Source organism: Neovison vison, chromosome 9, assembly GCF_020171115.1.
Source record: "Neovison vison isolate M4711 chromosome 9, ASM_NN_V1, whole genome shotgun sequence".
NCBI lineage: Eukaryota > Metazoa > Chordata > Mammalia > Carnivora > Mustelidae > Neogale > Neogale vison.
In genome coordinates, this window is record NC_058099.1 from 38108663 (window position 1) to 38397020 (window position 288358).

Sequence of the window (288358 nt, forward strand, 5' to 3'; positions counted from 1 at the left end):
TGGCAGTAAAAATCCAAGATCTAATGCATGAAAAACAAAAAACCCACCACCTGCTCTATAGTAAGTAATGCTTTATTGAAATACCATGTCAGTAATAAAGGCTAATTTGGTGAGTTCATGCATTTTTATTTAACTTATTTCTCTGGAATACTCTTTCCTGAGACCTAATTGCTGAAGCCATGGAAATAACACTTTTACATCTTTGACATTCATTCTGTTTTCTGCTTGCATGGATTTTTAAGGGTCAGTTCTCATTTTACTAGGATTTTGGTAACTATCAGTGCCTCTAACACAAGTCAGTGTGCGTGTAGGGGTAGAAGACAAATCATTACTTGTTACCAAGGAAAGAGTTAAATGTCAGCACTGGATCTTGGGCAGCTGTGCATGAGTCTTGCAAGGAAGTGCCCAGTCTACAGAGAGAGCTGCAAGAGCAGTCCTCTCAGGAAGCTGCAAGGGGAGGTACTCAGGCAGACAGAGGGTTCCAACTTCAGCAGTGTTGTGGAGCAGTAGGTTGTAGACATGGTTCAGAGCTTAGGCTCTGGAGTGAACCAGAGCTGGAGTAGTGTCCCAGCTCTGCCTTTTTCTAGCTTTATGATCCTTGGGTAAGTCACTTTATGAGCCACAGTTTCTCCATACCATGTAATAGGGGTTAAAAACTATACCAACTTCCTAGGAATGTCTTATTAAATGAGTTAATGCATGTAATGCTTTTAGCAAGTGCCTGACAGAGCTCAATAGGTATGATGATGGTGATGATGATGTGAAGACAAGGATATTTGTTTGAAGGATCTGCCAAACCAAGGAAACAAATAGGCAACAGGTATCTACCTGCTGGAGAGGGTGACCATTACATCCCTAGACTTAGGTGCCTAGGCAAGGTCCACTAACTTCCCAACAGACGGTTCCCATTATCCCAAGGACCAAAGTTCTCTGCCCTCTACCCTTTTGGGTAGGCTGGTGTTGTTTAGTATGTGCCAAACATGGAGTTCCCCCATGTGGTTATTTGTGGAAAGCTCAGTTTCCCCTAGCACAGTACTTCTCAATCCTGGCCCTGGGGCTTTCATAATAAACTAATGTCTGGGCCCTACCTCTTAGACACTGTGCTATAATTATTCAGGGGGGAAATTTAGGCATTAGTATTTTAAGAGCTCACTGGTGGATTCTAATATTCAACCCTGCCTGGAAACTACTGACCTAGCAGTTTAACAAGTAAACTAAGCTTTGTTTTAAGCAAGGGAATCAGTAAACATCTAGTAGCAATATAATTGCCAAACCCATAATTATTTAATAACCAGTTGGAATAATTGATTCATCTTCTGTTTGACCTCGTTTTAACATTTGACACGATCAACTCTTCCTTCTTTCTGAAGATTTTTTCCTCACCGAATTTCCCTACTCCCTCTTTTCTCTTCACCTCCTACTGAGCAGCAGGCTCCCGCTCAGTCTTTCCGCAGCATCCTGCATCCACACTTTGAATGTTTAGAGTTTCCTGGGGTCTACCCTTGGCATGCTTTTCACTTGTTCTAAACCCTCTCTGATTTAACTCCCACTCCCAGCTGCCACCACTACCTGTATGCCAGTGTTTTCTAGTCCCGGAGTTTTAACTCTCCATTTGTCTTGAGATCTGGGTGTGTAAGTTCTAGCCATTGACCTGGATGTTCTGGACCCCCTAGACTACAGCTGTATGGCAATCTTATTATTTAATCCCTAACTGCCTTATGGCAATTCCTCACTTTTAATGCTTTCTTTATATTCCTTCTTAGTCTCATCTGTCCTCACTCTAGAGGATCACCTTACTCCACCATCCCTCCTTCCCCATTATAGGCTTTAAAGTGTGAAATTGACCAGTGTTCCCCCATTTCCAACTATCACTAACCTTATCAAATAAAAGCCTATCTTTACCTTGTTTCTTCTTTTCTCAGGAAGGGCTGTTCCATTTGTTTTTCCACGGCCAACCTCTCCACTTGGGATCTGGATCCCATCTTGCTGACTCTTTTCATTTAGACATTGAATCAATACCTATTATTTACTCTGTGCTCGGCATTGTACTAGGCAGATAATACAGCAGTGCACAAGACAGACTGAGTCTCTGCTTGTTGGGAGCTCATAGTCTAACAGAGGAAGATAGAAAATGTACAAAATAACAGGTATGAGGTGTATCAGATGGTGATAAATGCTAGAAGAAAAATAAAGCCACGTAGGGATTGAGAGTGACTGGGAATTGCAGTTTTCTGTGCTGTGATCAGAACCCTGAATGAAGTGAGGGGCATTGGAGGGTAGAGGAAACAGGAGACACATGGGAAGGCACATGATTGGAGTTGGAGGGACAGCATGGTGGTCAGTGGAGTGGGACAGTGGAGAAGAGAAGTAGAAGATGATCTCAGGTTCCTGGGATCGAGCCCCGCATCGGGCTCTCTGCTCAGCAGGGAGCCTGCTTCCCCCCCACCTCTGCCTGCCTCTCTGCCTACTTGTGATCTCTCTCTCTCTCTCTCTGTCAAATAAAGACATAAAATCTTTAAAAAAAAAAAAAAGTAAAAGCAGGGGCAAGTTTATAGCTAGACAAACAATACAAACAATACCCTACTTTAGCAGGATTACGTGTTACTTTTGTGTGGGGACTGAATTTTTTTCTTTTTTGTGTTTCCAGTACCTTGCCTAGTGCCCTGGGGCATGGTGGGTACTCTGTAAATATTGACTGGAATCGTGCCTGCATTTTGTATTCCTCAATTAACAATGAATACAAAAAATAACAATATGGCCAGATCATGTTGTATTTATAAGTATTTAGCATATTGCCAGGGTAGCTTGTGAATCTCTATCAAAAATGGACTATTGAGACAAAATTCCTGAGGGAAATACAAAAATATCATCCTATTTCTTTCACTGAAAAAATACAAATTTAATTTTACCACTATTATTAGAGTCCAATAAATACTCATCTTTTCTCCCTCCGGCGGGGGGTGGGGGGGTCCCAAGCTTTCTGCAAGCGAAATGAGCACTAAAAGTGCCTAGTAAATCACTCTGATTGTTTCTACCCTGTAGCCAGAACAGAGATCTTAGTTGGCTGCTTCTTCTAACAGCTTAAAGATTCAAATAATGTTAGATTTTTTTAATCCCCCAAATTAGAGGAGTCAGGGTAAATTGTCCTTGTACCACCAAACTCCCTTTGAAGAAGGTAAGAGCCTATTCTTCCCAACACTCCCTCTTCCCCTTGGCAAAGTTCAAAGTCCTAGAGCTCTCTAACAACACTCACTGCTTGTACCAACCAAATTGCGAATCCCTGCAAGGTAGAAGCTGGGCCTATTTGACTCACCTTGAGAGTCCAGGATTCCTAAGAGTGTCTCCAGTTGGGGAGGCATTAATCTCAACAACCAAAGTGCTCAGTCAGTAAAGCTCAGAGTGAAAGAGATTACAGGCTGAGGCTCCATTCCTCCAATTAACTCTCCTGGTATCTCTGTCCCTGAGAGCACCCATGAGCCCATCTCCATACTGGCTCCAGGGAAGCCCGGGTTAGGGAATACGCTTGGCTTGTTACCAATCCATCATGACCAGACAAACAGTACGAACAATACCCTACTCTATATATGGAGCATGGAACAATCGAGAGTCCGAGTGCTGACAAATGATGCTACGGACATGAAGATTGGGTCTTTTGTGTCCTTTTCCTTGAGGAAATTACCTGTTCTTTTTTCTTTTTTTTTACAGATTTATTTATTTTAGAAGAGAGAAAGCACAAGTGGGAGGGACAGAGGGAGAGGAGAGAGAGAATCTCAAGCAGACTCTGCACTGAGCACAGAGCCCAATGTAAAGCTTGATGTCAAGACTCTGAGATCATGAGCCTAAGATCATGACATGAGCCAAACCCAAGTCAGATGCTTAACCAGCTGTGCCACTCAGGCCCCCTGGATAACTAACTATTTTAATTCATAGCTGAAAAAGGGCACGTTACCAAAACAAGTTATTCATGACCCAAGACAAAGCCAACCTTGCCAAACTCAGAGTGTATCCATCCTTTTCAGGTAAATGAACATAACTGGTGGAATTCAACTCAAAAGGCAGAGAGATCAGCAATCTACAGTATTACATAATTTGTGCATGACTGCTAGTAGGTGGAGAGCAAATCATGTCTGCAAAAGAAGAAAATGCAGGCGTTTGAGTAAAGTAGCAATGAGCTTAGCACTAAGGCACGCTGTTAATACGGTACGTTGCAGTGATTTGGTTCAGTCCCTCCACCCCCACCACATTTCTTTTTTTAACTTAAATCAGTTTCTTAGAGCTAAAAGGCATCCAGTTTAGCAAAAACAGCAGGAAACTGCTTTAGAAAGATATACTTCTTCATCTTAGGAAGTATGTTTAAAATCTGAAGTAAACAGGCCATCTAGTTCTTCCCTTCTATAAGGAAGGACGCAGTGGCCACATCAGCAATGAGGCCTGAGGTCATCTTGCCTCGGGCAAGTTTTGAAAGTTCAGCGAAAACCCCCTAAATTGGAGTTATAAATCATAAGGTTGAAACATTCTAAACATTTGGCTTAACAGGAGCTGGCTGCAGGCAGTTAAAGCAGCCAGTCCCTAACTGGGGGCCAAGGGGTCCTCCCTGTTTCACAGATGGAGAAAGAGAGCATTGAGTTTAGAAAGGGTTAACTTCTTCCTTATCATGACATCCTTGTCACGGATGAAGACATTTTCCTGGGCAAGGGGTGGAAGAGGGATGCAGAAAGACTCTTTCCAACAAAAAGTCTAGTATGAACTTAAAATAATTTATCTGAAGAAATGAAAGCACCACTGACATTCAAGAAATAAAAGATCTAGAATGAGGGCACGGCTTGCATGTAGCACTGGGTGTGGTGAAAAAATAATGAATAATGTTTTTCTGAAAATAAATAAATTGGAAAAAAAAAAGATCTAGAATGTATGCAGGAATCAGGATAATTGGCAAGCAAATGAACCTTGGCCTGGGACTTCAGTAAATGGGTTTTACACAGCCTTCTCAATCCTTGTGAATCTCTTGTTATGTAAACCCACTCACTTGATTGACAGAAATAGGAAGAGACCAGATGTCAGGGGATGGTGTTCCCATCAAACAAGCTGCCCTGGCTTTGAATATACCAACATAGTCTGAAGCAATGCTAGCAACACAAAATTAAAAACAAAGATTCCCCCCCAAACCAGACCAAAACAAAACAAAACAAAACAAAACAAAAACAACCAAGCATGTCACAAACAATGGAGAATATTTTCTAAAGCAATTTACTGGCCCATCACTTTCCAGTCTCTCTGGCTCAGAATTCTGAGGGCTTCAAAAAAATTGTGCTGAATAAGGAGGTACCATTGCTTAATCAAGTCTTGCCAATTATTTTGCCTGATTTAACTTTTTTCTACCTCACTGCCCCTTTCCTGTGGCACTGAGGGCTTCACTCCACTTTCCGGCACCAGCCCGCGGCACAAGGGAATGACCAAGCTGCACTGGCCAAGTGGATACACTCGCTTCTCAACAAGCTGCACATTACCTTTGGCAAAATTATAGATCATTAGGATGTCTACAAAGGAGAGACGGTCAAAGTTGTGTGTGAGTAGTTATTGATGAGTGGACAGTCCCTGAGACATAGAGCAGTATTAAATGGCAGTGGAACAAAGCTAGGAATTAATGGAAGCAATCCTAAGTCATAACCTCCTAGGAAGCAATACTTAGTAGTCTCCTCTGTACCTTCAACTTTTTCATACTGGGCACCTAGAAAATGTCTATTGATTTGGCTTGAGAACCATTTTTATTCATAATAATGGAAATAAGCTGATTTCATACTTTTTTGGGGGGGGGTCCTCTTGGGCATGACCTCTTGGGCATACCATTTGTTCACACTGGTATTTTCCCTTTCCCCTTAGCCAGTGAGGGAAGGAGGTGAATCTTGAAAGATGATATAGCAAACATGGAACAATAATTAGATAAAATTATAACAATAATCATTATAATTTCTAATTTCAGTTTTAATTGTATAAATTGAGACAGGAATAATGAAATGTTTCATTAGCAATCAGGTAAACTGAAAATAGACTTAAAAATATTTGTAATTGAAAAATATTTACAATTCTTCTATTCAGTTTGTAATTGTTGAGAATCCCATATGTGCCAGACACTGTGTTAGCTCTGGAGGTTATAAGGCTGAACAAGACATACAGGTTTCTATGTTCAGGGAATTTACAGTCTAATGATAAGTAGAAAGGCTGAGACCAGTAACCACACTGACGAGGAATGAGGCTTCTCCCATTTTACCTTCATTACTTGACCTACAGCTCAGGCAATTCACGGCATGCTTCACTGTGACTCATACAATTCCTTTTATTTCCACTCGTTACTGAAAAATACTGGATTATGAAGTTGATGTTGATGAAACCACTGTGCTCACATAATTCCTTGTGTTTCTTTTCATTACTGGAAAACCCTGCATTATAGAATTAAAGTTGCTATCATACCTGACTATGTCATTAAATCACCTTTGCTTCGTATTTCATTTTTCTCTCATTGGGCTTCTCTTCCTTGTGCCTCTAATTCAGAATCAATAAACAAGTGTTTAGACCGAAACATACTCCCAGTAAATCATGAGAATATTTAACAGATCTATTAATGGGTAAATATAGGACACTACATACTTAGTAAGCAGGGATGCTGATTTTCAATAATCTCCGTATTTAAAGGATTTTCCTTCATTCACCAAGGGTAAGCTTATTATATAGAAATGTGAGTGAGGTCATAATACTATCTCTGATGGCCACTACTGAAAAAAAAAAGAAAATTGAAATAATATTTTGGTTAAATTTGAAGTAGCTATTGCTTGGAGTTGATAAAAAATATGAAATAAGTACTTAGGAATCCAGGCTCTGCTTTGTTATGCTTTAGGAAAGTGCTGATTCATTTATGTTTTTGTCAAGATGTGATGTGATGCTGAATCTTCATCCTTATGCTATTGTCTGTTTTACTGTTGTTTCACAATTTGGTTCCATGTCAGTGTGAACTTGTATGCTTACCGTATGCATCACCACAGCACCAGACAGCAATGAAAGTCACAAAGTATAATATAGAATGCACATTTATGTAAGGGTAGCTTAAAAATGTTAAGTTTCTTTCATATCTTTATTAATAAGGGTTGACAAATTAGTTATTCAATTTTGAGTTTGACCAAGGGAATTATTTGGAATGGGGGGCTAAGGGCTCATAAATTCTGCATGATCTCCCAGCACATTAGAGCTGGAACACTTACAATAAAACCACCATATATCTAATGCTTAACCATATGCCAGGCATTGTGCTAAGGGCTTCCCATGGATTATTTTACTATAGTAAATATCCTCAGAATATCCTTATGACCTATATATTACAATCCCCATTTCCCAGGTGAGAATGCTGAGGCTCAATTACTTGCCCAAGTTCACATAGCTAGCAAAAGCCAGGACCCAAATCTCTTTCATTCTAGAAGTCAAGCTGCTGGCCACTCACTTGCTTCTTCTCATGGCTGGCAGAGAACTTACAGGTTTACTTCAGCTGAAGAACCAAAGGCCCAGGAAAATTAAGTGACTTTGACTAGGTACCCTTGTTAGTAGCACATTTAGGGCCATGACCCAGATCTCTCTTTATGTCCTTTCTGCTTATGGTGAAATAGAAGAATTGGGCTGTAGGAGCCACTACATCTTTTCCTTTATCAATGTGCTGAACTCTGAAGTCACCCTGTACTCTTCTTCTCTTATATCCAGTTGGCCAGCAAATACTGTTGATCCCTTTAACACAGTGTCTTTCATGAGGTAGAGCTCATTTGATAGAATGGTTAGGAGTCAGGCTCTATAGTCAGATTTGAGCTGGTTTTAAGTCTTAGCCCTGCCACTTGCCTACTGGGTGATTTGGGTCAAATTAATTAATCTCTCTGTGTGTCAGTTTTTTTCATCTTGAAAATGGAAATAATAATGTTGTCTACCTTATAAGATGGTTTTTAGGGGGGTGGCTGGGTGGCTCAGTGGGTTGAGCCTTTGCCTTTGGCTCAGGTCATGATCTCAGGGTCCTGGGATTGAGCCCCGAATCCGGTTCTCTGCTCAGCAGGGAGCCTGCTTCCTCCCCTCTCTCTGCCTGTCTCTCTGCTTGCTTGTGATCTCTCTCTTCTGTGTCAAATAAATAATTAAAATCTTAAAAAAAAAGATGGTTTTAGGATTAAAAGCATATGGAGAGAAGTCACACCCTTCCTCAGGGAGAGCAAAAAGCTTGGCTCTTATCCTTAAATCTTTCCTATTGAACACAAAACATCTTTGTGTGTTTTTCAAAGAAATTTTGGCGAAACCAATAGTCGATTGGTATTGTTTTGTTCTGAAGCCCAGGATTTTCTTTCAGCCTGTAAGTCCCTTGTTTTATGCCCTTCTAATTTTGGATGTTTGGGTATTTTTTGAGTGTGTTTTGAGTGTGTTTTATTATTTTTTAAAAGATTTTATTTATTTATTTATTTATTTTGATTAATTTGACACAGAGAGAGAGATTATAAGTAGGCAGAGAGGCGGGCGGTGGGGGGGGTGAAGCAGGCTCCCCACTGAGCAGAGAGCCCAATGCGGGGCTCGATCCCAAGACCCTGAGATCATGACCTGAGCTAAAGGCAGAGGTTTAACCGACTGAGCCACCCAGGCGCCCCTTACTATTATTTTTTAAAGGTTTTATTTGTTTCTCTGAGAGAAAGAAAGAGAGAGAGAGAGTGCACAATCAAGGGGGAGGGGCAGAGGAGAGGAAGGAACAGGCTCTCTACCGAGCAGGGACCTCAATCTGGAACTTGATCCCAGGACCCTGAGATCATGACCTGAGCCAAAGACAGATGCCTAACCAACTGAGCCACCTAGGTGCTCCATGAGTGTGTTTTAAAGTGTGTGTCACCAAATGAAGATAAAGCAGGGGCAATGAACTTTAAAAACAAAACAAAACAAAAACTAGAATAAAAACAAAAAACAAAAGAAAAATGTGTGTGGAGTACTTACGATGCCTGGCGCAGCGTATGCTCACAATATATTTTACTCACACGAACTTTCCCTTTCTTAGCCTCAGCCCTGGTCCAGACCATCATCTTCCTACATCTGAACAAGAGTCCCCTCAGGGGTACCTGGGTGGCTCAGTCAGTTAAGCATCCAACTCTTGGTTTCAGCTCAGGTCATGATCACAGTGCTGTGAGATGGAGCCCCCCACCCCCGCACATGGGGCTCATTGTTCAGAGGGAGGTTGACTTGAAATTCTCTCCCTCCTCCTCTCCCCCTCTTCCACTCCTGCACTCTTTCCCTTGTTCTCTCTCTCTCAAATAAATAAATAAATAAATAAAATCTTTTTTAAAAAAAATATTTTATTTATTTATTTGACAGACAGAGATCACAAGTAGGCAGAGAGGCAGGCAGAAAGAGAGAGGAGGAGGAAGGCTCCCTGCCGAGCAGAGAGCCCAACGCGGGGCTCGATCCCAGGACCCCGAGATCATGACCCGAGCCGAAGGCAGAGGCTTCAACCCACTGAGCCACCCAGGTGCCCCAATAAATAAAATCTTTTAAAAAAGAGTCCCCTCACTAGTCTCTCACTGCCCCTGTCTTTTGCACTACTATGAGATGAAACTATACTTTATCATGTTCTTTTGTTCAAGAACTTAATAGCATACAGCATTATATCCAAACTCTCCAAGCTTGTGGGCAATGCCCCACATAATTGAATTCTTTAGCCTTTGCCATGAGTACAGTTTGAGGGCATAGTTCCCACAAGACTGTGCTCACTTCAGACATCAGCCACAAGTTTCGTGGTCCCAGGACCATCCTCTGGCTACATATTTGAGGGTCCCCATAATCACCCTCAGTTTTGATAATTTGCTAGGATGACTACAGACTTCAGGAATGTTATACTTACTATGATAGTTTTATTACAGCAAAAAGATACAAATTAAAATCAACCAGGGAACCTGGGTGGCTCAGTGGGTTAAAGCCTCTGCCTTCGGCTCAGGTCATGATCCCAGGGTCCTGGGATCGAGCCCTGCATCGGGCTCTCTGCTCAGCAGGGAGCCTGCTTCCCCCCACCTTTCTCTCTGCCTGCCTCTCTGCCTACCTGTGATCTCTGTCTGTCAAATAAATAATAAATAAAATCTTAAAAAAAAAATCAACCAAGGAAGAGACATATAGAACAGAGTCCAGGAGGGGTCCAAATGCAGTTTCCTGCATGCTCTCCCCATGGAATCATGGACAACATTACCTCCTCCCAGTAACCAAACGTGATAAAACGTACAAAGTATTGCCAGAGAAGCTCACCTGAGCCTTTGGTGTCCAGAGTTTTTACTGGGGCTTGATCACATGCTGCTTGTGTAGTTGACCTTTAGTCTCAACTACTCCCAGAGGTCAGGCTAATACCTTCAGTCATCATTTTCTCTGGAGGTCATAGCATATTGTATGTCCTGAGGACCCATCACAAATCACATTGTTAGGTTTTCAGTGGCCAAAGCTTGCAAACAGCAAAGACCTACCTATTAAGCAAGATACCACAAGGCCAAGAGGTCAGTTCCTAGTTGCCAAAGGCAAAGGCCAGACCTCTCTTTGGGTAAGGTCAATTCTTCACCACACAGCATTATTTTTTGTCGTTCTTCTGTAGAATATTGGCCAAACAAGGTAACACCCAGACTATCCCACACTTCCCTGAAGTTCTTTTACCTATAATTGTTCTTCCTTTACTTCCAGTATGCTTAAGTGTTAACACTTTTTATGACCTCTGAAACTTTGTTTGCCCCAAGCTTTCCTAATCATCCACTTTCTAACTAGTCGGTTGTTTGCTCTGTGGGGCCCTGTAGTGTGGCTTCTATTTATAGACTTCTCTGAGCCTTGTATCTCTCTCTAGCCCAAGTGTCCACCACAAAGTAATCATGATGATAATTTTCCTAGTGTCTAAGACATTTAATGAAAATCAGGCACCATTATCAGCTGTTTCTCATCATTTCTGAGTACTTGGGCTCTGATTTAGATAAGTTGCCACCTAAGTGAATCATTAGATCCTAGATAATCATTCAAATTGAGCATCTGATTGTTTGCAAGTGAAAAAACAAGTGGCAGATTGACATTTGTGGACCTTAATGTTTCCCCCAACACAAAATGACCAGAAAGAGTTTTCTGGAAACAAGAACTTTGTGCTAGACTTGTTTGGCAGTTATTTTTACTGCGGGTTAGTCCATAGGACTCCTGCTGGGTAAGGACCTAGAAGAGATTGGACAAACCGCATTCAGAGACCCCTTTTGAAAAATAATTTATGTTTTAAATGCCAATGCTTTAATTTAGATTAAATTAATTCTAAATTAATTAATTAATCTCCAAATCCCAGGATTTTGCATTTAGTTAGGCAGTATCACTGTCTGCCATGTAGACAGATGAAGTGTTTTTTACTGCTGGGTAGACAAATTCTCACCCCCACCAAAACAAAAAAGACTTTACCAAAATGTCTGAGTTACTGGCTTTATTCAGATATGGTCTCAATGTGTTTTTTGTTTAGACCATGCCTCGATTGTCATGACAACCGTATGTGTGTCTGCCGAATAGAATCTGGAAACAGCACCTTCAGCATCTAGGCAGAAATAAAGTGGGTGTTCTGAGCAGAGAGTGTCTCCCTACCCATTCAAACAACATTAGCAAAGGTTAAAAACATCGTTTAGCATCTCCTCTTAAATTAAAACTCCAAACAATCAGCTTTTCTCTCCAGCAGAGCAGAGCAGTCATTTATTAAAGGTCAATGTCTAAGTGCCCAAGTTCTCATTCTTTATTTTATCAATGTCCATTATGATTCCACCATGTTCTGACCCTGCTGACCCCTCTTTATCAACCTCCTCTCCAACTTCTCCATCCTCATCTTTTGGAGGAATCTCTAACACCATGGATCACTACTCTGGGGAACCACTTACAGATTATACCATTTAAACCTTCTGAGATTTTGTCTCTTCTCTAAAGAAGATAACTTTTTCAAGGGAGGGAGACAAACCATAAGAGACTCTTAATCTCACAGAACAAACTGAGGGCTGCTGGGGGTAGGAGGGTAGGGAGAGAGTGGCTGGGTTATGGGCATTGGTAGGGTAATATGCTATGGTGAGTGCTATGAAGTGAGTAAACCTGGCGATTCACAGACCTGTACCCCTGGGGCTAATAATACATTATATGTTAATAAAAAATTAAAAAATTGGAAAAAAGAAAGAGAGGTCATTTATCTTTGATCCAGGAAATCCATTTTGTTCACATTGAACCTAGGACTTGGATCTTTGGATCTCCTGACTCTTCCAAGCTACTGGGCTGCTATTCCATAAGTACCCTTCTGACTGTATAAATGGCCTCTGTGGAAGTTGAAGAATTAACATTTGATACATTATTTCATTTTTTCTTGTAACTTTGGCTCAGAGTTCCTATTCTTGGTGTGAAAGGCAGATATTAGAAATTGACTCAGAGATGGCTGGTTGAGCAAAACTATTTCTCTTGTTTGCCATGAAACTGAATATGACAAGGATTTCAGAAAGACAAAGAAAGCAATGCTACCAGAACCTAAGAAGCGTTGAACATCAGCTGACAAGAGGCAGTCTATTCATATTGTGAACCAGAAATATTTATTGGATCAGTTTATGTCCAGACCACCCAAGCTTGGTGACCTTTGCTCTTAAAAACCCATTCCTGAGGGGCGCCTGGGTGGCTCAGTGGGTTAAACCTCTGCCTTTGGCTCAGGTCATGGTCTCAGGGTCCTGGGATCAAACCCCGCATCAGGCTCTCTGCTCAGCAGGGAGCCTGCTTTCCCCTCTCTCTCTGCCTGCCTCTCTGCCTACTTGTGATCTCTCTGTGTCAAATAAATAAATAAAATCTTAAAAAAAACCCCAAACTCAGTCTGCTTTAGTTAACTCAAGTTTGTCATTAATCCGTGTGTTTTCAAAGATGGTGTTATCTGGGGTACTCAAGCGCAGTGGGATCCTCCACACTGGGGCGGTAGTGAGTGTGGCCCTGGACCTGGTTGCTGTGTGGAAGACCTCTGAGTCTTCCACACAAGCTCAATGTCCAGCTCAAAATCCGTGCTGGGCTCCACTCAGGTAATGCAAGATAGGATGTGTGAAGAGCCTACCCTGCACTTCCCCATATTCCATTATGCATCAGTTTTCAGGGGATAGTAAAGTATGCTAATGTTAATTGCATAGTTCAACGAATTTTTTTTGTTTGTTTTTCTCAATTTATTTATTTTCAGAAAAACATTATTCATTATTTTTTCACCACACCCAGTGCTCCATGCAAGCCGTGCCCTCTATAATACCCACCACCTGGTACCCCAACCTCCCTTTATTTATGTATACATTCATGAAACCAGCTCCCAGATGAAGATAGAGAACAGCTGAAGCACCCTAAGACACGATCATATCCTTCCCTCACCTCTCCCTTCTTGTACCTGTTGATACCACTGCTAGAGGTAACCACTCATCTGCCTTTTATCTCCCTAGATTAGTTTTGACTGTACTTAAATTTAGGTATTCCTTTGTTCCAAAAGCACGTATTCTCATTCCCTATGGGTTGTTGCATGTAGGTGTTAAAGATTATTTTTTAAAGAAAATCAAACACCTTCAAGGCTGCAGGGAAGCATTTTATATCATCATAGTGATTTGTTTGATCTTGTCTGCTGAGGAAATGAACCAGATGTATTGCTTAGAAGAAGCCAAATAGCTCTGGTACATTTACATATGTAGTATATCAGAAGACAGAGTACACAAAAAGACAACTGAGTATTGCATGTAGAGAGAAGTTATATAAATCTTGGTCATTCAAACTGTAATTATATTCATTTGTTCTGGGTTCCAGTTATTTAGAGAGGTGATTCTTCCTAAACTCTAATTAGAAAATGGGAATACATGCCTTTGGGATAAAATTTAAAGGATACAACACAAAGGCTTGTAGGCAAATGTGAATGACAGGGTTATTTATAATAACCCTGAACTGGAAACAACCCAAGTATCCATCTACCGGTGAGTGATTAAATGAATTGTGACGTATCTATTCTATGGATTATTACCCAACAACAAAAGGGGATGAAATATTAATACAATGCAATAACATGGGTGAATTTTAAAAAATTCTAAGCATAAATGTCAAATGCTACACCCTAGTATGGTTTCATTGTATGACATTTTATTTTATTTTATTTTGGGGTTTTTTTTTTGTTGTTGTTGTTGTATGACATTTTAGAAAACATAAAACAATCATGACAGAGAGCAGATGAGTTGTTGCCTGGGGCCCTGGTGGAGGAGATTGACTGTGAAGGAGCAAAAGGAAATTCTTAGGGGGCTGTAATTGTTGTACATCTTGCTTTAGTGGTTACATGATTACGTTATTATATACATTACCTAAATTCATTAAATTGTGTCCTTGAAAACGGGTGAATTTTAGTGTATATAAATCATACCTCAGTAAAGCCGTGAAAATTTCTAAGCATGCAAAATGGAATAAACAACAAAAAGTAATTCTCCCTCCTATACCTTTTAGCTCCTTTGTCCCCTAGTCTATGTGTCCCCACCTCCCCAACCCTGTTTACCTTTTGTAGTTGTTCCTTAGATTTACATAATGGGCTCCTGAGTAGTTTGAAAATTAGGCTAAGAATACCAGAATTCAGGTGTCAAATTTTGATAACTGACAGCACAACAGGTTCTCAATATTATTTGACCATATGCTCAGAAGAGTTCAAGTCTGTTTCTTGGTGTCTTTACTGAATGTTTGCTGTAGACAAGCCACTTTTTGCATGGCTTTTCACTCCATTGTCAGCACAACCCCCTGAAATGTGTATTAATAGCCATGTTTGACAAAGGAGGAAACTGAAGCCTAGACACATTAGGTAAAAATGTTACCAGCTAATAAATGCACAACGTTACCGGGCCAGTAAGGGGCAGAGCTGGGTTCAAGTCCAAGTCTGTCCCAGGCAAACACAGAGTTTGTTGTCTTGATTTGGAAGGGAGGGGTCAGGGGTAGGAACCACTGAGTGAGTAGAGCAAACTGCATGACCTCCTTTCTAAATTCTGTAGTTGTTTCAGCCCCAAACTTAGAGCAACTTCCCTCTTCTACCTTTACTTCACTCCCTTTCAGAGTCTTTGGTTAGTACTAGTTCTCAAACTAAACTATTCTAGTTTAGTCTTATTGTATGAAATTCCTTGGGGCCTCAGCTGTTTTCATCTTTGTTTCTTATTTGATAAAAATTAATTCTACTGCAAAAAATAAAGGTCTTACTTGTGTGTGAAATGCCTTTTTCAGTCTACATTAAAACTTTATCGAATTTATTTTCCCTACTCTCTGCAGCAGGAATAGGGGGAAGTTCAATAATGAAAAAGCCCTTTTGTTCCAAGGAGCCCCTTCTCCTTAAAATAGTACCCCCAAGGGACACAGGCAGGCAGACACACTTACATTGGCCAAAGGATCAACCGCAAGAGTTTTAGCAAAACAAATAAATCTTCTGAGCCCTACAGGGCATACCTGCTCTATCGCTTTAGTCTCTCTTCAGTTGAGTCTGGCAAAGACAAGGTCAGATATTGGCACAATATTGGGAATGACTTGAATTTGTAAAGAAAAAGGAAGGAATATGATGACATTACCTTTGCCAAAAACATTCCAATGCTCTTTTAAATTCTCTGGTATTGTGCTGAACTATTCTCCCCTGTCCTCTACAGTCCGTGGTCTGGCCGGCCTCTGAAAGCAATGTGCTACAATACAATGTCAGCTCCAGGAAATTTGTGTCAAAATTTCTATAGCTAGTTGAGCATCCATTCTGAATGTGCTTTTTGTTCATCTTGGGTGTGTGGGACGAGCAGACAGCTGGAATATTTTCCAAATGCAAAGTTAAATCTGTCCTGTCAAAGAATGCCAGCAGCCCCGTATTGTTGAGATTAAGGGTCCGCCAGCCTCTCCAGCTTCCATGCGCCATGAGCAGAGACAGTGTCCCAGTTGCTATTGTATCCCTGGTGCCTTAGCTCTCTGTCCTGCACATAGAAGGCACCTTCCAAATAAAGCAGAGCTGGAACAGATGGCACAGCCATCTAACCCAATTGCCAGAATGGAAGAGTCCTCCTCTATGGGCTGGGCAGGAGAGGAAGGAGGTCAGGTGAGGCTAGGACAACCTGGGCAGTGTTTGCCCCTTTTCAGTGTGGCAGCAACCACTTAAATCATCTGATGGATGGATGCCATGTGGTCCTAGCATTTCCAAATTTCAGGCTTTCAGGAGAATTCAGGAGTCTAGATTTTATGTGAAATTTCTTGAATTTTGTTATACTATTTAGGCAAAATATTTGTCTGCCAGCTGGATTGGACTTAACAAGCTGCCAGTTTGGACTCCTTTTCTAAGCATTTAAGGATCTAAAGATTTATTTTGGTCAAAAACCAAAAGCTTATTTCATAGAATAACTTAAAATAAGTTTTAATTACATTTCCCTCAAGTGGTAGTGTTTGACTAGAATTGGGGCTTGGTACTAGGAACTCACATACTGGTGTGGCCCCATTTATCTAACCAACACATTTTCCTTAGTGCCCCACACCCCTTTCCTTCTCTTCCCTTTCCTCCTTACTGGGACAGTGAACTTTGGCATGCTCTGAGACCCTTAGGATTTAGTTCTTATCCCAGAGGTAACTGGAAGCCTAGAGTCCATCTCAGGCACAGTCTGGCCCACATTATGTCTTTTTCGTGTTCCCTTGGTCTCCCCTCTCTGATGGCTCTTTCCTACCAGCATTTAAACATGCTCATGTCTCTCTAAATTTAAAAGAAATTAGAACAAACTTTCAACAATCTCACATTCCTATCCAGCTATGGTCCAAGCTCTTTGCACCTTTTATTTTCAATCTTCTTGAAAGATTGTGTATACCTCCTACCTCCACATCCTTCCTCTGCTGGCCCCTGCGATTTGGGATTCATCCCCGTCAAACCTCTGATACAAATTTTGCCAAAGCCATCAGGGATTGCCAATGACATTTCCTACTCCTCCTGGTCTTAATCTTTTGGTAACATTGACTTTGCTATTTGAGTCTTCCTTCCTCATTTACCTGCTCTTACTTTGACTTCCCTGATTGCTCTTTCTCAAGGTCCCCTAGGTGGTTCTCCTTTTGGGGGCTTAATATTGAGGACTCTTTGAGTTCTACCCTAAGCCACCTTCTGTTCTAACTTAACATACCTCATGGATGATCTCAACTTCTCCCATCCCTTAAGCTGTGACCTGTATGCTAGAAGCTCTGATGGCTTTATCACCAGCTCAGATTTCTCTCCTGAACTCCAGGGAAATTATTCCACTCTCTCAGGCACCTGCACCCCAACATGTCCAATACTGAATCTCATACTCTTTCTCTTTCAGCTCTTTCCCCTCTGGTTTTCAGAGAATGGCACCCCTACCTACCTGGTGCTCCAAGTCAGAGACCTGACTTCTTGACTTCTTGACTTCTCCTTCTCCTTCTCCTTCACATCCCCTCCTATCAGGCACCAGGTTCTGTGGCTCTATCTCCCAACCATCTTTCAGATCTGTCTCCTTTTTCCCATCTGATAAAACTCTGGGGTTTTATCTCTTGCCTGAGTTATAATAACATCATCTCCATCATCTCTTGCCTACCTTATAGTAACAGCCTCCAAGTGGGATCCTCTGCCTCTGGCTTGTCTATTCCTCCCCACCACTCCTTTACCCACACTATAAGTAGGCTGGCCTTTATTTTCTTCACTTATATTTTTTTTGTTTTTTTATTTTGTCTTTAATTATATAACTTTTGCATCAGAGTGATCTTTACAAAATCAAATCTCACTCTTCTATTTAAAACCCTATGCTAGCTCTCCTAACATGGCTCACAAGGCCTAAGATGGCTTTGCTTAGCCCTGCCTGCCCCACCCCACCATAGCCACGCCCACCCATACTCACCTCCTCTTAGTTTCTGCCTTCTTGTTACGCCAGGCCAGGCCGTTGTTCCTCTCCCTCTGTTCAACACACTCCCAGCTCTCACCTTACCTTGCTGGCTTCTACTCAGCCTCTAGACTAGGAATGTTCTCTGTTGTGAGAGGTCCTCCCTGACCTTCTTTGTCATATTGCTTTCCCCACATGGCACATCCTCACAGTGTTGTAATAGCTGTTTAATTGTCCATTCTCCTCCAAGATTACAAGCTTTAAGGAAGGGAGAGCCATGTCTTCTTTGTTCATTTTTTTAAACTCCCCTTTCTACAGTAGCTGCTTGGCCCATCATAGAGTAGAATAGGTGTTAGATGTGTGTGTGCATTAACAAATGAATTTCCAAGAACTCTAGAGGGATATTCTCAGATAAATGTTCAGTGGCATATGGGAGCCAGCTTGTATTGATTCCTGAAAGCCAAATTTGCTTTTGGTGATGCCACATTGGTAGCTTGAAGTCAATCATGGTAGATGTATTTACACCATGGAAACTGGTAACCATTACAAATCAGTGCTCTACTCTCCTCCTTACCCTCTCCCTAATGGGCTTACTGGCACACTGCTATATATGTATTACTTTAGAGAGCTATCCAGAGAAGCTAGAACCCCTCAGCAATGGCTTGGAAGTGATTCATTGTCCTAAGCATACAATTTGAGAACCTAACAACAACAACTACCATTTAATGAACTGTATAGTACCATGTGCCAAACCCTGTGCTTAATGTTTTACATAATCTTGTTTAGTCTTCGTAACAAAGCAGACAAAGTAGGTATTATTAGCCACTGAACAGGAGAGGACACTGAGAGTGAGATTCATCCTATCAGCTAGCTGGCAAGTAGACATGGAGTTGGATGCCAGAGCTGACCACTGAGCCAGTGATCTTAACTCCACTCTGCTCAGCCTTTCATAGCTTGTGCATAAAACCTCCATCCCTACTCTTCACCCTCATTTCTCCAAAGCTGTCTCTGGGTTTTTGGCTGATCCTCACAGCTAATCCTCTAGTTGACTGGAAAAAACAACCACCACCACCCAAGGGTAATCATCTTGCATTAGGCCAACCGAGATCTTGACAGGCATTTCATCCAAGATTGAGAAATAACCAGGGTTGTAAGAACTGGGTGTCAGCAACAGTGATGTTTTGAATTGAGACAGTGATTTTAGTTTCTTGATGACATAATGGTGGAAATTGTTCTTAAATAGGACGTTTCCACCTACTGGGATAATATGGTCAGTAATTGTATTCAAGGTTTAAGTGTTTCAGGGAAGGTTCCAGGCAACTATAAACATATGACCTGAAGCCATCTCCCCAGCATCCCTTCAATATTGCTCTAATATTTGGTGGTTGTAGAGTGTTTTTAATGTGGAATCTAGATAATGTCCCTAAACAAAAGCCTGTCAATTTGCAAGGCTCCCTGAAGAGGGCAATGAGCAAACTGGATGCTGCCAGTGCTGCTCCATAATCACAGCACAGACCCTGTCATTGCTTGAAACTGCTCCTTTTATGAAATCCCATTAGCACCCATATCCCTCCTTTCTCCCCTTGCTAAATCTGTTTGTTTTTCAGCTGCACTAAGGTTCCCGTTTAACTGTTCCAGTCTAACTAGCTTTCCTGGCTTACTTTCTGACATAGCCTTGGATCCGTGGTCAGTCTCTGGAATGGTTTCTTACTGAGAATTTTCAGCTACCTGGTTTGTCCTCTGCACTTGCTCTACAGTTCATGTCTCTGTTCGTCTAACAGTCCCCAGTCTCTTGTGCATAGTGGATACCCTTGTGTAATCTTGCCCAGTGACGGTGGCACTACTGAAAGTGCTGGTTTCCAGCATCTTCTGAGGTTTCCAGTGCTACCCTCTAGCTCCTTTATTTTCCCAAGTGTCTTCCTTTCCACATTCCCTTTGTTGGGTGTTTCTGACCTTCCATTCTCTCCTTTGAGCCCCATCCCATGCCCTTTAATCACAGCAGGTGAAACTAGGTCTTTCCTTTTTCAAATACAATAGAAGTCCTTAGATGTGAACTCTCCCTTTCACCTTTAAACTTGTCTATAAAAGTATTTCCTCCCTTCTTTCCTGTTTTAAAAAAGAGATGACCTTTTACCCTTATAAAGCGGATTCTTTCCCCTGCCCTATTATTTTTCTTAATTGTTCAAAAATGTAAATGTGGTGATGTCATTTCTCTGTCTGACTAGACATTCTGATTTCCTGGCCAACAGTAGTTTTTAAAAGCCACTCAGGTGATTTCCTTGCCTCTTTCGTGACACCTCATTCTGTTCTCCCCCATGTTCTCCATCTTGACCCTTACCCTCCAATCTTCACAAGTCTCCCTCTTTCCCATACTTCAGTTTCAATTTAAATGTCACTATCTGGGGACACCTGGCTCAGTGGCTCAGTCAGTTAAGTCTCTGCCTTTGGCTCCGGTCATGATCCCAGGGTTCTGGAATCGAGTCCCACATTGGGCTCCCTGCTCAGCTGGGAGACTGCTTTTCCCTCTGCCTACTGTTCTCTCTGCTTTGTGTTCTCATTCTCTTATCCTGTCAAATAAATAAATAAAATCATTTTTTAAAAAGTCACTATCTGTGGGAGATTGTTTTCTGTCTCTTATAAGATGAGGAGCTAGAAGTGAGTGCTTGGGGGTTATTACAGCACTAAACTTTATAGACCCATGTCTTCTATTTTCCTGTGACCAGCTGTTGAAGAAACTGTAAAAAAATCATCCCAATATAGGCAAAAAGCACTACATTCAGCCTTGCTCAGACATCTACCCCATTCCACCCCTGTCACCAGAACTACATTCTACCCACTGGAGGTTCACTTGGGTTGCTATGCAAATGCCCTCTGCACTGAACTCTCTTTTTCTCTTTCTTTCTCTTTCTTTTTTAACATGGGTCTTGAACTCATGACCCTGAGATCAAGACCTAAGCTGAGATCAAGTGTCAGATGCTTAACTGACTGAGCCACCCAAGTGCCCTTCATTTCTTTCAGAAACAAAGGAGCAAGAATTGAAAGCTGATGCATCCCCACCTCCATCCAAAATTAGGTGTAGTATTGTACAATGGAAAGAAAGCAGGCTTTGGGATTAAACAGACACTACTTCGAATCTTAGCTCCAACCTTTACTAGATGTGTGACTTTAAATGGGGATGATAGTGCTTACCTTTCAAGATTAAGTCAAGTGCTTACCTCTAAAGGTTAAAGGTCAAATAAAATGAGAATGCAAAGCACTTGACACATAGTAGATAACATTAAATAGTATCTTCATGTTTTCTTACCTTAGACTTACAACTTGATTTATAGGCTTATAGATTTTAAATCCACACATTTCTTCCAACCAGAATGAGTGGTTGATGGAGTTATTGAGACCAAAATGCCTAGATATTATCTATTTGGAGACAACTGTGAACACAACCTCTTGAATGGAGTCAACCAGCCAAAGTTAGATATACCCATTGGCACATTTTCTAAAGGACTAGTTAGTGTGTTTTCCTACACATCAAGTTACATGGTCATTCCTTTGCCTGCTGCTTCTACAACAACTCTTTGAAACTCTTTCATTTTAACTTTCCATGTGAAATCTAAATGGGTTTGATTCAGGGTGCTGATGTTATAACTGTTCAGATGAGAACCAATATAGCTTGATGGGGATGGGTGGGACTTAAGGGGTAGAGAATGTAACTAGGGTGTCATACAGAAGACAATGCAGGTTGGATGGAAATTTTATGAAATATAAGTGTTGTTTTAGTGAGCTGATTGTGATCTGTATGTTTTTCATAGTTTTAAAGGTAATGGGGTCCTAAACATTTCCAGGCATGTTGTATTTGAGTTCATTGCAGAGGGCTTTTGCATAACAATCCAAGTGAACCTCCAGTGGGTAGAGAGTCATTCTGGTGATAGGGGTGAGATGGGATAGATGTCTGGGCAAGACTGAATGTGGTGCTTTTTGCTTACGTTGGGATGATTTGTTTACAGTTTCTTCAACAGCTGGTCACAGGGAGGTAGAAGACATGGGTCTATAATGTTTAGTCCTGTAATAACCACCAAGCACTCACTTCTAGCTCCTCATCTTACAAGAAAACCTGCAGTCCCTGAGTCACTAAAAGTGCAAAGCCATTGCCAATGGGGAAACGATGGGTTGGCCATAGGTTATTGTGAATCAAAAGTGTCAAGGAAAATTGTACCAGATGGAGTTAGACAGACAAGGAAGACCCTAATCAAGACTATTGCCATAGTGGAGAGAGATCAAACTCAACTTCGCAGAAAAAAAAGAAGAGATTTTAGTGCTAGGATGAGTTCATGTAGGGGAGTTTTGAGGGTATTGGGAGGAAGGTTAGTTAAATGTGATGGTGTTTGCTAATTGGTATTCAAGTTAGGTTCCTGTTCTCCCACAAAGACTGAGAGATAGGGGTTTCTAGATGATTACATTTCAAAGGGTTGGCTCCCAGGTCCTTGAGAAAGACTTTCCTGGGTTGTGTAAGTGGCAAGAGGCTGGGAGAAGATGTACATTCTCTTAGACAAAGAATTTACAATTGCAAGTTTCTAAAGTACATGCTTTAAGAAAAGGAAGATCAGGAGGAAACCTATCTAAAGTTTAATCAAGCTGAGGGGAAGTTTAGTTAAGGCCAACTTGGTAAAAAAGCCAAACACCAGTTGGAAACTTTCCAGTTGGAGTGTTATGATGCATTATCACCCAGATTATTTCAGTTTCTTAAAAAAATACTCAAGCGCCTATGTTCTTTTCCAAACCACTTTTCTTTATTAATGGAGGCTCTTTACAAGTAAAAGATTCAGTGGCAAAGATTAGAATTCTACTAAAAGCCTTCCCTTCAATCCTCTATTGGGTTAATAAAAGCTCAAAATAAAGCCTTCCTTTTAGGAAAATGTATTCTCTGCTCTATGTAGATAGTAGCATTTAAGCTACCCCATTTTCTGCTTCTCATGACTTATCTTTATGGGGTGGTAATTTAGGATTTAGGAGGGTATTGTCAAAATGTTTAACGTGTTGGCTTTTGGATCTTGGCTTTGCAATTTATAAGCTGTGTTCTCTTGGACATGCATTTAACATCCTTAGCCTTAGTTGCCTAATCTACAAAATGGGGGAAAGTGTGTGTAACCTCTTAGAGGTGATATTAAAATCTTAGCACATAGTGCCAACAAAAGATGATAATTATTAATATTTTGCACAGTTATGGGACTTCAAAAGAGAATTTTACTGTAAAAATAAAAAAACAATAAGTGCTGTTTCAAATTTATTATCTGCTTTATGGAAAGTAATATACTTTTCATTATTTTTGTTCATTCATGATTGGGTTGTATAATTAACACAATTATTCAGGGACCAATTATTCTGGTTGGCATTATCCAAATTTTGCTTCTCTTCTAGCTTAATGAAACTTAATCAGGTAGGCAGGGTAATAAAAACACAAGTTGGGGTGCCTGGGTGACTCAGTTAAGAGTCTGCCTTCAGCTCAGGTCATGATCCCAGGGTCCTGGGATTGAGTCCCCCATCAGGGTCCCTGCTCAGGGAGGAGTCTGCTTCTCCCTCTGCTCCCCACCCACTGCTCATGATCTCACTCTCTTTCTCTCTCTCTTGCAAAATAAATAAATAAATAAATTTAAAAAATACATGAGTTGGGGCCACTCAGTATTATAACTTGTTCTCAGGGTTAAGGGTTGACTATGTGAGAGGAAAACAGTGATGTCTAGATCTACTGACTGAAAGGCACCATTTCTGAGCCAGGAGGACTCCTTTGTGCCATAGCTCAAGGTCTAGATGAGGTGAAGGCATGGTGCAACATCCTTGGACCTTTTCCCCCAGTCCAGGATCCTGACTCTAAGTAAGAGAAGACCCAAAAAGAGTACAAAGGAGAATAGAATTCAATTTTGTAAAACGTAGATTAATCTGGCCTCAGTATTCTCTCCATGGCTCCTCTAGGTTCTCCCTGGGTTTTTTGTTTTCTTTGTTTATGAGGACCAAGGGTAGGTGTGGGCCCTGATAATGGGATGCAGCCTCTGGCCTATCTGACTACTCCATACAGTGTGAGAGAAGGTAGAGGAGACTAATCTGTGAGAGCTAAAAGAGGGGTCTCTTCCCATCACAAACCTCTATTGACTGGTATGGCCCAGTTTGGAGCATTTATGGTCGGAGCTCCTCCTTGGTGATACGTGTACAGAAGGTGGTGTGTGTGTATGTTTGTATATAAAGGGAGAGGGTTCTTGGACTTTCCTTAGAGCCTCTCACCCCCAAATGTGGGGTCATTCTACTAGTGGGGTGATTCGACTGTGGGGTCCCCAATGTTGGGTCCCCCAATAATGGGCTCATGGTCAAAGGAGCGAGACTGATACAAAGCGAAGTTCAAGCAAAGCTTTATTTTGTGCCGAGCATCTAGAATCAAACTGACTGGCCAGGGATGTCTCTTGCAAAGAGGCGACCTCTCCCTGCCTCCCAGACCAACTTTTATAGAGCAGAGGCCATGTGGTTGGGCCTGGCCACACACAGGTGGCCATTGAGATTATAACACACAGAGAAAGCTGCACAGTCATGCTAGGTCACACACGGGTGGCCAATTGAACTACAATTTACCCTATAGTAGACATTTGACTTAGCCTATCACCTTGGTCAGAATTGGCGCCCAAAAGGTGGGGCCCACACTCCTTGGTAGCTAGGGAGACAGTATGCACACTTTACTGATTGGATGTCTCCACCTGACACGACTCATCCCTGCATTAGGGCTGTCATCTCTACCTGACCTGACCCACCCTTGTATTTGGGCTTGTTTCCTGGGACTGGTTTCCCAGACTTGCTTTTAAATAAATTCCCTGGGGCGGGGTGGGGGGGGCAGGATCAATTTAAGTTTTACTGCATAAACAACAAAATGGCTGTTCAACCGAGATGGGGCCACTCTGTCTAAATAGGCCCTTACACTACTAGGTGATTTTAGATGAGGAACTTACTTTTAGTTCTCTTGCAGCCCTTCTGATTAGGTCAAGGAGAAAGAGGTTTTGGTACTTGGATGCGTTTAACTCTATAAATCTTGCTACCCTTCATTAAAACAATTAAATTAATCCATTTAAAGAAAAATGTTCACTCAATAATAGTGTAGGTTGTGACAAAAAAATAATGACTTGGGATCACCTGATCAGGTAAATTCCCACCATTTTGGATGTAAGCAATGGTTAGATGAGAGTGTGGAGTTTTTAGGGAATTTTTTCTTTATTCTTGCTCTGACCACCTACCTCAGGTAGTCAAAAGCTGGAGGCTAGAGGGAGGTATATGATGAGAAAAGGGCAGATATTCCTAGATAAGTGTCCAAAAAAGAGTAGACATTGACTTTTCTCTAGAATAGGCAAGGTTTTGCAGGTCAGTAGCTGCTGCCACATAACTACCTTGGGCAAAGCTAATCAGGTGTAGGAAATTATGTGAAGCACTTTAGGATGTTTCCTAGGATGTGCCCTGAGGAACCTCTTCAATGGGTGATTCTTGGAGTTGAATTTCCTTGGTCGTGTTTTGGAGTTGCTTGACCTTTTCAGGGCAAAACAAAAACGGGGAATATTGACTGGATTTATATAACTGTGTTCCTTCCTCTTCTGTCCTTAGCCTCTGAAAATCCACTGTCATTCAGGTGCATACCAACCCAGGAACAAACTGGAGGCTATGTACCTGTGTGCTGTGGGAGTTTTCAAGTGTATCAGGGGAGGCATGCGGATAAGAGGAGCACTGAAAGGAAACTAGTCATTAAAACCTGTCAGTCACTGCTCTTGGTAAACTCATTAGTAGAATTTGCAACATTTCACATGCTGTTCCTGCCTCAGGGGAAAAAGTCCCAAACAAACTTGGAAATACTTTGACTTTTGATTAAGATATTATCCTATGTAGGTTTTTAAATTGAGTATCTGCTTAAAGATCACACATGTTTCTTCTGGCTCATAAAATAGATGTTTTCTTCATTCCTGACCATTATGAGCTGATCAGACCTTTTTTTGGACACTCTTTCTTTGGGGTTAAATTGAGGAGGAAGAGTTATCTTTGGCAAAATTGTGAAACAGGCAAAGTATGTCTGGTTTTCCCCACATTTTCTTTCCAGATCCTTTCCTCTGATTTTAGCATCCTTCTCTTTCCTAGCCATTAGACTCAGTCCTCTCCTTTTACTTGGGGTTCCTCTTTATAGTAGAAAAAGTCCACTCATGAAATCATTCCCACTGAGATACTCCCAGGATACTCCCCTTCTAAGGAGTATTTTATTTATTTATTTTAAAGATTTTATTTATTTATTTGTGTGTGAGAGAGAGAGAGAGCAAGCAGGCAGAGTGGCAGGCAGAGGCAGAGAGAGAAGCTGTCTCACTGCTGAGCAAGGAGCCCAATACAGGACTCAATACCAGACCCCGGGGATCATGACCTGAGCTGAAGGCAGCCACTTAACCTACTGAGTCACCCAGGCATCCCAGTATTTTATTTTAAAAGAAAATTGATTCCTAGAAAAGGCAATAAAATTAATTGTATTAAGGTAATTGAAATTAGTTTAGGTATGGTAACACCGAGGACAGAAAGTGGGGCTAACTTAAGGGGAGAGAGATTTTCAGTCCCCAAATCCTTGACTCCATCCTGGGGAAGATGAGCCTGGCAAAGGGAAACCACTGTCTCTACTTCACCAGAGCCTGATTCTTTATCTGTTCACACCAGCTCTGGTGGACCTGAGACACTTCACTCTGCTCCAGCTCCCCCAGAAAGAAAGTCACAGGGATAATAATTGAGTGACTTAGTAAATCACTAAATAAATGAGTTCTCCCTGAAGCCACTTTAACCAGTTATAAAATAAAGTGAGATGTATGTGCATTATTTGTGGGCGGTTCCCTCCAGACATTGTCCACATAGTTTCTGTGGTATTTTTGTAGAGTTAAACTACGAATATGTTCAGAGGGAGTGCCATGGTAACTCATATAGAAAAGCCCAAAGAAAAGCAACCCACTCCTTTGGCTTAACTCTGAAATGCCTTTTGCACAGAGCACTGCCTGCATGAGCATTTCTCTAGTGAAGTGAATCGTGATTAATTCCGTTGGATTTCATCAGCAAATATCGGCAGATAATATTTCTTTTGCAGAGTTTGTCATTGTGAATCTTGAGTGAAAGCTTCTGAAGACCAGTTTCCATGTAAACGAGAAGCTGGGGCTCTGCCCCCTTGTCTGGGAAGGTGTTACTGATCCACAGGTGATGGAAGGGCACTAATTTTTCACATGGGGAGACTGCCTGCCTTGTGACTGTCCTAAAAGGAAGATGTCAGTCTTCAGAGTTACTGGGTCATCATCTTCTTTTAGCTGTGCCGGAAGGGCCAAGCAGCTACAGAGCTCAAGTCCATCTCTCCCCTCCTGGGTTGGCAGCAAATGTGGGATTTTTAGCCATGACAGTATCAGTGAGTGTGTGCGAGTGACTGTGACTCATTAGTCAGCCAGCGTTTCGTGACCCCCACAAGGCAGTCGTTTCTGCTCTGAATGTAGGGGGAGCGCTCCACAGCAACTGAAGAACAGTCTCTTGGGGATGCCAATCCCCAGGGACTCCAGGGTTCCTGGGCTGGCTGAAGATGTGCTCTGTCTTATCCAATGAGTTGGTCAGTCTATCACTGGATGGCTTCTTTTCTGGCTGAGTTGGCTATTTCTACCCTAATTAAACGTTTGTATTTTTCCTCCCCAGGGGAAAGGGGGAATGGTCACCTATTGGCTGGAAGAAAAGACATTTGCTGCAGTCCCCAAAAGAGGTCTGTGGCACTACCGTCTCCATTTAAGGACCAAAGTGAAGCTCTTTTAATTTAATTCCTGGAATCGTGAACAATGAATATCTCTGTAACTCAGCTTAAAGTAATTTCTCTGTTCTACACTTGGTTTTTGACTCTCACACACTCACTGAGTCAAGAGTTGGATACCTAACTGACTGAGCCACCCAGGCATCCCTTGTGTGTCCTTTTATTTTTTTTTTTTTAATTTTATTTTTTCAATGTTCCGAGATTCATTGTTTATGCATCACACCAGTGCCCCATGCAATATGTGCCCTCCTTAATACCCACCACTGGCCTCACCCATCCCTCTTGTGTCCTTTTAAATAAGACTGTTATTTTCCTTTTAGTCTTAATCTTAGTTCAGGATACAAAAGGGGAACTAGAACTTTTAGAGGTCAGTTTTTCTTTCTATATATCAAGAGTTGCTTTCTATCTTTTGGTTCAGGCTGGTAGAGTTTCTTGCCATAGGTATTAAATCCTTTTCAGCCTCCCCCACATGTGAATCAGGTGATTTGAATGGGGAGGAGGAATCTGATGGAAGTCATCCATCCACATGTTCCGGAACCACATTTATTTTCAGGGAGAGAGCTAGGTCCCTCTTCCACAGCCCAGAGCCCATTACTTGCACTGTGTTCACTTCCCACCCCCACCTCTCCACCCCCATTTCTTTTTTTCTTTTTCTTTTTTTTTTTTTAGATTTTATTTATTTATTTGTCAGAGAGAGAGAGCACAGGCAGACAGAGAGGCAGGCAGAGGCAGAGGGAGAAGCAGGCTCCCTGCCGAGCAAGGAGCCCGATGTGGGACTAGATCCCAGGACGCTGGGATCATGACCTGAGCCGAAGGCAGCTGCTTAACCAACTGAGCCACCCAGGCGTCCCTCTCCACCCCCATTTCATTCCATCCCTTACAACTTACTGACTTACCTTCTTAAAATCCAGTCTGAATCTTGTTACTTCTGACTTCAGAGAAGCTTCTCTAGCTTTTTGTCCCAATTTTTTTTTTGTCCATTTTACTCTGGAATCTCAGACTCTCCTTGGTAATAAACTGGGCAACTGTAACTCGAGCTGCATTTGCTGTGTGCCCTGCATTGCTCTAAATACACATATTAATTTATTTCATTCTCACAACCTCTGAGACAGGTACTATTATTGTCCCCATTTTATGGCTTAAGAAACTGAGGTACAGAGAAGTTACACTTAAAATCACAAACCTAGGGAGAGGCAGAGTGGTATTTGAACACATGCAGTGTGGCCCAGAGAGTGCATACCCTTTAATACCATAGTTTCTGCTTCTGTAATGTGGGCCCCACATTCCTCTCTGCTTTCCCTTCTCACTGCTTGCTCATTGTATATCCAATGGAACCAAATGGCTCATTGTTTCCAGAACACCTGCCCTGGGTTTCTGGGAGTCACACCTTTGCTCTTCCTTTCACTCACTATGCTCTCTGTAGCTCTGCTGGTTTTATTTCTTAAACACCAGCTCCTCCATGAAACCTGATGAAACATTTCCTTCCTTAGAAACCAATGATACTCTTGTAGTTACTTCTTAGGAAATACTCAGTTTCAGTCACTTCACCAGATATTAGTTTCATATACAATTGGCTCTTGAATGACACCAGACCCTGACTCCCAACACAGTAAAAAATATGAGTATAACTTTTGACTCCCCCAAAACTTAACTACTAAAAGCCTACTATATTGACTGGGAGCCTTAGCTAGAACATAAAGAGTTCACTAATACATATTTTATATGGTATACGTACTATATACTGTATTCTTAAGTAAGCTAGAGAAAAGAAAATGTTAAGATAATCATAAGGAAGAGGAAATACATTTACAGTATGGCATCATACTTATAAAAAACTACTCACCTAAGTGGGCCTATACTGTCATTTAGGGGTCAGCTGTACTCAATGATTTTCTTTTAAAGATTTTATGTATTTATTTAATAGAGAGAGAGTGAGAGAACATGAGCAGGGGGAGCAGCAGAAGGAGAACAAGAAGCAGAAGCAGGCTCCCTGCCAAGCAGAGAGCCCTGGTTGGGGATTGATCCCAGGACCCTGGGATCCTGACCTAAGCCGAAGACAGATGCTCAACCAATTGAGCCACCCAGGAGCCCCTGTACTCAATTATTCTTTATGTAGATTATAGGCACTTTGAGGGCAAGAATTGTGCCTTAATCATCTTGATGTGTCCCATACTTGTGTTCTTTCAAAAGATAATTTTTATATTGAATAAATATTTAGGAAGACAATTTTGAACTTCTTAATTTGTGACTGGTGACTCATATCCTGGGTGATTATTTTGTCTGTTAGTAAAGTATGTTACTTTTCTTATGTATATGACATGCTGTTTGTGTTTCCACTTTACAGTGCACATTAGCTCACCTTACTTCTCAGTACTGGACAACTTGTACCTAAACAGTCTACTGGTTTGGCTTTCATTTAATGAACAGGTAGAGGTAGATGTCCAGAACTCCCATTTTCACCATCCCCTTAGGTCACAAGTCTGGCTATTGTATGGAGGTCTGGTAGCAGAGCGGATGCCTGGGTGCTGCAGCCGCGAGTTCTGACACCGTGGGCCAGTGGTCTGGCTGTGCCAGCAGTGCTAGCTGGCAACACCAGCAGCCAGAGGGCAGGATGAGGGATCAGGACCACCCAGTGCCTGGCCAGGTAAAAGGGAGCTGGGATGGTTGTGCTGGTTATAAAACTGATATTGAAACAGATCATCCAGTAAAATGGCCAGCAGTAATACAGATCAGTAATTCCACCTCTTGCTACGAAACTGAAATCTTTTTTTTTTAAATTTTTTCCTTGTAAAACTGTACTTACTAAGTGTGCTTAATTTTTTCCTTCATCTTTTATTGATCAAAAGTATATGTAACGGCCAACCAGAAGTTCTGATCAACAGGAGCAAACACCATGACCTCATGGACTTGGGATAACTCTAACAAAGACAAAACCACTTTAATTAGCCATTGTGTCTACACACAGAAGAATGTACCATTTTGGTCAAGTTTTAACATATAATGAGATAGCTCTAACACCTCACTTCTAGACCACTTGTCAAGGTTGATAGAAGGCTTGTCAAAGTTTTAGAAGGCTGTCCCAAGTCAAAATCAAGTGACTTCTTGGCTATGTTCTACCTTCACCAAGCTCTCTGCCTTGGCTGTCTAAATGTGTTTGTAGTAGAGGGTTGTTAACTGGCAGATGTTCTGGGGCCAATCAGATCCCCTGCTGTACATTAATATGAAGCCAGGACCTAAGGAAACTCATGAGGGGCCTCAATAGAATTCTGCACACCTCTTTTTCTAATCATCTTATCTCTGGTGGCCCTCGTAACTTACAATTTTTGTGTAGGGAGCTTCAGTATGCATCTCTTTTGAGAAGGAAGATACACTTATTTCTCAGAACTGTGTTAAATTTCCCACACCCCATTGAAGTACATATGGAAAACATAATATTTTATTTTTCAGTAAAAGAGGAATATCATTATTTTTAGCACAAGTGATAGGATAAACTAATGGGGGTGGCAAATATCAGCATTTTTGGTTGAGTGCTCTGGGCCAGGCCAGGGCTAGGAGAAAGGAATTCATCAGTAGATGTGAGAATTGTCGTTGTGGGAAAATTGAAAGAATTTGGGGGACTGGTCAAATGAGAAGGCATGAAGACAATGGAGAGGTAACAAGATAAATGAAATTTCAAACCTATATAATTAGAAAAACAAATGGTGGAAATGTTGACCTGGAGCTGGGGGTTGGGAGGGTTGGTGGCACGTGTTGGGGAGGGAGGTGGATGCCCACTCCAAGGCAGGGAAGTGGGACAGAACAGAGATTTTCCCTCAGAATTTTCTTTAATACATATTTAGCAGGAAGAGGAAACCATACAAGTATATTGAAATATGTGGGTTAAAAAAATAGTTTTAGGTTAGACCTCGGATGGAAAAGTCAAGCAGTTTAAGGAAAGACAGGGATAGCTGTAACAATATTGACAATTATGAGGATATGCTATACATTTTTCTCTGCATCCTGGGGAAAAATGTCCAACAGGCTATATATGAGACTGTGAAGATGCTACTCTTGAGTGCCGTAATATGTTCCCTCCGCTGGGGCCATTTCTAGATGGAGAGCACCTATGAGGGCATCTGAATTGATATTCTGTTGGGAATAATCAGCTGACTTCTGGGTGTAGCAGACAACCTACAGGCTGATATCCTGATATCTTGTGTGAGGTAGGTGAAAGACTTTATGACCGCACTCTTTGTTGTCCATATCAGCCACTGGGGAAAAGATGAAGGTGTCAGAAGCATGTACTCAGAGCTGACTGTTGTAGGCAGAGACCCTTAAGATTTTGGGAAAGGGATGGTGATTAAGCATTAAGTGATTAATCATGAAAGTTTTGGAATTTTTTCCAGGGGGAAAGATGTATGTATATATGAACACACATGCACAATTTTTGTGAAGTTTAGTCAAGTTTAGTCAACTTGAGAACTCATGTAGGATATACTTTCTAGAGTTGTGTGGATTCTTATTAGCTTTCAGAGGGCAGAAATGCTTTGTAACAATCTCCATTCAGCTAAAAAGAGTAATTTCCTTTTCTTTTTAAATAGATTTTTAAAATTTAATTTTAACTAATTAATTGATTTAATTAATTTAATTTAATTTATTTTATTTTTAAATATTTTATTTATTTATTTGACAGACAGAGATCACAACTAGGCAGAGAGGCAGGCAGAGAGAGAGGAAGGGAAGCAGGCTCTCCGCTGAGCAGAGAGCCTGATGCAGGGCTCAATCCCAGGACCCTGGGATCATGACCTGAGATGAAGGCAGAGGCTTTAACCCACTGAGCCACCCAGGCGCCCCAATTAATTTGTTTTTTAGAACAGTTTTAGGTTCACAGCAAAATTGAGAAGGTATACAAATTTCCCATATATCTCCTCCCCTACACATACATAACCTCCCCCATTATCAACATTCCCCACCAGAGTGGTACACTTGTTACAGTTGATGAACCTACATTGAAACATTATTATTACCCAGAGTCCATAGTTGACCTTAGGATTCACTTTTGCTGTTGTACCTTCTATGGGTTCAGACAAATGTATAATGACATGTATCTGTCATTAAAGCATCATTGAAGCTTTATTGCCCTATAATTTCATTGAGTAGTTTCATTGTCCCATACAGTATATAGCCTTTTTAGAATTGCTTCTTTCACTTTGTGATGTGCACTTAAGATTCTTCTATGTCTTTTCATGGTATGATAGCTCATTCTTTTTAGCACTAAATAATATGCCATAGTCTGGATGTATCACAGTTAATTTAACCAGTCACCTACTGGAGGACATTGTGGCTGCCAAGTTTTGGCAGTTAGGAATAAAGTTGCTGCAAACATTTGTGTGTAGGTGTTAGGGTCATATATTTTCAACTCTTTTGGGTAAATACCAAGGAGTATGATATAGTAAGAGTATGTGAGTTTTGTAGGACATTCCCAAACTATTTTCCAAAGTGACTTTGCCATTTTGAATTTCTACCAGCAATGAATGAGAGTTTCTATTGCTCCATACCCTTCTCAGCATTTGATGTTGTCAATGTTTGAGATTTTGTTTTAGATTTTTGATAAGGATGCAGTGGTATCTCACTGCTTTAATTTGCAATTTTCTAATGACATGATATAGAGCATCTTTTCATATAGTTATTTGCCATCTGTGTATCTTCTTTGGTGAGGTGTCTGTTAAGGTCTTTGGCCCCATTTAAGAAATTTTATAAAAAGTTTTCCAGTTTTCTTGAGATATAATTAACATATAACATTGTTTACGTTTAAGGTGTACAACCTGATGATTTAATATGTGTATGTTATAAAATCATTACCACAAAAAGATAATGAACATATCTATCATTCACATGGTACCTTTTATTTGTTGTTGTGGTGGTGAAAACTTTTAAGTTTCATCTTATAACTGGACGTTTGTAACCTTTGACCATTTTTACCCATTTTCCCCACCCTTTGCAACCGGCAACCACCAATCTACTCTGTTTCTATGAGTCTGTTCTTTTAGATTCTACATATAAGTGATATCATACAGTATTTGTCTTTCTCTGACTTATTTCATTTAGCATAATGCTTTCTAGGTTCATCCATGTTATCTCAGGTGAGGAATTCCTTCTTTTTTAATGACTGAACAGCATTCCATTGTGTGTATGTGTGTGTGTGTGTGTGTGTGTGTGTTTAATTCATTTACGCATTGATGGACACTTACGTTGCTTTCATGTCTGGCTATTACGAATAATGCTGCAAAGAGCACAAGAGTGCAGATATGTCTTTGAGATAGTAACTTCATTTCCTTTAGATATATTGTTGGATCAGGTGGTAATTCTATTTTTAATTTTTTTTGAGGAGCCTCCATACTGTTTACTGTAGTGGCTGCACCAATTTACATTCCCACCAATAGTGCACCAGGGTTTCTTTTACTTCACATACTCACGAGCCCTTATCTCTTGTCATTATCAATTATCTTTTTGATAATAGTCATCCTAATAGCCACTGTGGTAAACAGTATGGAGACTCCTCAAAAAATTAAATTTCTGCATAGCCAACTATGTCATCTGTGAGCAAAGACTGTTATATTTCTTCCTTTTCAATCAGTATACCTTTTATTTCCTTTTCTTGTCTTATTGCATTAGCTAGGACAATGTTGAAAAGGAGTGGTACAAGAAGATGGAATATCCCTGCCTTTTTCCTGATCTTAGCATGAAAGTTTCTACTTTCTAACCACTAATGACAGTAGGATGTTAGTTGTATAAAGTTAGCTGTAGGTTTTTTGTAAATGTTCTTCATCAAGCTAAGGAAGTTCCCTTCTATTTCCTGTTTACTTGGAATTTTTATCATGAATAGATGTTGGATTTTCTCAATGCTCTTTATGTACCTTTTAATATGTTCATCTGATTTTTTTTCTTTAGCCTGTTGATATGAAGTATTATATTAATTGTTTTTTAAATGTTGAAGCAACCGTGCATACCTAGTATAAATCCCACTTTGTTGTATTGTGTAACTCTTTTTATATATTATTGAATTAGATTTGCTGATATTTTGTCAAGGATTTTTGCATCTATGTTCATGAGAAATATTTGTCTGTAGTTATCTTTCCTTTTGAAGTCTTTCTCTGGTTTTGGTATTAGAGTAATTATGAGTCATAGAATGATTTAGGAAAAATTCCCTCTGCTTCCATCTTCAGAAAGAGAGTGTGGAGAACTGGTGTAATTCCTTTCCTAAATGTTGGGAAGAACTTATCATTGGGCCCATCTGGGTCTGGTGTTTTCAGTTTTAGAAGGTTATTAACAATTGGTTCAATTTTTTAAAAAGATTTTATTTATTTATTCAACAGACAGAGATCACAAGTAGGCAGAAAGGCAGGCTGAGAGAGAGGAGGAAGCAGGCTCCCTGCTGAGCAGAGAGCCCGATGCGGGGCTCAATCCCAGGACCCCGGGGATCATGACCTGAGCTGAAGGCAGAGGCTTTAACCCACTGAGCCACCCAGGTGCCCCAATAATTGGTTCAATTTTTAAAATAGATACTAGCCTATTGAGAGTGCCTATTTCTTCTTATGTGAGTTTTGGCAAATTGTGTTTTTCAAGGAATTGGTACTTTTCATCCAAGTTATCAAATTCGTAAGCATAGAGTTATTTGTGGTATTCCTTTATTATTCTCTGAAAGCTCATGGGATCTGTAGTAATATCCCGTCTTTCACATCTGATATTTTCTCCTTGCTGGATCTGCCCATTTTTGATAGAAGGCTATTGATGTCTCCAACTATTTCTCCTTGCAGTTCAAATAGTTTTTAACTCATGTATTTTGACACTATTTTGTTAGGTGCATACACATCAAAGGTTTTTATATCTTTTTGGTGAATTGACCCCTTTATCATTATAGAATGTCTCTCTGTCTTAGTCAATATGGGCTGCCACAACAAAATACCATAGACCAGTTGGCTTAAACAACAGACATTTGTTTTCTCACAGTTTTGACATTGCAAGTCTGAGATGTATGTCAGCATGGTCAGTTTCTGGTGGGGCCTCTCTTCCTCATTTGTAGGTGGCTGCCGTCTCACTGGGTGCTCACTTCCTCTCTTTTTTGAGGACACTTCGAGAAAGAGAGAATAAGTGACTATACGTGACAAAAGCAATGCAAAATAAACAGGCCTCTGGAATTAGCAACACATATCCAGTGAGATTGCAAAATTGCTATGGACAGTGGTTGCTTTGTATCTTTCACTGACCCCCCCCCCTTCTTCTTCTTCTTCTTCTTCTTTTTTTTTTTTTTTTGAGATTTTCTTTATTTGACAGAGAGAGATACAGCAAGAGAGGGAACACTAGCAGATGGAGTGGGAGAGGGAGAAGCAGACTTCCCACTGAGCAGGGAGCCCGATGTTGGACTCGATCTCAGGACCTTGGGATCATGAAGTGATCTGAAGGCAGATGCTTAACCAACTGAGCCACCCAGGTGCCCCATTCCTCTACTTTTAAGCTACTTTGTATTTATAGTGGATTTCTTTTATAGCTAGCATATGGTTGAGTCTTATTTTTTGATCCACTTTGACTATCTCTGTCTTTTAATTGATGTGTTTATACCATTGTTTAAAGTGCCCATTGATATAGTTGGATTAATATCTACCATATTTGTTACTGTTTTCTTTTTTTTTTTTTTAAGATTTTACTTATTTATTTGACAGACAGAGATCACAAGTAGGCAGAGAGGCAGGCAGAGAGAGAGAAGGAAGCAGGCTCTCTGCTGAGCAGAAAGCCCGATGCGGGGCTCTATCCCAGGACCCTGGGATCATGACCCAAGCCGAAGACAGAGACTTTAACCCACTGAGCCACCCAGGCACCCCGTTACTGTTTTCTATTTGTTGCTCTTGTTCTTTGTTCCTGATTTTGTCTTCCGTTCTTTTTCTGCCATCTGTGGTTTTAACTGAGCATTTCATATGATTCCATTTTTTTTCTCTGTTCTCTTATTAGCATATTGGTTATACATAAAAAAAAATCTTTTGTAGTGGTTGCCCTAATGTTTGCAATACACATTTGCAACTTATCCAAGTCTACAGTATACTACTTCACTAGCAGTGTAAGTATCTTATAACAAAATAACAAAATATTTCTAATTTCTCTCTCCTGTCCTACGTATCACTGCTGTCATTCATTTTAGTTAAACAAAAGTTATAGTCATCAAGTACATTGATGGTATTATTATCTTTTTGTTGTTTTTGTTGCTTTTATTAGGGCTCGAACTCACAGCCCTGAGACCCAGACCTGAGCCAAGATCAAGAGTCAGATCCTCAACCGACTGAGCCACCCAGGTGCCCTGATATTATTATTTTGAACAAATTATCATTTGTTAGATCAGTTAAGAATAAGAAAAAGAAGTTTTTATTTTATCTTCACTTATTCCTTCTCTAATGTTCTTCCTTTTTTTATGGAGATCCAAGTTCCTTTTATGTATATCTAAGTTCCTGACCAAGTTCCTAATAATTTTCTTTCCCTCTGGAGAACTTCTTTTAATATTTCTTGCAAAACAAGATGCCTTTTAGGATCATGTTCCAAATCAACTACTTGTACTCAAATACTTGGCTCGGAGTCTTCTTCTAGGGGAACTCAGCTGAAGACAGTTAATTGAAAAAAATCCCATTGGATAGAAAGGGTTAGAAGTTGCCTTTAATCCTCTAAGAATGTAGTGGAGTATAAATGACTTTTATGCAACTCAGTTTTTGTAATTTTAGTTTTGAAATAATTTCAAGCTTATGGAAAAGTTGCAAGAGCAGCACAAAGAAAAAATTGCCTTGTTTCCTGTGTACCCTTCAGCCAGGTTATCACTTTTGTCTTATCATTCTTCTGAACCTTTGGGAGTTAGAAGCAGACATGATACTCCTTTCCCCCTAAGACTTCAAAGTCTTAGCAAATCCCTAAGAATGAAAACATTCTTTTGTATGACCATAATACAATGATCAAAATCAGAAAATTAACATTGATATAATACTATTATTTCCAAACTTTATTAAGATTTTTCCAGTTTCCCCAATAATATTTAATAGCTCTCTTTACCCTCTGATTTATTATCCCATCCAGGGTCACACATTGCATTTAGTATCATGTCTTTAGTCTCTTTTAATCCAAGACCATTTCTTAGTCCTTATCTTTTATGACTTTGACATTTTTGAATAATACAGGTCAGTTCTTTTGTAGAATGTCACTTAATGGACTTTTCTGATGTCTCCTCATGATTAAATTGAAGTTATTCATTTATTGGCAGAAATACCAGCAAAACGATCATGTGTCCTTCTCACTGCATGGTATCAGGAGGAAACATTACTGGTGATATTAACTTTGATCACTGGTTGATGTGATGTCTACCAGGTTTTTCTGCTGTAAAATTGCTGTTTCTTTTTTTGTAATGAATAAGGGTTTTATTGAAACATCTTGTGATAGAAAGTAGTGTTTAAAGCAAGATGGAGACATGTCACAAGACAGAAGCAAGCTTCAGGTGGTTCCCTCTGGCCAAATCTGGGACAATTTGAGCTTTCAAGGGTGATAGTAACATAATGTGCACAAAATAATAATCCATGAATCTGTATTTTTAAAAAATATTTTATTTATTTATTTGACAGAAAGCAGAAGGAGAGGGAGAGGCGGCTCCCCACTGAGCAAGAACCCTGATGTGGGACTCAATCCCAGGACCCTGGGATCATGACCTGAGCCGAAGGCAGATGCTCAACTGACTGAGCCACGCAGGCGCCCCTCCATATTTGTTTATAAGTGAGTAAGTAAAAAAGAATAGAGGAGAAGGAAAAGTTCTTAGGGAAGAATTCCAATTGATAAAAGTAGAATAGTGAAGAAAAATGAATATTTAGGAAGACATTATAGCAATAGTTAATTCAGGCAAGGATCATCAGTGGATGTTAAAATTTTCATCATTGGGTTATAATCACATTACATTAATTATATGATATTATTATAACATATTAATCAACATGTTGTGAATGCTGAACAGAAGATTATGTCCTCCCTTGACTTTAAGCAACTAAGATCTAGTAGAGAAGGTTTATGTACCCAAATCATTACAACACAGAGAAGAAATTGATGGTGTAATACATAAAATGAAGAGGAACATGAAACCATCTAAGAAAGAATAGTAGGCAAAATGCACAATATGTCTGATCCACTGTGGTAATATCTTTTGTATTGTCCCCCACATGCATGCCATCCCCCAACATCAGATGTTTTCAATGGCAAGAAAACAAGCTGCTAGTCCTTTGGACTGATGAGTGAGGAGGGAGAGAGATGTTTTTTGCAGGCAGCTGCTTCTTTGGTTTCCAAGGGAAACAGTGGTAGAAGCTGCATCAGAAAAGGAGTGGGAAGGCTGTGGTTTAGCACAGATGGGTCATTTTTCTCTCAGGTGTCTATACACAGGCAATACCTGCACTTCCTCAGCAATGTGGGGTTGTGGAGAATATTAAAATGTTGGGATGTTGATAAACAACAGATTTTAATTTTTCTTTCTGAATTTCTTGGGAAAATCTTTATTCTTGGAATTTACTTTTCCCATCAACTATCAAAGCCCAAATATATTGCTCTTCCAGGGACATAGGATGATTTTCTACATACTTCACATATATGAGTTATAGGCAGGGAAGAATGAAATCAGCTATTGGGGTCTGTGCACTCACAGCTTGGTTAAAATAGTACAAAAGAAAATACTAAAGTAAACCATTGTTTATTCTGGCTGATGGGGAAGGCTTTCAAGCTCTCTAGTCAAGTCTCTATTTCAAAGTCGTCATTGGAACATGGTTCAGAAACCAGCCTCATATCCCAAAATAGCTGTGAATTTTCAGCCAGCATCCTGTTGGGGAGCTCAGGAGTGGCCTGGCAAGGAGAGGAATCAACCAGGAATGGTTAGGACAGACTGGGTATTGGTGGAATTGGCTTTTACCAGGCAGGCCAAGAGTGTAAATCCCCTAGTTCAAAAAGGGCCTATCCCACTTGGGCTTTGTCATATTCCTTGCCATTAGTCAAAAAGTCTGGCTTTAGGGCACATGGTCCCTGTAAGGTCTGGAGGTAGGCAGAGAGAGTCAAGATCCCAGTTGAGTAAGTGGGGGTAAAGGACAGGGACAAGGTTCCAGTTTCATTGGGGAGGTGGGGTACACTTTCCCAAAGTAGATCCCAATCTTAGGGATTAGACAAACAATTGTTTATTAATTTTATCAAATTATTTACTGAGTGCCTATAACGTGCCAGTTATTAGATCCAAATGCAGCTGCATGGCTGGACCTATGGGTCTATACCAGACTTGTAGGTCTAAAACCAATTGATAGCACGTGTAATGGTGAAGAAGCAACCAGGAACCAGCACCACTGGCATCACCTGAGAATTTCACAGAAATGTAAATTCTACTGAATCAGAAACTCTGCGGGTGAGTTCCAGCAATCTGTATTTTAACAGGCTCCATAGGTGATTCTGATGTATGCTAGAGTTTGAGAACCACTGGACTACCTTGATGATATTTGCTCAGGTCTTGGAATGAAATCAAGCCATTGGGGTCCAGCCATATGGGAGTGGGACTCGGGAAGGCAGGGATTCCAATTTCCCAAGGGTTTCTGTTTCCATAACAGATTACTTCTGCATCATAAAGCTTCTTAGAACTCTTATAAACATTCTTCACCAATATCTGGTATCTAGGATGAATTTAATTTCCAAGCTGAAGGCAGGACCTGGCATTTTTTTTTTTTTTTGGGTGGGCAGCAAAGTTTATTGACCGGTAGTTTATTGAGTGATAGTACAAATCTCTCAAAGAGGGAGGGGACCTGTGAGGGTTACCCCTGGAAACCTTTTTTGAGGTGACCTGGACACCTGGGAAATTAACATCTGGAGGTAAAATTGTCTGGCAGATACATCTTTGCCCTGATCTCCCAAATTGTCCCTGCTAAGGGAAGAGCAGTCTGTTAGAAGACTGCTCTTGGGTGAATGGCAGGGGCCAAGAACATGAGGGTAATTCTGGGGATTATGTAACTTCCCTCCCTTCCCTTTGACTCTTCATATTGATTTCTGGAAATTTGTCTTCTTTGTCATGATTAGTGTGCTTCTAGATTTAGAGGTTAGGGCAAGGTTTTTCAATGCTAGTATTAAGGGAAGCCCCATGGAATGTTGCATATTCAGTTCCCTTCTTATATGTCACAGAGCCTGTGAATAAATGGCTTTATGGAATTATAAATTCAATAATTCAACAAGTACTTATTTGGTGCCCGCTTTGTACTCGGTCTTGTACTGAGTGTTGGGGATATAGACTGTAAAGAAATATGTTTATCTTGGTTTAACCCAGTAATTCTCAAACTTATTAAAATCTTTTATTGTATAACATACATTTACCTATCAAGGAGCTAATGGACATGGGATACTCTTTGAGAATGATACATGTATCTGTGCTGGGTTAGATGTGTCTGTGCAAGGGATCTGAGTTTCAGGCAGCTGAAGTAAGGAAGAAATTAGGGACATTTTGAAACACAGAAAATATGGACAGTAGAGATGTAAATCTGGTTAACGTCACAGTCATTGTTGGGTAATCCCATGCTGGAAAAAAGTTTTCCCATATGTCAACCTATCTCTAATAATTATAAGTGTCACAGAGATGGTGATTTTAGAAGCTATTTATATCAGTTATTTTCACTTAAGAGCTCCAAGTTCTTTTGGTGCATGTAAGAGCAAATGTCTGAAATGTGGACTGCTTGGTTTGATTAGCTATTTGTCTCCAAGTGAAAGAAACCTTGTCCTGAAATGCAAGCAAATCAACCAGTTGCTTACTGAATCAATTCTTCTTAAAGTAGAATTTGGTTAAACCTGCAAACCTTAGTCAAGATGAGTCTAATCTTCCTTCCTTATGGTTGTGCTGGAGATAAGCAAGGTGGTCAGGCCTTCTTTTTCTGTGTAACGAAGCCTAAATGTAGTGGTGGGGAGAGGCCTAAGCCAATGCCTGGCCCTCTCTTCCTGGCCATCTCTCTAGCCATCTAATATTTCTTTTGTTTTGTTTTGCGTTTCTCCAAATAAACATGTGTCATGCCTTCTCTTCCTTCTGGGCCTTCATAAACACTGTTTTCTTGGCTTAGAACACTCTTTCTCCCCTTTTTGTCAGCTTCTTCCTATGCATTTTTCAGGTCTCCTATCAGACATTTTCCCCCAAGACTCTGTGATATTGTGATTTATATGAAGGAATGCATATTTGGTCTTTGCCCAGTTTCTTGCATGTAGGTCCTAAAATTGTAGAAATTTCCTAAGTGATGACTACCATAAAGATATCTTTTGTTACGTCAATGAGGTGACTTTTGGAAAGCCCCTGGGTCACCAGATGGGTGCTGGTTGCCAAGGGAATCAACTTTGTGATTAGAGGATTGGAACTTTCAGTCTCACCCCTTGACCTCTTGGGAGAGGAGAGGGGCTGGCAACTGAATCAATCACTGATGACTGATCATTTAATCAATCACGCCTATGTGATGAAGCTTCCAAAAAACCCCAGAAGAATGGATCGGAGAATTTCTGGGTGGGTGAACAGGTGGAGATTCAGTAAGAGTGGTGTAATCTGAGAGGTGTGGAAGCTCTGTGCTCTTTTCTATACCTTGTTCTGTGCATCTCTCCCATTGGGCTGTTACTGAGTTATATCCTTTTATAATAAACCAGTAATCTAGGGAGTAAAATGTTTCTCTGAATTTGGGGCACCTGGGTGGCTCAGTCATTAAGTGTCTGCCTTCAGCTCAGGTCATGATCCCAGGGTCCTAGGATCGAGCCCCGTATTGGGCTCCCTGCTCAGTGGGAAGCCTGCTTCTCCCTCTCCCTCTACCTGCTATTCTGCCTGCTTGTGCATGTTCTTTCTCTCTATGTCAAATAAGTAAATAAATAAACCTTTTAAAAAAATTTCTCTGAGTTCTGTAAGCCATTCTAGCTAATTAATCAAAGCTGAGGAGAGGGTTATTAGAATATTTATTTATTTATTTTAAAGATTTTATTTATTTGAGAGAGAGAGAGCACGAGTTGGGGGAGAAGAAGAGGAGGAGGGAGGAGCAGACCCTCTGCTGAACAGGGAGCCCTATGCTGGGCTAGATCCCAGGACCCTGGGATCACAACCTGAGCAGAAGGTAGATGCTTAAGTATACTTTGTCAAGTATAGGTCGGTGGGCTGTCCCAGTCTCGGTACTGCTGCTCATATCTCACACCCTGTTTTTTCAGTGCGACATTTTTTTAAATTTGTGAATTTAAAATGATTCAATTTTGAAAACTTTAGCCAATAGTATTCACTTACACTCTTTTAACTTTCTAGGTTTTTTTATTTATTTATTTGACAGACGGAGATCACAAGTAGGCAGAGAAGCAGGCAGAGAGAGGGAAGCAGGCTCCCCGCTGAGCAGAGAGCCCGTTATGGGGCTTGATCCCAGGATCCTGGGATCATGACCTGAGCCAAGGGCAGAGGCTTTAACCCACTGAGCAACCCAGGCGCCCCAACTTTCTAGTTTTGATTGTAGTTTTTAGTCTATTGAGTAATTCCTTTTTTTTAAAATTGAGTAATTCTTAAGTGAGTTTGATCTTATATATTGGAGGCTAATTTATATTCCTTTTGACTCCCATCCAGCAGGATAGTTTTAGCTACATTTGGCCCTTATTAGGATACACTTAAGTTGTTTATATTTCTTTTCTTAGCCATTAAAAATGTACCAAAATTCTCTAGCATTTCCCTTTTACTCTTTTAAGTTTTAAAATATTTTTCTATCTGGTTTGTCCTCTTAGTCCATTTTCCAGCATTTGCTGCTCAGTTTGAGATAAAAAGTGGTGATGTCAGGGGAGGAGGCCACCACAATGACAGGCTTAATGAGGGATTGTTGGCTCTTCTCCCTGTGCTGACAATTCCACACTGACACATTTTCCCTTTGCTATCCCCTTCCCCACCCTTACTCAAACGAGGTACTTCCTGCTATTGTTGAAGGAGAACTTGATAGTTGCCATGGTCAAGAAAAAGAGTTACTCAAATTAAATGCCACTTTCACTCAGTCTGATAGTTTGGGAAATTTACAGGACCACTTACATGAGCCTGAAGTTTAAGACAGGACTCAAATACTACTCAGGAGAATTGCTGAACAGTGCCCTCATCTTGTTCCAGAACAAGCCAGAGCCTTCTCTGGACCACAAACCATTCTCTGCGCATCTCACAGATGTTGTGGAGAAGAGCTTCACTGGGGGTGGGAGGTGAGGGTCTACCACTCAGCCCCCTGAGAGCCTCCTGAGGGAATACACAGGTGGCCTGGAGAGTCCTGTTTAGGATTATTGGATGGAAGCATAGCGGAAGGACAATAGGCAGGCTGGCAAATTATATTCTGTTGACCTACTTACAGGTTAACCTGAGTACACTGATTTATCTACTTTCTGGTTAGGAATTCAAAAGCTTGGTTGTCAAGTGCTTCTAGAACCACCAGTTTTTGTTGCATGTGTGGTATGGTCACTGACTCATGGAGGGAGGCAAGGAGTAGGAGTTAGGTCAGTCATGGAGGGAGGAGAAAATATTCTGGAATGGTTTCTTTCTTTCTTCTCCTTGTTATGTAAGATGCGGTTTCCCCGAAGAAACAATATGCTAAATAAAAGTTAGGGTCCCAACCCACAGAAGCCTATTTTAACCCACGTTTTTGCTGACTATATTCAATTTAATTTAGTTCAAATCAAGAAGGTAGATTTTTTTCCTGCGAGAAAGCGGAAAAAGGAAGGCTATGAAAGTGACCCAAGTGGTGCAATTTAGAGTTTTCACTGAGTAAGGCAGAGTGTGTGTGTGTTTGGGAGGGGGGAGCCCGCAGTGGGAGGGTGAATAAAACATGGCGCCTGCCCTCAGAGAGTTCACAGTGCAGTTAGCGAGACAGGCCCACCCCCGGCTAATACGTGCGATGATAATGGTAAAGGTGTTGTCCGGCCAGACAATAGTAGAAGTAGTATTAGTTCCAAGGGGGAAGATCTAAGACTGTGGAAGATGTGGCAGCTGCCCCCTGAAGGACGTTAGGGCCTTAACCAGCAGAGAGGTGAAGACAGGGTGGACGTGTGAGGCAGAGAAAATGATGGGGTGAGCTGCAGGGCACAGCCAAAGAGCTGCTGCAGGGGATGGAGGGGAGGTGGAAGAGCACAGGGGCAGGCGGGCCTTTCTGAATCGGTCTGATGGTCTAACCACTCACAGAGAAGGTATGCCCATACTTCCCGTGTTGAATTACGGGCAGTTGATGTTCAAAAGCCCATTTTTTTTTTTTCCAAACAAATGTGGTCTGGCCTCAGACTGAGGGGTTGTCTCATATGTAATCATTTATTACCATAAAGAATAAGAAAGTGATGAACTGCAAAGATACTTGTTATATTTAACTTTCTTGGGATAGAGTTGTCCAAGAGACGGTTAAGTCGCGTTATGCCCTGTTCTATAACCGGCCCATTCTGTCACACTTTCCTTTGTTATGGCTAAAGCGTGTAATGCCCCGTGCTGTCATGGAGAATACCAGGTCTGCAAGTTGTAACATGCAGGAGGAGGAATAAAGGGAAAGACAGAGAAAAGATCTCGATGAAGGATCAGGCCCAGGAATAATTTGTAAAAGATGGTAGACATCTGATATCAATGTCTACCTATTTGTATCTGGACAGCATTACGTATAAACTTTTTCTTTGAGGTGTTCATGAGATGAGGAGCCTGAGGTAGGTGGTGAGAAATCAAGGACATGACTCATTGGGGTTTATAGGATTTCATGTTCTCTGGACGAGAGGCTGAATGGAATTCAGTTCTTTATTGAGATATCTGGTTGAGCTGAGCATTTGTCCATAATTCCATCTTCAGTTCATTTTTTCCACTGAGGGAAGAAACAGAAAACTCATGGGTAGATTCTGCTGAATTCCTGAAATTCCAGTTCACTTACTTGTAAGTCACTAATAGGTAACAGTATACATACATATTAAATATATAATAAAATAAATGGTGAGATACTTTAAGAATGTGCCTTTGCAATATTACAAAGTAATTACTGTCTACATCTATTTTTCATTTTGCTTGTTCAACATTATGCTCTTAAAAATTGACACCACTGTAAACTGATTTTGAGATATACACTAGTGGTATCTTAACTGGGGAAATGTTCCACCTTACTCTTAAAAACACAGGCTCCGTCTCACCTTATTCTTAAAAATACTGGCTCTGGTCCCAAAGGGCGTACCTTTTTGAGAAGCATTATTTTGTCTCTTACTCTATGTCTTGCCCATGAATCAAGAGAAAACCAATAATATCAAGTGTTTGATCCATTTACACATTTCTTCCCCTTTACTTTCATCTATAAGGAGACAGCTTTTTGATTATAAATATTCACCTCTCTGGGCAAATGACAAATAATGTAGCTGTGTTACCAACAATAGAAAAAAAGCCATGCAAAATCATCCATAAAACATGTTATCTGACTAGCAATAAGGAATGGCATGTTAAATTATGGTACCTCTCAAAAATGGCGTATTACACAATTGTTAAATGGTAATAAGGAACACTGCGTAGAAACATGAAAACATACTTAGCATATAAATAAGAGAGAAAGGAAAACCACACAATTATAATATTTAAGGTGCATGTGGGGAAGTCCTGGAGGATGATATGCTAAAATGGAAATGCAGTAGTTCTGTAAGGAGAGTGAGGCTGTGGATTTTCAAAAAAATTTTCTTTAATGTTATAAAGTAGTAGTAACAGTGAATTTACCAAGTAAATGATACTACAGATGCAGAGTGGAGATGTTAATAGATAAATAGAGATTGGATATTACAAAAGAGAAAAGCATTTAAGAGAATGAATCTTCCCTACATGTGTCAGTTAAGTGTATATTAAGAGCCCATAGTACTGAAAACATTTCCAAAGGACCTGATTGGTAGGGTTTGGAAGTGAGTCTGAACTTAAATATATATGGATTTTGTTTGCCATGATTGTAACAGAAACTAAATCTTGAAACAGTTGTCTAAATATGTTCTAGCATGGGAATCTTGGCTGAATTCACACTTTAACATCAAAAAGCAGTTTGGAGAAAGAATCCATGAGCATAATAGATAGGAATATTGAACAAGAAAAAGTCAATAGAAATAATTTCAAAAATAAAATGCCTATTTAAAATCAAGTTGAAATGACTATTTGGATTAGTAGCAAGTAAAAAAAAATAACTAGTTTGTTTTATGTCTGTCTCAAAGTGCTTAATGTATACAAGGAATAGCCCTCCTGTCTATTATGTTAATATTTGCTACATCTGTTGACTAGAATGAGCTGCTGTTTTCCTCTAACAAGCTCACTCATGTTTCTCACCTTGTTTTCCTTCTCTTCCACCTCTGTTCAACAGAATGGCTGCCTTCCCCTGAATAGCACTAAATGTTTCCCCAACCACTGAGAGTTGATTTGGGGCACTAGGCTACCTTCCTATATATTAGGAAGGGATTACCTAATATAAGATTTTTTTTAAAAATTCACACATACAATCACATGTTTTATTCTTTCTGGTCAAAGTTAAGCCACGCAGTCAACATTTGCAAACCATTATTTTAGCACTGCAGAAAATTCCCTCAAGAGCATATTTAGATACCTTAAGTATCTTAAGTAGGTGGACGGAAGAAGAAGACCAAAGTAAGTGGCTTCTGAAATAGAACTTGAAAATGTGATGAAATATCTTAGATTTCTAAACTATTAATTAACTTTGGATTTGGACATTGAGGTGTGTGTGTGTGTGTGTGTGTGAGAGAGAGAGAGAGAGAGAGAGAGATCTCAAGGGGTTTGAACTAATTCCAAGAAATCAAAAAGTAACTTTTCCACACCTAAACCATACTTAACACTGCAAGCATCTCTTTTCAGACCCTGTATTGGATTTGCTGAGTCTTTGTGAACATCTCTCTGCTGTCTTGCTATCTCTTCATCCCTGAAGATGTCCACAAATGGCAAACAGATTAGAAGGGGGTTTTTTTTGTTCAGATTAGAAGTTTTTATTCCTAAGAGAATAATCCAATAATTTTCACCTTCATTGAAACACAATTTTCATCTTTCAAAATGCCCCAGAGTTATTAAGGGGTACTGTGATTTTAGGAAACTATTTTCCCTCCATGCCAAATCTAAAGTAGATTACATTTATTGCATCGAGTGGATTATTTGGGGGCTATACCAATACCAAAAAAAATTTATCCTTAATTAACATATTTATTTCCAGTAATGTATTTGGTAAATAAATAATATTTGGCAATAAAACAAATCTGCTTTCATACACCTACAAAATTATTTTGAGCAGCAGTAAGAAGTTAATCCATGTCATATAATTTTTATCATGAATTGCATAACTTTGGCATGCATTTTGTTATATCTCATCCCCTGGCATTATATAAAGTGTCTTTGACATGATGCCATAGAATATTCAAACCGGGAATGAACGATAGACATACTCTAGTGTAAGTCAGTCCCACTCCTCCCTGATTTCTGAAGAGTGAGAACTGAGGTACAAGAAGATAAATTTTGCTCAGGATCACACATCTCATTTTCTGACATTTAAGCCCTACTAAAAAAAAAAAAATCATACTCTTTTGATGTTGAACTTGGTTTGGAAATTGTGATTTTTAAGGGCATGATTCTTAAGACTGAATGCTACACTTAAAGACTTGCAGACTTGGATCTGAAATATACAAAAGGGGTATGGCCAGAATTTGTGTCCTCAATTCCCCTTTAGGGAAAAGGTGGCTGAAACTCTCTGATCATTAACAATAAATCATCATTCTTTGAAGGAGACAAAATATTCTGATCTTCAAGATGAAATATACCATGATTTCTCTATATAATTCAATATTTCTCTTCAACAGGGACTAAATGGTATCCTGGCTGATTGCCCTCTTGTCTATTATAGTTAAGCAAGTGAAACAGAAAATACATTTTAGGATCCCTTTGTGCCTTTTTCCCACAGCAGCAAAAAAATTAAGTATGAAATAAAACAGACCTTTGTCATGCAATGCTCACTGATTAGGTGAACTTAATAAAAACTGAGCTTTAGTTTAATCTAGTAGATTAACTTTTGTTTCATTGGCATTTATAGTCTCTGAGAATGTTGAATAAATGTACAAATAATGACACTTCCAGAAGTTTAACCATTGCTTTTTATGTAAATTCTGCATAAAGTTCAAGACTAATGTGTTGATTTCATAGTTTTCAGATTTCAAAAGGCATATAGGAATAGTTATTACCAGGACTCCCAGAAATGTTAAAGACACTTGTATACATATGTAAAACCCATTTTGACTTGATGAACACAAATTCTAATCAATGAAAATATTACATCAAGTCATTTTGCACCCGATGAGCAAATTATACATGAATGATAGCAAATATTAAAAAAAACACTTAAGATAAAGACCCAGTAAATCAATTTAAATGAATAGTTTAAGAAGTAACATAGCCATCTAAAATTTTTAGTTTTTTACCTAGCTGGTCACACACTTATTTTACTTTATTTGAAATCTCTGATCTTGTCAGAGGATAAAACTCAATTACATAATTCAACTCCCCTTTCTCCTAAAACCATTCCACCTAAGGAGGGAGTAGCTTTTCTGTCTTGACTTTTTTCTTTCAGCAAATAATAAGTGTGAAAAGCTTTCACTGGAAAAAATCATTTCATACAATGAAGCACTAAATTGTTTTGTCTTTTGATTTATTCCAACTGAAAGCTGCTCAGTTTCCCTATGGCAAGCCCATGTATCATTTCATGCCTGATATCTGCAGCCTACTCTAGATTTATCTTGCTTTTAGCAGGTGCTGAGTAGCACTTTCTGGGTTATTTTACAAAACATCCAACATGGTTTAATTGTTAAAAAGCAATTGGAACTGCTTTCTCTCCTACTCACTGCCTCTTCAGTGTCCTTAACCCTCATCACCCTTCTCTAAAATGTGTCCCCAACATGCCTATTTACATGCCTTCAGGCACCCAAGGCTTGCACACCCATCACATACCAAGTCAATTTCTAACAGTTTGAAGGCTGTTGAGCAGGGCAGTTTCCTTCCCCAGGAAGCTGAGTGTAGTCACATTTCTATCAACACAGCGACTCTTGTATGCAAAGCTTAGACTATTGTCTCGTGGTCCCACCTGCCTTGGCTCTGATTGATGTAACAACAGTATCTGTCATAGGGACTGTTCTGCTTGTAGGAGCAAACGATGATACTGTCCTGGGGCACAAAGAAGATGCTGTCCTCAGGCTCCGGGCAGTCAGATCTGTCCCAGGCTGAGCACTTGGCATCCAAGGCACTGTAGACAAGGGAACTGCCTGAGGGACAGTAGCCATCCAGGTATCTGGATGTCTCCTCCTGATGCCCGTTCTGGACCAGGCTCTGGCGTTCTCCTTCCGTGGGTGTGGGGGTGGTGATGGAACTGGCCACAGCCACCTCTGTCTGCCCCTGGCAGGGGGGCTTCCCCCTGAGGCCGGCCTTCTTAGCCAGCTCATCTGAGCTTCCCTTGCCCGATTCCAGGTCTGAAGGGGTCCGCAGCAGTTCCACCACCTCCTTGTCCTTGGGTTTCCGGAAGCAGGGCAACTTGCGGACCCATAGCAGCTCATTTTCAGGCCACTTGGTGCATCCCTCAGTTTTCCTGGCCAGGGCAATGGCTGCGATGCCTGGTAGGCAGATGGCTGGCCCGATGGCCAGGAGGGGGATGTTTCCAAGAGTCTCTCCTTTCATCCCAGAGACGGTGAACATGAAGCCAAAGACCAGAAAGACACTGACCAGGGCCACCACCAGCCCAGTCCTCGGGTTTATATCATCAGGCCGCATCTTTCACTCCATCCAGATTGGGGGCTACTTGCTGGCTAGGGAGCAGCAGTTCTCTTTTCTGTCAGAGGCAAAACCACAGTGGGTTAAAAGAGAAAGAGAGAAAGAGAGAAAGAAAAGAAAGAAAGAAAGAAAGAAAGAAAGAAAGAAAGAAAGAAAGAAAGAAGAGGGATGAAGGAAACAATCAATTTTCCACCCACCAAGTCTCTCTCTCTCTTACCCGTTGTCTGTCTCCACTTGTCTGTCAACCACGGTCTCTGGATCTCTATTTCTTCCTCTGTTTCTCTCTCTCTCTTTTTTCCTCTCTTTCTTACTGCCTCTTTCTCTTTCATATAAACATACAGAGACTGGGGTCACTGAGGTACCTGAGGTTTCCTGCTGTCTCCCAGGAGCAGGGAAAGAAGCCAGTCTGAGTCTCCTTAGAAACCTCCACAACAGCTGCCCCTCGGCTCTCTCCCTTGTTTCTGTAAGGAAAGGCTCGCTTTCCCCACTGACTCTGCATCCAGGAGCTGGGACGTGGGAGCGCGTCTTTCTCCACAGTGCGCGTCGGTCTCCAGAGCTCTCCGAGTGGAGTGGAGGCACAGCCCAGCGCCGGGCTCTGGCGCAGAGCCCCGGGTCCTGGAGGGAGGAAGGACTTAGTCTGGGAAAGAGGGAAAGCAGCGCGCGAGTCTGGCCTCGTTACATCACTTTCAGAGCAAGCTCAGAAACAAAGAAGGACGCGCGGGGGCGCGAGGGGTTCAGACCCCGGGGAGAGCCACCCGGACAGAAGTGGTTGCCCAGGGTCCAGTCGGGGTGCTTGGAGCAGCTGGGGTTCGTTCCGCCGCTGCCCAGGAGGGCTGAGCAGGACGCCTGCAACTGCCTCAGTGCCTGGGGAGAGTCTGGGGGCGCAAGGCTGTAGCTGGCCAGAGAGCGGGACTCGGGACGGTTTGCCCACGGGGCAGCCTGGACCCCGAGTTCAGGTCCGAGGGCCAGAGAGTGCTAGCTGGAGATCTTCCTCGGGGACCTGGACCTTTCTCCAGTTACACATCTGGATGATGCGACCCGACTGATAGCAGAGCTCCCGGGGGGGGGGGGGGGTTCTCTGACCGCGGGCCTCTCAACCGCTAGGCTCTCAGGGCTCAGAGGGCTGCACGGAATGCTCCAGGGTCCCACTGCTGGCCGACTGCTCTTGGTGCCGGCGCTGGGCGGCAGCGGTGTGCAGAACCGCTCCCGCAATCGAGTAGGTTGCGCAGCCCGAGTCCCCGGGACCGGCTCCCAGGCTGATACAGTGGTGAGGAGTGGGTATCGGGTCTTGCTCGAGACTTTAGGGAGTCACCAGAGGCTTTCCCCCGATCTTCCAGCTCCGGACACTGGAGGGGGTGCTTGGAGATGGGATCCTACTCCAATACTCTGGTGGCACCAGCCAGGCCGGCTAGGTCAAAGGAGAAGGGCTCTCTGACCCCATCCCCATCCCTGCACTTCGCACCTGACGTCCAGCTGGCGAGGAGAGGGAAGGGAGGGTCAGGCCAACCAGCCCACCATGCAGCTCCAGCTTTGGGCGATTCTCTTCTCCCTTGCAGAAGCTGGTATGAAGAACCTGTTTTCTTTCCATCATAGTGGGGGATAGATTCCTTTGGCCAGAACGGGATGACTGGTTTTGACAAGGGACAAGGGACAAGGAGAGACGTGTACATTCTTTCATGTCAAGGCACTGCAGTGGAAAGAACTTTGAAAGAGCTTTGACATTCAGGCCTTCCCCTGCTTAAAGAAGCTGAGTGTTCTTGGGCAAGTGACTTAACCTTTCTGAGAGTCAGTTGACCCAACTGCAAAATGAGAATAGTACTATCAAATGTGTGGGGAAGCATTATGAGGACTAAATAAATGTAAAGCTCTTAGCACAATACTTGGTAAGTGGTCCTTGTTCACAAAGTGGTAGTGAACCACTATATATTTGCATAATAATTAGGTCATAATCAATATAAGGCATGAGCCAAATCATAAAGAGCCCAACTGTGGGGCTAAGCACCTTCAATTTTATCCACTAGGCCATGAGAGCCATGGAAATATTTTCAGCAGGAATGAACATAAAATCATCCCGTTTTTTTGACATGGTGACAGAAGACTAGAGGACAGGTTTTAGGGGGTAAGTGTGGAAGCAGGGAAAGCTTCTAGCACAGTTCAGTCAGCTTGGCAAGGCACACTATGGGCCTGAGCAATGCAGAGACTTTAGGGGTGGTTAGAAGAAAGTGAATTTGAAGGATATTTAAGGGTAAAGTCAAGGATCTTGGACCAAAGGCAGTAAGATGGTCGTAGGAGTCAAGGTTGACTCCCACATTTCTCACTCATTCAACTGAGTAGATCAGGAATCAGACTCCTGATTTTCCATATCATCTATAGTGTGTGTGTGTGTGTGTGCACGCACGCATGTGTGTGTGTGTCCTTTGTGCTCATGCTCATTAGATAGCTGCTATATTTCTGGACATAGAATCATTATCCAGGAAGAAGGAAAGGGGAAAAGGCAAAGGGTAAAAGCGAGATGCCAGCTGTTTGAAAATTTATATCAAGAAAATAGTTGTTTTCTTGACAGTCTCACCAAGTAGATAGACATCTGGTTATATCTAATTGGCCAGAGGGATGTCATACGGATGACTTCTAGATGCAAAGGAGCCTGGGAAATCACGGTTTAATTTTTACTAGATTTAGTGCCATTCTGAAAAACAATTAGGACTTTGTTAGCAAGGAAAAAAAGGAGAATGAACATTGGGGAGGCGGCTAGCAGTGTGTGTGCCACAGCTGAACACGTTTCCCTTCTTGAAAACTTCTCTTGCCCTGACTTTACTAACACCGTTCTATCCCAGTTTCCCTCCTATTCTCTGGCCACTCTTTTGTTAAGCTCCTTTTTAATTTAAGCTCTTCTTTATTTTATTTAAGCTCTTTCTTTATTTTTTATTTAAGCTCTTCTTTATTTTATTTATTTTTATTTTTAACAAAACTCTTAGATGTCAGTATTCTGCTGGTTATGTCCCTGATACTCCCTTTTCCTGATTTCTTTCCTTGCTGTATAGTCATTTTAAACACGAAGTGGGTAGGATGGTGACTCCTCAATTTCTCTCTTTAACTTTATCCTTTTCTTCAGTTTCAGATTTGTAATATCTGTCTGCTTAGTACCTGTCTGCATGGCACACAGACACTTCAAACTCAACATGACCCCAACTGCACTCATTGGATTTCCTTCAAAGTTGCTCTTTCTCGTTTGACCCCCACTGAGCAGTTTGCAATTGTCCTCCATTACTTTCTCTCCCTAACAACCTGCATCCAGTAAGTCACCTAAGTCATCGTAGTCTTAGTCTTACCTCCTAAATCCCTGATCTTCTCCTCGTTTGCCTGTGACCTGAGGCAAATCACTTTACCTCCCTGGGTTTTAATTTCTTGTGATATAAGGACTTTGAATGAGGAGCTAGCTGAGATCCCTGTCAGCCCTATCATTCCATGGTTCTCTGACAGTCACTTCTGCAGGGCAGACTGATGTCATTGTCATGTAGGTGGTGTCACCAAAGTGCTGGAAACCAGGTTGGATTTTAAAGAAGCACGTTGCTGAGCAGAGACCTCTGCTCTCTTATAGGAGCATCTAATTCCATTCTGACTTTTAAGACATTCTGTTTATCTACTTAAGCATTAAATAAGACCTATGCATAAAACCATAGGAAACTTCAATTACTGTTTAATTATAAGCCTGATTCTCAAAGCAAAGTTCCTTCTTAGAGGTAATTTCAAATGGCCTTTTTTTTCCCCCTTTTTTTCAGATGGTCTTTGAATAGCGAGTATACTGGCCCAAGCCCAGCAACAAAAGTGGTTGGCTGGGTGGGGGAGACATCACTCAGGGTCACAATATTTGGGGACAGAAAAGGCATTAATTCCTTGCCCTTACAGGCTGATTGCAGTAGGATTTTAAAACCTTAAGCAGTTCTTGTAATGCTCTAAGCCTATATAGCTATGTACAAAAGCTTTTCATCAGAAAAGAATGGAAATTCAGGTTGGAATGAGGCTTTGGCATGTGGGTGTTTGAGAAGAAAATGCAGAACCTTTTATTTCTGAAATTACAGAAATCACGGGATGCTAGAGTTTGAAGATACTTTATAAAATATCTACTCTAACCCTCTTTATTACACAGATGAAATCCAGAAAGGTTGCATTTCTGCAATATTACTTGAGTATTTATTATGTGCTTGGCACTGTGCTAGCTGCTGGGGATACATGTCCAATAGGATATGGTCTGCCTTTATAGAACTCATGTTCACAGAGCAAGATATGTGTAGGATAGGATAGATTATGCTATGGCAACAAAAGTCTTCCAGACCTCAAGGGCTGTCTGCTCATCCTATGTGTCTATGATGGGGCAGCTGTGCTCTGGGATTCAGGCTGACCAGGCAGCCTCCATTTGGAACATTGCCACTCCACTGCAGACCTAGACCCTATACTGATCCTTCTCTTCAGTAGATTCTTTCTTGGGCTCCTCTAGCACATCCCTAGGCCTGTGGGATGGCTAAGGGACCACTGTGTTTTTGAGTATAGATAAAGCTCTGATATGCAAGGGGGGGAATCTGTACACTGCCTATCTACTCCTTCATGGTTTAGAACAGAACCAGGATGGGAAGAGAAAGGCAGCATTCACTTTATTTTTGCCTGCAGCCTCACACATGTTAGAGTTAGGCCTGGTTGAAGTTTTTGGGGAAAAGAGGGTGAAGTCCCAACTGTTTTAACAGGCTCCTAGCTGTGTACAGAAAATAGACTTAAGTCAGGTCAAGGGCAGACATAAGGAGAGCAGTTGGGATACTATTACAACTGCCCAGACGAGACATGATAGTGACTTGAACTAGGATGATAACAGTGGATGTGGCAAGAAGTGGGTCAAATTCTGGATATATCTTCACCTAAGTTGACAGATTTAGATTTGGGATGTGAGGAAAACTCAGTGGTCAAGGATGATTCTAATACTTGAGATTTGAGGTGGGAAATCAAAAACTTGAATTTGGATGTGTTCACTTGATATATCAAAGTTGATATATGTTGATAGAGTTGGTGTGCAAGTCTGGATTTTGAGAGAGAGGTCTGAGCTAGAGATAATAATTTTGGAGGCTCCTAGAACATGGGTAACATCTAAAGCCCTGGGACTAAAGAGATAACTTAGGGATCAAGCATTGATCAATTTGAGAAGTCCAAGTACTAATTACTAAGGAACATCAACTTTTTGAGGATGGAGAGATGAGGAAGAACTAGCAAGAGACTATAAAGAACTAACTGTTCAGTGAGCAGAGAAAATGGAGGGATGTCCAAGAAGCCAAAAGAAGAAAGCATTTTAGGGGCACCTGGGTGGCTCAGTGGGTTAAGCCACTGCTTTCGGCTCAGGTCATGATCTCAGGGTCCCAAGATCGAGTCCTGCATCAGGCTCTCTGCTCAGCAGGGAGCCTGCTTCCCTCTCTCTCTCTCTCTACCTGCCTCTCTGCCTACTTGTGATCTCTCTCTGTCAAATAAATAAATAAATAATCTTTAAAAAAAAAGAAAGCATTTTAATGTGGGAGCATCAATTCTGTTGATAGGTCATGTATGAAAAGGACTGAAAAGTAATCACTGGTGAATTGATTCACACAATGAAGGTCATTGGTGACCTTTAGAAAAACAGTTCTGGTGGAATGGATGGTGGTTCATTCTTGAATGAACTGAGTCCAAGAGTGAATAGAAAAGGATTGGAGGTAGACAGCATAGATAACTCAAAAGTGTTCTGCTGTTGAGGAGAACAGAGAAATGAGATGATAGCTAGAGGTGGCTACGTGGGGTCAAGAGAGAAAACTTTCTAAAAGACGGGAGCTCTCTTAGCATTTTGCCTGTCAAGATGTAAGATATATACATTTAAATGGTCATTTTGTTAATCCATTAAATTTGTAAATATAAAAAATATACCTATACTGGGGGGTGGTGTTCTAAGATGAGCACTCACATATATTGATGGTGGGAATGTATTGGTACTGACTCTTGAGTGGAAGAAATATGTCCAGATATGATGAGAGTCTTTTAAAAGCTCCTATCTTTTGCATGACCATTATATTGAAAAACGTCAACAGTCGGTATGTATTGATGGACAGAACAGACCCAGGCACCATCTAAGTAAATTAATTGGCATTTACTTATCTCAAGGTGTAGAAGGAAGTCCCCACAGCTTCACCAGTGAGCACACAGATGAGGATGATAATGTCTGAGTAAAGCAGGGTCACATCTAGCTCCGTAGAAGCAAAAGAGTTTCTCTCTAGGTTTACCATTTATACATAAGGCTTATTTTCATGCGTCAGATTCAGGCCTGCTCATAGCTTGGCCTCATGTCTGCTGAGACCACTTGATATGACAGCAAGGTACAGTTCATGAAGCATAAATAAAATCTTCATTATCCTCCTCAGACTTTGCCGGCACAAACAACTGGTATGAGTACCTTCTTAAACTCAGTGCTATGGAAACAGGATGGAGACCACTTTTGAAATCTCTGAAAGCCAAACAAATGAAGGTTTTATTTTCTTTTTAAAAGATTTTATTTATTTATTTGACAGGGGGAGACACAGCGAGAGAGAGAGAGAACACAAGCAGGGGGAGTGGAAGACGGAGAAACAGACTTCCTGCTGAGCAGGCACCCAGATGTGTGGCTGGATTCAGGGCTCTGGGATCATGACCTGAGCTGAAGGCAGATGCTGAATGCCTGAGTCACCCAGGCATCCCACAAATTAAGACTTTAAATGGGTATTGCTGCACTGTCCAGTACCATAGCCATTAACCACAAAAGGCTATTTAATTTTATATTAATTAAAATGAAATTAAGTAAAAAGTCATTTCTCAGTTGTGCCATCCATATTTTTTAAAAGATTTTTAAAAAAGATTTTATTTACTTATTTGAGAGAGAGAGAGAAAGCAAGATACAGAGCATGATTGGAGGAGGAGGGGCAGAGAGAGAAGAAGCAGAGTTCCCACTAAGTAGGGAACCCAGCTGCAGGGCTTAATCGCAGGACCCCAGATCATGACCTGAGCTGAAGGCAGAGTTCTAACTGACTGAGCCAACCAGGCACCCCCTTAAAAGACTTTATTTATTTATTTATTTGAGAGAGAGGGGCGGGGGGAAGAGAGTACATGGGTGCGGTGAAGGACAGAGGGAGAAGCAGACTCTCCACTGAGCAGGGAGCCTCACAGAGGGCTTGATCTCAGGACACCAGGATCATGACTTGAGCAGAAGTCAGGCACGTAACTGACTGAGTCACCCAGGCACCCCCCGGCTTTTTAAAAAAATTATTTATTAATTTATATATTTGAGAGAGAGAGAGTGAAAGAGAGAGTGTGTGTGCTATCCACATTTTAGGTGCTCAGTAGTCACATGTGGTGATTGGCTACCATATCAGTGCAGGTGTAAAGCATTTCATCATCACAGAACATTCTATTGGATAGGGCTTGCGGGGCTTCTCATGTTCTGCTTGACCCAAGCATTATGATTCTAGCGGTCTTTCCTATGGGAATAATCAGGGGCACAAAAAACATTTGGGTATGCTAGTAGTAAAACACTGGAAAGCACTGAAATGTCCAATAACAGAGGAAAAGTTATGTACAGTAAGGTGCATTCATTGACGGAAATATTGTACGTTCAGTTAAGGGAATTCTATTCCCACATAAAATTATATTTTGAAGATTTTTTTAGTGACCTGTGAAAATGGTCTTAATATAGGCTAATGAAAAAAACTAAGAATAAAAAATTCTGTTACAATACCTTGAAAAAAGTCTGTTTAATAGGATCCTGATAACTAAAAGAAATTAGAATACAAAAAATAAAATATAATAAAAGGGAATACTCTCAAAATATGAACAATTGGTTACTTCTAGGTGGTGGAACATTACATAATTACAACTATGTTCTTTATATAGTTAAGAATTTTTCTTTAAAAAAATTTTTCCAATTTATTTGAGAGAGAGAGAGAGAAAGAGCACACAAGTAGTGGTGAGGGGCAGGGGAGAAGGAGCACGGGGAGACTCTGAGATCCTGACCCTAGCTGAAGGCAGGTTAAGCTGAAGGACTTAATCTACTGAGCCACCCAGTTGCCCCTATACAGTTATGAATTTTTCAAAATTTCTACTCTTATTTTATAGTATGAAAAAGTATTTTTAAAAATAAAAGAATGATCTCCTGCACATATTAAGCACTCAATAAATAGAAGTTGAATAAAAGATTCACGAATACTTGAAAGACTAAGTGAACAAATTCGAATTTTCTTACCTTTACATTTTCCCTAAATTCATCCTGCCCCCTTCCTCATTCTAGCACTTCCTCACAGGAGGGAAAAGGATATGAAATAAATTGGGAATGCATAAAAGTTGAAAGAAAGCAAATAAATTTTCATATTGAATTGGGGTTGGACTTTGTCATTTCTTTCAGATTTATACTAATCACTTTTGAGATTTCTTACAAGGCTGTTTTCAACCTAGAAAATAATAAATATAATATTTCTCTCCCTTTTGACTTAAACATGATTGTTTTTATGCACCTGCTTAGAGGCTTGACTCCACCCGCCCCCCCCCATCCTCTACCTTTCTTGGCCGTAATTCTGACTCATTTACTTAACAAATATTTATTGAGAGCCTCTAACTTATCTGGTTGTGTTCATGTTTCCTCTATACCTTCTCCCATCTTTTCTACCTCTTGGGAAGTAACTAAGATTTTTAGTAAAAGCTGCATTTCTACCTCTTTCTTTGTTTCACTTGGGACCTTCAGAGGTGTAAAGTAGCTTCCACTGTTTTTCCAGTGCTCAATTAACAGAGTTTTAAAAATTCTTGCAGCTCATTAGAGCTCATTAGATTGTGCAGAACACAGTAAAAAGTACAAAGAATGCCTAGAATTTTCACAAATCTGTTCTTAAGTTAAAAAATAAAGCTGGCGCAAATGAAAGTGTTAGATTAATGATTCCAAAGATGAAAACCTTTTAGGTATCTGAGTGGTTCCGGCCGAACATGCATTTGCTCTCCAGGACTGAGCCTATTCAACAGCTTAGATCTTCCTCCATGTTATCCTTCTTTTGATTCTGTGCAGGGTCTTTGGTAAGAGAATAGAGAAAGGATTAGAAGATGAATTGTTAGGAATCATGAAGAGTGGGGAGTAGAGAATTCTGATGTGGTTTGATCCCCACACTAAAGATTGTTTTCTTACCCTCTTGTCCTTAGATTAAGCATAGTGCACTAACATGCCCAAGCTTTTGGTAATATATGTTTATAAAAACCCAGAGACTGTAAGGGCCTATTCAGCCAGAGCAGCCCCACCCCGGTTGAACTGCCATTTTGTTGTAAAACTTAATTTGACTTTGCCCACCCCACCAGGGGAACTTACTTAAAAACAAGTCCCGGAAACCAGTCCGTTGTAACAAAGTCCAAGTACAAGGGTGGGTCAGGCCAGGTGGAGGTATTCAATCAGTGGGGGTGCATACTGTCTCCTAGTTACCAAGGAGTATGGGCCCCCGCCCTTTGGGAGACTTTTGGCGCCAATCCTAACCAAGGTGTGATAGGCTAAATCAAATGTCTACTAGGGTAAATTGTAATTCAATTGGTCACCTAACATGACTCTGCAGCTTTCTCTGTGTGTTACAATTTCATTGGCCACCTGTGTGTGGCTAGGCCCAACCACATGGCCTTTACTCTATAATATAAAGTTAGTCTGGAAAGCAGAGAGGGTTTGCCCTCGCTGTAAGAGGTACGGCCCTGGCGGGCCAGTTTGATTCCTGATGCTTGGTGCAAAATAAAGCTTTGCTTGACCTTCACTTAGTATCAGTCTTGCTCCTTTAATCACAGACCCATTATTGGGGTACCCAATTTTGGGGGGTCACCCAACAGAGACCACCAACTCATTTTATTACTATATTCAGTGGACACTAAAAAGATTTCTTTAAAAGCAGAGGCATATGCCCAGATTTATAAATAAGGGTGTTGATTATAATGTTAATTTTAATATGGAAAAATATGAAATGGTTATATAAATTATGTTACATCAACACACTGGGATATTTTACAATCATGATAAATTAAGTTGCAAATCGGACACACATACCTCTCCTTCCTCGGGCTTCCAAAATCTAGAAATGAGATTAGAGATTTGTGTGAATCTCTAATTTGAGATTAATTTTATCACAGTCCTGGAAAACAAGAAGAAAGCCATGAAAGAAAAACAGAAAGCTGGTGAGCTCTAACTGATAAATAAATATGTATAATCTTCCCAGACTTGCCAAAAACCTCTGATACTGTTGTGCCTCAGTATGCTATAAGAGACACATGGGCCCGAGAGTGATGGTTCCCCAAATCTTTGGAAATAAGATTATCCTTTGAGTGTTAAAAAATTCCTACCCAGTGAAAGAGTATCAAACTATGGGATGAAACTAAGAGCTTATCTGAATGTTTGTGCCTGCAGAGTTTTGAAAACTCTGAAATTTATAATTAGGGCAGTTTGGATGTATTTTTAGAGAAAAAATAATAGCAGCTCCCATCATATTTCATCATTAGAAAGTTACAGAGAGTATGTTACGCAGAGTATCTACCTAGAGAGTGATATTCACCATCAACCAAAGAAAAGAAAGAACCAGTGGGTCAGACATTGGCTATGTTTATGCAGCACTCTTCAGAGAAAAGATGGGGGCTAAAGGAAGGGGGAGTTTTATTAGGTTTCGTAGGACCTCTTGCATCTAAAATTTTTCAAAACCTTCCACTTTTCTCTTGCAGAGCAACATTCTGAAGATTTTGGCCTCTCAGACATTCTAGTACTATGAGGACTATGACCATCACGGCTGACAAACTTCTTTTCTTTTCTCTTTCGTCCCTTCCTTCCTCACTTCCTTTCCTTCCTTCCCTCCTCCTTTTTAAAAGTAGCTTTATTAAGGTATAATTATTTATAAGTAGCTTTATTAAGGTATAATTCACATTTCATATAGTTTATCCATTTGAGGTATACAATTCAAAGAATTGAGTTGTACAGTCTTCGCCACAATCTGATTTTAGAACATTTCCATCATCCTAAAAAGAAACCTGGTGCTCATTTACAGTCACTCCTTATTCCCACCCCCGGTTCTAGGCAACCACTAACCTACTTTCTGTCTCTATGGATTTGCCTTTTCTGAATATTTTGTACAGATGAAATCATACCATATGTATTCTTTTGTGTCCAGCTTCTTCCACTGAGCATAATGTTTTTGAGGTTCATCCATGTTTTAGTATGTATTAGTACTTTGTTCCTTTTTATTGCCAAATAGTATTCCACTGCATGGTTATACCACTTTTGTTTATCTGTTTGTCAGTTCACAGACATTGGGGTTATTTCAACTTTTTGTCTCTTCATCTCCCAAGGGATAGAGCTCCAGTTTTCCCCAGTGGCAATTGGCTTGATTCCACATGTTTTATTGGCTTCCTTCCTCTCCCTTCCTCACTTCTCCACTCTGTCCGTGCTTCTCGGGTCACGTCTGAAATAAACCACATGCACTTAACTCCCTACCACAGGGTTTGCTTCTAGGAGAATCTAAACTTAGCCCGACTTGAAAGATTGTTGTGATAATCAAATGAAAAACACATGAAAAAGGTGTTGTAGTATCAAAATATAAGTGGTGTTACTACTGGAATGAGTTGTGCTCAAGAGGAATTGTGATAGGTTGAATAATGGCCTCCAAAGATACCCAGATCCCAGCTCCTAAACCTGTGAATGTAACCTTATATAGCAAAAGGGCTTTCCAGATGTGATTAATTCTGGATTATGAGATGGGGAGTTTATCATGGATTAACCTGGTGGGCTCTAAATGTAATCTCAAAAGTATTATAAGAAGGAGGCAGGGACACCTGGGTGGCTCAGTTAGGTAAGACTAAGACTCTGCGTTCAGCCCAGGGTCCTGGGGTTGATTTTCTGTGATTGAGTAGGCTGGCTTCTGCTGAGTGGGGAGCCCGCTTCTCCCTCTCCCTTTGCCCCGGCCCACTGCTTGCACTCTGTCCCTCTCTCTCTCTCTCTCAAATAAATACACTTGATCTTAGCCAAAAGGCCGAGAAGCGATCTCTCTCTCTCAAATAAATAAATACAATCTTAAAAAGAAGAGAGAAAGAGAGAGAGAGAACGAGGCAGAGGGAGCTATGACAGAATAAGACAATGTAATCACCAGGGCAGATGCTACACTGCTGGCTTTGAAGATGGAAGAAGGGGCCAAGAACCAAAGTGCAAAGAATGAAGCTTTAAGAAAATTGAAAAGGCTCCACAAATAAGTGAAACCATATGATAATTGACTCTCTCTGCTTGACTTTTTTCACTCAGTATAATCTCTTCCAGTCCCGTCCATGTTGCTACAAAAGTTGGGTATTCATCCTTTCTGATGGAGGCATAATACTCCATAGTGTATATGGACCACATCTTTACTTATTTGTGGAGCATAACAAATAGCATGGAGGACAAGGGGAGATAGAGAGGGGAAGGGAGTTGGGGGAAATTGGAAGGGGAGGAGAACCATGAGAGACTATGGACTCTGAAAAACAATCTGAGGGGTTTGAAGGGGCGGGGGGGTGGGAGGTTGGGGTATCAGGTGGTGGGTATTATAGAGGGCACTGATTGCATGGAGCACTGGGTGTGGTGAAAAAATAATGAATACTGTTTTTCTGAAAATAAATAAATTAATTTAATTTAAAAAAGAAGAAGAAGAAACTTGAAAAGGCAAGAAGATGGATTCTTCCCTAAAAGCTCTGCCTCGTCGACACTAGGTTTTGGACCAGTGATTTTTGACTTCTTACCTCCATAACTGTAAGGGAATAAATGTGTGCCATTTTAAACTGGAACAAACAATCTTAAAATTTTTATGGAACCACAAAAGACCTCAAATAGCCAAAGCAATCTTGAAAAAAACCCAAAACTGGAGGTATCATAATTCCATATTTCACGTCATATTACAAAGAGACAATAGTTAAAATAGTATGGTACTGGCATAAAAATAGGTCAGTGGAATAGAACAGAAAACCTAGAAATAAACTTATGATTATATGGTTAGTTAATCTTGGGGAAAGGAAGAATGAATACACAATGGAAAAAAGATAGTCTCTTCAACAAATCCTGCTAGGAAAACTGAACAGCCATATGCAAAAGAATGAAGCTGGATTACTTTTGGGTGCCTGAGTGGCTCAGTAGGTTAAGTGTCTGCCTTTGGCTCAGGTGATGATTCTAGGGTCCTGAGATCAAGTCCCACATCAGGCTTCCTGCTCAGCGGGGAGTCTGCTTCTCCCTTCACCACTCCCCCTGGTTTGTGCTCTCTTTCTTTCCTGCTCCCTCATGTTCTTTTCCTCCCTCAAATAAATAAATTTAAAAACTTAAAATTAAAAAAAATCGGAATCATTTTCTTACACCATATATAAAAATAAACTCTAAATGGAATAAAGAGTTAAATGTGAGACCTGAAATCATAAAAAATCCTAGAAGAGAGCACAGGCAGTAATCTTTCTGACATCAGCATAGCAACATTTTTCTAGTTATGTCTCCTGAGGCAAGAGAAACAAAAGCAAAAATAAACTATTGGGACTACATCAAAACAAAAAGTTTATGCACAGTGAAGGAAGCAGTCAACAAAACTAAAAGGTAACCTGCTGAATGGGAGAAGATATTTGCAAATAACACATCTGATAAAGGGTTAGTAGCCAAACTATATAAAGAACTGGTGCAACTCAATACCCAAAAAGCACTTAATCCAATTAAAAAATGGGCAGAAGACATGAATAGACATTTCTCTGAAGAAGACATTCAGATGGCCAAAAGACACAAGAAAAGATTCTCAACATCAGTTTTGCAAATCAAAACTACAATGAGATATTGCCTCATACCTGTCAGAATGGCTGAAATCAACACACAAGAAACACCTGTTGGTGAGGATGTGGAGAAAGGGGGAATGTGAATTGGTGTAGTTACTGTGAAAATAGTCCTTTTGAGTTTCCTCAAAAAGTTAAAAGTAGAACTATCCTACAATCCAGTAATCACACCACTGGGTATATACACCCCAAATACAAAAACACCAATTCAAAGGTATATATTCACCCCTATGTTTATTGCAGTATTATTTGCAATAGCTAAAATATGGAAGCAGCCCAAGTGTCTATTGAGAGATGAATTTTATTTATATGTATGTGTATATATATACATTTATATACTCATTCTTTGAATGAATATATATATATATGAATGAAGAATGAATGAATATATATGTGTGTGTATGTATGTGTGTGTATGTATGTGTGTGTATATATATATATATCTCAGCCATGAAAAAGAATGAAATCTTTCCATTTGCAACAACATGGATAGTGCTTGAGACTATAATGCTAAGCAAAATAAGTCAGTCAGAGACAGACAAATACCATATGATCTCACTCATTTAAGAATTTAAGAAACAAAACAAACAAGCAAAGGGAAAAAAGAGAAAGAGAGAGACAAACCAAGGAACAGACTCCTACCTATAGAGAACAAACTAATGATTACTAGAGGGGAGTGGGTGGGTGGATGGGTGAAATAGGGATGAAGATTAAAGGGTACACTTATCATGATTAAAAAAATATATAAAATAAAATGAAAAAAAAAAGTATGCTGTTTTAAGTTACCAAGTGTGGGGCAATTTGTTACAGCAGCTATAGGAAACTAATACGAGGAGGAGCCTGCTTTTTGCCCCTAACCCATTCCAGCAGGTAGCAGTGTGGGGTGAAGGAATATCAGTGGTTCTGGCTGGTCTCCAAAGAATTCTGCTCGCTCTCCAACCTCCTGCCCTCAAATAAATTAAGACCAATTTGTGCTGTCTTCATCCTCTTGGAGGCTAGTCTTTAACCACAGGCTTGTAAGGAATTTCTACTGTGTTTCAAGGACAGCAGAAAGAAAGAGTCAGTGTTTTTAGGGGCTAATGGCAGTAAATCAACAAGCACTAAAATGAAATCATAAATATGCACTGAGAAAGCTGAGTAGAGAAACTCTGAAGGCTAGCCCCAGTTTCCTGCTGTTATTAAAATTAACTTTAATAATCAACTGTGTTCCTCCTAATGTCAGGACTTATATCCCAAAACCAGCAGTAGGATCTTTTTTTTTTTTTTTTTTTTTTAAAGATTTTATTTATTTGACAGAGAGAGATCACAGTAGGCAGAGAGGCAGGCAGAGAGAGGGGAAGGGAAGCAGGCCCCCTGCTGAGCAGAGAGCCCGACGTGGGACTTGATCCCAGGACCCTGAGATCATGACCTGAGCCGAAGGCAGCGGCTTAACCCACTGAGCCACCCAGGCGCCCAGCAGTAGGATCTTTATTGTGGTTGTGGACCAGGTGTTTTCCTTTTATTTTCAGCTCAAACCAGGTAGAGAGTTCCTATGAAATGCACTTGTATGACTACCCTTTTCTTTTAGTTTCAGTGCACAATAAATGGAGAAATACTGCTTTGTCTTTCTTAGTGTCTGAAGTTGGGCATTTTCAAGAATTAAACAACATTTTTGAGGTAACGGGGAAATTTGAATATGGATTGATACCAAAGAATTTTAATAAATATTGTTAGGTGTGATAAGCATTATGGCTATGTAAGAAAATAACTGTGTTTTTAGAACTATATATAAAATGAAATGATAGGATAGAAAGGAAGGAAAGGAAAAAAAGGGAGAGGAAGAGAAAGGGAGGAGGGCAGAAAAGCACCAAGAAGAGAGAAGAAAGGAAAGAGGGAAAAGAAGGAAGAGACAAATGAGTTGAATATGGCAAACTCTTTTTTTTTAAAAAATATTTTATTTATTTATTTGACAGAGAGAAATCACAAGTAGGCAGAGAGGCAGAGAGAGAGGAGGAAGCAGGCTCCCTGCCGAGCAGAGGGCCTGATGCGGGACTCGATCCCAGGACCCCGAGATCATGACCTGAGCCGAAGGCAGCGGCTTAACCCACTGAGCCACCCAGGTGCCCCGAATATGGCAAACTCTTGATAGTCATTAAATTCAGGTGATAAGTATATGAATGTTCATTGAATTATTGAACATGATTTAAAATATTTTATAAGATATGCTGGAAAAAATTAAATGGCTAAAAAGAGTCTTTTTTTTTAATTTAAAGATTTTATTTATTTATTCGACACACAGAGAGATTACAAGTGGCAGAGAGGCAGGCAGAGCAGGGAGCCCAACTCGGGGCTAGACCCCAGGACCCTGAGGTCATGACCTGAGCCAAAGGCGGAGGCTTTAACCCACTGAGCCACCCAGGCACCCCTAAAAAGAGTCTTTAAAAGTATTTCAGTGGGAAGTACCTTCAGAAAAATGATTACAAGCACAGGCTCTAGAATCAACTGGATTCCAATCTGGGCTTCTGTATTTTCTAACTGTGAATTTGGGCATGTTACTCACCTCTCTATTCTGAGTTTCCTTTTAGATAAAATGGATATAATAATAGTATCCACTTCAAAGGATTGTTGAAAATAATCAACATGGTAATACCTGGAAACACTGAGAAAAACATCTGTCACAGAGTGTTATAAATGTTTATTATCATTTTTTATTTTGTCTATTACACTAGCAATGGTTCTCAGCTGGGGGAGATATGTGGAAATATCTAGAGGCATTTTTAGTTGGCACAACAGGTGTTGCTACTGGCATCTTGTGGGTAGAGGTCAGGGAAGCTACAAAATACCCTATGCCACATAGGACAGCCCCCATAACAAAGAATTTTCTGTACCAAATTGTCAATAGTGCCAAAATTGAAAAACGTGCACTGGTATTACAAGAACATTGTAAAAATATTAGAAAATATAGATAAGCAAAATAAGGAATAACAATATTTCATCATTTCATCATGCAGAAGTAATCAGTATCCCAAACTGGAAATTTACAAAAAGAAAATGATGTCTTCATCAAAATTAAGATGGATAATATTTATCTCAGTGTTCCAGGGATGACATCTCCTCATTTCTTCAAAGCCAACACCATTTACAAAAAAGTTGTCCAAACTCTTTGGACCTCTGGTAAATGTACCATTCGGCATTTGCCTTGGCTACTAGCTTTTATTGGAATGAAGCTGAATGAAAAGCAAGAAAAGTGAAGTCATTGATGATCCATCTCAGAAATCTTGTGGGAACCTACTGTGACACCACTTTTGGGGGAAAAATTTGGCAGATTATATATCAAAAACTTCTTAAAAGTCCATAGTCTTCGATTTGGCAATTCCATTTATAAGAATTTATCTTAAAGAAATGATCAGACAAGGATGCAATGTATAAAACTACGTGGTCACTGTTCTATTGTCTTTAAATGTGAACAATTGGAAGGACCTAAATTGGAAACAACAAAGAAAGATTGGCTGATTATATACTGGTGTACATCTGCAGTAAAATATCATGCAGTCATTAGAAAAGACAATGTTCATCTCTGTGTACTTACATGGAGAGATATCCATTATGTATTTAGTGACAGATAACCACAGGGAAGGCTAGAAGGGCTGATGTGTTAGTGGGTCATCTGAAGAATGTAGGTGAATGCCAGTAGAAGTTGCTGGAAGGGGTTGGAACTCTCTGGAAGAAAGGTCTGAAGACATGCTGGGCCCTCAGTCTCCTGGCTTTCTATAGAGAAGTGAGCTTGTGCCAGGGTGCAGCTAGATGCACTTGTGAACTGTGCTGAAGCAGAGGGACCTCACCCTGTTACTCTCCTTTTTAATGGACCAAAGGGAGTGCCTTTGTTACTGGGTGACAAATACTTTGCATTCAGGTGCAGAATAGTCTATGCTTTGGGGTAGCTCTTTATAGAGCTCTGTGAAACACCTGGAGTCTTTGAGGCTGCTGGTCCTGCAGGAAGTTGGTTTGGGCACAGCACCTCCTGCCGCAGGGATTATCAGTGGAAAGTCCTGGGTAGCTCATCGCCACCAGCAGGAAAGAGTCCTGAGGATCAGCAGGTCTGTCTTCTGCTCTCACTCATCTAAGTGGTTGCTTTTTCAGTATTAAAGTGGGAGATTATGCCAGATGATCTCTAAGGACACTTTGAACTCTTCGTATTTTTTTTTTTAAGATTTTATTTATTTGACACAGAGAGAGAGAGAGAGAGATCACAAGTAGGCAGAGCAGAAGGCAGAGAGAGGGGGAGGGAAGCAGGCTCCCTGCTGAGCAGAGAGCCAGATGCAGGGCTTGATCCCAGGACCCTGAGATCATGACTTGAGCTGAAGGCAGAGGCTTAACCCACTGAGCCACCCAGGCACCCCAAGCTCTTAGTATTTTAAGATCCTAGCATTTTAATCACTGCCAATGGTAATTTCTGTTGTTACAAATGACTTGTAATTTTCCCTAGGGTATCATTAGCTATGCTCTGAGGTTCACTTGTTATTAATATTACGGGTCCACTGGGGAGGCTCATCTCAGTATTAGACAACACTTTCCCATTCTTCTCCCACCTCTTTTTCTTGCTAGGTTTTCTCTCTGACTCTCAGGAGGATTATATGGCTTAATTAATTCAGATCAGCCAAGTGCTTTTGAGAATCTGAGGGTAAAGTCAATGTCTCGCTATGAGTAATAGCCCAATGGGAGCTCAAATCACTCACAGCATTATTAGCAGAAGATGTTAGTCTTGCTGCTCACGTAACTTGAAGCCTATTAGTTCTGTTGCGCAACGTCTGCTTCTTGGAGTAAAAGGCAGCCCAGGAGAACCCACCTGAGCTCCTAAGTCTTTTGTATAAATACTCCGGGGATTTGAAGATACGCTTGAGGCTGGATGAGGGCACTGGGGGGAAATGACATTCCTACAGGGATAAAGTAAAGTTTTTTAGAGGATTCATACTCTAGTTGGAGGAACTTTTTTTTTGGCAGACTGTTGGGGAAAATGCTTTTCTCTAACTTCTCTCTCCAGTCTTACACCAGATGGTGAGAGCAAGTCACTTAGGCCCCTTAAGGTAAGGAAATTTAACCACCACTGACTCCAAACTTCTGAAAAGCACATGCACCAAGAAGGGCTTGAGGCAGCTTAAAGTTATAGGTTTGGGGATAACCTGCTCTGCTATTCAAGAACTCTGTGGTCTTGGGCAGGTTGTGGACTTCAGACCTTTTTTCCATCAGTAAATGGGGATAATAATATCTAATTCCCAGGTATCATGAGGATTAGGTGTGATATTAATCAATATACATGAAGCTCTCAGGAGATTGTTAGCCCATAGCTGGCCTGTGCAAGCATCCGCTATGAGAGATGTAAATACCTCACACAGACTGGCAGCAGAGATAACTGTTTTTTATTGATTGCTTTTGATGAACCAGGCTCTGTACTTAGGCAGTTTACATATATTATCTCATTTAATCCTTCCAACAACCCTGTGAGGTAGCACTATTTTGTTCCCATTTTAGAGAAGAGGAAACTGAGGTATGGAGATATTAAGTAACTTGTACAAGGTCATACAGTGAAAAAGTTGGATACCAGGGCCCACGCTCTTAATTTATTAGGTTATACAGTACTTGCCTTTCCCTTCTCCTCGATAACGTCCCATAGGTCTTAGAATTAACTTCCTCTGATTATAAATCAGAGAAGAAGGAGTATTTGCAGATGACCTAAAGAAAAAGTCCACACTGCCAAATTCTTGGTATCTTGTGAGATTCAAAATAGAGAGGCTGCAAGACACCTCAATTCATCACTTTCTGTCCCCTCTGCCCCTTTCCCTCTCTGACTGACAGTTCCCATTTGAACACCAAAATCGAGGGCTTGGCAATACTATTCATGTCTGAGAACTAATTCAAGTGGTTCTGATTTAATTTTTATCAGAGTCTATTCTGAAAAGCCTGGGATATCTTGTGCTCCAGAAATTAACTTCTGGTAGCTATGATGAAAAGAACAGGAATGAAGTGCAGGGATTACTGGAATCCCTCACTTTGTGGGAGGTGTCATTCCTATTTTTACCCCATAAAGTTTTAGTGATTCCAAAAGCACAGAAAAATATAATAAGAAAATGTGTATCGATCATGGTTCTGCTACTATGCTAAGAAACCTCTGTGGCGTGGAGATTTATTTACCTCCAGCTCTTCAACAGTTCTGAAACATAGTTGGGATCTTTATAATAAACAAATATATTTCCCTGTTTTTCATTTAATACCTTGTAGGTTATTTGCAAGTATACAAATATAAATCTCAATGCCTGCATAATTTTGTATCATGTGAAATTTCTGTTTTAAAGAAGAATAAAGTAAGCCCTAGGTTAACTATCAGTCAGTTTATAAACAAAACATCACCAATATTTTAGATGCTTTCTTTGTACTCCTTCCTAATTGGATTCCTCATTCCTCCTGAAAAGTAACCACTGTTTTTGAGAAAATTAATCTCTTACTTTACCACCTGTGGTAGGCCATTGTGTTGGTGGTCTCCCAATGAACCATGGCTTCCTTTATTCTGTGCTTGTGTAGTCACTTCCACATTGACTTCTGAGTCTGTCCATATGACTTGGTTTGGCCAATGGGACAGTGATAAGCATTATGCAAACATTGGAATGGGTTCTTTTGGAATATTCTTTCTTGGGACTCTGAAACCACCATGCTGTGAGAAAACTCAAGCCAACAAAGGTGCTACACTCTTGTGGCCCCCACTCCCGGCCCAGGGGCAAGCTGTCCCAGCCCGTCCCCAGATATGAGTCACCCCAGGTGGGTCTCCACACAAAGTGGAGCAAATGGGAGCCAATTCTGGTGTGCTCGGTGTAAATCCCTGATCTATAGGATTATGAGCAAATAGAATCATTGGTGTTTTAAGTCACCAAGTTTTTGTATGGTTTAATATGGCAGCAATAAATAAGTGAAATACAATCTATGTGTGTATTCCTAAACAATGTATTTTTTAGTTTTATCTATTTTGGAACTCTCTGTAAAAAGGTAACATACTCGGTAGTTTCTTGGGTGACTTGTTTCTTTTGTTAAACATACTGTTTGACAGACACCTTCTGTAGTTTTGTGTGGTTGAGATTCATTCATTTTCTTTGATGAGGAGTGCGCCACAATTATTTATTCATTCCACTGCTCATTTGGGCTGTTTTGAGTTGGGGTTTAATGGAAGCCAAGTTACTGTGGACATTCTTGTATACATCTCCTGGAGTCCGTTTGCAAGTGTTTCCCTAGGGTATATTCTTAGCTGCAAAATTGCTGGGTTGAAGGATATGTGCCTGGTCAATTTTATTAGGCGTTGTCAGACTGTTTCCAAAAGTGGTCTCTTACATCTTTTTTCGGCAGTGAGAGTTCTGACTCTTCCTCATCCTGATCAATATTTGGTACTATAAGGATTACAATTATTTTTTTATCTGATGGGTGTGTTTTGATATCACGTTGTGGTTTTAGTGAATTTTCATAATGATTAATGAGCCCCTTTTTACATTTATTGGACATTTGGATATCCTCTTTTCTAAAGTGGCAGCTTAAGTATTTTGTTCATTTTTCTGTTCAGTTGTTTTTCTTATTAGCTGTTTTTTTTTATAGACTTTGGACATAGGTTGCTTAATGATTATTTGTGTTACAAACACTTCCTACTATTTTCACTGTCTTATATGACATCTTCTGGGACACTTAACTTTAATGTTGATATATTCATCAGTATTTTATTTTATGGTTAGTACTTTTTGTGTCTTGTTTAAGAAATTATTTTCTACCCCCAAATCATGAGATATTCTCCTATATATATTTTTTCAAATTATTCTTTTAAGTGGCTTTAACATTTAGGGTCTTAATATACCTGGAATTTATTTTGTATGTGGTAAGAGGGATTGAATGTCACTTTTCTCCCCCCATGGATACTAAATTATCCAGCACCACTTATTGTAAAGCTTATCCTTTCTCCACCATAGTATACCATTTTTATCATACATCAATTATCCATATATAATTGGGTCTGCTTTTGGGAGCTCTGGTAATTCCACTGGTGACATTGACTATTCTTGCTTGATATCTTGGTATCTGGTGAAGCAAATTCTTTCACCTCAATCTTCTTCAAGAGTATTTTGGCTATTCTTTGCATTTCTATATGAATTGAGTGTCAGCTTATCAAGTCCTTAAAAACACATATAGATTTTTTATTATTAATTATTTTTATTAACATATAATGTATTATTTGCCCCAGGGATACAGGGTTGTGAATCGTCAGGCTTACACACTTCATAGCACTCACCATATCACATACCCTCCCCAATGTCCATAACCCAACCACCGTCTCCACACCTTCCCTCCCCCTAGCAATCCTCAGTTTGTTTTGTGAGATTAAGAGTCTCTTATGGTTTGTCTCCCTCCCGATCCCATCTTGTTTCATTTTTTTCCTTCCCTACCTCCTAAACTCCCCACTCTGCTTCTCAAATTCCTCATATCAGGGAGATCATATGATAATTGTCTTTCTTTGATTGACTTATTTCACTCAGCATAATACCCTCTAGTTCCACCCATGTCATTGCAAATGGCAAGAACTCATTTCTTTTGATTGCTGCATACTATTCCATTGTATATATATACAACATCTTCTTTATCCATTCATCTGTTGATGGACATCTAGGTTCTTTCTGTAGTTTGCTACTGTCGACATTGCTGCTATAAACATTCAGATGCACATGCCCCTTCAGATCACTGCATTTGTATCTTTAGGGTAAATACCATTAGTGAGATTGCTGGTTTGTAGGATAGCTCTATTTTCAACTTTTTTAGGGACCTCCATGCTTTTTTCCAGAGTGGCTTGCACCAGCTTGCATTCCCACCAACAGTGTAGGAGGGTTCTCCTTTCCCCGCATCCTCACCAGCATCTGTTGTTTCCTGACTTGTTAATTTTAGCCATTCTGACTGGTGTGAGGTAGTATCTCATTTTGGTTTTCATTTGTATTTCCCTAATGCCGAGTGATGTTGAGCACTTTTTCAGGTGTCTGTTGGCCATCTGGATGTCCTCTTTGCAGAAATGTCTGTTCATGTACTATCTCCATTTCTTGATTGGATTATTTGTTCTTTGGGTGTTGAGTTTGGTAAGTTCTTTACAGATTTTGGATACTAGCCCTTTATCTGATATGTCATTTGCAAATATCTTCTCCCATTCTGTCAGCTGTCTTTTGGGTTTTTTGACTGTTTCCTTTGCTATGCAAAAACTTCTGAGCTTGATGAAGTCCCAATAGTTCATTTGCCTTTGCTTCCCTTGCCTTTGGTGATGTTTCTAGAAAGAAGTTGCTGCAGCTGAGGTCGAAGAGGTTGCTGCCTGTGTTCTCCTCAAGGATTTTGATGGATTTCTGTCTCACGTTGAAGTCTTTCATCCGTTTTGAATCTATTTTTGTGTGTGGTATAAGTAAATGGTCCAGTTTCATTCTTCTGCATGTTGCTGTCCAATTTCCCCAACACCCTTTGTTTAAGAGACTGTCTTATTTCCATTGGACATTCTTTCCTGCTTTGTCAAAGATTAGTTGACCATAGAGTTGAGGGTCTATTTCTGGGCTCTGTGTCCTGTTCCATTGATCTATGTGTCTGTTTTTGTGCCAGCACCATACTGTCTTGATGATGACAACTTTGTAATAGAGCTTGAAGCCTGGAATTGTGATGCCACCAACTTTTTTTTTTTCAATTTATTTATTTTCAGAAAAACATTATTCATTATTTTTTCACCACACCCAGTGCTCCATGCAAGCCGTGCCCTCTATAATACCCACCACCTGGTACCCCAACCTCCCACCCCCCCGCCACTTCAAACCCCTCAGATTGTTTTTCAGAGTCCATAGTCTCTCATGGTTCACCTCCCCTTCCAATTTACCCAAATTCCCTACTCCTCTTTAATGCCCCTTGTCCTCCATGCTATTTGTTATGCTCCACAAATAAGTGAAACCATATGATAATTGACTCTCTCTGCTTGACTTATTTCACTCAGCATGATCTCTTCCAGTCCCGTCCATGTTGCTACAAAAGTTGGGTATTCATCCTTTCTGATGGAGGCATAATACTCCATAGTGTATATGGACCACATCTTCCTTATCCATTCATCCATTGAAGGGCATCTTGGTTCTTTCCATAGTTTGGCGACTGTGGCCATTGCTGCTATAAACATTGGGGTACAGATGGCCCTTCTTTTCACGACATCTGTATCTTTGGAGTAAATACCCAGGAGTGCAATTGCAGGGTCATAGGGAAGCTCTATTTTTAATTTCTTGAGGAATCTCCACACTGTTCTCCAAAGAGGCTGCACCAGGTTGCATTCCCACCAACAGTGTAAGAGGGTTCCCCTTTCTCCACATCCTCTCCAACACATGTTGTTTCCTGTTTTGTTAATTTTGGCCATTCTAACTGGTGTAAGGTGATATCTCAATGTGGTTTTAATCTGAATCTCCCTGAGGGCTAATGATGATGAGCATTTTTTCATGTGTCTGATAGCCATTTGTATGTCTTGATTGGAGAAGTGTCTGTTCATATCTTCTGCCCATTTTTTGATATGTTTGCCTGTTTCGTGTGTGTTGAGTTTGAGGAGTTCATTATAGATCCTGGATATCAACCTTTTGTCTGTACTGTCATTTGCAAATATCTTCTCCCATTCCGTGGGTTGCCTCTTTGTTTTTTTGACTGTTTCCTTTGCTGTGCAGAAGCTTTTGATTTTGATGAAGTCCCAGAAGTTTATTTTCGCTTTTGTTTCCTTTGCCTTTGGAGACGTATCTCGAAAGAAGTTGCTGTGGCTGATACCAACTTTTGCTTTCTTTGTCAACATTCCTCTGGCTATTTGGGGTCTTTTCTGGTTCCATATAAATTTTAGGATTATTTGTTCCATTTCTTTGAAAAAAATGGATGGTATTTTGATAGGGATTGCATTAAATTTGTAGATTGCTTTAGGTAGTATAGACATTTTCACAATATTTGTTCTTCCAATCCATGAGCATGGAACGTTTTTCCATTTCTTTGTGTCTTCCTGAATTTCTTTCATGAGTACTTGATAGTGTTCTGAGTACAGATTCTTTGCCTCCTTGGTTAGGTTTATTCTTAGGTATCTTGTGGTTTTGGGTGCAATTGTAAAGGGGATTGACTCCTTAATTTCTCTTTCTTCTGTCTTGTTGTTGGTGTATAGAAATGCAACGGATTTCTGTACATTGATTTTATATCCTGACACTTTACTGAATTCCTGTACAAGTTCTAGCAGATTTGGAGTGGAATCTTTTGGGGTTTCTACATAAAGTATCATATCATATGCAAAGAGTGAGAGTTTGACTTCTTCTTTGCTGATTTGGATGCCTTTTATTTCTTTTTGTTGTCTGATTGCTGAGGCTAGGACTTCTAGTACTAAGTTGAATAGTAGTGATAGTGGACATGCCTGCTGTGTTCCTGAACTTAGGGAGAAAGCTCTCAGTTTTTCCCTACTGAGAACGATATTCACTGTGGGTTTTTCATAGATGGCTTTGATGAAATTGAGATATGTACCCTCTATCCCTGCACTTTGAAGAGTTTTGATCAAGAAAGGATACTCTACTTTGTCAAATGCTTTTTCAGCATCTATTGAGAGGATCATATGGTTCTTGTTCTTTCTTTTATTAATGTATTGTATCACAATGAATGATTTGCAAGCATTGGACCAAACTTGCATCCCAGGAATAAATCCCACTTGGGCATGGTGAATAATCCTTTTATTGGATCCTATTGGCTAGTATTTTGGTGAGAATTTTCACATCTGTGTTCATCAAGGATATTGGTCTGTAATTCTCCTTTTTGGTGGGGTTTTTGACTGGTTTTAGGATCAAGGTAGTGCTAGCCTCATAAAATAAGTTTGGAAGTTTTCCTTCCATTTCTTTTTTGGGAAAAGTTTCAGGAGAATAGGTTTTAATTCTTCTTTAAATGTTTGGTAGAATTCCCCTGGGAAGCTGTCTGGCCCTTAGGGATTTTTGATGACTGTTTCAATCTCTGTACTGGTTACGGGTCTGTTCATATGTTTCTTCCATATGGTCAAATTTGCTGGCGTATAGTTGCTCATAATATGTTCTTATAATTGTATTTCTTTGGTGTTGGTTGTGATCTCCCCTCTTCATTCATGATTTTACTTATTTGGCTCCTTTCTCTTTTCTTTTTGATAAGTCTGGCCAGGGGTTTATTAATCTTCTTAATTTTTTCAAAGAACCAACTCCTAGTTTTGTTGATCTGTTCTACTATTCTTTTGGTTTCTATTTCATTGATTTTTGCTCTGATCTTTAAAATTTCTCTTCTCCTGTTAGGGTTAGGCTTTCTTTGCTGTACTTTCTCCAGCTCCTTTAGGTGTAGGGTAAGGTTGTGTTCTTGAGACCTTTCTTGTTTCTTGAGAAGGCATGTATTGTTATATTCTTTCCTCTCAGGACTGCCTTTGCTGTGTCCCACAGATTTTGAACAGTTGTGTTTTCATTTTCATTTGTTTCCATTAATTTTTAAAATTCTTCTTTATTTTCCTGGTTGACCCATTCATTCTTTAGTAGGATGCTCTTTAACTTCCATGTATTTGAGTTCTTTCCAACTTTCCTCTTGAGATTGAGTTCTAGCTTAAGAGCATTGTGGTCTGAAAATATGCAGGGAATGATCCCAGTCTTTTGGTATTGGTTGAGACCTGATTTATGATCCAGGATGTGATCTATTCTGGAGAATGTTTCATGTGCACTAGAGAAGAATGTGTATTCTGTGGCTTTGGGATGGAATGTTCTGAATATATCTGTGATGTCCATCTGGTCCAGTGTGTCATTTAAGGCCTTTATTGTTGATCTTTTTCTTGGATGATCTGTCCATTTCAGTGAGGGAGTGTTAAAGTCCCCTATTATTATCGTATTCTTGTCGATGTGTTTCTTTGATTTTGTTATTAATTGGTTTATAAAGTTGGCTGCTCCCATGTTAGGGGCATAGATATTTAAAAAATAAAAAAACAAGGGTAAACATGATGTGGGGATGAATATGACTGTAAAGATGAAATTTTTAAAAAAATTCTAAAACGGGAATTGGTAAGATAAGTTGGTTGGAAAAAGGGAAAAAAAAGGAGGGAATGTGCTCAGGCTGGAGACTACAACAAAGCCATGTGTTAGATTAGGGTATATTTTGATCTATTAGAAGAAATTTTATCCCAAAATTTTTAGAAAAAAAAATGTATACAAAAAATAAGGTTAAATACAATGAAGGGATAAAATATGACCATAACAATGAAGGTTTAAAAGATTTTTTTTAAGAAAGGTATTGGTAAGATAAACTAGTTAAAAAACATTAAAAGAGGAAAGAGGAAAAGTTAAAGAAATAGAATAAGAAAAAATAAAATTAAAAAGATTTAACTTTGCAAGACTAAAGGATCATGGGGAAACAGCCATGAATTCTATGCGTTGCTTTCCCCTAGCTCTGGAGTTTTGCTCTTCTCCTTGATTGGTGAGCTTGGTCTTGGCTGGATGTTCTTGCTGATCTTCTGTGGGAGGGGCCTGTTGCAGTGATTCTCAAATGTCTTTGCCTGAGGCAGAATTGCACCACCCTTGCCAGGGACTGGACTAAGTAATCTGCTTGGGTTCGCTCTCAGTGCTTTTGTTCCTTGAACAGTTTCCATAGTGCTTTGGAGGATCGGAATGAAAATGGCGGCCTCCCAGTTTCTGGCCTGGAGGAGACAAAAGCTCAGGGCACCACTCCTCAGTGCACCCTCAGAGATAAGCCATCAATCCCTCCTGTTTCCCTGGCCTCTGGCTGCACTCCGAGCTCACCCAGCCTGTGACCAAGTGTTTCTATCTCTGGTGCATGGCCCTGTTTGGACTCTCCAAACCCAGCCGATTCCTGCTGCACTGCTCCTCCTGGAGGAGGAAGGTGAGTCTCCCCCAATCTGCCACTTGTGGGGTCCCTGCTTGAAGAGCAGTGGTCTAACTGTGCTGTGGATCACAGTTTAAGATAACCACAAGCTGAAATCTCACTCCTCAGCTCCGTCTCTGTAGTCAGCTTCCCCCTCTGATATCTGCGAGCTCTCCTACACTCAGACACCCCCAATCCTTTTGTGACCCTGTGGGGCCTGAGGCCACACTGTCCCTGTGAGGGCTCCACCCCCACTTAGCCTCTGGAGTGATGTCCCTCAGTGGAGCAGACTTCTAAAAGTTCTGATTTTGTGCTCCACCGCTCTGCTGCTTGCTAGGAGCTGGCCCTCCCCCTGCAGTCTATCTTCCCATTGTTTTGGATTCACTTCTCTGCACATCCTACCTTTCCATAAAGTGGTCGATTTTTTGTTCCTAGAATTGCTGCTCTTCCTCTCTTCTATCTCCTATTTGTAGGTGTTTAGAATGGTTTGATACCTATTTCGCTGCACTCCTGGGATCTGATGTCATTTCAGTCTCCTACTCTTCCGCCATCTTGCCTCTCTACATATAAAATTTTTTTTTAAGATTTTATTTATTTATTTGACAGACAGAGATCACAAGTAGGCAGAGAGGCAGACAGAGAGAGAAGAGGAAGCAGGCTCTCTGCCGAGCAGAGAGGCCGGTACAGGGCTCGATCCCAGGACCCTGGGATCATGACCTAAGCTGAAGGCAGAGGCTTTAACCCACTGAGCCACCCAGGTGCCCCACTACATATAAAAATTTATTTTTTTTTAAATTTTTATTTATTTATTTAAAAAGATTTTATTTATTCATTTGACAAAGAGAGATCACAAGTAGGCAGAGAGGCAGGCAGAGAGAGAGAGGAGGAAGCAGGCTCCCTGCTGAGCAGAGAGCCTGATGCGGGACTCGATCCCAGGACCCTGAGATCATGACCTGAGCCGAAGGCAGCAGCTTAACCCATTGAGCCACCCAGGCACCCTACATATAAAACTTACAATCAGAATTGCAATAACTCTATTGATCAACTTGAGAAATTTACATATTTATAATATACAGTCTTTCAATACATGAACATTCACTATCTCTCCATTTATTTATATACTCTCAATGTATTTTAATTAAGTTTGTATAGTTTTCTCTATTAAAGTCTCATATATTTTTCCTAGGTTCTTTAAAATCCAATTGTAAATGATATTTATATTTTTCTGTTTCTTTGAGTGTATCAAAACACAATTGATTTCTGTGAGCTGATTTTGTACCTGAAGTTTGCTAACATCTCTATTAGTTAAAAAAATTTATAAAAAATTATAAAATTATTTGAATTTCTATGACACAATTATGTCATGTATTATAAATAATGACAATTTTTTTCTTTGCACAATACTTAAAAAAATCTTTATAATAAAAATCTTTATAATAATAGTAGCATTTATTGAGGACTTTCTAGATGCCAGATGATTGCTGGCATTCTTGTCCTCTTGTTCCCATCTCAAAAGGAATGAATTCAATAGTTCATATGTAAAAAAAAAAAATTGCTAAAATTTTCTTTGCAAGTAAACTTGTCAAATCAATAGGGTATCCTTCTGTTCTTATGTTGCAAACAATATATTTTTAATAAATAAAATGATGTTGAATTTTCTCAAATGCTTTTGTATGCATCTATTGAAATAATCACATTATTTTTTCCCAGTTTATTAGTGTGATGTTATTTTAATTGATTTTCTTTTTTTCAAACATTTAATTTATTTGTGAGAGGGAGTGAGAGGACATGAGGTCAGGGAGTGGCAGGCAGAGGCAGAGGGAGAGGGAGAAGCAGGCTCTCCACTGAGTAGGGAGCCTGACTTGGGACTTGATTCCAAGACTCTGGGATCATGACCTGAGCCAAAAGGCAGACACTTAACCGACTGAGCCACCCAGGGGCCCCTATTTTAATTGATTTTCTAATGACAAGTCAATTTCATATTCTTGGATTAAATCTAACCTGCTGGATTTAGCTTGTTAATATTTTATTTAAAGAGCTTGTATATATGTATATATGTATATATGGTAATATTAACCAGAAATTTTTTTGTTGGATTGTTCTTCTGGGGTTTCCAAACCATGGTTATATAAGCCTTATACATTCTGAAAAACTTTGGGTGTGATGGTATTACTGGTTTCACCAGAAGTTCGGTAAAACTTGCCAATAAAACTAATAGATCTGGGATTTAAGAATGAGAGATTTTTGACTTCTGATTTAATTTCCTAAAAGTTATGGGACATGTTCTAGCTCTTCTTAAGTTAGTTTGGTAAGTTATATTTTTCAAGGATTTGCCCATTTTTTAAAAAAGATATTTATTTGAGAGAGAAAGAGAGAGAGTGTGTGCAAGCAGTGGGGAGGTTCAGAGGGAGAAGAAGAAGGAGACTCCTTGCAGAGCAGGGAACTTTATGCAGGGCTTGATCCCAGAGCCCTGAGATCAGGAATTGAGCCCAAGGCAGATGCTTAACCAACTAAATGAGCAACCCAGTCACCCCAAGGAGTTGTTCGTTTCGTACAAAGTTTCACATTTACTGGCATGATATAGTTAAAAATATATTCTTACTATCTTGCAAGGGCCACAACATCATAATTATGTCCCCCTTTTTACTACTGATATTGCTTGTTTGTGCCTTCTCATTTTTCATCTTAATCATCTTATCAAAATTTATCAATGTTTTTAATCTTTTCTAAGAACCAATATTTTTCCTGGCTCATCTTCTCCAGTACATATTTTTCCTATCTCATTAATTTCCATTGTTATCTTTCTATTTTCCTTTTTTGTACCTTCTTAATTTTAGGTGGACATCTGGGTTCAAACTACTTAGGTTCTGTAGTGCCTGAAACAAAGCAGTTGTGAATTTTTTTCTCAGATTCTTTTTAGGTTTGGGCCTGATTCTTCCCTTTTGTTTAGAAAGGCATAGAGCCTGTGCCCTTCTACACCTAGTTGTGAGAAGAATTTGCATCTGGAGTCTCCTTCTGTATTTTCTGGCCACTGGCTAATCCTCTGATGCTATGTGTAATGCTCTATCCGTTGTTGAATGTTAACCCACTTTGTACACAGCCTTCTTTGTACACAGCCTTCTCACTTACAGCTTGTCCTTTGCATTTCAACAATTGATCAGGGTATACTTTGGCCAGAGTATCGCTAGTCTGACCACAGTAACAATGACTCCAGTGCCTGATGGACTAGAAAAGAAGGCTTTGTGTGGGCATATTAGGTGCAATCTATGAAAGGAAAGATTGAGGAGCTCTCTTTTCATTTCTGGATGACACTCATCCGTAAAGATCATGTGAATCACCCACTCCGAACATTTTTCCTCCATTTTCTTACAGAACCACAGAATGATTATGGAGTCTTGCTCACCTTCATACTACACTTGCTACCATGTGAATAAAAACTTATCTTAGGATTTTGAAATATTGCTCTTGAGAATATATGTGTGGGGCTAGTGTCCCTGCTTATGGCTGGGGTCTGGGTTACATGACATTGTCACTTTTCTTTCAGCATAAGTTCCCAGCCAGAAGCCAGGGAGAAGTCATTGTCCTAGAAATCTGCATCCAGTTGGCAAACTTTCTCAACCTGAGACTGTGGAAAAGGGTTTAGGAAAAGAAGGCCCAATCACCAGTCAGTGTGATCAGACTTGTGATGGGCATAGCTCTGTCCACAGAATCCCATTGTTCCTCAACCTGTCAGAAGTTTTTCTGGAGCACCGGATCTTCTGGGAACAGTTTTTGAAGCAGGGCCTTCTTGTTCCAGAATCTAAGAGATCTTGGCACAAAGACTTTCTCACATGTGCTATCCCCAATCCCTCCAGTGTTCTGTGATTCTGGAAACAAGACAGGGTAATTTAATAGGAGACACTTCAAAATAAGAAAAGGAAAATTGCCCTGCAAAAACTCTCGGAAGATTCAGATCAGTTTCATGAGATTAGAGATGTAGTCATTTGTGTTAAAATTAGAGACTTCAATCAAGAAGTTTGACATATTCCTTCACTGGCCTCAGCTTCATAAGCACATGAATAGTGTGATTTTCTCCATTCATCTCATGCGGTGCTCTGGGAAAGGAGATGTGTTCCAGGACCCACGGGTCCCAGGAACACCCAGCAGCATTAGCAGATGCCACCTATACCAGCCATATGGCACTTGTTTTTCAAAACCATTGCCTCAAATTGAAACTCAACAAATATTTCTTAGGGATCTACATTGTGCTTGGTTTTGGCATGGTGGAAGTGAGCAGGACATGGTTCCTGCCCTTAGGAAAACCACAGTGTGTGTGTGGGCGGGGGGGAGATGGAAACATCAACAGATAATTACCACTGAATTTGGAAAGTACTAGAAAGAGGTTAAGTATAGAGAACTTAGAAAAGAGTGAGTGAGTGGAGGTCTCTTCTATGTGCTTCTGTAGGTCCACTTTCAGCCCTTCTTTGCCCACATCTTTGCCCCCAAGAGGCTGACCTGCATGAGCTCTATCAATAGACTCCCTTGTCTTCTAGCTTCTGGTTGCATCAGTCCATTACAGGCAGCAGTGGATGACAAGGATTGGGGAAGTGAGGTTATTTATTCCCCTGGCTTCCTCCCTACAGTGTGGTTTTGGGCCAGCTGCATCCCCCCGCAACAGAGGCACAGCTCTACCCAAGGCTACCTTCTCCTCAGGACTCTCTTTTACCAGTTCCAACAACCACTCCTCCCTTAGCCTCTCATGCCTTTGGTGGTAATGGTCCTGTTCCTAACACCCAGGTACTGCACTAGCCCTTGTATTTCTCCTATGAATTTCTCATCCCTGAGTGAATAGTCCTTTCTTGTGTCTTCTTACTGGGTCCCTGGCTGATATTATATCTAATCTTGTTGCGATGGGGCAGTATGGTGACCCAGCCAGGAGACCTAACAAAGGAGGTGATGTTGAGGCTAGGGTTTAAAAGCTTAATAGAATTTTGTCTAACATTAAGTTAGCTTTGATTTCTCACAATCAGAAGGCTATAGTTAATACATCCCAGGCACCATCTCTCCATATTGTAAGTTTTACTCCTCATCAAAGATTCTCCGCTTTGTAAGAAGCACTCTTACAAACGAACAAACAAATAAACACACAATATTCCCCAAGAATAATGGTAGTTGTTCTTTTGGTGTTTGCTGTTTGAAACAGTTTTATAATGAATAACATTTACCTTTAAAATGAATTGACATTTGATTAATCCCAGTAGCACCTATGTAAATTTAAAAATAGTACACATATGTTTGAAATACTTTTTATTCAATCTGCAGATGATGCTTAGCTCAAATATGGATTTGATAACCACTTAAAAAAATTCTGTGCTTTCTCTCTGAGGGGTCCATGGCCAAGCTCGGGAGCCATAGATCTAGGCACAGTTTCTGTATCCTTCTTCTTTGCTACCCCACACTTTCCTGTGCACAGGCATCCAAATCATCGAATATTAGAGCTAGAAGGAGAATGTACAATTTACTGAATTCAATCACCCTGTTTTACAGACAAGGAAATGAGGGCGAAATTCGTCTCGAGATTTTACATAGCTGGTTGGTGGCTGAGTCAACAGTAAAACTTGGGTCCCTCGCCTCCTAGTCTAGAGCTTTTTCTGTTTCTAAAAATTAAAAATTGTCATTCTCCTGTGGTAACATTTTGTGCCAAATTTTTGATCTCTCAGTGTCCTCCAGATTGAGCAGATGGGAAACATTTCCTTTGTCTCCTCACCCTCCCACTCCCTGCTCATTCTAAGGCAGCAAGTCCTGAATTGGCATGGCATCTGCTCCTAGCCAGGACCAAGTCCTACAGCCTGGGAACAGTGGGCATGACTAGGCTTAGCCCACTTCAGATTAAGGGCAAGAGGCTGCCAACCCCAAAGTTCACAGGAATTTAAGTGAGCCATGGGCATTGCAGACAGATATGAGGCCTAAAAATGGAGGGAGTTCGTGGGTATGAGGCCAACTGGTTAGCCTGGAAAGCTGTAGAAAAGACTTGAATTAAGAGCCATCCTATATCTGTGCAGCATTTCACAACTCAAGTGTACGTGTTCATCCCCATGATTGTACTTGTGACCCATGAAGTACAAATATTGGGTTCCTGAATCTTAAGAGAAGTAACCTAGCCAATGGCATCAGAAATCAGGTTTATTACTTCTTTATCATTCATAGGCTGCTACTGCATCAGAGTCCATGGGACACCTTAGGGGTTTGAAGATGGAAATTTACTCACCAGAGATAAGAATATTTGCTTTTACATTTTCATTCCTAAGACCAAAAACTGAGATTTGACCAGACAGTTGTTAGCATCCAAGACCAGGAGGGTTCTAGACAGGTAATGAGCAAATTTAGAGAACAGACGAGACTTCCTAGTGAAAAGATCTGATTTTTCTCTGCAAACAGAGGCATCTACATTTGAAAAATGTTATAGCCCATTGAAAAATAAATAGCCCTAGATTCTAAGAAATGCCCCTATCTTAGAATGTTCTAAGTGTGAAAGGAACACGGTCCTATGGAAGTGGCAGTGAATGTTGTTTTATCTGCCAAGACTTATTTTAGACATACAATTTAAATGAGATCTGCTGCCTTCTTACAGTTCTCAGTCCTCTTGTCACGGCTCAACAGCCAGAGCCAGACATCTGATCCAAGCTGAGCCAATATTACCTATCCCACTGTCTATTCTACCAATTTTTCTGGGAATGGGCACTTGACCCAAGCTGAGTCAGTCAGAACGCTTTCCTGGGATTATTTTTTTGGGTCATACATTGTGATAAAGCTGGTTGATGTGAGCTTGGATGCTGCTAACAGTCACGTTCCCAGTAACTTGGAGAAGACTAAGAGAAGAAAGCTGATGTACAGAGAGAGGCTGAGATATCCTAATAGCAGTCTGTTCCTGGTTTTAGTTGACTTTCAGGCTAGGAATTTCAACAATTCTATTCTATAAATTTTTTAAAAAATCCATTTGTCACTTGCAATCAAATTCTGTTGTGGTATAAAAGCATTAATTTCTTAAAAATAAGCCTCACATATTCATCTTAAACTCCCCAGTATCTAGTGCCACCCCATGATTTTCTCTGAGCAGCCTCAGAAGAATATATTTTATTATGTTTTTCCTGAGGGATATATTTTAAAATATAGATTTGGTCTCTATTATTCTAGGCTCCAAATGTATGTTGAATGTCTGTATCCAGATCTATAAAGGCAAAACCACATAGTGAAATCTCCTAGAGAACTTAGTATAATTCCAGGAAACATTTTGTGTTTAAGAAATGTTTCCAGAATTCTAGATCTGGAATTGCTATTGAGCAGACAGGGTAAACCCTGAATAGGATCCAAGTGAAGAGAACAGTTGAGAGCTAGTCCCAGAAAACTAGGATCCTGAAGTTCTTCCAGACTCAGGAGGCAAGGAGATCATGACATTTATTTTTATTTATTTTTTTATTGTGTTATATTAGTCATCATACGGCACCTCATTAGCTTTTGATGTAGTGTTCCATGATTCACTGTTTGCGTATAACACCCAGAGCTCCATGCAATCCGTGCCCTCCTTAATATCCATCACTAGGCTCACCCATCCCCCTATCTTCCAAAACTCTCCATTTGTTTCCCAAAGTCTCACAGTTCATCTCCCACTCTGATATCTTCCCCTTCATTTTTCCCTTCTCCTAATGTCCTCCATGATATCCTTATGTTCCACAAATAAGTGAAACCTTATGATAATTGGCTTTCTCTGTTTGACCTATTTCACTTAGCATAATCTCCTCCAGTCCCATCCAAGTTCATGCAGAAGTTGGGTATTCATCCTTTCTGTTGGCTGAGTAATATTCTATTGTGTATATGAACCACATCTTCTTTATCCATTTGTCTGTTGAATGGCATCTCAGCTCCTTCCACAGTTTGGCTATTGTGGAGATTGCTGCTATAAACATTAGGGTGCATGTGCCCATTCTTTTTACTACATCTGTATAAATTGGTGTAAATACTGAGTAGTGCAATCTCTGGGTCATAGGGTAATTCTATTTTTACCATCTTGAGGAACCTCTATACTATTTTCCAGAGTGACTGCTCCAGCTTGCATTCCCACCAACAGTGTAAGAGGGTTCCCCTTTCTCTACAACCTCGCCAACACTTAATGTTGCTGGTCTTGTTAATTTTGACCATTCTAACTGGTGTAAGGTTAAGTATCTCACTGTGGTTTCGATTTGTATTTCTCTGAAGGCTAGTGATGTTGAACATTTTTTCATGTGTCTGTTAGCCACATTCATTATCTTCTGCCCAATTTCCTGACTGGATTATCTGTGTTTTGGGTGTTGAGTTCCCTTTTTACCCCTGGACAGGGATGAAATTCCTTGAGGTTTCAGTTAGATAATCTGAATGGGGAAAGTTGTCTGGGGAGGGCAGACAGTCATTTTGCAGTGGGGGAGGTGGAGCTGTCCAAGGCAGCAGGACCCCAAGTTAGCAGCTGAGCCGTAGACTAGGCCAGGGATTCTCAGAAGGCAGACTGGTCAGAGCAAGGCAAGAGATATGAGACTTTATAACATTTTGAAACTTTCAAGGACCTAAGGAAAAAATGTGTCCTACTCTTAGCCTTGTTCTCTAGAGTGCACCTTTCTTCAGGACACAGTCTGTGGAAATCTTCTGCTTGTTGTCAGGCTGCCCTTTGTGTGAGTCTGCTGATTTTCAGTGGACTCACAACCCCACAGCTTAATCTTAATCTAATAATAATCCCTCAGCTTAATCCCACATGTAGAAAAGAAGACAGACTTGTATGTAGTATATTTTCTGCAATAAATCCCTAGAGAGCGTATCCAAAAGGAGAGGTCCAATGAGTTTCAAGTGGATACACAGTTATAATGCAAAAGATTTATTATCCTGAGTTGTGAAAATAAAACATAGTTTATTTACAAAGAAAAAACAAACTTTTTATGTGATTCACAGAGGAAACAAAGGACCATAATGGACTACCACCATGTTGGCTATTATGTCTGACAGCCCTAAAGAAAAACTTCAGTCTTATGGATAGGTTTCTCTAAATGTAGACTGCAGTTCTAGAAATTAGCTTCATTCAAATGCTAAAGAGGTCTCTGGTATTATTATGGTGGTGTTATTGAATGGTAGAAAAAGAAACATTATAATAGAAAAATATTCATTGGCTTGAAATAAAATATTTAGACACTAGGTATAGAGAGCCCTTTTCTGGGACAAGATCTTGTAGTATTATATTAAATTAGGTATTTAATAAATTAGATATCTAACATAGGTAATTAATAAGTTTATTTAATACAAACAAATTTGTATTTAATACAAATTAAATATCTGTAGATACCCTACAGCAGTGGTCCTTAACTCTTGGGGTCATGTGTCCCTTCAAAGACATTTAAACACATTCACACAATTTTACATAAAATTCCAGGACTTCATGGGTCTGTAGAACTCCTTCTGCCATCCTCTAGGTCAAGAACATTTGCTCTACAGGATCCTACAGTTTAAAACACTTATGAATTGTATTGTTAAAGACTTATTTTGAGATTCTGGTATTAATAGACTAGTATATTGCCAACCAAATTTCCCACTGAAAAAAACTAGGGAACCTGAATAAAAAAGAATTTGAAGGCTTTTGAGAAATATATGAAGATGGTCAGAACTAGAGAAAATTCGGGTTAGAAGGGAAACTCCCTGAGATAAAACTGATATATATTTTTAAAATTTTATTTTATTTTTTCAGTGTTCCAAGATTCATTGTTTATGCATTACACCCAGTGCTCCATGCAATACTTGCCCTCCTTAATACTCACCACCAGGCTCACCCACCCCCCACATTCCTCCCTTCCAAAACCCTCAGTTTGTTTCTCAGACTCTATAGTTTCTCATGCTTCGTCTCCTCCTCCATTTCCCCCCAATTCCTTTCCTTCTCGGAATGTCCTCCATATTATTCCTTATGCTCCACAAGTAAGTGAAACCATATGATAATTGACTTTCTCTGACTTATTTCACTCTCCTTTTCCCTTCAAGGCACTTCTTGATTCTCAAGCAGCAAGGACACATAGCCTGAGAAACCAAGCATCGAGTGACTTGTAAGAGGCAGGGAATTTGAGCAGAGCTTACATCAGTTTCTCATGGTGGGGATGGGGGAGATAAAAATGGGGGTTTAGGGCTACAAAGATTGCAATAACTCAAGAGGTTAAAATCCTACAGGGAAGTGATACGATCTGAACCCCTTCTCCCCTTGGGGCATTCACTGATTAGAGAGTGGTAAAGTTGCTCACTAGAGCTTTCTTACAGTGCTGGGGAGATACAAATCAGATTTCAGGTCTTCCAAGGCGAAGAGACCCTAATAAACCATCCATGATGCTAGCTGGGATTTTCAAATATTATTATATCCATGGAGTAAGAACAAACCAGAAATAGATCAGGTCTTGCAAAACTGCAATGCAGGCCTGACTTAAAGTCATCTGTCTGTCTGCTAGAAGTTAAAGCCTTCTCTGGAGCCTCTATAACTTTTAGATAATATTCGCAATTAAATTGAAAAGTACAGGACATACCCGGCACTAACTGAAGGGGCTTGCTGCTTAGTCACTTTATGCTCAAGACTGTGAAGCAAGAGGCTGGGAGTTCCTAACTTGCCTCTGCTGATCCCCTGGTTACCTCTTGGGTCCCTAACAAGCTGGCCTCTGTAGTGACTGGCCTTGTAACTGAAGCATAATGTAACCAATTCCATAATTATGAACTGCTTGAAATTTAATTCCACCAAAATGGCATCATGAAACTGGGGCATTATGAAGGATTCCTGACAAAAGAAAAATAGTTTTGATGGACACCTCCTCCCTGGTCTTCAGCTCATGCCTGAATCACAGTCAAGCTTGCATCCTGTCACTGCAGCATTGTTAGGGATTTCAGAACTTGGAACAAGTGCTCCCCCAAATCTGTGGAATTCTGGTCCTAAGCTCTTTCCCCTAAACTCTGGGGCCAGGGATCCTGTACTGCTTCTTGTTCTTTCTTTTGCATTCTATCTTGTCAAATATACAAGTTACGTTAGGATGACGTGCGTTGGGGACACAGATACATGCCGATTCTTCTGTGACAAAGCCAAGTGGGTGGCTCAAGTCATCCTTACTAGGGTCTTCTTCACAGAGATTTTATTTCAATTTGGACATTTGAGAGATACAGAAACCTTCCTTTTGCTAACTTGCAAACAGCATACCCCATGGAGAAATAGAGTGTCCACAGGTCCTTGACAGGGAGGTTTCACAGCCTGGAGGTTTGAGCTATTCCACTGCAGTTGGCAGGGTCCCAGAGGATGAACTCTCTATTCAAATGCCAGGACTCTCACACTCTAGGAAGCTTCAGGCAAAGTGTATATAGATAGAATGGCATTTCTTTTTTTTTTTAATTTATTTTTATTAACATATAATGTGTTATTTGCCCTGGGGGTACAGGTCTATGAATCATCAGGCTTACACAGCACTCACCATAGCACAGACCCTCCCCAATATCTATAACCCAACCCCCCTCTCCATATCCCCATCACCCCCCAGTAACCCTCAGTTTATTTCAAGAGATTAAGAGTCTCTTATGGTTTGTCTCCTTCCGGATCCCATCTTGTTTCATTTTTCCCTTCCCAACCCCCAACAACCCCCCACCCTGCCTCTCAAATTCGTCATATCAGAGAGATCGTACGATAATTGTCTTTCTCTGATTGGCTTATTTTTTTAAATGGCATTTCTTTTGCAGACCCCAAAGGCAAGAGGAAAGCCACCAATATTAATGGGCTTCTGGTTGGGTAAATTCCTGGCACTTGGAGGACTTAACCCATCATTTGACATCACACACTTTTTCATACCCAGGACATCACTCCAATTATCCAGGTAGAATACTCTGCCTGAACTTTGTGTACATCATCTAGTGGAAAGACAATATTTTATGGGTATATGTGTAGGTATTTAAAAAGAAGAATTGTAGCATTTGAAGAACCCAAATGAAGCACAGATCCTCATCCTGTTACACACATACACACACACACACACACACACACACACAGTTTGAACTCTCTGGGAATTCTGTTTCTATCTCTGTTCTTTAGAAGAATAACTAACTGTGTATGACAGAACAAGTATAGGCTCTGCAGCCAGACAAGCCAGCCCTGTGATTCAATTACTCCCTGAACTTGGCAAGTGACTTAACCTCTCCATGTCCTCCATGTCCTCTTTGGTAAAATGGGGATAATTAGACTTACCTCACAGGATCGTTCCAAAGTTTAAATGCACAGAAGTAGATGGAACAGCTCCTGGTGCACAGTGGGAGTTGAGTCAGTGTAGCTGTTACGACTGTTGTTAGGGGGGCTGGCATACTCTTTGTTTCCTCACACTTTTTTGTCTTGGCCCACAGAATAGGCATTTTGCTGACAGAAATCCTGAGGAGGAGGCCCCTGCCTCTCTCTACCCCCTCGATTTCCTTTTCTGGCAAGAATGACTTACCTGATTGAGGAGACTCTCTGAGGAAAAATTTCTGCTGATCTTGACCCCATCTCTGAAGCCTACCTCTGTAAAACCATGCATATTCTCTTTTTCTGCTTCAACTTTCCTTTTGGAAAACACACCTGGGTTAAGGTCTAGCCCCAAAGCACTGTTTCTCAGCCCTACCTGCACAATGGAATTACTTAGGAGCTTTCAAGTATGTACTAGTGCCTGGTATGTACAAGGTGATCGATGTTGCTCAGGCTTCAGGGATTTTAAAAGCTCCCAGTAATTCTAACCTGCAAATTGGCTGGATATCTCTGTTCTAGAGGCAGCCTAGAGTTTTTTCCTCTCTCCAATTCTTTCCTGCAATCTGTGGGTATTGGATGCTCTGTGACGTCACACTGTAGGTTGGGGAACTATTCTGCAGACCCAGCTGTCTCACATCAGACTCCCACAGCCACACGTGGAAGTATGTAGTAAGAGGTGCCTTCTTTGACCAGAAAATTCAGCTTCAGTCTTAAATCCAGCTTGGCCAGTATTAAAGCTGACACTATTTTTCCCTTGCCTCTGTTCTGAATACCAGCATGGGGGAGGATGTGATTAAATCAACACCCCCATTTTCCACACCACTTTTCTTTTTTAAAATTTTTTTAAATATTTTATTTATTTGTCAGAGAGAGAGAGAAAGAACACAAAGGGATGGCAGGCAGAGGGAGAAGCAGGCTCCCTGCTGAGCAAGGAGCCCCATGCAGGGCTCAATCCCAGAACTCTGGGATCATGACCTGAGCCAAAGGCAGCCACTTAACCAACTGAGCCACCCAGGCACCCCACCACATTGTGTTTAATAGTGGAGATATTAACCTATGTGTCTGATTCATGAATGTCTATTTCAGTCCATGGATTTTCTTTCTGCTCCATCTTCTCAACAGTTTCTACTGTAGCCTCTGGCATCCTCCCCTGGTTCTTCATAATTCAAGATACCACTTTAAGGAAGAATTCCCTGGCTTATGGATAAACTAGTAATGGATATCCAGATAACAGAGATTTTTACTTGCCTTTGTCTGCAAGCTTCTTGATAGCAGAGCAAATTCAGAATCTCTGATGACATGATGAAAATACCTTTAACAAACCAAGCATGTTATAATGTCATTGTGGGTTTAGCTTTGATGTCCAAGTGAAATAAAAGACTGGGCCTTTTATCCAGTCCTGGAAACTTGAATCCCTGTGTAGTCAAGAATCCTGTTAGTGTCAGCTTGACATCTTTTTTTTTTTTTTTTTTTTAAGATTATTTATTTATTTATTTATTTGACAGATAGAGATCACAAGTAAGCAGAGAGGCAGGCAGAGAGAGAGAGAGAGAGGAGGAAACAGGCTTCCTGCTGAGCAGAGAGCCCGATGCGGGGCTCGATCCCAGGACCCTGGGATCATGACCTGAGCCGAAGGCAGAGGCTTTAACCCACTGAGCCACCCAGGTGCCCCTCAGCTTGACATCTTGACCCTATTTATCAGAGAGAGAGATAGCAGGGGACTAGTCCTAGGATTTCCAAAGGACTCATCAAACAGACATTTAAGTGCCATTATGTTCATACCATCCTTGACTCCTGAATCTGACCCATGTATTGATACCTGGGTGGCCTCCCTGAATGATTTTTTTTTTTCCCAGCAAGGGTTACTGGCCCTTTGCCTGCAGAGTATGCTCAGAAGTCATAACTTGGCCTCTTCATCCACATCATGGTCCCCTGTGTGTTCACAAGATGAGCAGTGAGCTAGAATAGCACCCTGCTCCTAAGGGGGAAGTTGTTGAGGGGAAGATGTTCTGGGGAAGGGTGCTGGTAGAGTTTTGAGGGAGGGCAGTCATGATGGATGGTCTTTCAGCTCTGGAAGTGGGAAATGCTGCTTGGAAGTCTGTAGAATTATCCCTTAGGGCAGAGAATTATATCTTTGGGGGTCACATTCCCATCCCATTGGGGAGATAGTGTACCCAGGCACTCCACAAATGAACCCACTGCTGCCTCTGAGGCTATTGTTATGAGTTCAACTGTGTCCCTCAAAAAGATATGTTGAAGTCCTAACCCCCAGTACCTCAGAATATGACCTTATTTGCAAATAAGAACTTTATAGATGTAATCAAGTTAAAATGAGGTCATTAAGGTGGACCTAATCCGGTTTGACTGGTGTCCTTTAAAAGGGGGGAAATTTGGAGACAGAAATAGACACACACACAGAAGGAGAATGACATGTGATGACGAAGGCATAGGTACCATACCATACCATAGGTACAGAAATAGACACACACACACAGAAGGAGAATGACATGTGATGACGAAGGCATAGGTACCATACCATGGTAATGCAGTTACAAGCCAAGAAATACCAAAGATTGACAGCAAACCACCAGAAGCTAGGAGAGGGGCATGGGACAGATTTTCCCTCCTGGATTTCAGAAGGAAACAACCTTAATCTGGGACTTTTAGTCTCCAGAACTGTGAGGAAATAATTTTTTGTTCTTTAAGCCACCCTGTTGGTGGTACTTTGTTACAGCAGCCCCTCCCCCAAAGCGAATACACTATGAAACAAACTATGAGGCTGCAGACAGTCACTACCACACCCGCGTCCCTGAGTTGTCGTCCTGTGTTGTCGTCCTGTGGTCCACACAGACAGAACTCCTATCGCTGGTACCCATCCCTGCTCCTGAAGTAGTTCAGGATCTCACTGCTGTGGCCATCTGCAAGAAGGTCCCGGCCAAGGCCACACTAAGCTGCCTCAGAAGCACAGCCTTAGTTGGCAAATGGGCCATGTCACAACTGCTCCAGAAATTGCTGCTGGTGCCTTAGCAATGGCCAAGCTACCCCCCCACACCTCATGGCTGCCAGTGGTCCCCACCCCTAGCTGTTCTTCCTTGGCGCTGTTGCCAAAGGCTGTCTCTGGCTTATCAACTGCTCCTCACTGTCCTAGGCTCACTCAGGACCTTCACCACTACCCAAGGACTCACAGATTCAAAACTATGTGTCCCATTTCTCACCCCCTGCTGCCACCAAACACCCTCTTCTTTTTTTTTTTTAAGAAATTATTTATTTATCAGAGAGAGAGGGAGAGAGAGCGAGCACGGACAGACAGAATGGCAGGCAGAGGCAGAGGGAAAAGCAGGCTCCCTGCTGAGCAAGGAGCCCGATGTGGGACTCGATCCCAGGACGCTGGGATCATGACCTGAGCCGAAGGCAGCTGCTTAACCAACTGAGCCACCCAGGCGTCCCCAAACACCCTCTTCTTTATGGGGATGCTTAGCAAGCAGAGGCTGGGCCTTCCAGGGTTGTGGCTCTGTATGTGAGATTGCATATATTACTAGCGGAGTTATTAGATCCAAGGAGAACTCCTTGGGTTACCAGTTACAGAACACAGAAATAATATGCTCCATTCTGAGGGCACTAGCTATGTGCTAAGCACTTAATGTATATAACTTAATTTGTATGTTATGATAGTATATGTGATTTAATTTAATTTAATTTGCAAAAAACCCACAGGAAAAGAATTATTCCTATTTGTTGATGAGGAAACAGAGGATCAGAGAATTTAAGTAATTTGTCCAGAGTTATAGAATGAATAGGTAGAAGAGTTAAAATTGAAGCTGAAGTTTGGCGGACTCCAATGGCTACCTTCCTCCCAGTTTAGGCCATTGATACACAGGCCTCTTGCTGGAAGCACTAAACTATAATACAGTGACCATGATTTTTCTCTTTCTAATAATTCTGGGGCAGTTAATATACCCATATACCCTTGCTAGGTGGACAAGTGGGCACCATGATCCATATAAGGCAGAAGGACCCCATGATTGCTTGAACCCTATGGCGAGCGTTAGAGATTTTGGGGATCCTGACCTCTTTTCCATTTTGCATTCTAACAATTCTATAAGTAAACACTAAAAGACAAATGAGGCTTAAAATATAATATCAGATATGTTGTCCGAGATAAAGGATTTCTAATCTATCATGTTGGAGAACACAGCTTGGACTTGGGGCAGAGTGAGATTACCTACTACTTCCCTTCCACCTCAGCCTAGACCTGGGGACTCATTTGAGGGAAAGGATGTCCACGCAAAGAACTCCAGGCGCATCTAATCTGCGAGCCACTGAAGGGAGCCTACTTCATATCTTGTCAGATGCAAGAGAAAGAGAGCACCCCAGAAAACAAAAACAAAAACAAAAACAAAAACAGCAGAGTTAGAGAGACAAGCTGGTATGCTGGAGCCTGAGAACAGAGATGCACTTTGTTGCTTCCTGAATGCAGATCAGAAACACAGGTGTCCCCCATGCATGGGCTCCAAGCAAGTCTGAAAGGCCAGCACTGTTCTCATCTAACTCAAGGCCCCACTCCCTGAGAAATGTGAACCAATAGAAGTCAGGAGCTCTCCATCTCCTTAATCAGATAAGTGACTCTCCCATATGGAGGAATTAGACTAAGGTAAGAGAAAGGAGACAACTGGCAGTATTTGCTCCAAAATGGCTTCCTTTGGGGAAGATCCTCTACCTGGGAACCAGAGAACAAGAGAGTAGAATTCTCATCAGTACTAACAGTGGTTCATCATATTGGGAATAGTGGCTCATCAAATACTTGAGGGGAGATTCAACACGGAGGTAGTGGTGAGAATAGGGGATCTGAGGTCAACAACTTTTTCAAACCCTTAGCAGTTTGTATTCTTCTGTCCTTGGGGCTTGGAGCTCTCTAAAGTCCCACATGACCCTCTCTGTGGGTGGGGCCATCCTGTCATTATCTTCCTTCGCATGATAGTGCTTGTGCAGTCTAGGTTGGTGGATTCCAAACCGGTTTTATTTGTAGATTATTTTCTCAAACAGTTATGATATACAAATGAGATGTGACCACTGGAAAAAGGAAGAAATTCCATAGTTGATATATGCCTTTTTGATACATTTTAAACTCTCAGAAAAGTCTGGGTCCATCTGAGGACACTTCAGTGTCAAAGGCAGGTATTAAATAGCACATGATGTGAGATGCCCATAAGAAGAAGGATTGGATGTGTTTCCTTCACATTGGGAGCAAAGCCTGTACTTGTAGCTTTAATTCTCCATTCTGTCTTGGTGCCTGATGCTTAAAAGATTGGGATTATTGCGGTTATGCACAGGGGTTGGACTGAGAGGTGAGAATGGTCATCATTTTTTAAATGGGAGAAGGCTGAACTACAATATGATTGTGTAAAGTGGAGGGAGGCATAACCTATATAAATCATTGTAACTTTCTTTATTTTAACTGAGTTTGAATTACTTGCTCCTATGATGCTGGTGGGCTCTCGTGTTATTTCCTGTTTGACTCTGCTACTCTGAGGCTCCCTTTAGTTCTCCTTACCACCCTCCAGGGAAGCTTAATATATGTTAGTGGAAGCTATCATGACCCTACATGTCTTTTCAGAGTCTGAAATGGACTGTTGTATTGAATCCTACCAGAAATGGGCAATGGGTTCAAATACAGAGGGAGGGAGGTCACCTGATATTCCCTTGATACCTAGCAAACAGATTATTTATGCTGAACAACACCATTAGAAGATCTTTCTGGTTTCTTCTAGCTGTAACATCCTACAGCTCTTCACCCAGTGCTGTGAGGGAAATAATCCCATTTTATCAGTTAAAAGTTAAGAGACAGAAAACAAAACATGTATATCTATGTATTTGTGTTGAGATAAATATTACTTATGTTATAAAATTTAATCAGGAGAATAATGTAAAAATAAAATTTATAGTTCAGAAACTTAATATGTGCCACCTAGAAAATCAGTCTCTTTCCACAGTTTCATACTTCTATCCCTTTACCACCTTTTATTCTAGGAATCCAACTGCCATATTTAGACTAAAATGCTCAAATATGCTGCTAAGTGAAGCCACAGCTGCTCTGTCAGAAACATCACATTAAAATGTGTTCTGAAATCATGAGGACAACATTCATTTCATGAGCTAGAAAACCAGCCTGGTGTATCATGAAGACTTTGAGCAGCCCTTTCAGTTCTTAAAGAACCCTTTGGAAACGAGAGGAGGGCAGTGGCAGAGGCCAGCCATATCTGAGCCAACTGGCATAGCAGAAAGAGAGTAAAAATAGATTTTCTTAGGTCCAACTTTATTTCTTTATTTTTTCACGTGTTTCAAAGCCTTTCACGATTCAAAAGAAAAGAGAGTGAGGTCCTCCTTCTCTCCTTGTCTCTCAACTACCAGGTTTCTCTACAAATGACAAGATTAAGATTTTCTCAGGCAAACCTGTGGATGGATTTTGTGTATATACTGGGACTTAGCATCTTCTCCCCTCTAACCTTTTTCTCTATACAGAGTAGTTTACTATACATACTATGATAAATGATATCTCAGTATAGTTTATATTGAGTCTCTCTTATAATGAATGAGATTGATCGTGTTTTCTGATGTTTTAAGACATGTGTATTTCCTTCCCTGTGGAAAGATCATATCCTTTATTTTTTCCTATGGTAGTTTTAGTCTTTTTTTTCTTATTGATCTGTAGGAGCTCATCTAAACTGGAGAACTGACTCTTCCTCTATGACATGAGTTGCAAACTTTTTTTCTCAGTTCATTGGCTTTGTTAATGTTGGTTTGCCAAGTAGAACCTTGAATTTTTTTTTTTTTTGTAGTCAGGTTTTTCATTCATTTCTTTTAAGGCTTTTGGGTTTTTATTATAATTAGGTCTTTCCCACTCTAAGATCATAAAACAAATTCCTCCACAATTTCTTTCAGGGCTTTTAGGATTTCATTTGTTACACTTAAATCTTTTGTCCATTAAGAACATTTGGAATTTATTCTGGCATAAGATATTAAGTATGGATCTGGTTTTATTTTTGTCTTAATGGCTAGTCAGTGTTCCAGCTCTAAAAATTGCAATGCTGTTTCCCCACTGATTTCAGGTGCCTGCAGATGTTTGATGCATTTCTTTCTGTTCTGTTCCACTGTTATCTGTTGAAGTGGGAATGTGCAATTATTAACACAGTTTTAATTATTTTATCTTATAATACATTTTGAGATCTGATGGTAACAACCCCTCTTCCTTCTTTATTTCATTGTTTTTGTTTGTTTTTCCATCTGAACATTAGAATCATCTTTACTAGTTAAAAAAAACTGTTGGTATTTTTATTTGTATTTTATTAAGTAACTTAGGGTGAATCAAGATATTTTAATACAGTTTTAGGACTAGGACTACATTATTAGGAAGAAAAGAGCTTGAAAAAAGAAGGGAATGAGCATGATTTTGCCTTGTGCTGAATATATCCATAGAAGAAATAAAAAGAAATACAATCAGAACTTTGTTCTAAGACAGCCTTTCCAAGAGCATGAATCAAAGACCCTTGTAATAGTGATAGGAGAAACTAAAAAAAGGGGGGGATTCTGTTTTAAAAATGTTTCATGAACATTGTCCACTATATTATCCCGTGGAGAATTACAATAAACAATAGCCAATAAAGACTATGAGAGAGACAAGATGTGGTGGAGGGGAGGGAAGATGCAGACCTCCACTTGATTAATGATAAACAAATAATGTTTATACAAATAAAAACAAATAAACTATGAGAACCCAGCAGTAAAGATGCCTATTTTGAGGCAGGAGAGAAAAAAAAGAGAGGAATTCCTGCAAGTGATAGGGACGCAACTTAAAACACAGATGTTTCCACAATATCATTTGAAAATAGGAATGGTACAAAGATGATTTAAGAAAAGCACAGAGGGACACCTGGGTGCTCAGTGGGTTAAAGCCTCTGCCTTCGGCTCAGGTCATGATCCCAGGGTCCTGGGATCAAGTCCCACATCAGGCTCCTTGCTCAGCAAGGAGCCTCCTTCTCTCTCCGCCTCTGCCTGCTTATGTGTGCTCTTTTTCTCGCTCTCTCCTCTGACAGATGAATGAATAAAATCTTAAAGAAAAAAAAAAAGAGAAAAGCACGGAAAAAGAGTAAGGGTTCAAATTTATTTATTTTTTTTTTTAAAGATTTTTTATTTTATTTATTTGAGAGAGAGAGACAGTGAGAGAGAGAATGAGCGAGGAGAAGGTCAGAGAGCGAAGCAGACTCCCCATGGAGCTGGGAGCCTGATGTGAGACTCGATCCCGGGACTCCAGGATCACGCCCTGAGCCGGAGGCAGTCGTTTAACCAACTGCGCCACCCAGGCGTCCCAAGGGTTCAAATTTAAATACGATTTACAAGTAATCTTTGTGGTGATCCTCCTGTATTGTGAAATCTCTTTGAAATAACTACAGGAAAATGGGTAGAGACAGTATCACACAGAGGCAAAGCATCCAACCTGACTCACCACCAAGACTCTTTTGGGCCCAGAGATAGGCTGAAATAACATCCTTTGCCAAAGACATCAGATCCTACAGTGGTCAACATTGACTAGGTTGTGAGATTCATTTGTGGTCTGAGGTGGTTCCATGTTCTTTTTTTTTTTTTAAATTAATATATAATGTATCATTTGCCCCAGGGGTACAGGTCTGTGAATTGTCAGGCTTACACACTTCACAGCACTCACCATAGCACATATGGTTCCATGTTTTTGATATAGATCTATAAATGGCCCCCTGCAGGGTACAGAAAAATTCAAAGAGATATTTCAGAAGTTTTAAAAGAAGAGCTAAAAAGCACCAGGTTCTGCTTTTAATCCCTAAAGTATATCTAGATAGGGGTGTGGGGGAGAGACTACCACCCCTCCACAGATGAGTGAACAGGGCTTTAATAAAGGTATGGCAGAAACAAGCACACTTAAGCCAATCAGATTTGGTTGGTCAGTCTCTTCCTTTTCTTCTGCCAAAATGGGCATTTAACAGTCTGCTCCTCTGACTCCACAATTAATGAAAATTTTAAGGGTCCATTGATGTGGTTTTTCCTACAGAAGACATATGGCTACGTATGTATGTATGTATGGTCTCTGTGAGACTCAAGAGTTGCATTCTCCTCTGACTGAGCCAATCAGGCACCCCTGACATATGGCTTTTTAATATAGAATTTATGTATGATTAGAAGCTTCATATCTACTGATTTCAATCCCTAGAAACAGAAAGTCTGGGTTGCCTTAGAGCAAATGTCAGATCGTATCATAAGTGAGCCTTGTATCCATCCACAGGCATTTTCCTGGTGTCCTCATGGCCGTCAGATATTCTGTAATTTCCAAGAAACCGGTGCATTTCCAGTGCTATGGTGCTACAGTGATAAATGATGAAAAGCTGAAATATCTATACTTTCAGAGCTTCACGAAGGGCAAAGGGCCAGAAAGATGATCTACTGTGGTAGTTTTCAAACTGTGTTCTATAGAACCTTCAGTTCTGTGTATTTGCTGTAATTCTTTCATTCAGAAGTAGTGAAAAACAACCAAACTGTCTGGAAAGATCCAGGGTTAATATTAGCAACAGGCATGCCTGGATCCAGATGCTCAAATAATGTTATCAACTTACCACTTCCCTGCTTTTCTCATTCTTGTCTCTTAGTTCTTCCTCCCTGTGTTTTAGAGCTTCATTGTCAGTTAGACTCTTTGCCATGAAGCAGCAAAGATGGCTAACAGCAGCTTTAGGATCTTATTCTACCAGCTGAGCAATCCCAGGACAAAGAGCATCTTCCTTCCTGACATTTTCAATAAAAAGTCTTAGAATTAGTCTCACTGACCAAAAATGGGTCAGGCTTATTTTCAAACCAGTCTTGGTGACTCAGCTTGGGCAGTTCTGGGTCACATTCTCAGCTTTAGAGCTGGGTGCTAGGGTCAGTTCCGTGGAAATCAAGTGGAATGGGAGAGTGGTGGTGGGAAGGAGGTTGAGGTTCCTCAGAAAAGAGGTAGATCCTGTTATCAGAGGAGATTCTAGAACATTAAAAATAGAAGACGGCCACTAGCTCCATGATACTGTCTCAGGATCATCTATAGCAGCAAAGAGGAGGGGAGAGAAGAGGGCAGACCTGCTTCAAAAAAAGCATTTTTCTTTTTTTCCTTCCCCACCAGCTTTATTGAAATGTATTTGGTATATAACATTGTGTAAGTTGAAGGTGTACCATATGTTGATTTAGTCACATGTTGCAAATGATTACCACCATAATTTTAGCCAACACCTTCAACATATCACATAATTACCATTTCTATTTTGTGGTGAGAACATTTAAGATCTATTCTCCTAGCAATTTTCAAGTATATAAAACAGTATTATTTACTTTAAACACCATGTAGTGCATTAGATCCCCAGAACTTCTTTATCTTATAACTGGAAGTTTGTACTCTTCGACCAACATCTCCCCAGTTTCTGCACTGTCCCTGCTCTCTTCCTCAGCCCCTGGTAACCACTGCCCCAGTCTCAGTTTCTATTAGTTAGGCTTTTTTAGATTCCACATATAAATGATACCATACACGATTTATTTTTCTCTGTCTGGCTTGTTTTACTGAGCAGGAGACTTTCAAGTTTTATCCATGTTGTCGCAACAGGCAGGATTTCCTTCTTTCTAATGGTTGAATAATAGTCCTCTGCATACACATACAATATCTTTTTAATCCACTCATCTGTTGACATACACTTAGGTTATAGCCATATCTTGGGTGTTGTGAATAGAGCTACAGTAGACATGGGAGTGCAGGTATCTCTTCAAGTTCTTGTCTCCACTTCCATTGGATATATACCCAAAGTGGGATTGCTGGATCATATGGTAGTTCTGCTTTTGATTTTTTGAGGACTCTCCATACTGTTTCTTACAGAGGCTGTATTGATTCAAATTACCACCAACAGCGCACCAGCATACCCTCTTATCCACATCTGGCTTTTTTCCCCCCCTCCAAATCTGTTTTACATACTGGAATTCTGCATTAGATGTAATTTGAAGAAAGTGATTTGTAAGTTGGTGCTAAACCGGAATGTTTAGAAACCACAACTTTAGTTAAACATTCTCAGTTTGTAAACCGAGCATCAGAGATGTTGCATGAACTTCTCACAGTCACACAGTTAGTTGGTGAAAAAATTGTGATGCCATTAGGTTAGAGATATTTAGCCAATCAACTTATTTTGAAGACCTATTGTCCATGATATATTGTCCATATAAGGTCTTGCTCAAGGCACTGCACGGAAATAATGAAGATGAATATCTTACAGAGCTCATGATAATTTAGGGAAGATATGACGAACACAAAGAGACTTCACAGGGGAAAATGTGTGACAGTCTGTATTTTCCAAAGATGTCTACAGCAATATTTCTGGTCCCACATTCTCTTCCAGAATTTTACCATACTTTATCAAGAAGTGGAGTTTCATTCCCACCTCCCCCGTCCCCTTGAATCTGGGCAAACTTGTAAGGCTCCAAAAACTTGAATGTGGCATTTTGAAGCTAAGTTAGAAAAGGCAGTATAGTTCCCACATGGCTTTTGCTCACAGAATGCTCAGCTTTAGAACCTAGCCACCTTGCTGTGAGAAAACCCAAACCCTCTCACGCAGAGAGACCACACGGAGAGGCCACATGGAAAGGAACTGAGGCTCAAGCTGAGTACCAACCTCAGCTTCCACTCACATAAATGAATGAGCCTTCAGAAGTATCCAACCCCTGGTTTCAAGTCTTTCATCAAAGGCCTAAGATGCTGTGGAACAGAGATAAGACATCCCTGCTATGTCACATCCACATTCCTGACCCATAGAGTCTGTGAGCATGATAAATGGTTGTTTTATGCCAGAGAAAGTGGAACAGAGTAATTCTGCCTGGATCTTCATAGATTGTATAATGAACTGTAGGAGCGATTGCTATGAACTGGCCAGAGTGGCTTTCTCCCAACCCCTTCCTCACGTAGCGATCCCATGTCCATGGTCTCACTGATCATAATAATCCATTCCCTTGGACTCTGAGGTAAAAACAGGGGTTAAACCCATGACCCAAATAGGGGCAATCAGGGCCCTTCCTGACTTGATAAATGGATGATGAGAGATAGAGGTATCTCATATTGCTGAAGCTATTGGGCTGTGGGGGGGGGGGCGGGGTAGATGAATGATAGAGGTAGAAAGAAGATTCTAGCTGCATTAAGTCCCTATTAAGCCCTGGTTCCTATGACAATTCCTTTGAACATGTAGACCACCCCAGTATTTTTCCCAAATGCTCAAGCCAATAATTTTCCTTTCTTGTATATTGGATTTTTATTCCTTCCCTCCAAGAATTCTGCCTAATTTAAAAGTTTTTGCGGAGGAGATGGCCTGGCACTGTCTCTTGGAAAGTGGTAGGGCATGGACTTTCTGAAGTGGGGAAAGGGCTTTAGAAGGGGAGACAATGTCCATGGAGAAAGGAGCACAACAGCTAAAAGCACGGACTCTTCCGTCACCAGGTCCTAGGTCCAAATGCTGCCCCACCCCGACCCACTTAGAGAACTTGGATTTTACATCAAAATGCAGTTTTCTCACTTGTGAAATTAAATAACACCTAAGGCATGCAGTTATTGTTAGGATTAAGTGACACCCGTGATGCATATTGGCTCAGTGCCTGTGCATGTGAAGGTTTAGTTTAGCTGTGGCTACTGTGGAAGGACAACATGGAGTGCGGATGAGGAGCAGCTCACGGCAGGCGTTTGGCTGAGATAAAGCTGGAGCGAGAGGCTGGTGTTGGACTGTGTGAGGTGGGCAGGCAGGAGCCATGGTCGTTTTACTAGCAGAAATGATTAGAGATGTGAATACATGTACCTGCTATATGTAGATCGCTTCCATCTCAATCTAGCATCAGCAGTATAGCTTTGCGAGAATACATCATATATTTGGAGGATTTGTGAGGTTGGTTCCAAAAGCCTGTGGAGTTAGGTGTCAGGTCTTCCTCATTCTCTGCACCTACAAGGACAGTCTCTGCTTTTACTCCCTAAAGGTTTTGACCTGAATGCATATGTCGTTTTTTTTTTTTTTTCCTTTGAGTTAGCATGAAGAATGGACTGCTACACAATCGATGGTGAGCAAATGTAGACTTTATTATAGATTTATATAGTGGATGCTATAGTGCTCTATCAGATCTCCTCACTTCCCCTTTTCCATTTTTTGCTCTGCCTTCCCTATCCCTTTGGCTTCTTGCACGCAACGCCTTGTGCAATTCTTCCTCAGTGAACACTGTCCTCTGTAACAGAGTGCTTGTGAATTGATCCCCCTCCTCCACCCTACCCTTGACCAAAGACTGACAGGTGGAGGAGTGTGAGAGCCCAGCTTGCTTACCACTGGTGGGGACAACAGTGAGCTGTTCCCCTGTGGGATCAGACTGACGGGTTGTGCCTGGATTGCATTTTAGCTTGATTTTGCCCTCTTCTCTATCTCATTTTTCCTGCTCCCTTCTTGGTCTCCCTTGGGAGCACCTCCTTAATAAGCCCCATGTACAGGAATCCTGGCCTCAGGGTCTGCTTCTGGGAAACTGTTTTCTAGGGCAAATGGAGGGAGGAGTTTATCATGTATGTGCTACAGCAAATAATTTCAAAATCCCCCTTAGACATTCGCTTCTGCTCGGCTAAGAAGTACATTTTTTCCTTCTTTCCCTTCTTGCTTACAAAGCCTGGCTTTCTTGGTTCTTTCCCTGAACACTTTACCCCAGTTTCAAATTCTTACCTCTTTATTTCACAGAACAGTTCTACCCCAGCAACCACCCAAACTTCTTTTTTTTTTTTTTTCAAACTTCTTTACCAAACCACCAGAGTGCAACGATATTAGAACCCTGAGATCAGCAAGACCCTCTCTCCTTAGAAAGCAATTTAGGGAACATCTTTTATTATAAGAACATGCCTCTTGGGGTCTCAACCTCGCCTCCAAGTGAGTTACTAACATATCAAATTCTTTGTTCCCTCTGAGTGGAACTATTCTTGCCAGCTGGGTTAATATTTTGCCCACTGGTGTTATGTATCTATCTCTCTGTGTGTGAATGTAGGTATGTATGTATCTCAACTGAACAGTATATGCATTGCCTTACTAGTCTGGGACCAGTATTTTCAAGCATTTGATTTCTCCACACTAAAAAAAGGGGGGATCTGAAAACAAATAAGTCTTTTTGGGGGTGGTGGGAAAAGAGCTATATGAGCAGGAAAGTGTTGGGCAGAAGAGGCTGGAATGCAATTTCTAGTTCTTTTGTCCCCCTGACACTGAAGCTCAGGTCCACATGGCTTCCCTCGCCTTATAAGCCCATTTTTCACTGCCCCAGAAGTTCTGCTCAAGCAACTTGCCCTATACCAGCATATTTCTTAGACCTTCCACAGGAAGCTGCTGGCTGCTGGTGCAAACTAATGAGTATTTCCCAACACAAAGCCTCTGGTTGAGATTATGAAGTAATTTATTAGGCTCCTACTGCAGTGAGCACACACAGTTCCTACTCAGAATGGACTAATTAAAAACTTCCCTACCATGTACGATTTCAATTGTGTTGAAACAAAAAATGAACAATATCTCTGGTAATTTTTCATGGAAAAGAAATGATAATATTTCCTTAAAAGATTATGGAAGTCTCACATTGCTTAAGTAGACAAAACTGGTATCTGTGGGTTTTGGTATATAACTCAGAGCGTGATTGTCGTTGTGCAGAATAGATCCAGTTTCTCACCTTTAACTTTGATGTGGTGTTTTCCCTGAGTTCAAGTGAGACAAAGGTCAGAGCCAACGTTACTAATTGTAGGAAGAAATGGGTTTCAAGGTAACTTAAATCTGGGGGTGACATTCAGAAACCCAAGTAGCCCTAGTTGGTTCAAGTTCAGAAGTCTCTCTCCTTTAATAGCCAAATATTTGCCATCTAAGCCCCTAATGTTCTACCAGGTAAGCCTCTCCAGGGTGCCTTGGGAATTTCTCGGGAACACCAAAACATTTCAAAATTCACCCTGGTTGTTGCTTGTCACCTTGGACTGCCATCTGACTTTGAACTATGGCCACTTTCTGTGTGAAGACCAGACTGTTATAAACTTTCTGTGTACTGTTTTACTCTAACAAAAACATTAAATAAAAATTTCACTAAGCCTCAAGAATACCTAGTCAAACTTGCCTGCTGAGTGACACTGAGACCCCTAAGAGCCTCATGCAGCCTATTCTGAACCTGTTTTAGAACTATACCTGTGCCTCAATAATTCTAAACCAGAAAAGTAACAAACTCAAGAAAGACTTTACAATCCACTTTTGAAATAATCCGAAATTTGAAAAAAACTTCCCCTTCTCTATATCCTCCATAGCTGCCACTTTCATTTGTAGCTTGCAAGAGACTCACGGACTTTTCTTAAGGAACATGATTCTTCTTTGTCTGGTGGGCAATATATTCTGCCTCCATTTTAGACTATTTTGGAGGTCTTTGTGTTATGCTGTGACAGTGGATGTTGGCCACTGTACTAATTCCCCAGAGTTCAGCTAAGATGGGGCTGTGACATCTCATAAAGCTTTACTGGAGAATAGGGTGCTGGAGGGAATGATACAGGGACTTAAGGATGCCTTAAAACTGGATACGATACCATAGGGGGAAAAATGACAATGTGTCACCACAGGTTTCTTTTTTTTTTTTTTTCCAATTTATTTATTTTCAGAAAAACAGTATTCATTATTTTTTCACCACACCCAGTGCTCCATGCAAGCCGTGCCCTCTATAATACCCACCACCTGGTACCCCAACCTCCCACCCCCCCGCCACTTCAAACCCCTCAGATTGTTTTTCAGAGTCCATAGTCTCTCATGGTTCATCTCCCCTTCCAATTTACCCAAAAGCACATACCCTCCCCAATGTCCATAACCCTACACCCCTTCTCCCAACCCCCCTCCCCCCAGCAACCCACAGTTTGTTTCGTGAGATTAAAAGTCACTTATGGTTTGTCTCCCTCCCTATCACATCTTGTTTCATGGATTCTTCTCCTACCCACTTAAGCCCCCATGTGGCATCACCACTCCCTCATATCAGGGAGATCATATGATAGTTGTCTTTCTCCGCTTGACTTATTTCGCGAAGCATGATACGCTCTAGTTCCATCCATGTTGTCGCAAATGGCAAGATTTCGTTTCTTTTGATGGCTGCATAGTATTCCATTGTGTATATATACCACATCTTCTTGATCCATTCATCTGTTGATGGACATCTAGGTTCTTTCCATAGTTTGGCTATTGTGGACATTGCTGCTATAAACATTCGGGTGCACGTGCCCCTTTGGATCACTACGTTTGTATCTTTAGGGTAAATTCCCAGTAGTGCAATTGCTGGGTCATAGGGCAGTTCTATTTTCAACATTTTGAGGAACCTCCATGCTGTTTTCCAGAGTGGTTGCACCAGCTTGCATTCCCACCAACAGTGTAGGATATCATCAAAGCCATCTATGAAAAACCCACTGCAAATATCATTCTCAGTGGAGAAAAACTGAAAGCTTTTCCACTAAGGTCAGGAACACGGCAGGGATGTCCATTATCACCACTGCTATTCAACATAGTACTAGAAGTCCTAGCCTCAGCAATCAGACAACAAAAGGAAATTAAAGGCATCCAAATCGGCAAAGAAGAAGTCAAATTATCACTCTTCGCAGATGATATGATACTCTATGTGGAAAACCCAAAAGACTCCACTCCAAAACTGCTAGAACTTGTACAAGAATTCAGTAAAGTGTCAGGATATAAGATCAATGCACAGAAATCACCACAGGTTTCTTTTCTCAAGTCCTTTGTCCATGTTCTCCCATAGAGATCTCTTATTGGTTTTCCCTCCCCTTACCACAAGCCTGTGACCTTGCTTTTAAGACAGTTTGTTTCCCTACAAAATGAGTCCTTTTGCCAAGTTCCTGCCTATCTGATCCAGATGCCTACTCCACTGACACTCAGGGAAACACCCCATCTCATCCTCACTTTCAGTCTATGACCAGTAGCATGATAATCTTGGGGATGCGTCTCTATCATCAGTAAAGACCACCACTTATATTTTCACATGAAGCAGTTTGGATCCTCACTATCTATCTCTGGAAGCACTTCATTGCAACTGATGATCAGAATTTCACTTTTTTATAAAGGATCATTAAAGTTTTCCAGAAAGGAAGGAATCATGTGCCTTTAGGGGTGAATGTCAATGTCCATCTTTAAAGGATAAGAAACATTGTTGATGGTTTAAAAAAATAAAAAAAATCTGTCCTCCTCTCTCCCTTCCCTCCCCTTTAGAGTCTGGTTGAGAGCATCTTCTTTACACTTACAAAGAGTCAACCGCTTCTAGTGTTTGCCGGGTGCAGTACCCAGAACCAAACAGGCAGAGAAAGCTAAGGCACAACCCCGCTCTCAAGAAGCTCATGGCTTCCTAGAGGATTTCCAGTGACAATAGAGTTAGGATAAGAATAGAGATTGCAGGTGTAAGATGAAGAGACAAAAGGAGTAGGAGAGTCAGGCAAGGCTTTCAGGAAGAGGTGGCATGCCAGCGGGTTTTAAAGCAGAAATGGGAATTTACCAGATGGATGAAGTGGGAAAAGCATCAGGGGGAGGAAATAAGCGCAAAGATATAGTGGCAAGAATTAGTATGTAGTATGGAGATGACGAAAGTTGGATAAATATAAAACACAGATTAAATCCAAGGGAAATGGGAGAATATACAAGGTTAGATCCCTCCTGGATGTTACCCCACAAGGGATGAGGAAAGCTGGAAGTATTTTGTGAGGGTGAGGATCAGGGTATGGAGGGAGGTGGAGGTGAGAATGGGAATGGTTGAGGGCCGACATGATCAGATTGGTGTTTTAGAAAGATCACACAGATTCTTTTTTTTTAACTAGAGGCGAAGATTCCAATCAGAGAAATAGTGTGGTTGAGGGTCGCTGAGACCTGGGATGCAGGAAAAGGAGTCCAGTGGGACAATGATGTTTCTGATAGGCCAATTGTGGTGCCACTAGCTAAGACTGGAAGTACATGGAGGAAAACGGGTTTGGTTGGCAGTGAAGTGGGGGGAGTGAAAAGAAGGGGTTAGTAATTATCAAATGATGAATTCTGGTTTGAAAACATCCTGATTTCTGAAGATGACTAGTTAGTAGTCAGATATACAGGTCTGAAATTCAGGTGGACTGATGGTATAGAATTTAGGTGATAATTATCATCATGAAAGGACAGTTTATACTCCAAGGAGAAGTGTAGAGTGAGAAAAGAGGGGAGAAAGAGTTGATCAAAGAATCTTGAGATGTGGGGCAGTGGTGGCAGTAAGGTATTCGTTCTTGATGAGAACCAGAAATAGTAAGTTACAGTCACTCTCTGAGCCTCTTGACAAAGACTAAGTCCCACTTTTCCGCATTTCTGTACGTTGATTCCAACCATCTCTAATGCACTAGTGTCCCCCAGAAACATCCATGTCTTGTAATTTCACCAAAGCAGTGACCTAGAATCGTGCCAAATCCTATGGTACAAAATAGAACAGTGTTCCCACTCGCAAGGGCTTGATTTCATGAGAATATGCAAAGGCCAATAGCTTGGCTCCAGTGGCTCAAAGATCAAAGACTGGGTAGGATCCTTACAATAGCATTTTCAGGCAAGATGGGAGTTTTCCAGTCTCTGTAATATCTGATCTGGCACCCCCAATCTCATAGCATTTCTGATTTAAAATGGCTTCATTGTTAAAGGCTGGTAATGCTAAATGTCTTTTCTATCTCCAAGCTGTGCTAATGGACAGACAGGACCCTTTACAAAGAAAGCTGTCTTATCCAGTACTTCTTCAGACAAAGGAGTGACATAGAGAGGTCACAGTTGTTTTCTGAAACTTGCCACCATTTCCCCAGGCAGTTCTAGGGTGGTGTGTAAAGTTATTTTAACCTTTGTTAAAGAGGCCTGTGTTTATGGGCCTCTTGTTGCCCATGAGATAGTCAGAAGCACAGTAGTACATGTGGTACTTGCCAGAAGTCCTGTGGGTAGATTACAACACTTTGTAGGCACTCTAGCCCTAGGTTTAGACTCCACTTTTGGAAAACCTTAGGGATCATCCAGTGCAACCCCTGAGGCTAGTAGTTACCAAGTGATTATTCGTTTGGATAAAAGTATTTTATTATCAATAAAATACAAAAGTTTGTTAAAGATGGACATCTTTTTCCTTTGTGAATTAGAACACACTCAAATTATACTACAATAATGTCTCTCACACTCATTTCTGATAGGCTTTTTGGATAGGAGAGAATAACCCTACAGTTATTCTAGTAGAAACCGAGCATAACTGTCAACTCATATACTCTATGTAGTCGCTATTAGCCATGTGGGGGGCACTAAAACCATCCATTTTGTGTTGCTTAAGAACATTGAAGAGGCTAAGCTTAAAACCCACTTCATCATCTCAGGATGCCGGATACCTCCAGCAGTGGGGAACTTACTAGCTTGCCAGAAGAAGACTCATTCTGCTATAGATCTCTCTCATTGCTCAAGTGTTTTCCGTTCTTATTTCAGACCCAATTCGACCTAGTGGGACTATATAAAGTAATTCCAAGTCTACTCCTGGATGATTGTCTTCAGTATCTCAGGAGGTTTTTGAGTGTTTTCTCAGGTGTAGTTTGACCTGTTCCTTGATGTGTTCTTCATGTCAAGAGCTGGCTTCAAATTCTCACCTATCCTGTTTGCTCCATCAGAATGCAGGTCAATTTGGCAATATCTTTCTTAATGACTAGCATCCAGAATTGAATGCTCTGCCTCCCACAGGCCCATAATTTCTTACCTTACTCAAGTAGGGAGGATAATACCATCTTCCCCAAGAAAATAGCTTGAATCCTGATCGTAAAAATGCATTAATGTCTGTGATTTTAGTATCTGAAACAGAGGAGCATTAATGGGAAACTGAAACCTACAACCTCCAACCCTTTGCGCTCACCTTCCAGGAGTACATTCTTTGCCTGTCTTCTTCCCTGCCGCCCTCACTCATCCTTTCTCCTCTCCACCAGAACTGCTGGCCTGTGGGCTTGGACTAGAGGATCTTTAAGAGATGTCCAGTCAAAAGTTCAGTCTATCTTTGAAACAAATGTTAAAGCTTACATTTAGGAAATTTGAGAAGGATGGCACGCCTGATAATAAGGTCATCTTGGATAATATTCAGTTTTTCTCAAGTGAGGGAAGTGCTGCCCTTAAAGGGACCTTTGAAAATGTGTGTGAGTAGTTTTCATTGTCACAATGAGGGGAGGCAGGTGTCACTGCTGTTAGAGTCATGGATGCGAAATGTTTTATAATGCTTGTGAGCATTTTATAATAGCTCATCCAAGGAAATATTGTCGCTTCCCAAATTCCAACAAACACAAATGGAGGGAGCACAGAACTAGGGCACAGATTCTGGTCCTGTTCTTGTTCTTACTAGCCTCACCTTTTGTAAAATGGGTGAAAACACAAAGCTGTTGTGAGGACTAAGTCCCAAGCATTTAATCAGACTGTTGTTAAGGACTCTTGACCACTCGAGACTCATTTTCCTTTCAGCCCATGTGGTTTGGGTAGGCCTGGCCCCACATCTGCTTCGAGGAGGGGCATATGACCTAGGGTTATCAGTCAGCTAATTCCATTCCATGGTTCAGGGATTGGCTCATGAGAGAGTATGTGATCATTACTCAGGCCAAGGATAATTAGCTCCCAATTTTCATTAAAACCTGTGGGAAAAGGGAAGCTCTATTTTCTCAGGTCACACCGGGCCTTGGAAGATTTGAGCCTTGAACTCTGAGTGGCTACCATGATGGAGCCTGAGAGTAATACTACCTCAGCATAAGGAAAGCCGAGAGATTGAGAGAGGGGACTGGTATACACCATTCAAGCCCCGGGAGAAAGCTAAAGCTCAATAAAGATATCCCTGGGAATTTTCATTACATAAGACATATGTTTCCTTCGTTAGTGAAATCAGATTGAGTCACTTACAACAGAAATAATCCTGATTTACCCAGCCGCTGTCTCTGCCTTGAATTACAGTTATTAGTTATCTCCTCCATGTGAATCCAAGCCCCTTAGAGGTAGTTATCTTTGAACCCTCCTAACAGCCCAATAGTAGATGTTAGTAGAAAGAAGCATCCCCAAATATTTGATGCATCAGTAAAATGAAATAAAATGATATATACAAAAAAGTTTGGTTGACTTTCAGTTATTTTGCAGATGAACAACATATTGTGTACATCAAAGTTCTCTTGAATATTTCCTTCTTTTTCTATGAATATTTCCTTCTAAAATCTTTGTCTAGTGAAACATTCCAGAGCAGTAAGATTAGTATGTAAGCAAAGGCGTTGCTCACCCAGTTTGTTTTTCACATTTGTCTCTATTTTAGCTTTGTATCAATGCAATCTGTCCTCACTATTGTGTCCCTAATAGTTACCCCCATTAGAGTCAGTGTCTCCAGTGCAAAGACCTTTTCTGTTCTATCTCTGTGTCCTCAGTGCCCGTCGTAGGTTGGGCTCCTCTTCTTACTGCTGTGGGCTTTTAAGGTGGCCAGGTTGCCAGAAAAGTGTATTCCTGTGGCACAGTGGGCATCCTTGGGAACTTGTAGTGTATCTTTAACATTCATTCATTCAGAAGGCATTCGTAGTGTGTTTAGCAATGGGCATTGTCTTTGAGGCATTGTCATTGAGAATGCCACTGTGGTGGCATTCACAGATGAGTACATAGACAATGACAATGCAGTCTGATAGGCACTAGGGTGGGGGGAAATATGGGGTATTATGGGAATAAACAAGAAGTTGCCAGGCTGAAGTGAATCAAGGAAATCTTCCTGGAAGAAGTGACATCGAAGCTGAGGCCTAATGAGTCAGTGGGAATTAGTCAGGCAAGGAGTGGAAAAGGAGCCTCCCAGTCAACAGGAATTGCAAAGACCGGTGGGTCAGTGGGGGTGGGAGATCAGATGTGTCTGGGGAGCTGAGCACGGCACAGACTGGCTGCAATGTGTCTGAAGATGCAGACCCTTGCCTTTGCTTCGGGTCTCCTCTCCAGCCAGACCAGGTGATGCTCTGTTTTCACTTTATTCTGAGGTTTTCTTGGTTAAACCTATTCACTTCAACTAATAATAGGATGCCAGGCAGTTGTGCCTAGCTCTACTGGGCCAAGGGCCTGGCTGGAGTCCTTTCTTTCATTCTTTTCAGAATTCGTTGATTTAACTTCTCTGAAGGAATTTAAGCCTCAACAGAGTATGGGCTGACATACCGACCTTAAAATCAGGTCCTTGATGATTGCAGTCACCTCAAAGGTGATTCTGTGTGTTTTTTGAAAAAAAAGATACTTAGGACTTAGGGACATTAAGTTCTGGGGGTGGGAGAGGTAGAGACAAGAAGTGGTGTGTGTGGGGGGGGATATGTGTGCGCACGCGTGTGTGTTAGTTTGGGGAAAATAGGGCTTGCCACTGGTTCATGCATTTGGTGTAGATTCTTATCTTCATATTGAACAGCTTTGGAAGCCCCCTGACAACATCAGTCAGGCAGGTAGGGTCTTGGGACTCATGGCCTTATTCCTTTAGCGGTGGACATTGAAACTGAGCCTCCTCACAAAACAGAGTCACTACTCTTTGCTCTTTAATGACGTGCCATTCCCCCATCTTCACTTGCGGGCGCCATTCCTAAATTCTGTTTGGTTTATGGCTCTGCTTTCAAAATGCTGGGAATCTTCCTCCTGGCTGGGACATATGGTAACAGCCCTGGGGGTCTGTGAGGCCAAACCAGAAGTACTTGCCACCAGTAAGAATTTCCTAAAGTCTAATGTTTTATCTTTACATTTTGTGCAAATTCATATTCCCCCATCATAAATGCATGTTTGCTTTAGTGAAAACCGTGTTTTAAATTATTTGCCACTGAATAAAATTGACACTTCAGAGGATGTGCTGTGTTTACGCTGCTTTTTATGACTCTTGGCATGCTGTCTTGTATGTAATCTCCACTTTGAGAAAAGGGGACTTTTAGGTTACACAGATCTGGGTCACTAGATAAGTGACCTTGCACAGATCACTTCACCTTCCCAAGTCTGTTTTTTCATCTAAACTAGGAGAACAATGAAACTTGGATGTCAGGATTCATGTGAGGATTATATGAAAAGAAATATATGAAGTGGCTGGCCCACAGTAGGTACTCAAGACATATTAACAGTTCCCCTGTTATTAGGAAGATCTCTGTCAGGTTTCCATTTCCAGAATTCTGTGATTCTGACTCAGCTGACTGAAAAGGTGACCCCATGGGACATTTGCTACTAGAGGGGTTTTGAGGAGAAAGTATATGTCACTGCTGGGTGACATAGCTGATGACATTGCCGAATGAAAGTAAACTGTATGGAAAGAGGAGATGTGATGTGGTTTTAGGGCTTATCATAGTCTGTTTTCCTGTTTCTAGGTCTTTCTGAAATGTGAAAATTGGTAATGGGGTGATGCCCACAGTGTCCCATCTACTCTCTGGGGCCCCTTGTCATGTGGCAGATGCAAATGAGTCACTGGCCAAGAGAGAAAATCAGAGCCTGACAGCTCTCCCCTTTCCCGGGCTCACCTTTCAGTCCTGCTGCTGAAAAAGATTGAGGCCGTGGTCACTGCTTAGACTAATGAGTCTGTCTCAGGGTATGTAACAATAGTCTTAGGAAATTTCCTTCTAAATTCTGGAGTGATACATGAGATGCCTAGATCCCAATTAAAAAGGAAACATCACCAATGATTCCAATTATGAATGTAGAAACTTAACTATTAACTTTAATTTTGAATATCCAGCTCTTTTCTGGGGAGGAAGGGGAAGACTTCAAGTCATATGACAGTTATTTCTGTGACTTACCCGGCTCAGAGTCCAGTGGGACCTGGAGTACAGGTGAACACGTGGGTAAGGAGGGGTGTGTTAAAAGCCTATGTACAGGTGCAAAGGTGAGGGAGTTATGTTATGTGGAAGCTTCGGCAAGTCTTGACAATAGAGGTGGTATCCTAGATTAAGATTCTGATTTAGAGGGGCGCCTGGGTGGCTCAGTGGGTTAAGCCGCTGCCTTCGGCTCAGGTCATGATCTCAGGGTTCTGGGATCGAGTCCCGCATCGGGCTCTCTGCTCAGCAGGGAGCCTGCTTCCCTCTCTCTCTCTCTGCCTGCCTCTCTGTCTACTTGTAATCTCTCTCTGTCAAATAAATAAATAAAATCTTTAAAAAAAAAGATTCTGATTTAGAAGACCGGCTGCCTCAGGAGGTTGTTTTTCACAGTGTCTCCAGCGATTCTGGTGCACAGCCAGGGTCCCAAGTCATGGCAGACATTTGCACTTCTGTTTTGAGCATTTGCCTTTGTAGGTTCTGAGCCCCTTGGTGGTAGCTGGCTGCCTGCATGCCTCCTCTCAGTGAAGCTCAGGATGGTGCTTTCTTTCCTCGGGCGACATGCAAGTAGCTGAGGCAGCCCAGCAGGACCCCGGTTTCTCTGTGCCGTCAACAGCACGTGCATGTCCACCTGTGCTGTCATTTTTAAGCCTGTGCTGTTATTTGGGGCAAAGAGGAGAACAGAGGAGCTGGGCCTCGCTGCAGAAGGCTGGCTAGAGGCACACGTTTCCTTGGGAGTATCCATGCCAGTCCAGGAGCCAATCTTAAGCCAAGGACGGATACTTCCTCAGGGAGAGACTCACCATCCCAGCTCACAGAGGGTATAAACAAGCCCTGAATCCCCACTGATTAATCAGAGTAAAAACTAAAAGAGAGCAAGATGCTCTTGTAGAGACTAAAGTCGTGTGCTTTTTGTCAGTCCCTCTGCCCTGCCCAGAACTGTGAGGTAGTCACTTTGAAATCGGCCTCACTGGGTGCAAATGTCTTGACTCCTGAGACTTACGAAGTATTGACTAGAACTCCCAGTGCATGCTCTGTGGAGGGAAAGGTGGTCTGGTACTCTCATAGGAGCGAACTGCCACGGGGTCCTTGCTGAGCATTGAGGTGCCATAGAGAAAGGAGGGGCTGCTACACAGCTTCTCTGTGCACAGGATTTGGCTGTCCCTGCCACCAAGGGCTTTCCTCAGAGGAAATGTGAGTAGCGACCGAATGAGTTTAGGCTATGAAGGTGAATCCATGTGCACGTAAGGGTTGCCATGATAGTCATGTGTCCTTCCCCACTGCCATAACCTGAGAGAATTCTTTATTTCTTAAGAAAGCAGTGGATCCCTTTTAGTGTCTTTATGTACGTTTTCAGGAAAAACTCCTTTTTACTTCCAAGCAGACCTCCCCCAAAGCAATTATCAAGGATCAAACTGTGACATGATGTCCCCTGGCTGGGAGCAGGAGTCCCAGATGGTGACTAGGACCCACCAAAGTAGTCTCCTGATTCCTCGTGGGTATCTCTCCTAGCAGAAGGCCTCAGGCAGCCACGATTGCAGCAGCCGGCATGCCCTGACTGGAGCTCGGGGGTGGGGGGTGGTGTGTGGAAGAGAGGACCAGGTGTTTCTAGCAGCCTTTCTCTTGCCAAGTGTGCAGAAACGGACTCCCCATTGTGTCTCTCCCGTTCCAGTGACTGAAGGGTCTCATTAGTCTGTGCACACTAATGGCTTTCTTTAGGGACAATGAGGTCCTTGGGGATGTGGAGGCTGGAGAGCAACTGGAAAATCTGATGGAGTTTTCCAGGTTTCATGGACTACAGCTTGAATTGAGCCTTCCCTCTCGGTGCATTTCCAGCTGCCCTTGCTGCTTCTTTGTAGTCACTTGGTTGATTGGTTGGTTGTTTTTTCTTTCCTGAAAGCCCCGACAACAGGACATTTTAAATTCATTATTAAAAATGTGGACCCAGACTTAAGTGTATTAAAGGGAGTAAAGTGAACATAGACAGGGAGCTAGGACAGAATAAGAAGGAAGCCAACAAAATGTGCTACCTTAAACAGAAAGGTTATGGTCAGCAGTTTCTGGTACTGAAATACATCAAGCTGTCAGGGAGTCAGTGAGGCCTCCCACTGGTAAGCCCCCTAGGGCACCTCTCCATCTCTCATTTTTTCCTATGCACCCCCTTTTTCTTTCTACCAGCCTCAGAAGCTTTGCAAAGAGCTACGCTTTCAAAAGCACTACTTCCTTTCCAAGTTTCTGCTCCTTTTGTTATGGAGAGTGCCATTCCTTGTCTCTGCTTCTTCCACAGAGTCCCCTTCGGCACCTGGTCCTGGAATACCACCTAAATTGGACAACGGGATATTGCTGAGCAGTTTGGCTTTGTATTCATTCCAGAGCCAAACCTGTCCATTTATTTTAGCTAGTCTCTCCGTTCTTGGTTATAAGATGTCTCTGGAGTGGCTCCAGCCACACAGGACAGGTTTCACTCCTGGCATCCTGGTACCTCACTGGTGTGGTTGGTGAAGGAGGGGTGAAGAGTGAGTGTGTGTGTGTGTGTGTGTGTTGTGGGGATTGTTGGCAGTGTTGGGTGCTAAGGGTTAGGGAGCAGGGCTACCAGAATCTAAAGAGCAAATAACACTGAAATTATTATGGGGCATCATGGTTCTGGTCATCCACCCATTCAGGACAAGACCCCAGCCAGAGATGGAAATATGCATGGTACAGAGGACTCTAAGCCTGAGGAAAGAATCCATTCAGGTTTGGAAACCAAGGAGTTGGGGAAGGGCTTTTTTTCTTTAGATGTTACTCAGTAAGCACCTATATGGGTCTGGCTGTATAAGAGTACTTTCCATATCTGCTTTCATTTCATGCTGATCTGGAGACACACCTTTAGATGAGGAGGCTGAGGTTCTGAGAGGCTAAACTGCTTGGCCAGGATTACACAGTTAAGTAAGAGGGGAGGGTTGGGATTTCAAGATAGGACCTCTGACCTGAACTCAGAACTCTATCTGCCAGGTTGTCTGGTTTTTTCCCTCGGTTACAGTGGGTCCAATATAGTTACTCCTTAATTTCATGTAAATAGTATACACTTACTTCCTCTGTTACTATCATGTCTTACTTTGTTTATTTTCTGGCATTTCTAGCAGTCTATCAATGGGGGGGGGTTCTTCTTTTAGAAAGGAGGTGGTGAAACCCAAGACTGCTTAAACAGAACTCCTTCCCAATGTCATCTTGGAAGGTGGAGCTTCGATTACTCAATTTATAGGGTATCTAGAACATGAGTCCTAGCCATTTCTACTTTCTGGTAAGTTAGCAGGTATGACTTTTCAGTCCTTATGCTCCTTGTTTCCTTGCAACTCAAATTATTCTCCTACTTTAAGCCGCATTTTACCACCTGGCAGGAAATTTAATCTTCAATTACTTTCAGGTAAAACCATTCGTTTCAGGCTTATACTTGAGTTAATCCAGGATTTCGTCCTCCCTGATCCCACCCTTCAACCCAGAGTTGGCATCTAAGGTCAGGGGCATTATATAGCATCCTATGGCATCAATGAGAAGAGAATTGGGCATCTGGTTATTGGCACCTTTCCACACTAATAGTAAAAACTTCCCTTTGTACTTGGGCACTGCTATCCTGCCACACTGGCATCTATGGAAACACCAAGTTCCTAACTGACCTCCAGCCATGTAAGTATCTTCACTTCCACTGTGGTATCCCTGCATCGGGACAATAATATCCCTTCAACGTGACTTTCTTATTTATCCAGTGAAACTTCCCCACATTCCTCTGGAGCACAGGGAAGGTTTGTTTCACCTACACCTTTCTGATCAGTGGCAAAACCAATGGGGACGTCTTAGGTCTTCCCTGTTTCAACACTGTCTGTGGCCATCTGTGCTGACAACTGCCCATGCTGTGGTAGGATATTCTGTGAAGTTGGCACACTCAGTCCAGTTGGAACACAGGGCAGAGATCTCTCCTTTTCTAAGGTGTTCCTACTTGTTTGAGGGTTCTACTGTTTCTTCGTTCATAGCAAGTCTCGGGGAGAATGGATCAAATCAGAACCCAAGGACCAATCTCAGATACCACCACTAGACTCTTCTCTTTTGTTTCCCTTCTAACTCTTTCCTCCAACCTCAGACCAGAGAAGCTTTTTAATCCTTTCTCAGGCATTAGGGAGAGAAAGCTGGCAAGTGTTCTTCTCAGGGGATCATCCCTGGTGTCATTTTCCTCTCTTGACAGTCATGGTCCAGTGAGAGAGAGAGGAATGGGTCACAGATTAGAATGAAGTATAGTTGTAAAAGACAGTTTCAAAAACTTATCCTGCCCCAGAAAAACAGTTTAAACATATGAGGCAAGAATAGTAAGTAATTGTATGGTACATACTATTGCTTATCACAAGTATGTGTGTGTATAACATACATACATATATATGCATATACATATACATATATATTCATTATTTCTTATGTATTTATAACTATACATATAGTTAAATATAACTCATTTATTTCTTATGTATCTTATTCTTTGATATTACTATTATTATTATTACTATTCTCCCTTTTACCAATGAGGAAACTGAGGCAAAAAAATTAAGTGATCTATCTGACATCTGTGAGATAGTTATAGGTAGTAACCATCGGATTTTGGAGTCAAATCCAGGCATTCTGTGTTCTCGACCCTTATATGGCTTCACTGCTTACGTACATAAATAATGGTTTAGTTTTCAGTGCCGTGGGGATTGGAACAGGAAAAGAAAGGCATCGTTTTTGTTGAAAACTTATGCTTGCTAATTTCTCACTGTTCCTCCTTTTTTCAAAACAGGTTGGCACCACATCCTCAGTTGTGGAGTCTTTTCTCCACCCACATTGGGTTTATAATCACTTGTCCAATCTGGTGAACCGCGAAGAATGCCCTGAAATGAACCAGAGGATGTGTGCGTGTGTGTGCATGTGTGTGTGTGGGGGGGTGTGTGGGTGTGGGTGGTAGGGAGCTCCAGGCAGATAGGCCCCACTCTTATGATCCACAGAAGTGTCTATTTCATGGGTATTGAATTCCACACAATATGCCAAACACATGTGGTAGCTCAATGATACAAACTAAGGTTGGCAGTTTTGTTCTTTTTAAAAAATAAACATTATGAACGGAAACACTTTGTCAAAATCTTCTCTGCACCTATCAGAGTTTGTAGGAGGCAAGTGTACACATGACTGTCTGTGACACTTCTCTTGTACAAGTTCCTCTTCTGCTTTCTCTCCAGGCACCCAACAAAATTATCTTTTCTCTATAATATATGAAATAGTGAAATTGCTGGTGACATTTTGCAATATGGTCTTAACAACTGGTGAGTTTGCGAAATGATGATGTAATGGAATTAGGTGAAACTGCTGAAATTCTTATTTTTCCCCATGGAACTCTGCCAACATTTTGTTTTCTACGATTCTGCAGGAAAAAAAAAAAAACGCATGAAACAAAATTGCACTTTCTCACCAGTTGGAGAAATTGCAACTCGTGTTTATCTAGTTGCTATGACATGCAAAATAGTTTTTCATGGCTTGGAATATTAAAAAGGGAGTCAGACCAAATTGTGAGCATTTGTTGAAATTCTTGAAAAAGCGTTTGAATGGTAGGGAAATGCGAGTGGTAAATAAACAACCATTAGGAAATCATGTAGAGGGAAATTCCCAGAAAGTGAAGGTTGTGGGGAAACCAGAGTGGTATTAGTGACAGAAAGATCGGATCCCACACCACAGTGGTGGTAACAAAGCAGTGAGAATTACGCTTCCCCAGATACAAATACTCTCCCATATTTGCAGAGATGTGGAGTGACCAGAGTACTGAAAACATTTAAGTGTGAGAAATGTTTAACTCCAGCATTCACCTCCTGATACAAGCTCCAGTTCTATAGGTCTTGCTCACACAGCTCAACTGCCAGCACCTCCAAAACCCTTAAAAGCTTCAGTTTTTCAGAGTCCATAGTCTCTCATGGTTTGAAGTGGCGGGGGGGGTGGGAGGTTGGGGTACCAGGTGGTGGGTATTATAGAGGGCACAGCTTGCATGGAGCACTGGGTGTGGTGAAAAAATAATGAATACTGTTTTTCTGAAAATAAATAAATTGGAAAAAAAAAAAAAAGCTTCAGTTCAATGGCAACAATTCTCCCTTATCTCTGACTCACACCTGTGGCAAACTAGACCAATTTTTTCTTGTCTCTCTAGGAAGGAGCTGCTTGAACCATTTTAACCTCCTACATCCCGCTTCTGATCCAGTGTTTAAATCTGATAATAGACTTAGGGTCCAACTGGAAAGGAGAGGCAACCAGTGCCATGGTGCTGCCAGTCCCATGGACATGGCCATGAAGATAGGAGAAGGATCAAGTGCCTCAAAGGCTCTTGTCTGAGACACACTGGCTTGGGAACAGTATTCTCTGTTGAGTTTAGAGTTGATTATACCAGGGAAATCCATGGCAAGAAATGGAAGAGGAACAGGTTTGAGAGCCTGGTTACTTTGGGGGGGGGTAAGAATCTTATGTTTATCTGATTACAAAAGAAAATCCTTCAGTCATATTCAAACTCATGCCTAATCAGTGCCCAGAGAGAGATAGGAGGTCTTAAACTGGGATAGTATGAAACCTCTGAAATTATAAATAAAGGTGTGTGTGTGTGAGAGAGAGAGAGAGAGAGAGAGAGAGAGAGAACATCTTCCATAAAAGAGAATCCATCTTTTCCCCTGGATTCTCAAGGGTATTTGCTGCATATCCCCCACCCCCACCATCATCAAAGTTAAAAACCAATGACTTAAAAAGATTACAGAATTTTGAGCTGAAATGAATCTTGGATGGTATTTAGTTCATTTTTGCTTCTCTTTTAATTTTTCTGATATAACAATTTGAGTCTGATTAACATGAAATGTTTCATAAACATTGAAGTCTTCTAGGCCCTTCTCTTCCAAAACACCTTCCAGATGGTTCTTGGAAAACGCATCATGATGACCCAGATAAGGGTTCTGAGTGGTGGCGTGACTATCTACCCATGTGTCAGAAGGACAGATGAGGGGGTGGCCGGCATATTGTTGTCCTCTGGTTTATCTTCATATCTCATTGGAGCAAAAGATGGAACTTTGTGATTTAGAAATTCAAGTCCCTCCATTTCAGAGGGAATGGATGAGATTTATTCTTACTACAAGAATCTGGCATAGTCCCACAATGATTTCACTTTGCTGATTTTCATGGCCCAATCTTCTCCTGAACATTTACAAATTTATTTCTTTTACTTCTCTGCTTAAAGCAGCTCAAAGATACATAATTCAAGATGATTATAGTTTGAAAAAAATCTCATCTGTTCAACACAAATATTGAAAAAAGAAATCAGCTTGACACTTGGCACCCTTCACTGCAGCTGGGTTCACTCTTCCCAAGTCCAATGTCTTCATTCAGTGAACAGAAGTTATAAAAGAAGAGCAGATTGAAAACCACATCATTCTAATTTCCACGTGAGATTTATCTAGGGTGAGAGGGGAATCAGGAGGAGAACAGTCAGTTGATTTTTTTAATAAGTAGGTCATAAATGAGGCCTTCTTTTTAGGAAGTAGAGTAGAAAGAAGTTTGCAACCATTGGCTATAAGGATGTTTGTTGGGGGCTGGGGGAGTTAAGAATGACTTCCAGGCTCCCGACTTGGCAGTTGGGGCACACAGAAGGAAGAGCTTTTGGGAGAAATAAATGAGACCCATTTTGAATAAGTTCCATCTGGATCCAGGTGAAGCATTTAGCATGTGGTTCAATATGAGGGTCTGGACCTTTAAGCAGAGGGTTGGGCTGGAGATATTATTTGAAAGTCATCAGAATACCTACAACCTACATACCTATAGGAAATTAGAGAAGAGAATTTCCAAGAGGAAGATAGATAGTGACCCTAAATATCTCAGAGAAAGCAAGTCTGAAAGAACCAGCTACTCACTGGCTATAGCAATGAGGAAGTCACTAGTGACTTTAGGATAAGATTTATGGGGCAGAAACCACATCATATATTTGATGCAGGATTGGATGGATAAAAAAGAAGTGACAAAGCTAAATGGAGATGAAGATAAATGCCAGAGAAGGCATGCAGGATGGTGGGAGTTTTATTTGTTGTTTTTTAGTAGACACTTGAACATGATTAAGTGATGATTAGATGAACCAGAAGGAAGGAGAATTTGAAGAAACAGAACAAATGAATCATTGATAGAACAACTTCCTGGATGGAAATGGGGAAGAGTAAATTCAAGAGCACTGTGGTGACACTGGCCTTGAGGCATGCATCCTCCAAGTCACTAGGGAAGGAGGATATGGGTACAAACTCATGAACGGTGGTGGTCATCCTGGTCATCTCAGTCTCATTAGAGAAAGTGGGGATACTTGAGGTGGGCTAGGGAGCATTAGAAAATTAGCACAAATTTGGACTTGCTGTAGAGAATAGTAATGAGGTTGAATATCCTAAGCCTATGGTAGCACCAATCCACCCAGCAGAGTGTATTTCTTTAATGCCTGACTACCAGTGTACAAAGCTGGAGAAGATAGATATGTTTGGTTTAATACAGGACTGGGGATTAAAAAGCAGAAGTAATAGCAGGGCAAAGGGGTGAAGAAGTTGGATTATCTAGATACAGAGTAGTTGAAGTAATAGGTCATCAGATCCGGGCAGGAGAAGGAAGGATGAAGCAGGAAAGGATTGATGCAAAGTGAAAGGCTGAGATAAAATGAAGATGTTGCTGAAGATCTTGTGAAGATCAGAGAATAAGCAGGGTCAGAGAAAAGCTGGAAAGATCTGGAAAGACAAGATTGTGTGGTCAGAGAAGGCTTACTTTTCCAGAACACTTTACTTCTATTTCTACCTTGTACTGTAAAATTTAAAAGTGCATTACAAATGAAAATACAAATGTCTGGTAAATTATTTATTTTGTATTATCTATGCCTTAGGCTCTTTTCTATGTGATAATCCCATTCTCTTCATTGAAATAGAAAAATGTGAACCAGGTCTTAAGAGTATTATTTCCCTAAAGTTTTGACCATTTTATATGTACAATGGTATTATATTTTTATTTTAAATATAAGATCTTGGGAAAGAAGCCAGTGTTTTCTATTTCAGCACTCCCAGCAGCTGTTACAAGCATAAGCAAGCCTTCAATACATGTGCTTTCTCTGGCTTTGTGCTTTCCTCTAAATTTAAGTTGATTGTAGGAAAGTTTAACCTGTAAACCTCAAGAGGATAGATCATATCAGTAGATCTGACATTACAAGTGACTAATGGTAACAAAGTGGACCCATGGAATGTCGGGGAGGCTGTGCACAACATTGTGATCTAGACTGGAAGCTGAGTCTGCAACTCAGGTAGATAGGGATGGGTTAGATGAACATTGCATGTAAATAAGCTACAGGTTGCCTCCATTCCATTTAAGTCTGCTTCAGCTATAAATGAGAAGAGATGTTAAGAATCAAGTGTGCATAATTTGAACATAGTTCAGTAGGAACACAAATATTTCACTTGTTACCCTCATGTTGCTAAAATATGTGTTTAGTGAGTTTGCAGATTAGGTTAAAAATACAAACAAAATTATGTGTAATGAATTAGAATCCTATTTGCAGAGGAAATTGCCCTAAGATATGTTATTAGTGAGTAGGACTAAGGCGCTTCTCAAGAATCCTGTTCAGTTTTCTTATTACTGAACAGAATAAAGATGGAGTTGACACATGTGATGGCCATCAGGGTCTAGGAAAAAAATAGCACCCCCCCCCCAAAAAAGAACAAAGATTTACCATTGGGTCTTCACACGCAGGGCGCTCAGACAAGCTTGGAGAGAGACTCTTGTTCATTCGCCGAGTATTTTCCTACGAGATTAAAAATAGGGACTGTGTCTTGTTCATAGCGGGGACTTAGTTAAATGGCAGGCAGGTCTGTTCTTCTCTCTCTTCCTTTGGTGAAGATTGTGCCTCTGATCACATCTCATGACATTAACATCACCTAATTTCCACACTCATCAAACTACCTGCTAATGGTAATTTGCCTTCTTCCTATGTAGACTTTTCTAAAAAAGAACAACTCTCTGGCATGCTGACATGAAGATTCCAGTTTGCTTAGCTGTTCTGCCTTTCCTTATAATTAACGAAATAACATTCTAGTTTATTTACCGATCTCTTGTGAGATGGCTAATTAGGGTGAGTTGCTGCCCTTGGTTCTGATGAATTCAGGAAGGAAAATGTAAATTTCTCCACCTTTAAAGAAAACGAGCAGGCCTGCATTCTATACAAGCACTGCCACTCAGTGAAGCCCCACGTGAGCTACTGCAAACCTCTCTCTGACACTTTTTCTGTTTCAACAAATACCACGTATGCCTTCTCAAATCATGCTCTGTGAGCCCTTATTCCAGTCTCAGTGCCTAGCATTCCACTACGTTGCCTATACCTCAAGTAACCTTGACCTTGAGGGGTTTTGTTGTGAGACAATGGGGCTCAAACTTCAGTCTCATCTGCATGCTTGTGAAAATACATAATCCAGGCTTCCCCATAGACATCCTGCCTCAGCAGATCCAGGTAGGATTTGAACGTGCATTTTTTTAAAACAGATTTTATTTGTAAGTAATTTCTACACCCAACATGGGGCTCAAATTTACAATCCCAAGATCAAGGGTAGCACACGCCATTGACTTAGCTAGCCAGATGCTCCTGGAATGTGCATTTTTAGCATAATTGATTCTGATACAATAGTCAATAGACCATACTTTGAGAAACGGCTTTAGATTGGGGGCTCACTCATTTGTGGCTATGGCACTAGCAAGGGATATTGTTTGTTCTTGAGAGCCAAGAGTAACCTTCCGACCCCACCCCCCCCCACCAGAGTGAAGTTTGATGAATCCAGAGGAAGGGGAATGGGAGGAAATGAAGCCAAGTGGCGTGACAAAGATCAGAGAGAAATGGTGGGGGCCTGGGAAAGGAGCCCCAAGGCATTTCAGTGGAACTTCCTTTGGAATCTGCCCACTCAGGATAAGGCAATTTGTCTGCCAGACAAGTTGGGTCTGTTGCACGCTCCCTCGAGCAGAAGCAAATTTCAGGTTTAAAACATATTTACCTTAATTTGGCAGTGACTAGTTTGGCCAGGGGCAGATACTCCCCAAGCTGCCTGAAATGATGGCGGCAGCATGTTGTGTTGAAAATGTGTGTGGCACAAGGCTTCTTTCTCTTGTCCTAGAGGTCCATGATATTGGGATTTCTCATCCATATTTGGTGCTGGAAATCTTTATTAATTGGCATTTGGCAATCCGATTTGGAGAATCATAGAATGCTAGAGCTAGGGCTAATTTACAGAGTATGGCTGAGGTCCTTCTCCTTTTAAAGATGCAGAAACTGAGACAGAGGGAGGATGGGTGATTCACCAGTCCAACAGCTTCCTAGAGGAACAGCTGGGACTGGAAGTAGGTCTCTTGACATCAGTGCACAGCATTCTGCTGCCTGCTCCCAAACCTCAGCCAGGAGACACGTGCCTGCTGAATCAGCACAGATGAGTTAGATATATTGGTTTGTTAACTGCTTAAGCATATTTTATTATACGATATTATTAGCTAGTAATAATAGTATTTTTTAACATTTCTTTTTTAAAGGCTTTGTTTATTTATTTGACAGAAAGAGAGAGAGCACAAGTAGGCAGAGTGGCAAGCAGAGGGAGAGGGGAAGCAGGACCCCACTGAGCAGGGAGCCCGATGCAGGCTCAATCCCAGGACCCTGGAATCATGACCTGAGCAGAAGGCAGATGCTTACCTACTGAGCCACTCACATGCCCCATATTAACTAGTAATAATAGTATTAATAGTATTAGCTACTTTGCATTTTGATTTCATCTGTTTAACTCCCTTCCTTAAGTAACCTACTTTTGTTTTTTGGTTCTTTCTTTCTTTCTTTCTTCCTTCCTTTCTTTCAACAATGATCCTTTTAAGTCAGCATTCTTCCTCAACTAAGTACATTTGTCATCTAGTGGCTCAAAGATAGCAATAAAGTTTCCTGCAGAAGATTTTATATAGGGCAAAGGAATCAGAGAATTTTTACAGCCTGGAAGAGAACCTTCCAGATCTTCATGTCCAATACCCTCATGTTGCCAATGAAGAAAATGAGGCTCTTGAGGGAAGCAACTTGTTGGAGGCCTCACAATAGGTGAGTGGAGCCAGGGGCACCCTTGACCACACTGAGTACAGGACAAGGGTATTTCCTGGCCCCATCCTCTTGGAGGTGGATGAGCCCCTGGAGGGCAGGGATGTGGGTGCACCAGGGATTCCAGAGTACCTGGCCCAGGTCCAGTCTATGTGTGATGGGTGAGGGGGGTCCTCCATGACCAGACCCATGTTGCTAGCTTTGATTATTTTTCTCCATGGTGCCATCAAGTCATAGTGGTTGTCCACACAAAGGAGCCTCCATCAGTGTGGTGTTGGTGACTGGATGGAGGCCTGCATCAGCTGAGTCAACCGAAGAGTATGCTATGCCCTCCAGTTTGCCCAGTGTGCTTTCTGCCTTACCTTCAGCCACATGCTTCTGCACCCTTTCTGGTTGAGCATCTCTTGCCCAGGATACTTTTGTGTTCAGAGTGAATTTCCTGATGGGCTGCAAGTCTAAGCATCTCCTGCCAGAAGTGAGAGGAGCACTCAGGGCCTCATCCCCTTTTATTTATAACGTGTGTTGGTGTCAGGCAGTCCCAAAAAGGGTGCTCAGGGCAGAGTTCAGAACTCACCAGACCTCCAGGAAGAGGTCTGTGCGGGATGGCACTGAGGGGGTTGGGAACGGGCAAGTGCTTTAAACGGCTGCAGATGGCAAGGGTGCCAGGGTGACAGACTGTGGGAGGCAGTTTTCTTTGTATTCCAAATAGGCTGAGGATTTTCTTTTATCCACTGAAACTCTCCGGAAGAAAATGAGGACAAGGAGAGTGGCAGGCATAGGCAGCCCCCATGGGGAAAGTTTTGTTTCCTGGGGTCCACAGATGGGCTTCCAAAGGCAGATGAGCTCTGAAGCCCCTGGAATTATACACACAATTTGGTGTCTATGTTTTGTTTTTGGAACAAAGTTTCTCTACCTTTTATATGCTACTCAGGGGAGTCCATGATTCAATCATGTCAGGAACCACCAATGTCCAGATCCAATCTGTCTCCAAACTCTTCGAAATGAGTGAATTCTTTGTCTCACTCAGGAAGATAAAATTCAGCCACAGTTGTTGTTTGCTTTTACCAGTGTTCTCATCTATACCTGATGTCATTTTTTTAAAGGTTGTGTGCACATAGAAAACAAGTATATAAGTAAAATACTACTGTCTTGACTGCCTTTTGTAATGAATGGGTACATATCTAAGTCCCAAACTAAGGCATGCAGAAAATATGCATTTCTTTTACTTTTCTAAAATTCAAATTAATTTCTATTTTGAGCCCCCATTCCTGTCATGTGGCTGTGACTTAATCTCTATGTTTGGGATCTTCTATTTTCTCTCTCTGTCCCAGGGGACTGTGTGTCAATTCTGGGGCACTTACCTAAAGTGGAGGTGCCTACCTCGGACAGAGATGTCTGTCTTTTATGTCATTTGTGTACAAAGTCATGTGCTGAGATCCATCCTTGATCTCACTGAGTCCTTGGCTGTGGAACCCCGTGTGTTACCACTGAACTTTCTATCTTCTGATCCTGGCCCTGGCAGACCTCCCCACTATCTTCATGATGAGTCCTTGGGGCTGCATCTGGCTCTGCCTGCCCAAGCAAAGGCTCTGTAGCCTTGCTTCTTCACAGGACGCTTTGATCTAGGAAAGAGGATGTTTTGGATTTCTCTTTGAGGTCCAAAGTTACCAAGCCTTCCAATTTGTTTTTTAAGAAGAAGCTGGAAATTTTCACTTTATGCATATCTTTCTGATTTTAAATGTTGGAAATTAATCCATTTTGGAAAAATGGTCACTGAGATCAGACAAAAAAAAACTTTCCATGGCCCAGTTTTGCCCCTAGGGCCACCATTTTGTAGCCTCTGCCCTAAAGGCTTAGATTTATGGAAACCAAAGCAGGCAAGACATCCATTTTTCTGCTTTCAGTGTGTCATAACTCTCCCTGAGGAAGTAAGCACAGGATTGTCTACCTACTGGACTAGGAGAGAAAGACAGAAGGGAGAAATCTGGGGCAAAACATTAGTTAATATTTCAAAAGTCATATCTTCCTACACCTTGATATTGAGCTTCTAAAGACAGGTTCTGTGTTTTAAAAAAAAACAAAAACAAAAACAAAAAAAACTTTTTCCATATCCAGAGAAAAAAGGCTTAAGATTGCACAATATATTTTCAATAAAGTAACCATGTTCAGCAAATGCTTTCAATGCAATTATAGAATTTTATAATAGGTTTCCTTAATGTTTACTGAATATTGGGGTGTCTGGGTGGCTCAGTGGGTTAAGCCTCTGCCTTTGGCTCAGATCATAATCTCAGGGTTCTGGGATCGAGCCTCAAGTTGGGCTCTCTGCTCAGCAGGGAGCCTGCTTCCCCACCCCCCACCTCCCTCCCTGCCTACTTGTGATCTTTGTCTGTCAAAAAATAAATAAAATCTTTTAAAAAATGATTGTTGAATCCAATTCCTGAGACTGGATTAAATAAGTGAGACAACTGAAGTCTACAGAGGTAAATGAATTGCCTTTGATCACTTAGCAATTCACGGCCAGCCAGACTCAGTCTCTGACTCTGTCTGTCTAGTGCCTCCTCCTGGGGGGTACTGCACCCTGCTTGGGGTGGGAGGAGGGTGTGTCATGGGAATGGAGGTGGTGCTACAATGCAGTGCTTACAGTCAAAGAGGGAAGACCCAAGAGAACATGATGCCAGGAGAAGTTAAGTCAAAGGGGACCGACAGCTTCTTTTAAGTTTCATTAAAATTTGAGAAGTGCTATTCTGGGCTAATAGTTTTCTAACTTGGCTATGGTTTAGAGTTGTTTAGAGCCTGAAGAGCTTTAAAATTTAAATTTTAAAAATTTGTGGAGGCCTGTGCTCTACCCCTAAAGATTCTATTTAATCAATCTTGTGGTAGAGTCAGGATACCTATAGTTGGAAAAGTTCTCCTGGTGATCTTCATGTGCAACAAGGTGAAGAATGACAGTTCCCGCCACACAGAACCACCACCACTTTCCAAACGTAATGAACCTGTCCTTCCTGTACGCATGCATTCCCATCAGCCCACAACAAAACTCCTACTCATTCTTCAAAACCCAGGTTACCAAGCATCTTCTGGGAAGACGTCCCTGAAGTTTCCCCCAGCAGAATTAACTGCTCCCCAATTTGCAGTCTGTTTTTTGGGTACCCTCCTGTAAATAGTTAATAGATAATTATGTATTTTCATGTCTCTTTCTCTCACTAGGGAAAACTAAACTGCGAATATCTTTAGAGCAGGGAATTTGGTTTATTTACTTTTTTTTTTTTTTTTGTAAATGGCAGAACCTAGTTTTTATGTAGTTGTTTCTCTGTATCTGGTTTTCTATATCTCTGTTGGTGATTGAATGCAGAAATGCAGTAAGTCAAGGTTTTAGAACCAACTATCCTTCAGATGTTCTCCGTCTCTCAATCATCCCCACCAGAAAATTACCCCCAACCCTGCCAACTCTTCACAGTCCCAAAGAAAGAAAAAGATAGCAAACAAACAGAGCAGAAGCCGATATATGCATAATATACATGTCCTGGCTATCTCAGAAGGAATATTTGGAAACAGATCCATAAGGACAGGGATTTTTATGGGTCTTGTTCCTTGCTGTATCCCCAGTGCCTACAACAGTGCCTAGAATATGGAAGAGGTTAAAGAGGTTATAGTGAATGAATGGATATTGAATAAGTGGTAATTTTAAGAAGGCTTTCTCTTCTCCTCCTCCTTTCCTATTTATCATTCATTCCAGTTACAATGGGCTTTGTTTTGAGTACTGTGACAGAATGCTGTTCTGAATTGCCAGGACAAGATCACCAAGAGCTCCCTTTAAAGATGTTCTGGTTTTGGAAATTTGCTGACCCTGACCACAGTGTTTGCAGGCAAAGTGTGACTCAACCTCCAGCAATATCCTAAGTGCTTCATAGAAACATTACAACCTTTCAGACTGACTAAATATAATATAGTCATAAGACCCTAACTTTATATTATTACTTCAACACACTTCAACACACACACACACACAGAAGATCCTGAGTTACACTGAGCTGTTAAACACTGAGCATCTCTTGGGGCTTGGTAAACCAGGATCACATTATGTTCTGCCCTTGAGAACTCAGAAGCACTTCCCGCCCAGTGGGCTGAATCAGCACTGAATTTGACCATCTCTTGATGACTGCTTGTCTTGCTAAACCTCTGACAGAAAATGACAGAATTTTAGAGCTGGAAGGGATCTTAGAGATCATCTGGTATAACCTTATGCATTTGATGAATAAGGAGGCTGAGATCCAGAGACATGTCATTGCTCAAAGTAACACAGCTCATTAGTTGCTGAATAAGAGCATTGGCTGGTGCTCTAACTTTTGGTCACTTGCATTTTCTGTTTACGTTATTACCAGTTCTAGAATCTCCCTCATACTGGGTCTAAATCATCTACTGTAGGAATGGCAAGTCATTCTTTGTTCCTTATCATGAAAAAGGACTTTAAAAGAGAGTTGTGATCCTTAAAAATCAACTCCTTTAGGTTAAAAGTGAGGTCAGAATGTGTTGAAATACATTGGTCTTGGCTTAAAAGAACAGATGGTGATTTTGCTTTTTATTTTGGCTTTTCAACTGAAAACATTAGTTTCCATTAAGGTTTTTCTCAAAACCAATTTCTTTTTCCAGATTTAGAACTTCACAAAATAATGTCTTAACCAAGTTGAATTATTCACTGTCCCACAAATGTACTGTATATTTGTAGAATGTCTTTTTCCTCTCTAATCCAATTTTTGTCCTGGCTGATCTCTATGCAGTCACTTCCTACATGTTCTCCCAAATCTAGTTAAATTTCCTTTCCTCTCCAAGTGTCCTCTTGACCATCTGCCTTGCCTGGAATAGTATCTTCTTTTCCCCAACTTCTTTAACATTTGTGAGAGAATTTAATAACTACATATTCATTTAATTGTGTGTTAGAAAAATGTATTAGTAGCATATCAGACTCATTATTTCGGTTATTTTTTAAAAATATCAACTGACAATTTTTTATATCATTAAGGGAAGGATGTTTTTGTTATTGCTATAATTTGTTATTGCAGTCCGACAAACTACTCTAAAACTTAATGGCTTAAAAGAAAAATAACTATTGAGCTCATGATTCTCTGGCTCAGCAATTTGGGCTGGATTCCTTTGGGCAGATCTCTTGGTTTCCACTGGGCTCCATGTGTCTGTGGTCTGCTGCAAGTTTGCTAAGTGGTTAAGCCTATGGGGTTGACTAGCTGTCAGCTGGAGCCCCTTCTTCCTTCTTCATGGTCTACCATCCCCTATCAGGTTTGCCAGGCTTTTCCTATGGCAGAGCCAGGGGTCTAAGAGACAGTATGCAAAAGTATGAAGTATGAAGCAGAAGTATGCAAAGCCTCTTGAGGCCACTTGAAACTGGTACACCATCTCTTCTGCTGCATTATATTGGTTCAAGCAAGCCATAAGGCTAATTCCTCTCTCCCTAAGTGGGAGGAGCTACAGTCATATTGCAGGGGAAATGGATGAGGAGAAGAGCTAGGGAAACATTTCACTCAATTTATACCAAAGTTGGTTTAAATAAAAATGCACGTAGTAGGAGACTATGGTAAAGACTCAAAATGGCTGAGTGCAGACGGCTATGATCCATCTGATGCTTAATCATTTATTGCCTTATAACAATTCTGTTATGACCATCTGTAGCACCAACCTGAAATGCAGTTGGAATGAGGCATTTCCTGTGTCTTGATCTCTAAGACTTGGGTTTCTGGAATTCTAGCCCCACCTAAAGCCTCCCTTCAGATCTCATGATTGGATTGAGTTTGAAGAGTTGGGGAGGGAGTGTGTTAGGGTAGAGGAAGGTCCCTTAGGGCACATTACATATGTTGTCTTCTTCCACAGACTTCAGGCAGTGGATATCATTGAGGTGGAACCTGGATCACTCTCAGTGTATCGATGGCAGCATTGTTAACTTGCTCTTGCATTGCTAGTTTGGGGCAGGTATTCAATATTTTGATTATGTATTCTGACTTAGCCATCATGATGCAGCTATGTTGAAGCCAGGAGAATTTTGCTGAGTCATAAACTACAATTAAAATTTCAGTTTAAAGAAAAAACTGGTACTGCGAGAAGGGACATTTTCATTCTATTCCTGAGCCTTGCTCCAGGGTTGAGACAAGGGGTGGGGGTGAACCAAGCCATATTAAGTAGTTGACAATGAGCCAGGAGGCTAACCTGGGCATCAGGCTGAAATTCTAGAATTAAATTAAAATATATTAAGGATATGGTCCTCATGAACTCATATTTCCATGAGCAAGTCCTTAAATACTATAAAAATGCAAACTGACCCAATCTTGCTGAGGGAGACAACATAATCAAATTGAACTTTAAAAAAGAAGGAAGGAAGGAAAAAAGAAGGAAGGCAGGGAGGGAGGGAAGAAGGGAGGAAGGGAGGAAGGCAAGAAAAGGGAGGGAGGGAAGGATAAGAGAAGAAACAGAAATTCCTCTTAAGGAAGACACTTGCCTATTAAGTACTTTTACAAGGAGTGATTGCAAATTACCTGATGCAGTGAGAGACCACAGCAGTCCTGAGAACATCCAGCCCATATTCCCCTTATGACCATAACAGTAGCCGAAATGCTGAGACTGTTTAATACATGATGTGTTAGTTTGCTGGGGCTGCTGTGACAAAGTACCACAAATTGGGTGTTTTAGAACAATGGAAATTTATTGCCTCACTGTTCTGGAGGCTACAAGTCTGAAATTAAGGTGTTGGCAGGGCTATGCTCCCTCTAAAACCTGCAGCGTAAGGATTCTCCTTTATCTCTTCCAACTTCTGGTAGTCCCAGGTGTTCCTCGGTTTCCCTGTGGAACTCCAGTCCATCGCTTTCACATGGCATTCTCCTTACGTCTCTTCACATTGTCCTCCCTAGTGCATGTCTGTCTCTGTGTCCCAACTTTCCGTTTTTTATGAGGATGCCCGTCACTGGATTAGGGCTTACCCTAATGACCTATTTTAACTTCATTACTTCTTAAAAGACTCAATTTCCAGACAAGGTCACATTCTGAGGTACTGGAGGGTAGAGCTTCAACATATCTTTTTGTGGGGGACACAACCCACGACACATGACATGGTGCTATTATCTGGAGTGGGTAGTTTATTTTATTATCTAAACTGTAAGCTGTCATGTAGATATGTAAAATTTAAATATGCCTCTCAAGAAGTTGGTTCAAAAAAAAATCACAAAGGAAATCTATGGACAAAACAAGAATTGAAAAAAAAAACTTAGGAAATGTTTTACTATCAGAAAATCTGGAAAAGCAAGTTTTTAAAGATATTTTAAACTGCATCTATATTTGCATGTTATCATTTATTGCTGTTACTGGTGAAGGTCAAGAGGCAATCATAAGAGATGGAAAAACAGTTAAATGGGGGCAATTCAAAGACACTAAATTTTTTTTTCCTTGCCAACACTAAATTTTTTTTAATGGTCAGTCTATCCAATAAGTGCCTTAGCTTTGTAACCCACATATATCTGGAGCCCCACTTGATCTATCACCCTGTGGTATTATTGCAGTCAAATGCTCTACCCCTCCCTGTGGTATTATTGAATGAAAAAAATACATCACAGGATTAAAACAGGAAAATATAATTGGAAGCATTTCATATCTTCTCAGTGTCTTTCGACAACATGCCAAAATGGCAGAATATCCTTAATAAATCAGTAAGTGTTCTGGGAGAGAATGTTCTCTAATCTCATCCCCTTCTCATAGACCCAGGCATACACACAGCTCTCATATACACACATCTGGCAGTGACTTCTTTTTTTTTATTATTAAGTTCAATTAGCCTATCTATAGTACATCATTAGTTTTTGATGTGGTGTTCAATGATTCTTCATTGGGTATAATACCTAGTGCTCATCATATCACATGCCATCCTTAATACCTATCACCCAGCTATCCCAACTCCACCCCTCTCCCTTCTGCAACCTTGTTTGTTTCCTGGAATCCAGAGTCTCTCCTGGTTTGTCTCCCTCTCTAATTTCTTCCCATTCAGTTTTCCCTCCCTTCCCCTGTGGTCCCCTGCTCTATTCCTTATGTGCCACATAGGAGTGAAACCATATGATAATTGTCTTTCTCTGCTTAACTTACTACACTTAGCATAATCCCCTCCAGTTCCTTCCTTGCTGTTGCAAATGGTAGCTATTCATCCTTTCTGATGGCTGAGTAATATTCCACTGTATATATGAACCACATCTTCTTTTCAGTGGCTTCTGAAGTGGAGCCCTCTTACTTTCCTCCTGCAAACTCTTTTAATCCCCAACCTTTGGTCATCCCCTCTCTCTTTCCCTTTCTACTTGATCCCTTTATTATGGGAGAATAACCAAATGTCTCTGATTTCTTTAGGTTTGTTTTAGGTGCAGCAGAGCAAAGGAGGATTTGGGTGCCTGTCCAGCAGCTAAAATCCATTCTTATTAGGAGGAAGAGGGAGAGGCTGTGATACTCAGACAATATTTTGTCAGCTGCTTGCACTTCAATATTTTTTGATAGTGTTACATTTTTAATATAGAGCAAGTGGTATCCTCTCTTATTAATAGAAGCCAGCTTCTTCCTGACAGCCGTTAAATAGACATTGAACCAATATTTACTTGTTTAGTTTGTATCATTGATGACTTATTCTTTTATTTATTTTTATCTTTTAATTTTTAAAATTCAAGTATAATTAAAATAGTGTTATATTAGTTTCAGGTGTGTACTATCGTGTTTCAATAATTCTATACATTTCAGAGCTCATTAAGGTAAATGTACTTTTTTTTAAAGATTTTATTTATTTACTTATTTGAGAGCAGGAGAGAGAGTGGAGGCGGGGGAGGAACAGAAGAAGAGGGAGAGGGCGGGGGATAAAATCTCAAGAAGACTCTGTGCCAAGTGCAGAGCCTGACATGGGGCTTGATCTCAAGACCCTGAGATCATGACCTAAGCTGAAATCAAGAGTCGGGTGCTTCACTGACTGAGCCAGCCACTTGGGAGCCCCAGGTTCATATACTCTTGATTCTCTTTATCTATTTCACACATTCCTCCACCCACCTTCCCTCTGACAACCACCAGTTTGATCTCTGTATTTGAGAATCTGGGAGGGGTGGTGGTTTATCTCTTTGTTTGCTTATTTTGTTTCTTAAAATTCCATGTGAATAAAATCATATGGCATTCTTTAAGTATATATATATATTCTTTATTCATTGGTGGATGAAAACTTGGGTTGCTTCCATATCTTGGCCTTTGTAAATAATGCTGCCATAAACATAGGGGTTCATATGGCTTTTTGAATTAGTGTCTTTGTGTTCTTTGGGTAAAAAGCCACTAGTGGAATTATTGGATGAAATGGTAATTTTACTTTTTTTTTTTTTAAAAACCTCTGTACTATTTTCTACAGTGGATGCATGAGTTTGCATTCCTACCAACAGTGTAGGAGGGTTAGTGTTCCTTTTTTTTTACATCTTTGCCAACACTTGTTATTTCTTGGGTTTTTTATTTTAGCTATTCTGACAGGTGTGTGGTGATAGTTCATTGTGGCTTTGACTTGCACTTCTCTGATGATTAGTGGTGTTGAGCTTCTTTTCTAGTGTTTGTTGGCCATCTATATGTCTTCTTTGGAAAAATGTCTTTTCAGTTCCTGTGCCCATTTTAATCAGATTATTTGTTCTTTGCGTGTTGAGTTGTAAAGTTCTTTATATATTTTGGATATTAACCCCTTATAGGATCTATCATTTGCAAATATCTTCTCTCATTCAGTAGGTTGTCTTTTGTTTTGTGGATGGTTTCTTTCACTGTGTGAACCAATATTTTAGAATATCTCTTTGAGCACAAATTATTAATTAGCCACCTGTGTACTCCCACATATGAGGGTCTAGGAAAATGTGCTTTTGTGATCAAAGGCAGTATGATGTAGGTGAAGGAGAATAAGGCTAAAACATTTGGAATTCAGTCTGAAAAGGTGATGACTGAGGGGAGATGTAAAAAAAAAAAATGAATAAAGTCATTAAAGGCATGGGGAATACATGGACGCTGGAATAGCTCCCTAATTCTAGGATATTAGAACTCAGGTGAAGAGGTGTGCTTAGAGCTGTAAGGGAGGTATGGTTCCAAACAGCGACTTTAGAGTTCAATTTGTATCATTTAAAGTTTCGGCCTGATGAAAAAAAATGGCTTAAAATGAAGTAATGAATTTCCATGATTCCACATTAGTTAAGAACTTGATATGCCCTACCCAAGCTTCCCAATAAAATGCCTAAGAAAAGGTACAAAAAAACAAACATCAGAAAACAAAAAGAAGCCTATATGCTGTGATCTAGTGTGAATATTTCTATTAAAGAGAATTTCTACAAACAGAAACATTGGTGAATGTGCCCCCAGTGATGAAATTAGGAAAAGCTTTTGATCACTCCTTTTGTCTGCCCTCCTAAATTTGAGATAACTTTAATTAGAAAAACAGGTGCTTGCCCGTCTTTGCTCGGGGACTGGTTTTCTGTGGTAGGCAGTGTTGTGTAACTTGTCCCACATCTGTCTCCTCATTTCTCCCTCTATATTCTCTGAAAACTAAAACTCCAAGTATGCAACGCAATCAGGAATGGAAATATCTGCTTAGGTTCACATTGAAAGTATTCATTGTTTCAATCCAAGGGTTTTATATTAGGTAGCTGGGAATGTAAGTGCATACATTTGTGCTCGTATTTTCTGAACATTCCTCTACTTTATTTCTATGGACGTAACCCGAAAAAGAAAGCTATGGAAAAGACACTAATATCTACTGTCATGATCATAGCTATAGCACTGATTCTCCAAGCATTTATAATTACCTGGGCGACACTCTTCAGACCCTCTTTGAGGTAACGTTGCTGTTAGAACATAGCAAATTTTTTGGACTCTAACATAATGCTAAAATGTTGGAATTCTAATGCATATTTTATAATTCTAGGAGTTTATGAGCTCACATTTGGTGCCTATAATCCCTGGGGTGCAATTTGGAGAAGAAAAAATGGAATCTAACCAAGGGCAATGTAGAAATTTTGGAGACGTAAATAGAGGGTTTGCAATTATTATGGTCAAGGATCTTAAAATTCAAACTCAAATTTCATGCCACTACATTAACATATATACCTAGAATAATAATTTTTAAAGTTAACTATTTTGTATAGTAGAAGGGAAAATGGAAAGAAAAATTTGCTCTGAAACTGTTGTCTAATTTTTTAAAGTAACAGTTGTTTTTTTTTAAGATTTTATTTATTTATTTGACAGAGACCACAAGTAAGCAGAAAGGCAGGCAGAGAAGGGTGGGGGGAAGCAGGCTCCCTGCTGAGCAGAGAGCCCGATGTGGGGCTCAATCCCAGGACCCTGGCTGGTATCATGACCCAAGCTGAAGGCAGAGGCTTTAACCCACTGAGCCACCCAGGCGCCCCTATTTTTCTTTTCAGTACTATAATACAGCTAATATTATATAGTACTTACAATGTGCCAGACTCATTCTAAGCACTTGATGTACATTAGCCATTTTCATTTTCACAATTTATTAATCCTACTAATAAATGGGGAAACTGAGTCATGGAGAATTTAACATGTATGTACCTGGTCTTCTTACATCTTTTATAATTTTAATATCCTCACATATAAGGATAATATTTTCTTATATCTTATGGAATTTTATTTCCTTGTATTGTCTTCTGCTTTTGAAGATAGGTAGTAGTTCTCCTTCAATTTTTTCAAAAATATTATTAACCTATATTTTTCTAATTATCAAAATAAGAAATGAAATGGTATTTTCAGTTTTTCTTCTTATTATGAATGAAGAAGTAACATTTCTCATCCCCATTTCTAGTCTTTGGTAATAATATAACCAGGAAAATTCCAGATTAAATTGTTTTTATATTATATAATCTTTTTTTCTGTCAGAATTACAGTTTGACGCTATATTCCATTTTGTAACAAATTTTGTAATTCTTTAACTTTATTTCAAAATGTTTTCAATGTCTGTTGCTAATTCTTTTACATCTTCCTATTTTTCCCTTTATTTTGATTTATCTCTTACTCTGAAAGGTTATTGTTTCCTTGCTTTCTTGCTTTTTAAGAGGATAAGGTAGGTAGAGACTTTTAGTCTCTCACAAACAAGAGATTGTCTTTTGATTATCTTCACATCCATTTGAGTGAATTTTTAAAATCTGAGTTGGAGCATTTCTCTCTTAAAAACTCTGAAGATCTCTCATGGTTCACCTCCCCCTCCAATTCACCCAAACTCCCTACACCTCTCTAACGCCCCTTGTCCTCCATGAGAGACTGTGGACTCTGGAAAGCAGTCTGAGGGGTTTGAAGTGGCGGGGGGGTGGGAGGTTGGGGTACCAGGTGGTGGGTATTATAGAGGGCACAGCTTGCATGGAGCACTGGGTGTGGTGAAAAAATGATGAATACTGTTTTTCTGAAAATAAGTAAATTGGGGAAAAAAAAAACTCTGAAGATCTTAATCCATTGTGTTCTGGCACTAATGTTGCAAAAGAAAAGCCTGAGGCGAGCCCGGTTCCTTTATGCACAACATGTTTGTACATATCCCTGTAAGTTTTTTTCTTTATTCATATAATTCTAAACTTCTTTCAGTATATGTCTGTGCATTTATCTTTTTTCAGAAGGACGCAGGAAGGACTTAAGCTTGGCAATTGAAAAACATAGATTGAACGTCAAACTCTGCTACTTGAGTTGAGACCTTTAAATGACCTCAGATGACCCTCTCTAAGCCTCAGTTTCCTCAACATAAAGTGGAATAATGACTTCACAGTTTAGGTTTGTTGTTAAGGTTCAATGAAAGCATGAATGTAAAATGCAAAGAACAGTACCTGGTTCATAGTAAATGACAATTATTACTGTCATTAGTCTTGTCTGGAACATGATTCACCCTTTCAATCATTGTATGAATGCAAAAGTCAGAGCAGACTCAGGAATCATAGATCTTACTCCTCATCAAATTTTCCTAATAATTCGAAGGATAGAGGCAAACTCCAGTTGGAAACAAAGCATTCCTTTTCCTGGAGGAGCCGGAAATCAAAAGCCTGCAAAAATTTGTGAAAATGTCTTTTTTCTTTTTTAATTTTTAAACAATTTGGACTTTGGTTTTGGTTTTGGATTAACCAATGCATTTGAAATCTTATTCACAAAGGGAACGATTTTGGTTTTGAAGGACCATTTCTTTTATATTCCATCAACTACACATGGATAAGAAAATGCTTATATGACTACCTGTTATTCTCAAGCTATGCTCGTTAAACCTGGACATTCTAGCTCTATTCAAAATAAGCAACCTAGACAGACCAGGTGCATCCTGTTGAAAACATTCTATAGCTAGATATTACTCAGAGAAAACACCACTAACATGTTTACAGTGAAATCTGATTGAGGTCATTTATTCCCTTGGGTAGAGGAGTCAACTCTTTCCTTCCTAACCTTCATACTCTAGTATTTTTCAACTCACAGAAATGTTCCTAACATAGGTCTCTGATTACTGCTTCTGTCTCAAGTTTTCTTCTTTAGAAGGAATATCAATAATTCTTCTGTCCGAATCTCTATCTTTGTTGTCCATAAGTAACTTTTTTTTTTCCCAATTTATTTATTTTCAGAAAAACAGTATTCATTATTTTTTCACCACACCCAGTGTAACTTTTTAAAAAATCATATCTTTCTCACTTCTTTTCCCTCATTTTTTTCCATAGTGTAAATGTTACCTTCAAAAGTAGATTTAAAGATTATTATATATTTGGGTTCATATATTTTCTTATCTCACTCATCTCATCCTGTTCTTTTCCATCTTAGACTGTTCTCCTATTTTTTTCTATGAGTTTTTCTATGATAATTTTTATGATTTTTAAATGATTATTATTTTTATTATAATTATATTTATAATGATATTATATATCATTATATTATATTATATCATTATAAATATAATATAATAAAAATATAACTATAAATAATAAATATAATATAATCATATTATATAAAATAATAATATAATATATTAAATATAAATATAATAGTATTATATATTATACATAATATTAAATATAATATATAATAGTATTCTATATAATTATATTATTTATATTTTAATATATTATATTTATATATTATTTATATTAAATTATATATATTATTTATATGTAAATATAATAATATATAAATAATATAATTGTATTATATTCTATATTACATTATATATTATATTATATAAATTATTATTTTATGATATTGTGATATATTTTGATTATGATATTTATACTTTTTTAATGATTATTATTTTTTATACCCTGCTAAACCAGCGAGCAGATTACTAGAATTTTCTTTTTCTGTATCTTAAGCTAGATTATGTTCAGAGGTTTCTTCTTACACTGAGTATACAATTCCTTTTTCTTTGTGCCACAGCATTTTTTAAAATTAGCTTTATGCTTTTTTCCCTACTGACTTATATTTGAATGAGAGAGATTGTCTACCAACAGGTATGATAAGTGGATAGTCTTTGATCTCATTCTTTGCCCCCTTGAATTTGGCTATATTCTATTTTCAGATAGCAGAATCTAATATTCTTTCATTTAGTGTGGCTTGGCTGGACTGAGATACTATAGCTTTCTGCCCCTACCTACTGCCAGGCTCTCTAGTAATTTAACAGAGGATATTGTGAAAATCTATAATCCCCTGTGTACCTTTTCCCCAGGATTTATCTTTCTCCACCTCCACCCACTGTCCTTTACCTGATGGAATTACCTGATTTTGCTGCCCTAAACCCCTCCCGCCCTTCCCCATTTCATGCTGACATGATTAATGGAAGTTATAGTTGCTGATAATGTAAAAAATGTAGAATAAGCAGGAATAAAGAACAACATTCTGATTATCTTTCTATCATTCCTGTAATAGATGGTTATATTCTCAGTGTTCTAGTTGGTAAAGACCTTGACTTTCTTAATAAGGAAAGAAAAGTGGTTAAGAGCTAAACACAATCTCTTACTTTCTGAGAAAGTACCTTCATGGGTTCTGAGGCTAGGAAATAAAAGATATGGCATGCTGTCTTGCTATCTTTTTGATCACTTGTTTTTGGGAAAGCCAGCTACCTGTTGTAAATACACTGATGTAGTCCCGTGAGGAAACCCACACTGAGAGGAACCAAGGCACCCACCAACAACTAGCATCAATAGGATAGCCATGTGATTGAACTACTTTTGAAGCAATTTCTCCATCTCTAGTTCAGTTTAGTCTAGACTTCATACAATGACTGTAGCTTCATCTGACATCTTAACTGCTTATAAGAGAACTCAGGTCAGAATCTCCCAGATAATTCGTTCCCAAATTCTTCACACAGAAACTGTGAGAAATAATGTTTATTTTGTTTATTTTTATTTCAATTTTTTAAATTGAGATAAAATTCATATTCCATATAATTTACCATTTTCAAATGCACACAGCTCAGTGATACTTTGTATATTCATGATGTTCCCCAACCATCACCACTACCTAATTCCAGAATACTTCCATCACCCCCAAAATAAATCCTGTACCTTCTAATTCTTCTCTTTTATCCCCTGGCAACCAGTAATTTATTTTCTGTCTTTATGGATTTGTCTTTTCTGGACATCTCATATAAAATGGAATCACACATTATGTGACATTTTGTGTCTATCATCTTTTAATTAGAATAATATTTTTAAGCTTTGTTATGTTATGGCATGTATCAGCACCTCTTTCCTTTTTATGGCTGAGTAATATTCTGTTTTATGGACATACCTTACTTTGTTCATCCTTTCATCATCAGATGATCCATGCAATCAGTTGAGATGTTTCCACCTTTTAGCTACTACAAATAATGCTGCTATGGACATTTGTGTACAAGCTTTTGTGTGAACACATATTTTCAGTTCTCTCAGGTATATACCTAAACGTAGAATTACAGGGTCATATGGTAATTCTCCCTTTAACTTTTTGAGAATAAATATTAATAGATGTGGAATAACATGGAGGACAGTAGGAGAAGGGAAGGAAATTGGAGGGGGAGTTGAACCATGAGAGACTGTGGACTCTGAGAAACAAACTAAGGGTTTTAGAGGGGAGGAGAGGGGAATGAAGGGTGAGCCTGGTGGTGGGTATTAAGGAAGGCATATATTGCATAGAGCACTGGGTGTTGTACATAAACAAAGAATCTTAGAACACTGCATCAAAAACTAATGATGCATAAGAAATAACATGGAGGACATTGGGAGATGGAGAGGAAAGGGGAGTTGAGGGAAGTTGGAGGGGGAGATGAACCATGAGAGACTATGGACTCTGAAAAACAATCTGAGGGTTTTGAAGGGGCGGGCGTGGGAGGTTGGGTGAGCCTGGTGGTGGGTATTATGGAGGGCACGGATTGCACGGACCACTGGGTGTGGTGCAAAAACAATGAATTCTGTTACACTGAAAAGAAATTAAATTTTTTAAAAAAGCTCATGATATATTTTATGGTGACCAACATAACACAATAAAAAAAAATAAAGATTTGGTGCAGTTTATCATTCAGGAATGGATAACAATTGCCCTTCTTTTAGTGCATAGACTAATTGACATGGCATGGGTTTTTTTCATGGCATAATCCCTCCAAGATTCTGAGAATAGATTGACTCTCAGCCAAGTATTCTGTGTTGTTATGATTTTTTTTCTTTACAATTTTTGTATGTGATTTTGTAAGAATTTTTGTTGAAATTTGGGAGAGGTCATGAATGAGGTTGTGTATTAGTGTCTATTATTGATATCAAATTACCACAAATTTAGTGGCTTAAAAGTATACACACTTATTGTCTCACAGCTTCTGTGAATCAGAGCTTGACCTAGCTGGGTCATCTGCTCAGGGTCTAACCAGGCTGTCACTGGGCTGCCTTCTCAGCTAGAAGCTTATTTAGGAAAGAATCTGCTTCCAAGCTCACTTGGGCTTTTGGCAGAATTCCTTTCTTTACTTGTAGGACTAAGGGCTCTGGCCTGGAAGGTGCCCATAGTTCTTAGTGACTACTTTGACTCTCTTTTCACATGGACTTCCCAACATGGCCTCAGGCCACATCTTTAGGATGAGTGTGCGAGTAAGATGATCTTAGAAAATAGAACCTAGTCACCAAAGTGACATCCTATCACCTTTGTTATATTCGGTTCCTTAGAAGCCAATCAAAGGTCCTGCTCACACTTAATGGCACAGGATTATCTAACAGTGTGAACTACAGGAGGCGGGGATCATGGGGTCTGTCTGCCACAGGCTGCACACCAAATACCATTTCAAACAAGATGTGGAGAAAACTCTTGGAGATAATCAAATACTTTTCTATTTTACTTCATTGTGTTTCTAAAAGACTAAAATTTATTTGCTGGTACTTTTTTTTTTAAGATTTTATTTATTTATTTGACAGAGAGAGATCACAAGTAGGCAGAGAGGTAACAGAGAAAGAGAGAGGAGGAAGCAGGCTCCCTGTTGAGCAGAGTCCGATGCGGGTTTCGATCCCAAGACCCTGAGATCATGACCTGAGCTGAAGGCAGAGGCTTAATCCACTGAGCCACCCAGGTGCCCTGCTGGTACTTTTATGATATATTTTCACTCTCACCTATTTAAAAAAAAATTTCCTTTTCTAACATTGCTTTAGCTCAAACTTGGAAAAACAAATTGCAATCTAGATGTAGTTTTAACGTTTCTGCTTTCTCTATATAGTCACTGTCTTGAAAACTATGAGGCAATGCAGGATAAGGTTTACAAACATTGGCTTCAGGGTTAGGGAAAAGGAAGCCTTGGTTCAAAGTCTGGTTCTGCTGTTTATTAGCTGTGTCGCTCTGGGCAAATTAATTAACCTTTTTATGCCTCAACTTCTTCATCTGTAACATAAGAATAATAATAATATTGACTGCATGGCGTTATGATTATTCAAGGACAGAACTCACATAAAGTGTTTAACATAACACCTTATAGATTTAAGCACTCTATTAATGCAAACTTATAATATTAATGACAACAATAATTATTATTATTGACCTAAAGAGGAGAGGTTTGAGAAAGAGGGAACAGTAGAGAGTCTGGCACAAAGGACAAGTATGGTAAGGACAGATTAGATTTAGCCATTGTAGGGTTATTGCTAGTCATCCTAAGAGCTGTGCCAATGGACAGAGGTGAGGCTATAGCTGTGTTGCTGTGCAGGTGTGCAGGGAATGGGAAGTTAGGAAGAGAAAGCAAAAGGAAAGTGCATTGACTCTGGCAAGAGAAACTCTGAAGGAAATAAGTGGGCAATATGTCCTCTATGCCCTTTGTCTGTATATGCAATAGTTAATAGGGTATCATCTTACAAAGACAGTATATCCTTCAGTGGACGAATGGATAAAGAAGATATGGTCCATATATACTATGGAGTATTATGCCTCCATCAGAAAGGATGAACACCCAACTTTTGTATCAACATGGACGGGACTGGAGGAGATTATGCTAGTGAAATAAGTCGAGCAACTTCTGGAACCTATGAGGGAGATTCAGTCTTTTCCTCTTTGAGTTAGTGCATTTCTAATCCTATTGTATAGGAAAACTTCTAAAAATGCAAACTTCTATTTCTGGCTTCTCCATAGTTTGCTAAATTACAACTTTAAATATTTAAAGGTCTCTAGCATACAGAGCATGCTGATGCAATACATGGGGAAAAAAGAAGAAGAAGCAGAAGCAGCTGACCTCTAAGAGGCAGGGGATATTAGTAAAGAGTTACAGATACTCAGCTGGCATAGAAATGAATGGTGGAGCCGTAGAGCATTTGGGAAGGGGGGTCAAATACAAGCTTAAGACAGTGGATTTAGAGGGTTTTAATGTTCCAGACTAAATTGCAAGCCCATTTGGCATGTGACCAGCTATCAACATGGGCAAAATGCAAAAGTTGATGTTTATGTTTTTCCTGAGCTAGCTGGAGGATTTATCTGTGCGGTAATAAGCCGTCCAAGCTGGAACAGTAGGGAAGATGCTTGAGTTTGTAATTTATTATTATTCCACTTACCATTGTCTTTTGTGCCAACAGTCACACTTTATACAAGATCTTTCTGAATAATTTCAGTTCATCAGCCAGAAGGAAGAATAATTCCTCAAGATAAGGGCCGTGAGCCCAATGCTGTGCTTTTACCTCAAATGGGTATTGGAAATAGCCCATGATGCAGTGTCTGGTCATTTATAGAGCCAAAGAGATCCTTAGTTCTTACCCTGGGGTGTGTTAATGGAAACTTTAAAAAAAGGGTTGCCATGAGGAAGTAGAAAAGCCCTGAACTGGAATCACAAAGTCCAATAATAAAGCCTCATTCCATTACTATTGTGGGAACTTTGGGCACTTCATGCCCTCTCTAAGCCCCATTTTCTCAGCTGTGAAATTGGACAATTGTCACTCCCATGGATTGTTGTACGAATGAGCTGAGGTGCTGGGTGTCTGCATTGTTGAAGGTTTAATACATTTTTCTTGGATTTGGATTCCTAACATGTCTCAACTTTTTATTTGATGAATATTTGGAATTCTTCCTATGACTATGATCTATGTCTAAGTTCCACTTCCAAAATGGGGAGTAGTGAGTTACCTGCCCACAGTAACTGCCATAGCTGTAGGGCAGACCGTGAGTGGGAAGTGTGGTGAAGTGACATGGAAGTCAGGATCCATAACTGTGTTTCAAACCCCCTGAGTGACCTTGAAAATGATCTAGAGTCTCTGAACCTGCTTCCTGATTTGTAAATTATGCCCGCAGGGCAGGTGGTGGTGGAGAATAAAACATCTAAGTTTTTTCCTGTCTTGAATATTCCACATTTAGATCAGAAAGTTCTTTCCATACTGGGTTATTGAGTCATACTTTTACTCATGGTAATTCATTAAGAAGTATTATCATCAGGCATTATTATTACCAGGAACTTTAAATGATTCCCATGGAAGAATTTAGCAGATAATAAAATCATTTGCAATAAATAAGTTTGTTATCTAAAATGTGGTGATGTCCTATGAAGAAGAGAATTTGTTTTTATTATAATTAAAATCTATTTTTAAAAAGTCATTATCATTCAGGTCCTGAATCGTATGTGCATGAATATTTGTTGATTTAACAAATAAATAGATTCTTTCACTCTATACAAGCCGTCTATGCATTAGGGTCAAACATGAGCGGGAACTATTTGGACATTAAAGGAAACATGGAAGGGGCCCTATTCTTATCACATGCCATCCTGTGATGCTGTTCGGTACTGCTGTCCTAAAATACACCTTTGCCTACAAGGATCCTGCAGGCTAATTTCAGCAGCTGGGAACCTGCCCAGGCTGTCATTGGCTTTAAGGCATGCTGCCCTAGGCAGTCACCAGCACGCATCTGTCTCCAAATCTAGGGGGAGCTTACAGCGGCATGACCCCAGCCTCAGAAGGGAGCTTAATGGAAACGGGTAAGTCAGAGTTACAGATCCAAATAGTTTAGTTAGAATAAATGTGGGACTTGTTTAAAAGTTATATACATGACCTTGACCACACAGGGATCAGTGCTAATCTCATTCAGACCAACTATTGACACAGATGAGCAGACACATTACACGTAAGGAGTCCCAGTGCTCTGAGCTGCTCAGAGCTTTTGCTCTATCAAGGAGTCCTCCTCTATGGCCATTAACTTCATGGGCTTTGCAGTCAGCCAGACCCCGATTCAATTCCTACCGCTACTCATTAGCTGTGTGACTTTGGCAGGTTTTCTTTTCTGTAAAATGTAGACAAAAAACAGTTTTTACCTCACTTACGGTGAATGTGTGAATTAAAGGAGATAAGGCATAGTCCATGCTTTGTTAAGCGCTTTTCATGTTGTAAGCCCTGCAGTATTCTACCTATTTATTATCATTTCATCACTGTTTATTGATAATAAAAATGCAGGCTCAGAGAAGGTTACTCCAGGTCAGACAACTTAACAGCTGGCAGGGTGGGGGTGAGCACCTGGGTCTATGGGCCCGCGGTTCTATCAACATTGCTGCAAAAGGGAAATGAGTAGGGTTACTCTAAGAGCAGCAAAGACAGAACTTGCTGACAAATGCTGTGTGGACAGCCAATGCTGGGCAGGACCTTGTCACTCAGGAACAGAAGGAAATAGGAATCAGTCGAAGCTACAAAGGTCGTTCCATCTTTCTTCCCACAGGCTACGGAAGACCTAAGCCCGGGCCTCCTGGGCACTTCTGAAGCCAGGCAATCCTAAACTGACCTACTTGTAAACTGTGGTTAAAATTTAACGAAATGAATACCAAGCAGTGCAACAAGTATATAATTCTGTAATATAATTCTCTTTTGTCTTCCTCTCTGCTGCTATCATACCCCATGTGCATGCAGTGTACTCTGGGAGGCAATCTCCTTCCAAATCCCAAATTGGGAATGGGGCACAAATATCTCTGGTTTTCCTTTTCCCAAACTTTCTACAGTTTTCTTTAGCGTAGTCCTTAAGGTACCACCCAGAAGAAAAGGTGTGAAAGGGAAGCCAGGGCCCAAGCACCTGACCTCTTGCTATTCTTTTCTTCTTTTGGTAAAATACCTTTTATTTGCTCTTCCTGTCTTATAGGAACTTTCCTTGGGTCACTTCTGAGTCCACTCTGCCCGTGGCTTAGAGGAAAACTAATTTTAGACATGTAAGCATTACTTCTTATATGTAAAAAAAGGATATTTTAGAATTTATAAAAAAAATTTACTCTCTCTTCAACATCTGGTTTTCAAGTCTGTCTTGCTATGGAATTTAAAAAAAAAAAAAAGAAGAAGACATTTCAAGATATACTACAGGGGCACCTGAGTGGCTCAGTGGGTTAAAGCCTCTGCCTTCAGCTCAGGTCATGATCTCAGGATCCTGGGATCGAGTCCCACCCACATCGGGCTCTCTGCTCGACAGGGAGCCTGCTTCCTCCTCTCTCTCTCTCTCTCTGCTTGCCTCTCTGCCCACTTGTGATCTCTCTCCTCCATCAGGTAAATAAGTAAAATCTTTAAGAAAAAATAAAAAGATGTACTACAAAGCTGTGATCATCAAAACAGTGTGATGCTGGTATAAAAATAGACACATAGATAAATGGAACAGAATAGAGAGCCCAGAAATAAACCCACACTTATATGGCCAATTAATCCAGGACAAAGGAGGCAAGAATATACAGTGGGAAAAAGTCTCTTCAACACATGGTGCTGGGAAATCTGGACAGCTACATGCAAAAGAATGAAACTGGACCACCCTCATACCATATGCAAAAACCCTCAAAATGTATTAAAGACCTAAATATGAGAACTGAAGCCGTAAAATTCTTAGAAGAAAACATAGGCAGTAATTTCTTTGATCAGCCAGAGCAAGATTTTCTAGGTAAGTTTTCTCAGGCAAAGGAAACAAAAGGAAAATTAACTATTAGGATGACACCAAATAAAAAGCTTTTGCACAGTGAAGGAAACTATCAACAAAACAAAAAGGCAACATACTAAATGAGAGAAGATATTTGCAAATAATAAATCCTATAAAGAGTTAATATCCAAAATGTATAAAGGACTTACCAACCTCAACACCAAACAAACAATCCAATTAAAAAATGGATAGAGGGGGCGCCTGGTTGGCTCAGTGGGTTAAGCCTCTGCCTTCGGCTCGGGTCATGATCTCAGGGTTCTGGGATCGAGCCCTGTATCAGGCTCTCTGCTCAGTGGGGAGCCTGCTTCCCCCTCTCTCTCTGCCTGACTCTTTGCCTACTTGTGATCTCTGTCAAATAAATAAATAAAATCTGTAAAAAAATTTTAAAAAAGGATAGAGGACTCAATTAGACATTTTTCCTAGGGAGACATACAGATGGCCAATGAACACAAGGAAAGATGCCCAACACCACTAAGCATCAGGGAAATGTGAATAAAAACCACTGTGAGGTATTACCTCACACCTGCAGAGTTGCTAAAATAAAAAATGCAAGAAATAATAAATGTTGGCAAGGATGTGGAGAAAAAGGAGCCCTCTGACACTGTTGGTGGGAATGCAAATTGGTGCAGCAATGTGGAAAACAGTATGAAGGTCCTCAAAAAATTAAAAATAGAATTTCCAATGATCCAGAAATTTACTACTGGCTTTTTACCCAAAGAAAACAAAAACGCTAATTCAAAAAGATTCATGTTTGTTGTAGCATTATTCACAATAACCAAGATATGGAAACAACCCAAGTGTTCATTCACAGATCAATGATATAGAAAATGTGGCATATATATATATATATATACTATGAAATATTACTTACCCATAAAAAGGATGAAATCTTGCCATTTGCAACAAGATGGTTGGACCTAGAGGATACAACACTTAGTGAAATAAGTGAGAGAAAGACAAATACCATGTGATTTCACTCAGATGTGGAATTGAAGAAACAAAACAAATGAATAAAAAAATAAGGGGACAAACAAAAAACCAGACTGGTTTTTTTTTTAAGATTTTATTTATTTATTTGTCAGAGAGAGAGAATGAGGGTTTGAGCACAAGCAGGGAGAGCAGGCAGACGAAGAAGCAGGCTGAGCAAGGAGCCTGATGTGGGACTGGATCCCAGGACCCTGGGATCATGATCTGAGCTGAAGGCAAATGCTTAACCGACTGAACCACCCAGGAGTCCCCAAAACCAGACTCTTAAATGCAGAGAACAAATTGGTGGTTACCAGAGGAGAGATGAGTGAGTGGGGGGATGGTGAAGGAGATAAAGGGGATTAAGAATACACTTACCTTGATGAGCAGTAAGAAATGTGTAGAATGGTTGAATCATTATATTGTATACTTGAAACTAATATAACACGATATTAGTTATAGTATAATAAAAAATAAAATAAAATGTTACTTTATAAAACTTTTTCTGATTTTCAAAAATTGAAAAAAAAAAGACATTTGTTTGCATTGGTGCTAACCTCCTTCCCTAGGACAGCACTCTTCTTGGCTTATCTTTAAAGCAGTTGGGATGCGTGGGAAAGAAATAACTCCTGGATTAATAAAAAATTACCAAGGAAATAATGGAAGATATTTTAAAAATATTATCTCTGTGATACTGATGAAAGGCCACAGTTATGCTTTAGGATAGATCTTTCATTCATTCGTTCCTGATTATTTCTAGAAAGCCAACCTGGGCCAGGCACTGAAGATAGCAATAAACTAAATTTTCCCACTTTTCATAGCCTAGGCAATAGCCTGAAAGAACACATATAGTTGTCTAATTTTCGTCGAGCCTTGGGGAGGTCTCACAGAAAATGAGTTACTGATTTTCTGGAATGTCTATGATGAGAATAAAGATACTTGCTCTTTGTGCTCTCTTCAGCAGCACATATACTAAAACTGGAAAGATAACATGGCCCCTTGCACAAGAATGACACTCAAATCCATGAAGCTTTCCCTGTTTTTAGAGCGGGGATGTCCATTGACAGAAGAACGGATGAAGACGTGGTATATATATATATGTGTGTGTGTGTGTGTATATATATATATACACACACACACACTCCGAAATATTTCTCAGCCATCAGAAAGGATGGATATTTACCATTTATACGACGTGGATGGAACTGGAGGGTTTATGCTGAGCAAAATAAGTCAATCAGAGAAAGACAATTATTGTATGGTTTCACTCATATGTGGAACATAAGAAATAGTGCAGAGGAGGATCATAGGGGAAAGGAAGGATAACTGAATGGGAAGAAACCAAAGAGCGAGAGACTCTTGACCCTGGGAAATAAACTGAGGGTTGGGGAATGGGTGGTGGATGGGGGGATATGGTAGTTGGGTGATGGGCATTAAGCAGGGTTCCCACTCAGCAGATATCCCGATGCGGGCCTCGATCCCAACACCCCAGGATCATGACCTGAGCAGAAGACAGAGGCTTCAACCCACTGAGCCACCCAGGCACCCCAATTCCCACCAGTCTTATACAGGAAAACAACCAACATTTATTGAAATATTACCGCATGCCAGGCACTATGTTAAGCTCTTGATAGGTTTTGTATTTGACCCTAATAACAATCCTAATGAAGTAGATATCTTTTTATCCATAGTGGATAGAAGAAGAAACTGAGACTTAGAGAATAATTTGTCAAGGTCACAAACTAGTAACTAGTAAGGCTAAAGTTCTGATGGTTAGTCTGTGTGGCTCGAAATTAGGCTCTCGACCTTGTAGTTATCTATTTTGTTAGAAACAAGTCAATAAATTTCTTGGCTGTGGCCTATCAGTTCCTTGGGTGGGACCTATCAGTCAAGGATCCAGATCCACAACCCTGAACAATAGAGCTAATCAAAGTACTCTAATCAGTGTGATATTTTAGAAATGCTAAGCAATCCTTGGGAATGAGCAATATTGTCTCCAGAATAAGCCAATGATGTAAAGCTGTGACTTAAAAGAAAGGGAGTCCTATAAGCAGGTACCATTTTCCGACGAGACCTCTAAATGCATGGTATTTAACAGAGATGGCTAATAAATTTTGTGCTGCTTCCCATCCACACACCCTGCTGTGACTTATTCTTCACGAATGTACATTTATTTGGAAACCTCTCCTGTGTTTTTGGTTAGTAAGAAAGCTACAAAATGGAAATGCCTCTCATGGCCCGTTGGCCCTACTAGAGCAATAGCCACAGGTTTCTTGTTGTTAGAGGACTTTGAGGTGGTTTAGGGGTTTTGTTTTGTTTCTTTGTTTTTCTCCTTTAGGCTTTTAGTTCTAGAACTAGAGCTTAGAATTGAATTTGAGCCACAGCACGCCATAGAACAGTCTGCAAGAACTCCGCTGGGACCCCCCTGGCAAAGGATGTGTCTGGTCCTGGTTCTTCGCAGTTAAGTCTGATGCTGCTACACAAGCCAGGTCCTGCCACGGGCCAATGAGAGGACATGAATCACTTTTCAGTGGCTCTTGTTCCTAAGTGGCTGTTTTGGAAAGGAGCCCTTTGGAATTAAAAGAAATACTATTTTACATAGCCACTTATTTGGCTGTTGCTCTAAGGAAAATTTCCACCAACAGGAAGAAACCATTCCAAAGATTTTACTAGATGGGAACAGCTATATGTGAATAATCAAAACTGTAAAGTAACAAGGCATAATCACTACCCGTTTATGGAGAATTTTATTGGAGCTTTGCATATTATCTAGGTAGATTCTTTCACTAAGCTTGGGTGATAGATACCATTGTTTCCATCATGTAGATGATACATAGAGAGTTTAAGAGACTCATCCAAAGTTGCCATTTCTGTAAACTAAGAGAGCTGAGCTAGGACCAGGGTCTCTCAGATTCCAGTTGGTGTTTTAGGCAACTATTCAAAGTACCTACAAATAAGTTAGAACCTTCTTTTATGTGAACCCCAGAAACTTGGAACCATGTTCCTCTGTTTAGGGTGGGATTGGCACTTAAAATTTTCATTCCCTGAATTTGTAGCATAGACATTTTATATTGAATAGCTAAATTATTTAAAAAGAACAAACATTTGTAAGAAGCACTTCAAAAGTACTCATTAACAAAGTTACAGGAAATATGGAATCATAAAACCTCTAGTTAGAAAGGGTCTCAGAAGTAATAGATTCTTCTCTTCCCCATCCTCATGCTTCTCATCACTCTCACGGGCTCATTTAAACTGTCCTTTTCTTGGCAGGAAGCTCTTCGCTTGTAAAGCTCTGCGCCTTTAAGACATTTCACAACTTGGACATCTTTTCCTTTCAGCCCCTACTTCCTTCAAAATTAAACCAAATGGTGTGGGCTAATTCCTGTTGACTCCCAACACACCCTCCTAGGGACCAAAGTTTGTTTTTTAAGATTTTTTTCTTTTAATTTGACACAGACAGTGAGAGAGGGAGAGAGCAGGCAGAAGGCAGGGGGAGTGGCAGGCAGGGGAGAAGCAGGGTCCCCGCTGAGCAAGGAGTCTGATGTGGGGGTCAATCCCAGGACCCTGAGACCATGACCCAAGCCAAAGGTAGCTGTCCAACTGACTGAGCCACCCAGGCACCCTATGCAACAAGGATAACCTTAAACCTTCTGTGTTTACTTTCCTCTGGAGAACTTATACTACTTCCTTATGTGTTTATTCTTCCAACTTCTTTGGAGCTATACTGTCCAATGAGGTCACCATTAACTACGTCAGACTAATGAACACTTGAAGTGTGGCTAGGTAGAATTGAAAGGAGCTTTATGTGTAAAATATATACTAGATTCCAGGGGTACCTGGATGGTGCAGTGGGTTAAGCCCCTGACTCTTGGTTTCAGTCTCAGAGTCTTGAGATCAAGCCCCACATCAGCCTGCATGTTTGGTGCAGAGTCTGTTTCAGATTCTCTCTTCTTCTCCCTTTGACCCTGCCCCTCATGCTGTCTCTCTCTCTCTCTCTCAAATAAATAAATAAATCTTAAACAAACAAACAAACAAAAAAACCCCAAAAAACCCACACTAGATTCTGAAGCCTTGGTACCCCCCAAAAAAGAATGATCGATGTCATTAATAAATTTTTGTATTGATTACATGTTAAAATTACATTTTAGATACATTGGGTTTTAATATATTATTAATATTAGTTTCACCTGCTTCTTTTAATTTTTTAAAGATGGCTACTAGAAACTAAAATGACAGAGGTCACTCACATTTTGTTTCTATCGGACAGTGCTGGATAAGAACTAGATTAAACAGCAAAGGAAGTATAACTAGAGGTGTTGATTGTGTCCTGAGCTTGAAAGGCCTTTAAAGAACATTTATGAATCACTCTGAGTGTGCCCAGTATTGCCCACAGCTTACACAAATACACAGTGTATTCACTCAAGATTCATGTCTTCTATATTGTATGGTAAATATAGCAACATGTCAATATCCACAATTGTTTGAGCCCATCACCTTTCCTAGTTCTTTGCTTGTTGTGGTCTGGGAAGTAGTTAAACAATTAGGAAAAGCTAGCAAGAATGGAGGTAAAGAAAGAAGAGGACACAGTTCTGCAAGGCAATTAGGAGACAATTGTAATTTCCATCTAAAAGTGATGAACGGGAAGGCATCAAGCCATTAACCCAGGGTATGTATGCTCTCTGGCAGGCCTTTGGCAAGCAGCAAAACACCTACTTAAGTGGGTCACAGCCTGATTGTTAATTTCCATTCATGGGGTTTGTTTCATTTTCTGTTGTCTCAGTTAGCTCCAAGATGGTGCTTTAAATAGTTGTGAAGGCATCTGTAGAGGTAGTCAAAGTTTCCAAAGGGGTTATCATTAACTTCCTTTGTCAGGATTTCTCCACTTTCTGATGAGTCTTCAGCAGAATCTGAGCTATTCTCCTGGAATGCAACCAGCAAGCTGTTATCAGAATTCTCCAGCTTCTTCTGGATACCATTGCCAACGAACTGGAGAGAATTGTGTAGGAGGAAATGCCAGCCTTGCTGAGTCAAGCAACTTCTTCAACCCAAAGTTGACTGGTAATTATCATCACTGCATTCCTAGGACCACGGGAAGTATAGCCAGTCCTGGTCCAGTTCCATCAAATTTGCTCAGTATGGAGCACTCAGTAAGGGCACTATCCAGGGTAGTGAAATATTCCAACTCCATGCAGAGAAGAGTTGGCAGATTCGAGCCAGGAGAGTTAGGCTATATGCATGCAGCAGGTGTTGTTATTAACTCTCTTAATTCTGGGGTTCCTTTGGTGTGATTAGATTATGGATGAGAGAGAGAATAAAATTTGAGAGTAGATCAAGACTGTGCTACCCCCAAGCTCATGTTTTCAATTCAGATGTAGTCTGGATGAGGGTGAGTGGTCCAGCTGAAATACTCCCCAAAGTGACTCTACTTTGGAAGTTTAGTTGAAACAGGGCTTTGGAGTCAAACAAATTGGAGTAGAGTGGTGATTCTGCAAATTAACAGCTGTATAGTCTTGACCAAATCACTTCACCCCTCTGAGTTTCCATTTTCTCATCCATTAGCTCCCTTCTGGGGTTGTTGTCAGGCTAACTTGAGATAGATATATATATATATATATATATATACTTGGAATCCAGCACAGGGAATGCAATGAATCATCCTGACCTCTCTCCTTTAGTGTGTTTTATTGTTAAAGCCTTAATATAGATATCTCCCTTGTGAAATCGAATTCTAACCTTTGGAAATGATCATACTTACTCTAGCTTTTTTTTCTTTTGAGCTACTTGACTTTGGAGATTGTCCTGTTCTAATGATGATGATGATGGTGATCAATAGTAATTTTTTAAAAGATTTTATTTATTTATTTGACAGAGAGAGAGAGAGAGATCACAAGTAGGCAGAGCAGTAAGCAGAGAGAGGGAGAAGCAGGCTCCCTGCTGAGCAGAGAGTCTGACGAGGGGCTCGATTCCAGGACACTGAGATCATGACCTGAGCTGATGGCAAAAGCTTAACCCACTGAGCCACCCAGGCACCCCTCAATAGTAATTTTTTATTCAGCACCTACCCAAGTCTTGGCCCTGTATTAAGTGCTTTTCATATACTATCTTGTAAAATCGTCACAATAATCCTGCGAGGCAGGTATTCTTACCCCCATTTATAGATGAGGAATAGGTTGAGAAAGATTGAGTGGCTGACTTCAAGGTTATGAAATTATTTAGTAGAAGATGTGGAATTTAAACCCAAGTGTGATGGTTTCCAACGTTATCATTCTTTTTTTTTTTTAATATTGTATTTATTTGTTTGACAGAGATCACAAGTAGACAGAGAGGCAGGCAGAGAGAGACAGAGAAGGAAGCAGGCTCCCTGCTGAGCAGAGAGCCCAATGTGGGACCCGCTCTCAGGACCCTGAGATCATGACCTGAGCTGAAGGCAGAGGCATAACCCACTGAGCCACCCAGGCGCCCCCAACGTTATCATTCTTAAACACTGTTATATTGTAACCATGCTATCAGTGTGCCTTATTTTTCTTCAAACTAAAAGACTTTCTGTGTCCATAAAGGTATCAAAATGGGCTTTAAAAGGAACTATTCCCAGGGGTGCCTGGGTAGCTCAGTTGGTTAAGCCACTGCCTTCAGCTTGGGTCATGATCCCAGAGTTCTGGGTTGAGCCCCCCATTGGGCTCTCTGCTCTGTGGGGAGTCTGCTTCTCCCTCTGACCTTCTCCCTTCTCATGTTTGCTCTCTCACTCACCCTTTCTCTCAAATAAATAAAGAAAACCTTAAAAAAAATGTGGGGCACCTGGGTGGCTCAGTGGGTTAAAGCCTCTGCCTTTGGCTCAGGTCATGATCCCAGGGTCCTCGGATCGAGCCCCGCATTAGGCTCTCTACTTAGCAAAGAGCCTGCTTCCCTTCCTCTCTCTCTCTGCCTGCCTCCTTGCCTACCTGTGATCTCTGTCTGTCAAATAAATAAATAAAATCTTAAAAAAAAAAAAGGAACCATCCCCAATTTTAAATATCTTAAATAGCTTAAACATATCTAATATTTGATTGAAACAAAAATTTTAAATGAAACATAATTGGGAACTATTTATGATGAAGGAATATTTAATTTCTTATTCTGTATGGAAATTTAGAGAATAAATACATTCTCTAATATATTGGGGAAAAGAAAGTTACGTTTAAACCAAAATTTGAAAGAACTAATTATAGTGGTATACAGAATTTAGAAATAATTGTAGTGCTCGATGTTTTATTATTTTTTATTCAAGAAAATGTTTGAGAAATTGTAGACATGAAAGCTTGTTTGTGTTCTTTAAAGATTCTGAATGTTACTTTTATTTTTTATAAGAGCTCAAAAATTATGTAATACCCACCTGCTCCCATATCACAAAATATGAGAATATTAGATAAATAAGAGGAATTTGAGAATATGAAAAATAAAAAAAACAATTCAGAAATTGGAGGCCAAAGAAATAACACTTCAGATAAATAAAGGCACAGACCACTGAGTGTTTTTCATGGGAGGGATGGGGAAACACTTCTATCTGTGGAGATGACAGCCTGCAAGACTGTTATTTCCTGCTGCCCTGAGGGTCCTACTAGAATTGTTTTTCTTGGGTTTTGCTCAAAGAACAGATGTCATTCTAAAGCTAGTATTGTCAAATCCCATTTATTTTTTGGATTTACTCTTCTAAACTTTGCCTTTTCCTTCTTAATTAAAGGTATATCTTTCTAAGGTATTAAAAGCCCTACTTTAAGTAATGATGAGATTATCCAGAATAAGTAAAACCTCTTTGAGTAATTGGCTTATCAATGTAATTCACATTAACTGCTCAGAGGAAAATTAGTAAATCTCATCTTGGTACAATAAGCTTCACCTTTTGTGTTAAACTTGATAAAAGCTATTTTTAAAGAAATAGAAGGATCATTTTCCTTTTATCAATCTCATTTACTGAAATAGCCCCTGTCCAGGTCACCAATGACCTGAACACTATTTAATCCATGGCTTTATTTGCACCTCCCAGAACTGTTGATCATGCTTCCTTCTTGAAACCTTCATTTGGCTTGAGACATCAATATCTCTTGGTTTTCCTTCTATTCCACTGGCTGGTCAGGTCCTCTTTCTGTACTGACTGCTAAGTGTTAGGAAACTTAAGGGTTTAGGCTAAGAACTTTTAAATTCTTTATTTACTCTGTAGGTAACACCATCCCCAGTCTCTTAGCTTTGAAAGCATCTACACACCCACAATTCCCAAACTTATGTTTCTAGCCCAACCTCTTTCCTAAATTACAAGCTCATGGCCAACCATCCACTCACTCTTTCACTCAAGTATCTAACAGGATCTCAAACTTACCCTGTCCCCAATCAAACTCCTGATTCTATAATAACATCATCAGTTGCCCCACTGACAAACCTCTCCTGAACAGTCTTCTACATCTCAGGAAATGAGCTCTGTCTTTCCAGTTGCCCAGGCAAATACCTTATTTCATGTCTTCCTCTGTACCCTATATGCATCAGTAAATCCTATTAGTTTTACCTGCAAAATACTGTGTATAAAAAATCTCAACGCGTTTCACCACCGCCATTGCTATTTTCTTGGTCCCAGTTTTCATCATGCTTCACCTCCTCACCTGAATTATTTCAATAACTTTCTAATGGGACCCTGTTTTCCTTCCCCTTTCCCTAACCCTTCCCCACCACAGTCTATTCTCAACATAGAGGCCAAAAGGATCTATTTAACTTGCAGGTAAGATCAAGTCGCCCTTTTGCTCAAAACATTTGATTGCTAATCATTCAGAGTAAAATCAAAAACCGTATAACCTGACATTACCATCAGCTACCTCTCTGACTCCACATTTTTAATCTCATGCCCCCTGTTCTCCTTGTACACACTCTATTCCAGCTACACCAAAAATTTCCTAGAACAACAACCTCTCATTTCAGATTCAAGGGCTGATAGACTAGAGGATTCCATCTGTACCTCCCATTCAAGACAATTGAAAAAGCTGAAATACATACATACACACACACACATTCTTGCATGCATTGGAGACCTAATGAGATAGTAAGAAATTAAAACAAGGAAATGATTATAGTTCAAAAAGGTGAACCAAAGGAGGATTTACTGATAGTCAAAAGGAAACTGAAAAGCAGAGCTTCACTGAGGCCTTGGGAAATGACCCACACTATATCCTGGAATCCAAGGACTGAAATTTGATTCTGAGGCTTTTTGACAACCCACTGAAAGCAGCTGAGACCCAGAGTTAAGGTTTTGAGGACTCAGTTGCATGAAGGTTTCAGGATTGGCATTCATCCCCTTCAAAGACAGAGAGGCCCTGATGTAATATCTCTTCCTCTTGAGACACTCAAAAGGCTACAAGCCTGGGGTCTGGTGGTCTGGATTTTCTTCCAGCCTGCAAAAAAAACCCCAAAACAAAACAAAACAAAAACAAACAAACAAAAACCTCACAAAACAAACAAACAACCAAAAAACCCTCAAAGCTTGGTCCCAGACAGCTAAAGTATTAAGGTATATTGTAAAGAAAAAAGATCAAACATCATGCTGGGCTTCAAATTATCACTAAATATAATTTTAATTTGTCTAGCAAATAGTCAAATATTATAAGGTAAACAAATATTCAGAACAAATGGCAAATATTGTGGTTCCAAACCGCCTCTCCACTTAGCATATGAGAAGATGCTCAACATCATTAGTTACTAGGGAGATGGCGATGAAAACCACCACAACACACTTCCCATCAGAAAAAAAATGTTAAAGCAACCGATAACATAAAGTGCTAGTGAGGATACAGGGCAATTGGAACTCACATGCATCACTGGTGTGAATTCAAAATGTATAGACACTTGGAAAAACAGTTTGGCAGTTATAGGGGTGAGAGGTAAATAAAAGAAAAGAGTTTGGCAGTTATTAAAAAGTTAAACATACACATATACATATAACCCAGCAATCCCACTTCTAGATATTTACCCGTGAGAAAATAAGGTATATAGCCACACAAAAACCTGTTCACAAATGTTTATAATGGCTTTTTCACAATTGGCAAAAATTAGAACTATTTATCCATCGGCAAATGAATGAACAAGTTGCTATAAACAAATAATGGATTACTGGTCCACGGTATTTGCAAGGAGAATCAATTTTTTAAAAAACTATGTTGACCCTTTCAGAACTGGTGTGACATTTCAGTCACCTCTGTGGATGGCTGATGAAACAGAAGAGCTCTTGAGAACCAGAGGATGATAAACCTTTTTAATTCAGGGCAGGGCAGGAAGCCCTGTGGCTTACATTTGTCCCTTCCATTTGGCTCCCTTGGTACCTCATCTGACTTCGTGCTCCTTCAGATATTCCTGCTGTCGCCTGTGGCTGGGGTCACGGCCCCCTGTGAGACAGACAGACAGCCAAGGATGTTTTCACAGGAAGGGCATTGCTGTGGGCTTAGCTGCCTCACTGATTTGGCCAGTGTTTCCCATAACCCTTGTTTTACATTTCTTGTAGTGACCCAGGATTGCCAAGTGCAGAGACTCGTACGTGGTAGGTGCACCATACACATTTGCTTTGTGTACAGATTTGATTTCTTTTTGAGATAATAACTTTAGTTCCTGATGTCCTCAAGTGTACTGAATGCAAACTAGAATTGCTGTGGCAGGAGGTGTACTTAATTCTTTGGAGGAGAAACAATAACCTTGCTGTCCTCAGTTTAAGAATATTGGCTATGTGATATATTTTTACTCATTCACACACTCAGCAAATATTTACTGAATGGCTGCTATGTCCTAGATTCTATGCCAAATTATTTAGATTAATGGGATATATATCCCAGAACAAAAATCCATTGTTAATTATAAATTTCAAAAATATATATTGGTCTTTGTATACTTTGCTTCCTAGTGAATTTATTTTTTCTTTTCATTTCTATTTTCCCAGCAAGGAGTGGATTTTTTATGTACGGATGCTCTGAAAGAGTGAGGAACAGCTATCTTTTCCGTTCTAGTATCCTGAGAGGATTTGGTTCATTTCCATGAGTAATGGTAGCTCTCCCGTAGTCTACATAAAGGAAGGGTTGTTGGGGGTGGAAGTGAAGTATCAGAATTCAGGAGAGTTAGGAGCACATGTGCAGATCCAAACCACCTATCCACCAGCGCACGCTCCTTTCTCCACATCCTGACTAACAGCTGTTTCAGTATCTGTTTTGCCCAGAAGGAAGAGGTTTCCTGTGTTTACTTCCTTTTGCTTGAGGGGAAAGATTCTATTGTTTAAGTTTCATGGATTTGCTATTTCAGGTTGTCATTAAACAGAAACTCTATTAATGGTTTTAAAGATACACAGTTAAGTTTTCTTTGTTAGTCTGTTGTTACCTATATTCCCTCTCCCCAGAATACTAGCCCTTCTTTTGTCTTGTGCTTTGATGGTTTTGATTTGATTTTGTTTTGTTTAGTTTTGGGTATCAACATTGATTTTTTTTTAAATTATCAGTGGGAATAAGCAGGAATGAAACATCTAACAATGCTTGGAGATTGTGTATGGACAGTCGAATCAGTTTTATTTTTTTTTATTAAATTTATTTATTTTCAGCACAACAGTCTTCATTATTTTTTCACCACACCCAGTGTTCCATGCAATCTGTGCCCTCTATAATACCCACCACCTGGTACCCTGACCTCCCACCCCTCGCCCCTTCAAAACCCTCAGATTGTTTTTCAGAGTCCATAGTCTCTCATGATTCACCTCCCCTTCCAATTTCCCCCAACTCCCTTCTCCTGTCTAACTCCCCATGTCCTCCATGCTATTTGTTATGCTCCACAAATAAGTGAAGCCATATCATAATTGACTCTCTCTGCTTGACTTATTTCACTCAGCATAATCTCTTCCAGTCCCGTCCATGTTGCTACAAAAGTTGGGTATTCGTCCTTTCTGATGGAGGCATAATACTCCATTGTATATATGGACCACATCTTCCTTATCCCTTCGTCCGTTGAAGGGCATCTTGGGCTCTTGGATCGGAAGAATAAACATTGTTAAAATGTCTATACTGCCTAGAGCAATCTATACTTTTAATGCCATTCCGATCAAAATTCCACCAATATTCTTCAAAGAGCTGGAGCAAATAATCCAGAAATTTGTATGGAATCAGAAGAGACCCCGAATCGCTAAGGAAATGTTGAAAAACAAAAATAAAACTGGGGGCATCACGTTACCTGATTTCAAGCTTTATTACAAAGCTGTGGTCACCAAAACAGCATGGTACTGGCATAAAAACAGACACATAGACCAGTGGAACAGAGTAGAGAGCCCAGATATGGACCCTCAACTCTATGGCCAATTAATCTTCGACAAAACAGGAAAATATATACAGTGGAAAAAAGACAGTCTCTTCAATAAATGGTGCTGGGAAAACTGGACAGCTATATGTAGAAGAATGAAACTTGACCATTCTCTTACACCGTTCACAAAGATAAACTCGAATCAGTTTTATTGATGCTAAGTGGTGACTTTGAATCATTTGGGATAATGTTTTGTATTCAGTAAGTTTTCTCTCTTGAAAAATAGCTTGTTTTTATCTCAATACAATTCATGGTTTTTTCTTTATTGCTGTTGCTCTTATTAATAACATGTGTCTTATGTATGACTAAGCATAAAAAAGTCACATGTAAACTTAAAACAGAAATTACTTGCATTTTGCATACATCAGTCAGCTATCCCAAGATATTTGAAGAATAATCTGAAAGTGCTCAAATTTATATATCATAGAGCCAGTGTAGATTTTGATACATCTTTACACTGAATTGAATAAACAAATTTAAAAAATCTTTTATTCCCCTATATAGAAATAAAACATGACTTACATGTGAATATTTGTAACCCATGAGTGTTTTAGAGAGAATAAGTTCTATTTATGGATTAATAATGCCACTCTAATGGACAACATATTTTAAATAGAATTTTGAAATAAAGAAAAATTCTGAGAAATAAGATTGCTGAGAATAACAAAAGAATCCCCAAATGAATTCTTTATGAATTCCTGCTATGAATTCCCCTTTGTATGGCATATATAAACTAATCACCTTTTTAAAAAAAAACTAAATAACTGCCTTGCCTAAATAATATTTCCATGATTAACTATGCTAACACATGATTTTTAGAAAATGATCTCTATGTCTTTTGATTTAAAACAACTATTGTTAATTTCCTAAGGGAAACAAGGAAAAAGAGAAACAATTCTTAATATGATTATTAAGCAAAATAGAACAAAAGGAAAAGGAATTGAGAAAAAGTGCAAATATTATTTCTTCAAATATAAGAAATGCAAAAAAAAAAAAAAGGCTTAAGACACAAAGCCACTCAGCCATGGATTTCGATTTTCAATAAACATTTGAGTTATACCATATCTCCTGTCCGTGATCACTGAGTCCTTGAAATACACTCTGCTACTCACACATTCTATCACCCATTCAGTCATTCTGGCCTGGTAACCACAGAAACAAAGTGGGCAGCCTGTTAGTTTCACCTGAAGTGGTGGTATTAAGGTGACCTCACTGTGATCCACTGGGATGCCTTCCACATGTAGCATTGCCAGCTTTTGGTCTTCTAGATATGCAGGAATCATGGTAAGATTCTTAATTCCCGGGGTACCTGAGTGGCTCAGTTGGTTAAGCATCTGCCTTTAACTCGGGTCATGATCCCAGAGTCCTGGGATCAAGCCCCAAGTTGGGCCACTGCTCATCAGAGAGCCTGCTTTTTCCTCTCCCTCTGCAGCTTGCCCTGCTTGTGGCATGCTCTCTCTCTCTCTGTCAAATAAATACATAAAATCTTAAAAAAACAAACAACAAAAAAACTCCTAACTCCCCCAAATCACTCAGGTTCTTGGTATCCGGTGGTAAGTGGAGATATTAAGTGACAAGTTTGGGGACCTGGATCATCTTTGGATGAGGGTCTTTGAATCAGCAAATGCTCCCTTTAGTTTTTTGGTAAGGTCAGTTGATGTCCTTTTTGTGTCACTTGTCATCAGAGAAGCTGGAGATTTTCCAATTAGGACTGTGGGAAGCTTTTTGTCAATCTCTTCATTGCCCCCTTGGGGTGACCCCACCTCCAGCATCAGCACTTTGGTAGGCATCCTGTGTGTGTGTGTGTGCGCGTGTGTGTGTTTTAAATACTATTAATCAGAGGTGCTCAGGTCAAGTTCTCATGGTCTTGGATCAAGCCCCGCATCGGGGCTCCCTGCTTAGTGGGAAGTGTGCTTCTCTTTCTCTCTCTCGCAAATAAATAAATAACATCTTTAAAAATAAATAAATAAATACTATTAATCAAGTGGTTTCAACCATAGCTTATCTGTTCATAACCACTATTTCCTCCAGTTCAGCAGTTCCTTCCAGGTCTATTAATTTTACTTTTAAAAAGTCATACTAATGTAAAGAAAACAGCAGAACTTATAAATGTAAGCATATGCAATGCAACTGGCAGAGTGGGCCCTGGGGAAGCTTAGATTCTGATACAATGAATTGAGGTCTTGTTCTATCTCAGCCCAGGCTTTCCGTGGGAAGGCAAGATAGGGTGGGTGGGAAGGAAAGGAAGTCAACAGGCTGCCCTACTCAGGAAATGGGGAGGCAAAAAAGTGGGCTTCCATATCTTCATTATCTTCTGGGCCCAATCCCTTTAGGCAAAATGGAGCCAATTAATCGTAGGATTTCTGGAAGCACTACTGCTTTTCTAGAAGCTGCACCTAGGAATATTTCAACTGGAGTGGATTACTGCCACCAGGTAGCACCAAACTGCAGTTAGGACTAGGTAGGATTTGGGTTTCCAAACTGGACCCTAACTCCAGGTGGGGTCATTTCATTAACCTCCTGGTAATGGAAACTCATATCTTGGGCCACTGAGTTTTTTTAGACCCACTTACAATATGAAGGTCAAGTTTTACAGAATATGTTTGTATACTTTTTTTGGTTTATTTTTTAACACAAATATGATAATGTTATGCATATTGCTTTGCATCTTATTTTTACCTCCACTAAGATGTCTTGGATAAATTTGCATAGTAGTACCTATAGATCAGTGGTTTTTAATGGTTGCCTTGTATCCCATTACATAAATGTAGCAGAATTTATTTGACTCATCTAATGAAAACCAGGATTTTTTTCTGCCTTTGTGGCTGTTTTTGCTGCTACTACCAATAATGCTTTAATGGGAATTCATGAATATATATATCTTTTAACATTTGAAGGTGTATCTGTAGGACAAATTCTTAGAAGTGGGCTAAAGATTATGTACTCAATAGGCCCCACTAACAGAGATTTGAAGCCATAGGAATTGATAAAAAGGGGCTCTGGTCTGAGCCTCGAGGAGCATTATATATAAAGTACAGGAAAGGAAAGTGGCTTCTAGCAAGTGCACATTGCACTGAATTGAGTGCAAAGTTAGAAATGTTTAGAGAGGTATAAGCCCATAAGTTAATGGTATCGTGGAAATTGTCTTCAATGTTTTTCCCATAAAAGGAGTAGAAAATATCTTTCTGGGAGGAAAAGAAGAAATAAAACAACTCAGAGACCCTTTGATAAGGATTTAGTTAAACCAAGAACAACTATAACAACTGAGAATAGTCATGTAATTGTTATGTAATAGAATGTTATGTAATAGAATGTAATAGAGTGCAGCTCTTAAAAATATATTAAGCAGAAAATGCTGGTCATAGGGGCACCTGGGTGGCTCAGTTGTTAAGCGTCTGCCTTTGTCTCAGGTCATGATCCCAGGGTCCTGGGATTGAGCCCTGCATCGGGCTCCCTGCTCTGCGGGAAGCTTGCTTCTGCCTCTCCTGCTCCCTCTGCTTGTGTTCCCTCTCTCTGTGTGTCTTTCTCTGTCAAATAGGTAAATAAAATCTTTTTAAAAAAAGAAAGAAAAAGAAAATGCAGGTTATAGAACATTAAAATAGTATGACATTGGGAGAGAATGTCAGTTCCCTGTGAAATAACCTTCTACTTCTTCAAATCAAGGGACCCTTTTGTTTGGCTAGGCACAATGTCACTCAGCTGAATGATTATATTCCCTGTCTCCCTTGCAAAGATGGGGCTATGACTAATTTCTGGTCAATGAGGTGTAATCAGAAGTTTCCTTAAAAAGGACAGTTGTGTCCTTATTCCTCACCTCTGCTGCTTGGAATGTAATATTTGAAGTTTGGACCATCTTGTACCAGGAAGACAAGGACCATACTGTAGGGATTCTAGAATGAGAAAATGGAAGGTGACAGCTTCCTCATGACTATGAAGCCACCAATCAGCCCTGGACTACCTACGTCCTGTTTTTTTGTTTTGTTTTGTTTTTCTTGTGAGAGAGAAGTGAACATTTATTTTGTTCACATTGTATTTTTAAGAGTCTCTGTTATATGTAGTCAAATCTAATCCTGAGAGATACCCCACTTGTGTTTAAAAATTAAATATCTACACCCATGCACACATACATACATATCACATATGTGTGTGTGTGTGTATGTGTGTGTGTGTAAACTATATATCCATAAAGTATCTGTAAGTGCACAGAATAAACTGGTAACAGCATTTATCTCTAGGGGTATGGGATTACAAACAGGAGGTATGAGGGGGCTATTAATTCCTTTATATTATATGAATTTTAGCAATAAACTTGTGTCAAGAAAAATTAAGATGTTTCTACTTTTATGAAGAAAAGAAAATAGCTCTTGACTGGTAACTCCTTAAAATCAAAAGAGTGGGAGACTTCCTTACCCATCACTGTCTTCTCCAGAAGCAGCGCCATTACCATCCTGCTGGCCTCTCATCTACTCCTCAATGCTCCCAACTTCATCAGCATTGCTTTCCCTCCATTCTGAGTATTCCATATCTCTTTTAAGATCTTATTTATTTATTTTTGTGAGAGAGTGGAGCAGAGAGAGAGAGAGCATGCACACAAGTGGGGGGAGGGACAGAGGGAGAAGCAGACTCCCTGCTGAGCGGAGAGCCCAATGCGGGACTCTGTCCCAGGACCCTGGGATCATGACCCGAGCCTAAGCAGATGCTCATCCGACTGAGCCACCCAGACACACCCTCCCACCCCCTTTTTAAAGATTTGATTTGTCAGTGTTCCAATGGAGAGATAGTTGGAGTTGACGTTGAAATTGCCAAACAGTCTGTGACTATCAAGACCATGTTGGAGGATTTGGGAATGGATGATGAAGGAGATAATGACCCAGTTCCTCTACCAAATGTTAAGGCAGCAGTATTAAAAAAGGTCATTCAGTGGTGCACCCACCACAAGCATGATCCCCTTCCTCCCACAGATAATGAGAACAAAGAAAAGTGGACAGATGATATCCCTGTTTGGGACCAAGAATTCCTGATAGTTGACCAAGGAATACTTTTTGAACTTATTCTGGCTGCGAACTACTTAGACATCAAAGGTTTGCTTGATGTTACATGCAAGACTGTTGTCAATATGATCAAGGGGAAATCTGAGGAGATCTGCAAGAGCTTCAATATCAAAATTGATTTTACTGAAGAAGAGGAAGTCCAGGTATGTAAAGAGAACCAGTGGTGTGAAGAGAAGTGAAATGTCATGCCTGACACTAACACTGTAAGGATTGTTCCAAATCCTAGTTGCACTGCTCTGTTTATGATGGTTAATATTAGACACACAGTAGACAAATGGCAGCAGCAAATCAGCTGGTTAAGCAGAATATTGTCCTCCTTGCATGTATAGTTTGAGTACAGATTCCAAACTTATGGGTGAGTTTCTTCTAGTATGATCAAGTTTATTTTTTTTTTCTTTGCTCTAAATAAATCTGAACTGTGGGTTCTCCATAAAAGGTGGCATTTTGGGCTTTCCCTCTCTTTGTAAAGTGATTTCTGCCTGGTTTATTGTCTAGTTAACTTTAGTTTAATGATCTTTTAAAAGTTGGCATTGTAAATAAAACAAGTTGAAAAAAAAAAGGATTTGATTTGTTTATTTTTGTGAGAGAGAGAGAAAGAAAGATTCCACATCTCTTAAATATGTATCAGCTTGCTTCTGATACAAACAGTTTAAGAAGAAGCTCTGTTTAATAATGGAATGAATAGTTGATTCAGACAGATAAGAAGACACATACATGCAGCTGCTTTGAAAATAAAAGAGTTCTCCTCCAAATAAGAGTTCTCTGGCAGCGCTCAGTGGTTACCATAGCTACATGTTCAAGTGGAAGTCAATCCAAATAAGAAAGGCTTGTCCAGTTCTCTAGATATCTAAACTGGAGTAGATTTTGGTTTTTTTTTTTTTAATTATTCATTTGAGAGAGAGAGAGAGGGAGAGAGCACTAATAAAACTAATATATAATGGGGCAAGGGTATAAAGCAGAAAGTGAAAGTCTCCCATAATTCTAGGCCTTAGAGATAAACATAACCACTTTGCTTTATATTTCCAGACATCCCTTTTGGTACCCGAATACAATGTCATTGGAGGGATGTGTGTATTTTATTTAACCGGTCCTATGCTGATGAGCATTTAGACTGTTACCAATTTTTCTCTGTTTTATACAACTCTGCACAAAATATAGTTATATACAGATCATTGGCCCTTAGTGGGTTATTTCCTTAAAAGGAATGCCTAGCAGTGAAGTTTCTAGATAAAAGGTCTGCAAATTTTATATTTGAATGCATATTACCAAAATACCTTTCAAAAAGATCACATGAACTCTGCACCCAAAAATGGCATTGTGGGTTCATATATGCTGGGCTTGCAAGATTAAAGATTTATATATATAAATTAGGTATTTTCTTTTTTATGTGAATCATCAGTTCACATATTGTTGGACAATTATTCCAGTTATTCATTGTTTAGTCAATTGTTTGACAAACAACCCAAAATAAAACAACAACTTTTTTATTATATCTTGTGATTTTGTGGGTTAGGATTTTTTTTTTTTTTTTTTTGAGAGAGAGAGTAAGTGGGTGTGGGGAAGGGCAGAGAGAGAGAGAGAGAGAGAATCTTAAGCAGGCTCCAGGGCCCAGCTTAACCGACTGAGCTTCCCAGGTGCCCTGTGGGTTAGGAATTTAAGTAGGACTCAGCCAGATGACTCTTCTTCCCCTATAATGTTGAGTGGGGTCATTTGATGATATGCAGCTAGCCCTTGGGTCGTTTGCAGGGTCCAAGATGGTGTTACTCCTCTGCGTGGTGTCTTGAGGGGAGAGCTGGGTGCTCAGCTGGGCTCTGGTCCTTCTCCGTGCAGCCTCAGAACCTCTCTACGTGGACTCTGTAGCAGAGTGGCCAGACTTCTCACAAGCGGCCCAGGGCTCCAAGAAACCAAAAGCAGAGCTGCTGTCCTCTCAAGGACTGGACTCAGAGCTGGCATAGTGTTCCTTCCACCATTCTAAACTGGTCAAAGCAGTCACAGATCATCCAAGATGCAAGAAGAGGCCAAATAGACGCTTCCTCTCAAAAGGAGAAATGTCAAGGAATTTGTGGCCATTTTTAGTCTGTACAAATGTTAATATTAGTATATTACTTAATTTTAAAAAATCTTCCCATTTCTTGGAGAAATCCTACTTGGACATGGTGGGAACTCCCTAATTGCACTTTAAAATTTAATTTGTAGGTGTTTTACCCAAGATTTTTACATTTATATTGATATGTAAATTTGGTTTATAGTTGTTGCTATTGCTTTAAATGTTGGTACCAATGTAATTTTAGTTTTTTAATAATTAATTAGATGTTTCCATGGGTTTTTTTTTAATCTTTTTTTTTTTTTTTTTTTTACAAAGGATGAGAATCATGTGCTTTTTGAACATTTGAAAGTCTTACCCACAAAGCTGTGTGAGGCTAGGGGATTCTTTTGGACAGAATTCTCTGATCATTTTTTAATTTTGTTATTGGTATTCAGATTGGATAACTGAACCAGTTTTGATCATTGAACTTTTTTTTTTTTTTCATTTTTAAGTCTCAAGTTGTATATTGTAGCTACATATGTGAACTTGGAAAGTACCATGTAATATTCAGTAAGGGGAACAAAGTGCCCAAGAAACATTGAAAGGTAGGTACCTTCTGGAAATGTTTATTACAGACATTAGAAGCTAATTTTAGGGCGCCTGGGTGGCTCAGTGGGTTAAGCCGCTGCCTTCGGCTCAGGTCATGATCTCAGAGTCCTGGGATCGAGTCCCGCATCGGGCTCTCTGCTCGGCAGGGAGCCTGCTTCCCTCTCTCTCTCTCTGCCTGCCTCTCTGCCTACTTGTGATTTCTCTGTGTCAAATAAATAAATAAAATCTTTAAAAAAAAAAAGAAGCTAATTTTAGATCTCATCTTAATTTTTTTCATAATATTCAAGAAAATATAGACTCTTTCAAATAAAAAAAGTGAAAAGAAGATACTTTCATAAGCATACTTTTATAAGATACTGAGATGGCCCCTACGCTTGAAATACAAGCAGAACAGAAGCCAACTCAGGGCCCTGAGGAGCATCCTTACACCTGGCAATAAGAGGAATCAAAACATATTGGTTGGTGAACATGTGAAGAAAATAGATGAATGAATGATTAGTAATACCTGTTCTCACAGTGTGGTTTGGTCTTACAGTCCTTCCAGACATTAGGTATACACACTGATCACTGCATGCATGGCTCACCTCCTACATACCTCCTTAATTGTACATGCTTATTTGCCATGCAAAAGTCCAACATCATCGACTCTTGGTTTTTCTCTTCCCATTGCTTGCTGCTACTCTCCTGACTTACCTTTCCCATCTCTGAGTTTTTTTAACAACTTAATTTCTCCAGTAAATAATCATGTGTGTCCTCAAATTCTAGATTTTCCCAGGCTACCCAGCAAATGAAAAACGCACTTAGATTTATGGAAGCCTACATCAAGAAGACATTCTGGGATATCTGGTGAAACCTATCTCATTTCTTTTTATCTTTCTTTTTTTTTTTTTAGATTTTATTTGTTTATTTGTCAGAAAGAGAGAGAGAGAAAGCATGCAAGCAGGCAGAGAGGCAGGCAGAGGCGGAGAGAGAGAGAGGCAGGCTCCCCGCTGAGCAAGGAGCCAGATGCAGGACTCCATCCCAGGACCTGGGATCACGACCTGAGCCGAAGGCAGCGGCCCAACCCACTGAGCCACCTAGGCGTCCCCCTATCTCATTTCTTTTGTAGATCGAGGAAGCCGCCGAACTGATGGCAAGAACAAATTCATTAAAGAGTATATTTCAAGAGGCCTGAGTGTGGTTATCAGAAAACAGAAGACACCACTTGAGGTAAAGTTATCAGATTTGGGGACAGTCATGCTATGAGGATGAACACATGAGGAGTAAAAAGTCATGAACCTGTCAAATGGGAGAATAAATATCAGTAGAATGTATGTTTAACTTTGAAAGTCATGAAATTTCAAATGTTCTACTTAATTTATCTGATCCACTAGGTAGAATAAAAAAATCCTTTCAGGGGCGCCTGGGTGGCTCAGTGGGTTAAGCCTCTGCCTTTAGCTCAGGTCATGATCTCAGGGTCCTGGGATCGAGCCCCCATCAGGCTCTCTGCCTAGCAGGGAGCCTGCTTCCCCCTCTCTCTCTGCCTGCCTCCCTGCCTACTTGTGATCGCTCTCTATCTGTCAAATAAATAAATAAAAATCTTTAAAAAAAAAAAATCACTGAAAGTGAAATTTTCCTTGGCAACCTGGGCTCCCTGCTCAATAGGGAGTCTGCTTCTCTCTCTCCCTTTGCCTCTCTCCCCAGCATGTGCGCTCGCTCTCTCTCTCTGTCTCTCTCTAACACACACACACACACACACACACACTGTCTCTCTCAAATAAATAAAATCGTAAAATAAATAAATAATAAAACTTGGGCACCTGGGTGGCTCACTGGGTTAAGACGCTGCCTTCAGCTCAGGTCATGATCTCAGGGTCCTGGGATTGAGTCCCGCATCGGGCTCTCTGCTCAGCAGGGAGCCTGCTTCCTCCTCTCTCTCTCTCTCTGCCTACCTCTCTGCCTACTTGTGATCTCTCTCTGTCAAATAAATAAATAAAATCTTTATAAATAAATAAATAAATAAATAAAACTAGAAAAAGCATCTGGTTTCAAAAATACTTCACTGTATTTTCATTGGTAAAACAATTCAATAAAAATTTTAAATGTAGAAACTCAAAGGTAGAAATCTTCATTACCTAAAATAGTAAGATGATAATCATCTTCAGCAGTTATATCATTTGCACAGGGCTAAGAATGCCTCCATACATTAGCTTTTTAAAAATCTTCCCAATTGGTACCATTATTATCCCCATTTTACAGATAAGGAACCTGGGGTTCAAAGAGGGTAAGTACCTTGCCCTGTTGTGCGGTGGGTGGTGGGGCCAAGATTTAGATTCCTGAGTCCAGAGCACAGATGCTTAACGAATGCTACTTTGACCCCATAACTCTACCTAAGTAGTCATTGTGCAGCATACCAAGAAATCCACAGTAAAGGCTGTTGGCCTGTGTGGTCTCTTCAGCCATTGGGACTAGGAGGCATATATACTTTAAAATGAATAAATAACTCTTGCAAATTTGCTCAGTAGGTTAAGGTGACATGAGGAGCAGTCATTGTGAATCATCTAAGAAGCACAGGGAGAATTAAGATACTGGTAAAGCACACCTGTCGAATGCTGAAAAGAAGATAAACAGCCTTCAGGAGCCGGTGACCTGCAGTGCTGGGCAGTATGATCACTGAACTCCAAAGACCAATCCTCCTGAGCTTGGCTGGCAGCTGGGATTCAAGGGGGGGCAGGGAGCGGCAGGCGCCAAGATGTGCTATTTCCTGCCTATTGCATTTTGAAGAGGCACATCAGAGAGGCTAAGCCTAATGGACTCTGAACACTGGTTGTTGATTGTTGGTTTTTTTTTTTTTCCTGGCAACAAAATTAAAACTGCACCTAGGGATTTATCTACCCTTTTGCTGATCTCGATGTGAACTGTGCAGTGAAATCCCTGTACACAACAGCACTGACTCTATCTCCCAGGGTGTTGCTTAAAATGTGATTGAGCACAAATGGAAAACATCAAGTCTTGTTGAAGTCAGCACACAGAATTAATCTCTAAAAGTAATGAAAGAATACATTTCACTCTGTAAGATAAATAAATCTGAAGTATGGTAAAGTCAGAGATGATCAGCTCAGCTGCAGAGACATCTTGGGGAAAGGATATTGTGTTCTTGAGACACATTTTAATGCCCCTCTGATACCCTTGAGTAATTATAAGGATGCTTAAGGTTTCCTTTTAAAAATACATTTAATATGTGAGATTTTGAACCTGCAACTATTTACCTTCAGTATATTTTAACATTGGGAAAGGTAAAAACTTGTGTTCTGCCCCACTCCCTTTTTAGCTCTTGGATGCATGAATTTATTATTTAAGTAAATACAAAATTAGGAACCATCTCAATATTAAAAGTCAAGATGAAATGAGGCTCTCTGCTTTCCACCCATCCTTAATTTTATTCTTATCTTAACTCTGAACTTCATGTTTTGTTTTGTTTTTTCCGTGAACCACCTGCTTGGAATCAGCAGTGCTTGCTTGAAAGTTGTTCTGAAAGTCTGGGGTAGAGGAAGTCAGATCAAATAACATTTCTCCCCCAGTACCTAATGAAATGAACAAAAATGTTTCTTTCCAAAAGGCTGAAAATTATCAGCAGTAATCAAAATTGAAAAATGGCTCTCAACCTTGCTTACCACATCTGCTTCCCAGAAAACAACTGAGGAATGTCCCAATATCCTGAATTCACCTTCATTTGAAGAGAAGTGGCCGGAAGGATGAGTAAGTGGAAAACTATGAATTTAGGAGCCACTTTCTGCACCACTGCAGACCCTGGCTGAGGACCAGCCATTCTCCAAGGTCACCGCTGCGTTGGAGGAATGAACCAGAGCCCTTGGGTTAGGAAATTCCTGGCCCTTGCTGGGAAGACTGGCCCCCATAAAGGACATTTGCAGGAACTCAGAAGAGAGGAAGCAATCCATGATCCCAGCAAGGACTGCGGGCAGTTCCAGAGGGGCTCTTCTCCTTACCACTCTCAAGTTTCAGGATACAGAAAAGCAAATAGAAAATGACATCCAGCCTCCAAGTTGTTGTCCACAGGGGTGATAACTAGTTTCCGGGAAGCTAAGAAGGTCAAGAAGAACTACTATAGATCAGGGCAACTGAGATTTACATAGAACTGCCAAACTGTAGTTTAAGCAAAATAAAAATAAAAGGCATATCAACCTTGTAAATGTGTCACAGAGGAGGGGGTGAGGGTAGGAAGAGGGAGAGAGAGAGAGAGAGAAAGCACAGACACAAAGAAATAGTCCAGAAAAAACAAAAATTAAGAAAAAAGAAAAAAAATTCCCCCAGATTGCCTAGTGCTAAAAAGAAAACAAAACAATAGAAACAGGCTATCAGTACATAAGAACTCAAAGACAAAATGCTGAAACAACAGAAAGACATGAAAGAGAAATTGCAGGGCTAAGGAAACTGATTGGAACCAAAATAATACTATTACAGATCTTAAATAAACTAGAAATCAGAGAACAGTCTAGACAGAACCAAGTTAGTGGAATTGAAGACTTGAAATAATCACTATGAACACAGCAAAAATTAAAAAGAAATTAAAATAATGAGACCAAACAAGGTGTTCATATATAGATGATACAAAATGCAGATAATTATTGTTCCTGAAATAGCATACTCAAAATAGAAGATAAAAATTATTCTCAAATATAATGAAGAAAAATTTCCCCGAAGGTAAAAGAATGAAGTCTGTTATTGACAGGGTACACCATATACTCAGAAACAATTTAATATAAAGCAAATGACATTGATTAAGGTATTTACCTTTAGGAATAAAGAAAGTTTTCCTGAAGCATCCAATCAGAAAGAGCTAGCTACCCACAAGGGGTAAAGGCCAGACTGGCCTCCTACTACAGAAGACAGGTGAGCAGTATCTACAAGTTTCTGCAGGAAAGAAAGTGGGACCCATTACTATACTAAGCCAAGCTGTCATTCAAGTTGCAAGGCAAAAGGCGGACATTTTTTTGTTTTAAAGATTTTATTTATTTATTTGACAGAGAGAGACACACAGAGAGAGGGAACACAAGCAGGGGGAGTGGGAGAGGGAGAAGCCGCTTCCCTCAGAGCAGGGAGCCCAATGCAGGGCTCAATCCCAGGACCCTGGGATCATGACCTGAGCTGAAGGCAGATGCCTAACAACTGAGCCACCCAGGCTCCCCAAAAGGCAGACATTTTTAAAAACACAGCAAAAACGGGGTGCCTGGGTGGCTCAGTGGGTTAAAGCCTCTGCCTTCGGCTCAGTTCATGATCCCAGAGTCCTAGGATCGAGCCCCGCATCGGGCTCTCTGCTCAGCGGGGAGCCTGCTTCCTCCTCTCTCTCTGCCTACTTGTGATCTCTGTCTGTCAAATAAATAAATAAAATCTTTTTTAAAAACCACACAGCAAGAACAAATACAAAAATCCACAAAACAAAACAAAAACAAAAATCCAAAGGAAGAAAAAAGAACGAGAAAAGGAAGGTGGGAAGGAAAGAAGAGAGGGAGAGAAGGAAGGAAGGAAGAAAGGAGAGAATAATACTCATTTTAAACACACACACACATACCATACACTTTTTCTTTTTACTATAAAATCAGGCCATTCAGGAGGTGAGGTTAAATCACCTAATTTTTTCTATTAGCTTTTCTTCTGAGATTGTCAAAGATTAAATTTTCAAATTTCAAAGGAAACCTCACCTATTTGAGAGCATCAGAAAGGAGCTGATTGAGGAGTGAGAAATGGGAACCAAAGCATAAAAGTCAAACTTTATAAAGCTGACAATTTTGCCTCAGATTAACTCACCCTGTGCTCCATAGCCGCATTGAGAACATGTAGATAATAATCCTTGCTTCACAGGGCTATTGGGAGAAGTAAAAGAGAAAAAAATGTTGTGAAAATGAACCTCAGAACCTGATACATTTTAAACACTCAGTTAATTGCATTCTCTCATCCATTCCCATCCCTTGCCATATACACTGTTGTCTGGTTTGGTTTTGTTCATTCAGGCTCACTCTATATTCTTATGGATTGTACTTTTTCAGGTTGAGTAATTTATGGCTTAAAGCTAAATGTGTGCTCTTAAACTGTTCATAATTTTTTTAACTGTTCATAAATTAGCATGGAAAAAATCATGGGCTTTGGCATTAGAACTAGGCTTCAATCCTGGGTTGCCTCTCTCATGCATGTAACGGGAATATCTGAAGAAGAAAAAGAGAAAGGAACAGAAGCAATATTTGAAGTAATAATGACTGAGAATTTCCCCCCACATTAATTTCAGTCAGAAAACTACAGATCCAGGAAACTCAGAAAAACACCAAGTAGGATAACTACCCCTCTATGCCCCCCACCAAATTACACCTAAACATATAACATTGAAATTGCAGCAAATCACAGATAAAGAAGAAAATCTTGAAAGAATCCAGAAAGAATTATATTCACATTTTTCTCAATCAACCAGGAAAGTAAGAAGAGAGAGGTGTGAAATACTTAAAGTATTGAGAGGAAACAAAACAAAACAAAACAAAACAAAAAATAATAACTAAACAAAAATCTAGAAATCTGCATTTTGTAAAATTATCCTTCAAAAATGAAGGAGAAATACTTTCTTGGACAAATAAAAATTGAGGGAATTTCCAGTAAACCTCACTTTTTTTTTTTTTTTTTTTTTAAGATTTTTATTTATTTATTTGAGAGAGAGACAGTGAGAGACAGCATGAGCGAGGAGAAGGTCAGAGAGCAAAGCAGACTCCCCATGGAGCAGGGAGCGCGATGTGGGACTCGATCCCGGGACTCCAGGATCACGCCCTGAGCCGAAGGCAGTCGTCCAACCAACTGCGCCACCCAGGCGTCCCTAAACCTCACTTTTAAGAAACATTAAAGGAAGTTCTTTAGACAGAACCAAAATAGTAGCGATCACAAACTCAAATCTATGTAAAGAAGAGCAGTAGAGAAGAAATGAGTAAGGTAATATAAAAACTTCTTTTCTTCCTAATTTATCTATCAGATAACAGATTGAGGCAAAATAACAATAGTATTTGATGATTATAGCTTATGTATAAGTGAAATAAATGACACCACTGATACATGGGATGAGACGGAAGAATGAGAAATATTTTATTACTACAAGGTATTTGCATTACTTGCGAAGTGGTATGGCATGATTTGAAGGTAGACTTGGATTAAATTATAAGTGTATACTGCAAACTCTAGGACAATGACTAAAAAAGTAAAATTGAATTAAATTTAATTAATTAGAAAGAAGAGAAAATGGAATCATATAAAATGCAGAAAATGACAAAAATAGGAAAAAAGAACAATACCAACAAGTAGAAAGTGGTGACAAATATGGTAGATAGTCATCCAGCTGGATCAATGATCACTAAATGTCAGTGGTCTAAATACTATCAATTAAAAGACTAAAATTTTCAGGGCGGACCCAAAAACAAGACAACCGTATGTTGTCAACAAGAAACCTACTTTATTTTTTTTTAATTGTTTTAGGATTTTATTTATTTATTTATTTGAGAGAGAGAGCACGAGTTGGTGTGGGTGGTATTGGGGAGGAGCAGAAGAGGAGGGAGAAGTGGACTCCCCATTGAGCAGGGAGCCTGACCGCAGGGCTCCATCCCAGGATCATGGGATCATGACCTGAGACCCATGGCAGATGTTTAACTGACTGAGACACCCAGGTGCTCCAAGAAACCTACTTTAAATATAAAGACATATGCGGATTAATGTAACTCTGCTCTGCCATCCTGCTCCCATGCCCCATTAACATTCAGAAATTGCCAGATCTATTTTGCTCATTGGTTCAAGGTCTCCAACCAAAAGTATTAGAGTTTACTCTTTTGAGTCCCCCTGTCTGCCAGTATTCTGGTTAAGTTCTCCCAAGACAGGCACTCTTCCGTTTTCCTTAAAAACCACGTGTATAAATTACAGTCTTCCAGGAGCATTTCCCCCTCTGGTTACTCTTGGAATCTTAATTGTTCCCCATATCTACCTGAAAGGCACTAATGTTCTTGTGCAGTGGCCACTGGCTCTTTGAGCTGCTAGAAAGTGTTTTATATTATATTTTATTTTTTTAAAAGATTTTATTTACTTATTTGAGAGAGAATGAGTGAGAGAGAGCATGAGAGAGGAGAAGGTCAGAGGGAGAAGCAGACTCCCCAGACATCTGGGAGCCCGATGCAGGACGCCATCCTGGAAGTCCGGGATCATGACCTGAGCCGAAGGCAGTCGCTCAACCAACTGAGCCACCCAAGTGCCTGGTGTTTTATATTTTATAGATGTGCACAGTGCTAGTGGTATTCCTTATTTTAGTTACTTATTTTAGTTACTGGCTCCATCATCCACCTGGTCATACAGGCTATAATCCAACACTGCTGCTTTTACCATATGTGACTTAGCATCAAAGAACTTCTCAGAGGCAAAACAGATCTCATGGTATCACAGACTGTGATCTACCTATAGCCCAGCTTCATGGGATGATCTCGTGAATGAGAGTGGTTGTTCTGTTATGATTCCTCTAGCTGGCTGTTCACAAATGATGTTAATCTTTGGATGTGTGCATGTTTCTACTTGATTCTCTAGGGGTCTGAATTCCCCCTTAAAGCCTCTCCTGTCTTCACAATCCGTTCATTAGCAAGTCTCGCTGATGCTACTTCTGGAATATCTCATACATATGTCACACATATATCCCTGCTACTGCCTTAGAGGGGTTCTTAGCTCCTTGTAGCCTCTTTTTTTTTTTTTACATTCTTTTTTTAAATTTTTTTTTAATTTCTTTTCAGCGTAACAATATTCATTGTTTTTGCACCACACCCAGTGCTCCATGCAATACGTGCCCTCCATAATACCCACCACCTGGCTCCCCTCAACCTCCCACCCCCTGCCCCTTCAAAACCCTTAGGTTGTTTTTCAGAGTCCATAGTCTCTCATGGTTCACCTCCTCTTCCAATTTCCCTCAATTCCCTTCTCCTCTCCATCTCCCCATGTCCTCCATGCTATTTGTTATGCTCCACAAATAAGTGAAACCATGTGATAATTGACTCTCTCTGCTTGACTTATTTCACTCAGCATAATCTCTTCCAGTCCCATCCATGTTGCTACAAAAGTTGGGTATTCATCCTTTCTGATGGAGGCATAATACTCCATAGTGTATATGGACCACATCTTCCTTATCCATTCGTCCGTTGAAGGGCATCTTGGTTCTTTCCACAGTTTGGCGACTGTGGCCATTGCTGCTATAAACATTGGGGTACAGATGGCCCTTCTTTTCACTACATCTGTATCTTTGGGGTAAATACCCAGTAGTGCAATGGCAGGATCATAGGGAAGCTCTATTTTTAATTTCTTAAGGAATCTCCACACTGTTCTCCAAAGTGGCTGCACCAGGTTGCATTCCCACCAAAAGTTGTAAGAGGGTTCCCCTTTCTCCACATCCTCTCCAACACATGTTGTTTCCTGTTTTGCTAATTTTGGCCATTCTAACTGGTGTAAGGTGGTATCTCAATGTGGTTTTAATTAGAATCTCCCTGATGACTAGTGATGATGAACATTTTTTCATGTGTCTGATAGCCATTTGTATGTCTTCATTGGAAAAGTGTCTGTTCATGTCTTCTGCCCATTTTTTTTATATGATTGTCTGTTTCGTGTGTGTTGAGTTTGAGGAGCTCTTTATGGATCCTGGATATCAACCTTTTGTCTGTACTGTCATTTGCAAATATCTTCTCCCATTCCGTGGGTTGCCTCTTTGTTTTTTTGACTGTTTCCTTTGCTGTGCAGAAGCTTTTGATCTTGATGAAGTCCCAAAAGTTCATTTTCACTTTGTTTCCTTTGCCCTTGGAGAAATATCTTGAAAGAAGTTGCTGTGGCTGATATCAGAGAGGTTACTGTCTATGTTATCCTCTAGGATTCTGATGGATTCCTGTCTCACATTGAGGTCTTTTATCCATTTTGAGTTTATCTTTGTGTACAGTGTAAGAGAATGATCGAGTTTCATTGCTTTAGTTTTTAAATGCTGCTATTTTCTGAAAGGGTTTGTATAGAAATGGTATTATGTCTTCCTTACATGTTTGATAGAATTCACCAGTGAGGCCATACAGAGCTGAGGTTTTCTGTGGGGAGGTTTTTAAACTACAAATTCAATTTCCTTAATAGAAATAGGGCCACTTATGTTATTTACTTGTTATTGTACGGGTTTGGGGAGTATGTGTCTTGTAAGGAATTTGTCCATTTCATCTAAGTTTTTGAATTTATAGCATGGTGTTGTTCATAATACTCTTTTTTTTTTAAGATTTATTTATTTTGGGGCACCTGGGTGGCTCAGTGGCTTAAAGGCCTCTGCCTTTGGCTCAGGTTGTGATCCCAGGGTGCTGGGCTGGAGCCCTGCATTGGGCTTTCTCCTCAGCAGGGAGCCTGCCTCTCTGCCTACTTATGATCTCTGTCTGTTGAATAAATAAATAAAATCTTTTTTAAAAAAAGATTTATGTATTTTTTTGGAGAGAGAGTGAGAGAGAACCTGCAAGTGGGGAGAGGGGCAGAGGGAGAGGGGACACTCTCAGGCAGTCTCCCCACTGAGCATGGAGCCTGACATGGGGCTTGATCCCATGAGCTCATGACCTGAACCAGAATCACGAGTTGAACACTTAACCACTGTGCCACCCAGGTTGCCCTGTTCATAACACTTATTTTCATTGTAATGTCTATAGGCTCTGTAGTGATGTCTTCTCTTTCATTACTGATGTTGGTAAATTATGCCTTCTTTCTATATTTTTCCCATCAGTCTAGCTTGAAATTTGTGATTTACTATTTTTTCTTTTAAAAAAAACTGATCATTAATTTCATTGATTTCTTTTTCTGTATGATCTGTTTCCTCTTCAATTGATTTCTGCTATTTATTTTTTTCCCTTTGCTTCCTTTAGTTTTCATTAGCTCTTCTTTTTTTAAAAAAGATTTTATTTATTTATTTATTTGAGATAAAGAGAGAGAAAGTAATCATGAGTGAGGAGGAGGGACGAGGGAGAGGGACAAGCAGACTTCCAACTGAACAGGGAGCCCCCACATGGGGCTTGATCCTGGGACATTGGGATCGTGACCTGAGCGGAAGGCAGATGCTTAACCGACTGAGCTACCCAGGTGCCCCCCCTTTTTTTGTTTCTTAAGGTGGAAGCTTGGATCATTGATTTGAGGCCTTTCTCTTTCTTAAATATTATGATTTAACACTATAATCTTTTTAAAATTTAATTCACCTTAATTTATTTTTCAGTGTTCTAAGATTCATTGTTTATGCATCACACCCAGGGCTCCATGCAATATGTGCCCTCTTTAATACCCACCACCAGGCTCACCCAAGCCCCACTCTCTTCCCCTCCAAAACCCTCGGTTTGTTTCTCAGAGTTCACAGTCTCTCATGGTTTGTGTCCCCCTCCAATTTCCCCCAACTCACTTCTCCTCCCCTTCTCACAATGTCCTCTGTGTTATTTCTTATGCTCCACAAGTAAGTGAAACCATATAATAATTGATCTGTCTGCTTGACTTATTTCATTCAACATAATCTCCTCCAGTCAGCATAATCTCCAGTCCCGTCCATGTTGATACAAAAGTTGAGTATTCATCCTTTCTGATGGAGGCATAATATTCCATTGTACATATGGACCATATCTTCTTTATCTATTCATCTGTTGAAGGGCATCTTGGCTCTTTCCACAATTTGGCAACTGTGGTCATTGCTGCTATGAACATTGGGGTACGGATGGCCCTTCTTTTCACTACATCTGTATCTTTGGGGTAAATACCCAATAGTGCAATGGCAAGGTCATGGGGAAGCTCTATTTTTAATTTCTTAAGGAATCTCCACACTGTTTTCCAAAGTGGCTGCACCAGGTTGCATTCCCACAAACAGTGAAAGAGGGTTCCCCTTTCTCCACATCCTCTTCAATACTTATTATTTACTGTCTTGCTAATTTTGGCCATTCTAACTGGTGTAAAGTAGTATCTCAATGTTAACACTATAATCCTCTTCTGAGTACTGCTTTAACTGAATTCCACAAATTTTGATGTGTTTTGTTTTTTACTTTCAGTTGAAAATATTTTCTAATTCTTTTGTGATTTCTTTTTTGACCCATGAGATATTTAGAAATGTGCTATCTAATATACAACCTGTTGAGTATTTTCCAGTATTTTTTCTATTATTGACACAATTTAACTCCATCATGGTTAGAGAATATATTTTGAATGACTTTAGTTCTTTTAAATTTGAGACTTTTTAAAATCTGTAGTCTATCTTAGTGAATGTTCTGCATGCATTTGAAAAGAACGTGTCTTTTGGTGTCATTGTGTGACATATTCTAGAAATACCAATTACATTAAGTTGATTGGTAGTGTTATTTGATCTCCTATGTATTACTAATGTTCTTGCTGCTTGTTTCTATCAACTACTGACAAAAAAGTGCTGAAGTCTCAAGCTATAATTATATATTTATCAATTTTTCCTTTCATTTCTATGAGTTTTTCTTCATGTATTTGAAGCTTTTATTAGGTAGACACACATTTATCATTATCAAATGTCTCTCTGTTCCAGGTAATACTCCTTGTTCTGAAATTTACTTTGTCTGAAAATACTGTTTTTTTCCTTGCATCCCTTTTCCATTCTTTTACTTTCAAACTATCTATGTATTTATATTTGTGGTATGTTATAGTATATCTGAACTCTGATGTCTCATATTGATAAGTGTCCCTAAGGTCACTGATGCTCTGTTTATTTCAGTATTTTTCTCTATGCTATTCATTCAGGACAGCTTCTATCACTGTGTCTCAAATTTACTGATCTCTTATTTTGTGGTTTAAGCTGTTGCTAGTCTCATTCATTGTATTTTTCATTTCAGATAGTGTATTCTTATCGTCCAGAAGTTCCATGGATCATTTTTATATCTTTCATTCCTCTTCTAATCATTCTTATGCTTTTCTCTACCTTCTTTAATATATGGAACATGTTTATAATAACTTTTTAAAACATCTTTGTATCCTAATTTCATTATCTCCATCACTCTTGACTGTATTGATTGGTTGATTTTTCTGTGGTTGGCTACGGATCTTATTTTCCTGCACTTTTGCATTCTTGGTAATTTTTTTAGTATTGAATTCTGAACATTGTGTTATTAACTTTTTTGATGATGCATTTTGTTGTATGCCTTACATAGTGTTGGACTTTTATTCCGGTGTGTAGTTAAGTTACTTGGAATTAGTTGGATTGCTTCAAGGTTTGCTTTCAAGCTTTGTTAGGATAGATCCAGAGTAGCTCTACTATCAAGAGGGCAATACTCTTCTCAGGTCAGTACCTAATGTCTTTTGTAGTTTGAGTTCTTTTCACTCTGGTCAGTAGGAAAATGGAACTATTTAAAGCTCTCAGTGAGCTGCAGGCACTGTTTTGTGTACATCTTTCCTGGGCTTCTTTCTGTGGCCTCAGGTAGTTTTCCTTCACACAGGCATAGACCGTTATCCGGGTGAAGATTTCAGAGCTCTCTGTATTAGCTCTCTCCTCTCAGAAGGAAGGTCTAGCTGTCTTGGCCTCTTCAAACTTCAATCTCTGTCTTCGCAACTCAGTGAGACTGGTGTGCTCTGTTTGCGTATCACTTCCTGTACTAGGAATTTCTTCCAGGCAGAAAACTGGGGCAATTATAGGGCTCACCTCATTTATTTCCCTTTCTCTCAGAGATCACAGTCCTACATTACTTGTTGTTCAGTGTCTGAAAACTTCATACACTTTTTTCTGGTTTTCTATTTGTTGAGGCACAAAGTCTCTGTTACTTCATCATAGTCAAAGGTGTCATTATATACACATTACCTTTGCCACACTTAATCCCATAACTCCCTGGACACGCAAATGTGCAATTTTTGTGGTGTGGAATTTAATGGACAAGGAAATACATGACTGCCATAATTTGGGAGAACGAGGATGGGAAATGTTTTCAGTTTAATACTGACTATAACTCACATGACCACAACAGTGGAGGGAAATTATTTTAATTTGAATGTAGTACTCTGATTTCTTATCTACAGTTGTGGATGTGTATTAGAATGGTTTAGTAATGTTGAGTGTAGTGTGAGGTCTTTATTTCAACATAGGAAGAATCCTGAAGGATGGTAGGAGTGGAGAAAGAAGGCTCTGGTGTTAACTTCCTTTGTTTCCGGGAATGAACCAATGTTGCTATGATCAGATTTGCTTAGAAAGAAGATGAGAGCAGAAGTGGTAGGAAATCTTACCCGTGGTCTACTTTCAGTGGGAATGAAAGTTGGAAAAGGGCAGGAAGGGAATGAGTAATCTATTTCTGTGACTTTATTTTGATTAGATGAACTTCCTTCTTACATTGAGACCCAGCACCTAACACAAAGAATGCCAGGATTAATGGATGCATGGATAGGAAAAAGAGACATTAGTGTCTTCTATTCTTTCTCATCAGCAATCTCAGGCTGCTTTACGATGGCAACTACCAGGCTCTAGCTGCTAAATATGGGGTTTTCAGCTTTTTATTATAATCATCTAATTTTAGTTTCAGAGCACAATTTAATTGGATGGTTTTGACTTATTTGGAGTTGTCAAAATCCATATAGCATAGTAGAATAACCTTAGGGATTTTGAAATGTGTGTCTCAAAATAGAGCTGGGGAAAAAAAAAAAAGAGGACTAGAATCTGTGTTGGTTTTAAAATCCACTTGGAAAGAGGGAAATTTACAGCCTGTGCTTCTTTGTGGACTCTCCCGGCATCACTGCTGATTCTGCACTTTGGGGGACAGATTGTCATTTCACTAGTGCCAGGTTGTTCATTTTAAATGATCTGTTCAGTACAAAATATTCTCTATTAAGAAAATTTGGGGCTGAATTCTTTTACCAAAACAGTTTCCATGTCATACTAAAAGATGAAATTTGCCACATCAATAGTATTTTAAGGAAACCAGCTACAATTGATAATGAAGTGCCCTAAATACTTGAAAAGTTATGAGAGTTGCAATTCATCAGAAAGCTGTTCAGCTCCAGCTTTGTAATATTTTGAAATAGGGCCATCTAGTGGAAATATGCACCGTCCCCTAACTATGAAATGATGGGTGCATCCTTTAAGACTATACATTTGAGTTTTTAAAATACCCGTTTTAATGCTTCTAAATCCAAATTACCTGTCCCTGATATAAATAGTCTGCTCAGAAATAAATATATTTCCCCTCAAGTTCTCACACTGATTGATAATATCATAATCTATCAATATACATTCAATTAGGTTTCTAAAAGTTCTAAGTCGTTTACTTTTTTCCCTCTTCCTATGAAAAACAGCTCTTTCTAGTCTGCTTCCTCTCACACTACAACCCCCTCCACCATGAAATCTTACTGAAGAATTAATGTATATAGGTGAGGCAATTTGAGAATTATACAAAGCAGTGTATGATATAGGGTCAAGATGTTTGTTACAAATGTAACTGGACTGTATATGACCCATCAAGCACATTGTTGAAATTGTATGAGATGTCAAAGTTTGTTTTCTCGGCCTGGGTGGAGACAAAAGACCTCTAAGGAAAGATATATATAAATTTCTCATGGAGGGTTTGTTCACCAAGCTGGAGGGTTTTTTCACCAAACTCATTTTGTTCTCTTCCTGGAAACATAGCTAAATCTCATTTCTCTCTACATGCCCCACCTTCAGTTAGGTGGGGTCCTGTGATTGAGTTCTGCCAAATGGAATGTGGATGGAAGCGATATATAGTTTATAGTTATATATATAACCATATATAGTTTATAGTTCTGGCTCCTAAAATGTCCTGCATCACATTCCATGTTTCTTTCATCTTCCCTCCTCACCCTCTGTCCGGTGGTTATCATTACGCAGGCAGCCCATGGGAGCCTATATCAGCCTGGGTCTTTGATGCCTGTGTAGAGCCCACCCCTGTTCCCTAATCCCCACAATCTGCCACAGACTGACATGGACATGAAGTATGTTTTCAGTACTTTAAGCCTTTGAGATTTGAGGATTGTTTGTTCATGGCCCTGATTAGCACAGGAAAGAAGAAACAACTGGAAGAAAGGAAAGAAGGTGATGTGAGAGAAAGACAATAAGGTCCAAATTTCCTTCAGAGACATTTGTGAGCATTCTGACTCTTCTCCAGGTTTCAGGTATATTCTGAAACCATCTACAGAACAGAAGAACGTAGAACCACAGAATACTTCCTGACGGGGTTTGAGTTTATGGGGTCAGGAAGGTGGGCTGTGGATGGAGATGATGAAGTTTGGATGGAGATGATTCCCACTGCTTGAGACATGGTGAACTTGGTATGAAGTTATTACGTATGGACAACTGGGGGACAGGGCTTGTCAGCCTTAGTCAGCAGACATTTACTAATGTTATTGTACATCATTTTATACTAATTAGACTTTTCAACTAACCCTGCTCCCAGATGTTCTGCAAGATATGGTATATATAATAGGTATTCCAGGTATATTCAGGCTTGGCAGGGTGAGATTTTAGGAAAATTGTTCATCTGGGCCATTTGTGGAAGCAACACATGGCACAGGTTTAATACAGAAGGCAAATGAAGCAGAAATCCTTAAACCATGGAGATCAAAGTTTTGGAGAGGATGTGGGACTTGAGCTAAACTGTTGACTGGCAGAGAGGAAGGAGGCAAACATGACTGGTGGCAGAAGGTGAAGAGAGACTAGTGAATACGGAGATATTGTTGGGGGGCGGTAAAAAGGTGATTGGCCCTATAATGTAGGACTGAAGTAGAGGAAGAGGATAAAGTTAGGCAGCATAGACAAAATGAAAGGAAGTTAATAAGAGCCTTGAAAACCATCATGGGGATTTAATTTGAAGCTATAGTCCGGAGCTCCCAGGCCAATCAAATATGATTAATTAGATAAGCTGGACCTACCCAAACAATTTTTTCTGGTACCTGTCGTCACTCACTTTCCCCCATGGGACACTCCTGGGCATTTCAGGCTGAGAGAGGGTCTGACTGAACACAGAGTTCCTAAATCTAAACATTTGGAGATCATGAAAAGTATTAGTCTGTCCTCTTCCTTGAGTACCCCCTCTTCTCGTCCACTCAATGACACTGTCCCGTCTCTCTAGATCCAGTTCTGTTGTGTTCTGTACTTCCAAACCTCCCCTGAAGCCCCACCCAGGAAGCTGATGACTCCTTCCTTTGTGCAGCCGTGGTACCAGACATATGACTCTACTATCTCCTGCTTATTCCAAGTATTTACTAATTACCTGGCTCCCACGCTAAACAATGGATTCCTTGAAAGCAAGGGCTGTAACTCATGGAGCTCTGTATCCCTGACACTGAGGGCAAGGCCTACCACCTGGTAGGTACTCAGAATTAATACATGGTAAATACACAGATGGATGAATGAATGACAGGTAGTTAGATTTGTTTTCCCAAGGCTGGAGACTTCACTCACGCATTTGCCACAGCTAACGTGTACACGTATTTGTCTACATAACTGCCTTCTTTTATTAGATTGTAAGTCCCCTTGAGTATTGCTCATCAATGTATTCTCAGCACAGTTTAGTGTCTGGCATATATAAAATGCTAAGTAAAATGTTTGCTGAATGAATGGATGCATGGATGTTTCCTGCTGTAAACACAAATTACCAAGATTTGGTGATATGAGATTTTGGAAGGAATTTAATACACAAAAATATTATTATTGTATTATTATATATAATATATTATTGATATATAGTATATTGCTAATAAAATATATAAATACATAATTATATCACATTATTTTCATTATAGCTACTTAAACATTTACAAACACAAATTACATATAAATTCATTGTCTATATTCTATTTCATCTATGGAACTGAAGTTTATTTACAAATTATGTGCAAACAAAAACATAACAGTAAAAAATTCAAATAATGGATATGTTCTAACAAAACAAAAACAATGATGTGATAAATAATGGAAAGATGCATTTTGGGGTTTTCTGCTTCATTGTTTATTGCCTTGATTTTGAACATGCTAGAAGGATATTTGAATCATTGAACATTGTTTTTATCTTTCCTTTTAAACAATGATGTTAATTTCAAACCAGTTAATAGTTTTATTGGGCTGATCTCCTTAATCGTAGCCTGCAAAATGCAACAGAAACAAAATATTCTAAGAGTAAGAAGACACAATGAAAACATCGGCATTTTACCTGTTTTTGATCACCTCGCCAAATCAACTGTTGCTGGACATGGATGGAAAGCTTCCAAAGATGGAAGCTTTACTGTGAGCTGCTGTGTCTGTGAGGTAGCTGCATTCACCACTTCCCTACTTCTGAATGACTGAGAAATTTTTATTCATATCGTGTGCCAAACATCACATGGCCTCCACTTGGCTCCACACAATTGTAAACACACATGCAAATTTGGATATTAGGTTGTTAGGTGGTTGACCTAGAATATTCCCACTAAATTTTTTAAATTATTGTTGAAACAAAAACACAAAATTTAGAAATTCTTGTAGAGAACTAGAGGACACCTTCTATGATGAGGAGTTAATGATTTTAATCAGTTGTTCTTTGTTTGGCATCACTTGCTGCTGAAAGTGCAGGAATCCAACTAGAAGTAAAAACTTGAGCAAATGGACCTTGATTGGATTACTTACATGCTTCAGAAGTCAAACAACTTCTGCTCTGCTATTTGCAGGATATTAAGACAGTCATAGTCATACCAACTATGTCCCGTAGATGGAAACTTTAATGTTCAGCTCAAAGCTCCATCTCTGGCACCGAGTATGTGACCGCCTGCCTCTGTAAGTAATGAAATTTGCCATTTAGTTGCTGATGATATTAGTTTCTGTCTACCTCTAAGACACTAATTTTTTAAAAATTTCAGAGTGGGGATTTGTAGAACGCTCCCTCTTATAGATCTTCTAATCAACATGAGCAAGTATCCTTTTTCCATTCGCCCCCTTGGAAATAATGATGCCTTGTATAGTACGGTGATAGAATTTTTTTAAAGCAAAAGAACAAGATGAAAGAAACCTACTAAAAGATAAAGGAATTTATAGAGAAATTAAATATGCTTAAATAAGTGCTTAAAATGAAGCACAAAGGCTTTCACATTTCTGACTGGAAGTTTGAAAGGGAATTTTGATGGAACTTGCATTTCAGTTCCTGGTTGCAAATTCAGTCTGGTGATGGGGTCCTGCACTCAGTTCAGCTGTCTGTCCCACTCATCTGAAGTCCACGGCCTCAATCTCATGTCTGCTCTGACTAGTATACTCTTTCAGGGGTCAAACCAAGCTGACTTTTAAAAACATACCTGTAAAGATTCCTCAAGAAATTAAATATAGAACTTCCCTATGACTCTGCAATTGCACTACCAGGTATTTACCCCAAAGATACAGATGTAGTGAAAAGAAAGGCCATCTGTACCCCAATGTTTATAGCAGCACTGGCCACAGTTGCCAAACTGTGGAAAGAATCAAGATGCCCTTCAACGGACGAAGGGATAAGGAAGATGTGGTCCATATATACAATGGAGTATTATGCCTCCATTAGAAAGGATGAATACCCAACTTTTGTAGCAACATGGACAGGACTCGAAGAGATTATGCTGAGTGAAATAAGTCAAGCAGAGAGAGTCAATTATCATATGGTTTCACTTATTTGTGGAGCATAACAAATAGCATGGAGGACATGGGGAGTTAGAGAGGAGAAGGGAGTTGGGGGAAATTGGAAGGGGAGGTGAACCATGAGAGACTATGGACTCTGAAAAACAATCTGAGGGTTTTGAAGGGGCGGAGGGTGGGAGGTTGGGGTACCAGGCGGTGGGTATTATAGAGGGCACAGATTGCATGGAGCACTGGGTGTGGTGCAAAAATAATGAATACTGTTAAGCTGAAAAGAAATAAAAAATAAATTAAAAAAAAAAAAGCTCTCAAAAAAAAAAAAAAAAAACCACACCTGTAAGTATTAGACCCTTGTTAGATCCTAATTTAAAGAAGTGAGTTTATTGACAGAAGACACCCTGTCACCTTATCTCCTGGCTCCTTTTCCCTGCCTACTGTGCTGTAGCTCCTTCCAGGTTTTGTGGACTGGTTAATGAGCTCTTATATAAAGCTCAACTTAATTGTATGGTATTCATAAATTTCCCACAATCTAGAGTGCCCTCTTGTGGGAATATCCAGTAGATATTCAGGTACTACCAACCATCTGAATTTATGAGACCACATTTCCCAGGTGTGGTAGGTAAGCTGAACGTCCTCCCCCACTGTATTTTTTTTTTTTTTATTCAACTCATCTTCTTCATGGGTTTCATAGCCATAGGTAAATGGGAAGGGATAGAATTATGGTAGGCAGTAGCCAGTGGTATTAGAATACATTTTCCAAAACAATATTGATTTTCTTTTTTTTTTTTCTTTTTAAATATAGTTGTGGTAGGAGATGAGGAAAGTATAGAGTAATTCAGAATGTAGGTCCCAAGTTCAAGAAATTACTAGATGTCTTTAAGTCTAGTCACCAAACATACATTTATGTGGGTTGTCAAGTGCCTCACTGAGGATCTATATCCTTCCTGGGATAAATAAGCATTCACGAACTTACTCTCACCTGACTATCAGTTGTTTGCATCTCATCAGAAGAGAGTCGAGAGCTCTAGCCTAAGAAGGATGAAGAATTTTAGTCTAAAGTGTAGCTATTATAAGATAGAATGAGGATTGCTAATAGCTTAAATGCATAGTTTTCTTACTACTTCAAGGCATACATCTTTAAAAACTTTCTATTTGGAAGAAATTCAAGCATATACAAAATAGTATATGAAAGGAGTATAATCCCCCCATTTACCTATTAGACAACACCAACAATACCAACTCATTATTAATCTTATTTCCTCCAAACCTTTTTCCTCCCTCTCCAGTTATTTAGAAGTAAATTCCAGGCATTGTACCCTCTCACCCATAAATATTTCAGAGGATATCTCTAAGAGATAAGAACTCCTCTTTAAAAATAAACCCACAATATCATCATGTAAAAAATAACAATTACTCCTTAATGTTATAAAAGATCAAGGTGGTGTTCAAATTTCCCTCATTGTCTCTCATTTTAAAAAGAGCTGATTGTTGGGGTGCCTGGGTGGCTCAGTGGATTAAGCCTCTGTCTTTGGCTCAGGTCATGATCTCAGGGTCCTGGGATCAAGCCCCACATTGGGCTTTCTGCTCAGCAGGGAGCCTGCTTCCCCACCCCCCCGCCTGCCTCTCTGCCTACTTGTGATCTCTTTAAAATAAATAAATAAAATCTTTTTTTAGGAAAAAAAAAAGAAAAAGAGGTGATTGTTTTAGTTTTAGGTTTACAGTTGTATTGAGAATAAGGTAAAGAAATCTCTAATAAGAAAATCTCTATTTTCTGCTCTCTCTCACACATTTGTAGCCTCCTCCATTATCAATATCTCTCACCAGAATAGTGCTTTATTTTATTTATTTATTTATCTACCTACCTATCTATCTATCTATTTTTTTTACCAAGGATAAACCTACATTGACATACCACAGCACCCAATGTACAATTGGGTACATTGGGTACAATGTACAATTGAATGTGTTGTACATTCATAGGATTGGGCAAATGTAGAATAACATATATCCATCATTACAGTATCACAAAGAATATTTTCACTGCCCTAAAACCCCTCTGTGTTCTGCCCATTCATACACCACTCCCTGCCCCCTGACCTGGCAACCGCTGAACTTTTCACTGCCTTCATAGTTTTGGCTTTTCTGGAATGTCAGATGGTGTGAGTCATACAGTACTCAGCCTTCTCAGATTGGCTTCTTTCTTAATTATATGCATTTAAAGCTCTTTCATGTCTTTTCATTGGTTGATATCTCATTTCTTTTTAGTGCTGAATAATATTCTGTTGTCTGGATGTACCACAGCTTATCTATTACTTACAGAAGGACATCTTGGTTGCTTCCAAATTTGGGTAGTTATGAATAAAGCTGCTGTAAATATTTGTATATAGGTTTTGTGTGGACATAAGTTTTCAACTCCTTTCCTTAAATACCAAGAAATGTGACTGCTGGATCATATAGTAAGAGTATGCTTAGTTTTGTCAGAAACTGCCACAGTCGTCCAGAGTGACTAATGGTTTGCATTCCCATCAACAGTGTATGAGAGCGTCTGTTGCTCCACATTCTCACCAGCATTTGGTGTTGTCAGGATCCCAGATTTTGGATCTTCTAATAGTTGTATAATGGTATCTCATTGTTCTAATTTTTCAATTTCTTTGATGACATACGATGTGGAGCATGTTTTCATATGCTTACTGGCCATCTGTATATCTTCTTTTTTAAAAGATTTATTTATTTATTTGAGAGACAGCATGAGCAGGGGGAAAGGCAGAGGGAGAAACAAACACCCACTGAGTGGGGACCCTGACCCAGGACTCCATCAGGACCCTGAGATCATAACCTGAGCTGAAGGCAGATGCTTATCTGATTGAGCCACCCAGGCACTCCTGTTTATCTGCTTTAGTGAGCTGTCTGTTAATGTCTTTGGCTCATTTGGTACACTGCGTGTTCATTTTCTTACTGTTGAGTTATCATCTCTTTTATCTGTAGGTTCTCTGACTCTCCCTCTCTCATTTTGTCTTTCCCTTCAATATATTTTTGTTCAAGAAACAGTCGCTTGTCTACAGTTTAGACAAACGGGTTTTTCTGAATGTATCATTTTGGTGTTGTTTAGGAGTTAGAGGAGTCTGTCCCTGTATTATTTCGTTAAAATGAGTAGTTCGATCTAGAAACTTGATACGATTCAGTTCGATTTTTTGTTTGGCAAGGCTACTTCTCAAGCAGTGAAGCTGTCTTCCACCAGGAGGCGCACATGCTCTCTTTGGGACAGAAGCGGCTTTTTGGTGGGGGTGGGGAGCGGCTTGGTAAGTAGTCTCCATATCCAAATGTGGAAATTGTACTCAGGACCCCAAGATTAAGAGGCCCATGCTCTAACCACCGAGACTTCAGCAGCTTTTGATGATCACTGTATTGATTAATTAACAAGCTAATGGTTGCTGAACAGTGACGTTTTGCCTCTGCAATCCCTTCTTCTTTTACTAGGCTTTTATGCTTCTTTGATTAAATTTTCCTTCACCAACTATTTTGTTACTCCAAGATGCAATTTATAGAGAGATGCCAGAAAAATGCTTGATTTTTTTCTCTTCACTTAACAGTTTTCAAAATAATGAGTTGCTTCCCTAACACCATTCCAAATGACCAATGAGTTGTTTTTTTAACTCATTATGAACTCATTTATGTGGATCTATTTTTTTTTTTTAAGATTTTATTTATTTCTTTGAGAGAGAGTGAGAGAGTGCATGAGCGGTGGGGAGGGGGAGAGGAAGAGAGAAAAGCAGACTCCCCACCAAGCATGGATCCAGATGCAGGGCTCGATCCTGGGTTGAGATCACCACCCCAGCAGAAGGAAGACTGTCAACCGACTGAGCCACCCAGATGCCCCATGTGCATCTATTTGATATTTTTCATTCCACTGTAGTCATTATACTTATTGATACTTAAATTCTTTTATCTTTGACCAGAGGAATTCTGTTTAAGTTGGCTCCTGAATCCTTTTGACATGAACCTGTCTTTAGAAATTTCCCTACTTTCTGCTAAGGCAAGATGTTCCTGGTTTCTTTTACATGTATTAATTCAGACCTGGAATTAGCGATTTCTCTATGGCAATGGTTCTCAGAGTGTTACGGGGGAATCCCTGAGAGTCCCTGTCATGCGTTTATGGGGTCTGTGAGGCCAAAATGATTTTCATACTAATACTAAGATGCTACTTTCCCTTCTTAATTTTCAGTCTCTCACAAACGTATATAGTTTCCCAAGGGCTACCAGGTGTATGATATTATGACTGAATGTAGAAGAGGTTTTAAAAATTATGCTGTCATTTATTAGGCCAGACGTTAAAGAGATTAACAAAAATGTAAAAGGATGGCACTCTTCTCATTAAATAATTTTTGTTAATGGATATTTTGTTATTTTAAAATTTATTTTAATGTATAATGTAGTAAACATCAATAGGTATAACCCGTATACACAAAAGCTCTTTGCGTCCCTCAATAGCTTTTGAGTTTAAAGAAATTTGAGAAGCAAAATGTTTGAGAACCGCTGTTCCCAGGAGTCCTGACTCCTTTTAATAGAAAATGATATTTAAAAGTCACAATCTGGGAGCTAGAGATGTTCATAGTTACTGGATTGGCCATTGTTTGTAGGCCATTTCAATGGGCAGAGCTAAGATAAAATGATAAATATATTTAAAGATAAAATACATCAGGAGTTGTTACTGAGTCTTTCAATTCAAGTTCAGGATTTTAGAGTTAACTCTGAACTCATACAGTTTATATTTGTATCTCCTTTCCACCATTGCAAAAATTCCAGCATAAATGTTTATTTTCAGTGTCAGATGAATAATACCACTACCAACAATATAATTACCTAAAACAGTTTAAGATTGTTTTGACAGTTCCTTTGTCATTCTATATAGATGTACAATAATTTGATGTATTAAATTTACTTGAAATGGTATGTTTGGCGGGGGGTTGGTTATGCCGCCTAGCAGATCAGTTAGATTCATGTGTTCTTACTTTTAATTTTTAGAGGAGATTTTGTAAATTTAATTTTGCTTTATAATAATATGTTTAGCTCCTTCTAGAGTAAATTCTGTTACATAGAATATATCCAGACACCTGGCTTCTATCCCTGTTTCCTCTATCCTATTCCCTTTCTCCCCCAATTGGTAACGTTTTGAAACAAAGCAATAGTTTTCTTTATTTTTAAAATCTAAGCAAACATGTATATATGTGTCATATTAATACCACTCTTCTCTTTTTGGATAAAAGGTAGATATTATATGCACTTCTCTCCACTTAGTTTTACACTTAACAGTATATCCTAGAGATCATTCCATAGTTGTAATACGGAGCACTGCACCATAATTTATTCAACCAGGCCACTATTGAGGATTTGGGGGCTAATTTCCAGTGTTTTATTGTAAATGGTGCTGCAGTGAATATTCACGCACCTTCTTTTCACATTTTTAGCATTTTATCTTTTGGATAGAGTCCTCGATGCGGGATTGCTGGGTCAAAGCATGAATGTGTCCAATTTTGTGAGATATTTAGCTACTCCTTTAGCCTCCGCAGTACAGATGAAGGAACAGACTGAGACTACCCGAGGTCACTTCATCAGTCACTGACACCGCTGGGTTTTAAACCGGGAAGTAAATGTTCCCCACCCTCTCTAGGTCATGGCTTCGAAGAGGAGTACCGAGGTGGGAGAGGGAGGTGAAGAATTTGCATTTGGACATCACGGTCTTTGCATCACGTATCCTTTCCTCCCAGGTCCCAGTACACCACTCGAGCCCTCTGACCTCTCCTCTTTTGTTGTTTCCGTCACTTTCCCCTCTTCTCCCTCTACTAAAACGCGCCCGCCACCTACCCCCGGCCCGTCTGGGCGGATGAAGAACGCACGAACCCAGCGGCTCCGCAGAAATTGCGGGCGGTGCGGGGGCAGGACCGGAATGACGTCATAACCGCGCGCCGCTCCCAGGCGTCCTCGCAAGGTCGCCTCGGAAGCGGAGAGCGCGACTAAGTGACAAGACCCTGGTCTGGGGCGCTCCGTGGCCTGCCTTGGTACCAGTGGCGACATGTCGGGGTACACGCCGGACGAGAAACTGCGGCTGCAGCAGCTCCAACAGCTGAGAAGGCGATGGCTAAAAGACCAGGAGCTGAGCTCCCGGGAGCCGGTGCTGCCCTCGCAGCGGATGCCGCCTATGGAGAAATTCTGGAATACGTTGTTTCGGGAACAAACCTCCTGGAAGAACGTGGTGAGTGATGGGCTTCCTTCCCTCTGATGCACACACCGCGTCGCGATCTCCGGCCTGCTGCTGGACGCCTGCTCATTGTAGCCGCACCAAGGACTGACATCCCTAGGCCCGCAAGTCCCGGTAGTTCCTTGGGGGAGAAGCGGATTCAACGGAGATTTACATTTAGCACGGACGCGCTCTTGTCCCAAGAGAGCTCTGGAGTTCAGGAGCAAGTATGGCTTTGGGAGAGTCATTCCCTTTTGCTGTCAGATATGATGAAAAGGGGGCCAATCTTTGCTTAGGTTTTACAGACTGACAGAAGGATTCACTTGAGTGAAAATTCTGTGATTTTAGTGTTTAAGGACACCTGTCTGCTTTTCAAGGTTGAGGTTATAGGGAATGACAGTACACTCAACTACCGGAAGACAGGGGGAGCCCCTAATTGGTCGGGCAGCCCCATGTGATCACCATGAAAGATAGGGTCTTAATTGGTATGCTTAATGAGTTATAGTCAAGAGCCACCTTTCTGAACTACCACTATGTTCTTTTAACACAGTTTAATTTAAAAGTGCCGTTTCTGGACTTTGCACTGAAGAAAACCACTCATTTAAGAGCTATCTTTATTTTCAGGGTTTCTGGACATTTTCTTGAGGTCTTTAAATTACATCAATTTTAATGATGAACACTGTATCTCAGAATTGTTTTCAATAAGTATGACATTGGCTAATGATACTATTAAGTAACACTTATGTACTTTCTGTCCTGCATTTTGCTGAGGGTTTGACATGTGTTACTTTAATTCTTTACTTCTGTAAGGTAGAACTACTCCTAATCCTTATTTTAAAGATTTTATTTATTTATTTGACAGAGAGATATCACAAGCAGATGGAGAGGCAGGCAGAGAGAGAGAGAGAGAGAGAAAGAGAAGCAGGCTCCCTGCTGAGCAGAGAGCCCGACTAATCCTTATTTTAATGAGACCTGCAAAAAATGAGTGAGTTATCCGTGGTCACAGAGCTAGGAATTGAAGGAGTTCCCACTGAGATCCAAGTGTATCTGCTTTCTTACTGTAATGCCAAGTCTTGTGCAAATTTTTCTGAGCAAGTGTTCTTAGACACTTATTTAGGGTGGTAAACCCTAAAGAGAGTTTCAACCCTCTTCTCACCTTTTGTATCCTTGACATTACTTGTTGTTTTTAGCAGCTGCTGGTTGACATCCCAGCCATCAGCCAATGATGTAAGGAAGTAAATAAATATTTTAGTCTGTTTTTCCTTACTTTGAGTTAGTTTTTCTTCCATAATCATATGTACTATAACACCTAGAATCTAGTTTATCCCTGGAAAGATATATGTGTTTCAGTCAAATTGGCTACCACGGAAAAGTTCCATTTTCAGTTTTATTTTGCCTTTCTCTTTTAAAATAGTGTGTCTTAAAGCATCTCAAACTGAGCTTGGTACACCCCATCCCAGTATGTAAAACATTCTTTTTCAAGCTTTGGTGTGCTCAAGGTCATCTTCCTTACACCTAGAATGGTGCAAGTGACATTGATTGTGGGTATCCGAAATTGATAAATTAGGGGGTTGACTATACCTGAAAAATTCTGTAGGTTTGATTACTCTAAGTTGATTAAAATTATTCTTTCATTACTTATGTTTATCTTTAGTAAACCTATAATAAGTATGTTTTTAGAAGTCTTTACAATATTTATATCTATCTATGAAGACCTTACTGTAGCTTTGCTAAATGTTACTTGTCTTAAGCCTGTTTACTGTGAAGTCTGTAGGTATCCCCTAGCAGGTCCTATGTTTAATGAAAATATTTGAATGGGTGAGGTTAGTTACAGACTATAAGGAAGTATGTAGCATGTAGACATTTTAAAATAATCATGACATTATTATACCACTGATGCTTTTTTCTGCCATAGACATTAAAAAATGGGATATTTGTTTATGTATGTTTCTTTTCCCTCCAGATTTATAAGGCGTACCGACACAGTGTCTTTGCTTTTACTCATGTACTTATACCTGCCTGGATTATTCATTATTATATTAAATATCATGTGAATGTAAGTATGTTTAAAGTATGTATTTTTCAGAATTTACTTTTAATATTGTACAGAATTATTTCCTATGCTGGCATAATTTATGCTGCTTTACTTAGTGGAAGTAATCTGCCTCTTATAACTGGTTTTGAACTGCTTTAAATAAAGTAGTTAAGTAAAAGGTTTAATGAACTTAAGTAAGTATGGTTTTTCAAAAAATTAATCTTTATATTAGTTGATTACAACTTGAAATGCATTTTCTCATAAAAACAATGTTTAAATAATCAGAATGAAGCTGACCCAATAATACTAACATAAACTCGGGTTTCTAAATAAGGGAGCAAAGATATAAGATAAATTCAAATTAGACAAAGGTCTTTGTCATCATCCCATTTCCCTTTCTTTCATTATGTCTGATTTTTTACCATTTTCTTTCTTTAGAATCCAGGATGTCCAAAAGCTTGAACTTTGTGATGGAAAGATCTCGCATGTGGTGATTGAGCTGAGGCAGTTGCCATATTTTAAAGCCAAGGGATAGTCTGGTATAGGCGCTGGATTCAAGGCAATATGAGGAAGGAGTGTGTTTCAGGGAATGGTATAGAAGGGAGAGCAGTGGTGGCTGCCTGGCATGGAATGTAATGACCCAAACAGATTGAAGAAGGCATTCTGGTACCCAGTGAGGATATTAGGTCTCAGGGAGAGGGGGAACTTGGGGTGAGGTTGGAGTTGGTGAATATACCTGTTTGGAGAGCAGCAATGGTAGTAACCTGGGGTAGGATATTGGAACCTGAGGAAGGGGAGGAGAACATCTTCAAGAAGGGTGGTTTGGGGCAGTGATGAAGGTGGCAGTCTACATTACAGAAGATATCAGGACCTGAATGAGGTGAGGTTATTTATACTGGTATGTGATGGTAGTGACAGGAGATTGGTTACATATAGGAAGATTGATCAAATAAGTACATGTATTGATGATAACAGACCGAGAATTCTCATTGTCAGAAAAGGGAATTCCACATGGACTGGAGAACCCTGTGGTACTGGAATGGAATTGGAATTTGGTATGAACATACAGTTTTTAATATGTACTGATATAGAATTCTTTATAGATGGAAATGTGGATAGTCTAGGTCTGTCCACTGACAAGCCTGGGAGCAGTGCCACTGAATGGTAATTAGCATATCTAGCAGCCTGGTCTTATCCAATTCTCCACTGAAAGGATCCAGAACTCTTTTTAAAATTCTGATTGCTGACATCATTCTTGTTCTTCACTAAGCAGATTATGTTCGTTCATCAGTAAATTATATACAGAGGGCCTAGTGTGTCATCTTCCTTTATTGCTCTGGAAAGAATAGGCAAGATAAAATTCCTGGAGTTTGTAGAAAGTTGGAAGATGGGTATGATGTGGGTAAGATTCCAGCTAGGAGGAAAGATAAGGAGTCAGTAAGGTGCATATCATATCTACCCAAGACTGAGGAAGTGACTAGAATAGCATGTCTGTTGGCTCAATGGGCCAGGACCATTTAATGGAAGGTCTTGAAGGCTAGGCAGAGAAGGTTGATGCTTATCTGGTAGACAATGGGAATCTTTCCATTTTTCAGTAGGTGAGTGAGTTGATGAAAGTACTATATTTAGGAAAACGTTAAAAAATTCATATAATAGGGGTAATTGGAGGGAGGAAAGTACTGACATCAGGTATATCAGCTACAGGCTGTTGTACTGTAGTAGATGTTAGTTGATGAGAATCTTGTTAGGGTGAAGATGGCAGAAATGGAAAAGAAAATTGAAGCCAGAAGACATTATTTAAGGAAGTCATAGCTCAAGTTGGGGATGAAACGAAAAGTACTTATGACTCTAAAATTTCTAGCCTTGGAAGTTATAAATAGGGTTTTTCAATGGGGTAAATTTGTGTGGTAGCATGTGTTGTTAATATGTTTTGGGGATGTCCAAGTGGACATGCCTATCTTGTGTTAAAAACATGAAATTAGTGGAGGCTAGTAGGAATTAGAATTGTAGTTTAGTGTTTTCACTTCATAAACCACCAGAAAATTTTCCCAAAACCGTTAAAAGAGGCTAACAATTTATATGTCTAAGGGTTAGAATATAGTTTGTTTCTCTTATTGATGGGCTTAAACAAAATTTTATATTTATATCCACCTGCAAGTCCACAGGCCATTTCATATCATCATGTCTGTTATTTTTTACTCTCTTAACATGCAAGACTCTAGAGAAAAATATGTTTCTACTTTCTGTCTGCAAGTTTTTTTTAACATCCAAGACTGGTTTTTACGTGCAGAAGAACTGTTCACAGTTACCTGGAATATAAATTAAAATTCATTTTGTTAGTTTCAAATTTAGAAACCTCCTTTTTCCTAATTCTTTATATTCAGTTTTAAAATTCTTTTAAACTACTTAAACATCTAGTAAAATATGAACGATCTCCTTTGTTTTTATTGTCTTTGGGTTATTTCAGGTTGAACTCTCCTAAAACAATTCCACTTACAAACATAATCATATTATTTTATGTTTTTAAGCTGCATTTATACATTTTATATTTACATGGTAATTTTTATTTTTAAGTATTTATAGGGCAAATTAATGACCCTAAGAAGCAAAATCTTTTTAAACTTATAGTCACAAACCTAAATCAATTATGCTTTGTAACCAGAATCCTAAAACTAATCTCTTAGAACCTCTCATAGCCAGATTGATTACCTTAAACATTACAAATGCTCTAAATAACAGAATATATGGATTATACCTGTGTTTTAAGAACTTAACTAAATTTGACATTTATTTATTTATTCTATAGTTTTAATCTTTGTTATATCTGTATTTAACTGAATTTTTCTAGGCAGATTCAATAAGCTGCAGTTACTGGTTTGACAATTCAAGACTTTAATATAGTTGCTTATCTGAGGGAGTCATACTTCCAGATGATTTTTTGCTAAGCCACAGATGGATGTAATTAAAGGTTTTGTGTCAGTAGAGGTCCCAAGGCCTCTTCCTTACCTTGTTTTTTCTCTGGATTTGGGTAGGTCTGCATCCTCTTTTTTTTTTTTTTTTAATTTTATTCATTTGTTAGAGAGAGAGCGCGCGCAAGCGAGCGCGTGCACAAGCAGGCAGAGTGGCAGGCAGAGGCAGAGAGAGAAGCAGGCTCCCTGCCAAGTAAGGGGCCTGATGCGGGACTCAATCCCAGGACCCTGGGATCATGACCTGCGCAGTGCCACTGCTTAGTGCCACTAAGGCAGTAGCTTAACCTTCTGAGCCACCCAGGCATCCCGGTCTGCATCCTCCTTACTATTGCAGCCAGTTTGCTTCAGCTAACACCTTTCCTGACTAATTAAATTTTGTGTTCTCTCTAAGGACATTTCAGTGACTTCTTGTTACTGGCCCCAGTACTTAAGAGACAGTTTAATGTATTTACATTGTATTCTGACTTTATCTCCTGCTTTTGGCTCCAGTTTGAGTCTTACATTATGCCAGTCATCTTTTAATAAAATTTTACTCATGTGGTATCTTGTGCAGATGTATATGCTTAGTAAATACATTTATGTAACAAACATTTTTAGCACCTCTTGTGTGCAAAGCACTGTACTAACACAGGGATATAGAAGTAAGCAAAGCAGATTGAGTCTCTGCCCTCACGAAGTGTGTATTTTAGTCTTGGAGACTGGTAATAAATAAAGAGGCATATAATGATGTTACAGGAAATGATAATCTATGGAAGGAGAACTAAACAGGGTAAAAGACTAGGTCTCTCTGGGGAAGTGCTGTTTGAAGAAACACATAAATAAAATGATGATACAGATCAAGCAGATACCTAGAAGAGCATTTCAGGTAGAGGAATCATTACATATGAGGCATAAGCAGGCCCAACTGATTAGACTAATAGTAAAGGAGCACTGTGGCTACAATACAGAGAGAGAAAGAGAGAGATCAGAGAGGTGGCCAAGGGCCGAATTGTATAGGGCTTTAGAGATCACAGCAAGGACTTTGGCCTTTGCTTTACGAGTTATGAAACTTTGAGCAGAGGAGTGGTCCAGCTGAGGTGGCTCAGTTGGTTGAGCAAGTGCCTTCAGCTCAGGACATGATCGTGGAGTCGGGATGGAGTCCCGCATCCAGCTCCCTGCTCAGTGATGCGGTGAGGGGGGCAGGGCAGTGTCTGCTCCTCACTCTGACCTTCCCCCTCTTGTGCTTGTGTTTGTTCTCTCTTTCTCTCAAATAAATAAATAAAACCTTTAAAAAAAAAAAGTCACTTCTGCTGTTGTGGATAATAGAGTACGAAGGCATGGGTGGACGGTGGACACTAATACAGGTAAAACAAAAATGCCAGAGGCTTGAACAAGGATAGTAGTACTAGGTGGTGAGAAAGTTGGATTCATGATATAATCTCAAGACAGAACCAAAGGGATCTGCTGAGGAATCAAGGTTTTTGGTCTTTGTTAACTAGGAGAAAAAAGTGCCAATCGCTACAGTAGGGAACCATCTGGGGCTGAGGGGATGTTATAAGTTGGACCTGATTAAGTTTGAGATGAGTAGTAGAGAGAGCCAAGTAAAGATCTTGAGTGAACAGTTAAATGTATGAGTTGAATTTGGTGAAAGTTTGGAGCTTAAGTTAAAAACTTGGGATATGATGTATTTTATTTTAGAAGAAACTCTCAAACCATAATTAATAGAGCATTACTTTTATTGCAGACAAAACCATATGGTGTTGTTGAAAGGAAGCCCAGGATATTCCCAGTAAGTCTTAATATGTCTGATTTTTCTTTTATTAGTTTTCTCTCTCCTTTATGTCCCTAAGTGATCATTAAAGTGCTCCTTTCTTCTCATCGTCATTTTAAGTACTTGATTTGTATATTCTTATTAAAAAAAAAAAAAAAGGAAATACTGTGAGGCAGCAGCTATAGTTGAAAATGGGAGGTGAGCATATTTCTTTTGAAGCCGGCTGTAAAACTTGATGACCTTTGTAGTCCTGAAGTGAATTGAAGATACCAGCAGTTTTCACTGGTTCCCCTGTTTTCATGTAGGGTTAAGGACTTAGGGCACTAGCCTGAGCAGACATTTGAGCATAGTAACAGCGACTTAATTCTTGTTATTAATTCCAAACTGTCATTTCTTATGGCAGTTTGACCTTAACCAGTCCATCTGTGAATTCAAAATCTGTTAATGTGTACTTTAAGTTTTGTGATGTGACTATGTAGGCCATTATCCTAATTTAAAATTGGGTCTTTTTTTTTTTTAAGAATTTTATTTATTTGACAGAGAGAGATCACAAGTAGGCAGAGAGGCAGGCAGAGAGAGAGGAGGAAGCAGGCTCCCCGCTGAGCAGAGAGCCCAATGTGGGGATCGATCCCACCTGGGATCATGACCTGAGCCGAAGGCAGAGGCTTTAACCCACTGAGCCACCCAGGCGCCCCTAAAATTGGGTCTTTTAAAGCATTAAAAGATTACTTAGTTATCAGTTGGTATTTTTACTCGTTTTGCAAGGTTATTATTTAAGCATAGCAAAATGCAGATTATGTTCTTGTTCTATTTCTAGTCTTAGATAATGAACTACCATCAATCTCTAAGTTCTATAATTTTAAAAAACAGAACTCTGTTGGTTCTTGCGTCAATCAAATGACATCATCACAGTAATCCATAATTGTCTGCAACAGAAGGGAACTTAAGGGTGAACCACCAAAATTAACTAACCCTTTGGTTGAAACTTAGCTTTAAGAAACAGGAGATTTCTTCTGTATTTTGTTGTGTATAATAACGGTGTGTGTGTGTGTCAGGGTTTGGATAGTCCCAAAATAAGAAATTATCTTAACTGGTTTTACTAGTTGGGTAATTTATTTAATCTCCCATTGACATATTTATTTATCACTTTTTTTTTTTTTTTTTTTTTTTTGCCATTGCTGTTCAAAGGGAAAGAAGGGTGAGGCTCTTCAGAGGACCACAGTGATTCTATGGCATTTTGCCTAGTTCTGGGGTTTTTTTTTGTTTGTTTGTTTTATTTTGCTTTTTGCCACTGTGGTTCTGTTTCTGTGCCATTGACCCTTTAAGAAACTTCCCCTGTGTGGACCTGAAGAATGCTCATTTGTATACTTACTAGAATAGGATAGACAGTACCAAACCCCAGACCTCAGCGGCTTAACAAAACAAAGGTTTGTTTCTTAGTTGACATCATAGACTGATATGCATCAGGTGTTTTCCAGTCTTATAGTTACATCATCTGGAATATGAGGCTTCTAAAGATCATATTAAGGGAAAGAGAGGGATGGACATCTCAGAAGGATTTTAAGGTCTAAGCTTGGAACTAGCTTACATCACTTCTCTTCAGATCCTGTTGGCCAGAACTCATTGTCATTGTCCCACATATCTATATGTTTTATTATATTTCCCAGTCTACCATGCCTGGAGTCTGTGCCACAGTCCATCCTTCTAATTACCAAATAGCTCTTTGCTTTCTTCTCCCCACACATATAACATCGTTCCTTCCCTAGGGAGAAATTCCAGAGTCCCATACCTTCACTGCAACCAGCCCCAAATGTAGGACCTCCAGATACTGTACAGTTTGTACAGGCTTAGATGTGACTTCCCGTGGGATCTAAGCATCAGTGAACTAAGGCCAGTTAACTATATGCCTTGTCTCCCGCACACCACCCCCAAACACACCTATTGCTCAGTGGTGGAATTCAGTTATTAGTTCTTGGCTATTCTTAAATCCCAGTGGTCAAATATAAAGATTCCTAAACCCTGCATGCAGTATGTTATTTGAATGAGCACTGATTTTGTTTTCTGGAATGCCTTTGTTCCTTTTTCTTCCTGGCCCCAGGGTCCGTCATGGGATTTTTTTTTTTCTTTTCCATTTTCAACCTAGACCACATTTAAAATGGGTACTAGGAAGCATGCCCTTTTTAGGGTTGTATAGCATTTAAAATTTGCCTCCTCCTCATAGGTTGAGTGCCAGAGCTTGTTTTAAACTCAAACATTCACAGGCTTTTGTTGCCTATATGTTTGTTTTCTTTGACCATCTAGTTTCCGCAATAGTTGGTAGTTATGGAAAGAAAAATACTTGATGGGAGTCTCTTTGCTTCTAGTCAGTCCCATATGCATCTGTTTTGTGTAGTTACCATGTTCTCTCATTTCTTTGTGCTCGACTGCCTCTGTAACTACATGGAAGACATTTGAAAAACTGGTTCAAGATTGGTCTGATCTTTGCCATGGGACAGAGTCCCTCTGTTTTAGTTTTATTGGGCTTCTGTATCTGAGGATCTCTTCATTGTTAACTCAGTAGTTAGAGAACCAGAAGCAACCTGATTTTCAATATTGCAAGGTCCTGAATTTCTTTATTCTTTCCATTTTTATTTCTCCTTTTAAATCAGCATCTTCTGCCTGAACTTATTTTTCTTAAAGTACATTCCCAAGGCAGCAAGTCAAACAGATAACAGTAACTTTTTTCAGCTACTTCTCCTAGAACCTCAATGCATTAGACACTCTGCTTCCAAGACACAGCTGCCCCATCTTTTAGCCTCCAGTGCCAGTGTCCTTGTCTCCACTGTTAAGCCAGTGCCATTGGTTCGATTTTTATTACAGCAGCATTAGTACCACTTTAGAGTACTAATCGCTCTGTTAGGGTAATGCAAATTGAGTAACAAATTACCCCCCAAATGTATAATGGCTTAAACATAATAAAAATTTATTTCTTCATCAGATAACAGTCCTGAACACTACCAGGGTCAGGAATGGCAAGTGTGGGGATGGGGATAATTCTGCTCTACCCAGTCATTCATGGACTGTTAGGCTTACAAAATCTGCTCTCTTAAACACAAAGCTGAAACTAAAGCTAAGTAATTTGCCTAAAATAATACAGTTTCTTAGTGAAAGTTCTAGGATTCTCCCCTCTTATTTCTGGCTCCAAAGTCCATGCCCTTTCTACAGCACACACTGTATCTACGTTTGAAAAGATAACCCGAATCAGCTACCCAAAGTTTGTATTCTGTCCCTCACATCAGAGCCAAGTGGTAAACATGATTGCCTAACACATTCAGTTGCTAGGAATACATTAACCTCCTTATATTGGACTGAAGATGTCTCCCTGCAACTTCTTTTTAGGGCTTTTCCTATTTCTTGGGGCCATGCAAAATAAACATTAACTCGTTATCACTTTATAAAGACCATTTTCATGCCCCTTCTGGACATTTTGTTTGAATGAAACTTCCCCCTTATACTTCCTTTATGTAAACCTTAAGATTCTGAATATTGCTCATCTTTAGACAGCTTCTACTTTGTCTAAGTCCTTTTTAAAATGTCAATGCCGGAACTGAACTAGATTTTCCATGTGAGATCTGATCAAGTGGAACTATCATCTTTGCAGACAAAGATTTTTCTACTAATGCATCTTTGTTTTTTTAGGGTGATACAATTCTGGAGACTGGAGAAGTAATTCCACCAATGAAAGAATTTCCTGATCAACATCATTGAAGATTACTTTAAAATTTCAAAGGCATATAAAGCCAAGTTTGTTGCTGTATAAGTGTATTTACTGAAAATATTTTCGGGAAAAGTAACTTTAATAAAGTTTACTCTGAGATACGTGTTGTCTGTTTCTTCACAAATATTGTACAGTTTGCAACTCTTTGAATTATTTAACAGTAAGTAAAAATTGGATAAGCTTTAAAAGATGAGTGATCACCTTTTCTTGGCCATTCTCAACTTGAAAAACAGGATAGAAAAGTAGTCACATGATAGATTTTTTTTTTTCTTATGCAGTACTTAATCTGATCTTATGTTAAGGTATGTAACAGAATGAAATGTTGCGGTAAAGAATTATAAAAGAACAGCAATTCCACACTGTTTTAGAGAAGACTGAGGCATTTTAAGAGGTTACTTCAGGAACTCTAGGTTGAAAAGCATGTCATTCCATCTGTGATTCAGTAGTCACATGCGGTCTGATCTAGCTTGATTTGTTTTATATAAGAAACAATTATGTTTCTTATAAAAATGTCTTCTTGTGGAAGACAAACCTCTGCAAAAATTAGATCAGTGGTTACTATAAAGGACTATGCAAAAAACAAATTTGGAAACTTTGCATAATGAATTTTACTTTAAATCAAGACACATGCCAGACAAACATCAGGTAAAGAACTGTGTGCACAAAATTAAATCCAGAGGAATTACAAATTTTCATTCATCCCCGAGATTTTGTCTGGGTATTCCTTGCTGAGCTGTCGTCGTGCGGCTACTGTTGATGCATAGATGACATATCCCCAGGAGAGCAATACGATCGCGAGGAGCAACTAAAAAAATGCAAGAAGGGGAATACAAGCAAAAAAGAAAATTACTGCAAACGATACTTCCCTCCCTCCCCTTGCCCCAACAGGTTGCCGTGTACGTTGCTAAGGTGGGAATTACAGTTAAAGACTCGAATAATTGGGGTTCTGGAGGCCAGTACACCCAGCCGCCCTTACGTAAGAAGCGGAAGAGCGTGTCGTCCAGGAAGAGGCGGAGTCGAGGTGAGAGAGTGAAAGCCTTAACACAGGAATGGATTTTGGAGTTTCTGGGCGCTGAAGAAATAGGGGGCCTTCCGCCTGCGGGCCTACGGAGTCGACCCCGTGGAGCCTCGCCAGACCAGGGACCTACCACTGAATAAATCCAGTCCAGGGTGCGGCGACTCACTGGCTTCATGGTAAGGAGGCAGCGGCTGCCCGCGGGAACGGAGGGAAACTGCAGGCCCTAGAGTAACCTCCGGGGCGGCGGCTGCCGAGCGGCGGCGGCCATCTTTCAGCCGGGCACAAGCGCCCGCCCCTCGCCTCCGGGCGCGTTTCCCATCCGCGGGGCCGGCCTCTTCCGCCCGGAGCTGGGGTGGGCTCACGTGACATGGGGGCCTAGTTCGTGGTGGAGGGAGGGGATGAAATAAAGGAGAAAACACGTTAAAAATGGCCTTTTTTGCTACTTACTTGGGCGTGCATTGTCATCCGGTCTTCTTTCATTTGGAGTGCAGTATTCATGAAAGATAATGTACCGTCGTGTGCATTTAAAAAATTTATTTGAAAAAAATCTTCATTTTAGATATTACACGGGCTTCTGACGCTGGAGGGATTAACGTTTCCTCCCGCACTTGTTTCCACATAATACAGAGAGAGGTTCGTATATTCATCATTGACCTAAGAGGAACACCCACTTTTATATAACAGCGACGAATCGTTGCGGGGGGCCGTGTTAATTGAGCCATTATTCCAGAAACAAAAGTCTTTGAGAACGCAGTGGCTTGTGGATATAAGTGGTACTTCTAAGACGAAATAACGTAGCACGAATTACTTGGCGTAATGTACCTGCCAATCAACAAGTGTGTTTTGAGCGTTTGTGATGTGCTTAGAACGGTAGCGCGTATCAGATACTAAGCCAGAGACGGCGGGCGGTTTATACCTAGTTTAGCTCAAGAATGTTTGGGACGCTCACATCTGAGGCCTGTGGGTAGAATGGGGCAGTGGGCCACTTTAGGCTCAGACTTGGCTCTGTACATCTCGGATATCACCTAAAGATGTTTTTAATCCAGATTCAGGGGAATGGGGAAGGGGAAAATATTCTTTGAGAGAAAAATTGGGAAGATTTTAAGGCCCTGTTCTCTTAGGTCATCCCTGTTTATCCCTAGACTGGAGTAGATTTCTTTATGAAGACTGCATAGGACACTGGTTGGGCTCTGGCTTTGGATTCCATCCGAATCCCCGTGTTATGATCCAGATGTGCAACTGGAGGCGGTCACTTCACCTTCAAGTAACTCAGTTTCTTTATACGCTAGGGATCATTTTAGTAGCTTCTCGCGGAGTTCGGTGAGGTTTAAATGAGACCAAGCTAGTTACCGTGTTTTCCGCGTAAGTTAGGAGCGAACATTAAGTATTGTGCCTGTACCCCCCAGAAACTAATGGTAACAAGAATGATGGTGATGGTAGTGATTTGTGCCCGGGAAGGTCCTGTCGTTCTTATTCCTGGAACGAAAGGGACAGGTGGGGGAAGGGCCCGTGCTTGGCCGAGCGCTCTAGGCCCCGCCCTCTGAGCCGGCGCCCTTCTACTGCGCAGGCGTTACGCACGCGGGTGTTGTGTTTTGACGCGCGGGGGGCTGCGGAGTGGGTCTCGCTTTCTGCTGCCGTCCCCCAAGCTGCCTTTGGTGATGAGCTCCTTACGTCACAGGGTTCGCAGCAGCCGCCGGGGTCTCCGCTGTCTCGCGAGGAGGGTGAAGCGCCCCCGCCTGCTCCCGCTCCTGAGGGCCGGCGGAGAAGTCGCCGGGTACGCCTTCGCGGATCCTGCCGTCACCGACCCAGCTTTCTGGGCCGCCGGGAGCTTGGCACGAGCGCCCCAGCCAGGACTGCGTCGGTATCCTCCGAGGTGAGTGAGATCCCGAACAATGGGGCGCGGGGGTCGGAAGGGCTGGGCGAGCCGTAGCTCCCGGCCTGGAGCGAGGCCCAAAGACCTGGGAGCTGCGGTCTGGGCCTGAGGGGCCCTCCGGGCCTCGGCGGGGCGGGGCGGGGCGGGGCGGGGCTGGGCTTCCAGCGGGCGGGCTGGCGGCTCCCGTGGCGCACCTGTGGATTTGTGCGGGTGGGCGGGGGAGAGTTGCGTTTCCTAGAACCTTTCCCGTGGGGCGCGAGCGTAGCGGTGTACTGGAAAGAGCTTGGTCTCTTTGGGGTGGGGGGAACCCCAGAAAACAAAACGTTCGCGTCTCATTCGTGGCATCGCCTCTCTCAGAGGTGTGGCAGAGGTTAGTTGAGGGGTCATAATCTGCCTGTCAGTAAAATGGGAGTAACAGTGTTTTAGTTCGTTGTGATTATGTAATGCACGGGGGCCTTATCTGCGATCTTGGTCGATGGCCGTTCTCAACCCAAGGAAGCCACTATCACCGTGACTCTTTGAGTTGTCTGTGCTGTGTTACACATTGTGGGCTAGGCTCGCTTGCCTGTGGTTTCTCCATCCATCCGGTTAGTGCAGCTTTCCTCGTAGGCTGCTGATTCCTAGACTGGCAGGGGGCAGTGCTGAGATGGAGCAAACAGTCTTTTAAGGGCAGGAGTGAACAGAATTTTTGGTAGGTAATTTTCAGTATTATTTAAGATAAATTAAGAGTTACCCAAGATTTAAGTTAATGGTGAAGGTTGGGTTTGGTTTTGTTTTTAGTCAATGAAACTCAAAGCTATAGTCAGCCAAAAACAATCAGGCTTAGCTGAAATGAGTGGCTTTAGTGCAGCATGGTTCCCAAGCAGTTCTTTTTATGGTTGAAATTGGAGTCAACATTTATAGGATCTCGTTAATAGATCCTGTAAGATCCGTATGACCTTTTGGAACTGGTGATTAAATTGCAGTTGTGGGAGGTACAGTAATTTCAGAAAGGTTGTTAGAGTTAGAAGCCAGGTATTTTTAATACTTGGGGCTTATTCTAGTTCATCTGCTTGTAAACCCTTTTTAGCCCCTTGGATATTTTATATACAGTAATTATATTAAGAAAAAAAGATGATTTGTTATACGCTATCATCTTTCTGGGTCTTTATAATCAGTTGTAAGTGATGAAAAGGACTAATGTTAACTTTATTTTCACATAACATAGGGAAACACTATGAAATTTTTACTGCATGGTAATCACTATGCTAAGGGTTTACATAGAATATATGCCTTCACACAACTACCTTTTCACGTGGGTACTAGTATTTAACCCATTTTAGAATTAAGAACATTCAAGGTTTTGAGAAATTAAATAACTTCCTCCAGATCACATCATTAAGTGGTTTTGATTTTCAACCCTGGCTCTGCATTAGAATTAATGTCGTTCCCCTGTTATATAATCAGCACAATCTTTAAATGTCCAGCCTCTTGATTCTTTACCCCCTCTCATCCATTTCCCTAGGTAAGTGTGATTGTAAATTACCTAGAATTCCCCCAAAATGTGACAGGAAGGATTTTTACCTCTGTTACAGCCGGTAGATGTGAAAATTTGGGGAAGGTTTGACTTAATCATTGTATCCTAAAGATGATAAACTTTATTTAGAATTTGGGAGATGGTTAAGGATATGGGATCAGAAGAATTGATTTCATCTTTATGTCTATGGGGAAATTAACTTGAAGTCCCAATTCCTAGAGTGTTAGGAGAGAGAAACCTTTATTTCAGGCTTCTAGAACCTGAGCACTAAATTCGCCATCAGGTCTACCTTTACTACCCAAACCCAGAATTTATAAACCTACAGATTTTAATCCGACTCTTAGCCATTGCTATTTTATGCCTTGATTTGTATTTTTAAAACAGGTTTGTTGAGATATAATTTATATTCCATCCATAAAATTCACCTGTTTAAAGTATATAATCCAGCGGGTTTTAGTATATTTAAAGAGTTGTGCAACTGTAATCGAACATTTTTATCATTCCAGAAATAAACTTTGTAATCCCTCTCCGTCCTCCAGCAACCACCAGTCTATTTCCATCCAGAGATTTGCTTGTTCTGGACATTTCATATGAATGGCATCATACATCTCTTTCATGACTTTTTTTTTTTTTTTTTTTTTAATTTAACAGAGATCACAAGTAGGCAGAGAGAGAGGAGGAAGCAGGCTCCCTGCTGAGCAGAAAGTGATGCGGGGTTTGATCTCAGGACCCTGGGATTATGACCTGAGCCAAAGGCAGAGGCTTTAACCCACTGAGCCACACCAGGGCCCCTAATTTTCTTTTTTTTTTCATTTAGCCTAATGAAAAGTTTCATCCTTATTGTAACATGTATCAGTGTTTCATCCTTTTTATTTCCCATTTTCATTCCATTGAATCCACATTTTATTTATCTTTCCATCAGTTGATAGGATTGTTTCTGCTTTTGAACTATTAGGACAAATGCAGCTATGAACATTCCCAGGCAAGTTTTTGTGTGGACATATGTTTTAATTTCTTTTGGAAATTAAATTAAGGTGTTGAGTCCTTGAGTCATATGGTAATTCTGCTTCATTTGTATTTCAGCAAATATTTGAAGAAGTTTTTTTTTTTTTAAGTAATGTCTATACGCAGTATGGGGCTTGAACTCATGACCCTGAAATGAAGAGTCACATACTCTACTGACTGAGCCAGCCTGATGCTCCATTAGCAAATGTTTTAATTTTAGCATTAGTGATGCTTTTGAAGGAGTAAATCTCTTTCTTTGATTATGTATGTCCATTGCCATTGTTTGATGTTTCTGATGAATGGTGTTCTTTGTAGCTACAGATATTGCTGTGAGAAATACAATACAAATCTAGTTTATTCTTTTTATTTGTTATGGACATTACTGATCATTCTTTAGCTTTATGCTGTGCTGCCAAAGTGGTTGACAGACTTATAAAACTAGGAAAGGGAAGACTAATATTTTTTTTTTAAAAGATTTTATTTATTTATTTGACAGAGAGAGATCACAAGTAGGCAGAGAGGCAGGCAGAGAGAGAGAGGAGGAGGAAGGCTCCCTGCTGAGCAGAGAGCCCGATGTGGGACTCAATCCCAGGACCCTGAGATCACGACCTGAGCTGAAGGCAGCGGCTTAACCCACTGAGCCACCCAGGCGCCCGGGAAGACTAATATTTTTTTTTCTTTTTTTAAGATTTTGTTTATTTGAGAGAGGGAGAGAGAGTACATGCATGAGCAGGGTCAGAGGGAGAGGGACTCTGAGGTGAGGCTAAATCCCAAGAGCCTGGGATTATGACCTGAGCCGAAGATAGATGCTTAACTGATTTAGCCACTCACGTGCCCATAAGATTGCTTTTTTTTTTTTTTTTTATTCTGCTTAGGTAAGATTTTATCTGAACTTCAAGTTTACTACCTACTAATTTCCTTTAATAAAATGCATTCAGTTTTTATGTGAACTGCAAGTGTTCAGTAAGCACTAAAATTCTAATTTTCAAGGTACAAATTAAGATACAGTTATTAACTTATATTCACTAGTTTTTTTTTTAAAGTATTACTGCATAGAGGTGCAAACTGAAATCTAGATCTCATCAGATGGCTCCAGTTTATAGAGCTATTCAGTTCCTTCTCCACTCTTCATTCCTTCCCCTAATATTCTGTGATCCTAAAAATTTTTATTTTTAGGCTTTTTTTTTTCCTTCAGAGGAAGAGTAAAAGTGTTAGAAGTAGGGGCAAATGCTGAAAAATTTATGTAATATTAAGGTTTAAGTATATTAACAATTAATATTAGTATTATATACAGTTCAGTATATTAGCAAGAAGTTTATCATTATATGCTGTTCAAGAATAATAGTGATTTCTGTATTTGTAGTCTAGAAAATGGAAAACTAGAAGTACTTGGATCCCTGAAGAAGCATTCATTCAGCATTAATTGATTTTTGATTAAGTATATCTCTGGGAAAGTTAAGAGGCCCTAGATGAGCTCTTAAGTTTAATATGAAAACCATGATGAAATAGTTATATTTTACAGTCATGAATTTTTGTTATGGATTTTGTTTTTGTTAAGAGTTCGGTATGGCCGTAGTTTAGAAAGTTAAAAAATCTGTTGTTTGACTCACCTGGTAGCAGTTGACCATTGATGAAACTTCCTGTGATAGATGAGATGGGAAAAGATGAATAATAGGCCCAGAAAACATAAAGGAAGAAGCAAATATTTAATATATACTTAATGATTAGTATAGAATGCAGCTAAAGAGTGATTTTACAAGGTAAGAAGGCCAAAAATGTGTTGCACACCATATTTCAGCTCTGGCAAATTCATTTTGAAAGTTATGGGTCAACATAAACTGATAAATTTAAAGCAAACAAAACTAATTGTTAACATTTTAGTGATCCATGTGGGAAAAAATGAGGGAAGGGCACTGGAAGCATGATTTCAAGAAACTTTGTGGCTGACTTTGGATTAAAAGGCTGAGCTAAGCAAGGTTTTTTAGGGATGCTGTAAGGAATCAGGAACGGAAAGTGGTAGTGTAACAGTAGTATAGTAATAACAGCAACTAACATGTACACAGTAGTTGCTGGAAGTCAGGAACTATCTTTTAATGCTTTTACAGTTATTATTTCATTTAATCTTCACTAAAAGATATTTTTTGTGTGTGTGAAAGAATCTTGCATTAAAAACTACAGAATTGGTTTAAACAGGTGAACTTTTTGGTATGCAAATTATCTCGCTGCAGTTATTTTTAAAGGTGCATATATAATGCTTTCCACAAATAAGTAGTGATAGTGTATATTGTTAGGGCATATGTATGAAAGATCTAAAACCATACATAGAAATAACACCCACTGAGGACTGGGGTGTTGTGGGTTTTTGTTTTCTAGAGAGGAATAGGAGAAAGGAAGATAAGGGGCATTTTAAAAAGTGGGGAATAGCCATGAGAAAATGTTAAGTTGTTAAATCTTAGTGGTGGATACTTGGGTACTTGGTGGATTTTCTATCCTCAGTTATTTTCAGTTAAATATTTCTCAGTTTAATTCTCTTTTAAAAGAACAGAATGATACAGAATAGTTGAGAACTTACTATATACCAGGCCCCTTTTTTTATCTTCATAAACCCTGTGGTGCAGGTTCTATTATTGCTGATCTCTGTAGTCACACTGCTGGTGTAGAACCAGGATTCAAAGCCATGAAGTATCTGACTTTAGGGTTTGTATTTTAAGTACTATATTACTATGCTACCCTGCTCCTTCATATTACAAGGATAATGAGCTACTCAACTGTTTCACCAAAGTATATTTCACAGTCATTATTTGCTTTTTTTTTTTTTTTTTTTTTTCAGATTTAGTCTTGTCTTTTTTTTTATCCGGTTACTGATGTATTTTTTTCCCTTTTACAGATAATGGCATCAGCTGCTAAGGAATTTAAAATGGACAACTTTTCACCTAAAGCTGGTACTAGCAAATTGCAACAGACAGTACCAGCTGATGCATCTCCTGATTCTAAGTGTCCTATATGTTTGGATAGGTTTGATAATGTGTCTTACTTAGATCGCTGTTTACATAAGTTCTGTTTTCGCTGTGTACAGGAGTGGTCAAAAAACAAAGCCGAATGTCCACTGTGTAAACAGCCCTTTGATTCTATTTTCCATTCTGTGAGGGCAGAAGATGACTTCAAGGAGTATGTCCTAAGGCCTTCATATAATGGTTCTTTTGCAACCCCTGATGTTCCAAGATTTCGCTATCGTACAACTATGACAAGGGATCGAAGTGCTTCTGTTTATTCACCTAATAATACCATGAATAGAAGAACAACAACTCCACCAGATAGTGGAGTACTATTTGAAGGGTTAGGCATTTCAACAAGACCTAGAAATGGTGAAGTTCCTCAACTTATGAGACAGATTGCAATTAGGAGGCCAAATGCAGATGAAAGATCTTTGCGGAAAATTCAGGAACAGGATATTATTAATTTTAGACGAACTCTCTACCGTGCTGGTGCCCGTGTTAGAAATATTGAAGATGGTGGTCGCTGCAGGGATATTTCTGCTGAATTTTTCCGTAGAAATCCAGCTTGCCTTCACAGATTAGTTCCCTGGTTAAAACGTGAACTTACGGTTCTTTTTGGAGCTCACGGATCTTTAGTGAATATTGTCCAGCACATCATCATGAGTAATGTCACTCGCTATGACTTGGAGAGTCGGGAATTTGTGTCTGACTTAAGACCATTCCTGCTTAATCGGACTGAGCATTTTATACATGAATTTATCAGTTTTGCTCGATCTCCTTTTAACATGGCAGCTTTTGACCAGCATGCTAATTATGATTGCCCTGCTCCTTCATATGAAGAAGGTAGCCATTCTGATTCTTCAGTCATAACAATATCTCCTGATGAAGCTGAGACTCAGGAGTTGGATATCAATGTAACCACTGTTAGTCAGGCACCGTGGGATGATGAAACTCCAGGACCATCTTACTCAAGCTCAGAGCAGGTGCATGCTGCCATGTCTTCCCTTTTAAATACTTCTGATAGTTCAGATGAAGAACTTGTAACAGGAAGAGCCACATCTCAGATACAAGGAGTACAAACTAATGAAGACCTAAATAATGACAGTGATTCTTCTTCAGATAATTGTGTCATTGTTGGGTTTGTTAAACCACTAGCTGAGAGGACCCCAGAACTTGTTGAACTGTCCTCTGATTCTGAGGAGTTAGGGTCTTACGAAAAAATGGAGACTGTGAAGACACAAGAACAGTCTTACAGTTCTGGTGATAGTGATGTTAGTAGATGTTCATCTCCACGCTCTGTCCTTGGAAAGGATGAGCAAATAAATAAAGATCATTGTGGTTCTGGTAAAAGAATCAAGTCAAAGAAGGAAGAGAAACACTCTACATCCTTGTCATCTCCCAGAGACCTGAGCTCATCTGTCAGAGGAGACAGAGTATATTCCCCATATAACCGTAGACACAGGAGGAGGGGAAGATCAAGAAGTTCAGATTCACGTTCCCAGAGCAGAAGTGGGCATGACCAGAAAAATCGTAGAAAGCATCATGGGAAGAAAAGGATGAAAAACAAAAGATCCAGAAGCAGGGAGAGTAGCAGACCTAGAGGTAGAAGAGACAAAAAGAGATCAAGAACTAGAGATAGCAGTTGGTCACGAAGAAGCCAAACTCTCTCTCTCAGTAGTGAGAGCACAAGCAGATCAAGATCTCGTAGCAGTGATCATGGTAAAAGAAGATCACGGAGCAGAAATAGAGATCGTTACTATTTAAGAAATAATTATGGAAGCAGATACAAGTGGGAGTATACTTACTATAGTAGAAACAAGGACAGGGATGGCTATGAATCATCTTACAGGAGGAGGACTCTGTCCAGAGCTCATTATTCCAGACAATCTTCAAGTCCAGAATTTAGAATTCAGTCCTTTTCTGAAAGGACAAATGCTAGGAAAAAAAATAATCACAGTGAAAGGAAGTATTACTACTATGAAAGGCATAGATCAAGGAGCCTATCCAGTAATAGATCAAAGACTGCATCTACAGGGCCTGACTGGGTAAGAAATGAAAAGCCTGGAGGGAAACGAAAATACAAGACACGGCATTTGGAGGGTACTAATGAAGTGGCTCAACCTTCTCGTGAATTTGCTTCTAAAGTAAAGGAAAGTCATTACCAAAAATCCTCATCAAAATTTGATGGCAGCCACAAAAATGAGAGTGACAGCTTTTCAGACAGCCGGTCATCAGACAGAGAGACAAAACATAAGAGGAAAAAAAGGAGGACCCGGAGCCTAAGTGTAGAGATAGTTTATGAAGGGAAAGCTACTGATTCAACTAGACATCATAAAAAGAAAAAGAAGAAGCACAAGAAGAAGCATAAGAAACATCACGGGGACAATCCTTCACGTTCGCCAGTTGTAATTACCATTGACAGTGATAGTGATAAGGATTCTGAAGTAAAGGAGGATACAGAATGTGACAATGGTGGTCCTCAGGACTGTCTACAAAATGAGTTTCTGCCTCCTCCCTTGGAACCATTTGAAGCTAAAGATGTAGTTACAATAGAAGATGAATTTGGCATCCTGGACAAGGAGTGTAATATTACCATGCTTAATAGCGACTTGAATAATGCCAACAAAACTGTGGATAATATTCCACACCAGCCAGCTTCAGTTGAACAAACTCTTGATGTAAGAGAAGAGAGTACTTTTGCCTCTGATTTGGAGAGTCAGCCCAGTAACGTGTCTATTCAAACTGAGCCATCAAGGCAGTTGCCATCTCCACGGACATCATTAATGTCAGTGTCATTTGGTAGAGACCATGATATGTCTTAAAACTCTGCCAAAGCATCTCATTGAGAATTCTGATGGTATTAAAAAACAAAAAAAGGAACAGTGTCATCTACTGCAGTCTATTTAAAGATGACTTTTGGTGAAAACTCTTTTCCCCCTTAAAAATATTTTAAGTAATTTTTTTTTGTGTGTGTGTGTTAAAAATTTGTAAAAATCATTATTTGTTCAAAAAGTATGTATGTCCCACCCTCAGAGATATGCACTTTTAAGTGAGGAAAATGATATTGCTAGCGGTTTATTTAAAACTTGGGGTCCTTTTTAAATAAAAAAATATAAATTTTAGAAGTTATTTCATAAAGCCATATGGTATTGACCTATTTTTAAAGTAGTCAATGAGTATTTTTGAATTTTTTTTTGAGAGTTATTCTGGAAATGTGTTATAAGCTAGGAGAATCCCTTTGGACAGTCTTTATTTTTCTTCTTAAAAATTTGTATGATTCAAAACCATTTCTTCAGGTTAAATTGAGGCATTTTAATCTGCACAGTTTATCTTGACATCTGCCAAAAGCAAAATTTAAATATTTCATTTATATACTTGTTCATCTGGACTGCCAGTGAAAGAAATGTGTATTCAACAAAATAAAAAATAAAATAGTAATACTTTAAAACATGAATCCAGAAATTTTCCTATGCAATATTACCTTTTAAAAAAAATCTGTTTTAGAGGAGCTAAAATCTTTAAAATAGTTAACAATATACTTGTCGTAAATACTAAATTTTAGGTGATCTGCATTTAACTGCATAGCTTTAATTATTTTAGTTAATCTGATTATAAGGTATATCTGTTTTCAACAAAATGCAGCTTTGTAGCTTTTAACTTACTAAAAATAGCTTGCCAGACATCTTTTACATTGGTAATTCTTATACACAAAGTGGTTACATTTATGTTTTATTCTGTTTTAGAGATGACAAAGTGCTCTCCATCTAACCTAAAGTAAAATTGCCAGGGAAGAACAGAACTTGGATTAAGTCTAATTCAGCCTTCAGATTGCCTTGCTACCATATTCATTCATTGTTAAACAGAAGTTGGGATGCCTGCAGTGTGACATGATATAGACTATGTTTTTAGGATTTCAGTGATAGAACAAAGCACATCTGCTCCTTGCCTCGTGGGACATTATGTAAACATTATAAACCATAAGTTCTCTGAAGAGAAAGTATAATTTCATATAAACATTCAGTGGGGACCTAAACTCGTGGACGTGATGGCTGAATTGAGATTCAGAAAACAAGTAGATGTTAACTAGGAGTGGAGGTGTTCTTAGCAAAGGAAGAGATGTCCAAAGATCCAAAAGCAGAAGGGTAGCCTAGCATATTCAAGAACTAAAAGAAGGCAGGTTGGGATGCCTGGGTGGCTCATAGGGTTAAGCCTCTGCCTTCAGCTCAGGTCATGATCTCAGGATTCTGGGATCGAGCCCTGCATTGGGCTCTCTGCTCAGCAGGGAGCCTGCTTCTCCCTCTCTCTCTGCCTACTTGTGATCACTGTCTGTCAAATAAATAAATAAAATCTTAAAAAAAAAATTAAAAGAAGGCAAAGTTAATCAAAGGATAAAGTGTGTGGGACCAAGCTTTGTAGATCATGTTTGTATTTGTCCTAATGGCAGTAGGAAATTGTTTTAAAGTGACCATCTAAATTGATGTTGGCAATTTTTAGTAAGCTCAGACACTGAGAAATTATGGGAAGGCTATAGGGTAGTTGATCAAGGAATATACTTTGAAATTATGACATGATTTATAGTTTTTTCTTAAGTTTTAAAAACAGTGCTATTTTCTGATTTTACATGATGCTTCTAGTAAAACATTTTAGTGAAAACCTATCTTAATGTTTTCTGTCACATGAAACTTATCTTAATACAGGGACCATCACATCATCCTCTTTACGGTGTTCAGGCCAAAAATATCCCAGTCTTCGATTTTCCTCCTTTAGCCCTCTCATTCAATCCCCAGATCCTGATCACTAAATATTTCTAGTGTGTAAGTACCATCCAGTCCAGGCAGCCATGATCTCTCACCTGTGCTCTGATATTGGGTCTGCTTGCATCCACACTTCTCCATTTTGCTCTACACCTACCCATTTGCCTCCAGCCATTCTCGATGTACCATGCAAAAGATAAATATTTTAAAAAAAAATTTTTTTCATTCCCCTATTTAAAATCCTTCAGTAACTTCTGTTATTCTTAGGGTACTTAATAAAAGCAAACAAAAATCCAGCATAGGGGAGCCTGGGTGGCTCAGTGGCTTAAAGCCTCTCCCTTTGGCTCAGAGAGCCCCGCATTGGGCTCTCTGTTGGGGACCCTTCATCCCCCTCTCTCTTTCTGCCTGCCACTCTACCTACTTGTGATCTCTGTCTGTCAAATAATATAAGAAAAAAAGAAACAGCATAATCTGGTTTACATACCTCTGCCTACTCAGGTTCTAGCTCCTGTTAACAGCTTTTCTCTCACCTCACTTATGCTCTGGCCATCCTAACCTGCTTCGGGTCTGTGGAGGTGCTGCTACCTGCTACTCCAGAGCCTTCTCTGCTGGGAACTGAATTCCATTCTAGCTAAAGGAGGCTTCTGGTAAAGAGTGCCCTCTTCCATTATTTCCCCCCAATTACTTGCTCTCTTAATAACCCTGGACTCTTCTGTAGTAATTGATTACTAAGTGTTCTCTCATAAGTCTGCAAGTTCTTTGGCAACTGTATATATGTGTACTGGTAAATCCCTTCTGTTATCTTTCACATAGGAAGTGCTTAAAGCACATACTGGATGGATGACCAGGTGGTAGGGCTTTTAAAAATTGGCTAAGACCTGCTTCTGCTTTCAGAGGGCTTCCATGTCTGTCAGCTTTTCGCCTAATACTATTTTCTTTTAACCTGTTCATCTGAATTCAGTGTCCAGGAGGTATTTTATCTTACCTTGGGTTTTCAGTGGTTTTTTTGTGACTTTTGTGACTTTTTTGTTTAAAGGAAAAGCAGCCAACCATTTTCACTTGCACTTCATCAATCTTCAGATTCATGATGGGAAAAGTTTTTCTTACTTTCACTTCCCATTCTCAGGAAGTTCTTTGGGAGCCAATCCCAAGGCCTCTCCCACCCATTTAATGTGTAATAATGATGGACTATGTGTACAAAGGGGCAATAGCTTATTCAGGGTAAGCTGATCGCCCATTCTTACTGGGAGTTCTTCCATCGTGGGGAATAACTGCAGTCCTCTGCCGATGAGTATGGACAGCCTGAGCCAGTCAGCAAATCCCTGGACTCAGAAAATTTTTCAGAAGGTTCTTCAGGATACCAGAAACCATGTTTAACCTGGTTTGGGTTGTTGCCAGCCCTGGTGTTCCCACTGTTAGGGGCAGGGGGTGGGAAGTAAAGGAGAAGAGTTACTCTTCACAAATCAGATTTCATCAGAATTCTGAGGATGGGTCTATTTCTAACATTAAGCTCATTAAGGCTATAACTGAAATATTAGCTGATTAAATTTCTATAATGTGCTATCACTGAGACCAGAACTTAGTATCCCCATACTTGCAATGGATAAATTCAAGATCTCCCAGTGAATGCCTGCAACTAGATAGTATCCAACCCTGCATGTAGTATTTTCTGTATGTATGTAACTATGATAAAGTTTATAAATTATGCACAATAAGAGATTAATAATAAGAATTGGACAATTATAACAATATACTGTGGTAAAAGTTTCGTGAATGTGGTCTCTCAAAATAGCTTTGTACTGACCCTTGTGATGTGGGATGGTAAAATGCCTATATAGTGAGGTGAATGACGGGCATTGTGATGCAGCATTTGGCTACCATTGATTGACCTCAAGATACTTCAAAAGGCTTCCAAATCATAGTTGACTGCAGATAACTGGAACACAAGAAGCAAAACTGCAGATAAGGGTGGTGGGGAGGGCACTACTATAAAGACCTGTCCGGGGATTGATACCTTTAGAAAAACCTGCATGGGAAGCTAAATAATGATGATCGAGTATGTAGCCTACTCTCAAATGGATCAGAGAAAAATACTACATATGTAGTTGAGGACAGTTATGAAGTAAACTGGCAAAATGTTAAAAAGTTGAGGGTACAAATACAAGAAGTCTATTTTTGTAGTTTTCTGTAAGTTTGAAATAATTCCAAAACAGGCTAATAATAAAATCGCCTGTATAGGCCTGTAGTTTTATCTGTATGTGTGTCAATCAGAGTTTTCAGTCACGTATACCCAGCAAAAGGAAAAGTCACAAAGGCAAACAAGCAGTAAATACTAAAGCCGATTTGTGAGGAAGAGTCGTTAGAGAGGTATTCTGGTCCCACTTACAAGGCCTGGCCTGTTGAGATCTTAGTCTGAGAGATACATAACTGCTTTTGGTTCCATGCTCAGAAGCAAGCTTGTGGGGTATAAAATCGAAGGAGAGGTTTTTTTTTTTTTAATTTAGGATGGAGGGAAGACAAGCTTTCTGGGAAGGAGACCTTGGAACAGGAAAAGTTAAAGGCAAGTGAGAGAGGTAAAGGATGCAACAGAGTTCCTGAACGGCAGAGCACAGGACACAGGTAAGTGAATTAGCAATGGGCAGAAGCAGAGGCGAGTCTTAGTCTAAAGTGGCAGAAGAGGATAATGTACAAAGAAATGTTTGTGAGTAGAACGGTGAGATGAGGTGGTTCATATTGTAAAGGCTGGCTTTTCTCCATGAAGTAGGAAGCAGTGCCAACTTGTGAGAAAGGTGGGTCATAAATAAAGGGCTTGAGGAAAGGAATGAGAAAATGGGCACGGAGGGCCATGGAGAGAGGGTTAGCTAAGAATTGCCGATAAGTGCTGAGACCTGAGGCATGGGGTATTGTATGGGACAACGAAGATTTGTGATTTTGTCCGATAGCATTCAGCGCTGTGGGAGCAGAAGCAGAAACTAATGTTGGAGATTCAGTGTGTGTGCAATATTTATACAGTGAATGAATGCATGGATGACTTATGGTTGGGGTTCTGCTGAATGACTAGTGGAACAGCAGGGGCACGGGAGTTGAGAGAGATACTGGTGAGTATAGTTGAACTGATGCATTCTGGTACCTGGGCTGTGTGGGGAAGGAAGTGAAGCTCTGAAGTGACTGTTAGACTTGAAGAACAGGGAGATACCAAAGAATTTGTTTTCCAGTGAGTTTCAAGTAGATAGAGTGGAGGTAGGTATAAGAAGACTGAAGAAATACTTTAGAAAGTGCCTAATTCTAAGCATGGTTGGAAGTAACTAGAATGGGTAGAGGTTAAGGTGACTGGAAGGGATAGTGACCAGTGAGGCTGGAAGTACACATGGAAGATACTGTGGGTGAGGACAGCAGTTAAAGGTAGAGAAGGAAAGGGGAGGTGTGTCGTGGGTATTCTAGCTTGTCCTTTAAACAGGGCCTGTGTTCTGCTATAGCAGCTGGCACAAGTACAGAGAAGATGATAAAAATTTGGTAAATAATTATTCCCTCATTCTGAGTTTTTAGTCAGTGCATGGCCCACTTAGGTATTAGAAAACAGTGCAATATGGCCATTTTAAAAAGTACAGTAGGATTGTTACAATGTCATGAAAATTAGGAAATTCTTACTTTACCTACAAGGGTATTGGGGAATGGTAAATCCACTGGACCTGTACGTGAGAAAAGCAATAGGCAAGGAAAGTGGAAGTCCAGTTAGGCCATAGTTATCCCCATAGAAGCTGCAGCTGTGATGCTTGCCACAACATTAGATGATGTACTTTAATGTAGACACGAGGGAACAGAATTGGGTGTCTAGTATTTGCCTGGAGTAGGCTGCTTCTCTGACCATCTGCACTTTAAATAGATAAACAGTTATCTTCTAGGGAAAAGGATATCTCTTTGCTTTTCTGTTTGTAAAACTCGTTTATTCATCAAACACCAAGTACATGTGGTCCAAGTCTGTGCTAAATGTTAGAGGTATGATGATGAATTGGATGGAACCAACAGGAATTTTAGACGTGGGAATGGAACAACTAGATTTGTTCCTAAACAGTCAGCAGTAATGTAGAAGAAAGTTTGGAGAGGGAAAGCCCCAGTGAAAGACTGCTTAAGAAGCTTTGCAGTAGCTCAAACCAGAAATCAAGAGCCTGTAGAAGAGATCCAGTGCAGAGGCTGGAGTCAGTATATTTCTGCGGCAGACTAGACACAATTTTGGGTACCATTTAGATGAGGATGGGCTGTGAGGAAGAGGGAAAAGTCTGGTATGATGAGATTTTTCTTTTTTTTAAGATTTTATTTATTTATTTGATAGAGACATCCCAAGTAGGCATAGAAGCAGGCACAGAGGGGGAAACAGGCTCCCCGCTGAGCAGAGAGCCCATTGTGGGTCTCCATCCCAGGACCCTGAGATCGTGACCTGAGCTAAAGGCAGAGCCTTAACCCAATGAGCCCCACCCAGGTGCCCCTGATGAGATTCTTCTTCTCCCATGTGAGAATTAGATGCCTGGTGATAATATTCAAGGTAGGAAATAGAGTAATAGAGATAGTTTAGGGAGAACAGTGAGTCAGTTTGAGAGCTGCCTAGAGCTGCACTGTCCAATATAATAACTACTAAGCACACATGGATATTGATTACTTGAAATGTGGCTGGTAAAACTGAGGAACTGAATTTTGAGTTTTGTTTAATGAGGCTTATGGCTGCCATATTGGCCAATACAGGTAGAGAGCATTTCCATCATCACAGAAAATTCTGTTGGACAGAATGGAAGACACCCAGGCGGATGAAGATTTCCAATGGGTAGCTGGAAATAGAATGAATCTTAGAGGAGAGATTGGGCCTAGGGAGGTTAGGGACTAGTGACTTAGAAGTCACTGAGAAACTAGAGAGTACTAGTGAGGTTATAGAAGTGGATGAGCTCTCCCAGAGAGAGTAGAACAAGAAGAGCAGGCATAAGAGAAGATTCTAGAGAATACAAGATTAAGGAGGCTGGCAATAGGACAGCTTTCAAAAGAGACCAAAAAGTGTTCCCTCTAGTTCCATATACTTTCTTGCCTCTTCAATTTTATGTTCTATTTACTGGATCAAATGCATGCCCTGCGTGCAGTAGGACATAAACAGAATTTCCAAGAGGTTAATCTTCATTTTAAATTGTTGGGAGCATGTCTCTGTCACCTTCATGTGGTCATTGAATCAGGGAATTCTGCTGTGGATGGAGCAGATTAGGCTACCTACAAGAATATCTAAGGCCATTTTTTAGAATACAAAACTAGGAAGTATAATCTTCCTTATCCTATTCTACCCTACTCAATTACCCCCCTTCACTATGCTTGCTTGCTTTCTTAGCTGTGATTTTCCAGATTATGTTTAAATAACTCCCTTGCAATACCCTCCAACTCTCTTGCCCTTATTTATGTCTCTCCTCATTCACTTAGTTTAGAGGTCAGCAACCTTTTCCTGTAAAGGCCAGATAGTAAATATTATGGGCCATATGTAGTCTCTGTTATACAATCTTTTATTGTTGTTGTTGTTGTTTGCAACACTTTAAAAATGTTAAAACAGTTTTACACTTTGGCCTGTTTAAAAACATGTCATGTGCCAGATTCCACAGCAATAGTTCACCCAGCAAGACCTGAATCTGGATCAACCCAACTCTTACGTTGTGCCTGCATGCATCCTGCTGAGTTTTTTTTTTTTTTTAAGACTTTATTTGACAGATCACAAGTAGGCAGGGAGGCAGGCAGAGAGAAGAGGAAGGGAAGCAGGCTCCCCACTAAGCAGAGAGCCCGACACAGGACTTGATCCCAGGACCCCGAGATCATGACCTGAGCCGAAGGCAGTGGCTTTAACCCACTGAGCCACCCAGGCGCCCCCATCCAGCTGAGTTTTTGAAGGAAATGAGTAACTGCAGATTTGCGTCACCATGAAAACACAATCCTCAGGTTCCAGTTCATATGATATGTTAGTGGACAAGTTTCTTTAGTGTTCTTGCTCATTGGTATAATGGATATTTTTCACACCTTTTTCTTCCTCAAACTTCCCACTTGTCTCTACCACATGGTTTCCATAGTGGCTGGGTAGTTCTAGCCAGGGCCAGGTTTGGGCAAACATAAACCCTACTTGTTTACCAAAACAATGCCTCTGTAGCAAGTGGTGTAAATACTGGGAAAAGTGAAGAATTGTAAATTTTGCATTCAACCTACCATAGCACCCCTCTTCACTCCATTAATGAAGGAAGTGCTCCTCCTCTAGGCCTTTAGTTCTCACATTTCTGCATGCACCAGTATCATTTGGAAGGTTTGTTAAAACAGATGGCTGAGGCCCAAACCCACAGTTTCTGATTCAGAACATCTGGCCAAGAATTTGCTTTTCTGAGTTTCCAGGTATTCTAATGCTACTGGCCTATAAACCAGAGTTTGAGAACCACTGTTCTAGGACATACCCTCCACATCTGCTCAGGTTTTCACTTACACCCACTGTAGTGGGAATATTATATTCAAATTACCCTCTCTTTTTCTTTGTCTCATGTTTTTTAATGACTTTGCTACTTAGAACAGGATCTGTGGACCAGCAACATCAACATCATGAATGTCAGTTTGTAAGAAATGCAGTCTCAGGCCTACTAGGTCAGAATCTGTACTTTAAAGACCTGCGTGGAGGTTCATGCTTGGGAAGCACTGCCTGTGGGTAATTCTCATCAGCAAGCAAGCGAGCATATTCTTGATTTCCTCCTCCAAGCCTGCCCATCTTCCCGTGTCTCATGTTAGTGGATGGCGCACCCCCATTCATGCAACTGCTCAGGCTAAACAAATGGGAATTTTCCTTGGCTTCATTCTCACATGTCCTACATCCAATTCATCACCAAATTGTATGTGATTTAAGATTATATATCCGGCAACTTTACCACTTCCACTGCTTTGATCTTGCTCCAAGATGCCATCATTTCTCAGTTGGGCTAGTGTTGGTATCAGCTTCTTACCTCGCTACTTGGCTCCCACCCTGTTCTCCGGCAGCTTGTTTTCTTCCAGTCAGCCACAGTGATCCTTTAAAAAGAGATCTTACACTCCCTCTCAAATCCTGCCATGGTTTCCCATCATGTTTAAAATCAAAGCCAAAGTCCTTTTTGTGGTCGGTCAGGCCGTATGTGAAGTGCCTAAGCCACCTTCCTCTCTTTCCCCCAGCCCACTTCACTCTAGCGACTCTGCTCGCCTCCTTTTTCTGTGGCACGCCTGGTTCACTTCAGTTTTTTGGTACTTTTTTTTCTCCTTTGTGCTTTGCTTGTTTAGTAGAATGCTCTTCACCCAAATGACATTCTCATTTCCTTTAGGCCTTCCCTAATTAGCTCATCTTCTATAAACAGCCCTCATTACTGTATGTTCCCTTATCCTGCTTTATTTCTCCTTCCTGAACTTATTGTTACTTACTTTCTTGCCTCTCTTCCACACTAGGATATAATAAGTTGTAAACCTGTCTTCTCCATTGTAGTCATGGTGCTGCCATTCCAGTTGCTCAAACCAGATGCCTGGAATGTATCCTTGATGCCTATTTTTTTCCCTCTTCCTTTCCACTGCTGTCCACCCTCTTCTATCTATCTCTGAAACATTTCATTTCTTAGACTCTCCACCCCCACTGTGCTTATCTGTGCTCTCATCATCTCTTGAGTCAGCTCTCATCGATCTACTCGTTCTGCATAAGAGCCAGAGAGAAAGTCTTGGAAAAAAAAAAAAAAAGTCATCCAATTATGTTACTCCTTGCTTAAAATCCTGCAGTGTGTTCCTTTATCCATCTCCTTACAAGACCCTGTTTACCATTTCAGCGCTGCATGCCATTTATCCCTTGTTCAAGAAGGGGTATCCCTTGTTCACTTTTTCTTTTTGACTCACTCGTGCTTTCTGTCCCCCTGCAAGGAAGCCCCCTCTCCCTACTTTTTTGAATAGTTCATTCCTTCTCATTCCTAAGGACTCAGCTGAATAGTTCATTCCTTCTCATTCCTAACTGACCCAGAGAGATACGCCCTTACCACTGTATTAAAATGGTTTTTTCCAACTTCCATTATTTTGTCTTATGACTCCATTTGCTTTCTTTGTATCATTTCATATTTACTTGAAAGACACTTTTAAGAAAATTAAGTGGTAAGTCACACTAGGAGAAAATATTTAGAATACATGTATTTGACAATGCGCTCATATCCAGCATAAATAAGTTGTAAATCTGTAGTACAAAGAAAACTCTATCATGCAAAAGATGGGAACAAATGCTTCACAAAAGAAGATAGATGAATGAATGGCCAATAAATAGATGCAAATGTGCTCACATCATTAACAGGAGTTAAAGTTAAAACCACAGTGAAACACCATTCCACACTGACCAAAATGGCAAATTGACCAATGTGTATCTACTGGAGCTCTTATTTTTCACCGGTGTGAATACAAAGTAGTACATGTACTTAGGAAAACAGGTGGCAGGTTTCTGTGAAGTTAAACATGCACTTACCATATGACCTACATGACCTGGAGGAAGCAATTACACCCAGACACATTTTTCAGAGCTCATGGAACAATACACCTAAAGATCTGTGCATTTTATTGAGTCTAACCTTTCCTGATATAAAAACAAAATGAAAAAAGTAGTCCCTCTGGGTGAGCAAGTGGGCACGGGCCGGGAAACCAGGCCGCTAGAGAACACGAAAGCTTGGAAAAATGCATTTGGGGAGGCGGGGACCTGCAGCCGGCCAGCATTTGTGACTCGCCCCGGCCCGCAGGCGGCTAGTTGCAGTTTCGATTTCCCGTCTGCGGCTGAGGTTTCCCAGCGTCTCCGCCTTTCAGCACTGGGTCTGCCGCTCAGAAGATCCGTGCTAGCCGGCGGTCGCCAGGCCTTTGAAGGCAGTGCGGCCCTGGTGAGGGAGCCACCCGCCGGCATGTCGGCCGAGGATCGGCGGAATCTGCACGCCTTCCGGGACTATGTCGTGAAGACTCTGGACCCTACCTATATCCTAAGCCACATGGCTCCCTGGTTTAAGGACGGTGAGTGGTCCCCAGGGACACCTGCTCCTTGGAGCAAGGGAACGACGCAGGACTTGTTTTTCCCTTTTAATTAACGTCAGGTAGCCCGTTAGGAACGTCGGTGTTGGGGCAAGATCCTAACGGCATTTTTAGACTGGAGATTGCCAGGAGAATTTGAGGAGCCTTTGGAGGTCCAGATGGAGAAACAGTCCCAGAGAAGTGAAATGACTTGTGTAGGATTGCGCATCTGTTTAGGTTGAAAGCTGGGGAAACAAACCATCGTCCATTTCATTTAGTTTCTCTAATGATTATGTCCAGGATGTCTTCAGCTTTCTACTGACAGAGATTCAGGAGTGAGATATAAGCTCTTCTTTCACATACTTTGCAGCCCAAGATTTACTAGTGAGGACAGGTGTACATAAATGACTATTAAAATGCTCTCAGAGCTCCAAGGTAATTGACAGTTACTCTTGCCAGGTCTGAATTGCACTTAGGAGTAACTGGAAGCTTGAGAGGGGCAAGGCTGTGTGGACTGAATGGCTGCAGGCTTCACTTTTGCTGTTTTTGTCTAGCTTTTGAGACACCTGGTGATGGATGAATGCCACTTTAAATCTGAATCTAGGAGCACTATGCTGGAGATGAGCAGAGGCTTTGAGCAAAGAGGAAAAAGGAGGTAGTACCTAGAAGGAGTTGAAATGAAAGAGGGGATCTGGCAACTCCTTTTCAGACTCCAAGTGCCTAAAAATCTTTCCCAGTGTGAGGCAGTTTTGGGAAATTGAGGGAAAGCAGAAAGGTAATTTGAATGCTAATTGCTCTGCATAGTCACAGGTTGTGGAGTGAGGAGTGATGACCACAGAGTAGCTTGGGCCCCTGAAGAGAGTAACCCCTTCAGGACATCTCTTTTAGAAATCTTGCCATAAATGAAAGGCTAACAAACTGGTGTGAATCCCATTCTTTCTTGCACTCATGTGTGATTCAAGCAACTCAAATGTTTTAGACGTTGTGTTTGCTTTGGAGAGAATTGACTCGTATTACTACACATATTATCTAATAAGAAGTGTCCTGTTAAGAACTGAGAAATCCATGGTGAGTGTGATAGAAATGGCCCCTAATAGAGATCAGAATGCATAAGTGAAGGCAGGTTACTAAATAAACCATAGATGACAAAACGTGGTAAGTGCTCTGCTGGAAAACTATAATTTTTAATATATAGCATAGTTTTAATATATAGCATAATTTTTAATATATAGTTTTAATTTGTAGTTATAAAGCAATCACAATAAAAATACCAAAAGGTAAATAGAGACGGCAAACTGAAGAACACTGTGTGATACTGTTTTATTTTTGAATGTTAAAGACACCATAGAGTTTTTATTTCCAGCTCCTTCCCAGAGGAAGTTGTTATCATTTAGCTGGCTTATATCTTTCTTTCCATCTTTTTCTGTTAGATTGATAAAGTTTCTCTGTCCCCCTTTTTCTTTTTCTTTTGTTTTTGGATCCTTTGGAATCTCAGGATTCTATTAGTTAACCTTAATTGTGACAAGTATATTCTAGCAGTCAGTATTCAGTCAGAGAGCTGAGACATGAGAGTTATGGCTGGATATAAATATTTTGATTCATTTTTTTGCTTTTATAAGTGGGAGCTTATCCACACTCTCCTTATGCCCATACACATTCCCCCATGCACACGCAAGTACACCAATATGTTTAAATTACACCAGCAATATCCAGTATGTCTTTGACCATAATTGTCTCCACGTGTTGGGTATTGTGCTCTAGTTGAATCTTGGGAAAGGAGAATTGAAGCCATGTGTCTTCTGGAGAGCTTGCGTGGCAACTAGGGTACTGCGGGGCTTTGCTTGTTCATAGGTTATCCAGGATGTTTCAAGGTAGACCAGGTTGTGGGCTCCAAATTTTTTGCAGTATCTCTTTGGATTCAAAAACTTACCCTTATCCTGGAGGGATCCTGGGTAGTATTCTGGGAGGGAGCAGTATTCTGAGTATTTATCCATTTCTTTAGTAACATTCTCTGGATAAATGTATGAGCCAGGCACTTTGTTGATGATTAGAATACAAAGATGAGGGCAAAAATGAATATAACATGTAAATGATCACAGTCAATGAGAAAAGACACTCAGTTACTATAACTGTATATGTAGAGTATGTATACTGTATATATATATATACTGTATTTATAGAGTATATAAAGTATATACTGTGTAATACAGTATATAGAGAGTACACAAACACACACACGTATGTATACAGGGTACTATATACTGTGTGTGTGTGTGTGTGTTTATAAAACTATATAGAGCATTGTCAGTGCTCTAGTCAGAAGCATGTAAAGAGACCAAGAAAGCACAGAAAACAGATGAAGAAATTCTACCTTGGGAAGCTGAGGATGGCATCACAGAGTGGCCAGCATGGCAAGGGAGTGGGAAATACTGACAGCCAAAAATAGAATTTTTCCTGCAATGGTCTCCCAGTGCTTTTGAGGAAAGTAGCACTACTTAGGAGCAGTTATCGGGCCAGGTAGCACCAGGACAGGTCTGACCATGTGCAGAGAAAAGCTAAACTGCTCCAATACAGCAAGACAGTTCAACTGGGAAGGGTTCAGCTGTGACTGGGATATGTCTGAACCTTCATGTGGAGTGTCAGTAATGGCTGGTAGCATGTGTAAGGAAAGAACAAACAGCAGGGAGACCTGGGACTAAGAACCCAGCTCTGAGGATGGTGTTTAGGAACAGAATTAACTCTCTCAAAGGAAAAGAGTTGTGTGCCCAGAAGAGTTGGGATAGGTGACAAGATAGGTTGCTATTATGGGTTGAATTGTGTCCTCCCCAAAAAAGATACATTGAAGTCCTAAGCCCCAGGACCTCAGAATGTGACCTTATTTGGAAATAGGATCTTTATATGGAGGTAATTAGTTAAGATGATATCATACTGCAGTAGGGTGGGATCCTCATCAATGCGATTGGTGTGTTTAAGAGAAGATAGCCATGCAAAGACACAAAGGGAAGGTCATGTGGAAACAGAAGCAGAGGTTGTAGTGATGCAGCCACAAGACACACAAACAAGAGAAAATAATGTGAAGAAAGAGGCAAAGATTTGATGTGGCCACAAATCAAGGCATGCCAATAGCCACTGGAAGCAGGAAGGGTTGCATTGTCCCACAGAGCCTTCAAAGCAAGTGTAACCCACCAACATCTTGATTTCAGACTTCTGGTCTCTACAACTGTGAGAGAATAAATTCCTGTCATTTTAAGGCCACCATTTAGTGCTAATTTGTTACTTCAGGCACGGAAAACCAATATAGATAGCTAAAAAAAAAATAAAAAGGAGTGTTGGCCAGGATGTTTGGAAATTGGAATTCTCGTTAATTGCTGGGGGGAATGTAAAAATGGTGCAGCTCCCCTGGACAGCAGTTTGATAATTCCTGACAGTATTAAATGGAGTTACCATATGATCTAGCAATCTCACAGGCACAAATTCAAGAGAAGTGAATACATATGTTCACAAAAACACTTGTACATGGCTAGTCATAGCATTGCTATTCATAATAGCCAAAATGTGGAAACAATCTAAATGCTCATTAACTGGTCAATGGGTAGACAACCTGTAGTGCATCCATATAATGGAATGTTACTAGCTACAACTGTGGATGAACCTTGAAAACATTATGCTAAGTGGAAGAACCCAGTTACAAAAACCACGTATTGTATAATTTCACTTGTATGAAAGGTCCAAAGCAGGCAAATCTGTAGAGGCCCAAGTGGATTAATGGTTGCCTGGGTTTAAGGGAGAGGGAGATGGAAGTGACTACTAAGGGCTACAAGATTTCTTTCTACAGTAATGACAATGTACTAAAATTAGATAGTGGTGATGGATCCACAACTCTAAAAACTATTGGATTTTACGCATTAAAATGTTATTGTTCCCAAGACAGAGACTTGGCAGAGAAGGACACTATCCCTTCCTTTTTTCATCCATTCAGTATACCTTTGTTGAATGTTATGTACTAGAAGGTCCTCTTCTAATCTCTGAGGATACAGCAATTAACCAGAGAACTGGCTTATTCCTTGGAATTTACACTCCACTGACAATAAGGGGGGAAAAAAGGAACACTGTCAAATGTCAGGTCATGTGTAGGCAACCACTGCCCCAGACATGGAGATACACACACGCAAAGTCATGTGACCATCAGCAGCTGGGTGGATAGTTTTCTGCTCCCTGACCTTATGTTTCTTTTTAACTCCTCTTGCTTTTTCTTTTCTCCCATATTTCATACTGTCTAAGCAAAAACCTGGAAAGAGGACCACGAAAGTATCTTTTTATTTCTAACTCTTCATTCTGAGTCTGCTGTAATTAAAGATGCTGTGGAAGTAGTCCTGTCCTTACAATCTTATAGTCCTGCAACTAATTTAGACTTTCGAACAAGGGAGTATCAAAATGTTGGAGGAAGGGGCACCTGGGTGGCTCAGTGGGTTAAAGCTTCTGCCTTCGGCTTAGGTCGTGGTCCCGGGATCCTGGGATCGTGGTCCTGAGGTCCTGGGATTGAGCCCCGAGTTGGGCTCTCTGCTCAGCAGGGGGCCTGCTTCCTCCTGTCTCTGCCTACTTGTGATCTCTGTCTGTCAGATAAATAAATAAAGTCTTTTTAAAAAAGTGTTGGAGGAAGCCATTGTTCTTTTACCTAATACAGTGTTAATAGTGACTTGTAATGGGGGTACTTTTTCATTCACCATTAAGAAGCTCCCTTTTTAAAGGATTGCCCTGAAGTATGTTCCCAGACTTCCATACAAAACTAAGAGAAGTTTCTAGAGAGGATGGGGGATGGGAGGGAAGGGTGGTTGGTGAAGAATAGGCATCATCTGTCTGAACAGAGAATTTACTAGCTTCTTGTAGTTCTATCCTACAATGGAATATGTTACAATTGCCGTCCCTGTTTGAGAGAGTCTGACAGCCCTTTTCAGGTTTGTCTCCCAGTGATTAGTTGTGCAGTTTGATGAGCCCCTCTTGCTTCTGTTTGTAGATGAGGTGCAGCATATTCAGGCTGAGAAAAACAATAAGGGCACGATGGAGGCTGCCTCACTTTTTCTTAAGTTTCTGTTGGAGCGCCAGGAAGAAGGCTGGTTCCGTGGCTTTTTGGACGCCCTTGGTCATGCAGGTTAGTTCATTCTTCTTACTCATGAATCAGAGGATATTACTTAACTGTTTCAGAATGCTGTAAAAGTGAAATGCTATTAATTTTGAGCTATCCTCATGTGTCTCCTGTCTCTTAATCTGAGGCAATTTAAGATTACTCTTAGTCACATAATATGATTGTCAACCTGAAATATCCAAAGGAATCTGCAGAGAGATTATTGGAAGTACTTAACAAGTTTATCAGGTATAAGATCAGTATACAAAAATTAGTTGCATTTCTGCACCATACACAAAAATAAGCTCAAAATGGATTAAAAACTTAAATGTAAGAACAGAAACCATAACATTCCTAGAAGAAATAGGCAGTAATATCTTTGACATCAGACATAGAAACATTTTTCTAGATTTATCTCCTTCAATAAGGGAAATAAAAGCAAAATTAAACTATTAGAACTACACCAAATAAAAAGCTTTTGCACAGCAAAGAAAACCATCCTCAAAACAAGACACCTACTGAGTAGGAGAAGATATTTGCAAATGACATATCCAATAAAGGGCTAATACCCAAAATATATAAAGAACTCATACAACTCAACACCAAAACATCAAATGATCTGATTAAAAAATGGGCAGAAGACATGAATAGACATTTTTCCAAAGAAGGCGTACAGATGGCCAACAGACACATGGAAAGATGCTCAACATCACAAATCATCAAGGAATACAAACAAGAACCACAATGAGATATTAAGATAGCACAATGATATATCACCTCACACCTGTCAGAATGGCCAACGCAAGAACTAGTAAGTGTTGGAGAGGTTGTGGAGAAAAAAGGACCCTCATGCACTGTTGGTGGGACTGCAAACTGCTACAGCCACTGTGGAAAACAGTATGGAGGTTCCCCAAACATTAAAAATAGAATTACCATATGATCCAGTAATTCCACTATTGGGTATTTACCCAAAGAGAATGAAAATACTAATTCAAAGGGATGCAGGTGCCTCTAGGTTTATCGCAGTACTGTTTACAGTAGTCAAGATATGGAAGTAACCCAAATGTCCATCCATAGAAGAATGGATAAAGATGTGGTATATATATATATATACAATGGAATATTACTACTCAGCCATAAAAGTGAATGAAATCTTGCCATTTGTACTAATATGGATTGATCTAGAGGGTATAATGCTAAGTGAAATAAGTTAGAGAAAGATAAACTTATATGGGGAATTTAAGAAACAAAATGGACAAAATAAAAAAGAGACAAATGAAAAACAGACTCCTAGATATAGGGACCATATTGGTGACTGCCAGAAGGGAAGTAGGTAGAAAGATGTGTGCAACAGGTAAAGGGGTGCACTTTTGTGATGAGCACTGAGTAATATATAGAATTGTTCAATCATGTTGCACACCTGAAACTAATATAACACTGTATGTTAATTATACTGTAATAAAAATAAATAAAGCACAAAAATTAGTTGTATTTCTAGCCACTGGAAGCAAATAGAAAATGTAGTCCAAAATGAATACCACTTAGAATAGTCACGGAAGTTGTAATATAGTTAGGAAATACCTCGCAAAAGATGTGTAAAGTTCAAATGGAGCAAATGATAAATTGTTATTGAAAGATATTAAAGAAGTCCTATCTAAGTGGAGATATAGACCCATACACATGGAGAGAAAGACTTGATATCATAAAAATATCTGCTCTTCCAACATTGATTTCTATATTCAATATAATTTTAATAAAAATCCTACATGCTTTTTCATGTGCTTGACAAATTACTAAATGATTCTAAAAGGTAAATGGAAGAATTATGATCCAAGAATAGTAAGGACATTTCCTAAAGAAGAAGAATTAAGTAGGCTGGGGTTTCCACTTATAAATAGCAAAATTTATGCTAGGCATTGAAACAGCGTAATGTTGGTCTTGGCATCATCCAACTGACCAATGATACAGAATAAAGAGCCTTCAATTAAACTCATATATTTATGAAAACTTGATATATTTGAGATCACCGGGAAAGGAGGATCATTAGGAATGGAGTAGTTTTGGATGCCTGGGTGGCTCAGTTGGTTGAGTGATTGCCTTTGGCTCAGGTCATGATCCTGGAGTCACAGGATCAAGTCCCGCATCAGGCCCCCTGTTCAGCAGGGAGTCTACTCCCTCTAACTCTCTACTTCTCCCGCACTCTCTCTCTCTCAAATAAATAAAATCTTAAAAAAAAAAAAAGGAATGGAGGGGTTTTAATAAATTGCAGTGGGCCATTATAAACAGGATAATGTTAAAACCCAAATAAACCCTAAATTACATATCCATGTAAAATAAATTTGTGTTCCTTAGCTCATTCCATTCACACATAGCCACAAAATGAATTCACAAGAATTAAAGACTTAATTCTAAAAGCCAGAATTTAGCAATTTTAAAAAAGAATATAGAATAATATTTTATGACCTTGGGGTGTGGCAGGATTTGTGAAACAAACATTAAAGCATTATCCATAAAAGACAAACTGATGTATTTGTTGACATTAAAATTAAAAACTTCTCTTTGTCAAACATGAAAGAAAATGAAAAAGCAAGGCACAAACTGGAAGAGGATATTTGCAAAATATATAATCACCAAAAAGATTAATATCTAAAATATATTAAAAAGGCTTTAAAATCAGTTAGAAAAAGAAAGAAAACATCTACAAGGCAAAAGTGCGAACTTACATAACAAAGAATAGGAAATAAGAAAGGTTGATAAACATATGAAAAGATTGTCAGCCCAAATAGCAATTAGGGAATTGTAAATTAGGAATTCAATGAGGTAGCATTTTATTAACTACTAGACAGCAAAACTTAGGAAGTCCAACAATGCTAAGGCTTGAAGAGGTTATTTATTTATTTATTTTTAAAAGATTTTATTTATTTATTTGACAGAGAGAGATCACAAGTAGGCAGAGAGAAAGAGAGAGAGAGAGAGAGAGAGAGAGGAGGAAGCAGGCTCCCTGCCGAGCAGAGAGCCCGATGTGGGACTCGATCCCAGGACCCTGAGATCATGACCTGAGCTGAAGGCAGCGGCTTAACCCACTGAGCCACCCAGGTGCCCGAAGAGGTTATTTAATCATGGGAAATCTTAAGTGTCATTATACAGAGTGTAAATTAATACAGTTTCTTTGAAAAACAATGTGTCTGGGCACGTGGGTGGCTCAGTGGGTTAAGGCCTCTGCCTTCAGCTCAGGTCATTCACCCCACCGTCCTGGGATCGAGCCCCGCATCTGGCTCTCTGCTCAGCAGAGAGCCTGCTTCCCTTCCTCTCTCTCTGCCTGCCTCTCTGCCTACTTGTGATCTCTGTCTGTCAAATAAATAAGTAAAATCTTAAAACAACAACAACAAAAAACCAATGTGTCATCATCTTACATAGTTCAACTGAACTCTTGTATTCCCCTGTCCAACAGTTTCACTCCAAGTATGTGCCCTAGAAAAACTCTTAACACATATATTGCAGCATACTGATTAAAGAATATTCATAGAATAATTGTAATAACAGAAGCAAGCAAGCAACCAAATAAAACTGGAAGCAATCCAGTGTCCTTCAAGAAGAAAATGGATAATAAAATTCTATAATAGTCACATGATCGTCCACTGTACTGCAATGAAAATGTATGACAATACAGATGAAGCTTTGAAAAGTAATATTAAACTTTTTAAAAAGCAGAGAAAATTACATTTAGTAGGATGTCATTATGAAGTTCCAAACAAACCAAACTAAACATATATATATAAAGTTTGGTTTGTTTATATATATATATATATATATATATATATATATATATATATATATATGGTTTGTTTATATATATATATTTAGTTTGGTTAGTTTAAAAAAAACTAGTTTAGTTTACATATATATATATTTAAGTCTTTATTTAAAAAAATTTTATTTAGATTATTTAGTTGAAAGAGCAAGAGAGCACACATGAATGGGGGGGGGCGGTGTGAGGGGAGGGGAGCGGGGGCAAAGGCAGAGGCAGAAGCCAGCTTCCCGCTGACCAGGGAGCTCGTACCTGGGACTCCATTCCAGGACCCATGAGATCATGACCTGAGCAGAAGGCAGGCACTTAACTGAGTGAACCACCCAGGTGCTCCTGAAGATACATTGTTGAGGTAATGAGTGTATGCCATGTAACTATTCAAAAAAATGAAGGGAGTAATACATCAAACACAAGATGGTAGTCTCTCTGCAGGGAGATGGAAGGTTGGGAAAAAAGGAAGCACACTCCCACAAAAGCACTGGGAAATTCTAGTTGTTAAGTTGGGTCATGGAGTCCCATGTGTTCATTTTGTTGGTATGCTCTTTATAGCCAAATGAAGAGTGTGGGCTGGGTAGTCAGACAAATCTGGTGATTTTGTTTGAGAGCCTTAGATTGAAGAAGCATTCTTGAATATTACGGTTGGAAATCATTTTTTTTTTCTCCTCAAGTTTCCCATTATACTTAATATTCTTTTCTGGGAGTAATGTAGAAGGTTAAATTCCTATGGGACAGGAATTAAGATTTATATTTCGTTTTGCCGGCTTTGCTACTTTGCACTGGGAAGATACTGAATTGCATGATGGTTTGACTCACTGGAGGATAAGTCCGAGGTTGTAGCAAAGTCCATGGGGCACTTTGGAAGGAAAATTTTATACTGAGACCAAAAGTAAGAGTTCACATTATCCTTGTTACTTTTTCCTAAGAGATGATAAACATTGTTAAAGGACCTAAAATGTTGGGTGCTTATAATAAATGTTGAGTTTTCTTTTTTGAAAGATCATTAATTATTGAGGTGCTATACAGATATCTTTTGACTTCTCTTACTATACATTCAAACATAATTCCTATAATAACAATCGTAAAATATCTTTTAGTTGGTTTCATAAAAGCCCCTGCTTTCTTCTTTCTTTCCAGGTTATTCTGGACTTTATGAAGCCATTGAAACTTGGGATTTCCAAAAAATTGAAAGTCTAGAGGAGTACAGATCGCTTCTAAAGCGTTTACAACCAGAATTTAAAACCACAGTTAATCCAAAAGATATCCTTCCTGAAATGTCCCAATGTTTAATTAGTCAGGAGTGTGAAGAAATTATACAGGTAATTTAATTAATGTATTTAACACAATTAATTATAATTAATGAAATATAAAATACTAAATTGGGGGAGGTAGTTTGAACATGGGAAATGTCTTCTGTTTTCTCCGCTGATTTAGACCCGAGAAGGATCATTGAAATCCACAGAAGTCCTCAAATCTAAGGCATAATTACCTGGAATAGTATATTTAGTTGTGAATTGAGTAATTTTTAATATCATGAGTTTTTTTCAGGTTTGGCCTATTTTCAGTTATAATTATTATTACTTTTGTGAATAATGTTTTATACAAATTTAAGCAAAGTTAGCGAATAAAAAAGAACAAACGCTATAGACTTTCATGGTTGAGCATTCAGGCTCTGCACACAAATTTTGTTAGAATCCTAGTTCATCCATTTTCTGGTAGTATGATCTTAGGCAAGTTAGTTTCTTTAACCTATTTCTTCATGTAAAATGGAAATAATAATAGTACCTTATTAACACAATATTTTTAGAAGGATTAAATGAGATAATGTATGTAAGGTGCTTACATATGCCTGACACATAATAATAAGTGCTTGATTAATTCTAGTTTTTATGATGAGTAATAAAAATCTTGTAGGTCCCATTACCCTGAAAAAAAATATTGTTAGTATTTTGTTATATTCTCCCAAATATCTCTCTGTACCAATACACCCATAGTCTGAATGGTTGTCAAATGGTTTGTTTCCTAGTATTGCTGATGATGATCGAGATAGATAAACGGTCTCAGAGGATTGGGAGTACCTGGCTTGACCTAGCATTGCCATGTGGAAAGACAAAGACAAGGGAAAGGGTGTCTTAAAAGACACTGTGTTGGATGGGGCAAAAAATGGTCATGAATAAGACCTATTGAACCACAGTATCACAGTATACAATTAATTTAAATCAGATAGATAGTGCTTGAATTGCTATTTTGTCAATAAAAACTCACAAAAGGAAAACTTTTTTTTTTTAACTGTGTAATATGAATCACCATACAGTACATCTTTAGTTTTTTGAAAACTTTTAAAATGATTGATCGGCTCCAGTTGTCTTTCTTAGGTGTGTTCCAACAAGGGGCTGATGGCAGGTGCAGAGAAAATGGTTGAATGCCTTCTTAGATCAGATAAGGAAAACTGGCCCAAAACTTTGAAACTTGCTTTGGAGATGGAAGAGAGCAAGTTCAGTGAACTGTGGATTGTTGACAAAGGTGGGTAGGATATCCCAGCAAAGGGCCCTAAAGGGTTGGGAGGGTCTGAAAACATGCTCTGCCTTTCTCATAGTTCTACTAGGGCCTCTTTCATTCCTGCCTGTCCATCACTCAGTGTCAGAGGCATTTTGTCCTTCAGACACCCATGGCTACATGGTGACTCCATTCTCTAGTCTCTAGTGAGAGAGCAGCATGAAATTGAGTTCTCGGAAGCAAGTGCTTACTTGCCTACAGGAGTAATATGGTTGTGTGTAACCCCTAAAATGGACCAGGGCAAACTGCTCTCATCCAGAATTAGCCCATCTGGCCCAAAGGATTTGGGGAAGGCAGAATCTGAGCTCACTCATCAGAGAAATAGCTTTAAAATTCTTTTTTTTTTTTTTTTTAGACTTTATTTATTTGTCAGAGAGAGAGAGAGCATGCGTGAGAGAGCGAGCGAGCACAGCAGGCAGAGGCTGAAGGAGAAGCAGCCTCCCTGTGGAGCAAGGAGCCTGATGGGGGACTCAATCCCAGGATGCTGGGATCATGACCTGAGCTGAAGGCAGCAGCTTAACCAACTGAGCCACCCAGGCGTCCCTAGCTTTAAAATTCTTGAGTGGAATGTTCAAACTCCAGAACTTGCCCCCTGTTCAGACTAGAATTTTAATAGAGACAGCCGATACTCCTCTTGCCTGCGCCATTGGGAACTAAGCCAGAACAGGATTGAAAAAGGAATGTATTGTGATTAGATATCTGTGCTGTCATGTGATTTCCTGTAGCTAATCTGCTCAGAGCATTGTTTTAAAATCCTAAATTTGGTAAAGCAACTGTTTGGTCTTCATTTGTCCTAGGCTGCTTTAGATCACAAGTTGTTCTAGAAAATGTCTATATAAATACTTATCTGATTTCTTGGATTAGGTCAGGAATGGAAGCCATAAATGTCTGCAAAGTGGTGTTTCTCTTGTTTACTTTCTGTGAGAATCACCTGGGGATTTTGTTAAAATGCAGATTCTGACTTAGTAGGGGTGCAAGAGCCTTCATTTCTAACAAGCTCTGGAAGTTGCTGGTCCATGTTCCACAGTTTGAATAATTAAATCCTAAATGATATTGGACTCCAGATTGAGGCATCACACTCAAAAAGATTCTTCTCCAGACACCTGGGTGGCTCAGCCATTGAGCATCTGCCTTCAATTCAGGTCATGATCCCAGGGTTCTGGGATTGACCCCCCAGATTGGGCTCCCTGCTTGGCGGGAAGCCTGCTTCTCCCTCCCCCACTCCCCCCACTTGTGTTCTTTCTCTCGCTGTGTCTTTATCTGTGAAATAAATAAATGAAATCTTTTTTAAAAAAGGTTTTTTTTTCATTGTTTTAGAAGGTGAAGGGCGTGGTTGTGAGAAATTTTAATGGAATTTGAGAGTTTTAGGATTATGACCTCTTTGTAGGACTTGTGCTCTCAAGACAATCATCAGATTAGATCAAAATTCTAAGGTGTCTTTTGGTCTCATACAGATGCAAAAAATGTTGAACCGAAAGTTCTTGAGGATGATGAAATGGAAACTTCTGACATACAGATTTTCTATAAGGAAGAACCAGAATGCCAGAATCTTAGTCAGAACTCATCTCCACCCTCAGGTACCCAGCACTGTTCTTTCCATAATGATTTTCCTCAGGTATTTTGTGTGGGAACATGGCTTGCAGTATGGAAAGTCGTAGTGTTATGAAAGGTTTTAAAGGAAAAGTAAGAAAAGATCATTTATTTTTCTTTAAAGAAAATATAATTTATATTAAAATAGATACTTTTTCTATAATTTAAAAATACTGTTTTCTCACTTCTAAAGCTATTGTCAGCCTCTTTAATTTTCTTTTGTCACTAAGACATATGTACATGTCTATATTGAAAATGCAAATAGGGTCCTCCTGGAAACTTAGTGTCTGTGCAATTCAAAGTCAGCCCTGCTCTCTAAAGAAACACTAATGTTTGTGAGTCACTTGTTCACTTTCCTTTTATTATCCCAGGACTGGCCTGTAAGCTGATGAAGTTTGTGCACTAAACAAATGTGCCCAGCTGAGTTTGAGTGGGGACTGAGATCCAGCCTGTGCTCTTTGCCAAATAGGGCACAGAGGGGCTGTACCCTCCCAGAGGATCTCCTTTTTCTAATTTCACACAAAGGCACTGTATAACTTAATTATAAGGTCCACCTTCTGTTTCTAGAAGCCATGTTATCATGAGGGGACCGGAAAGTTGCATAATGAGCCACAATAAAGTTTTTTTTTTTTACAAAAGGACCTCAGGGAAGACATTCTGACTAATACTGAGTAGTGTGAGAAGAAAAATGTGATTTGGTGATAACACCTTAAGAAGATCTACAGATTATTTCTGCAACCAAATGATACAAGTTGTTTTTTTGGTTTTTTTTTGTTTGTTTGTTTTCTTTTTTTGTCATTTCAGAGTAAAATCACTGAATGTAAATTGCTTTAAATTTTTCTGACATGTAAGGGACCTTAATGAAATCACTTACCCTTTTAGAAATGTTCCTTTTCTTTAAAATAGGTTGGGGTCAATAGATGATTTCTAAAGTCTTTTCTAGCAGTAACATTCTATATGCTTATCTGTTAGTGAAAAAAAGCCTCTGGTTATTTTTTTAAACTTCTGGTCATTTTGAGAGAAGATACCCTGCGAGAGCCTGCAAAATTGGAAAGCATGGTTGCTGTCCACTATTTCCATGGCTCTGGGAATTCAGTGTTGATAGTTTGTTGCTTTTCATAGATCTAGGAGGGATTTGTTGTTTGGTTCCATATACCATTTCCTTTTAACCAGTTGCCATCTGTCTTGCCATGAATTAGGCCATTTTTGCTTTAGTTTCTCCTTACTAGAATTCCAAGATTATTTAAGAAAGAAATCTTTGTGGCTTTTTAAAAGAATTCTTGCCATTGATACTTAATCACTGAGGGAGAAGTTTGTACTTACATCAGTGCAGAGTCTGGAAAGGTTAACACGAGACAAGGATTCTAAAGTTTCTTAAACGATGCCCTTTTTGCTAAAGTCTGGATTCCTGTCTATTTGATGATAGATAGCTCTTTCCTTGATTCCTCAGAGCTGTAACTATTTGGTAATTTTGTCCCTTTTGTATTATAGCAGCCTCTCCTACCTGCATGCCTCTGAAGCCAAGAAATTACCAACTAGAGCTCACTTTGCCTGCTAAGGAAGGAAAAAACACATTAATATGTGCTCCTACTGGTAAGCTGATTGCTACTACTTACGTGGTTTTTTTCTGTGTTTGCTTCCCCACCCCCCCTTTTTTTCTTTATTTGAATACTGGGACAAAACGGGCAAGTTTCCATTTTTTCCTTGTTCCATATATCTTTTGAGAAAGCTTTCCCACTAACATAGTCTCCAGGTTTTTTAAAGAACCTGAGGAGGGAAAGAAAAATGCCCTCTTTTAGCTTACTCAATGCTTTGACTATTTTATTTGCATGTTGCCTAGGAAGTAGCTTGGTCTTTTTCTGTCCTGGTACAAATTCTGCTGCAGTTAACCCATCGACATTCCTAGTTTATTAGTTGGAGCGGTGGTTTTAGGGGAGCCAAAAAGAATTACCTTTCTGTAGAAATATTTTAGTATAATATCAGTTACATGTTTTCTTTTTTTTGTATGTTAAAAGGATGTGGAAAAACCTTTGTTTCCCTTCTTATATGTGAACATCATCTTAAAAAATTTCCACAAGAACAAAAGGGGAAAGTTGTCTTTTTTGCTATTCATCTCCCACTATATGAACAGCAGAAATCCATATTCTCTGATTATTTTGAAAAACTTGGGTAGGTATAACAGTTGATCCATTTCTTTTTCTCTGGCTTCATGTAACTGGTGTGTATTCAGTTTTGTTTAATATTTGGAAAGCTAGGATTCAAAAATTTATAATAGACTTAGCTTTTATATAATCTAGATGTAATAATTAATTTTTCATGAATGCAAGTGTGGTAGGTATGCTTGAAATCCTAAACTCCTTTGGTTAGCTCTTGCTTTGTAAGTAAATGACTTGAGATCCATTTTACATTTCAGTGACACATTTAACATTTTAATGATTTTATAACTTCTTCAATATTACTCTTTTCAAAAAAAATATTACTCTTTTCAAGTACTACTTTCTTTCTTAAGATTTGAAGGAATTAACATACTCGCTAGCAATTTTGCATTTTGTTTGCATTTATTTATTTGCATAAAAAACCAAATTTGTTTGCATTTATTGACCTTTAACTGTATGTATGACTCTGTGCTAAAGTAAGTACTTGTCTCCAGATATATTCCTTTTGGAGGTAGGGGGAACTGAATCAGTTGATGCTCTGAGCTACTGTTTCATGTCTTCATGGTTCCTCATTCACATCATGGTTAGTAATAGGGAATTTTTTGTCATTTCTCAGGTATAAAGTTGCAGGTGTTTCTGGAGTAACAGCTGAGACTGTCTCTGTGGAACAGATTGTTGAGAACAATGACATCATCATTTTAACTCCACAGATTCTTGTGAATAGCCTTAGAAATGGGACCATTCCATCACTCTCTGTCTTTACTTTGATGATATTTGATGAATGTCACAACACCGGTAAAAACCATCCTTACAATATGATCATGTTTAATTATATAGATCAGAAACTTGGAGGATCTTCAGACCCACTGCCTCAGGTATCTCCAGAGCCATATGGATTTCTCAGAAGAGCTATAGTACACCAGTAGTGCAGCGCATGAAGTTCTCTTGCCCTAATAACTGTCTGTTTAGGGAGCATAGGTTAGAAGAAATTCAGCATGGTACCCGTAGACAAAATTTAGTAGCCGTCACATTTTTTACAGCTTCTTCTTCTAGAAAAAAATTGGTGGCTAATTAGATTCCTTGCTAATGAGTCAATTATTCAGTATTTGCTGAGTTGCTATTCAAGTAAGATAAAAATTATTAGGTGACCATTAAGCTAATACACACACACACATATGTGTGTGTATAAATATATATATATAATATATATATAAATTTTATACTATATATCTATATATATCTATATATATCTATATATACATAGTATAAAATTTATATATTTTTTCCTACAAATGTTACCTTGCTGAATTCACACACCTACCATTCTGAATAGCTATTGTTTCCCAGCTTTAAAGAGAGCTGAAGGTACTTGTTCTTTTATCCCAGCCAGTGTGACGTGGTTGCCTTTAGAATGGAGTTATGTCTGATTTCAGTCCCTTTCCTTTTAGTTCTACACATCTTGGGGGACACAAAGATAGAGAAGAGAGAAGTCCTGCCTTGAAGGGGTTTCTGCCATTAGTTTCTTTGCTAATTCATGTTTGTTAAGTTGTGATTCCTACATCTATTTAGTGCTTTGCCTAACAGGGAACTTTCCATTTGCAATGGCATAGAGAATATTAGGGGGGGAAAAAACCGTGTTCTTCCTCTTTATCTGAAATTATTTAAAAAACAAAAAACAAAAAACCCAAACCCTACTTTAGCAGGAAAGGGTTGCATGGGGGATTTTGGAAATGGCATGGTGTTTTCCAGACGTCTGACAATTTGGGATGCTTCTCACAGGTCATTGGGCTGACTGCCTCGGTTGGCACTGGGGATGCCAAAAACACAAACGAAGCCATGGAATATATCTGCAAACTGTGTGCCTCTCTTGACACGGCAGTGATAGCAACAGTCAAAGACAACTTGGAGGAACTGGAAGAAGTTGCTTATAAGCCCCAGAAGTGTAAGTGGAATCCCATAACAAGCCCTTTAGAACTTTGTTATCCTCTGCTTTTCTTAGCTCAGAGACATTTGAATGAATACTGAAGTTTAACTTTTTCTTTTTAGTAGAAAATATTTAACTCCAAACTTAGGAAATAATTACACTTCATGGTTCTCTCCACCGAGCTCTATCCTCAGTATGTGGATGAACTTCAGGAGTGGACTGTCAAAAGCAAACATCCTTACTCTTGGTTTGATGGTTTTTTTTGTTCTGTTTTGTTTTGTTCTGTTTCTGATGAAGTTCTTATAAGGATACTAACAATGAGAGAGACATGATGAGAAAATCAAAGCATGTAAATGGCCAAGAGCTGGCTTAGTCCTTCTGTGTGTTGCCAGCTTGAGGAGGATGCTGTGTGCTCATTCATTATTTGAATATGTATCTGATGATTTTGGGTTGAAATCATGTTTTTCCTCAGATCAGAATATGATTTTTTTAAAAGTTGGCTTGCAAATGTTTATTAAATTTCAATGCTCTACTAACCCATTGAGGGAGAGAGGAAGAGGAGACATCATGTGCCTTCCTCCTTGCTCGGGGGATGTTGTAGGATTGTATAAGGCAGAGTAAACACACGTGAAATAGGGGCAGTTCAGTTCTTATCTGGAAGCTTCCTGTAAGGAGTTTAGGGAAGGTACCCAATCTAAGTTTTTTAGTATCAAGTACAAATTTCTTTGTAATCCAGTCCCCTCTGCTCCCTCCCTGTAAGCCCAACCATGTTGCAGTCCTCTGAGCTCCTCAAGTGCATCTTGCCCTTCCTCCATTCCTTGTACATTCCCTCTGTTTATCCCACAACATCTCCTTTGGAAGAACCAGAAATGTTTTTCCTTGTGCTCCGTGTCACCTGGCACAGCTCTTTACTGTGGTTATTTGGCTGTGTATCTTTCTCTCCCCTGAGAGCACAGACCTGTCTGGAGCACAGGCTGTGTTCTTTTCAACTGTTCATCACCAGAACACGGCACGTGGTAGGCAGTTATTACGTTTCTGCTGAAACAACGCAGTAATGAATTTTAGGAACAGTGTGAGGGCTTCTGGGGGTTGGGTGGGAAAGGAGAAAATCAGAGAAGTGTTGTATTTGCAGAGACAAAATGGACAGCAGCCTTGTCAGGAAAGAGACTCTATGCTGAGTAACAGGAAAGCCAGAAAGAGAAGTTGGGTTCAACCTAGACCATGAAAGATGGAGACGTTAGAATCTGTGCAGTAAGCCCGAGGGAGCTATTGCAAGGTTTTTGAGCATTTGATACATCATTTAGACTACCTGCCTTTGAGGTTGGGGGCCTCAGGTCTTGCAGAAGAAATAACAGAGGCAGAGAAAGGTGTGCAGATACCTACTGTAAACTATAATGTGTTCTTCCTGAAAAATACTCACTTTGTTTGATGGCTCTAGTTTTCAGGAAAGTAGAATCCCGGACTACTGACAGATTTAAATGCATCATATCTCAGCTGATGAGGGAGACAGAGAGTCTGGCAAAGAGTATCTTTGATGAACTCGGTACCGTAACTCTTGGTGAGATAAATCTCCTTTTCTTTTTTCTTTTTAAATTCAAAGTAAATCTCTGTGGACATACATAACTGAAAAATACCAAATCTAAATTGGTTCATGGCCTTGTTAATCCTCCAAATTAGCTTTCTGTTCTGACTTCCCTGTTTATGTGAATGAAACCACCATTTCCCTGATGGCTCCGATTGAAACAGGCAGAGATCTTCGATTCTTTCTTCTTTTGAGACTCTCTTGTGAAGTTACCAAGTTCTGTTCTTCTCTCTTTTGTTCCTTCATTCATTAACCAGATACTCATTTTGCCCTTTAATGGAAAGAACAAGGTTAAAGACAAAGTCCTGGGGCGCCTGGGTGGCTCAGTGGGTTAAGCCGCTGCCTTAGGCTCAGGTCATGATCTCAGGGTCCTGGGATCGAGCCCCACATCGGGCTCTCTGCTCAGCAGGGAGCATGCTTCCCTTCCTCTCTCTCTCTGCCTGCCTCTCTGCCTACTTGTGATCTCTGTCTGTCGGATAAATAAATAAAATCTTTAAAAAAAAAAAAAAAAGACAAAGTCCTATCCTCAGGGAACTCACAGTCAAATAATGAGAATCAGATGTGAGCAGCTTCCACACAGCAGGGAAGAGGTACACCCTGGGTGCCCTGGGAGCTCATGGGAACTTTGGCCTGGAATGGTCTTCAGGGAAAGCTTCTTGGGGTGGAGTGGTGTCTGAAGCAGTCTTGAAGTCAGCCAAGTTAAGGTTGAACCAAGTGAGGTTGAAAAGGCATCAGGCATTGAAGGAAGAGTTTCAGGAACTGCAAGCATTTGGGTACTCCTAACACATGAGTAGCAGAAAGGAATGATGCTACAGAGGCAGGGACCAGACCAGGAAAGGCCTGGGAGGCCAAACTGAGTTTGACTTTGTGCTAAAAGCAGGGGGAAGCATCTAAAGATCTTAACCCGATCCATGATGTGATGAGGATACCAGTGAACAAAGAGGGCCAGAGGCAGTCAAGACAGCTAGTGGAGGGAGGAACCTTGTGCCAAGCGCTACAAACAGGATGTGTTCTGATTTCATGGCTAGCTGGTTTTGGGTGGGAGTGGGGGGTGACTTGCACCAGGCTTCTGTCTTGCACACTTGTTGGTATAGTAGTGGGGAGTGCTGGTTCCAGAACGGGGAGCAACTTTGGAGATGTTGAGTTTGTGAATTCACCTTTCCTCACACGTACTTTGGGTTTACTCTTCTCCTCTTTCACAGCTTTCTTTAGGACTTATGCTAACAGCTATCTGGCTAGTTTGCCCACCCCCACTCATTTTTCCATTCAGCCCCCTGTTACCTGAAATACCAGTTTTATCATGTCAGTATCCTGCTTGAATCTCTCTGCCTTACAAGCAAAGCTCTCTAAGCCTCTAACCTGCCAGTCTGGGCCCTGCCTGCACAGTCTGGTTCTACTTATCTTTCCAGTTTTACATTCCACTCCTTCCCTAATCCAGTCCTTTGATTTAGCGGTTCCTTAAACATGTTCATTCTCTTGTCATCCACTTAGTGCTCAGCAGTATGATAGCTGATGGGGAGATAGCATGGACCCTGAGACAAACTCCTGCCCTTGTGGCATTTCCAATCCAACGGTAAAGCCAAAGTTAGATAAGGAATAATGAAACAATGGGATAGGGGTAGGTGGGTGGTGGTGATCAGGTGTGTTTCAGGCAGAGGGAACAGCATGTGCAAAGGCCAGGAAAGCGGAGAGAGTAGGAAGACATCCATTAGCCCTGTCAAATGAAGGAAGCAGAGAAGCTGGAGATGAGAATCAGAAGCAGAGGCTAGATCACAGAGGATCCTGGGAGCTGGGCAGGACTTTGATTAGAGGACTCCCCTAAAAGCGTTTAAGTGGTAAGGTAACAAAATGTTTCATCTGTAATATTGGAAACTCTCTCTGCTGAGTGGGCAGTGAATTGGGGCGGGGGGCAAGGCAAGAAGTAGGGAGACCACTTACGAGGCTGTCATGTTATCCAGGGGCATTATGATGTGGTCTGATCTAAGGAGTGGCAGAAGGGTGGAAGACATGAATTTCTACCTTCTTATTCTTCCCACTTCTAATTCCCTATCTCCGCCTTTCTCCAGTCTACATCCTGTCAGCTGTTCTTTCCAGATTGCTTAGCTCATTTTCACACCTACTCACATTCAAGAAATACTTGTTAATTCATCTGGTTTACCACCTTGTTTGTAGTTGGAGCTGGGAAAGAAGATGTCAATGCTACTTGTCTGAATAGCCTCCTTTGTTCCTCCTGTTAAACATGAATGGGTGAGAAGAGCAATTTAACCCAGAAACAGAGCTCTTGCCTGTGAGTTTTACTAAACTGTGCTCTTCCCAGGGAGCCCTGGAGATCTGAGCCACTTGAGAATAGGATTCTTCTGTCTTCTGCATCCTTTTACCACCAGCACCCTGTACACAGCCTGGACCAGAGCTGATGCTCGATTTTTGGACTGAGCAACTGAGGCATAGCTTAGGAGATGCACACACACAGAAGCACCCATGACAAGCATCTTTGGAGTGCCTGTTCTTTGCTGGGTCCTGTGAATGATGCTGTGGAAGTCAGAGAGCTTGAGTTCACACCAAGATAGAGGAGACTGTTGAGTTTTCTGTCTTTCTTGCTTTTAGATGCCTTCCTCATGAATCTTTTGAAACCTATTACTTTTATTTACTGCTTCGTTGTTAAAGGCAAAGTTAGATATTTTTTTCATGTCCACCATTTTACCTCTGGGCTGCTTTGCTCATCAGCTCACAGAGCCGGCAAGCCTTCAGTATCGGACACACCTGGATCTGCATTCCTGTACTCCCTGCCCCGTGCTAGCTATGTCACTTTGGGTGAATTACTTTGCTTCTCTGAGCTTCGGTTTCCTCACTTGTAAAATATAATATCCACCTCAGAGATTTGTGAAAATGAATGAAATTATGAGTAAGTATTCAGTAAGCAGCCCTGTGCTGACCAGATTCACTACAAAAAACCGCCTGTTTCAGGAGAAGTACTCTGCTTACGGAGAGGAAGGAAGAAAATCGGAGGGTGAGGCTTGCTTAGAACTTTAAATGACTGACCACATGGCACAATGAAACACTTTTTTCTTTTTTCCAGAAAATGTATCTCAAATTCAAAATAGGAGTTTTGGAACACAGAAATATGAGCAGTGGATCGTTTCCGTTCAGAAAGCGTGTATGGTGGTTCAGTTGCCTGACAAAGATGAAGAGAGCAGGATTTGTAAAGCCCTGTATTTGTACACTTCCCACTTGCGGGTATGTGGGTTCTTTGTAGCGACATATTTTAGTTGCAGCACCTCCTGGGAGGTTGGCTCTGGGAGCCAGGAGAACATCAACTTCTCACCCTGTTCCAAGAGCTCACTTAGGGACTTTCCGAGGGGTTCCTCTGAAGCAAACTTTAAAGTTATCCCATTTGGCATCTTCTCTGTCTGCTTACTGAAACGTAACACTAGTAGCCACAGGATAGAAACAGATGCTGGGGCTCTATACCATGTGCCTCTAGCATTCCCATGATTGGCACGATTGGAAAAAGTTGGGGGATGATGAACATGATTGTAGATATGTGGTTGGTGACAGCCATCTTGAGAGTTCAGTAAGCGACTGCTTTTGCCCTATTTTGAAGTATGGGTGCTCTTACCTTTGGCAAAGCCACGTGCTCAGAAATCCAGGGTCTTTGGTTGTTTTCTGGTTAACCAAGAAGTTAAGAAATAATAACCATCATCTCTGCTTATCATGCTGTTCAGAGTATTTAAAAATGCACTCAGTCAGCATGCGTTTATAGAATTTTAATGAACTTAGTTGCATGTTTGGGGTAGGCGGTCAGCGCCAGCAGTTGGAACAGGTGTTGTTGCAACTCACTAATGGCTCTGGATGAATGAAGAGATTAAATTCAGTGTCTGAATCAAGAGGCAAGTTGATGTGGAAGTTGATGTGCTTTTTTTTGTTTTTTAATCTTTGACATGCATTTTTCTTGTAAATTTTCTCTTTTCCATCCAAGGTGGAATTCTAGACTCCAAAATGGTCCTAATTGATTAATGATCCTAGCTAATTAAGGTTTTTTAAAATAGTATTTGGTTCAAAGGTTTTATTGCAGTACCATTAGAAACCACTCATCTTAAAAAACTAAGTTGGAATAGATTTAAGAAGAGCTTATTTTTAAAAATTAATTCCATGCTAAGTACAGCTAATTGAATGTGAGTATAGCAAACGCATTGGACACTGGAAACATTGAAAACTCTATTTTCATTTCAAACAGAAATATAACGATGCCCTCATGATCAATGAGCATGCACGGATGAAAGATGCTCTGGATTACTTAAAAGACTTCTTCGCTGAGGTCCGAAGTGCAGGATTTGATGAGACTGAGCAGGACCTCACTCGTAGATTCGAAGGTGGGCGGTGTTAGAGGAAGAAGCCATTGGAGTCTGGCAACTCCAGGGCAGGATACTTATATTGTATTGCGTTTAGTTTACGATGATGCTCAGGGAGTTGTCCTGGGCTTAAGAAGACAACTATAGACACCAGGACTATTAAGCTTCAGTGAAATATGGTGCTTATGGGAAAAATATGCTGCTTTCACTATTTCTTATTTTGAAAAAGGAAAAATGGGATTTGCAAAGGACATATCCCATAGAAATTATAATAGGTAGTGGCACTTTTTTTCAATCTGTAAGAGATTCTATTTTTTTCAGTTAAATTAGCCAACATACATCATTGGTTTTTGATGTGGTATTTAATGATTCATTAGTTGCGTACATCACCCAGGGCTCATCAGATCATGTGTCCTCCTCAAATGCCCATTACCAGTTACTCCCCCCCCAACCCCTCCCTGTCCCTTCTTCAACCCTCAATTTGTTTCCCAGAGTCCGGAGTCTCTCATTGTTGAGAGGTGGTGGCATTTTTTGGTTCAACTTTTAGTAATTTTACAAAGCTTTAAAAATATATTTTAAAGTGTTTTAATGATTTAAGAGATTATAATTTATATATACTACATATAAATTTATATATAGAAGAAAACCGAGATGGCCCATAATCCTATTGCTCTTGGATTAAGAAGTATATAGGAAGATTTGAAATGAAAAGTAAGTCCTTCTCCTTCTCCCAAATCCTTTTCCTGAAGGTAATTACTGCTAATAAATTTGTTTGGCTTATATCAAAGTATTAAGTATACATAAGTGTAGCCCAGTGGTGTGCTGCTATGCTTTGAGCACCCAGCTGTCTGGGGAAAAATAAGTATGCATTTATTGCTGCATTTTTAATATATGCATTAAAGCAGTGGTTATTACTCTTGGGATTCTGGTCAAAGATTGAGAGATTAACTGAACTGTAGATAAGGTCACAGTGTGTTTTAAATTTCTAGACTTTATAAGCCATTTATGGAATATTCCCCTTTTGCAGAAAAATTGAAGGAACTGGAAAGTGTTTCCATGGATCTCAGCAACGAGAACCCTAAACTAAAAGATCTCTCCTTCATCTTGCAAGAAGAGTACCACTTAAACCCAGAGAGTAGAACCATCCTCTTTGTGAAAACCAGAGCACTTGTGGATGTAAGCTTCTTTCTTCTTGTGGATAACAAATCGACTCAGTACAAAAAGACATTCCTTTCCTCACTGCTCTGCAATCAGGCACTCACCTAATTAAGTGTGGGTCTGTTTCTGGGCTTCCTATTCTGTTCTGATTATCTGTTTGTTTATCCTTATACTAATACCTTACTATCTTCATCACTGTGGTTTATAGTAAGTCTTGGTACCTGTAGAGCAAGGACTTCAAAAAATTTTTTGTTAACTAAAAACAATTTTAGCCATCCTCTGAGCATGTAATGTTATCTCCCTAGGGTTTTAAAATTCATTTTACTATATTTGCATTTCAACTAATACATTTGAGCATTTTTCATAAACTTATAAGCCACACATATATCTTCCTTGGTGAAGTGTCTGTTCATATCTTTTGCCCATTTCATTTTATTTTTTTTAAAGATTTTATTTATTTATATGAGACAGAGTGAGAGCCAGAGAGATCACAGGAGGAAAGGGAGAAGCAGACTCACTGTTGAGCAGTGGGACTCGATCCCAGGATCCCAGGATCCCTGAGATAATGACCTGAGCCGAAGGTAGATGCTTAACTGACTGGGCCACCCAGGTATCCCTCTTTTGTCCATTTAAAAATGGGATTTGAGGGGCACCTGAGTGGCTCAATGGGTTAAAGCATCTGCCTTTAGCTCAGGTCATGATCTTGGGTCCTGGGATTGAGCCCTGCATCAGGCTCTCTGCTTAGCAGGGAGCCTGCTTCTTCCTCTCTCTCTCTCTCTCTCTCTGTGTGCCTGCCTCTCTGCCTACTTGTGATCTCTGTCAAATAAATAAATAAAAATTGGGGCGCCTGGGTGGCTCAGTGGGTTGGGCCGCTGCCTTCGGCTCGGGTCGTGATCTCAGGGTCCTGGGATCGAGTCCCGCATCGGGCTCTCTGCTCAGCAGGGAGCCTGCTTCCTCCTCTCTCTCTGCCTGCCTCTGCCTACTTGTGATCTCTCTCTGTCAAATAAATAAATAAAATCTCTAATAAATAAATAAATAAAAATTTAAAAATAAATTAAAAAATAGGATTTGATTATCATGATATTGTTGAGTGTTTAAAATTTTTTTTTTATATATACTGACAAAAGTCCTCTGTCGGCAATGTGATTTTTTTTTAAATTTTTTTTTTTTTTAAGATTTTTATTTATTTGTCAGAGACAGAGGGAGAGAGAGTGAGCGAGCACAGGCAGACAGAGAGGCAGGCAGAGGGAGAAGCAGGTTCCCTGCCGAGCAAGGAGCCCGATGTGGGACTCGATCCCAGGACCCTGGGATGATGACCTGAGCCGAAGGCAGCTGCTTAACCAACTGAGCCACCCAGGCGTCCCCGGCAATGTGATTTTTAAATATTTTCTTCTGATCTTTTAATTCTCTGAACAATATCTTTTACTGATTGAAAATTTTAACTTTCCATAAATTCTATTTTACCAATTTTTTCTTTTTGGAGATTGTGCTTTGGTATTTTATATAAGAACCCTTTGCTTACCCAAGATCACAAAGATTTGCTTTGTTAGCTTCTCCAAGTTTTATAGTTCTGCAATTTACAATTAGGTCTATAATCTATTTTGAGGTATGGGTTGAGATGCTTTTTATCTTTTTCATGGGGCTATCCACTTGCTGGAGGACTGTATGTTGAAAAGATTGTCCTTTCTCCATTGAATTGCCTTTGTAACTTTTCGAAAAATCAGTTGGCCTTTTTATGTAGGTCTATTTCTGGGTTCTCTCTTCTGTTACATTCATCTACATCCATTTATCCTTTCACCCTTCCTATACTGCTTTGTTTAGCTTTATGGTGTGAGTCCTCCAACTTTTTTCCTTTTTTCAAAATTGTTTTAGCTATCTTCCTTTGCCTTTCCATTTATATTTTAGAATCAGCTCATTCACCTATATGAAAAATCTTCTGGGATTTTGTTTGGGATTGCATTGAATCAAGAGATAAAACTGGGGGAAAGTGACATCTTAACAATATCGAGTCTTGGGGGTGCCTGGGTGGCTCCGTCGTTAAGCATCTGCCTTCAGCTCAGGTCATAATCCCGGGGTCCTGGGATCAAGTCCTGCATCAGGGTCCTTGCTCAGCGGGAAGCCTGCTTCTTCCTCTTACACTCCCTTTGCTTGTGTTCCCTCTCTCACTGTCTTTCCCTCTGTCAAATAAATAAATAAAATCTTTTAAAAAAACAAAACAAAACAGTATGGAGTCTTCCGATCCATGACCATAGTATATCTTTCTCTCTTCTGTATTAGTTATGTATTGCTGGTAACAAATTACTTTGAAACTTAGTGGCTGGCAACAACAAACTATTATCTTACAACATCTATAGATCAGGAATCTGGGAACAACTTAACTGGATGATTCTGGCTCAGGATCTCTCAGCAGGCTGTAGTCACCTCAAGGATCCTACTTGAAAGGCTTAACTTCCAACCATATCTGCCTGGCTGTGGAAGGCCTCAGAAGATGTGCTTCTGAACTCACTCATGGGGGCTTCTCCACAAAGCTGCCTCAGAGCACGGCCGCTGGCCTCCTCTAGAGTGAGTGATCCAAGAGAGATTGAGAGAGTATGCCTAATATGGAGGTCATAGTCATTTTGTAACTTCGACTTGGAAGTGATCACATCTTCCGTTTTTTATTTATTAGAAGCAGGTCAATAAGTTCAGTTCACATTTGAAGGGAGGGGATTACACAAGAATCTGAAGACCAGCAGGTGGAGATACTGGGAGCCACCTGAGAGGCCACCTACCACATCTTCTTTGGTTTCTTTTATCACTGTTTTGTCGTTTGCAGCGTACAGATTCTGCACATATTTTGTTAGACTTATACCTAAGTGTCAATTTTTTAATGCTATTGTAAATTGTACTTGTAGTTGCTTGTTGCTGGTGAGAAAAAAATACAACTGACTTCTGTACATTATCTTATGTCCTGGGATCTTGCTAAAACTCACTTATTCTACACAATTGCTATTCTGAACATTGCTTTTTTTTTAAATTTTTTTTTTTTTATTTACTTGACAGACAGAGAAAGCCAGAGAAGGAACACAAGCAGGGGGAGTGGGAGAGGGAGAAGCAGGCCAATGCGGGGCTCCATCCCAGGATCCTGAGACCATGACCTAAGCCGAAGGCAGACAGTTAAAAACTGAGCCACCCAGGTGCCCCTGAACACTGCTTTTTTCATTTAAAAAAGGTCTCAGAGATTAAATTATATCAGATCACAAAAATCTTAACCATTATATTTAATTGCATAGAATTCAATTCCGAAAAACTTTTTTTCTCAGGTTTGTCAGTCAGAGAACTACTTACTAAAAGTTTTTCCTTCTTGCAATATATCAATATTGAGTTAATAGTTACACAAATGTGGTCTACAAATAGTGTCCAGGGGCACCTGGGTGGCTCAGTGGGTTAAATCTCTGCCTTCGGCTCAGGTCATGATCTCAGGGTCCTGGGATCGAGCCCCGCATCAGGCTTTCTGTTCAGTTTGGAGCCTGCTTCCCCCTCTCTCTACCTGCCTCTCTGCCTACTTGTGATCGCTCTGTCAAATAAATAAATAAATAATCGTAAACAACAACAACAACAAAAACCCACAAATACTGTCCAGCTGATAATTGCTTTTGATTTTCAGGCTTTGAAGAAGTGGATTGAAGAAAATTCTGAGCTCAGCTTTCTAAACCCTGGCATATTGACTGGACGTGGCAAAACAAATCAGAACACAGGTACTATATTAGTGAATTAGAATTAGGATACTATAAGATTATTTATAATATATTCAAATTCTTTTTAATACTTGTATCAGTCAGAGTTCAACTAGAGAAGCAAAACCATTAAGTGATTATACACTCATACATATATACATATATATGTTGCTTGTATGTGGACACAAACACACACAAACTCATAGGGATTTGGGAATTAGCATGCACAACTGGTCTGGCAAAGGAAGTCGGAAATACATGGGGTAGCAGGTCTGAAACCCACAGGTGTGAGCTATTTGGAGTCTCCGAGGTCTGGGACTAATGCCTAAGCCCTCTTTCTTTTTTTTTTTTTTTTAATTTTATTTATTTGACATATCACAAGTAGGCAGAGAGGCAGGCAGAGAGAGAGAGGAGGAAGCAGGCTCCCCACTGAGCTGGGATCATGACCTGAGCCGAAGGCAGAGGTTTTAACCCTGAGCCACCCAGGTGACCCCTAAGCCCTCTTTCAAAGGGTTGATTGATTATGTCAGGTCATCCGAGAATGAATCCCTTTTGTAACTTAAATGTCAAGTGATTAGGAACTTTAATGACGTCTGTGAATTCCCTTCACAGAAGCACCTAGATCAATAACCGGGTACTGTAGTTCAGCCTAGCCACAGCAAAAAGCTATCACAGTGCTCAAATACAAAAACTTATAGACATCTCCTCTTCCCATAGGTCCTTCGGATGAAACCAAAGTTATTTTTTAAAATATTGTTTGAGCATGTCACTCTTTTTCTCTAATTTTCAACCAGTAAATTTAGATTACCTGGAAATAAAAATGTTCTGTTTCTATTTTATTGTTTTTTAAGCTAGAGACGCTTATATGTGTATTGTGTATTTTTTAATGTAAAAAAAAAAAGTTCAGGCACAAAATCCTGCAGTCTAGCTACAGCGGTTGAAGGATGAAGGAGTGCCTCTATAATCCTCCAGGAGGATCCCTGGGTGGCCAGCCCTCACCTGACATTCCCGTAACCGTGCTCCCCAACCCTCAGTGACCAGCCTCCTGTTCAGTTTTGTGTCTAATAAGCAGTCCCCATCCTGTCAGTCCTCAGGCATCACTCTTGCACTTTCCCCTTATGCAGATTTTAAACTTCGGGAATATAATAAGTATATTCAGATTTCGAAAGTTTGGCGTTCAATACCAAGTTTGGCTTGGTTCAATACCAAGTTTCGAAAGTTTGGCTTTCCAATACCACATCACTGCTGTTGGAATTCAAAGCTCTGCCGTCTGACTCTAACATGAGTTGGTTTTCAAACTTTGTTATTTTTTTACAGATAAGCATTCAAGATAGTTTCTTGTTTGTTCGCTTATCCATCCATCACCCATCCAGCCACATTTATTTAGAAACTTATTCTGTACCAGTTATTGTGCTTCTGCCAAATAGGCTTCCCCAACCCCAAGACTGGTAGAGGTTTCTCTCCTCCCCATCCCACAGATGCAGTTCCCAAGATATCAGTATTATACCAATTTTATCAATAGCTTCCTATTGATCTCCTTCTTCCATGAGATCCTTGTAGATAAAAATGACCTTTTAACCATTGTATTTTTATCTGACAAACTATAATTGCTGAATAAATGATGAACAAGTAGATGACTAAGTTTAGAAATTCATGAAGTACGGCGTCTGTCTTGGGCACGCTCTTTATTCACTAGAAAATCATGGTAAAAAAATTGTTTTGGCCTTAACAAAATATATCTGAAGATTTTGGCTGCCAACGCACAGAAAAAAACTAGAACTTTTATAAATTCTCTTAACTCGGAAGTGGAGACCACTGAAATTCTTTTCTTTCTCAGTATATCACTGGCTGAGGACTGCACACTGTTAGGGTTTCAGACTTCAGTTCAAGGCCCGGTTCTGCCACTAACTAGCCTGTGAGTTTATCATACTTCCAAAACCTCAAGATCTTCATCTGTAAAGGAGAATTGTAACACTTGCCACATCAGCCTCAAAGAGCTTTGAGAAATTCCATTAAGTAACTGTGACACTGTTTTGCCAGCTGTAAAGTCCTATACACATGCAAAGGCATTACAATGAATCGTTTTGCAAAAAAAACTATGAATTATTGATAGTTGTTGATAGTTTTGCAAAAAAAAAAAAAATCCATATTTGTTTTGCAATAGAGTTGCACAGCTGGTTAGTGCCACAGCTGGGATTTGAACTCAGGCAGTCTATGGCAGAGTCCAAATTGTTGAACACCACCCTAATGTCCTCTCTAAAACAAGGATAGGAATAGGCCCTACTGCCTAGGGTTGTTTTGACATCATGAATATAAAGCACTTATCACAGTATTTGGCACGTAATAACATTCCGTTATTAACGGCTACTTTTCAAGGGTAAAGTTCCCTCTTTGATAAGTTGTGTAATGAATGCCCTCTGACTCTGACTCAGGAATGACGCTCCCAGCACAGAAGTGTGCATTGGATGCATTTAGAACTGATGGAGATAAAAAGATTCTGATTGCCACTTCAGTTGCTGATGAAGGCATCGACATTGCTGAGTGTAATTTGGTCATCTTGTATGAGTATGTGGGCAATGTCATCAGAATGATTCAAACCAGAGGTGAGAAGAGCTTTGATTCCATTACTAAATGGCTGACGATTTCTCTGATTTGTGAGTGTGTCTGTCATTTAGAAACATACTCTGTCCTAGTCATTGTGCTTCTGGCTTTTTCTCCTTTATTGAGCCATTGTGGCTCTAGGACCATTGGCACCATGGACTCTGGCATCTTTGGCCCCAAAGGCGGCTTACTTGATCAGGATTGTGTGGGTACAGCTTTGCCCACTAATATATGCCCCATTTTAATTCTTGTTTATGATGAGTACTGTTTACTTGACCAACATTGACTGACATATTTATGGAAAGATAATTCCCACTTGGATTGAGACTTTGGCAGCCCACGTGTAGACCCTTCATGGTTGTGCTTGTGGTGATGATGGGCCCTTGTATTCTAGAAGAGATACTCCATAGAATTCTTCTCACTTGGACTAGGTAATCTCCTTACTAGTCTCTCTTCCTTTTTCCAATTTCTGCATTTTACTTCCTGAAAAACATTTCTGGGGCTGGGCATGTCACTGGGCATGTCTGGGCACGTCATTTCCCTGTATAGAGACTCCATTATTTCCCAATTTACATGGTGTTAAAAAGCTCACAGTCCAGCACCAAATTCTCTTTCCAACCTATTTCCCATTCTTCCCCTTTATTCGTTATCCACTTCTGCCAACCTGACTTCATCATTTTCTCCTTGTCGAAGAAAGCGTTCATGTACTGCTACTCATTACCTTTGTTTTACTTCCTCCCTCTTTCCCTGCTTCTGTATCACCTGTCCCGGATCCCCCAGCTGGCAATAAACTTGAATGCCCATATTTCTTTTCATTTATCTTCCTTATTTTACTTAGTATTTCTACCTGTATTCTGGTGACTGTGAACATATCTATTTCCCCACCTGCTTGAAGGGTCTTGAGGGAGGATCTACTCATTATTCATATTGGAGTGCTCACGGTGTCCTCCTGAGTGTTCAAGTTGGATTGTCTTTAAGGCAGTGTCTCTGATAATGTAGCTGTCCCGTTACACTGCCTGGAGACCGACCCCCCCACGGAAGGCAGCCTAAGCCGCGCCCCCGGCTTAACATGTAGTTTCATATGGAGGCACACACCTGCATTGGGAGTTCGTGCTCTAACAGCTCAGCTGTCCTATGAAAGCGGGTATCAGTGAATCAGAATTGAATTTTAGGAGTACCCCTTTGTTTACCTCTTCTCAAATTTACCAGAGTTCTAAGTCAAAGACACCAAATACTTATTTTCTGATAGGCAGAGGAAGAGCAAAAGGGAGCAAGTGCTTCCTTCTGACCAGCAATGCTGATGTAATCGAAAAAGAAAAAATAAACATATACAAGGAAAACATGATGAATGAATCCATTTTAAGGCTTCAGACGTGGAATGAAGCAGTATTTAAAGAAAAGGTAAGTCTTTTAATCTGTGTCACTCTTGCAGAATCTGACCATGAGTAACAAACAGAATGTGAGGGTAGTTGGTGCCTTTTATCATACTGCTCTGAGTGTTACGTGAGAACACTAAGTTTATGCTTAAAATTTTGTCCTGCAGTAAACATCAGATTCATTCTGCTTTGGGTCTCAGTGAGATTAAAATATATGTTATTAGCGCTAATACTTGGAGTGAGGTTTTTAGTTAGTTATAAAAGGGCAAACCGAGTTAGATGGCCCTCAAGTTGGTAGCTCATCCTGAGGACTGCACCCTAACATGGCAAAACACAGCCCTCAAATCTGTCTCTAACATCCGGGGTCCTTGGAGAAAAGCTCCCCATGCACAGTGCACGTTAGAATGCCTGTTTGTAGGTGTGGGTAGGAATGCACACTGTGGAGTGGTCTATCTGTTTAGTTCAGCCTCTTGGTAGTGACCTTCATTTTACTGCAATTTCCTCTATAACACAGAAGCATGGAACCAGACTGGGGAAGGTGAAGAAACAGAAACAGAGGCAAATACACGCACACACAGGCTTATGTGCATGCACATACAAGCACCTCCAGAAACAGGCAAATACACGCACACACAGGCTTACGTGCATGCACATACAAGCACCTCCAGAAACAGGCAAATACACGCACACACAGGCTTACGTGCATGCACATACAAGCACCTCCACACTTTCTCTAGACCCTTTGCAGAGACTTTCATCTTGGGATCTCTGCCACTTAGAAGATGTGTGACCTTAGGTAGTTACTCTGTCTCTTAAATCTTCTGTCTCCTCATTCGTGAAGTTGGGAAAGTAATGGTATTTAATTCACAGGGCAGTTTTAGGGATAGAATGGGGGTATATGCATTGCTCAGCACAGTACCTGGAATCAAGTAAGTGCTCGAAAAATGGGAACTGTTATGGACTGAGGCATGAGGCAGACTTGAACTTCACAGAGTTGAACCTTACAATTCAGTAGACCAACTCCATAGTGTCCATAATTTTGAAAAGTCATAATCTCTTTACTCAAAAATAGTTTTGAGAAGCAGTGATCTAAAGCACATTAACACTTATTTTAGGACATAAAAGGACAACTTTATGTCAGTATTCACTCATTTTTAGAAAATTTCTACCTAAGTTTAGAGACTAAAATATTTAAAAATACTTCTTCCACATTTTAATTGAGGAGAATTGCAGGGAAATTTTTTAGTTCCTCTTTAATTTTCCTCCTGAACTTTACTGAGAATAGAGGTTTTTCACTGAGTCATCTTCCCCTTTTTGTAGCATATGTTGATGTTGGCAGTAAAATCTTTAAAACAGTAATAGCTTTACTACCCATGACATAATTTTTGTCTCTTCCACTGGGTGACCAATGACATAGACTCATGTGTAGCAGGGGAGAAAGAGTAAAAGCCTGTTGAGGGAGATGGAGGCTCGGCCATACCCAGACTCTTTTGTAGCCAGCTCACCAGGACGAGGAGTGGGATGAAGAGAGAACAGGTTATATATCTGTTGAAGAGCATCTGGGATTCCCCTAACAGCCATAGAAAATGGGCAGAGGTGGGAAGGGATGAGAGGGAGCCCAGAACCAGTGTAGCCAGGACTTGTTGGTGGCTGGTCATTCCATGGGTGGGGCTGGGCGTTCTGGCTCCCCGCAGGGTCTGCCCTGACATCACAGGCAAGGGTGGCTACCGTGTGGCAGGGCAGAGCATGGATCCCTCCTTGGCCTTCTCTGACACTGCCAGGTGGGATTGTGCAGACACTTTGTTAAAGTGGAAATCTAGGTGCCCCCTCAGTCTTTGCTGGCATGGGCTGGGGTTAGACCGTAGTTGTTTGTTCCATTCTGTGATGTTTGGCAGAAATAGAAGAGCCACTGTCTGAAAGTTTTTTGTCTTGATAGGCTGTCCCTTTCCTGGTCCTTTGACTAGAGAGAGTAAAGTAGGCTTCTGTTGAGACACTTTTTTTTATCTGTGTCCATAGGCATTTCCGGTTGCCAGTTCCTTAAGTCTCAAATCTGGGGTAATAGGAGATGAAAAGAAAACCCAGGTTACTCAGTACCATTTTGTTCTTAGGGTTTTGTGTTTTCTAGCTGTCTCCCTTCCTCTCTTGACCCTTCTAAATCTTCTTAGTTTTGTTTTATCTATAACGTCCAGGTTTTTAAAGAAAAAAAAAATAACTTTGTTTATTTGAGAGAGAGAGAGAGAGTGAAAGAGAGTGGGGGGGAGGCGCAGAGGGAGAGGGACAAGCAGACACTCCCCATTGAGCAGGGAGCCTGACGTGGGACTTGATCTCAGGACCCCTGGGATCGTGACTTGAGCCAAAGGCAGATGCTTAACCATCTGAGCCACCCAGGCACCCTATAATGTCCAGGTTCTTAGTTGTATGTAGGCATGCCCTAAGTTTTGAAGTAGAATGCAGTCATACCATATACATGATTTAACTTTACTGTAACTCAGAGTACTCTCTGTGGTCAGAAGGGGAGAGAGAAAAATGATTTAGGGGATGGGAACTCTTCTGCCTGCTGTTCCATTTAATGGGTCTCTGCCCTAGAAGTGGGTGTAACTATCCCTGAAACAGTCAATACGTATGTTTATATTTATGAATGATTTAACAATTTTTGCCAACTACTAAACTAGAAAGCAGGGGTCCCATGATTGTTTTATGAACATCTTTAGTATTTTATTGGCACCTTTTTTTTTTTTTAAGATTATTTCTTATGAAAAGCGAGAGAGCAAGAGAGTGGAGGGACAGATGAAGAGGGAGAGGGAGAGAGAATCCTTAAGCAGACTCCCTGCTGAGCACTAAGCCTGATGTGGGGCTCAATCCCAGGACCCTGAGATCATGACCTGAGGTGAAACCTAGAGCCAGCTGCTTAACCAACTGAACCACCCAGGTGTTCCCTTTATGGGTATCTTTGATGCAAAAATTTAAAGGCTCATTGGAGGTCACAGTTAAACACTGACTAATAAAGAATTAGGAGAACCCAATAAAATTATCTATGGGATTTTTATAAACAAAGTCAGGTACTGTATGTTCATGGAAGTTGTAAATGAATGAATGATAATACGTGTGTGTGTGTGTGTGTGTGTGTGTGTATTTACATGCACACATGCATAAATACCTCCTAGTTATACCATTGTACTGACAAGGTGGGTTTTGTTTTTGTTTTTTTTGGACTTTTGCATGTAGATTCTCCAGATACAGATACAAGAAAAATTCATCAGGGATAGTCAAGCAAAAGTAGAACCTGTACCCGATAAGGAGAATAAAAAACTGCTTTGCAGAAAGTGTAAGGGCTTTGCGTGTTACACGGCTGACATCAGAGTGGTAGAGGTAAGCGAACTTTGAGCAAAGAGCATTGGGTCATTTTTTAGCACTAATTAAACTTACTCTCTATCGGTGAGATATTTGTGGAAGAATATTATTATTTTTGTTGTTATCATGGCCATGATATTTTAAAAAGCCAAAAAATTTTGAAAGGAAACCCCTAACAATGAAGAAGAAAAAGAAGGCATTTAATTAAATATGACGTAGCCCCTAAAAATAATAATGGTCATGCTAAATGAATGGGGTATCTGGGGTTGAATCCTAGAACAGATAAAGAATATTAATTAGAAAAAGTAAATGTCTGTAGTGCCATTAGCAGTAGCGTTTCAATCCTAATTTCTTAGTTTTGACAAATATACTGTGGTATGTTAGATACTAACATTCAGGGAAGCTGGGAGAATGGGATACAGGAAATGCCTGAACAACTTTGCCCTTTTCTATAAATCTAAAGGAACTCCAAAGTAGAGTTTATTAAACGAAATGAACATGAAGCTTATGTATAATGAAAAACTTATTACAGACTGTGATGAAGTAGAAAAAATAACAAGGAAACAAAGTTGTTGATATGCTGTGACTTTCGGGGTGTGAAATAATAGTGGCAATACCCGCTCCGCTCTCACCTGTAATAAAAAATATTAAGACATTTTCTTTGTCCAGAAAAAGACTAGAGGAAATATACTAAATATATATTTTACAGTGAGACTCCATGATTTTTCCTATTTTATGTTTTCTAAACTTTCTTTTTGGGATATAGATCACTTTTTAATTTTTTTTTTTTGAAGAATTTGTATTTATTTGACAGAGAGATCACAAGTAGGCAGAGAGGCAGGCAGAGAAAGAGGGGGAAGCAGGCTCCCTGCTAAGCAGAGAGCCCAATGTGGACCGATCCCAGGACCGGGGATCATGACCTGAGCCAAAGGCAGAGGCTCAACCCACTGAGCCACCCAGGTGCCCCATAGATCACTTTTATAATGAAAACAAAATATCTCCTTATTTTAGAAAATCTGGTTAGTTATTTTTGGGTTTTTTTTTTTTCCTCCTTAAAAATTTTGGATAGAGGGGTGCCTGGGTGGCTCAGTGGATTAAGCCTCTGCCTTTGGCTCAGGTCATGATCTCAGGGTCCTGGGATCGAGCCCCACATTGGGCTCTCTGCTCAGCAGAGAGCCTGCTTCCCCCTCTCTCTCTACCTACTTGTGATCTCTCTCTCTCCATCAAATAAATAAATAAAATTGAAAAAAATTTTTTTGAATAGAATAATCTCCAAAGACAAAAACTGCCTGTAACTCCGTTGCTCCTGATAGAAGAGAGGCTGGTTCCGATGATTAGTTATTAGGATTCTTTTTGGTCTTTGGAAAGCTGGTCTCTCATCAGAAAATGGAGCAAGAAGGACAATATTAAGGGTGATACTAGCAAATTCCTGTGCCTTTGTAAATTGCTTCTTTAGCTAGAAAACATCCTTTCAGCTCCAATTTGAGTGGTTTTTCTCTTGCAAACGCCCTTTGTGACTGTTTCCCTCCTGCCCCACCCCCTCCTCCCAGGGGCCCGCCCGTATATTGGGTCTGCATTTCCTCTGTACAGAGTGGTGTTTCTCGGATTTACTCTAAAGTTGACGGTAGTTGGAGCCTCTGGACACATTAGTCTGTGACCCTCTGCAGGTCTCCACTGACCCTTCGTTGTTCTCTGTATCCTTTGGATTGTGCCTGTCAGGTAAACTCAGGCATTGGAGATCTTCAAGAAATACCCGCTTTTGTTTCCGAACCAATAAAGAGTATCTACTTTCAGAAGCTCGGTTGCCCAGAAACTTCTTAGTCCTCGTTTTCAAGAGATGGCCCCTGTCCCCTCACTTGGCACCCCCACGCTCACTTCCTCCCTTGGAACTGGGAGTCAAGTTGCATGAATTCTAGTCTGGCCTTCAGTGAATGCATATTTCCTTCTTACCTTGTCTGTCATATAAGTGGGATCCTACCTGCTTTTCATTTCAGATTGTTGTGGAGTTCGTAAAAAATCACAGTTTGGTCCTGGTTCTAATGTTCTGTTTTGTGTTTTATTCAATCCCTTTGTCTGTAGGACTGCCATTACGCTGTGGTTGGAGATGCTTTCAGGAAGTGCTATGTGACCAAATTACACCCCAAACCAAAGACCTATGGGCATTTTGAGAAGAAATCAAAGATCTTCTGTGCCAGAGAGAACTGCTGCCATGACTGGGGAATCCATGTGAAGTATAAGACATTTGAGATTCCAGTTATAAAAATAGAAAGCTTTGTGGTGGAGGATATTGCAACTGGAGCTCAGAAGCTATATGCAAAGTGGAGGGATTTTCCTATTGAGAAGATACCCTTTGATGCTACAGAAATGTCCAAATGACCTTGGGTCCTCAGTCTTTAGCTAGAGGCAATGGGTGACCTTAACTGACAAATTAGCCCCCGTGGGTACAGTCATGGATTGCTTGTATACCACTGTGAAGACACTTGACCCAAACTTGTATCAAACTGAGTATGTCACTTAACTTCACCCTCTTTTTATTGTTTTTAACAGTTTGAACTATATCATATATGTACAACACAAGTGATAACAGAACTAATGTTTTGTAGGCCAATGGAGCTCTAAGTACTTGGGGAAAATTAAAAAGCCTTAACTTCTTTTCCGATCTTTCCTTTCACAACTGACTGCTAGTGTAGCCACTCAGTACACATTGGAATGAATGAATGAATGAATGAATGAATGAAACGTTGAAAGTGTTTCTTTTTTTTAAAGATTTATTTATTTATTTATTTGACAGAGAGAGATTACAAGTAGGCAGAGAGGCAGGCAGAGAGAGAAAGGAGGAAGCAGGCTCCCTGCTGAGCAGAGAGCCCGATGCGGGACCATAAACTGTCTTTTGCCCTTAACATACTGAAATTGTTCTTGTTTGGTCCTGTAAGACTGTCCCACCCCCTCTGACTTCAGGCATTAGTTGCAAATCCAGGGAATCACCTGAGCCTCTCATTGACAGGGCATAGATCAGAGGTTCCCCTGACCTCCTCCTTGAATTTGATTAATCTGCTAGAGGAGCTCACAGAACTCAGAGAAACATTGTATTTTCTTAATCACCTGTTGACTAGGAAAGGATATAACTCAGGAACAGCCAGATGGGAGACATGCATAGGACAAAGTGTGGGATGAGACAAGGAGTTCCCATATCCTTTCCCTATCTCCACCTGTTCAACAGGTGGAAGCTCCCCAAACCCTATCCTTTGGGATTTTATGGAGGCTTTCTTATATAAGCATGGCTGATCAAATCATTGGCGTTGGTGATTGATTCAACCTCCAGCTTCACTCCCTCGTTGTTAGGGGGCTGGACTGAGACCCTAGAATCTGAGTTGGTTGTTCTGGCAACCAGCTCCATCCTTAGGTGTGGTCCAAAAGCCATGTCATTAGCATAACAAGAGACCTTTTGTCACTTGTGTCACTTAGGAAATTCAAAGGGTTTTAGGAGCTCAGTGCCAGAGCTGGGGATGAAAGCCAAAGAGATATTTATTATGTAAATCACTATCTCACAAGCATCCAAAAAAAGTGATTGCCTTTTTTTGGATGCTGTTGTTTAAGAACCCTAATAGGATGTTTAAAACACCTACTGGAGATTTGAGAAAAGTTCTTCCAAGTATCTAAATGGTCCAATTTGTTTGAAGGTGAATGGTCCTCTCTTCAGCCAACAGAAGGCAGACTGAAGGTGAAACAAAAAAAATCTTAGAATTTCCTTATTGGATTTTTGCCCTGAGTCAAGCCACTGCCAGGCACAGAGCCTGGAACAGAGTTAGGCACTCGGTTACTATTTACTGAACGAGAAAACCTGGTAGATAGAATGCAAACTCTTGACTGATGTCTAAATGCTGGTCATTAGATTTCTCGGTCAAAAGCTGTATGTCAGAACAAAGTGGGGAGTCTTCATGGGCACGTGCCCACCCCCATTAGGACATCTTGGCAGGGTGTCCAGCCATGTGTACTTAGTGAGGTTCCTCGGGTGGTTCAGATACAACCCATTACACACCCGCAGGACCTTGTCTCTGGTTCATGCTAGTGCTGACATTGTGATGGGTTTTTCACCTGAAATGAGAAGTTGCCTTCAGTCAAATGCCTGATTGTGTAATAAGTAAACTCTTGATTCCTGTTTTTACAACTGGTATTATTACTTGAATTTATTTAAAAATTTTTAAAAAATTTAAATTCAATTTGTTTAACCTGTAGTGTATTATTAGTTTCGGGGGGTAAAACTGATATTATTATTTGAATTGAAAAGACAAACCATCAGGTCAGCATTTCCTCCAGCAAGTCCTGTGAAACATACACTCTGTAAGATGCTCTGACGAAAACATTCTTGTGGTCGAGACAGGCTTCTGAACCAAAATGAGTGATTTACACAATGACCGTAATTCAAATGATGTGATTTACACCATGACCATCATTGCGTGGGATTGTGTCAGTTCTGTGCTAACAAGACCCCTTTAACTCAGTGGTTCCCAAAGACGCTGTCCCTGGAACCCTGTTCTCCAAGGGACACCACTCCCATCCTGTGGAAGTCCCACAGCAGGTGAGCAGCCTTGCGGCAGAGCAGACCGAGCCCAACTGGGACAGTTTCAGGATCATATCAGGTACTCTTTTATCATACCGCGCAGTAAAACTACACATCTCGCTCAGCAAATCTGCTCTTAATGTGTAGACCTCTGTTCTCGGGATGCAAACTATTAAAACTATCAGCTATAATTATATAATTGTTGCTTATGATAATTAGGCTGTCTGGGTGAACAAAAACAACTTGGGTGTTAAACTCTGTTTGTGGTCATGACATTTAACAGCTTCCTCAGAAAGCAGCCAGGGAAGCTTACTGTTTTTCTGGAAGTAAGTCTGCATTGCTTCTACATAACCCTGCCGGGTACTCCACTGTCCTCACGTAACCCTGAAAGGGAAATTGGGCTCAAGATACGGTTCTTCATTTTGGTGACCTGGAAACTCCCAACTTTAGCATAGAGAATACTGGGAGATAAATCTCAAAGATTATGAACTACTAACTATTACACCAGAGCTGCTGGTGGCTACATCCCCAGGCACAAGGAATAGCCTAGAATGAGGTAACATGAGAGGAGAAATGATAGGGAGGGAAGCTGAGTTTGAGTCACTAGATCCAGTCAAGCCTATGGCTGTGGCTACCTCTGTTCTTCACTCTATGAGCCAATTATTGGTGGGTTTTTTTTGAAGATTTTATTTATTTGACAGAGAGATAGCACAAATAAGTGGAGTGGCAGGCGAGGGAGAGAGAGAAGCAGGCTCTCTGCTGAGCAGAGAGCCCAATGCGGGGCTTGATACCAGGACCCTGGAATCACGACCTGAGCTGAAGGCAGAGGCTCAACCCACTGAGCCACTCAGGTGCCCCACGCCAATTGTTATTATTAACATTTTTGCTTAACCAGTTTGACTTGTGCTTCTAATAACACTGTGGTTCATTACTACTACACCCCTCCTGGAGGTGACTCTCATCTGCTAACGGCTGTCGCATAGCCAAAGACATACGTGCTTATTTGCTGCATTAAATAAGTCCATTGGTTAAGACAGTGTGTGCACTGAAAAATGCTTGCTTTCCTAGGAAGGGTCAGGTGTAATGGATTTGGAAAACTGTTAACAAAAGAGAAGAGAATCCCAGGGTGAAGAAGAGGACTGGCAGGCACCTTGAACAAGAGCAGCAAACATTTAGTGTGGAACGAGAAGCCTAGTGCCTTCTCGAGAAACTAGGCCGAAGGAGCTTATTTGTTCAGTCTTGTCATGGGCCAGGGTGTGACACTGGGCAAGACATTTTATTAATGAACAGGATATGGGGTGCGTTTGGAGGCAGAGGAGTCCAGAAGTGAAGGGACATTCTAGAAGTCAGAGACACAAGACTCTGTCTCCACATAACCACGGAATGTGGGGAGCTAGACAGCTCCCCAGCAGCACAGTGTCAGAGAACTAAGGCGGTAGAGGTCTGTTTTCTCAGCCCTTCTTTGTGTTTTTATGTTAGGACTGATCTTTATTTAAAGGTCATGGGCTTTTTTATACAACAAGGTTCTGTCTGTAATCTTAGGAATGCAAGCTGGGCCCCAGGAACCTCAGGGACAGGGTTGCTCAATAATAACCTGTCTTGTTCCTCATCTCAGGAGAGGCAGAGAGAGAGGTGTTCTGGCAGAGAGAGTCCTGGGTGTTCTGATGGCCAGGCCACATTCGCTGAGTGCTAAATTTGAGATTTAAAATTCATTACAAAGAGATGAACCTGGGAGCTATAAGGTGACCTGTTATGAGCCAGAACCCCCAGGTCCCCATGGGACCTCTAAGGACGTGATTAAGGTTAAATAAGGTCCTAAGAGTGGGGCCCCGATCTGATCCTTAGAAGATACCAGAGAGCCAACTCCTCCTCTTTCTCCTCACATGTGCATGAAGGAAAGACCTGTGAGAGGACAGGGAGGAGGTGGCTGTCGGTTAACCAGGAAGAAAGTTCTCACCAGAAAATGAATTGACTAGAAACTTGAACCCGGACGTCTAGCCTCCAGAACTAGGAGAAAATACATTTCTGATGTTTACACTACCCAGGCTATGATATTTTGTTACGGTTGCCGGAGCAGACTATGATGAACATAAGCAGGTAGGTAAACTATAGAACATAAAATGAAAAAAAAAAAAAAAAAAAAAAAAAAAAAAAGATCTGCTCACCATATTTGCTACTGCTACCTTCTTGTCTGCTCCCAACCAGGGCAGAGAAATCCTGTTCCTCAGCTCTTCTACCCCACTACCCGCCGCCCACAGTACAGATGTTGTAAAAGCAGAACTTGAAGGTCTCCCAGCTTTAGGATACTGTAGTCCAAGACTTGCTGTGCTCGAAATATTACAGACAAGAGCTTTACACACAACACAATTCAGTTCCAAAGTCAACAAGTTTTCCTTGAAAATAGATTTAATTTTATTCAAATTACAAATGCTCTATGTCTCTCTCCAAAACCACCTCCAAAGTTCTCCTCTGGACAAATGAAAAGTTTTCTAGGGAAAAGTTCTGAAGAGAGTGAAAGAAAACATCACTTTTTTTTTTTTTTTTTAGTGTTGATCCATCAAAAGGTACATCATCAAAAAATGTCAGTGTCTGACCTGTCCACGAGGTGCCTGGATCATTCCATCTGAAGGAAAAAGGCGGAGGGGAGAATCACAATCACCGCCGTGATTTGCAGTGTGAGAATGTTTTCATCTACCATGTCAGTTCATATTGGTATAACAGGCAAGGACCAGTGGCCCTCAAGGGAAGGCTTCATGGAACAGAGGAGAAGAGAGAGGAACAGAAAGGAGGACAGGGGATGCCTTCTGAGAAGGCATGCCTGGTGTGCCGGACACGGACCTAGTGTCCAGCTGAACATTAACAGGCCAAGAGTGAAAAATCAACATTCTGTGATCAGTGACTTTACAGACAAGCTCAAGTTTTCTCTTTCTGGCACTACTGACATTCCCACCATTCTAGCTTCCAAATTCTAGAAAAAGAGAAAAAGATCCACAAAAATAGAGAATGCAGAAACTGCTCATTCTGTGCCTGGAGGAATGGCACCAGTACTTCAGGGCTCACACGCCTCCATGCGGGGATGCTCTGCGCCAAGGACCCAGTTGGCTAGTGGCGCTTTGCTCCCCTGGTGCAGCTCCAAGCCCGGGGCTCCGAGCGCAGCTCGCCTACTTGGCCATCTTGCGGATCATGTAGTTGAGGATGCCTCCGTTGTGGAAATAAGTGAGCTCCACGTCCGTGTCGAACCTCATGATGGCCTGGAAGGTCTTCCCAGTATCCAGCTGTGATGACAAAGAAGCAGAGGAGAACCAGTGGGGGAGGAGGCCGGGCAGCTGTGTCAGGAGGGACGCCCCCCCTCTGCCCTCAGAGCTGCCCCTCAAAGTGTGGTCCACACACCAGTAGAGCCAGCGACACATGGGGGCATGTGCTGTCCTGGCTCTAGACCAGACCCAGTGAATCAGGGGCTATATTTGGACCGGCCCCCCAGCCAACTCCTCTGTGCAGCAAAGCACTGTGGGGTGTGAATGATGGAGATGACGGACACCCAAGGGCCAAGTCTCTCGGGGCAGCAGCTCCTAGTGACGTTAGACCTCCTCTGGGAGCCATGTGTCAGCAGAGGTCTCACTGAGGTGGTCCCTTAGGCAGCTGGTGCAGCTGCTGACCCTGGGACGTCAGCGCTGGGCACCTGCCTTGCCTCCCCTCAGGAGCTGTCGCATTACCTTTGGGCTAACCAAAACCTGGCACCTGAGGTGAGGCTCAAGAATGGGGTATGTCCACGTTTTGATAATAAAAAGATGTTTTTAGATCATGTGATCTCTCCGAGCTTCCCGCACTCTTCTCTGGGTTCGAGAGAGATTGGGAGTCAGAGGAGACAGTGGGGCTGGTGGGGTTGGGAAGTAAGAAAGGAACTGATGGTAATTTTGTGAGTAAACGGAAATAGGTAATCAATCAACAGGTGTCCCCCCCCCTCACTGTGTTGTGAAGACAGAGCAGGTGACAGCAGAACTCCTAGGTCTAAGGCACTCCTCCTGAGTGATTGTTTTCCTTCCAAATCCACTCATTTCCTTCTCACGGTTGACGATGAACACAGGGTCCCGTTACTTGGGCGTGGCATGGGGGGGAGGAGCTCCAGCTTACCTTGACCTGCACTTTCATTCGTGGTGTGAGGTTTTCTGGAATGATGATGGTGTATCGTTCCCGCCCCGTGAGTCCCAGGGTGTCTGCAGTCTCCCCAGGGAGGTATTCGAGGGGAATCACCCCCATTCCCACCAAGTTACTGCGGTGAATGCGCTCGTAGCTCTCAGCCAGGACAGCTTTGATTCCCTGAGGAGCCAAGACAGTACTTTGGACACAGTTTCCATTTTCTTTAGATACACAGAAACCTGACAAAAGGCTTCTTCAGTCAAAACTCCTCTCATACCTAAATTCTCTCTAAGTACCAATGAGTCATTTACATAAACAGTTACTCTAGTAAATAACACCGCAGCTGGTCTGCACGGACTGCCTACAATGTACAGGCAGTAAAATAAAGTGGCTTCTCTCATCCCATCCCCACCAGCCCTAGGAGATAGAGGCAAGTGCTGTCCCATCACCCACACAGTCAGTGGTGGTAGCTGGTATTTAACCCATGCAGCTCGACCACATACTTAGCTGCTTTGTGATACAACATCTCTTAGCACACTTCCATCGTATCTAGAATCCACACTGCAGAACAACATAAAAAATTTTTCTCTTCTCTCCCTTGAATAGGTGCAGACACGAAACATTTTAATGGAAAACAACTTTCAGAACAACTACAGAGAAAGGAACAGAGATGTGCTGCATTTGTGATTCCTGTTTCAAGAACAGGAGGTCTTCCATATGGCTCTGTGTACATATGTGTTCACTTTGTGGGGAGTGGCAGCTTTGTAAACACCTACTATGCACGTCCCTAGGCTGGGTGAGGGCTGCAGACCAGGTGTCCAGCCCCCTCTGCTGTGAGGAGAGCCCAGCACTGTTGAGCAGCCCAGCCGGGGAGGCCGGAGCTCGGAGCTGTTCTGTACAGAAGCCTAGAGCCCAGGGGACCCCTGGGGCGCCAGTCCTCTCAGCCTCTTCCAGCTCTTACAGCCCCCAGCGGCTGCACTGCCAGCTTCCAGCCCCATCCCTAAAACCCTTTCCTCTTCCGTAATTTCTCTGGTTCTTTTCAGCAGCTTCTAGAAAAGGTAGGCTTTTGATATATTACCAAGTAATCAAAGAACATCTTTTGTTCCCTCCACAAAGCAAAATGATTGATAAAAAACAAAACAAAGCAATAAGTGTGATGTTCACAGAGATTTACTGAAGCCTGGACCCCCAGAGGGCTGCCTGCCAGACCCTGCCTTCTTTACCGTATGTGTAGAAATCACTGTACGAAGTGTTTCCAAAGGTTTAATTTGCTCGAGTCATAAATCACTGAAATTGGCACCAGCTAGGTCATCTTATCCTACCCTGAGAATAGGACTCGTCCCTGCTTTTGGGGCTGGACGATGCTCAAGAGGTAACAACCGTCTGCTCCCTGCATGGCCCCTCCATGGGGACACCTCACGCGGCTCAGGCCCTGAAATGGCCGAAGGTTCTGAGGAGCTGCCTGCCTGCGTCCAGAGAGAGCTGCCTTTTCTAGAGAGTCTATAAACCGACTCACAGGCAGTGGAAAGCCACTGTAAGAAGTGCACTCCCCAAGTCTGTCCAGAGCACAGGCTCCTTACTTTTACCCTCTCGTGAACCTCCTGAGAGACAACACGGGAGCAGCGGCCCAGGCTTACTGCTTCCTGGAACAACAGCCTGAAATGCACTGTGTCCCTAAACCTGAATAATAAGAAAACCGTGCCATTTTTCCCCATAAAAAAAGTCATGTTTCCACATATTTGAAAATAATTTCAGAGACTTCACAGACCCTCCTCCCAACTGCTTCACAGACACCCCCAAAGATCCACGGTTCATAGAATACGTGTATCTGATCTGAGGAACCGGTTCAACTCTACGTTACACTTCACTGAGTGGGGTAAAGGCAGATCTGCCAAGAAGCAGGAGCTGAACAAACAGCACCTGCTTTCCTGAGCCTGTGGGCTCCCTCCACGTCACACTCACCAGGAGGAAAGGGCCCTTGGCCGCCCAGTCTCGGGAGCTGCCTGAGCCGTACTCTTTGCCGGCCAGAATGATCAGGGGCAGGCCTGCTTGCTGGTACTGCTCGGCGGCATCGAACACGTCAAGCTAAAGAAGAGAAAAGCAAGGTTTACACACGCAGCAGAGCGTGGACACAGGCCAGGGGGCCTGGTGGGAAGGACAGGGTCTTCAGGAGCCCAAGACAACACGAAGCCAACAGCCAACACAACCAATCAGTGGCCTGCTCTACAGATCTCCAACTAGCTCCCGTCCATTCACCCCTCCCATGAGCTTTATGTTCTTTTAACTGAAATGCCTAGTTTTTGTCCTGGTTTTAGAAAACCTAAGGCATCAAATCCTAAGGCATCAAGGGGAAAAAAAAAAGTAGATCAGATTTTTTCCCCCTCTTCCACTGATTTAACTATTTTAAAGCTTAGAAAACAGAGAATCCCACCTAAACCTGGGTTTTGACTCATTCTCAGAGACTCAGTGATGGCCACTTATGTAGGGTAGCAACCACAAAGAAGGTGACATGTTCTGAAATGACATAAAATGCCAACATACATACATGTATTTATTTTAGATAAAGTGAGTGGGGGGAGAGGCAGAGGGGGAGAGAGGATCTTCAAGCAGACTCCCTGCGGAGCACAGGGCCTGGGGCAGGGCTTGATTCCAGGACCCTGAGACCATGACCTGAGCCAAAATCAACAGTGAGCCACTTAACCGACTGGGTCACCCAGTGCCCCAAAATGCGAACTTGTATTATTCACCTTTCTATAAGGAGGTCAAGACAGAGACAGGAGAAACACAGGTGGAAGCACAGATCAATACAGGACAGAAGAGGATTAACTAATATTTTGGTATATATGAGAAACATCTTCCACAAATGTCTTCATTTGTTTCTCGCAAGAACTCTGAATGTTCTGCTGTGCCAAGACTTCACAAAGACATTGGATATCATTGCTGGTGACAGGAAAAACAGTTGTTCTTCCTGGCTACTGAAGAAAAAAAAAATTAAAAAAAAAAGAAAAGAAAAGAAAAAATCCCCCAAGAGAGGGTTTCCTTCAAAAGAAGCTCTAGGGGCGCCTGGGTGGCTCAGTGGGTTAAGCCGCTGCCTTCGGCTCAGGTCATGATCTCAGGGTCCTGGGATCGAGTCCCGCGTCGGGCTCTCTGCTCAGCGGGGAGCCTGCGTCCCTCTCTCTCTCTCTGCCTGCCTCTCTGTCTACTTGTGATCTCTCTCTGTCAAATAAATAAATGGAATCTTTAAAAAAAAAAAAAAAAAGCTCTAGAAAGGTGTATAATCAACCTTTCAAGTAAGCTTTCACAAATTACTATTTCAGTGGGCTGATGGAGCCTGTGGTTAGTTCCACACGGCGTTACCCAAATCTGGGGAGCTTATAAAGCAACGGCTCTCTGCACATGCCCTCTCTTCTAAAGAAGAGGACATAAAATTTGGTGGTTTCTTCTGTTACTGTGCCTCTGTGTCTTCAGTATTATATTTAAACTCCCAGTTCTCTATTTCTCCATTTTTGTTATCAATTTCCTGCTTTGATGGGTATTTAGTTCTTTCTCCTTTTAAAAAGATTTTATTTATTTGAGAGAGACAGTGTGTGTGAGCAGAAGGAGGGACAGAGGGAAAGGGAGAGAATCCTAAATCAGACTCCTCGCTGAGCGCAGAGCCTGAGGGAGAGCTCGATTCCAGGACCCTGAGATGAAATCAAGATGCTTCCAGGACTGAGCCACCCAGAGACCCCAGGGATTTAGTTCTCGTAACAACTGTTCCCCTAGGTACCCTCTCCCCAGCCTCCCAATATAATTATGTCATACATTTTGAGTAAGTCAACATTTGGTGTTTGTACTACTTTAACCATGTGAATGTTATTTATAGCTGAGTCAAGTAATGTACTCTGATTGCCTTTTTTTGGTAATTAAAAATTTCTACTGGAATTAATAATTTCCTTTTGCATGTGTGCTCACCTGTTTCTATGTCCCAACCCATCAGTTAATCCCACTCTGCCTAAAGGATAATTCTCTGAAGACATTCAACTGTGTCAGGAAGTCTGTGATTGAAAAATCTCTTCCATGGGGATGCCTGGGTGGCTCAGTAGGTAAAGTGTGAAGCATCTGCCTTTGCCTCAGGTGATGACCCCATCAGTCTAGCTCCCTGCTCAGCGGGGAGTCTGCTTCTCCCTCTGCCCCTCACCTCACTCAAGCTCTCTCTCTCAAATAAATAAATAAAATCTTAAAAAAAAATTAAAAATAAAAAAGGAAGTAAAATTCTTTTCCATGGAGTTCTCTCTCCAGGAGCTTCAGTCCTAATTTGGACTGATTCTCCTCTAGAGGTGGTGCATTCCTGTGATGGAAGAATCTTCCTTCACCAACATCTTGGGGATTCCCTGCACTTCTTTTTCCTGGATCCTACATCTTCCCCCTTTTTGCCTTATTTCATCATTTTGGTAAAAAACATTCACCAAGTATCTTCCTGAGGAGTATTTTTAAAGTTTTTGAATCTGAATGTGTTATTACTTTAACATGGGACACAGAATTTTGGGGTGCAATCAGTCTGTTTCCAGTGTTGGTTTGAGCACTTCTGATCCCCAGCACATGGCACAGAAGCTGTTTTTCCCTCTTTGGAAGTTTCTAGATCTTGTCCTCATCGCTGCTGTTCTTAACTTCACACCAAAGCGATTTGGAGCTGGTCTTCCATAATCATGTAGGTATGCAGTGGCTGTTCTGTGGAGTTGGATCTGGCAATGGGGGAGTTTTCCTTGCGTTACTTCCCGGATAATAACCTCTCTTCTCTTCTCAGCATCTCTGTTTAGTCAGATGCTGAGCCTCCTCATTTCAGTCTTTAATTTTTTTATAGTTTCTCTAATTTTTCCCTTGTCTTTCTGTTCTATACTCGGAGAGTTTTTCTCAACTAATCAACTTTTCCTGTGACTTTTTTAAGGAGTTTTTTTTTTTTTTTAAAACAGCATTTTCTTTCTTTTTTAATTACTATTTTTTACCAAGAGCCCTTTATTGTCCTTTGATTACTATATGCCAACAGAAAATCATTTCATCACTCTGAGAAGATAATCATTTTTTCATTTTCTTGTACTCTTTGCATTATCTCTGTTTTTTGTCTAGGTCTAGCTTTCAAGTTCAAGTCTTGGCTCAAATGGCTGTTCATCTCCGATTCTGGTCTCCTTATGTAAGAGGAGGCCCTGAACATCTGATGAGAAGTCCTGTGTCATGGCGGGTTGGTAAATATGGGAGGTTCGCTATGACATTCAGTATACTGGAGCCGCTCCCCCTCCCCCCACCCTGCCAGTGTCTATACTGCCCGTCTTTCCCCTTGTCTCTTGGGCATTCCGCCACCTAACTGTATCTTTTCCATTTAATAGCTTGTTTATCATCCCTGGTCCTCCCTGAACAACTACCTACTGGGCACTGACTTTTGTTGGGTGCTGGTGCTCAGTGATGGCCTAGGAAGAGTTTGCTTTACCAAAATCTGTTATAAGTGAGGCAGTATGGGTGGTGGAAAACCACACTGACATTGGAGCCAGGCTCCCTGGGTTTTATTTTAAAGATTTATTGATTGATTGATTTTAGGCAGGGAGGGGCAAAGGGAAAGAGAAAATTAAGCAGACTCTGGGCTTAGTGCGGAGATTGTTGCAGGACTCAATCTCGTGACCCTGAGATCTCAACCTAAGCCAAAGCCGAAAGTCGGATGCCCCACTAACTGAGCCACTCAGGTGCCCCCAGACTCCTTGGGTTTTAATCTCCATTTTTATTATCTTAATGGACAAGTATGGTACCTCCCTCAAAGGGTGGTTATGAGGATTAAAGAAGTCAATATAGGCAAAGAGCTTAGGACAGTATGTGGGATGTAGTAAGTTCTATAGAAATCCTAGCTGTTATTATTCTTAAGTAAGTCAGGAGGGTGATTTCTCAAGTAACTTAAACAGTTCTCAAGCAGCTTGGCAGCTCCTGCTGGAGAGGGAAGCAACACCGAGGACCTATGACATGCTCCATGTCATGGAGCATGTATTTAATACACATCGTTCTATTTAAGCTTAGGCCTCACAGCCTCACAGGGTGGATATCCTGCTTCAAAGGTCAGAAGAATGAAGCTCAGAGAGGGCGATAACTTGCTGAAGGCTCCACAGCCGGTCTGTCGGACTCAAACCGCAGACTCTCCCGCCTGTCACACACCTCCCTCCCGTGTGGGAATGAACAGTTCCTGCTGTAACAGGCCAACTGCAAAGGGATTCCGTCAGGACCCATGCAGGCCTCCGTGGGCCTCTATGTTCCTCTATGGGGACTTAATTAAATGCTAATAAAGTCATACAGTAGCACCTGTTGATAACTATCCTCTATCTTAACCTGAAGTTCCCCTTCAAATACTCTGAACTGATGACATTTCACTCAGAGGCTTCATAAACTCAACTCCCAGGAAACCATGAAGCAGAATCTCTAAGCAGGAAGATAAAGTTGTAAAACTTTAAAGGGCATCTCTATCCATGATGAACTCTCTCGAAACGAGAGGTACCATGGGGCTATAAAGAAAAGCAAGGCCCAAAGGAAAGCGACCACATAAATGTCCAATCACCCAGAGCCTGACAAAGGGATAGTACTCACAATTTCCCCAGAAGGCAGATGTATAGTCTGTGGTGCCTGCTTGTTCAAAAATTTGTTTAATAAGCGAATGTTGGCAAATGTCCCCCGTGCCATGATGGCATCATTCCCTCGGCGGGAGCCATAAGAGTTGAATTCTCGTGGAGTCAAGCTAAGAATGCAAGCAGGAGAGGAGCTAGGTTAGTGAACGGTGCAAAGACAAAACTTAGCTTCCATCAAGAAAAAGGAAAAACCACCGACCTAGATACCTAAGTCTACTAAGCATCACTCTCCAAGGCAGAAAAGCTGGTTCTTGTATCTTCTGCTGAGGGTAGAGTCAGAGATTAAAGGTGGGACAGTGAAAGAGGGAAATCAACATTGTCTCAATGTCAACTTCTAGTCTTTTAAATCTGAATAGAAAAACCAGGAGGAACTCTAATGAGTATTCATTTTACTGATTCAGTAGGGTAGCCTAGAAAGTGCACAAAAGATAAAATATTAAGGCGCCTGGGTGGCTCAGTGGGTTAAAGCCTCTACCTTCGGCTCGGGTCATGATCCCAGGGTCCTGAGATTGAGCCCCACATCGGGCTCTCTGCTTGGCAAGGAGTCTGCTTCCTCATCTCTCTCTCTGTCTGCCTCTCCGCCTACTTGTGAGATCTCTCTGTCAAATAAGTAAAATCTTAAAAAAAAAAAAATATTAGGGCACCTGGGTGGCTCAATGGTTAAGCAACTGCCTTTGGCTCAGGTCGAGATCCTGGAGTCCTGGGATTGGGTCCCACATCAGGCTCCCAGCTCCAAGGGGAGTCTGCTTCTCCCTCTGACCTTCTCCCCTCTCATGCTCTCTCTTACTGTCTCTCTCTCTCAAATAAATAAATAAATAAATCTATCTTAAAAACAAACAAACAAACAAAAAAAACACATTAAAAATGGGTAAGAAAAAGGAAAGCAAAAGACTAATCAGCATGGGCCAGTCTGGTGGAGCCAAGAATTAGGGAAACACAAAATACACTCTGTAAACTAACTGGAAGGGGGTAAACATTTGTCCTCAAGTCATCAAGAACTCAGACAGGCAACATGATTTACAAGAACACAGGTCAGGCAACATGATTTACAATTTTCATAAAAGTCAGAGTGGTGCCAAAGAGGCAGAACAGCTCTTCCTGGTCCTGAAATCAAAGGAAAATCCTGTCTGGGGGCCCTGGTGAAAGAACACTTTGTGACAGCAGGAACATCTTACAATTAACACAGCCATTGGCTCACTGGGTTTCTTTAAAAATGCTAGGACGTGTGTGTGAGTGGTAGTCTGATCTCACCGTGAGATGTATCTGGAGATCGAGAGAGTCTGTGAATGGGATTCAGGAGCAGGTGAGCATGTCTACAAACTCCTGAAATTGTATCCAGAATGTTGGGGATATGTGCACTTTTCTAGGAAGGTAGGATTTTTTTCATTCAATTCCCTAGAGTCCGTATCTCAAAAGTGTCAACTATCACCAATCAAAAAAAGTAGTGGTCAAAAAAAAAAAAAAAAAAAAAAAAAAAAAGTAGTGGTCACTGCTGCTTTCCTTAGTTTCCTTCTCTAGCCTCAACTGCTGTGTGTCTCTGTTTATTGATGAATCCTTTTCTCCCATTCATTCAGCAACTACTGAGCCCTAGCTACATGCCAAGAACTAGTCCCAGGGCTTGAGGTGGGTCAGGAACAACACAGATGAGAATTCCTGCCCTTGCAGGGCTTACTTCTAAAGGGTAGAGACAGGGGCGCCTGGGTGGCTCAGTGGGGTAAGCTTCATGATCTCAGGGTCCTGGGATCGAGCCCCGTATCAGACTCTCTGCTCGGCAGGAAGCCTGCTTCCCCCTCTCTCTCTGCCTACTTGTGATCTCTCTCTCTCTGTCAAATAAATAAATAAAATTTTTAAAAGGCAGAGACAAAAAACCATAATTTAAAAATGAGCATCTTACCTAAGTGTTACTACATTGTGGTTAATAACTGAGGGGAAAAAGAAAGTAGATCAAGATGAAAACAGGGGTACAGTGGGGGTGACCTCATGGAGGAAGACTTGAAGTGGCAAGGGAGTTGGGGAAGAGCATCCAGGAGGAAGAAACAGCCAGCTCAACCAAAGGCTCTCAGGCAGAAGGGTATTTGAACTTATCTGGAATATTCAACAACTGAGGCACCCACCAGTGTAGCCAGAGCAGTGTGGGGAGGGGAAAGAGCAGGAATTCGTTGACCCCTCTCAAATATCCCCTGCCCTTCTCTGCTCAGTGATGCACCTAGGTCTCGCCTTCAAAGCACAGTCCCATCCCTTCAGATTCTTATCCTTTGTGTCTGTGTGTAGCAAGTCCCTGTGCATTTAATACAATAGTTGCCCCATGTTAAAAAAAAAAATCTTGAGATAGACTCCTGTGCATCCCTTACTCTAGAGGCGGGCTAGGTTCTGATGCTTACAGCACTCCCGTCTCTGGGGAACGTGGACTACTTTTGCTCTGAACATGACTGTCCTATAGGATGCACCAGGAGGAGGCAGAGGATGTGGGGCTCAGCAGGATGGAGAGGCGTGAAGAAAACACCTCAGCCACCAGGAAAGCGAGATGGGGTCAAGGCCATTTTCCTCTGGCACTGACTTAAAAAAAAAAAGGAAAGAAAGAATGAATAAGTGTTGAATTTTGTTCTTAGATTAGCTCTGGGCCCATCCCTGAAGATGTGGATATGGGAGGTGCCAACAGAGCCAGAATGTTGATCTCCCCAGATAATTCTCAGGGAAAGTCAGCTCTGGGACAGACTCTGACCACTCTCAGTGTATTAGAGGACAGTGGGTAATACTGGGTTGGTACACGCTGACGTCAGTCCGTGACTGACGGATCCATCAATGGATGTGTCAGTAGCAAATCCCAGTCAGACATGTCTCAGGCAGGGGGCAGCAGTGCAGAGGACACCCCCTCGAGTGCCCCGCAGGCTGAGAGCAGAGCCTGGACTCCAGTGGGGACACTGGCACAGAAAGAAGGTCCCTGTGCTGGGGTTTCCTCGCTCATGGAATCTCCCAAGGAAGCTGCAAAGCAGCAAACAGAAAACGTGACTGGTTTTCAAGCCTCAAGGTTTGGTGAAAAAAACCAGAGTTTGATTGAAAAGAGAACATGTGAACAGAAACACCAGCCTCATTCTCTCCATTTTTGCTGCTAAGTCTGTCTTCCCCTCGCTCACACTTACCCTCTGTTAGTCAAGTAGCGAGCAGCGGGGCTGTTTCTTGCGATATTTCCAGCCGGAGAGATGTGGTCAGTTGTTACGGAATCTCCCAAGTTTAACAGCACGTAGGCATCCACTATAGATTTGGGCGGCTGAAGAGCCAAAGTCTAGCAAAGAATACGCCAGTCAGTGCCAGTTCAGGTTTTCTCCAGTCACCAGGGTGGACCTGAATTGGGTGACAGCCCTATGTTGCTGTACAGAAAATTCTAGGTTTTTGGTTTTATCAGGGGTGCTTCCAAAAGTAAGGTGAATTTACTCCAAACATTCACATTCCACCCCTGAAGGGAGGCAAAGTATTGGGACTATTCCCTCGAAAGCAACAGGAATGCAGCTGCAAATGACCTATGTCTCCACATCCAGGGAACGGAGATGCTGAGGACAACCAGAACCCTGGCTTCTACGCCCCTCCTCTTCCCAACTGCAGTGCGTAAAGTCCTTGATCATCAGTTATAAGTAAGATTTCCCTTGGTTTTTTTTTTTTTTTTTTTGAGTATAAGGTTTAAATATAGCAGGCCCGGGGATGTTTTGCTGAAATAGTCAGTCCTCGGACTTTTCTGAGTCTCTGTCCAGGTGGTACAGGATGGCCAGGGCATGTCTGCGCGGCCACACAGAACCCCTGGACAGAGACACTGTAGGGCCCCTAGAGCCAAGTACCCCAGTATCTCAGAAGTCTCCCCAGTACTGTCTGCTTGGGTTGGTAAAGGTTTCACTGGAATGCATAGTTAGAGCAAGGGTAGAAGGTATTCAGATAGACTTTATAAGGAAAGAGAATTTTGAAAAACTGATTTTGTTAAAAATAAAAAAGTCATACCAGGTTTTCAAAGAATGGTGGTGATTTAATGTATGTAGATTTGGGATTCCAGCAATATAGCTTGTCCGACGGGGCTGCTAAGGCATTCCAGCTTTCATTCACGGTCTTACAAACAAAAAAGACAGAAGAAAGAAAAGCAAATCTAATTACATTGCATTCAAAGTTAAGTGTGACATGAAAGCAGAAACTATATATCCTAAGAGTACAATAAAAACCATTCTTAGCATAATACCCTCTAGGTATGAAAGTGAAATAGTCAGACAAAGACAGACACTATGATTTCCTTGCTAGGGGGAATCTAAAAAGCAAAGTGTACAAACAAAGCAGAAACAGATCCATAAACACAGAGAACTAACTGATGGTTCCCAGAGGGGAGGGGAGGTGTGAGGATGGGCAAAAAGGGGCACAGGGGAGGAGGAGGTACATGCTTCCAGTTACGGAATGAGTAAGTCACGGGGATGAAGGTACAGCGTTGGGAATTCAGTCAATGATATCGTAATAGTGTCTACACTTGGGTAATGCACAGAGTTGTCCGATCACTATGTTGTACACCTGAAACCAATGTAACGCTGTGTGTCAACTGTACTTCAATAAAACCCAAACCAAAATAGTTCTTATTCTAGTCACATAAAAGAGCTCCTTGACACTAAGACACTGTCATGCCAGATGACTTCAAAATACACAAACACTGCGACAGGCAGCCTTGAAGATGGCCCCAAGGACCTGCCCCCCACCCGCTGCACACCCTTAAGTGATCGGCTCCTGCTGAGTGTGGGCTGGACCTAGTGACTCATTTCCAAGATTGGGTTTATAAAGGTACTGCCTTCTGTTTCTCTCTCCCTTTCTGGCCTGCTCTGATGGAAGCCAGGACCATGCTATGAGCTGTGAAGAGACCTCTGAGCAAGGCAATGGGGGAGTCTCTAGGGAACCATCAGAAGGGAACGGAGGCCCTCAGTCCGACAGCCTGTGAGGTGTATTGTCCCGCCAGCAACCACTCAAGTTGCCCTGGAAGTGGATCCTCCCCCAGCTGAGCCTTCAGATGAGCTCCGCACCAAAGGACACCTCGGCTGGAGCCTTGTGAAGGCAGAGGCACCCAGGTAAGCCACACGTGGATTTCTAATCCACAGAAACCATGAGATTTAATAAAAGCGGTTTCTAAGTTTTGGGATAATTCATTGCACAGCAAGAGATAACTAAGCCATATCCATAATATAATTTACGAAACAATAATCCAGATTGTACCCAAGGGGAAATTATTTACTCTTTCAAGATTTGGGGAAGTAGATGTCCAGGTCACAGGGACACGGGACAGCAATTGACAGCTACTATGCATTAAAGTCAGCCTCAACTGTCTCCATGGGGCCATAACTTCAGTCTTTGCAGAAATGCCTTTAACCCAGTGCCCAGCAAACTTGTTCATACCACTTCCCAGTCAGCACCCTGTGGGAGATCATGGTCCATGCATGTGATCCCAATTTGACTCTCTTTCCCAGATAATCTGCTCTTGTATTTCAAACCCAAGACCCAGTCAGCATTCCTTAGGTGAGTCTAACACAGAAAGCAGAGAAAGGAATAACATCCAAGGGTCTCAGAAAATGATACTGAGCCCCACACATTTTCTCCCTATTTATCAAATGTGCAGAAAGGTTTATTTAATTCAGTAGTTCGGTGCTTTTTCCTCAGTGGCTTTTTAAATATTTTTTAAGCATCCAAATAATTCTGGGAGGGGCACCCAACCCATGAACTCTACGTCATTGAGACTCTATAGTGACATCAGGGATCCCCAACCACAGCCGACACAGCACCCAGGGTTGAGGGTGGGGAGGTTCTGGCGAGCTGGGTAGGAATCACACACAACCTACAACCTCTCTTCTTGAGGCTGCTGCCAAGTCTGGGACCTTGTCCAAATCTGGGAAGATCTGGAGAGTGCGGGGTATGTAAAAATGGAAGTCACAGGAGAAAATGACTGAGAACTACCTCCTTCGTTATCTGAAGAAAGAAATGTGACTTCCTCTAGTTTCCACCACCATTGGCCTTGGTGTCTGCAGAGACGCCACAGAGGAACGGCTGTCCCCTGGCCACAAGAGGGCAGAGCGGACGGGGACCTCACCTCTATCTTCTGGTAGACCTCCTTAAACATCCCTGGGATCACGTACTGACGCTCCACCGCCTGGATCTCGTCTCGGGTTGGCCAGATGTCTTTCAGAAATACCTGCTCTCCCTTTGCATTGACCCCTGGGGAAAATAAGTTTATTAAGGAGAAAAACTGCATTTAATAGCCCATTTTCATGATCCCAACCAGTCAAATCCCATTTGCTGTGGTAGAAGCGTTCTGTAAAGTCCATGCAAACACCATGTGGTGAAGTATGAATTGCTGGCACTGGGGGACGTGGGTCAGGCTCCCGACAGCCTCTTGTCACACCCGACCAATATGTAATCTTGCTTCACGTGTGCTTCTGCTTAAAGATACTCATCCAGGACATCTTGCTGAAGCGTTTACGAGGAAGTCCCAGCCAACAGCACTTCAACTCATGCCTGAACAAAGTCTACCTCCCATGAGGCACCCCCAACCTTCTTGGGCTTCTGCATGGTAGACAGCACTTCGGCACTATGCTTGGGAGCTATTTTTAAAAAGTGAAATCACCAAAACCACAAAAATGTGGAAAAACATGGCACTACACAGGGCACGAACGGGATATGCGAGCTGAAAGGAAAAGGCAGGGCCCTGCCTCGTTCGGTGGCAGCTGAAGTGACACAAAGCCTTCACCCCTCTGTGCACGTCTGCCAATTACTATGGAGGCAAGATGAGTCTTGATTTGGGGGCTAAATTACATTTATTGAAGGGGCAAATTTGCAAATACCGAATCCACACATGAGAATCAACTCTAGCTCTAGTGGTGATCTCCTAACAGTAAACTGAAGGGGCACCGTTGTCATATTGAATCTGTGGAGACCGGACAGAGGAGGACACAGCAAGACCTCCAGAGGAAAGGAAACAAAAAGCATCATTTCTCTGGATTTGGGGAGGCTGAACTATTTGAGACATGTTCCCAAACTGGATATGTTAAAACAGTGCCCCATGTTAGATAAAATCGGAGCTAGAAATTGGAGGGGGAGGTGAACCATGAGAGACTATGGACTCTGAAAAACAACCTGACGGTTTTGAAGGGGCGGGGGTGGGAGGATGGGCCAGCCTGGTGGTGGGTATTGTGGAGGGCACGTACTGCATGGAGCCCTGGGTGTGGTGCATAAACAATGAAATCTAGTACACTGAAAAGTAATTAAAAAAATTAAAAAAAAAATCGGAGCTAGAAAGAGAAGAATTAGGGATGAAGGCAAAATAGTATGCTCTCTCTGACTTTTCAGATTTCCTTTTGTCATTCCCTTATCCTTCAGTCACTTTTTGTCTGTTCCAGTTCTGTCTTGGCTGTGTATGGGGAGAAAAGAAAATATTCTTCTCATCTTCGTCAGTTCTATGCCTCATTATTTATTAGCACCATGCTCTAACCAGCTGAACTAACCGACCATCTACCTACGCCTCATTATTTATTAACAAAAGTGGTTACTCTCCCTCCAGTAATATTTTTGAATTCACCTGAAAATAAACAAGGGCAGCCACAAACGACATCTTACCCAGCGGCTCTTTCTCAAAGTTGATCCTGATGGTCCCAGCAATTGCATAGGCTATCACCAAGGGCGGAGAGGCTAAATAGTTGGCCCGGGTATTGGGGTGGACTCGACCTTCAAAATTCCTGTTCCCAGAGAGTACTCCAACAGCAACCAGGTCTCCCTGTGTCCGGCAAGAGAAAGATCTGGTGACACGGAGAAGGCGGCCAGGCTTTCTGTCTTAGACCACCTGCGGAACGCTCCCATCACAGTGGGAGTTCTTTAACCTCCCTTTCCCTTGGTCCTCTGCCTGTGGGGAGAAGAGCATGCATGGGTGTCCCTGGGGAGACTGTGGCGAAGGACACCAAGAGACATGGTTTCTGCTCCCGAGGAAATCCAGGTGTGTCAGAAGGCAGCATCCAGGGCCCGAGAACAGGAGGGAAAGTCCAACAGTTGAAAGCTAAAGGAAGCCACACTGACCTCCATGGGTTCTGTAATTCATGCAAACCAAATGGTGCTTCCCAATGCTACAGAATTTATGGGACAGAAATCAAGGCAATGCAATGCAGTTTCGACTGCACTGTCTGTGTGGAGACACACCTGACTTTGAGCCAGGCTGCAGACGGCCAGGCACACAGAGTCCTGGAGCTGTGTGTAGTCCCAGAGCCCATGTGTGCGGGCACTGTGCCAAGTCCTTCACATCCACTGTCGTCTCCATGCTCACAACTCCATGAAACAGGTCCTATCGTCATCCCCAATTTACAGGTGCGAAAACTGAGGTACAAGGTCGACAGCTAGTCGGGTTAGCTTGATTCAAAGACGCTAGATCTGAACACACCCTCTGCTGCCCTGGGACTTCCTGAGATGACCAGCATTCAGGTCACACATCACATGAAAAGAGCCCCACAGGCTCCTCGGTCATTACCTGTGTGATGGCTTCGACCACAGGGTCAGGTAAGGGCCCGCTGTTGCCGATACAGGTCATGCAACCATAGCCCACCACATCAAACCTAGCCGCCGGAAGACAAGCGAGATGGAGAGTGAGTCCCAGTGAGCTGCCCTGCTGGGGACAGTTCTAGAGACAGCTGATTCACATATGGAATCAGTGTAGTCCTGTTTCTACAAAGCTTTCATTCTCAGGAGTGCTGTAAAGATTTTAAAATTTTAAGTACTATCTATCCCCCAACGTGGGGTTTGAACCCATGACCCTAAGATCAAGAATCTCATGTTCTACCAGGTAGAGCATTTTAATATACTACTCATCCATTCTAGATCACTCATGTAGTCTTTTCTGAGTAAATTGTAAAAAGGAGCCTATCTAGGCTTTTTAAAACTTGAAATCCCATCACCATTTAATTTCTCTATTCACTACTTTGATTGTATAATCAATAAGGACTTCGACTTTTATGAGACATACAAATAAAATCTTTCTCATCCAAATCAGGAATAGTGGGGAAACTGGAGATATTGTATTTGGTAACAAATATCTTGTTTAAACCAAGGAATTAAAACATGTTTAGCCAGTTATTTTCATGCCAAACGATAGCCTCTCAGCTGCTGAGCCAGCACT

General features: G+C 40.5%; 7 protein-coding genes and 1 pseudogene across 10 annotated transcripts in view; 5 read left to right on the forward strand and 3 right to left on the reverse strand.

Annotated features, from left to right (window-relative positions):
• Positions 1–46268: 46268 nt before the first annotated feature.
• TMEM215 (transmembrane protein 215) lies at positions 46269–51181 on the reverse strand. 2 transcript variants are annotated; one of them, XM_044264302.1, is made up of 2 exons: positions 50911–51181; positions 46269–50606 (listed from the first exon to the last, which is right to left on the reverse strand). In XM_044264302.1, the coding sequence occupies exon 2, from the start codon at positions 50546–50548 to the stop codon at positions 49844–49846; it is 705 nt and encodes a 234-aa protein (XP_044120237.1). In that variant the 5' UTR covers positions 50549–50606; positions 50911–51181; the 3' UTR covers positions 46269–49843. The 2 variants fall into 2 exon arrangements, with proteins under 2 accessions (XP_044120237.1, XP_044120236.1); XM_044264301.1 differs by having other exon boundaries at positions 50766–51181.
• Positions 51182–51680: 499 nt separating this feature from the next.
• Positions 51681–167555, forward strand: LOC122916724 (S-phase kinase-associated protein 1-like). Its single transcript, XM_044264144.1, has 2 exons — positions 51681–51815; positions 167088–167555. The coding sequence occupies exons 1-2, from the start codon at positions 51681–51683 to the stop codon at positions 167553–167555; spliced, it is 603 nt and encodes a 200-aa protein (XP_044120079.1).
• LOC122917897 lies at positions 150935–151030 on the forward strand (annotated as a pseudogene).
• Positions 167556–195602: 28047 nt separating the features above from the next.
• NDUFB6 (NADH:ubiquinone oxidoreductase subunit B6) lies at positions 195603–206476 on the forward strand. The gene is made up of 4 exons (XM_044265537.1): positions 195603–195879; positions 197828–197920; positions 202592–202636; positions 206297–206476. Exons 1-4 carry the CDS (start codon positions 195700–195702, stop codon positions 206363–206365), a joined length of 387 nt encoding a protein of 128 aa, XP_044121472.1. The 5' UTR covers positions 195603–195699; the 3' UTR covers positions 206366–206476.
• Positions 206477–206963: 487 nt separating this feature from the next.
• On the reverse strand, positions 206964–207691 carry SMIM27 (small integral membrane protein 27). The gene is made up of 2 exons (XM_044265541.1): positions 207524–207691; positions 206964–207180 (listed from the first exon to the last, which is right to left on the reverse strand). The coding sequence occupies exons 1-2, from the start codon at positions 207566–207568 to the stop codon at positions 207058–207060; spliced, it is 168 nt and encodes a 55-aa protein (XP_044121476.1). The 5' UTR covers positions 207569–207691; the 3' UTR covers positions 206964–207057.
• On the forward strand, positions 207489–218237 carry TOPORS (TOP1 binding arginine/serine rich protein, E3 ubiquitin ligase). 2 transcript variants are annotated; one of them, XM_044265540.1, is made up of 3 exons: positions 207489–207569; positions 209072–209266; positions 214675–218237. In XM_044265540.1, the coding sequence occupies exons 1-3, from the start codon at positions 207567–207569 to the stop codon at positions 217603–217605; spliced, it is 3129 nt and encodes a 1042-aa protein (XP_044121475.1). In that variant the 5' UTR covers positions 207489–207566; the 3' UTR covers positions 217606–218237. The 2 variants fall into 2 exon arrangements, with proteins under 2 accessions (XP_044121475.1, XP_044121473.1); XM_044265538.1 differs by lacking the exon at positions 207489–207569 and adding an exon at positions 208529–208657.
• A 10103-nt stretch (positions 218238–228340) lies between these two features.
• Positions 228341–266511, forward strand: DDX58 (DExD/H-box helicase 58). Of its 2 annotated transcripts, none has more exons than XM_044265542.1 (18): positions 228341–228576; positions 233588–233722; positions 238638–238819; positions 239876–240023; positions 241511–241633; positions 243138–243239; positions 243662–243815; positions 244419–244677; positions 245582–245744; positions 247165–247284; positions 250385–250542; positions 251543–251678; positions 252685–252833; positions 256462–256552; positions 258964–259134; positions 260382–260533; positions 263734–263877; positions 265939–266511. In XM_044265542.1, exons 1-18 carry the CDS (start codon positions 228471–228473, stop codon positions 266233–266235), a joined length of 2790 nt encoding a protein of 929 aa, XP_044121477.1. In that variant the 5' UTR covers positions 228341–228470; the 3' UTR covers positions 266236–266511. The 2 variants fall into 2 exon arrangements, with proteins under 2 accessions (XP_044121477.1, XP_044121478.1); XM_044265543.1 differs by having other exon boundaries at positions 243141–243239.
• Positions 266512–270808: 4297 nt separating this feature from the next.
• The window catches only part of ACO1 (aconitase 1), a 56403-nt gene continuing 38853 nt past the window's right edge, over positions 270809–288358 (reverse strand). Inside the window, exons 13-21 of the mRNA XM_044265544.1 lie at positions 287714–287798; positions 286816–286972; positions 285293–285417; positions 283183–283287; positions 282336–282478; positions 279158–279305; positions 274520–274642; positions 272552–272737; positions 270809–271695 (exon numbers count right to left, since the gene is read on the reverse strand). Coding sequence (XP_044121479.1) covers positions 271582–271695; positions 272552–272737; positions 274520–274642; positions 279158–279305; positions 282336–282478; positions 283183–283287; positions 285293–285417; positions 286816–286972; positions 287714–287798 — 1186 coding nt within the window. The 3' untranslated portion in view covers positions 270809–271581. The remainder of the gene's footprint in view (positions 271696–272551; positions 272738–274519; positions 274643–279157; positions 279306–282335; positions 282479–283182; positions 283288–285292; positions 285418–286815; positions 286973–287713; positions 287799–288358) is intronic.

Coding starts and splice junctions, on each gene's coding strand:
- TMEM215 (XM_044264302.1), bottom strand. CDS start 50,548: ATGCGGCCTGATGATATAAACCCGAGGACTGGGCTGGTGGTGGCCCTG.
- LOC122916724 (XM_044264144.1), top strand. CDS start 51,681: ATGCTCCAGGGTCCCACTGCTGGCCGACTGCTCTTGGTGCCGGCGCTG. Junction 51,816..167,087: donor GCTCCCAGGCTGATACAGTG/GTGAGGAGTGGG, acceptor TTGATTTGTCAG/TGTTCCAATGGAGAGATAGT.
- NDUFB6 (XM_044265537.1), top strand. CDS start 195,700: ATGTCGGGGTACACGCCGGACGAGAAACTGCGGCTGCAGCAGCTCCAA. Junction 197,921..202,591: donor ATATTAAATATCATGTGAAT/GTAAGTATGTTT, acceptor CTTTTATTGCAG/ACAAAACCATATGGTGTTGT. Junction 202,637..206,296: donor GGAAGCCCAGGATATTCCCA/GTAAGTCTTAAT, acceptor TTGTTTTTTTAG/GGTGATACAATTCTGGAGAC.
- SMIM27 (XM_044265541.1), bottom strand. CDS start 207,568: ATGAAGCCAGTGAGTCGCCGCACCCTGGACTGGATTTATTCAGTG. Junction 207,181..207,523: donor TGGACTGGATTTATTCAGTG/GTAGGTCCCTGG, acceptor GCATTTTTTTAG/TTGCTCCTCGCGATCGTATT.
- TOPORS (XM_044265538.1), top strand. CDS start 208,616: ATGATCCAGATGTGCAACTGGAGGCGGTCACTTCACCTTCAA. Junction 208,658..209,071: donor GGCGGTCACTTCACCTTCAA/GTAACTCAGTTT, acceptor CTTACGTCACAG/GGTTCGCAGCAGCCGCCGGG. Junction 209,267..214,674: donor CTGCGTCGGTATCCTCCGAG/GTGAGTGAGATC, acceptor TCCCTTTTACAG/ATAATGGCATCAGCTGCTAA.
- DDX58 (XM_044265542.1), top strand. CDS start 228,471: ATGTCGGCCGAGGATCGGCGGAATCTGCACGCCTTCCGGGACTATGTC. Junction 240,024..241,510: donor ACTGTGGATTGTTGACAAAG/GTGGGTAGGATA, acceptor GGTCTCATACAG/ATGCAAAAAATGTTGAACCG. Junction 245,745..247,164: donor TGCTTATAAGCCCCAGAAGT/GTAAGTGGAATC, acceptor TGATGGCTCTAG/TTTTCAGGAAAGTAGAATCC.